This window comes from Homo sapiens, chromosome 13 (assembly GCF_000001405.40).
Source record: "Homo sapiens chromosome 13, GRCh38.p14 Primary Assembly".
NCBI lineage: Eukaryota > Metazoa > Chordata > Mammalia > Primates > Hominidae > Homo > Homo sapiens.
In genome coordinates this window covers 51081034-51318026 of record NC_000013.11, presented here as the reverse complement: position 1 = coordinate 51318026, position 236993 = coordinate 51081034, and the positions used below count along the sequence as shown (strand labels likewise).

General features: G+C 43.0%; 2 protein-coding genes, 1 long non-coding RNA gene and 2 pseudogenes across 12 annotated transcripts, besides 22 other annotated features; 3 read left to right on the top strand and 2 right to left on the bottom strand.

Annotated features, from left to right (window-relative positions):
- Positions 14540 to 14834: a silencer, noted in NCBI's record as "tiled region #8155; K562 Repressive non-DNase unmatched - State 22:ReprW". NCBI's record gives its function as "represses a minimal TATA promoter and a strong SV40 promoter by Sharpr-MPRA in K562 cells {active_cell/tissue: K562}" and the evidence as "EXISTENCE:reporter gene assay evidence [ECO:0000049][PMID:27701403]".
- On the bottom strand, positions 33788 to 95629 carry FAM124A (family with sequence similarity 124 member A). 6 transcript variants are annotated; one of them, XM_011534978.3, is made up of 6 exons: positions 95458 to 95629; positions 86648 to 86679; positions 72608 to 72715; positions 65826 to 66559; positions 60882 to 60942; positions 33788 to 37577 (listed from the first exon to the last, which is right to left on the bottom strand). In XM_011534978.3, exons 1-6 carry the CDS (start codon positions 95523 to 95525, stop codon positions 37561 to 37563), a joined length of 1020 nt encoding a protein of 339 aa, XP_011533280.1. In that variant the 5' UTR covers positions 95526 to 95629; the 3' UTR covers positions 33788 to 37560. The 6 variants fall into 6 exon arrangements, with proteins under 6 accessions (XP_011533280.1, NP_659456.3, XP_016875908.1 ...); NM_145019.4 differs by lacking the exon at positions 60882 to 60942; XM_017020419.3 differs by lacking the exon at positions 72608 to 72715.
- Positions 36615 to 37270: an enhancer, noted in NCBI's record as "H3K4me1 hESC enhancer chr13:51854893-51855548 (GRCh37/hg19 assembly coordinates)". NCBI's record gives its function as "activates a minimal SCP1, AML or CMV promoter by ChIP-STARR-seq in naive H9 embryonic stem cells {active_cell/tissue: H9 hESC(naive)}" and the evidence as "EXISTENCE:reporter gene assay evidence [ECO:0000049][PMID:30033119]".
- Positions 37271 to 37927: an enhancer, noted in NCBI's record as "H3K4me1 hESC enhancer chr13:51854236-51854892 (GRCh37/hg19 assembly coordinates)". NCBI's record gives its function as "activates a minimal SCP1, AML or CMV promoter by ChIP-STARR-seq in naive H9 embryonic stem cells {active_cell/tissue: H9 hESC(naive)}" and the evidence as "EXISTENCE:reporter gene assay evidence [ECO:0000049][PMID:30033119]".
- Positions 54378 to 54896: an enhancer, noted in NCBI's record as "H3K4me1 hESC enhancer chr13:51837267-51837785 (GRCh37/hg19 assembly coordinates)". NCBI's record gives its function as "activates a minimal SCP1, AML or CMV promoter by ChIP-STARR-seq in primed H9 embryonic stem cells {active_cell/tissue: H9 hESC(primed)}" and the evidence as "EXISTENCE:reporter gene assay evidence [ECO:0000049][PMID:30033119]".
- Positions 58519 to 59066: an enhancer, noted in NCBI's record as "H3K27ac-H3K4me1 hESC enhancer chr13:51833097-51833644 (GRCh37/hg19 assembly coordinates)". NCBI's record gives its function as "activates a minimal SCP1, AML or CMV promoter by ChIP-STARR-seq in naive and primed H9 embryonic stem cells {active_cell/tissue: H9 hESC(naive and primed)}" and the evidence as "EXISTENCE:reporter gene assay evidence [ECO:0000049][PMID:30033119]".
- Positions 59067 to 59616: an enhancer, noted in NCBI's record as "H3K27ac-H3K4me1 hESC enhancer chr13:51832547-51833096 (GRCh37/hg19 assembly coordinates)". NCBI's record gives its function as "activates a minimal SCP1, AML or CMV promoter by ChIP-STARR-seq in primed H9 embryonic stem cells {active_cell/tissue: H9 hESC(primed)}" and the evidence as "EXISTENCE:reporter gene assay evidence [ECO:0000049][PMID:30033119]".
- Positions 62140 to 62434: a silencer, noted in NCBI's record as "tiled region #8165; K562 Repressive non-DNase unmatched - State 22:ReprW". NCBI's record gives its function as "represses a minimal TATA promoter and a strong SV40 promoter by Sharpr-MPRA in K562 cells {active_cell/tissue: K562}" and the evidence as "EXISTENCE:reporter gene assay evidence [ECO:0000049][PMID:27701403]".
- Positions 73697 to 74285: an enhancer, noted in NCBI's record as "OCT4-NANOG-H3K27ac-H3K4me1 hESC enhancer chr13:51817878-51818466 (GRCh37/hg19 assembly coordinates)". NCBI's record gives its function as "activates a minimal SCP1, AML or CMV promoter by ChIP-STARR-seq in naive and primed H9 embryonic stem cells {active_cell/tissue: H9 hESC(naive and primed)}" and the evidence as "EXISTENCE:reporter gene assay evidence [ECO:0000049][PMID:30033119]".
- Positions 74286 to 74875: an enhancer, noted in NCBI's record as "OCT4-NANOG-H3K27ac-H3K4me1 hESC enhancer chr13:51817288-51817877 (GRCh37/hg19 assembly coordinates)". NCBI's record gives its function as "activates a minimal SCP1, AML or CMV promoter by ChIP-STARR-seq in naive H9 embryonic stem cells {active_cell/tissue: H9 hESC(naive)}" and the evidence as "EXISTENCE:reporter gene assay evidence [ECO:0000049][PMID:30033119]".
- Positions 95681 to 95740: a silencer, noted in NCBI's record as "silent region_5366". NCBI's record gives its function as "represses an Ori minimal core promoter by ATAC-STARR-seq in GM12878 lymphoblastoid cells {active_cell/tissue: GM12878}" and the evidence as "EXISTENCE:reporter gene assay evidence [ECO:0000049][PMID:35858748]".
- Positions 95681 to 96481: a biological region, named in NCBI's record as "H3K27ac-H3K4me1 hESC enhancer GRCh37_chr13:51795682-51796472".
- Positions 95691 to 96481: an enhancer, noted in NCBI's record as "H3K27ac-H3K4me1 hESC enhancer chr13:51795682-51796472 (GRCh37/hg19 assembly coordinates)". NCBI's record gives its function as "activates a minimal SCP1, AML or CMV promoter by ChIP-STARR-seq in naive H9 embryonic stem cells {active_cell/tissue: H9 hESC(naive)}" and the evidence as "EXISTENCE:reporter gene assay evidence [ECO:0000049][PMID:30033119]".
- Positions 95861 to 95910: a silencer, noted in NCBI's record as "silent region_5365". NCBI's record gives its function as "represses an Ori minimal core promoter by ATAC-STARR-seq in GM12878 lymphoblastoid cells {active_cell/tissue: GM12878}" and the evidence as "EXISTENCE:reporter gene assay evidence [ECO:0000049][PMID:35858748]".
- Positions 117945 to 127364, top strand: LOC107984554 (uncharacterized). Of its 2 annotated transcripts, XR_001749988.2 has the most exons (3): positions 117945 to 117980; positions 126113 to 126346; positions 126935 to 127364. It is a non-coding gene; the product is annotated as an uncharacterized LOC107984554 (long non-coding RNA). The 2 variants fall into 2 exon arrangements; XR_007063803.1 differs by having other exon boundaries at positions 126113 to 127364.
- Positions 121946 to 122146, bottom strand: PRELID3BP2 (PRELI domain containing 3B pseudogene 2; annotated as a pseudogene).
- Positions 142364 to 143282: an enhancer, noted in NCBI's record as "OCT4-NANOG-H3K27ac-H3K4me1 hESC enhancer chr13:51748881-51749799 (GRCh37/hg19 assembly coordinates)". NCBI's record gives its function as "activates a minimal SCP1, AML or CMV promoter by ChIP-STARR-seq in naive and primed H9 embryonic stem cells {active_cell/tissue: H9 hESC(naive and primed)}" and the evidence as "EXISTENCE:reporter gene assay evidence [ECO:0000049][PMID:30033119]".
- Positions 143283 to 144202: an enhancer, noted in NCBI's record as "OCT4-NANOG-H3K27ac-H3K4me1 hESC enhancer chr13:51747961-51748880 (GRCh37/hg19 assembly coordinates)". NCBI's record gives its function as "activates a minimal SCP1, AML or CMV promoter by ChIP-STARR-seq in naive H9 embryonic stem cells {active_cell/tissue: H9 hESC(naive)}" and the evidence as "EXISTENCE:reporter gene assay evidence [ECO:0000049][PMID:30033119]".
- C13orf42 (chromosome 13 open reading frame 42) lies at positions 145639 to 235908 on the top strand. Of its 4 annotated transcripts, NR_102431.3 has the most exons (5): positions 145639 to 145774; positions 204805 to 204834; positions 229952 to 230099; positions 232468 to 232708; positions 233702 to 235908. NR_102431.3 is itself a non-coding variant. In XM_024449398.2 (4 exons), exons 1-4 carry the CDS (start codon positions 204918 to 204920, stop codon positions 233874 to 233876), a joined length of 570 nt encoding a protein of 189 aa, XP_024305166.1. In that variant the 5' UTR covers positions 204803 to 204917; the 3' UTR covers positions 233877 to 235908. The 4 variants fall into 4 exon arrangements, 2 of the variants coding, with proteins under 2 accessions (XP_024305166.1, NP_001338518.1); NR_102432.3 differs by lacking the exons at positions 145639 to 145774; positions 204805 to 204834 and adding an exon at positions 145805 to 146039; XM_024449398.2 differs by lacking the exon at positions 145639 to 145774 and having other exon boundaries at positions 204803 to 204923.
- Positions 146963 to 147882: an enhancer, noted in NCBI's record as "OCT4-NANOG-H3K27ac-H3K4me1 hESC enhancer chr13:51744281-51745200 (GRCh37/hg19 assembly coordinates)". NCBI's record gives its function as "activates a minimal SCP1, AML or CMV promoter by ChIP-STARR-seq in naive H9 embryonic stem cells {active_cell/tissue: H9 hESC(naive)}" and the evidence as "EXISTENCE:reporter gene assay evidence [ECO:0000049][PMID:30033119]".
- Positions 147883 to 148802: an enhancer, noted in NCBI's record as "OCT4-NANOG-H3K27ac-H3K4me1 hESC enhancer chr13:51743361-51744280 (GRCh37/hg19 assembly coordinates)". NCBI's record gives its function as "activates a minimal SCP1, AML or CMV promoter by ChIP-STARR-seq in naive and primed H9 embryonic stem cells {active_cell/tissue: H9 hESC(naive and primed)}" and the evidence as "EXISTENCE:reporter gene assay evidence [ECO:0000049][PMID:30033119]".
- Positions 148803 to 149722: an enhancer, noted in NCBI's record as "OCT4-NANOG-H3K27ac hESC enhancer chr13:51742441-51743360 (GRCh37/hg19 assembly coordinates)". NCBI's record gives its function as "activates a minimal SCP1, AML or CMV promoter by ChIP-STARR-seq in naive H9 embryonic stem cells {active_cell/tissue: H9 hESC(naive)}" and the evidence as "EXISTENCE:reporter gene assay evidence [ECO:0000049][PMID:30033119]".
- Positions 155675 to 156332, top strand: RPL5P31 (ribosomal protein L5 pseudogene 31; annotated as a pseudogene).
- Positions 168868 to 169759: an enhancer, noted in NCBI's record as "OCT4-NANOG-H3K27ac-H3K4me1 hESC enhancer chr13:51722404-51723295 (GRCh37/hg19 assembly coordinates)". NCBI's record gives its function as "activates a minimal SCP1, AML or CMV promoter by ChIP-STARR-seq in primed H9 embryonic stem cells {active_cell/tissue: H9 hESC(primed)}" and the evidence as "EXISTENCE:reporter gene assay evidence [ECO:0000049][PMID:30033119]".
- Positions 192140 to 192189: a silencer, noted in NCBI's record as "silent region_5364". NCBI's record gives its function as "represses an Ori minimal core promoter by ATAC-STARR-seq in GM12878 lymphoblastoid cells {active_cell/tissue: GM12878}" and the evidence as "EXISTENCE:reporter gene assay evidence [ECO:0000049][PMID:35858748]".
- Positions 204412 to 205611: an enhancer, noted in NCBI's record as "CDK7 strongly-dependent group 2 enhancer chr13:51686552-51687751 (GRCh37/hg19 assembly coordinates)". NCBI's record gives its function as "activates an origin of replication core promoter dependent on BRD2, BRD4, P300/CBP, MED14 and CDK7 cofactors, with strong dependence on CDK7, by STARR-seq in HCT116 cells {active_cell/tissue: HCT116}" and the evidence as "EXISTENCE:reporter gene assay evidence [ECO:0000049][PMID:35650434]".
- Positions 206296 to 207495: an enhancer, noted in NCBI's record as "CDK7 strongly-dependent group 2 enhancer chr13:51684668-51685867 (GRCh37/hg19 assembly coordinates)". NCBI's record gives its function as "activates an origin of replication core promoter dependent on BRD2, BRD4, P300/CBP, MED14 and CDK7 cofactors, with strong dependence on CDK7, by STARR-seq in HCT116 cells {active_cell/tissue: HCT116}" and the evidence as "EXISTENCE:reporter gene assay evidence [ECO:0000049][PMID:35650434]".
- Positions 235909 to 236993: the final 1085 nt, after the last annotated feature.

Genomic DNA, 236993 nt, shown 5'->3' with positions numbered 1-236993 from the left:
GAAGCACTTACTAGGTGCCAAGCACTTAGTTGAAAACTTTTTTTTTTTTTTTCTTAGAGACAGGGTGTTGATCGGTCACCCAGGCTGGAATGCAGTAGTGCAATCATAGCTCACTGTAACCTTGAACTCTTGGGTTCAAGGGATTCTTCCCCTTGGGCCTCCTGAGTAGCTGAGACTACAGGGACTCACAACCATGCCATGCTATATTTAAAAATTATTTTGTAGATATGGAGCCTTGCTATGTTGCCCAGGCTGATCTTGAACTCCTGGCCTCAAGTGATGCTCCTCCTCAGCTTCCCAAAGCACTGGGATTACAGGTGTGAGCCACCATTTCTGCCCTGGGTACTTCTTATGTATGGTGTTTTGTTTCATTCTCACAATAACCCTGTGAGGAAGGTTCTCTTATCCTCACTGGGCCAAGGAAGGCCCCTGAGACTCAGAGGTTGAAGAATTTGCTTAGATCACACTGCTAATGAGAGACAGAATCAGGCATCAGTTCTGACCTTTGCTTAGTTACTCAGTTCCTTTATTTTTGTTTAACTTTTGAAGATCTTAAACCACATCAATCCCAACTATACAGTCACCATGTTGAGGACAGGAGCCAAGTATAATATTTCCTTGAAATTCCCACAGTGCCAGGGGTAACTGATGAATAATCATTGATTGATTCCCATAAAAGGCCTTGATATCAGACAGCTGACCAGTCTTATGACAAGCTTTTCTCTTTGAGAAACTTCAGATCCACGAGTTGGCTCCAGGGATGAAAGCAAGTATTATGTTTGAGGATAGGATTGGGCATCAAGTCTGTAACCCTGGAACCTCAAGTTCATGGTTAAGGTTCTTAATACTTTTTAACCTTTGGTACCATGTAGACACAGAGACAGGCAGTCAGCATGGATTACGGGCGCCTCAATTAACCCCTACCTCTTAATATTTGGTCACTGTACGGAAGTGGGCTGCCAGGTACCGGAGATTAACCAGTCTGGATTATCTGCCTGGGCCAATTAGCTGGCCCAAGGTAGAACAGCGGAGTGTTCCTCAGCCCAGTGGAGCCAAGTGTAAGAAGTTGGAGCCATGGAATGTTGTGTGCAAGTAGAGGTCTTGAGAGGATTCTGTTCCATGTTGTATGAGCGTCTTACTTAGTTGGCTTGGGCTGCCATAACAAAATACCATAGATGGGGTGGTTTAAACAACAGAAATTTATTTTCTCACAGTTCTGGAGGCTAGAAGTCCAAGATCAAGCTGGGTTGATCAGCAGGGTTGGTTTCTTCTGAGGCCCCTCTCCCTGGCTTTTAGATGACTGCCTTCTCAATGGGTCCTCACATGGTCTTTCCCCTGTACCTGTCTCTTGTCCTAATCTCCTCTTCTTATAAGGATACTGGTCATGCTGGATTAGGGCCCAGCCTAATGACCTCGTTTTCACTTCATCACCTCTTTAAAGGCTCTGTCTCCAAATACAGTCATACTTTGAGGTGCTGAGGGTGACATATGAATTTCAGAGGGACACAATTCAGTCAACAACAGTGAGATTCATTGATATACCAAAAAGGGCTTGTAATGGATATACCACTCCAGCAATCACTATGGCATCTGGTATTGTAAGAGGGGCTTGTCTTCCATCATGGCGAGGTGGGCTTTAAGAAAGGGGCCTGTCTATACGATTTGACTTGGGAGCCAGCATGACACACTCAAGGTGCTGAAAGAGGCCAGTGTGGTGGGAATAGGGGAGCCGAACGCTGGACAGACTGACAGTACAGCAGGGAGTAACTACAGTAGTAGCCAAAGTAATTATTGATATATACACATACCACTGTATATAGTAGGTATATTAGTATGTATAGAGGTTATAGTGTATATATATGTGTGTGTGTGTATAGTACATATAGTGGCTATAGTAGAATAGCCCCTGGGTCCCTGGCTACTTTCTCCTCTGATCACAACCCTTCATTAAGCCCTGGACATGGTTTTGCACCACTTCTAACTGTACAGTGTTGTAGCCACCTTGGAGCTTTTCATCCACCCAGCTCACCTCATTTTGCAGTAATGACAGCCCCCAGGAAAAGCACAGATTGGATTAGCGCACCGTACTGTTATTTCAGCACCCTGGGGATTCACAGCTGTGATTCACAGCTGTGAAAAGCAAAAGCTGGTTCAGCCCCACTCACTTTCTTCAAATCAGCAATGACCTAAGCAAATAACCCCCAGTGCCCGGGATATTTAGCTGGAGTCAGTGCTTTGAAAACTGAAAGGCCACGAACAAGAATGAAAATTTTACGGTTCCCAACAGCTGAAGCTGAGAGCCAGAATTTATGGATTTGTCCATGTGGCCTTCTAGAGCTCAAATTTCTCACAGAAATTGCCAAATTGTTTAAATGCAAATGCTATAGCTGTTCCAGTCTCCCTAGAGAATTTTATTTTATCATGAGACTAAAGTTTGTGGATCCTGTCCTCATCTAACATTTTCAAGTCAAACTTCAACACAATGGAATGCATTTTGAGCTCCTGAGAGGGGTAAGGCGCAACGTGGAATTCCTTAAGGAGTTCAGGAGTAGCAAAGGGGAAGTCACATGCTCCCAGCAGCCCATGAAAGGCACTCACAGAGGAAGCCCAAAGGAAGTATAAGCATATGGAAGGGAGAGATTAATTCTGATGTCTCTGTATGTCTGTGTGTGTGTGTGTGTGTGTGTGTGTGTGTGTGTGTGTGTGTAGGGGGTTGAGGGAAGCAGGGTATTCAATGAAGCATCTCTTCCTTCTGGGGAGAATGTGGGAACTAGATTTCAGACTTTCTTTGCTTTGTGTTGCTTTTTGGAATGAGACATTTTGGAGGGTGGGGGAGGAGAGTACGCCCCAAGGAAACTCTTTGCGTTTGTGCTTGAGAGAAATGATCATGCAGGTGAGGAGAACGAGACCTCAAGAGGCAAAGCTGACTAAAGATGTTAAAACAAAAAGGAGCTGGGGAGGAGGTAAGGTAGTGATTACCTGTGGGTGGGTTGGTTTGAGAGGGCTTCTCAGAGAATCAGGACCCACTCTACAGTTAACACAGAGCAGGGCCCGGGTGAGGTGGCATCAAACAAATGGGTGGAAACACTGGCTGAAACACGTCATTTAAAATAACACATGGACTTGGTGAAAGTGAATAGTACTGTTTTTTTTTTTTCAGATATTGATTTTATTTTACTAGATGGGCAGTTCAGCAATATTTTTTGTGTGTTATTAAGCATTTTTGCTCATTTTCTCGCATACTGAAGATTTTTTTTCTTCCAACTTTTTTTTTTTTTTTTTTGAGACGGAGTCTCGCTCTGTCGCCCAGGCTGGAGTGCAGTGGCGTGATCTCGGCTCACTGCAAGCTCTGCCTCCTGGGTTCACGCCATTCTCCTGCCTCAGCCTCCCAAGTAGCTGGGACTACAGGCGCCCACTACCACACCTGGCTAATTTTTTGTATTTTTAGTAGAGACGGGGTTTCATCGTCTTAACCAGGATGGTCTCGATCTCCTGACCTCGTGATCCACCCACCTCGTCCTCCCAAAGTGCTGGGATTACAGGCGTGAGCCACCACGCCCGGCCTCTTCCAACTTTTATTTTAGGTTCAAGGGGTACATATGCAGGCTTGTTACATGGGCAAATTGCGAATCACTGGGGTTTGGTGTACAAATGATTTTGTCACCCAGGTAGTGAGCATAGCACCCGATGAAGAGTTTTTCCGTCCTCACCCTCCTCCCAGCTCCACCCTCAAGGAAGTCCCGGTGTCTGTTGTTCCACTCCTTGTGTCCACGTGTATTCACATATTGAAGATTTTTTAATAGCTTTGGAGGTTATTGTTTTTATAATATTTTATTTCCAATTTACTTTCAGCCAATTGTATCTCTTTTACTTGCTGGTCATTGTTTTCATAAATTCTTAAAATTTTCTAATCACTTACTCAGGTTTTTGTATCATCTGCAAAATGCTTGATTTCATATAAAACCAATTTTGTCTAAAAATTATTTGAAATTGTTAATTCATTTTTGACTAATGGGATAACAACTGTCCCAGTTTGCCTGGGACTGAGGGGATTTCCCAGGACATGGAGCTTTCAGTGCTCAAACTGGAGAATTCTGAGCAAATTGAGATTGTGGCCACCCTAGGTGGCATTGCCAGCTTGGCAGAGATGGCCACTGTCCTCCACACATCATGACACATTCTTGCCCAGCCACTCTTGCATCTTAAGTTTGGCTGTGTGGCTGGTTCCTGTCAATGGCTGTAATGTGAGCAGCAAAGCAGAAGCAGGCTCTTCTCTCCCTTCTCCTTCTATACAACATGGACGTTGACACCCAAGGCAATCTTGCAAATGTCAGGTATTGAAGATGGCAGAGCCTCTGTGGATCTGGGTTTCTGAGTGACTGCATGTGGCCCAGGACCTCACCATCTGCCCCACCAACACCACCATGGGGCTTCACAAAATCAAGAAACAAGCTTCTGCCGGGTGAAAGCAGTGAGATGTCAGCAGATGTTCTAGCAGTTGGTGCTATCATTATTACTATATCTACCCAACATTTTAAGCCATATTTTTACTCTTTTGATTTTATATTCTTTTTATAATTAAAAAGGCTAGGGAGTTCCAAATAAATGTTGTTGCAAACATTGCTTTAAACATTCCATGATATTCTACAGCCACAATTTGATCCAACTTTTGCTGTCAGATTTGACGCTACAGTGGAAAGACAGACTCCACCACATAGATTCAGGCTCAGTGTGGACTTTGGCAGAGAATTCTCAGAACTAGAGTGGTGGACAGTCAATAAGGAAAGAATGCCTGGCAGATTTCTCATCTGAGAGGGGCTAGGGTGAAGGAAGGATATAAGATCACTAAAGGTAATAGTTTTCCTTCCATGCAACCTACAAAATAACGTATTTATTAGCCCTTCCCCTAAGCTCAGGAAAACTGTATGTAAACTGCCTCTTGACTTCAAATCTAGAATTTCTCTAGAAAGCTAAGTCAGGCTGACAGCTCTGTAAATACCCAGGGCATCCACAGTCACTTTGTCAACCAGAATTTCACCTGTATTTTTAAAATCCTAAGGATAAGAATACTCCCATTGGCCAGGCACAGTGGCTCATGCCTGTAATCCCAGTACTTTAGGAGGCTGAGGTGGGCAGATCACTTGAGGTCAGGAGTTCCAGACGAGCTTGGCCAATATGGTGAAACCCCCTCTCTACTAAAATTACAAAAATTAGCCAGGCGTGGTGGTGCACTCCTGTAGTCCCAGCTACTTGGGTAGGCTGAGGCACGAGAATTGCTTGAACCCAGGAGGCGGAGGTTGCAGTGAGCCAAGATTGCACCACTTGCACTCCAGCCTGGGTGACAGAGCAAGAGTCTATCTCAAAAAAAAAAAAAAAAAAAAAAAAAAAAGCTCTCATTTATGAATTGAATGAGACAATGTATTTTCAAATGCCCAGCAATACCTGACAGAGTAGATGCTCCATAAATATTATTATTTTCTGTCTTTCTTTGCAAAAAATGATAGCATTAATTTTTTTCCCTTTTACTCACATAATTCAGCAGTTCTAAGGTGGTGTATCAGTTTGACTCCTTGGAGACGCATATGCTAAGATGAAGTTAGACGTGCAAGAGATTCACTGGGGGAAGTATCTGGGATGAACAAAGGAAAGAAGGGGCAGGAGGTGGCGCAGAGAGCCATCAGACTATAATACTGGCCTGACACCTGGGAGAGGAGAAAGGGAAGGAGAAAAGATTGGGTAGGGAGAGCTTGAGAGTTTGCAGCTGTGAGAAAGTCTTGGGTAACAATGGGGAGCTCCAGAGCAAAGACTGCTTGTTAGAGGATCCTGCATTGGGCAGGAATGTTCTGGCTCTAAAATCCCACTGTGCCCAGTCATTGTCTGGGAGCAGCCCAGGGAGAGCATGGCCTTGTGTGAGCTGCTTTGTATCCCGAAGGGGCAGCAGCTGACAGCCAGCTATACTGCCTGCAACAAGTTCTCTCTGCAAGGGAGAGTTGAACCATGCGTTCCTGTAGTTGCCAGGAATATAAGGGAAACTTTTTTTCTCCAAATGCACAGAAGAACAACACTAACCTCTACTATTATTTTTTATTTTTTTGAGACAGAGTACCACTCTGTCGCCCAGGCTGGAGTGCAGTGGTGCAATCTCAGCTCACTGCAACCTCCACCTCCCTGGTTCAAGCAATTCTCCTGTCTCAGCCTCCCGAGTAGCTGGGATTACAGGCACATGCCACCATGCCCGGCTAATTTTTGTATTTTTAGTAGAGATGGGGTTTCACCATATTGATCGGGCTGGTCTCAAACTCCCGACCTCAGGTGATCCACCCACCTCAGCCTCCCAAAGTGCTGGGATTACAGGCATGAGCCACTGCACCTGGCCGACTTCTACTATTATTGTCTGTTGAGGTTTTCATACAGATTTCAGCTTATAGCTAAAAACCAAACTTTCAATAAGTGAACAAAAAAAGCCCCGCTAGGACAGATTGGGTTTTGTGACATAGCCAGCAGGTGGAAAAGCCTCCCATGTAATGAAAACCAAAGCAGCACGGCAGCTGTGCAGCCTTGAGAATTCAGGAGCTGTGTGGCATATGCTGGGTTAATTTCAAGCCCTCCAAATGAGATTGCAAAGTGTGTCACTCAGCAGAGGTTCCATCACTGAGTGAATAAAGTCTTATAATTAATTCTCCACTTTTAAGATGTAAAATGAGAAGTTCACTGAGGCCTTGAGCATGTTGGGAGAATGACAGCACTTGAGGATTAGCAAGCAGACTGAGGCTTAGGAAGATTTTTGGGGAAAACCTATTTTTGTTTTCCATGCCCTGAAGAGACAATGGTTTAAAGGGGAGTTAATGGGGGATTTAGAGAAAGGGCTTTGTTTCCAGAGTTTTCATTGGCTCAGGTTACTGGGCTGATCTGGATGTCAGTGTCTTTAGTATAAAAAACCCTGTATAATATAAAAATCACCCTGCTCTGTTAGTTCTAATCTTTATGTGGGAGACTGACAAGTTCACATTTTAAATTGATAGTGAATACATGGTATGGGTCCAAGTTTTGTGGGGCCTGAAGTTTAAATAATTTGGGGTGTACTTTATAGAAAAAAGAATAGAAAATATTAAAACAAATTAGATAGGAAAATAAATACTTAGAATAAGAAAAGAAATCACAACAAATTACAGATTGGAAATATCTAACAAGTAGCATAATATACAAAATCCAGAAAAACATGATATTTTAATAAGCTAAGTACCTGACAAACTTCCCTAATACTTTTAGCTTCAATTTTTTGACTGCATACTTGTTATCCATTTTAAATTTTAATTTTATTTTCTTTCTTTTCTTTTTTCTTTTTTTGAGATGGAGTCTTGCTCTGTCCCCCAGGCTGGAGTGTGATGGCATAATCTCAACTCACTGCAACCTCCACCTCCTGGGTTCAAGCGATTCTCCTGCCTCAGCCTCCCTGAGTAGCTGGGACTACAGGTGTGCACCACCACGCCTGGCTAATTTTTTTTGTATTTTTGGTAGAGATGGGTTTTCGCTATTGGTCTCAAACTCCTGACCTCCAGTGATCCACCCTCCTCAACCTCCCAAAGTGCTGGGATTACAGGTGTGAGCCACCGGACCCAGCGTTATCCATTTTTTTTATAACGATAATTTTGTAATATCATTTTCTGTAGAGAGATTAGAAAGATAATTCAGACTTTCCTCTAGCATGGTTGACCAAAAGAAATTTTAATTGACAGTCAGGATGTATAAAATATGTGACTTCATCTACTGAAGTACAAACTATTTGTATTATTAGCTATAGATTTATGTGTTACAGACAAAGGAATTCTAATGAATTATCTTCCATGTAATTCCCATAGGAAAAAAAATGCATGGTATGTTTATATTTGTATATATTTTATTACTGAGTATATTCCTAATGAGAAAACTTCTAGTTTGACTCAGCATCTGTGGAGAGCTGTCTAAAATAAAATTAGATCAAGTTAGAAAAAATTTTAAAGTTTATTGTCATACAAAAAGTATAGATCTTGATCCGGGAGACTTCAAACCAAGTAGTAAGAAGTTTGCCTTGGCTGGGCGCGGTGGCTCATGCCTGTAATTCTGGCACTTTGGGAGGCCAAGATGGGCGGATCACCTGAGGTCAGGAGTTCGAGAACAGCCTAGCCAATATGGTGAAACCCTGTCTCTACTAAATATACAAAAATTAGCCAGGCATGGTGGCACATGCCTGTAATCTCAGCTACTCAGGAGGCTGAGGCAGGAGAATCTCTTGAACCCAAGAGGCAGAGGTTGCAGTGAGCCGAGATTGCACCACTATACTCCAGCCTGGGCAATAGAGCAAGACTCTGTCTCAGAAAAAAAAGAAGCTTGCCTTACAACATTTACAATATAGTTTGTAAAGCATAGGGAGGATGTATTTTGACCTTTTTTTGTGATTTGCTGTTATACATTACCTTTATTTAGGGCAAAGAGAGCTGTTTAAACTGATTTGTCTGTAGCTGATTAGTTTCATTTCACTGAAACATATTGACAAGGATGTAAAATTTACATGTTGTGTTTACGATTAGAATTAGCGTTTCAAGGAAATTGGAATGACATGTTTTGGTTGCATGGTTATGGGCCACTGGACTTGGGGTATATCTCAACTGTGGGCTTTTATTTTTAACAGAACTGAATCTGCTCACAGTTTTACATGTGTTAGGATTGGAAGGATTTTCCCCAGACAAGCTTCTGATCTTAGACATTTCGAACCTTGTTTCTCTTCCACCACCCAAGTGTTTGCAATGCCCAGTAATGGTGCCAGAGGACACTCCCTGAGGCCAGTGTGACTCCCCTGCGCTGCATCTTCACAGGGGAAGCTGAGTGCACGGCCTGACGGGCTCTCCTGGAAGCCATTCTTAGCACTGTGACCCCAACCACGATTTAACTATGCATGGAAAAGACTACAGAAGGCTGCAGAAGTGTGTCTCCTAGACCCAAATTAAGAGAAGCCTCAGCTTAACTCCCCCTTAGTGGGATCACTAAAAGGCTTGCAGACTCACCGCTTTCCAATTAGGGGAAGTGAATGAAGGGAAATTAAAAGAGATATGAGTGTTAACAACTCATGGTTAAAATATCTTACTTTTGCAAATTTACCAAAGTATCTGACCACAAGAAAAAGTCTGTGCATGTGAGAGATCTTTCTCAGTAAATCCACCTCTAGTGAAGAACCACGGGAAATTGCTCCACGTAAGTGGGAGATGTCTGTATTTTGAAATGAGACTAAGGTCTGCAACACTGATGGGCAGGCTGTTCCCTCTTCATTCAAAATGTTCCTGAAAACTTGCTAAAAGGTTGACTGTGAGAAAATGAAAGAGCAGACTTAGGAGATCCATGGGCAGAGGAGGTGCTCTGATTTTAGAGGGCTCAAAATAGCAAAATCCCAAATAGTTATTCTCTTTTAGGCACAATTTTTAATATATTTTTAGAAAAGGTATTCATAAGGTTGCAAAACTTGAAAGGCACAAAATAACGTACATTGAAAAGACTCTGTGTCAAAGCTCTGTCCCCAACACCTAGCTCTATTACCCCAAGAGTACTGGTTTCTTGTGTTTCAGTTCTTTTCATGAAAACAACTATGGATATACATGATCATATTCATATTTACATTTAAATTTTTTACTATATATGCATGTGTGTTATGGCATTTTTTCCCTTAAAAATGCAAGAAATTGTTTCTCTTCATAAAAAATCTTTCTTATTCTTTTTAATAGCTGCATATAGCTAGTACCCTATTAATGGACATTTCATCCGTATGTGATGTTTCTTAGTATAAATAATGCTTAAATGCATGCATCATTTCTCCTACGTACAAGTATGCTTATAGAATAAATTCCTTGAATTGGAATTGATACATAAATGGTACTTGTGACTTTTACTAGATATTGCTAAGCTGGCATCCACAGAGGTTGTACTAGTACATTTTGACCTGTAGTGTGTGACAGTGCTTCCTTCCTTACATCCTTACCAACAAAGTCTGTCTTAGAACTTTTGATCTCACTGCAACCTCTGCCTCTTAGGTTCAAGTGATTCTCCTGCCTCATCCTCCCCAGTAGCTGGGATTACAGGCACCTGCCACCATGCCCGGCTAATTTTTTGTATTTTTAGTAGAGACGGGGTTTCACTATGTTGGCCAGGCTGGTCTCGAACTCCTGACTTCAGGTGATCCACCCGCCTTGGCCTCCCAAATTGTTAGGATTACAGGCATGAGCCACGCAACATAAGTGAAACTCCATCTCAAAAACAAACCAAACCAAACCAAACCAAAACAAAAAAAAACCCTTCTGATCTTTTCCAGTCTGAAAGATAAAAAATGGCATCTAAGTGTGGTTTTTCACGTGCATTGTTTTCATTATAAATGCATCTCTCTGACTCTGCTTTCATTGCTGCATCCCTCACTCTCTTCTTCCTCCTTCTGCCACTTTTAAGGACACTTCTGATTGCGTTGGGCTCTTGCCAATTTTACGGTCAGCTGATTAGCAACATTCATTTCATCTGCAATTTGGCACCTTTTCATGTTTCATTGTTTTGTTTATCTGTGGGCTGCCTATTATTCTTTTACTCTATCATTTTTTGTTATTGATTTGTAGGAGTTCTTTGTATATTAGAAAAATGAGTCATTTGTTTGAGATATGAATTACATGTGCTCGGGCCTAGGGGTATAGTTTGGGGTAGAGCATTTGCCTGCAGATCAAGAATCACATGTGCTCCCCTATTGCCCCTCTCCCAAAGTTGTCATGTGGATTTGACTTTACTTGTGATGATTCTTGTCTTGAAAATACTAAAATCTTAAATTTTATATCACAGAATTTATCTGCTTTTTATTCTTGGTTTTAGGTTTTTTGTGTCATACTTGGGCCTTTCTTGCTCTGGGTTAAAAATAATTCTCCTGTGATTTCTTCTGCTTTTATGGTTTCATTTTAAATTTTACATTTAAATATTTGTACCACTTGTAGTTTATTTTGGTGTAAGATATGATGTTTGGCTCTATTTTTTTTTTTCAGATGACCACCCAGTTAATCCAACATTATCTTTTCCACATTGATTTAAAATTCTATCTTTATTATTATATAATATTTTCCTCCATGTATCTGATTTTATTTCAGTTCAGTGTCTTTGGTCTATTGTTCATGTATTAGAATCATACTGTTTAGTAGCTTTATGTTTAAATACCCGGTAGGGACAGTTCCACTTCATTATTTTCCTGGCTATTCTTATTTGTTTTTCCACAGAAACTTTAGAATCAACTTGTTCACTTAAAAAGTTCCAATTGGAGGCCAGGCACGGTGGCTCACGCCTGTAATCCCAGCACTTTGGAACGCCAAGGCGGGCAGATCACAAGGTCAGGAGATCGAGACCATCCTGGCTAACATGGTGAAACCCCATCTCTACTAAAAATACAAAAAGTTAGCCGGGCCTGATGGTGGGCGCCTGTAGTCCCAGCTACTCGGGAGGCTGAGGCAGAAGAATGGCGTGAATCCGGGACGCGGAGCTTGCAGTGAGCCGAGATCACGCCACTGCACTCCAGCCTGGGCAACAGAGCGAGACTCTGTCTCAAAAAAAAAAGAAAAAAAAAAGTTCCAATTGGAATTTACTTGGAACCATGCTAAATGTGTTGACCAACTTAAGGAGAACTGATGATATCTTTATGATGCAGAGACTTCCTATCTAAGAACATAGCAGGCTTTTCATTTTCTCCAAGTCCTTTTTCCTGTCTTGAATTTTCCTATTATAAACAAGTTTTCAATGTAGGTGTAATTTCTCATATGTGCACGTGCCCATAGGATAAATGCTTTGAATTGTTGGTGATTTAAGTGGTAATTTAAACATATCTTGTAAATTTTTGGTTAAGCTTATTCCTAGGGATTTTTTTATTATTGCCATTGTAAATAGGGTCATTTCTTCTATTTTTCCTTCTAATTATTGGTTGGTTGTATACATAAAGGCTACTGATTTCTATACATTAAAATAGTAGCCAACTCCCTTACTGAATTCTTTTTGTTTATAATAGTTTTTCACTTGGCTCTCTTAGTTTTTTCATGTGAACCAATCTTATAATTCAAAGAATTATAATTGTATCTTCTTTTGTTCAATTTTTATTCTTCAGTTTCCTTCTACTGATTGCATTGGCTAGTACCCAAGAATGATGTTAAATAATTGAAGGGGGCGGAGGTAGACAGTCTTGACATTTTGTTTCTGACCCACATGGGAATGTTCCTAGTATTTCCTCATTAAGCTGGCCTAGGGCTGAGCAGAGACAGCGAGTCATTACATTATCTTAAAGAAGTATACATCCCTTCCCTTAAGAGTTTATATCAATAATAAACATTGACAAAATACACAGCCTTGCTGTGTATCTGATTAAGTGTTTAAGGCATCTGATTTGAAGTGAATCTTCACTCGCCAGTTTTGGCATGTCACATCTTCCAAGCACATGAAACTTACGATGCCTGTGCTTCCTATGGCCACAGATCCATAAGAATGTCTTTGAAGCATTACTCCCTGCCCCGTCGCTTGCCTCCCCACCCAGTGGGTAAGAAGCACACACATTGCTCAGGGAGAGGGACGTTATCACAGGGGAGCAGAGGAAAAAAAAATGGCTGAATGATGGCCAAGAAAAAGCCCCCAGCATCAATATTGGTGAAGATCATTTGGAAGATCATTCTGTGGAAATGATCTTCCATAGAAGACCTTTTAATTATTACTTTCCAGTAGTTTTCTTTTCTTTTAAATAAAGGCAGAATGCAATAACAGGTCAAATAATTGCACAATCGCTAATGAGCTAAGGTGACACTGGCTGAATCAAAGGGTGGTGGCTTGGAACTGCTGGCATCAGCAGTCCCACTATCATGTAATTGCTCAGTCTGGAAATGTCTTTGGCCTTCTTATTGTCCTCCTGTTACAGGAAAGGGGTCTTGATCCAGACCCCAAGAGAGGGTTCTTAGATCTCACGCAAGAAATAATTCAGGGCGGGTCCACAGAGTCAAGTGAAAGCAAGTTTTTTAAGAAAGTAAAAGAATAAAGAATGGCTCCTTCATAGGCAGAGCAGACCTGAGGCCTGCTGATTTGCCATTTTTATGGTTATTTCTTGGTGATATGTTAAACAAGGGGTGGATTATTCATGCCTCCCCTTTTTAGACCATATAGGGTAACTTCCGGATGTTGCCATGGCATTTGTAAACTGTCATGGTGCTGGTGGGGGTGTAGTAGTGAGGATGACCAGAGGTCACTCTTGTGCCCATCTTGGTCTTGGTGGGTTTTAGCTGGATTCTTTACTGCAACCTGTTTTATCAGCAAGGTATTTATGACCTGTATTTTGTGCCATCCTCCTGTCTCATCCTGTGACTTAGAATGCCTTAACCATCTGGGAATGCAGCCCAGTAGGTTTCAGCCTCATTTTACCCAGCTCCTCTTCAAGATGGAGTTGCTCTGGCTCACATGCCTCTGACACTCCCTGCCCCAACACCAGAAGAGCAGGCCCAGGGAAGGGCAAGGGAGGCCATGTCCCTCCATGCCCTCCACACAGTGCTCTTCTGGTGTTATTAGCTGGCAGGAGCTCATTGTGCCCATCTCGTCCTTCCCAACTCTGTGTTGAATGACATCACCTTTGGAAACCCACCATATGGGGAAGATTTAACCACAAGAATCAGCAAAATATACCAATTGGTGCTTTTTCCACTTGCCATCCCTAAGTTGAGATGGGTGGTGGGGAATCATGTGAGTCAAATAGGATTGAGATTTAAAAATGGACAAGACTAAGACTTAATCTCTCTCTCTCTCTCTCTTTTTTTTTTTTTTTTTTTTGAGATAGGGTCTCACTGCACTGCCCAGGCTGGAGTGCAGTTATACAATCACAGCTCCCTGCAGCCTCAACCTCCTGATCTCAAGTGATCCTCCTGTCTCAGCCTCCTGAGTAGCTGGGACTACAGGCACATACCACCACACCCAATTAATTCTTTTTATTTTTAGTATTCTTTTTGTAGAGACACAGGGTCTTGCTATGTTGCCCAGGCTGGTTGTGAATTCTTGGGCTCAAGTGGTCCTCCCACCTTGGCCTCCTAAATTGTTGAGATTACAGGAATGAGCCACTGTGCCCAGCCAGTTATTTACTATCTAAATAACAGAAAATTATTGAAAAGCTATTAAATGGGGCTGAAGTGTTCTTAAGGAAGCCTGGTACCCAGCAGAAAAGTTGAATGTGGCAAAGCATAATGGTATACTGGGAAAATAATCTGTTTCATGTCTATCTTTCCTAAATCAAACCTCCTCAATCAAACTGCATACCTCTATGAAACTAAAGAGGTTGAAAAGGGCCCTTTTTAATCAAGAGCTGCTGCTGCTGAACACACTATGAAGTATTGGGGGTCCCAAAGAATTGTTTCCCAACATGATCCTTGAGCCCTTTCTCACCTTTGGATTTGAGCCACTGTGACCTCTTGACCACAGAGCAGCTGCTGATGGGTTAAAGGCCTTGTCTGTCTCCTGCCTCCCCAGGCTCCTGAGGGTCCTCCAAATGGCCTGGCAGGGAGGGCAGATTAACACATGGTGGCTGACAGCTCTTAACACTCTGGAGGTGTAGGGGGACCCAAGGGCTTCTGCTTCGGCAGAGCTGGTGCTGGCTTTGGAAGCAGATTCTGTAGAAGTGGCAGGAGCCCCCTCCCTCTGGTACTTAGGCCATTTCTAAGGATGAGCAGCTGTGCAGAGAATTAGTTCTTTTGCAGAACAAAATCCTTCAAGGAGACTAATTGTTTTTATAATAGGACTTTCACAGGAAGGAGAAAAAAAAAAACCTCTCTCATAAAAGCAAATGGATTCCCTGCTCGGAATGCACATCTTCTGCCCAGCAGGTACTGAAATGCAGATGGTGCTTTTACATTCCCAACTGGGGATTTAATGAGGAAGGAAGGGGTCTAGCTCTCAAACACTGGCAACGCATTTTCCCTTTTCTTTGAGATTCACTTGGGGAAGGGGGATGTCTACTTTAAATGAAAGACAAAATATTCAAGATTCAGATGAATTCAAATCGAGAATTTAAAAAAGGGGGTACCCCCACAGTCATTCCTAGGCTGACAATATTTTAAGAACCAAGCCTGTTGCCCACAAGGTGCCAATCTGAAGCGATTTTAGGAACATCAAGATGGTTTCCATACCAGTTAGGACCAAGCTTGGATGAAACAAAAACCAAATCACAGTAGCATAACCCAAAAGGGATCTGGTTTTTGAGTGTAACATAAAGTCTGATGCAGACAGTTTACGGGCTGGTGTAGCTGCTCAAGGAAGCCACCGTGGACCAGGCCTCTCTGGCTTCCAGCTCCTCCTTCCTTAGCGTGGGGTGCCTCTGCCTGGGGTGGCAGGATGGCTTCTCCTCCTCTGGGCATTGCCCCTGAGTTACAGGCAGGAAGAAGGGCAATAGGCAAAGTGCAAAATGATGGGCCACGATCCAGCAATCACACTTCTTGGTGCTTACCCTATGAGATGAAGACTTCCGTCCACACAGACACCAGCCACAGATATTTATAGCAGCTTAATTCATAATTGCTGATATAGTTTGGCTGTGTCTCCACCCAAAGCTCACCTTGAATTGTAATAATCCCCACATGTTAAGGGTGGGGCCAGGTGGAGATAATTGAATCATGAGGGCAATTTCCCCCACACTGTTCTCGTGGTAGCGAATAATTCTCACGGGATCTGATGGTTTTATAAAGTGCAGTTCCCCTGCACAAGCTCTCTTGCCTGCTGCCATTAAGATGTGACTTTGCTCCTTCTTTGCCTACTGCGATGATTATGAGGCTTCCCTGGCCATGTGGAACTGTAAGTGCATTAAACTCCTTTCCTTTATGTATTACCCAGTTTTGGGTATGTCTTTATCAGCAGCGTGAGAACAGACTAATAGAATCACCAAAACTTGGAAGCAACCGAGATGTCTCTCAGTAAGTAAATGGATAAACTGTGGTACAACCAGACTGTGGAATATCATTCAGTGCTAAAAAGGAATGAGATGTTAAGCCGTGAAAAGGTGAAGGAAACAAGTGCATATTGCTATGTGAAAGAAGCCAATCTGAAAAGGCTATGATTCCAACTATATGATGACATTCTGAAAAAGGAGTAACTGTGGAGTCAGTAGAAACATCAGTGGTTACAAGGAGTTACGGGAGAGAGGGATGGATGAATAGGCAGAACACAGAGGATTTTTCGGGCAGTGATGTGGTTGGATGTCTGTGCCTTCTAAATCTCAGGTTGGAATGTGATTCCCAATGTTGGAGGTGAGGCCTGGCGGGAGTTGATTGGATCATGGGGGTGCATCCCTTATGAATGGTTAGCAGCAGCCACTTGTTGATAAGTGAGTTCTTGCTCAGTTCACAGAGATCTAGTTGTTTAAAAGAGTCTGGGACTTCCCCCTTCTCTCCCTCTCACTCGTTCTCACCGTGTTAACTCCCTCGCTCCCTTTCACTGTCCATCATGAGTGGAAGTTTCCTGAGGCCCTCACCAGAAGCAGAGGCCAGCTCCGTGCCTCCTGTACAGCCTGCAGAACTGTGAGCCAAAGTAAACCTCTTTTCTTTATAAATTACCCAGCTTCAAGGATTCCTTTATAGCAAGGAAAACTGACTGACATAGGCAGTGAAACTCTTCTGTAAGGTACTACGGTGGTGTGTATGTGTCACACACTTGTCCAAGCCCGTGGAAAAGACAACACTGTGAGTGAATCCTAATGTAAACACTGTGGAATCTGGGTGATAATGACATGTCCATGTAGGGTTCGTTGACTGTGACAGATGTTCCACTGTGGTAGGGGATGCTGATAGTGGGAGAGGTTGTATGTGTGTGGGGACAGGGGATATAATGGAAGTCTCTGTACCTTCTGCTCAATTTTGCTATGAATCTAAAACTGCTCTAAAAAGTCTATTAAGAAAAGTAACGGGCTAGTTGAGTCTGCCCCTTTTCATCAACAAAATAATAGCTTCCATAGAAATCCCTCCCATTAGACTTTTGCTTATACCCCAAAAGCCAGAACTGGGTCACCTGACCACCTGGGCTGCAAGGGAGTGACTATTTTTAAACAGTACATTGCTGTTCCCCTCCCACCAAATTGGAATACTGTCAATAGTGAAGCAAGGAAGACCGGGTGTTGGGCCGACAATCTGAAGTGTTCGCCACAGATTCTCCTCCCACCAACTAGCAAATATTTGTTCCACTGGGTGCCTGATACCAAAAATGGGCCAATTAGTAGTAACTTATCCCTTTTACTTAAAGCATTGTTTTCTGTTAAACTGCAGTACCTCTGGGAAGGTAGCCTATAAGCACTATAAGCATTGCCGGTCATTTTTTTTTTTTGAGATGGAGTCTCACTCTGTTGCCCTGGCTGGAGTGCAGTGGCACAATCTCGGCTCAATGTGACCTCCACCTCCTGGGTTCAAGTGATTCTCGTGTCTCTGCCTCCTGAGTAGCTAGGATTACAGACATGCGCCACCACTCCTGGCTAATTTTTGTATTTTTAGTAGAGATGGGGTTTCACCACGTTGGCCAGGCTGCTCTCAAACTCCTGACCTCAGGTGATCCGCCCGCCTCAGCCTGGGATTACAGGCATGAGCCACCGTGGCATTGTCAGTCATTTTCATACCTCAGGATGAGTGAACTTTTCATATTTTCAGAGATCAGTTTTCCTCCAGGTCCAATTACCCAGAAGCCCCCCACCTGGGTGTCTGGGACTCTGGAGGCTCTCCATGGCTGTAGGAGGTGCCGCTTCCTGGTCAGGGTATACGAAGCCAAGTCCAATGTCACTGTTCCCTAGGCAGGCACAAGAGCCATCTCACACCGTTCCTCTATGGAGGACATTTATTATGAAAGTGGGTACCTGGATCCTTGAACAACCTTTTCCCGCAATTATTTGTTTTGCTTCCTCATGGGAGAAGGCAGAACTCACTTGGTCAGTCTTCCCTGGGAGCTGGAACACGGGCTTTGACAAAGGCACCCACAAAGAAGTGTTCCTATACAGAGCAATGGGAGGAAGGACCACAGCACCTTCCAGACTCCACTTTCTGGGCTGCAAGGTTGTCTTGCAGCAGCAGTAACAGCAACAGAGGCTCGGGTTCTGGGCATGGGTCCTGCACAGACCCCAAACTGACTGTTTGGCTCTTCCAGGGATTCAAAAGCTAACTCCTTTTTTTTTTTTTTTTTTTAACAAATCCTTGCTGCTTAAACAGCTAGAGGGGTCTTGTTTATAATTCGTAATTCGGCCTGGCATAGTCTTACAACCTGTCCTCCTTATACCGCTGTCTGAAACACAGGCTACTTTGGGCACCTGTCCTCTCCCCCATGCTCATGGTCATGACTCTGTGTGTGTTCTCTTCCCATCCCACAGCCTCCCTCTCCCCTCGCTGATCCCTACAGAAACACCACTCCGTGGTAAGTACGTTCCTGCACACTCGGGCCCTCTACCATGTGGCTGGAGTGGAACCATAGACCCTGCCCTGGGGTTGCGATCCTTCTTTCTGACCCCACACACCCTGAGCCAGGCTAGGGGAGGGCCACCATCTCCATCCATGTCTCCTCTGCTTTGTAGATGGCGTCTGTGCCTTTCAGGGACAAAGCATCTGGTCCCATGTCTTCATCCATCACATCTGATGCCCCAGCTCACTGAGGTGGCACATGGCTCTGAACTGCAGTCTCATGTCTTCTCTGACTGCTTACTTGGCCCTCATAAGGGCTGCCTTGGGTGGGTAACCACTTACTTTACACAGTCAGATTCCACACCTCCAAGGACCAGGTCTCAGATCATATTTCCTCATACGTGGAATCCTTGAGTCTAGTTCCATGTTCTGTGCATAGTAACCCCTCAAGAAATGCTTGATCTTACTATTTTTAGTGGATCAAAATCTGTTTAACCTCTCCTTTTTCTTTCATGGCTTCTGTATTGCAAGTCTCATCTTCCTAAGATAAACACTCCCAAACTACATCTCCCAGAATCCCTTGAAACTGGATACAGCCATGTGATTTAGTCAGAAGCACACATGCAAGACAGGAATGGAAACTGAACAATGGTGGGCAATGTAGGGAGGCTGACCTCCTGGTAAATGTGGTGGCAGAGGCTTCTGGCTTTTCTGGGGCAGTTTTAGTGGAGAATCTGATGCCTAGTTCCAGGCATAATCAGCACCAGTGTCACAGCAGCAGTGGCTTGTCTGCTAGAAACATTCCAAAGAGCAGTTTGGTCTCCTTCCTTCCTTATTCCTGCAGTGTGGCATTCAAGCTTGGTCTCTGCCCCTTCGCAGACTCTGGGATCTGTCTGGCACACTTTCACAAATTTCTTTCTACATTCAACCAGGAGACTGGATTCTGTTGTTTACAGCTAAGAACTACATCAAACCAAGTGGTGGGCAGACAGGACCGCGTCATGATTTAAAGGATGGTTTTTGCAATCCGACAGATCTGGGTCTGAAACTTGAGCCAGCTAGTAATTAGCTATATACTATTGGATATCTTACTTAATCTCACCAAGTCTCTCTTCTCTCATCGATAAAATAAGTAACTAAAACCTATCACACTGGGTTGTTCTGAGGATTCATAAGAAAATATAAAGCATTTAGCACAATGCTTGGCATATAGTTGACACTCAGTGAATAAAAGGGTAGCTAATTCCAGTGAGGTATGCATACATTCTCTCTTTTAATTTATTATTTTAGAATTTTTCTGTGATAAAGATGCAAAACAAAGGACTGGAAATGGCTGGAGGTAAAAGCTCCTCTCTCTCGTAGAGGTGGTTTTCCCCGCCGTCCTACTCCATGGGACATCTGGAATCCTCTGGAAGCCAACAATGGGTTGGGGCCAATCACTGTCTTTCTAGAATGTGGGTTGGTCTTTCTCCTCTGGACATTGGTTTTGTCACTGGTCTACTTAGGCTAATGCTATGATGACCCTGCAGATCATTGGGATGGATCAGGAGTGGAAGACTACAAACATTAGTATCAGGCATGACTTCAGCAAAGGTATTGCAAATATATAATTTTAGTCATTATAAGAACAGCTTCTATTAATGCATATGTCTCTGTTCCTTCATCACACACTTTTCCTCAGCATTTAAATCTTTCATCCTGGACTCATTCTCCATTTGGTGAATCTTCTTTGGTTATTTCTGCTTCAGCTGTTTAGATCATGCTGGTTCCGGGGCCCTGCTAGAGATCTGTGGTGGGAGTGAGCTGCCAAATGCCTGGGAGACATTTGCAATTTAACAGGCCTGTCTCACCTACAGTGCCATCTTTCTGCTGTCTAGAGGTGATGCATTGCAGGAGGGATCTCAGACAGTGTAATTAAGTGAACAGACAAAAATCCAGTTGGGCAGGACAGCTGCTTCGAAGACCCTATATTGGTTATAGCAAATCAAATGCTCAGATTCCCAAAGTGATTGTATTTAGATGAGGAAAAGCTGGGCAAACTCATGGCTTGAGGGGCTCTGTGGCAAGTGCTGACCTGCGCAAAGGGCCTCTGTGCAAGAGTGAAGTCCATGTGTGGAACCAGGGACTCATTTCACTGCGTGTTCCTGATGCTTCATCCTCATTTGTTTCTTCTGACGATGGCGGGACTCAGCTTCATCCTTTCTTCCCTCCGCTCCACTCCTACCCTTCATCCCTCCCTAATTCCAGATGAACGTTATAACTTGCCAAATAGAGCAAATTGGTATGAATTTTGTTATGAGAATTGATGACATCCTTCAACAGAGTTAGAAATGTCACAGATCTGATTTGACAAACTGTCTGATCTTGGCTGCATTTCTATTCCTTTCTGTGCTGGATTATCCTTATTTGTGAGAAGAATTTTAAAATACCCATCTTTGGTGTCCCCCATGGGGTACTGTGGAGACATAAATCCTCCCCCCTTTAATCCAAAGTGGGTATGGAGTGCTTTAGTGATGCTAAAGACACCATTGAAGACCTTTCAGAAATGCATGGGAGTCAAGACCTCTCAGAAATGCGGGGGAACCCCACCAAGCCTTCACCCCCACTCTCTGGGACCACAGTGGTGAGGAGGAGTAGAGAGGGATGTGTCTCTCTGGTCCCTCTGGGGGACCATTTGATTTCTCCCATCCTTGTATCTGTCCTTCTTACCCTCTACTTATTTCCCTCTCCTCTCTCTTTCTGCTGCAAACATCAAAATGGTGGAAGAATTCAGCTCCTGATTGTGAGTGACAGGAAGCTAGAGACTCATTCTCATTTCTTCTTCCTCTCACCCCAAACCAGGAAGGTGAAGAGCCCCCAGAGTTCCCTTGCCCAGGCCCTCCTGGATGCAGAGGGAATAAGCTGGTCTCCCTGTCAAACCACAAGTGTGACAAGGACACTTCCAATGAGAATATGTGGCCCTAAGTGCACTAACTGACCATGGATGGGGCCTGAAATTATGTTTATATAACTTTCATAAAGCAGATCTTTCATGTGTCATACATGGATACTCCTGCCTGCTTTTCAAAGGCAGAGTTCAGACTCAAACTCAGCACATTTCTGCTTCAGGCAGGACCTTCCCATTGAAAAGACAATCCACAGTGAGTCTCGTTAATGACCATAACTAAGTCATAAGGATAGAGTTTTGCTAAATCTGTTTAGGACTTCTGAAACCTGTGTCCCCGGTGACTAGAGGCTGTTCCTGCCAGATTTTTACCATCAGGTTCAACTGCCACCTCTGAGAAGAACAGGATTGTGACTTGGGCTTACAGTTAAATATGTGAATAAGACATTAATATTTTGTTAACAAAATAATAATAAAATAGGTTATACCAGATGTGCTGGTTTTATTATTCTTGTTTTAGAGGAGCTTGACTTAAGAAATATTTCTGCTTGGAAGAACTTTCTCACAGCTTATTCTAACAATTTTACCCCCTTCAAAACCTAGCTCAGTTGTTATTTGCCTTTGCAGAATTGAGTCCTCACTTCTCTATAAGCATAAAGTGCTCACATCATTCGTCACACACCTCACTCTTCTAAGTTTTACTTCACCTGCTATATCCTAAACTCCTTAGGGGAAAGTTAATGTTATGTACAACTCACATGTTCTGATGAAATTTACAATACTCAGTACATTTATTTAAAGGAATGAATGAATAGATGATGATAGTCTACTCCTAGCTAGTTGTGTGATCCTGGACAATTTCTTATCCTGTCTCTGTCTGTTTGCTCATGTGTAAAATGGTGATCAACTACAACCTCCTATGTTTAAGATAGAATGAGATCATGTATATGAAGTACTTAGCAAAAGGCCTGGCACACTGAGTTCTTAATACATGTCAGCTGTTTATTCTATCATTACTAACACAGAATGTATTTTTCAGCAGGTACATTGAGGTAGGGTGGTTTCTTTGCTGAACGAGGACGCAGTGGTAAATGATGAATAGATACGATCAATAGTATTCCATAAAAGCAAAGTAACAGCTATAAAGTGAGAGTAATTTCAACTGGTAAAATAATGCTTCAAGTTCTATATACAATAACAGGCAGTTTCCAGAAGGGTCTCATGTACTCTACATTCAGCACATAAAAATACAACTCAGCCTTATCATAAATTTGATCTATAGCCCAGATAACTGTGTCCACTCTCAAGTGAACTCATATTGTGCTGGTCTCCCTGTGACACAGCGTGGCTTTGGTGGGTATTTTTGGTACGCTGCTATTTTACAAGGACTCTCCAAGGAATGTTAAATTGATGCCTATTTCTTTCTGCATTCATTTCCCCATAGCAAGCAGAGGCCTTTGCAATCACTCTGTGACCTTCAGGTCAACACCAAAAGTAGATTTGGTCAATATCTATTGATGATGATGGGAGGCAGTTTCTCTCACTGGACAGTCTTTTTGCAAAGTCAGAGCTGGATACAGCATTTCTCCCCTTCATGGCCTCCAACTTTTCCAATTTCGCCAAAGCTCCTCTATATCCCTCTCCTCTGGCATCCTGCACTGATTTTCCCAGACCAAGTGCAAACAAGTGCTTCTGTTAGGAAGCTTTCCCTAGTGTCCACTAAGAGTTCCTTGCCTCCCCTCCTGCAGGATTGTTCTTGTTTGCACTACTGCAATTACCTTATTGGAGAGCAGGTGTATGTTTAAACATTTGTTTTTACCAGTAGAGTGTGAACCATTAGAAGGCATGGATCTGCCTTTGATAAGTTTTCCATTTCTGTGTTGTACCAGGAGAATTTTGGCAGCAGAGGGACAGACAGCTATGAGGCCTTCTCTGAGCCTTCTTTGGGCAAAGAGCCTGTCACACACAGGACCAGGGTTCCACTCCAGTGGCCCTGATGGCTGATACCAGGTAGCAGCCAGCCCCTTCCTCGATTTCCCAGGACCACATAAGCCCATGTTATTATGTGATCCCTGGAGAGAGTATGGGAACCTCAATGAGGGCTGGGATCAAATTCATTATGGGAATGGCAGGTGGGTGCTTAGGGAGGTAACATTTGATCTCTCTCTATATATGTGTATATGTTTATATTCCCATAGAAACAAAGGAATCTGAAAAATCATGTACCCTAAAGTTGTGGTCTAAAGTTATACAAACACCTGATCAATGCTTATCATTCATTTCATTCATCCCTTCAACAAATATCTATTAAGCATTGGTTAGATGCCTGGCCCTGAAAGACAATGGTGTATAAGTTACAGGTAACCTCTGCTGTCATGAAAAGTACTGTAGTCAGGGTGTCAGATAAAAAATAATGCCAGATACAAATATATACATTTATAGATTATAATCACAAAGGAAAAAAGAGTAGAGGCTGAGCTGGAGAATAAAAAGAATGGAGGGAAGGGGCCGGGCGTGGTGGTTCATGGCTATAATCCTAGCACTTTGGGAGACGGAGGCAGGTGGATTGCCTGAGCTCAGGAGTTCGAGACCAGCCTGGGCAACATGGTGAAACGCTGTCTCTACTAAAAATATGAAAAATTAACCGGGTATTGTGGTGTGTGCCTTTAATCCCAGCTACTTGAAAGGCTGAGGCAGGAGAATTGCTTGAACCCAGGAGGCGGAGGTTGCAGTGAGTCAAGATTGTGCCACTGCACGACAGAGTGAGACTGTCTCAAAAAAAAAAAAAAAAAAAAAAAAAGAGGCCGGGCATGGTGGCTCACGCCTGTAATCCCAGCTCTTTGGGAGGCAGAGATGGGTGGATCGCTTGAGGTGGGGAATTCGAGACTAGCCTGACCAATATGGAGAAACCCCATCTCTACTAAAAATACAAAATTAGCCAGGTGTGGTGGTGCATGCCTGTAATCCCAGCTACTCGGGAGCCTGAGGCAGGAGAATTGCTTGAATCTGGGAGGCGGAGGTTGCGGTGAGCCGAGATCACATCACTGCACTCCAGCCTGGGCAACAAGAGCAAAACTCCCTTTCAAAAAAAAAAAAAAAAAGAATGGAGGGAAGGGATGCTTGTGGGTAGGTAGATGGATAGGTACGCAGATAAAGATAGATGGTCAATGAAGGCCTTTTAGAAGAGATGGCATTGAAACAGAGACAGGAGGAATAAGAAGTGGCTGTGGGCAAAGAAAGGAGAAGGGCATCCCTGACTGAGGGAACTGCACATGGAAAGGTCTTGCAGAGTGTTTGATGAAATGCAAGAAGTTTGGTGAGACTGGGAGATAGAGAGCAAAGCAGAGGCAGCGGGAGACAAGGCTGGGTGTAGATGGAAGGGCTGGGTCATGCAGGGCTTTGTGGCCTCTGCACAGACATTTGTATTTTTAGTTCAAGGCCAATGGTAAGGCGCTGAAGGACTTTAAGCAGGATAGCAACATGATCCAATTCACAGATTCTGTCACCTTCTCTCCTCCGTTTGTTTCTTTACTTACATGTTTTCCTACTGGGCTATGGCTGCCGGCGAGCCCGTGCGGCAACTGTCTTGTAGGGAGGCTTTTCACTGAATACTTTCAGGTGGTCTCATGGTGCCTCTTGTCCTGGGACAGATTGGGGCATGCCTATCTCCCTGAGGTCTGACCAGCCTCCAAGGAAGGTGGCCTCAAAGCAGTGGATGTACTGAGAAGAAAGGCCAGAGCTTTGAGCACAGAGAGGTAGCTGCACACCTTGAACCTGGCCAGCCACCGCCCTCCTCCTCAGTTAGCCTTTGGCTCCCAAATGCTGGCCATTGCACTGCACTTCCCAGGAAACCTAGTGTCGGGGAGTCTGCTGGTTTCCATTTGATTTTAAAAAGAAGTAAACAATTGCACAGTGAGTGCACGGATATGGTGAAAATGCAAAGCAAATAACAAAGTCTGCAACTGCAGCTCCAGGGAGTGGTTCCCACTCTCAGAGAGATTCTCGGTGCACAGCCCCAGCCCCACTCCCGGAGGACCCCATCTGTTGGTTTATGTTATACATGTGGCTTTAGAGGTGCAGAAGACTGATCCTGAGAAAAAATTGGAAAGTGACAATGAAAACAATTTCCAGTCTGAGGCAAAGAAATAGGTCAAATACCTGAACTCCCGGCCCTATCTTGAAATGCTATAATTCTCACCTTCAAACAGAGCAAGCAGGCGTATTCAAGCCATTCTAATGCTCCTTTTCAAACCTGTGGCTCCAAGCCAGTTGGGTTTGGAATCTACTCAGTTTGTGTTTTTGCCAAGAGTTTTGTGGGTAAAAAGTTTAAAAATAGCTATATACACGTAGGATGTCTGTAGGGGAATGAGGGTAAATTCTAGTTTGGGAAAAGGTTCTGTAAGCAAATGCCCTCAGTGTTTAGCCTTAATGTTAGCAAAGACAAGAAACATTTCAGAGATCAAAGTAACAACCTTGCCCTGCTCTTGGTCCGAACCAAGATGCAACTGGATCCATACGAGAGTGTGGATAGAGTGACTCAGAAATACATCATGAGGGCATTTAAAGGCCCGGAAAAAATAATTAAAATTTAAAAAGAGGTAAGGGAGGAAGAGGGAGAGAAAAAGTCCATATGGACAGGCTTGAAAAGTCAGGACTCTTCAGCCTGGAAGGATGAAGACAAATAGGATCAGAACCAAAACAGAGTAAATGGCTGAGGTTAAGGTAGACACAAACAGGCTCAGTAATGGCCTCATGTGTTTTCCTCTGTGCACATGATTTCTCCCTGTTGACCCTCCAGGACATTTGAATATCATGAAATAAGCAGCCTGATCAGGGTAGGGGCCTTGACACAGGAATGTGATAATGGGGTTTATCATGAAAAGCACATCTGCTGGCAGCAGAGAGGCTGCCCTGTGCACATAAAGCACTCACACATGCATTCCTTCAAATCTTATTTATCCAGGTCCTATTTTGGACCAAGGACTAGTTTATAATTGGCCTGGGTAGATAAGCCATATGCCTAAATCACTACAAGTCTAAATAACCTGTGATTTGTCCTTAGTCAAGGATGACCTCATGAATTTTAGCAGGAGGACGTGTGCTCTGGCAGGGATAACTGGGCAGGCTTTCTGAAAGAGGCAGTGTTTGCACTGGGCTTTGGTAGACAGCAGGAGTTTGATGGGCAGAGATGGTGAGTCACAGGAATAATCTGAGCTTTGGCCCAAAGGTGGGAGAGCCCAAGGTATGTTTGGTGGAGAGTTAAGAGCCCGTTTGGCTGGAGCATGTAACAGTGAGTGCCGAGATAGCAAAGGTGATGGGGCCAGGCAGCAAAGGCCTCCAGAGCGTGTCTGGGAAAAGGGCTTTTTTACTCGGCAAGAGGGAGGCATGGGATGGTCTTGAGCAGAAGGATGTGCAAAGATCTTTTAAAAAATAATTGGTAGTTGTGTGTAGATGGACAGGAGTAGATTGATGCTGGGCCAGGAGATAGTTGGGAATCTATGGCCACAACCTTGGAAAGTGGTAACCCAGCTCATCATGATGATGGGTACAGGGCATGACTCTCAGGCAACAAAATCAGGGGTGTAAAAAATACTTCTGCGTTTTCTTTAAACCAAATTAATTCTGACTGGAAGCTATCATCCTGTGTGTCATTGAAAAATTCCATTGTAATCATAACTGGGGACCCCTCCTCTGAATAGGGACACAGTAGACTCTAGAAGGATTATGTAGTAAGTGATGATGGGGATGGGCCTCTGCTCTCTTGTGGTGCTACTGACAACATCCTTACCGTCCCAGCCCACAGTGGCCCACGAGGGCAGTTTCTGTACCATAAAGACAAATATGCCGAGATGTGGAGTATTAGAGGAGTATTAGAATGTCCCCACTTTACAGATGAGGAGACTGAGTCACAGAAGGTTAAGGAAGTTGTTCAAGTTAAGGATTAGAAGACCCTTGCTCTAACCACTAGTTTATCCCACCTGTGTAACTAAGGTGGGAGGGAAAGGAAGGAGCAGAAACACACAACACACAAAACCTGGAGAGGACAAATGAGATGGAGGGGACAGATGTGATGTGATGTGAAGGTGCAGAACACTCAAAGGGGGCTAGGGTTCTCCAGGTTTTCATTTTTGTTTTAGACAGGGTTTCACTCTGTCACCCAGGCTGGAGTGTAGTGGTACCATCATAGCTTACTGCAGCTTCAAACTCCTGGGCTCAAGTGATCCTCCTACCTCAGTCTCTCAAGTAGCTGGGACTACAAGGATGCATTGCCATGCCCGGCCAGTTTTTAAATATTTTTTGTAGAGATGGGTCTCACTCTGTTGCCCAGGCTGGTCTCAAACTCCTCCCACCTCAGCCTCCCTAAGTGCTGGGATTACAGACAAGAGCCACAGTGCCCAGCCCAGTTTTATTATCTTTACCTTTTAATTATAAAATTAATAAATGTTTATCATATAAGATGTCAAGTTCAAAAAGGAAAATGAAAAAGAAGAGATACCATCCATGCTTCTACCACCCAGAAGCAAAAGCCATCCTCCTTTGACACACTTTTTTACAATCTATTTTTTCTACAGTATCTTACATGGTCAAGGGCATTTTATTATATTTAACATTCTATCCTGATGTTTTAAAGCTTAAAGTTATGTCAAGCTTTCCCTTTGTTATTAAACATGCTTTGAAGCATTATTTGTCATGGTTGTATAATATTCCATTTCCTGGGCACCTCATTTACTTTTCTTTCTTATGAATGTACTGCACATTCAGGTTGTTCCCCAATGGCTTGCTATTATAAATTGTACTGCGACAAACAAGTGTATAAGTATTTACCTCTGCTTTGGATAATTTCCTTGGGATAGTCTCCCAGAAACTAAATTATCAGACATAAGCATTTTTTTTTAAGATAGTGTTTTACTCTGTTGCCCAGACCAGAGTGCAGTGGCATGATCAAGGCTCACTGTAGCCTGGACCTCCTGGGGCTCAGGTGATCCTCTCACCTCAGCCTCCCAAGTAGCTGGGACCACAGGCATGCACCACCACATCTGGCTAATTTTTTTTTTTTTTAATTTTTAGTAGAGATGAAGTCTCACCATGTTGCCCAGGCTGGTCTCAAACTCCTGGGCTCAAGCGATTGGCTTGCCTCAGCCTCCCAAAATGCTGGGATGACAGGCGTGAGCCACCACACCCTACCTGACATAAGCATTTTTAAGGCTACTGATATATCTATGGCTACAGTTCTTTCCCATGCTAAAAACCATGAATAAACATCATGGAGCATTATCTTCAAAACCTTTGCTAATATGAAAGTTGGAAATGACAGCTCATTGTGCCAGACTTTGCCTCTGGATCTCATTTATTCTTCAGAATGACCCTATGAAGAAGGCTTCATTCCTTAAAATGTTATTATTAATAATCTCTTTTTTTAGTTTATTTTTAAATTGACAAATAATTGTACATATCATAGGGTACGTAGTAATGTTTGGATCCCTATAATCTATAGTGATCAGAGTAATTAACATATCCGTCATCTCAAACATTTATCATTTCTTTGTGTGGGAAACATTCAATATCCCCCTCCTAGTGATTTAAAACTACATAATATTGTTACCTAGAGTCATCCTGCAGTGATACAGGACACTAGAACTTATTCCTCCTGTCTAGCTATAATTTCGTGTCCTCTAACAAATCTCTCCCCTTCCCTCCTTTCCCCCTAACCTTCCCAGCCTCTAGTATCCTCTGTTTTACTTTTTACTTCTAGGAGTTCAAAAGTAATATTAATCTTAATGAATGAGGTTTTGGGAACCCTCTTAAGTTTTGCCCCTGAGGCATGTACCTCACTTACTGCACCCTACTCCTCCCACTTTGCAAATGAGGAACCCAAGAGTGAGAAATGGAATAGCTTGATTAGGGTCACACAGCTAGCAAGTCTGGGTGGGATTCAAAGTCCGATACGTGTGACCCCAAAGCCCTGCTTCTCTCCATTGGGCTATCTTGGTGCTTCACTCTTCATTTTCGAATGTGAATGATGAGAGAGAAGGCGAGGTGGGGGGGGGAGCAGGAGGAGGAGGAGATGGAGGAGGAGGAGGAGGAGATGGAGGAGGAGGAGGAGGAGATGGAGGAGGAGGAGGAGGAGGAGATGGAGGAGGAGGAGGAGGAGGAGATGGAGGAGGAGGAGGAGGAGATGGAGGAGGAGGAGATGGAGGAGGAGGAGAAGGAGGAGAGATGGAGGAGGAGATGGAGGAGGAGGAGGAGATGGAGGAGGAGGAGGAGATGGAGGAGATGGAGATGCTCCTTATTGGTGTAGGGGTGTGTGTGGTGGTTTGGCGTGGATTTGGTGGCACAGGAAAACCCCAAGTCATGGGTATATTGCAGGAAGCTGAAAATTCAGGTCTAGCACCCAGGAAAGTGTGGCTGAATGTGCAAGAGAGGCCAGGCCCATGCAGGATGGGAAAGGAAAGCCAGTGTCCTCCAAATGGAAAGCTCCAGTGTGTACTGAATTTGGAGCAAAGGTGAACAGAATGTGACCATGCAGAATTCCCTGGGTGGGCCACAGGTGGTCAGGTCACAGTCCTGAGCCTGCTGCCAGATTCCCAGGCGCTCACCTCCACAGCTGCAGCCAGTTCACCATTTCCAGCAAGGGTAAAGCTGGCCAGAGGGAATACTCCTGGGAAGCCATTGTGGGGGTAGGGGGCAGTGAGCTCTGAAATGACCAAATGACCAAAGAGGTCACTGCAGGAGTGCAGAACCAGCTCGGGTGATGAACACAGGCCCAGACAGCCACAGAGCTTTATGGCCAAGGAGAATTTCAGAGGCCCTGGCATGAGGTGATTTAGCTCATATCGGGCACAGGAGGCTCATTTTGCAGGAAGTGGAACATAACTCTTGGAGTAGAAATAGGTTGAGGAGTCTCCCGCTGCACCTCAGTTTCCTCTGTTCTGACAGGCTGCATTTTCAGTCTTCAGGCCACTGCTAAGAGCTACGCCCCCGGCAGTCAATCCAGCCTACTCTTTAGTCTCCTCTTGCTTCTTACCTCATTAGGATCTGACACATCTTATGTGATGAGGAAACCTGGGGAGGTAGTAGACGCTTCTGGCCTTGGTTGAACAGGGGCAAGGTTAGCTTCAGAAAGGGAAGCAACCTTATTATCGGCCCTTCTGTTTCTAAACTCTACAGATACGGCCTCAAGAGCATTGGAGAAGCCCAGCCCTCTAGGCTTTCTGCTGAGAGAAATTTCCACCTTGCTGCACAGTGCGGCCGGAGAAGGATGTCTAGGGAGCCTCACCCACAAGCTGTGGGTGCGCTGTCTCCTCCAGCTGTTGCTGATTCTGTCCCCCAAGCAAGAAAGCCCAAGACTTGGTCCAAATTAGTAACCCTACAGAGAAAATCCCTAATGAAAATCCCCTGGTGAGAAAGAGATTTTAGAAATCTGTGCTAAGAAAAACTTGTTTTTTTCTGAGGAACTGTGTTGAGGAAACTTAAATTACAATGAAAGAAGACAGTGTTTCTAGATTCCTTTTTTTTTTTTTTTTTTTTTTGAGACGGAGTCTCGCTCGGTTGCTCAGGCTGGAGTGCAGTGGCACGATCTCGGCTCACTCACTGCAAGCTCCGTCTCCCGGGTTCAAGCCATTCTCCTGCCTCAGCCTCCCGAGTAGCTGGGACGACAGGCTCCCGCCATCACGCCCGGCTAATTTTTTGTATTTTTAGTAGAGACGGGGTTTCACTGTGTTGCCAGGGTGGTCTCTATCTCCTGACCTCGTGATCCACCCGCCTCAGCCTCCCAAAGTGCTGGGATTACAAGCGTGAGACACCGCACCTGGCCTAGATTCTTTAATCGTAAATGAGAACTAGACAGCTACTCATCTCTTTCCCTTTTCGCTCTGGCTTCCAGGAAATTCCAGGAAACTGCTGTAGCAGTTACATTTTTCTTTACGGTGGACATAGTTGTAGACTCCTTTTTGGGGGCCTGCTTTACTATTTGCATTGTGTTGTTTCATTTGGAAATTAAATTGCCTCAATCCTTTGTAGACATAAACAGCTTAAAAAATTAAATGCAGGATAATAAAGTGAAGTTCATCCAGGTGGAGGCTTCTTCAATGAAAAGGGCACTCAGTGACCCTCCCGGGCACAGCGGCCACCAGGTGGCACCAAAGCTTCCCCACAGCCACCTTCAGGGATGCGATTTGGCTTGAAAGCGTTTCTGTTTAGCTAGCCGGCCGGTTCTTGGGCTGTGCCACACACATTCAGAGTGACTCCAATCCAAAATGCTCTGGGTTTAGCTTTAGGGACTGAGCAAGGCTGATCTAAGGGAGTCAGGCAGCCTCTTTCAGGTGCTCAATTGATAAGATCAATATTTCAAATGTCTCAAATGGACCACTCCCAGCCAGAACAGGGCAGTGGGGCATGGTGAAGCAGCTCCATTTTTCTTTCTTTTTTTTTTTTTTTTTGAGATGGAGTCTTGCTTTGTCACCCAGGCTGGAGTGCAGTGGTGTGATCTCAGCTCACTGCAACCTCTGCCTCCCAGGTTCAAGCAATTCTCCTGCCTCAGCCTCTCAAGTAGCTAGGATTACAGGTGTGTGCCACCATGCCCAGCTAATTTCTGTATTTTTAGTAGAGAAGGGGTTTCACCATGTTAGCCAGGCTGAGCTCAAACTCCTGACCTCAAGTGATTCACCCACCTCGGCCTCCCAAACTGTTGGGATTACAGGTGTGAGCTACCGTACCTGGCCTACAGCTCCATTTTTCTATGCCACCATCCCAGATAACAGGAGGCGACACCCTCATCACAGAGTTCATGGAGGTTGTCAGTGGGACCCAGAAGGGGTCTTTTTGCCTTCACCGTGTATTCTAGTGACTTCAGTCTGAAATGAGTGTGTTGTTCCTTATAGTGGGCACATCACTGGACACGGGTCCTCAGCCCTCTAAGATGGAAATTGTTAAAAAGACCCAAGCCTGCCGACATTACCATTCATGTTTGCCTCCATTATTCACTCAGGGAAATCAGATCTTTTAAAGCCACTTTGTAAATAGACCTCTGTGCCCAAGACTAGAAAAAGCCTTCAGTAAAAGGTGGAAGAATGTACTTATATATAATCTTTAAATTCAGGTTCCTGACCCTTTGTGGTTCCATTTGTTATAATAATAGTGTGTCAAAAGGTGTTTCCCTTGAGAACGCAATTTATTCATGTCAGCTTCTCATGCTATTTTCTGAAGCCTCTGTAGTATCTGATCAATTGTATTTCTCAGGAATGCAAGAGAAGCAGAACCCTACAAATGATGAGCACATGGAGCCATGTGGCCTGGGGCGGAGAAGGAGAGGGTGACTATTCAGCTATTCCTACTTCTCTCCTGAAATTCATACCCAGGGATCACTGGTCAGAACTGGTCACTGATACCGGTCTGAGGGTATGAGGAGGGAGAAGCTGTCCACAGTTGGTTTTATTGCCCTTAAAAATCTTACAGGAATTCAATGAATCTATTCAGATGCCTCTTGGCTGACAGTTTGGAGCACTAATTCATCTACAGAAAGTAGAAAGATAGGCCGGGCGCTCTGTCTCATGCCTGTAATCCCAGCACTTTGGGAGGCTGCAGTGGGAGGAGGGTTAGAGTCCAGGAGTTTGAGACCAGCCTGGGCAACATAGCAAGACTGTCTCTACAAAAAATAAAAAATTAGTGGGGCATAGTGGTGCATGTGTAGTCCCAGCTACTCAGAAAGCTGAGGTGGGTGGATCACTTGAGCCTGGGAGGTTGAGGCTGCAGTAAGCCATGATTGTGCCACCGCACTAAGCCTGGGTGACAGTGATATCCTTCCTGTCTCAAAAAAAAAAAAAAAAAAAAAAAAGGAAAATAGGGAGGTAGGAAGATACCTCCGTTTCTCCTGATTTATTTGTGGCCGGGAGCTCATTCTAAGTAAAGTAAACATGTAGTCTCACCTGGGAACGCACTGGGTGGTACAGTCCAGTTCACTCTGCTGTGACTGTTCCCCTGCCCTCAGACCCGGAGGCTCAAGGAGCAGCCACTACTAAAACCCAATTTATTCAAGCACACATCAACCCTCCCATGTCACAAAAGTCTCTGCAGTGGCTCACCCACTGCTTCCACCAGTTCCTCTTATGCTCCTTTTAACCAGTTGAGGTGACCCAAGATGATTTCTGTAGGACTTGCCAGGTGAGTTGGGGACAGACAGAGAAAGATTTGCTCTTTAAAGCAGACACTAGGTGGTGTTTAGTGTAGGCCAAAGTGGGACCGTGAGCAGTAATTTGGGGTTGAGGGGATCTTACTTGGAAAAGAGGCAAATGAGGGATGGGATGTAACTCAACCAGAGCACTTACCAACACATCCCCTCCCTGGCAATGCTGGAGGAAGCGTAAGGCCAAGGAAACAAGAGACACGGTTCCATTAAGCGACAAAAAACCAGGGCTACAATCTAGACTTCTTACACTACAGAGCCTAATACATAGATATAATTTATGAGACAACCTCAATATTTTTCAATTGAACACATTTATTGAGCACCTACAATGTGCCAGCATCTTTTACAAGGATAATACTCCAAACGAGTCAGGATCCTCCAGAGAGTATTGGAAGCCCTTCTGGATGAGGAAGATGCTACTGGAATGGCCAGGAATGGAAGGGAAGGCTTTGGTAAATGTGTTCCTGTGATTCCCTCTCCGTGGAGGGACTGCCATTTCCATGTGGTCTACAGTGGGCATCCTCTCCCTGCTCACCTGATGCTATGGGAACATTTTGCATTTCTTGCTTTCAAATGTTGTCTATGATGTCCTTTAGGGTCACTCAGTTTGGTAGATTGGACTGTGATGAGGGCGGGTCCAGAGTTGTACTCTAAAGCAGTCCTAGGCGAGCATGTGAGCACACTGAAATAAGGACACTGATTAGGGAGAAAGAAGGAGCCAGCCCTCGGCCATTAGCCTTTTTTTTTTTTTTTTTTTTTTTTTTTTGCCTCACTGACTTTTGTTACTGATGAACTTGCTTCCCTGTTCATTGGAGGTGGTATCATCACCTCTGAATTATTTTTCTCCTTCTTCCTAATGTTTGCAGGTTGCTTTTCCTCATCAGCTATTGACTGAATCACATTTCTGGGCAGAAGGTGGAGTGCTGGTGGCTTTCCAGGAATCAGCTCTGCAGAAAGAAGCTCCTTCCTGTTCTGAGCCCTGTGGTTCTGAAGTCATTGGTCTAACCTGAGTAGCCCACTTTTTTGGCATGACACACCACAGCAGCATTAGGCGGGAGACTTAGAATTTTTGTTGTTGACTGGAGCTGGGATGTTGAATCAACCTCAGGCAGCAGCCTAGCTCAAGGGATAATAAACTATGACCCTTGGGCCAAATCTGGCCCACCAGCTGTTCTTGTAAATAAAGTTTTATTGGCTGGGAATGGTGGCTCATGCCTGTAATCCCAGTGCTTTGGGAGGCCAAGGTGGGTGGATCACGAAGTCAGGAGTTTGAGACCAACCTGGCCAACATGGTGAAACTCTGTCTCTACTAAAAATACAAAAAATTAGCCAGGCATTGTGGTGCGCACCTGTAGTCGCAGCTACTTGGGAGGCTGAGGCAGGAGAATGGCTTGAACCCAGGAGGCAGAGCTTGCAGTGAGCTGAGATTGCGCCATTGCACTCCAGCCTGGGCAACAGAGCAAGACCCCGTCTCAAATAAAAAAAAAATAAAGCTTTATTGGAACTCAGCCATTCCCATTCATTAACATATTACTCATGGCTGCTTTCATACTACAGTGGCAGAGTTGAGTAGCTGCAAGAGACCATATGACTGGCAAAGCCTAAAATACTTATTATCTAGCCCTTTTCAGAAAGTTTGCTTACTCCTTATCCTGAATTAGGAGACTATATTTTTAAAAATTTAAATTAGAGCAGAATATTACATTACAATTCTGAGTGTTAGAGAGTCCAGAATGCTTGGGGCAAGGCCTAAGGCTGTCATTACAAGGATGGCAAAGACTTGAAGCTTCAGCTGAAGACTGATGGTTGGTAACTGCTGCCTGGAGGGTCGTGTTGGAAAGGACTCTGAGGCTGTGTCTGGGCTGGCGTGGGCATTTCCAGAGAGATGAACACTGTGCCATGATTAATTCAAGGAGCACCAGCCTGGGAATTGAGCTTGGCAAACCCATGCTGTTCTTCCTCAAAGGTAAATAGTATCCAGGGACAGCTTGGCACTGCCCCCGATGCCAGCCTTTGGCATTGCTGAGGTTGGGGCTGTAAACAAACATACTCTTACTGAGGTGAGAGGGAGGTGAGATTCAAATACCATTCACGGTGTGACAGTAGCAGATAACAGGCAGGAAAAGCCAAGGTTGCTGGGCTCCAGCGTTAATTAAAGCTCCCATGCAATCATGTGAGGCTGGCAGTGCACTGGTGTTTGTTCAGGAGAGCGTTTCAGGTAAAGTTTCCCGTTTTGGGGAGAACAGCATTATTAATCTGTGTGATCAAAATGCTGGCTAAAATGTTCCAAATCATTTAAAAATGAGAAACATAGGATGCGTGACCCAGCATGGTCACTGCAGAAAGCAGTATACAGTGCGGCTCTTGTCATTTGAATATAGTCCTTAGACTGTGGTTTTTGAAAGTTGAAGGATCTTAAGACTACCTACCCATGATGTCTAATGGCCTATAATTCTGTAATCCCAACAAATGCTCTTCCTCAGTGATCCAAATAAATTCAGGTAGTGGAGTGGTCTTCAGAAGCCCCTCATCCATTCCAGTGAAATGTGCTGTTGAAAAGGTGTATGCAAATCTACTTTCTGGAACTCACATATTTTAAATGCACCAAGAGTCTGTTACTCATGCTAAATCTTTATGAAACACATTAGCAACTTTTGTATAAATCCAGATTTGCAGGTGTTGCATGGCTTCAAGATGAGGAATTACCTGTAGTCTGATATACGTTTACTTCTCAAGCTGACTTTTTCCATTATAAGCAGTGCTTAAACATCCCTAGGGCCACTGTTCTCTGGTAATGTAAATATATATGGAGAATCCAGTAAGGTGTGCGTTACGTTATTATGCAGTAATCCCTCATACAAGTCACTTACTATCTCTCCCACATTCAACGTTTTGGCCTTAATTGATTTGCCTTCATACCATGGAAAAATTGCCAAATTGGTTCTGGCTGACTAGGTTTTCTTTTCATTTCAAATAATTATATAAGCCATTTAAATTGTATAAACCCACTAAACCATACCTCAAATGCTGAATATTCAAAAAATATATTTTATGACAAGTTTGTTGAGAATTTATTTGCATAAAAATGCCAGTATTTTTCTGCTGTGTCTCTAGAGATATACCACCCCCCAGCTAAGAGTGGGTGGTAGGCAAATGTGCTACGGGCTCCTGGGAAATGGATCATGAAGAATGTGGTGTGCTCAGTGGCCAGAGGGGCAGTGGGGCCTGAGTCTGTGTCTCTGAGTTTGTGTGTTTCGAGAACAAGAGCAGAGGGCATTCAGATGTAGAATTCCTCCATGTCGTTATCCCCGGGGCCAGCCGACCCTGGGGGTGGTGGCATGTCTCCATCAGTCTGCTTGACTTTGGGGGTATCGCATGGGAGCTGTGGGGAGGAGTCTGTGAGGGTGGAGGTGCTGGGAGCTGGGGGAGCAGCACGAGCTGTCGCTGAGGAGCTGGAAGACCTTTTGGTGAAGAAAGGGAGGGAAGCCCAGGAGGCCTCTGTGGTCACCCTGCTGACAGTGGGCAGTGGTCCCTCCCTGGAATCCTTGTGAGCTGCCCAGTGGCTGCTGCATCTTTCGGAGGGGAGGGGTGTCTCCACTGTGCTGCAGAACCTACTGGGTGCAGAATATGCAGAGACCACAGACAGGTCCGATGAGGACAGCCGCAGGCCTGTGTCCACGTCTGTCTCCTGGGCCCCCTCTAGGTCATCGATGGAGAGGAGGTGGCCATGCCTCCACTCTGATGCCCTGTGCCCTGGGGCACCTGTGTTTGAAAACCACTGTGGTTCAGCTGAGGAGGCCAGGGAGGGGCCTCCCGTGGGCAAACAAAACAAGGACTTGCTTCTCTGGAAAGACCAGGGAGGGTTGGGGGTGCTGTTGGCTCGTCCGGCAAATTCCTGCTGGTGCCCAGGAGGCAGGCCTGTCCGGATGGGCCCCGGGTGAGGACTGTTGAGCGGGGACTGCTGGCTGCTGCCAGGTGTATGGCTTGGTACAGCAGTGCTCGGCAAAGGAGTGGAATGACGTTTCTTCTCGGAGGCATGATGTACTCTGCCAGGTTTAGGAAACTTCTTATGCACCCTTTGTGCCTGTGGGGGGAGAGGCAGATCACATTAGTGCAGGATGGGAATTGTTAAATGCATCAGGAAACACAGTTACCAATCATTGGAAACTCCTGGCAATGTCATGGCAATAAAGCATTACCAGCATTACCAGTTCTGCAATCTCTAGAGCAAAGACAGAGGTAGCAGAGCTTTGAGGAGCACCAGAAAGAGTTTTCAGTCTGAGGAGCCATCTCCGAGGCTAGGAGGAGATTCAGCTCCTTATCACAATACAGAATACTTTTTAAAGCACACATGCCCATTGCGCTCAACAAACTGGCAAAAAGAACATGGGCCTGGCTGAGCAGGATAACGGAGATAAGAATTATCACAAAATGCAAAAAGAATGCTTGCAGGGTTTCTTTCCTTCCAACCAAAGAATCACAGTGTGCTCACCTGATAGACACTGTTTGTAAATGTTACTGATGAGAGGACAGAAGTGATCAGGATGGGCTATGCAGAGACAATTTCAGACCAGATCCACATGGGGTGTGATTCTAGTATATGCATGATAGCCAGGACACAGTCTTAGGGTGGGGTGGTCCATGGTTCCAGACAGTAAATCCTCCATGAGTGAGGGGCTATCGGGGTTAGCATTTATCTACTTGTTGCTAGTAACTACTGATTCCTCTATATACGTTACCTTTCAGGAACTGTGTACAGGAAAGGGAGCTGCCGCCTGCTGACTGATCCTGCGGATCCTGCAGGGGTTGGATGAGCAGCTTTGCCCTGTCATATCCCAGCCTATCCTCCTGGTCCAGCAGCCCTCCCTGGCCCTCACTGCAGCTCACCAGTAACCCGTTTCTGTTGTGCAGAACTGGAGACCTCTCTTCCAATGCGCATTTGCACCAGGGTCTGCTTCTCTCAGATTCTCTCTCTGGTCTGTGTCCAAGCATACAGGCCAGAACCCAAGGCCAACCTTACTATGCATCCAAGGTTTCAATTAAATAATGGGTTTGGGGGCAGTCGGTCTGGCTTGACTTAGTATATATTAATAGTACCTGATTTACAAATCCCTGCAATAAGAAAAGGGTTCTGACTGGGGTTTACTACAAGGGCTCTCGGCATCCAGCAGGAATGGAGAGTCACCCCTTTGGGATGGGGTAAGGAGCAGCCCCAAAAGGCTCAGATGTGCCTAAGAGGTGTCACAGCTGGGTGGCTGCTGGGGAAACAAACCAATTTTCTTAATCATTTGAATTGGCTGAATAAAAGAGAAAATAAGTCAAGAGAAAATAAAATGAGGCTATTAGAGAAAGAAGTCCTTGGGTACAGAGGTTGTTTCCGGGGGAGGGGGACAATGTTTATTAATTCAAATGTCTATCTTATTTTTTCCAAAGGCCAATTCCTTTGGGTGCCCTAATGTCATTTTCTTTCTTGATAAGTATGCATCACCTTGTAACTTCTGTCTTCAAAGTCTTATTTGAGAACATGCACTTGGTGAAAAATTTTGCAGTCCGAATCTGCCTGAAAAAGGAAGCCTTTGTGGTTGCTTTATGAGGAGCAGAAGGTCAAGGTTCCCATGCAAGGAATGCCAGGGGACGTCTAAATGTTCCCAGTGTCAGGGAATAGGGCACTGTTCAATTTGGCTTAAAATCAAGCACAACTGATGGAGGATGAACACTGTGTAGTTTTGCAGAGATTTTCACGACTGTGCTTGTTTAACAGAAATCTACCTGTATTCTCTTATTTTTACCACATGACGAAGGTAGGAATCCAGACAAACCCTACATTCTGCTGCTTTGAAGAGAGATGGTACCCGGTCTTTTTCACTGGAGGGTGCCCACGTGCACAGTGGAGCTGCCTGCTGGGTGGGCGGAATTTGAGGCTGATATGGCATTGTGAATAATGGCAGGAAATCCTGGGTGGCAGCAGGAGGCAGGTGCTTGAGGAGCCTCCACATCGCTCCTGAGGCCTGGAGCTGATGTGACTGCAGGGCTTGCATATGGGCGGATCTGGTGGTATTCTCTGGCTCTGTCCAGTGGCAGAGGGGTCAGTTTCTAAAAGTGGGGTCTTGTTGGATTTAAAGACAACCCGCACCTGTGAAGGTTGGAGCTCCTTTATGTGCTGTTCCCCTGGTGGTGGTTCCATCTCTGGCCTCCCTTGTGTGCTTGTCTGCTGACCAGAAACACTAGAGGCTGGGAGGGAGTTACTTTAGATGTTTCCAGAGACTCCTCCTCAGTGGACCTTTTTAGAGTGAAACAGGAACCTGAATCCTCCTCGCATGGAAGCCTCCCCCTGGCTTTCAGCTCTTGGAGGCTGCCCTCCTGAGCTGCTCCAAGTGACAGCAGCGATGTACTCGTTCCTTTCTTTCTCTTTGAAGCAGTGCAGGCTAGCTGCCTCCCTGGAATCCAGAAGCTCCCTTCTTTCTATTTAAGGAACTTTATCTAAGGAACAGAATAGCATCACATAAATTAATGTGCTTAAGGCAACCAGCCCGGGAAATTTGGCTATGTCCCTAAAGTCACCAAAAAATTGGAATTCAGTAACTGATCCAAAAGTTTTCCCTGCACCTTTGAGTACAGTTTGCAACTGGGGAAGCGAAGGGGTCTGCGGCGGACCACTGAGGCAAAGCATCTTTTTCAAGGATCTGGGTGTCAAGAGGCTCATACCCTGGCACATGGATAGAATCCTTTCTCTCTTTTTTTGAGACAGAGTCTCGCTCTGTCGCCAGGATGGAGTGCAGTGGCGCGATCTCAGCCCACTGCATCCTCTGCCTGCTGGGTTCAAGTGATTCTTCTGCCTCAGCCTCCTGAGTAGCTGGGACCACAGGCACGTGCCACCACACCCGGCTAATTTTTTGTATTTTTAGTAGAGACAAGGTTTCACCATGTTAGCCAGGATGGTCTCAATCTTCTGACCTCGTGGTCCACCCGCCTCGGCCTCCCAAAGTGCTGGGATTACAGGCGTGAGCCACCATGCCCGGCCAATTCTTTCTCTTTAATTTTTTACTTTTTATAGATTTAGGGAGTACAAGTGCAGATTTCTTATGTGCAGATACTGCATAGTGATGAGGTCTGGGCTTTTAGTGTACCCATCACCCAAATAGTGAACAGCGCACCCAATAGGTAATTTTCAGCCCTCACCCCTGGTCACCCTCCCACCCTCCCACCCTGTGGAGGCTCCAGTGTCTCTTATTCCACTCTGCATGTCCATGTGTACCCATTGTTTAGGTCTCACTTCTAAATGAGAACATGTGGTATTTGACTTTCTGTTTCTGAGTTATTTCATTTAAGATAATGACCTCCAATTCTAACCATGTGGCTGTAAAAGATGTGATTTCATTCCTTTTTATAGTTAAGGAGTATTCCATGCTATATATACCGCATTTTTTTTTCCAGTCATCCACTTGATGGACACTTAGGTTGATTCCATATCTTTGCTACTGTGGACAGTGCTGTGATAAACATACGAGTGCAGCTATCTTTTTGGTAAGAATCTTTTCTTCTTAAATCGCTAGTAAAGGTGATTCTGCCCCTCCCCCAGGAGCCCTGGCAGAGTCTCATGATTTGTTCATGGTCAGGGACTTTACCCTCAGCCTCACACCTCCTCTTTCCCAGTAAGATCATTTCCTCTTGTGTTTTCCTTGGCAGAAACATGAGCAGTGTGACAATGTCTGCTGTGTAATGAGCCCGTGATGGCCATTTTAACACAGGGACTAATACAAATTTGGGGCTGTCTCAAGAAAATTGGGCAACGGGTTCACATTGAGAAATCAGAGTCTTGCTCTAAAGAAAAATACCATGTTTTGCTTTTCCTTTCCCTTTCCTTTGGGTGGTTTTCACACACTCACTAAGGATGCTGGCCATGGGCAAAGCCTGTGTTGTCTTTCTGGAATGGTCAGTACAGGAAGAGGATTTGGATGGAAAGGGCAAAGTTCACCCTAAGAATGGACAAAGCCCGTACACGTTTTGTAAAATCAGTGATGTTTTTGGTAGAAAGTTTGAAAGTTGTCAAAGAGATGCTGAGCTAGACAGGATGGCGGTTGAGCAAATGCTTGCTGGATTGTCATCTGTCTACCTTCTCTTCCTGTCGCTATTATGGAAGTGTAAGGCTTTCTGGAAAATCATCAGTTATAGCAACATACCAATTCCATTCTCTGCATAGAATGGCAGGTAGTATAATTCAGGGTAAAAGTACTTATTCCCCCAAATTGGTAAAATGGCAGCAAAGTGATAATTAGCACCCCCTGTGGCTTCCTGCCAAGAGTTACTTAGCCTCCCTAGCTTCACCCCGCATACCTCTTGAGTGATCTCTCTGAAAGTCAAACCTGAACAAGCTCCTTGGCAAAACTCACTCCTTGGCAAGCTCTACAAGACCCGGCCTACCCCTTGAGCCTTGTGTCTTTCTAGAATCCTAACTCATGTGCGCCAGCAGTTTACAACTACCATGCTCCCAAACACCTCATGCTCGTTTGTATCTCCATGACTTTACATGGTGCTCCCAGTGTCTGTGCACTTAGAGAATACCTGCCATCTTCGGAGACAAAATTCAAGGTGCTGCTGTGAAGCCTCATTTGGCCACTTCCCCTCATTTGGTGAACAACATGCACTCATTTCTCTTGGGTATATTCCCAGGAGTGGAAATGCTGGGCCACAGCATGAGCATGTTTGCGGCTTTAGTAGATACTGTCAGTTTCCAAATTGGTTGCGTCGATACATAATTCTACCAGGAATTTATAAGTATTCCAGTTGCTCCACGTCCTCACCAGCATTTGGCATTGTAATTCTTTTTAATTTTAGCCATTCTGGTGGGTAATGGCATTTCATCATGTTGTTAATTTGCATTTCCCTGATGAGTGATGATATTGAGCATCTTATGAGATGTTTATGGGCTATTTAGGCATTGCTTTTAGAGACATGCCTGCTTTTTATGCATACTCTGGATTTAACACCTTTCTTAGATATATGCATTGCAAAAAATATCATCAGCCAGTTTGTGGCTTACCTTTTTGTTCTCTTATTGGTATCTTTTGATGAACAGAAGTTCTTTTTAAAGTCATTTATCTTTTTTTCTTTAAGGCTGGTACTTACTGTACTCTGGTTTATTTCTTTATTTCTTTAGAGACAGGGCCTCCTTCTGTTACCCAGGCTGGCGTGCAGTGGCACGATTATAGCTTATTGCAGCCTCAAACTCCTGGGCTCATGTGATCCTCCTGCTGCAGCTGCCTGAGTAGCTAGAGCTAAAGGCATGTGATACTATGCTCAGCCAATTTTTTTTTTTTTTTTTTTGTATATACAGGGTCTGGCTATGTTTCCCAGACTGGTCTTGAATTCCTGGCCTCAGGTGATCCTCCTGCCTTGGCCTCCCAAAGCACTGGGATTTCAGGCATGAGCCATCATGCCTGGCCCCTTGCTCTATTTTAAAAACTTTTTGCTACTGCATCCAGTAGCCATTGTGAACCAGGATTCCTGAGTACTGTGGATGACCACAGGGAGGACAGAAAATAAGCCACTCTTGATTAAGCCACGATTCTTTAGGTCCCTATCATTCTCAGTTGTACTTGAGCTTACAAATTACTCCAACAAATAGGAGATATTGATATATTTAGAGGAACTGGGTTAATTGTTAAATCTTCACTTAGTTCTGTGAGGCTTTTAGAAATTGGGTTGCTTGACATCTGATCCTGCAATTATGTGTTTAAACAAATGTTCAGTTTTGTACATAGCAAGCACTCAATATATTCCTGAATGAATAAATACAAAAATACATGTGAGATACAAATACATATCTTCTAAAATAACTTAAGGTAATTTTAAGGTACTTATATGTGTGTAAGTTATGATATATGCCTATATATCATAAATCATAAATACCAATAAATATTATTTGATTTTAACAGAAAAAAGTTATGAGGACTCTGATATTTTTGGGAAAAGCAGTAGCAACATCTAATGATAAAGAGCAACTTTTCAAATAAAAAAATATCTGAGTAGTTGCCTCAGGGACCAGCTTTGTTTAATACAGGTTGAGTATTCCTAATCCCAAATCTGAAATCCAAAATGCTTCAAAATCTGAAACCTTTTGAGTGCTGACATGATGCTCAAAGGAATGCTCACTGAAGCATTTTGGATTGTGGATTTCCAATGCTCAAGTGATAAGTATAATGCAAATATTCCAAAATCCAAAAAAATCTGAAATCTTAATCACTTCTGATCCCAAGCATTTCAGAGAAGGGATAGTCAACCTGTATCAGTAGTGACTCTTGTGAAAATGTGGCAAGGATCCTAGGAGATACTATTAATAAACAGAAAAGGGCTGGGCACCTAGAAGTTCTAGGAAACAACATGGATATTGATCTGATGTATATTAAAAAGCTATTCACTTAAGGAGGAACAACAGAGAAAATCAAAGTGACAGCTGAGGACCCGGAGCTAGCGCCAACAAATCTAATGATAGAATCTGTAAAACTTGAAAGAATATCATGCCCAGGTGCAAGCTTTCTCTTTGTATAAGTTCTGCATCTTTCCCCGAATATTTATTTTTGGTGTAATTTGTGAATTACCCTGCCCATTGGCTGTAAAACACAGGAGTAGACAGAACTGATTTTTATATTAACAAAGGATCATCAGAGTTTCATTAAGTATCATTGATTTTAAGAAATTTCCAAAGAGAAATATCCCGTGACATAGTTCAATGACCAGGAGGAGCTGACAGAAACAATTAACAATAACTTAGGTTAAAAATCTCATTCTTACTTTATTTGAACAACAAGAGATAGAGTATTTTGTTTTTGAATTATCCAGATAATTTCTTCAATTCTCCAATGTAATTTTCTATTGCACTGAGGGTATAATGCTAGCTTGTGGGACTGAACTTTAGCTAATTACTGCATTCTAGCCTGAAGGATTCAAGTTAAAAAAAAATTAAGCCAACGCAATGTTACACGCCTGTAGTCCCAGCTACTCAGGAGGCTGAGGTGGAAGGATCGCTTAAGCTCAGGAGTTTGAGACCGGCCTGGGCAACATAGCAAGCCCCTGTCTCATTAAAAGAAAAAGTACATGCATGCATATCTATCTGCGAGCCTGACTGGAATCTTGGAGATTCAGTTTAATCTCAGTTTTCTCTAGCTCAGCACAATTGACATTTTCGGCTAGATAGCTCCTTGTTGGGAGAGCTGTCCTGTGAGGATGTTTAACCGCATCCCTGACCTCTATCCACTAGATACCAATAGCACCCTGGCTACCTCCCCGTTGTGACAACCAAAAATGCCTCAGGACATTGCCAAATGTCCCCTGGTGGAGGAGAGATGCCAAGTGCCCCCAGGTGAGAGTTGCTGCTAAACTTTTGTATTATGAAAATATAATGCCCTTGCATAAACCTGGGGGTCTAAGTTCTGCGGGAATGCCTCCCTATCATTTTTTGAATTAAATTTTTATTTTTATAAACTGATATGTAAACAGAGTTTTAAAAACAAAGTACACATTAGTTCTACAAAGCTTATAATGGGGGAAAAAAAGAGGTTTTACCCTTATCCAAGTGTCATTTCTTAGAGCAGTGCTGTCTATAGAACTCTGTGCAATGATGTAAATGTTCAATATCTGTGCTGTCTGATTTGGCAGCCACTAGCCTCCCAGTTCTCCCGAGAGGGGACTCCCTCAGCCTCCTGCCTGGGCAGGTGTTAGGAACCTGGCAGTCCCAGAAGTGTAACACAGATTGCACTTCTTCCTCCTGGGCCCAGTATGGCACTCCCACCTTGACTGTGCTTGGCGTCCTGCGGTCTAGCACTCCTACCTTGACTGTGCTTGGTGTCCTGTGGTCTAGGTCCCTGGTCCATCTTTCCAGAGAGTAAGCTTTGGCCTTCTGATGGGAAGGGGAAGAGGTAGCTGATCTGGTGGTTCAACTGGTGTGTGTGTGTGTGTGTGTGTGTGTGTATAAGGCTTTATTTACAAAAATAGGTGGCAGGCCAGATTTGGCCTGTGGTCTTTAATTTGTCGACTCCTGTCAATTGCTTTCTGTACAAACTTCTAAACCAATTTTTCCACTCTCTCATCTAGGCATAGACACTGTTTCCCATTTAGCCCGGCCATCTCCCTCCTGCTCCTTTCTTAGGGCCCAGGCCTGCAGCATCAAGTCTTGGCCATTCAGTGTCTCAGAATGATAAAGACAAGAGACAATCAGTGCGGGCAGGAGGGGAGTGTGGTTTGGGGACTCTTGATTTGGTAGGGAGCAGAGGGGAGGTGTGCCCCCAAAGCCAACCTACTGACCTCCTGTGCCCCCAACTTCCTTGTAAGAAGATAGGGGGAAAAGGATATTCTGGTTTTGCTGAACTGGGCCACCCAGCCTGCCTTGAAGAGGGAAGTGGCTGGTCTCACAGCTAGAGCTTCTCTGAACTTTAAGTGTGAGATACTTATCACTATTCTTGCTTTTTGGCCTAGACTCCAATCACTAATTCAGAGAAAAGTGAGCCCCGACTACTTGACATAATAAAAATGGATTACGAAAACTCAAAAGCAGTGCTACTGCAAGGCTGAGCTAGCTGACCATATCAGAAAAGGATCCACGCCTAAACTGTGGTAACACCAGTGAGTCAGGTCTCCTCAACACCCTCAAAACCTTCCACTGGACTTGGCGAGGTTATATTACTGCCCAGACTGCAGCTGGGCATCATAGTCCCCACCTAACCATCCTCCACTCTGGCCACCCACACCGTCATTAGAATCAGTGAACACACGTATTTGCCAGGAAAGATACTGGCAGCGTCCTCAAGACTGAGATTGTCATGAAATCATGCCAAGAGGAACAGAAATGAGAGCAGAATTTATTGTATTACGTGGGCCGGTACTTTGCAATCCTGGTTGCACATAAGAATCACCCAGGAAGCTTTAAAAAAAAACCATTCCAGAGCAACTGAAACAGAATCTCCGGGGTGGGTCCCAGGCATCAGTTGAAAAGCTCCTCAGGTGATTTGAATTAATGTGCAGCCGGACAAGGGCCAACTTTCTGATTTTTCCCTTCTGCCTAGCTGGCTTTACTTCTCTTGTTCAGGGGCCCTCATCTATTTTTATGGCTACTGAAATTATTTTATTCTGAATGACTTTACATTTTCATGACTATATACTCTTCAAAACTTAAAAAATGCCTTTTTTTACTCTATGTGAACTAAACTCTTGCAACCTCCCAGCTCCAAAAATCTGTGATTCTGGAAAGCTGTAAAAATGGAGACCTAGAAAAACTGTGCCCTGTATAATGTGCAGTGAGAAAGCTAGCGGGAGAGGCGGCGCCAGCACACAGGAGCGTTCTGTCCCTTTTGTCTTATCCCTACTATGTTAATTCCTTTAGCATTCACATTTCCCCCTCTTTGTATACAATTATCTTGGCTAAAGTATGTTGAACTTGTCCTTTCAATTAACCTCTGTCTGGAAAATGATATGGATAATGGAAATTCCAGAGAATGAATTTCCACTGCCACATTTCCCTCTCAATAAATTTTAATTTTGTTCTTATCTGCAGATCTGTTTAAATAACAAAACTTGCTTTTTAGCCTTGAATCCTCATCAGTTCCACCCATTTCTATGGCTTACATAAGTTTGTTCTTGCAGTATTATCTGTTAGCTCACTTAAAACAGAGAACTATTGAATATATTTGTAATGCTTATGCCAAAAACACAGGCTGCCTACATCAGAAGAGATCAACTAACCGCCCACAGGACAAAGACTCAGGCTGAACAAACGGTCCATCCAGCCTTCCTCAGAATACATGGACGTCATGGCCATTGTAGATTCTAAACAGTAACTATAGATCTAATCTTTTCCATAAATCTGCCTAAGGGGGGAAAATGTTGATTGTTGAGATTAGCCTTGTACTAACAATGCCTCTTCTCAGCAAATAGAATTTAGGACAGCACCTCAAAAGTTTCAAGGGTTAGAAGATTCATGCCAAGAACAGGTCAAGAATTCACTATGGCTATTCTATTATCTGCAAAGCAGCAGTCCTTAGGTGCTCTCCTGGCCAGAATTCTGCGTGGGCTTTCTTGAGTGGTAAAAAGCAAATAAGAACATTATAAATTTAAAAAAAAATCCCATCTTTGAAGTGCATAGTATTTAAGACACAAATGCAGAAACAAAAGGACCTAAAGACAGGACAACTTTATAGATGTTCAAAGAATATGTCAATTAACTAAGAGACAAGATGGGATGCAAGTACGTTGTAAATAATGAGTTATCTCAAGTTTGCATTTTCAGATATGGCAGCAACCTCGTATGTAGTCAGTGGGCTATTTGCCTGAAAAAGTACCAGCCTCTTAACCTGCTGGGGACCCTTAAGGCTACAGGATGATCTGGGTCTGGGGTCTCTGATTCAGGCTGGGCCCACCCTGGAGTTGCAAAGGGCCTTCAGAGAGACAGGCCAGAACCCCATGTCCGCAGGATCTGGAAGAACCCAGAGTAAACAGGACATCTCCAGGAACACTGTGGGTGAGAACTGGCCCCCAGAACTGTCTCACTGATTCTAAACTCACCCAGGATAGTAGTTGAGTCCTGGGATTCTGGCTGTACGTAAAGTCGTCCTGGCTGGGATTAAACTAACCCTCCATTAGTTACCTAGGGTGGGGGTTTACATAATCAGATAAAATTCTGGAATATCAAGGTAGGTTTTCTGATCTGCTTTTGGGTACAGAAAAAAATCCAAAAAATACTTTTAAAAATTAACATGCAATTAATTAAAGTTACCAATTTCAAGCTCAATTTTCCCTTAAATTGACTGAGTTCAACTCACAAATCTTATTCTATTAATAAGTCTAGCAAATGTTAACAATTAACAATTATTTTTAAAAGGGCTTTGTAGCTTAATTTCCTTTAACATCTTAAACTTCATTTATACATTTAATGTATTGATTTTCTTTTTAAGTAGTTCAGTGGTCTTATTCATAAACAAAATCTTTAAAGTACTTAAGTAACTCTTGTAAATCTAATCAATTCAACATATAAACATGGTGACAATTAGATCCTCTTAACTGTTTCAATGTTACAAATTTACTAAAACTTTGCTCTCATATTCCTCAACTTAAAAGTACAAATCTAAATCAATTCTAAACTACATTTTACATTGGAATCACAAGGTTGACCTCTTGTCTTAATAGGTCAAATTCTGTAAAACACAACAAATTCTTAAAATACCAAACATGACCAAATTGTTTCTCAGCTACCACAAAAAATGTTAATATCATGTATTTTTACTGTATTATTTCTATTCTAAATTTTTCTGGGATTAAGTGTCCATTAAGCAGGTAATTACATCATTTCCAACAGTTTGGTGTTGCTTTTCTAGCTGACTGAGGTTGCACACAGACAGCAATTCTAGCCAGGGGGTGTCCCAACAAGGAGGGACACACAGCAGCCTCTTTTGTGGTTTCTGTAACAGGGATTCAGAACTGAAAAGAGCTGTGCACATGGCCCATCCTCTCTGCACTTTACTCAGATTGTGGCTAACTTCCATCATGGCTTCATTGGCTCTGCATGTGTTTGTTTCTCCTAAGTTACTTACATCTTATTCAGTTGGATTGTGCATCTCTCTTGAGGCTTTGCTGCCTCTGTAGCCCTCTGATAACTTGGTGTTCCTGAGTTAATGGAAGAGAGGAGCTGGTTGAACCTGGAAGCCCCAGCTGTCTAAAATGTCCCACTTGAGCGTGATACTAAAGGAGCAACCCCAAACCAGCCAGGCAACTGAAGAGAGAAGCAGGTTTAGGAAAGAAAGCCACTAAAGGTGCTCATAACTTGGTGATCCACACCATTAGACTTAAGTGGATCTTGGAAAGCAATTTCCTTTATTGACATCTGGGCCCTACAACGTGGTGTCCTCTTGTGACCATGCACAGGCCTCCTCCTGAGGTCCCAGTTGCACCTGTTCATGCTACAGGACCCTGATCCTGCCACCTAAGTGACTGAGCTGGGGTAGACACCTGACCTAATGAAAAGCAACTAAAAGACTGAGCTAAGCCAACTGGATTCCCCCTCTTCTTAACAGTGTGGGTTGGGTTTTGACTTTCATCCATTTCCTCTAGTGAAAAGGAGATAAAAGACGCTTTTTGTTTTTGTTTTTTTAAATATGACATTAAGAGAGTTTATAAAATTATTTCTTCACTCAATAATGACCAAGTTCTGGAAACTTCCTCCTTGGTCCTGTTATTTCTTCAGCCGTTCTCATTACTCCTTTCCATTGCCCTTTCAAAGGAAAGATGTCAGAACTGAATTTGTCTCCTAAGACTGTTTTACTCTTTCGTTTGTCAAGGACAGAAACCCAACTCATGCTATTAAGAAAAGAGATTGAATGAACTGGGGAGATGTCCACAACTGCAGGAATGCAGCTGGGCTACAGGATAAGTGGAGCTAAGGGTTCAGACACAACAAGTCCTGTTCCTTCTCTTCTCTGGCCTTCTCTCTGCAGGTCAGCACCCTTCCTCTCACTCAAGGCAGGATGGCTTTCTCTCCCTGGTGGAAAACACAGCTTCTGACCACTCCCCAAGCTTTACATGGAAGAGCCAACTTTTCTTTCCCAATTCCAATCCCCAATGCCTCGTGACATCTGGTGCACAGATAGTCTTGACACACCGACTACAGCTAGGGAGGCGGGACTGGGTTATTCTAACACGGCACTTCTGTGTGAATGGGGTAGGAGGCTCTCAGTAAAGGAGTACTGAAAAGGCAACACTTCAGTTGGCCACAATCTGGAGCTGACCGGTGCTGAATATTAGTAGAAGGGCAGCTTAACCCTTATACTCAGAGCATCGCTTAGGTGGTTCAGTAGTAGCTGGTTCTCTTAAAACAGCTAGATTACATTTCTCATTTGCATTGTTGGAAATGAATCAGAAAAGGAGAACACTTTTAGAAAAAAAAAAATCTTATTTACATGAAACCTATGTGACAAGAAACCTATAAAACCTAATTTCTTGGAAATTTATAGGAAATGAGCAGATAGCCATAGCCTAAAGATTTAGCTTTTGACTTCAACCCTGCAGTTCTAGGCATTTTCTTTGCTTCTCAATTTCAGGAAGTTATTCTTCTCTTTTGAGGTCTAGAAAAATCTATTTGCAATTTCCTACAAGTATTTCAGATAAGCAATATACTAGGATCAAACTAAAATGACATACATTTAAAAAATTCAAAATCCTATATATTTTGTATAATATATATTATGTAAACACAAGGGAATATATTTGAAAACAAATGTGGTCATTTCTTCCACAGGAGGGTTTATCTACATGCTTCCAGAAGTTTTTGGTTTGGATTACTAGTGAATCTTAGCATGTGTGAGGACAATAATGGCTTGATTCAAGTAACCAAAAATCCTTATGCTTTGGAGGTTTAGTAAACAGTGATTTGAGAAACAGAATCAGCCTATTACAAGTTTTAAAAAGCAGGTTGAACCCATTTCCCCCATCGGCTCTCCTAATACACTACATAATTTTTATTACAGCTATTGTTTATTATCTGCCTGCCCCTGCTAGAATATAATTTCACTAGGGCAGGGACTTCTGTCTGTGTTGTTTACTGATGTATTCTGAGCTCACAGATCCTGGCACAGAGCAGGCACTCTATAAATTGGCTGAATGGACAACTGGTTAAATTTAGGCATGACATAAATTCCTCCTGACCTAAAGATTACAGGTCTGTGTTGATGACAACAACTGCCATAAGGATTAACTACAGTAGCAGATGCTGTGGCAGGACTTTTCTTATTCCTGAGTGTCACTATGAGGGCAGTGGTGCATGGTGGAGGGCTCTGTATGAGCAGAGGCCAAGGAACGTGGCTATGCAGGAGGCAGGCCCCCTTCCCAAGAAGGTGGCCTTGTCTTTCAGGATGATAATACTCAAGCTTCCTGCCCTTGCCACTTCCATTCTGACTTACAGACATTTTTACAATTGCTATAAACTTGCAGTGTTGTTACTGGTAAGTCATCAGTCTCCATGGCTCATAATGGGTCCCATCACCTTCTAAAATCTAGTCGTCAAGTTCTGCCATAAACAAACACCTGCAGATGCATCCTCAGAGCATTACTGAGTCCCTGCTAACTGAACTGGCTTTGGGGTTGGACGGGTAGATTCCTGGTCACTAATGCACATTAAAAGTACAATTTTATTTTACAAAGGTGGTTTCAAAGAAAAAAACAAAAACAAAAAAAAGGAAAAGAGTACAACTTAGATACCTACTTTAGGAGGACAGAGACACTGTGTGTGTCTTATGTTTTACCTAGCAGATGATAGCTTTTATATATTCTAAATAAAAATCTGGCAATGTTTATTCAGTGGCCTCCACTGGGGAAAGGCCCCCAAAACTATCCCCTAAAAATGGCTGAAAATATGTGCGCTTTTCTCCAATGTTTATTATAAAACTTTCAAACATCCGAAAGTGTTAAAGAACAACACCCCTAGACCCACCACTTAGATGAAGTTGTCTTATTTTAAAAATCTACATATGCACACATATTATCTATATACGTATACATATATGTATGAGTATATATGTAATATAATCTGTATAGTTTTTTGGTGAGCCACTTGAAAGTAATTTGTGGCATCTTCTAGAATAATGTATATAAATCCCACATATGTGAGTGAGATGGGCACATGTTCCTATCAACCAATCAAGCATCTTGAATTCCTATCTCAGTCAGGAAAGTGATATATTTTGTGGTCTGAAAAGAGGCCCTTGCTGTTGGGAAGGCCCTGGGCAGCTACCAAATTCAGCTAATGGTGGAGCCGCCTCTGTGCATTTCAATCCTTAGTGGTTTATGGACTCTGATGATGATGATGGTGGTGGCGGCGGTGATAATGATAATAACAGTAGCTAATTCTTAATAGTCCTTACCATGTGCCAGGATTTACCATGCTAAATTCTTTCCCTATATTTTGTTCATTTCATCCCATAACCATGTGGCCTTGACTGTGTTGATTTAGGCACGCGAGAACCACCCAGAAGTCCCTTCCCTGCAGCATTGTATAGGGTTGGGTGTAAGGTGGAAATGCAGAAGCAGCCATTTCTTCATGCTCTGAAGGTTAGAGTAGGGCTGTCCCCAGTCAGCTGGCTCAGTGCTCCCAGGCCTGCAGCTGCTCAGCTCTCACTAGATCTCCATTTTCAGCTTCACCTGGCCCTGGGCAGGTGTGTTTTAGGACCATGGCAAAGGGTACCAGCTCCTCCTCAGGTCACCATGTCACAGAAGTTGAGGCGGTGAGAGACAGAGGTGGATTCCAGCACATCTCCCCGACTTCCCAGCAGCCTTCTTTCCCATCTGGTGGCCAAGCCGACCTGGGAAGACTCAGCCCCAACACCAGGAGTCTCCTTCTCCACCAGCTCCTCCAGCTGTGTGCCATCCTTAGGTTAGGTCCCTCCTAAGCCTCTGAGTGAGCCCTGACTGGTACAGCCATCCTGTGAGATGCTTACTTGTATTACCCCCATTTTACAGATAAAGAAATAGAGGCACAGAGAAGGAAAGTAACTTGCCCAGGGTTGTAGAGCTAGCATTTGGAAGAGACAGGATACAAATGCAAACCCTGGCTCAGAGACCAGTCTTTGGATCATTGTTTTACTAATATACAAAACAGGAAAAATGATTCTTAGCATCAAAGCTTAAAGATGATATACACACAATGTCTGAACCATGACAGGTGCAAATATGTGCTTAGTAAATGTGATGGACATCTCAGTTACTCTGATTTGGTTATATGAGTGTATCAGATGGCCACAAGTACTGTGAAAATATGTACAGCTATTATGAATCCATAAAATCCATAAACTAGAATTTCAAATAAATAAATGGAAGCCACTGCTGTGGAAGATAAACAGTGTATGCAATTTTTTTTTTTTTAAAGAGATATGGTCTTGCTGTGTTGTCCAGGCTGGAGTGCAGTGGCTATTCACGGACGCGATCATAGAGCACTGCGGCCTGGAACTCCTGGGCGCAAGTGATCTTCCTGCCTCAGCCTCCCAAGTTACTGGGACTACAGGTGTATGCCACTACATCTGGCAGGTGTATGCAACTTTGAAGCTGTCTTAAGTTTCAGTTAAGAGAGATCTCAAAGCACAGGCCACTGAGGAGGGACTGATGCAGAGGGGCTGACAGACAGGCAGGGTTTGAGTTTCCGAGGATGTACAAGGTGAAGGGTCAGGTTTTGAGGAATCCTACAGGATAATGGAAACATGGACAACTGGCAGGGAGAGGGGGTGCCTTGGGGGTCAACCCAAGTGGCTGCTTTCATCCAGTGACTATAAGATTTTATTTAAAGCCAATTCTTATTTATTTCCTCTTCCAAAGTTGGACAAATAGCAATCATGGGCATTAAAACCATTCGAGAGCAAGCAAGACAGCACCACTGGCCTAGAGTACCAATGGGTATAGCTACTAAAGGCATCAGTCACCCTTGACTTTGTCCTTGGCCACATGAAAAACATTTATGCACCTTCAAAAAGTCATAATGGAAGGCCATTTACTGTTATTTTGAATGATTCTCCTAAAAGGACCTAATGAGATTTAGCACCCAGAAAAGTTTGTTTTCAGATCTGGATTTTTGTTTTAATTAAATAACAAAAAGTTCATTTTTCTTTCTGATTTGGCTTCCAGGAAGCTGAGCACTTAATCCTCAATTCCTTTCTCTGCCCTTGCTATATTTACTTTCTGATCTCTTAGTCAGGACAACTATCCTGCATGTATATATTCACTGAAATTTTTTTAGACGGCAGTATATAATTTATAAATACCAAATACAGACACTGAGAAGTACTGAATAAATAAAAACCCAAACTAAATGGGATTATAGGAAATTCCCAATAAGCAGAAACACAGTGAAGGGGCACCGTTGACTTGCTTCCTTCTCAAAGGGGATTGGAGGGTTTCACGTGCCCAGGCGGGGTGCTGTGCTTGTTTCAGCCAGGTTTTGCACCTACTTACAAAGCACTGAGTCTGAAGCTCATGTAGCAGAGGGTTCACTCGACCAAGCGAGGGTTCCCCTGAGAGGCATGTGGGGCTCCATCTCTTGTTAATCCCATCACTCTCCAGCCAGGGCTGTGGAATGCTCTTGTCCCTGGAAGGGTGAGGACGCAGGGGAGAAGAAGCGTCTTCAGGGATGTGGTGAGGTCCAGGGGAACACAAAGGTTGGCAAAGGGACCAAGGACCATTCAGGCCCTTTTTCCATCCCATGCTGGGGAATGCACAGAGAGCAGGCTCTCTGCCTGGTTAAGAGTAACCCAGTCTCTTGGGACAGGGCTGGCATTATGGCAGGCAGGCCAGCGTGGGCTTTTCAGGAGCAGATGGACGGAGCCCCTGTGGGCTGGGCCTGGAGATCTTCACTCATTACCACCTCCCTTTAGGGCCAGCGTGTCTCCCTCCCCACCCTTGGTCCGAACACCACAGGGAGATGTCAGAGTGAGAGGCCCCCTAGTGGGAAAGGCTGTGGCTCCCCACTAAGGGCCCGTAGCCTTCCAGCTACACTGACCCAGCAGGGGCTACAGTGGGCCCAGGAGCCCTCTACCTGACCCTGTGGCCTGGGTGAGTGCTTGCAGATGTCTGAGGCCAGTCGATGCTGGTCATGTGGCACTAACTTTTTAAAGCTTATTGAGAGCCTGCTGTGAGCAGGTGCTGAGCTAGTTGCCTGGGTAAATAGTAACTGGATTCTCACACATGCCCCCTTCCAGACCACCTCGGGAAGATAGTGTCTTGAGATGACAAAAATCCAAACTAGTAGAACCTAGATTCTTTGGCAGCAAACAGGGACTCCCTTCACATAAAGTCCCAGGGGACCCAGAGGCTCATTCTCTCAGCATGAAGCCAAGAGCCAGGAGGAAAGTTCCTTAAAGTGAACGTAATGTTTGACCTTCCGTTTGAATGGGAAGGAGGTTGCAGCAGAAAAGAGACAACTAACCCAAAGGCCTGAAACCCATTTAGCAAATTGTTCTTTTCCTACATTTTTGGGGATAAGTGAGGAAGAGAAAGAAGAAAAAATTTAAAGAATTTAAAGAAAAAAAACTGACATGTAGTTCACATGACAAAAATGATGCAGATGAAAATGTACCAAAATGCTCTGTGATGGTGGTAGCACCATAAGTGATTTTTAAAAATATTGTGCAACTTCCAAAACTTTTTTGGGGTAATTTGGTTTTATTACTTTCTAATAAAATTATAATTAAAAGTATGAAAACATCAAAAGAAGGATAAATAGAAGCTAACACAAAATAACTACTAACATGGGGGAAAATTCAGTGGAGATGAAAGTAGGTTTTTGATCTGGTGTTTGAACAGGCCAACCTGACAAAGCTGGCAGGTCGCAGGACAGACAGGATTTGGTCTCTGCTTTTTGAAGATTTGGTCTCTGCTTTGTGAGATCTAGAGCCTGGACTTCTAACTGCTGCCTCCCAGCAGGCATTGGCTATGCTTTCCTGTTTTCCTGGGCCAGGAGGGTGTCCCTCCAAAGCCACACCCCACTTCCCTATGCCGTGGCTCTCATGAGCCATGCCACAGAACAATCGGAACCAGCTGTGAACTTGGGGCACAGGGACCCTCTGGTTCATCTTTGTCCCCCTCCAGTACTGTACCTGTCTGAAAGGAGCTGTTCAAAGAGTTTGCTGACCTGAGCAGCTCCTGGAAGTGCTGGACTGGCCATTTTTGGTGTGGTTTACTCACAGGCACAGAGTGGTTGGCTTGTAGCCCTGTGTTCCAGGGGATGGGCCCTGCCTGCTGGGCACCATTTGCTACATGCAGAAGCAGCAGCACTTTCTTCCAGATCTCCCACCAAACCTCCCTTAGGAAACGGAACCCTGAACGGACCAAACTAAATAAGCTAAGTGAGAAAGGAAGGGCAAGAGGGAAAGCTGTTCCAAGAATGAGAGCAGAAAACATTGCTTAAAACTCCTCACTTTCCTTCCTCCACCTCAAAGATCTGCCTGTAATCATAGTTCACTTCTTTTTTCCTAAAAGAAAATTACTCTTCCTCTCAGGGCTGAAAAGGCAATGATGTCACTTATACCTGCCGCCGGAATATTAAACCCAGATGATGCTCTGAGAAATTATTTTCTGGGGGTGGCTTTCAAGCATGCTGGGTAGCTGGCATAGACGAAATGACCCTGTGCAGGCAATGCAGTTGGCTGAAATAGCGATTTCCTTCAGGGTCTCGGCCCAGGGGCAAGCCCATGGCAGGCACATTAGTATCACTTCCCCAGGTCCAGGGACCCTCTGCACTAGCCCCGTGCCCCATAGCCTGCTGTTCGCAGGTGTCTTCCTTCCCCCACATGTGGATCTCCCACCCCTCAGGTCACTGCACCCCTGCCCAGGGAATACCAGAGCCCAAGCGGGAGTAATAAGGCAAGCTAATGCTTACCGAGTAGCTGCTGTGTATCAGACATCAGGTGCAAATGGGATGAAATCAGTTTGAGGAAAGTTTGTTCACTCTCCAGGTACCTCTTGAGACTTGTATTTTTGATGGTCTTACTGAGCCTGTTATTAATTTAAACTACAAATATTTTAAAAAGTGGCCGTGTCTTAGGTGGTGGTAATCAAACCTGAAGCAGCAGCTGGGCTATCCTGCCCTAGAGTTCGCTGTGCCTGGCAAATGTCTAGGAGGGCGCTACTGGCCAGTTCCTGGAGCTGGTCAGAGAGGCAGAACTTCAGCCCCAGCCCACATCTGCTGGACCAGACCCTCCGGAGGTGGAGTCCAAAAGTCTGTCTGACAAGCCCTCCAGGTTTTTATGCCTTCTAAAGTTGGAGACCACGCCAGCACTGGAAATGCCAGGTCTCTACTGGGTCCATGAGTTGGCTGTGCCTCCATCCACTCCAGTCCTACCACTTACCATCTGTAGTACTGGGAAGTAGGCAGTTTTCTGACCTAAATATCAGTGTGTGCATCTGCAAAATGGAGATAAGAATGGTCTCTGGCTGGTAGAAATGCTGAGGGTTAAGTAAGATATTAGATCACACTTAGCCCAAAGCGTGGAACCTATTAAGCGTGCAATTAACATTAGTTATCACATTATTATTTCTAGGGTAAATGCTTTCCTGCACGAGCTCATTGTCAGGCAAGACCAACTGGGGATAGTCTGTCACCACTTCTGGCAGCAAGAAGCAGAGGTGTCATTCCAGGAGGGTGGACCATGGCAGTGTGTATCTCTGGCCTTCCCAAGGACACTGGCTGAGCCCTCCCCTGGGAGAAGCGGGGCTCTCTCACAGTCACATGGCTGGCCTGGGGATGGAGGACTCCATCAGCACAGCCACCATTTTTTGTGTGTGGAAGGGAAGCTGGCCCACAGGCCTCAGGCTTGGCATAAGGGGCAGGGACAGGGTACAGGATGGCCACCTCACAATCTGCTTTACTCTCTGGCCCTGCTTTCAGTGGCTGGAGGTTCCTGCTCACAGCCAGCCAGCAGACACCACGGCCCCAGGAGCCCTCCTCCCGGACACCTCCTGACACAGCCTCCTCCTGTGTCCTATTGGGGGGTCCTCCTCACTCTGCACACACCCAGGAACTGCCTCTGAACCGCCCCCTCTGCCGAGGCTCTCCACTGCTCCCTCAGCCTCCTGCACACACCCCTACCAGCCCAAGGTTGCCATCTTCACCACCTTCCCTCCCTTTCCTTCTTTTATTCATTCCACAAACACTGGGTGTCTAACATGTGCCAGACACTGTTAGAGGTGCGAGGGTGACAGCAGTGTGCAAACAAGACCAAGTCCCTGCCCTCAAGGTGCTTGTCCCTGGTGGGGAGGTGGCCAAGCCTGTGATGTGGGCAGCTGCCGTGCGCTGGCAGCTTACAGTGCTACAGGGAGGAACACAGCGAGGTGAAGGGGACGGGCTGGGGCATCTGTGTCTGAGAATGAGAGAGGGACAACTGCGTTTCACTGCGGGAAGACCGACCATTCTTCCCACAGATCTCAGTGAGCCTCCAGGGAGGCCTCACTCATGAGGTGACCCTGAGGGGAGACCTGCGGGGGTGAGGCAGCCGGCGTGTGTTTATGTGGGGAGGGGATCAGGCGGCGGGGAAGGGGGAGGCAAGCATGGGAGGTACCCTGCGTTCTGAAGGACCCCAAGTGACACAGGGTCACGGGCAGATGAGGGGAGAGGCAGGAGGTCAGCGGGAGTGGGAGGCAGGTCTCACCAGCCCTGGGAGGAACTGGGCTTTACTCTGTGGATGAGCAGCCGCTGGAGGGTTCTGGGCAGGAGTCACATGATCTGATTTGCATTGTAAAAGGATCCCTCGGCCATCCAGTGGAGAAGTGGCTGTGGGAGCCCAGGGCAGAAATGAGGAAATGCCAGTGGCATTTAGAGACGGAGGTGGCAGCAGAAGTGGAGAAAGTGGCTGGGTTCTGCAAGCGTCCTGAGGTAGAGCAAGTGGTCTCATGAGAGAGGACTCAGGGATGACTCCGCTGGTTTTGGGCTTTGGAACTGGAGCATGATTTGCCTGTTCCTGAGTTAGTGTCTCACCAGACATCTATGGCCCAGGGAAGATGCAGCTCGGAACCCTGACGGCTGCCCCGGCCCCGTCCTGCCCAGGCCATTGTGCCTTCTGCTCCCTGGGGCTCCCCAGTGCCCCCGGAACAGCATCTGCCCCAGCTCTGCTCAGGCATAGGTTCTTCTGAGCAGCCTCTCGTGGCATCTTCCTACCCCGGCCACGTGAACCCATCCACCTGTGTGTGGTAACGGTTGCCATTCCCGGGTCATGGGTGCTGACCGAGGGCACGCCAGAGGCATTCTTCCCACAGGTCTCAGTGACTCTGCTAGGGAAGAATTACCATCCTAAGTGTTCAGATTTGGAAACAAAGGTTCCCAACGCAGTGGAACATGCCCCTAGCCACTCAACAGGTGAGTACAAGAGTTGAGACTCTGAAGCCCATGCCACGTGCTGCCCTGGATGAGTTTTGAAGCCACAGCACTGCAATGCTTTGCTAGCTTTCTTGGTTTGCATGTCTGCCATCTCCATTGCTCTGAAAGGTGAAGCCTGGCATAAGGGGCTGCCCAATAACCCAGACATTAGAGTCTGAAGAGGGTTCGGAGACCCACGAGAGATCCCAGATGGCCCTCACCCCTCTATCCCCAGCTCACACTCATTCATTTTTTGACAATATAATAACAGAGACAGATCAGATACAAGTAAACAGATAAATATACAAGATAGTTGTTATGGGTTGAACTGTGTCCCCTCAAAATTCATATGTTCAAGTTCCATCCCCTAGTAACCTCAGAATATGACCTTATTTGGAAATAATGAGTTGTTGGAGATGGAATGAGCTTAATTAGGATGAGGTCATGCTGGAGAAAGGTGAGCCCCTAATACAATAGAACTGGTGTCCTTACATAAAGGGAAAATTTGGAGATGACACACACAGGGAGAATGCCATATGAACGTGAAAACAGAGACCAAGCTGGTGCTTCCACACACCAAGGAAGGCCAAGAAGGCCAGTGCAACAGCAGGCTGGGGAGAGGAATGGAACAGATTCTTCCTCACAACCTTTGGAGGAACCAACCCTGCTGATGCCTTGATTTTGGACTTCTAGCCTCCAGAACTCTGAAACAATAAATTTATGTTGTTTAAGCCACCCAGTTTGTGGTACTATGTTAAAACCAAGACAAAAACTTAGAAAAGTGATTAAGTGTGTGAGAAGAAAAACCAGAGCGCTGAGGATTGGGGAACGGGAACTACTCTAGGTGGGGAAGGCAGAGAAGGCCCCTCTGAAACTTGGATGATGGGAAGGAAATCATGGAGGAGATCATTCCAGGTAGAGAGAACAGCAGGTTTAAAGGTCCTGAGGCAGAAATGAGTTTGCTGCATCTGAGGAACAGAAAACAGGCCAATGTAGGAGAAGGAGAGTGAGCAAGAGGGAAGGGAAATGAGAGATAAATAAAGCCAGAGAGCCGTAGGCCTTGGTGAAGATCTGGAAGGGACTGGAAGGGCCATGGGAAGCCCTTGGAAACTCTGAATCTTGAAAGAGACATGATCTGATGCATGTTTTATGATGACGCACATAAGCACACGCACACAAATGGTCTAGATCTGGAGTGTACAGGGTGAAGATAAAACAAGGCCCATCTAAGTGTCTGCTCCACTCTTTCCAACCACTGTCACTTTCTGCACCTCCTAGTGGAGAATACCATGTGCTTCACCTTAGGAAGAGCAGGCCTTTCTCTGCTTCCCTAAAAAGCAAGTCTCTGCCTTGTGCACTCTTGCTGGGAATGTGAAATGACACAGCTGCTATGGAGAACAGTGTGGTGGTTCCTTTCCTCAAAAAATTACACACAATTACTGTACAATCCAGCAATTCCACTTCTGGGTATACATGCAAAAGAACTGAAAGCAGGATATTGAAGAGGCATTTACATACCCACGTTCATAGCGGTGTTATTCACAGTAGCCAAGAGGTGGAGGCAACTCAGGGGTCCATCCTGAATGGACATGAAAAATCTATCATATTCCTGCAATGGAATATTATTCAGCCTTAAAGGAAAGGACGTTCTGACACATTCTACAACATGGATGAACCTTGAGGACATTATGCCAAGTGAAATAAGCCAATAACAGAAAGACAAATACTATATGATCCCACTTATATGAGGTACTTATAGTAGTCAAACTCACAGAAACAGATAGTAGAATGGAGGTTGCCAGGGCCTCGGGGAGGAGGGATGGGAAGTGATCAGTGGGTACAGACTTTCAGTTTGGCAGGATGAAAAAGTTACAGAGATGGATGGTGGTGATGGTTGCACAATAATGTGAATGGATAAAACCACTGAACTGTAGGCTTACAATGGCTAAAATGGTAAATTTTATGTGTATTTTACCACAATTAACAATTACAAAATAAGTCTCTGGAGCCCACATCAGTCCCTCATCACATCCCCAGTGGCATCTGTCTCTCTGTCCTCACAAAACCAGTGTCCCCAGTATTCCAGCAATGATGGCCCAGTCAATCTCCTTGCTGCATGCAGAAGATAAGCAATACTAGCTGGTGTGGATGAGATCTGAAAAGTTCTCTGGTGGTAACAGTCCCAGGCCTCTCTGCCTGGCAACTCATTTCAACTGGTAATAATTCTCTATGTCAGGTTTTCCTGCCTTTTAAGCCTTATTTAAAACCGTTAGTTGCAGCTCTTTTCTCTTTCTACCTTCTAAGGACCCAAGGGATAGTGGTGAGCGTCTTCCACAGAAGAACTTTTCCACAGACTTGGAGACCATTGTTAAATTATCTTGCCACTCTGAAGACATGGAACTACCTGCTCTCACAATTTTCCAGCCTAAAAGTACAGCCACAATCTCATTGTGGAATTGAGCTTTGGGTCCTTGGACTGTGCTTCTGTCTGTTGTTTTAGGGGACCCCAAGTCACTTCTTAAGGAGAAGGCCTTGCTCACAGCACTCCTGTAGCAGGCCTCCAAAAGAGGCAGGCGGCCTTCCATTCAGGCCTGTGTTCCTACCAGGCTGCTTGGGGCTCCCTGAGAAAGGAACAGTGCACAACCCCACATGGCCGAGTTGCAGGACACATGAGCCTGTCCTTTACCTATCACATAGAGAATAGGCTCCAGGAACCTGGCTGGGAATAAAAAAGGCAAATTCACTGACACTCACTAGCTACTGAAAGCCTGGCTGAGAGAAACAAATTGTGGGAGAGTATCTGAAGGTGCATTCTTCCCTCTGAGATTAAGCAAAGCCACCAGGAGGTATGAGTGGGGGCTATTCTGTTTGCCCAGCCTCCCCCTGTGCAGCAGCTTTTCTGAACTACATCTGGCTGGGCATACCTGGCCTCACTGCAGCCATCAGTTAAGAAAGCCTTGTGAGTCCCCTGCTGTGTTATTGGAGAGGTGCGGCTGAGCACAGGCTGTTGACACCACTGAGCATGTGAGATGCTGGGGGGACTTTGCTTCCAGGACTCTGAACTGGGACTATATGTGCATCTAAAGCATAGCTGATTTTTCCTGTGTGAACTCTGAATCACATCATTGATGATTTTCCATTTTGCTTTTGCTGCTACAAGAACTCAAAGTCAACTTTGGGGCTCATTTCTGGAACAGTGCTGGCTGATAGAACTTTCTGCGATAAGGAAAATTTTGCAGTGGTGCTATCCAGTACAGTAGCCACTAGCCACATGTGTCTAGTGCCAGTGAGGAATGAAATTTAAATTTAAATTTTAATGGCGACATTAACTATGTAGCTAGTGGCTGCCATTGAACAGTATAGCTCTAGAAAGTTGACATGCATTTTGGATGTCACACTTGGTTTATCTAATTTTTCTATCAATATTTGCCTTCTACTTGAAATCCCTTTGTTCTAATTGTCATCACTAATCTTCTTTCATGGTATATGTCTTTGCTAGCCATCTTAAGTATAGTTTTTTAAATGTGAGATCCACTTATAAATATTAAAAAAAGGATAACATAGCCATATGCCCAATTTTTTTGGACTAGAAATTTCTTCTCTCTCCCCCTTTCATGTAATATAGAGTAATTAAGATGTTCATTTAAGTGGAGGGAGTCCCAGGGCGGGGGAGGAAGAATCTTTTCTTTGGTTTCTGTCTCTGTTCTGTTTTTTCATCTGTGTGCTGCTTATACAAATGTTAAATTTGTGAAAATTCACTGAGCTGTATATTTACAATGTGAACTTTTTGGTATATACATAATTAATAATATTCTTTAATAGAAAGTAAACAAAAACGTATAAGGAGAACCTACTGTGTTCAAAGTAGAATGTCAGTTTAGTTCTATGGGGGATCCGGAAAGATTCATAAAGCAATCCTTGACTCCACAAAGCCATAGTTTAGTATCATCAGGCATCAGTGCAAATTTCTACAAAATTCTTCCAGGGGTCACCAGGAAGAACTGGGAACATGTTTGCTGACAGTGAAATGAACCAATGGGAAGAGTCTTTCATGCCCCCTCTGCATTTTCCAGAGGAATCTTCAACAACACCTGATGCTAGTAACTCCCCACCTACCTCCCTGCCCTACCCCCATGAATCAGGCAATGCCAAGAATGAAGGGAAGATACATTTTAGGAGGAGGACAGCTTTCTTTCCATTTTATCTGATCTCAGTAAAAAACATTTCCAAATTCTTACAAGGGGTGAGTAGATCCCAGAAAAAAAAAGTTTCAACTTTTCTTCTCTGGAGGAATTAAAATGGGAGGAGGAAGTCCCCAAAATATGGAATGTTAAGTCAGTGGTGTAAGATGAGGAAATAAATGCAATCTTTCTGAACAAAAAACTGTATTTTAAACAAGCAACTAAAAACTACCCAATCAAGATTTTCTTCAATATATAGCTCCATTCAACTAAACAAAAAAATTTATCTTAAACATTACAGTTCAAAATGGCACTCAGGGAACGTACACTGCTAAAGAGAATGTGGATAGAAAGGTTCACTCTCAACTGCTCCTCCCCCCAAGACCTAACTACCTTAATTTTGCTGAAGACTGAAATACAAATTTTTGCTTTGGAAAGTAACTTACAGAGATGGGCAGGTGTGGACCTCATGCTAGCTATCTGCACTGATGCAGCTGAACAGGAACCTGCTTGACATTACCAAGAATCTTGGGGGGAGAGGTAATGCATCCTTTCTGCCCACATTAATTTAATTCCTCAACATATTACTATTTGAACAAGGGCCTGCATGCCTGAGTCCCAAGATACAAATCTTTTTTCTACTCTTTCACACTCTGTTGTTCTAACTTCAAAAGCCTGCACCTGTATAGAGTTTATAGCCATTTAAATATGTGGATCTTCCTTGAAATATTCTTTCCATGGTGCCTTTGAGCAGAGCCCAGGCCAAGCTTTCACACTGCATTCTGTTATTTATCTTATTAGAAGGATCAGGAGAAAAAAGTGCTCTAATTACTGCAAAAAGGAAGAAGTCACCTCAGAAACAGTCACATTCTTTTTGGTCTTTTAGTATAAACAATATCCTTTGCATTTCATTAACTTTTACTTGGTGCAACTGTATTATATTTTGCATAAAGATGTGGCATTCTTCAAACACAGAGACAATTTTTCTCACATTTCAAAAGGGATTATAGAGCAAATGCTAGCATATTGAATAATAAAACATTACTTAGTTCCTTATCTGCACAGTTCAAAAGGAAGTTTCAAAATTATCTAGTTCCTATAAATAGTAAGTATCTCAAGGTGACCTTTCTGACGAGAAATGAGGCCTGGCTGTAGTCTGAACCAGTTATCTGACATGTGCCAAATTCTGACTTCATTTCATGATATGTGGATTATAGTTCTGGTGCTTAAAGCCAAAACCAACAAAAACGATGAAACTTTACCTGTGATTCAAGTAACCACAATCTTTGCCTCTTAAGGCAATGTCCCCCAATTCACTATCAACTTTCTCTTTTCGGGTAGCCAAGTGTGAAAATTGAGACGTCAGAGGTAGAGGCTTTTCAGAAAAACAAGGCCCTATACTCCTGGAACTAATTTACTTGTAAAATCAAGAAAGCCTGGGTCTGGAAAGCATTTCTCAGGTAGGACCAGATGTAGGATGTTCTGTAATATACATGCTGAATTTTGAATTGAGTATAACTAATTATCTCTAATGAGTCTGGGACAACCCCTGGAAGGATGAGAGGAGAAAGGGAGCTGATGATGAAGCTAAAGAGTTTACCATGGAAGGACTAGGGCAGCCTACTTAAAATGAATTCCTTCACCCCTTCCAAGCTTAGTGAAACCAGAAGCTCCCAAGGCATCACTTACTCCTTAAAATGTTTAACGGGACATCCTTTTCCAAGTGATCACAGGATTTCAACAACCTGCTGCCCAGCAGTAGAAGGATGCAAGAGTAGAAGGTGGGGGAGGCACCTGAAGGAAGAGAACAGCTATCTCCTCTATGAACATCAATATATATTTTAAAATTTCCAGATAGATGGGCTTTCCTGAAGTTCCTTTGTGGGAGGGAAGAATCCAGTGGTAAAAACTCTCTAAGTACATGGGCATAGATTCAGGAATCTTTAATAGCAAATTCCCTAGCTTATAAGCTCATTTGAAATCCCCAGGAGTCATGGGTGTTTAGTGGATGCCCAATAGGGGAGGACAGAAGGGGCAGCTGGAAGAATTGGGAACATGTTTGCTGAAAGTGAAATGAAGAGAACCAATGGGAAGAGTCTTTCTTGCCCCCTCTTTTGTTGGGATCCTGTATGGCCACTTTGACTTCGACTAGGAGCTGGGCAGAGGGTCACTGATCTCTCCTTCCTTGATCATTGCTCTGTGACTGGTACTATAGTGTTTGAGGCAAAGCTAACTGGTTTCTCAGGTCCCCTAAACAGACAGACAGGCGTCCCCCCAGTACCTGTAGGAGGATCTTGTTCCCATCATGGTCCTCCGTCTGCCAGCGCCCCTCGCTGATGGGGCTGCAAGGGTTGGGCAGGAGAGGCACGAGCTCGCCTATGTCCCTCACTCGGAACTCCAGCACGGAGGAGTCGGTGGGCACCGGGCACTGGTCACAGGGCAGTCTTTTCAGGGAGAACTGGATGTCCACATCCAGGTTGGAAAAAATAGGGAAGATGCAGAAGTCCGCTTTCTTCTGGCTGGGGCTCCTCCGGAGAATCAGCTGGTAGAACCTGAGGCTGTCAGCATAGTTGTCGTAGCGACAGTAGACGGTGAAGCGCACGATTTCCTTGCCGTAGTGCACGGGCCGGATGGCCCAAAGCGGCGTCCCAGGGGCCAGCGTGAAGAAGTCCTGGCTGCAGGGCAGGTAGGGCAGGAACCGGCCGTGCACCTGCTCGGTGTGGTGGTGGCGCCAGGGCGGCTGCTGCAGTGTGCGGTGCAGCTGCAGGATCTGCTCTTCGCCGTACTCCTCCTGCAGGAACAGCACCACAGCCAGCGCTGGCTGAGCGCCCTTGGGGGGCTTCCGCCGCCGCCGGGACGCCCGCCTCTCGGACACCCGGAACAGCGGGAGGTCGGGGTGGATCCACGCCAGGACGTTGTCGATGGCCTCCTGCAGGGGCTGGGACTCCCCTGGGTCTGCGATTATGTGGATGCTGACCAGGAAAGGGTCCTGCGCCTCTTCAACGGAAAGCTCACCTGGGGGCACGCAAAAAACGAATGGATGAATGAATACAATTATGATTATTTCATTAAAGTGTCCAGTGATGACGTGTACAGGCTTGACAGGAAGAGAAGTCAAATTCTAACTGAACTGACTCCATGACCTGTGATTTTCTGATCCCAAGTTTACCTATAAAAACTACTATGCCAGCACCTTAGCAGCCAAAGAGGAAAGGGCTGTTGCTACGTGAATAGTTTCTAAGCTGGACAGGGTGAGGAGAACCTTGGTCCTGTATTTCATCAGGTTGGTTGGTATAGGGAACATTTGACTTTATATTTACGTATCAGACAAATAGAAAGTCAAGTCTAGTGACTTGGAAGGAACAACAGGCCCATTAGAAAAGATGGCATAGCATCTTGTGGACACCATTTAGTATTTCCTGAAATAGCTGCAGGGCCTTGCCCCATACATGTTCCCTACACAAACGCACTCCTCTGGTTTGCTTATTTCATTTGTTTATTTTGTTAACACACACTCATGGGCTCCTTCCTACCTGCCTCACAGGGAGTGAGGCACAAGGCGAATGATGGAGGACAAGAGAGACCTGTGCTTGCCCCCTGGGGCTTACTCTATAGACAGGTCATGCCCTGGCTGTTGATGAGTCCTGCCCACAGTGTCCCCTATTGTGGGGTCCTGGCCAAGATCATGTTGCTGCTGGAGACACAGGGAAGGATGACCCCCAGAGCCAAGCACAGTGTTCTTGCTGTTGGAGCTTACTGGGGCTGAGGTTAGGGTGGAAGGAAAGCAGGGTGAGACCATGACTGCCCATGAAAGGCTACCTTTTGTGTCCCTTGCTGGGCCACATCCACTCAGAAGCCCACACAACTTGAATGGGTCGGTTACCCTCCCTGTGATCTCTGGCGGAACACCTGAAACTGTTGAATTCCAAGCATGAAGTTGACTGTTTAACTTGGCAACAGTTTCCCATGGGGTGACAGTTTTTTGGCCACACTTGGCATATTTCTAAATCATATAACTATACCTGATAAAAGGCTTGCTCTTTTAAAAGATGGTTCTATTTGCATTTATAGAAGTTTTAGGTCTCATTTAAGGGAATTGAGACATCTTTAGGCCAATTGTGATTTAGGGGGCTAGATTCACCTAGAATCTAGATCTGCCTTTACAAAACACATGCCTCACAGTGTCCACTAGGGGTGTCAGGCATACAGTGATCATGTGGTCAATTGTGTTCTATCAATGTGGTGTGCTTTTCAGAATCATAACCTTGATCAAGTCACAGGATGAAAATTTTTTTATGGTAGGTAGACATTCCAAGTGGGCTTACAAGTCCATTTCACCATGTACAGCTGCAATAACATGGTTTTAATTTAATCAGATCAAAACCCGTCTGAATTTTCTTCCCAACCCTATTAAGTGTCTCACTTGAAAACAGTCCAGCTTGCTGTCTTCTCTCTTATTCATGCATTCATTTGCACATCTGTTAAGCAATCAGTTTGTACCAGGCACTGGGGACACAAAGAAGCTGGCACTAATTATGTATGCCCAAGCACTATGGGAGTACATTTACGTATACTCTTGCATGATATGCTCCCTGAGAACTGTGCAGTGCACAACCTGCACAACCATAGGCAGCAGCCCTCTGAAGACCCATAAGCCCATAAGATGAGAACTTTGTGACTGAGTGGGGAAACACAAACATCAAAAAGTAAAATTAAATCTGATATATGCCTAAAAGGAATACAACGGAATAGTAACTTGGGGTGGGGGCTAGATTCTAAAGTCACTGTGAAGCAAAGGTTATCTATAGACACGATTAACACTGAAAGTCTCCTAAATTTCCAATAAAGTACTAACTTGTAACAAGACAAGATGGCCAGATAGATGTTTCTTTAGTTGAACACCACATAAAATAACCATTTTGCTGCAGGGCCATGTATAAGAGAATAGTCTGTTTCTTTAAACACTGAACCCTTACTCATCAAACCCTGCCCTTCACTCTACAAGAGGCTTTTGGGAACCTGAGAGGCTTCTGGAAGTTAAGGATGACTAAGGTAAGAGCGGAGTCAAGTTTCAGCTTTCCACATTCATGGAGTAGAATGGCAAGTGGAATCCTTTAAATTGTCTTCCCTCTTTTTCCTTCCTGCTGGCTGAGCATGTATTCTCAAATTTGTATGAGTTAAATATGAGCATAGAGCAATTCCAACTTACTACATATGACAAAAGAAGGAGGGCTCTGCAGAAGGCTTCCTGGAGGAGGCACCAAATGAACTGGGTCTTGAAGGGTAAAGGCAGAACACATCCTCTTGCTCATGATGCCCTCAAATGCTGAGGAGATTAGGAAGTGTTTACGAAGGTATAGAACTGTGCAAAAAACAAGCACATTTGGAAGGGGGCCGTGGGGAATTCTGGGACATGGCAACAGATGCAGCTGGAAAAATGGATTAGAACCAAGCTGTATGGGGCCTCAGCTCAATTCAGTAGTTGATAAGGGGCAAAGGAAGGTTTTATGAAGGGGTATCAGGATCAAGTTGGGGGAAAGTTGGCTATAGGCAAAATAAGGAGTTAGAAGACTAGTGAAGAGTCCAGACAGGAGATGACAAGGACTTGGCAGAGTAGGAGATTATGTTAGTGGCTTCAGTTCCTTATCCTATTATGTATCCTTACTTTCTGCCATGTGACTGTGTAGCTCCTCCCACTAAATGGGTGGCGTATTTCCCCACCCTTTGATTTAGGATGAGACTATATGCCTAGCTTTGGGCAGGAGAAAGAGACAGCAGTGGCATGTGTTTTGGCTTGCCTCCCTGTGCTCCCAACATTTCCATAAGAACATACTTGGGGGAGCCCACCGGTCCCAGTAAGGGGATGAGACACATGGAACAGACCCACTCTAGCTGAGCCTGCCCTAGATCAGCCAAACTTCACACCCAAAGACGCAGGGCAAGAGCCACTCAGGTGAGCATGGTCTAGATCAGCTGATCCAAGACAAATGGGAAATAATAATGATGGTTGTTTCAAGCCTGAAACTGAGACTGGAGGTGGCTGTTACCCAGCAGTACTTACAGATCCAGGACAGTCAGTCAAGTGGGTAAATAGAAGAGGCATGGATTCACAGGCTATAAAGATGCAAATGGCAGGCCAGGAAGCCCACAGGCCTGGTGGGTGGGGTGTAGGAAAAGTTGGAGAGGAGTATATACCCTGATGTTTCCAGCTTGAACAAGTGATCTGATGTGATGTTTAACTGAAATAGGAAATAGAGGAAGAAGGGCAGATTTGTGGGAAAAGACAGAAAGTTCCACCTTGACCACTTGGCTTGAGATGCCCAAATGACTTCCAGGAGAGATGTCCTTTGGCAACTGGATCTTTGTGTTGCTTAGGTGAAGGGCTGAATTTAAGGATGGGCCAGTTACTTTCAGATCATATTCTCATTTGTATGCAGTTATCTGATAAGCGTGTGCCCCCATATAGACCTGAATCATGAAAATTCATCATGATGGCTAGGAACACAATCAGAATTCAGAGATAATTCTGGCCCTTTTCTTTGCTTGCCCTTTCTGCCTGCCTGGCTTCTTTCGGTTTGGTTGAACATTCATGACACGATCGGCAGAAGTACAGTTGACGCAAAAGTAGTAAAGCTGCGATGAAATTTTCTGCCAGTGAGTAACTCCAGTAAAAGTAGGAGAAAATACCACATCATCTAAATGGATTTCACTTTTCTCTGGTGCCTTGAACTCCCAACAGTGGAGACATGCGACTTTGCTAAGCATCAGTGAATGCTCCATGTAAATGGAAAAGGACAGAAAGGCTTTGAACGAGGGGTCAAGAATTTTACCTGAAAAAAATGACAGATGATTTTAATGAGGGGGGAAAAACACCATGCGAAGTAAAGGAAAGTCTGGGAAAAGAAGCTGCCTGGGCCACCAGGAAGTCCCTTCAAGGTCCTAATCCCACCCCCAGGTGTGCATGTGGCCAGGTACACAGGGTGACATGTTAGCTAACATGGGTGCTTTCTCCATGTTCTACATGTATGAACTCATTTAATCCTTACAACCACCATAGAAAGGGGAGGTGCTATGATTGTCCCCATTTTAGAAACCAGGAAATTGAGGCACAGGAGGTGAAGTAGCCTGCCAAGGTCACACAGAGTATGAGCACTAGCTCCAGTATCCGAGTTCCGTGTGCACCATCAGCCCAGGCTCTGCAGAGAAGTGTGCTCGCCTCTCCACTGTATCCCTTTCACAGCAGAGTGGCCAGCTGCCATTCTCCATCCATGTGTGGCCACGGCAGCTCCCGCCTGGCCCCTCTGCACGGCTCTCCCACCTCATTCTGACTGGCTTCATTCCCAGCCACCAGCCAACAGCTTCATTTCTTGGACACCCACTTACATTTCTTTCCTCTGGCCCCAGGTCTTGGAGGAAGAATAAGCTAGAAACTGCCCTCCCTGTTGGCACATGCCCAGGTCTTCACATCTCAGCAGTGCCCTCGAGGGCAACTCAAACAGGCCAGCACCACAGGTGGGTGCACAAGTGAAAGGAATGCATAACAGTCACCCAAGAAAGCCTATAGCATGGCGTGAGAGGCTTGGGTGTGAAGAGGCCCGGGAGAAGGTGGCTTCTGAGACTCTCCAGTGGAGCTGTCAGGGCGCTCAGCCCTGTGCCATCTCTATCAGTTACACAAAGGTTTCCCTGAGAGCAGTAACAAAGACCATGCTGAAGTCTGCATGGATGAGTGAATGTTTACAGCTCTGCAGAAGGGCGAAATGCCCGGCCTCAGAGCAGGGGGGTGAGCTGAAAGGCATTCCACCAAGTACCAGCTCGCCTGGCAGTTTGGGAGGCAGCCAAGAGCAGGCGAGCCAGGATGACGAAGACCCGACCCCCAGAGCCCCCTCTGCACTGCCTGAACCAGGGACATGTAAGTGGCTAAGACCCTGCCCCAGAAGAGCTAAGGAGAATGAGCAGTGGCATTAGCATGCTCTGGCCATCACTAGCACGTACCCGCTGCACATGACCTGAAAACACAAGCAAAGAACACAGAACGCAGCTTCAAGCTGTCATCAGGTGTTAGAGTTACACCCCCCCCCACCCCACGAGAAACATGCCTCTGTGGAGCTGGATAGGAAACCAAGCATTTGAGGGGAAGGACAGAAAATGTGAATAATTAATTGCCACGAAAAGTCTCTATGCCTCCCTGGAGAAACACAGACGACATGACTGTGGGATGTGCTCTGCCTTTATCATATCTATTACATGTCTTCTCAAAGGACCTAGCGAGCACCTGTTGAATTATGGTAAAACACAGACCAGAACCAAACAGAGCAGTGGCACAGACTGCCCCAAGGCTGGTGGGAGGATGGGAGCTGCTAGCACACCATTAACAAGGCTTTCAAATTAGTTTGTGTTTTCCTAAGGAGAAGGGAGATTCTTTTTCATTTGATTATAGACAATTAGGCTTTCCTTTGATAACACAAAATGAAAACAGTGTTAAAGAAAGCAGTGTACAAGCTCAGGCCTTCTATGATGCAGAAAGTGTACTATTAGCCTGGGCATTTGTTATATATATATTTTTTCCAACATTTTACCTCTCCTGTGTATCCTGTTTCTGGCCATTTAAATTTAACAGAAAATTAATTTAGACAATAGCAACCATTTATTATGCTCTTATTATTTGCCAGACATTGTCCTACAAGCTTTATGTATACTATCTCATTTAATCTTTCATTTAAAGCAACACTATGATAGATGAACTACTAACTGACCTGCTCAAGACCATTTGCCTGGAGAACAGCAAGGGCTGTCTGAACCCCGGATCTGTGCTCCTCACCACTATGTCCTCTCACTACTCAAGGGCACAATCCTCGTGATACAGGAGATGGAAAGAAATTATTTAGGCACATAGTGAGTATAAAAGAGCCCTTAGCAGAATTTTGCTTTTAACAAAAAAGCAGCCCCCAAATCATTTCTTTTCTAACAAAGAGCAGTCTGAAAATTCGAGCTGTAGATGTAGATAAGCAAGCTGGAAGCTTGCACAGATGAATGCCGGAAGCTGCGCCAATAGAAAAGGGCTACCTGAGGGCCAGGTATGTTCAACCTGGAGGCTCCATCTTCCCTTTTCTTTGTCACCGTGTGTACAGTAAAGGAACAGGCAACATGGCATCCGCCAGGTGGAGAATCCATCTGCATAATAAAAGATTAAAGTGGGGGGCGGCCAGATTTTCACATGCTGTGCAAATGGCACACCTAGTCCTAACCAGTTTTTTGCATCTTATGCAAATGGCACACCTGGTCCGACCAATCTTTTGTGCCCTATGTAAATCAGACACCACCTCCTCAAGCTCATCTACACAACCCTAAGTATTTTGTGGCAGACCAGACACCTGCTTGGGAGCCCTCTCTCTGCAGGAGATAGCCTTTCTCTTTCTTTCGCTTATTAAAGCTCTGCTCTTAATCTCACTCCTTGTGTGTCCACATCCTTGATTTCCTTGGCAGAAGACAACAAACCTCGGGTATTATCCCAGATGAACGATGCCACTTCACTTGGAATCATCGCGTTGGTTTTTCTGCCCCAAATTGGCTGGGGCTCTGAAATCATGGCTTAGCTCCTTCACCCACCTTAGGTGGGAGAGCCTGCTGTGAATGGGCTGGCTGTTTCGCCTGGGTGGGCATCCTCAGCTGGAGTCTTCGGAAGAAGAGGGCAGTCTGCCTGTTGACAGACTTCCGGGTGCTGGACCTACCTCAATGCTGCTTGCGCCAGGGCCCCTCACAACCACTCTCTGCAGTCTTGGGCTTTAGATCAGCCATGCCTGCACTGCTTGCCCGGTGCCTGCCAGACTAGCCCTCCTCCCAGAACTGGCCAACTGGTGTGTCCCCAGAGCACCCCCTCCCCAGCAGTGGGCATGTCTAGTTGAAGAGATCTCTCATTCCAAAAGAACTTCCTGGACAAGTCTCAGGATATGACAAGCTCAGGTACCCCTTTCTAGAATTTTTGGGCAACGATTAATATGATTGTCACTTTAGACACAATTTGTCACTGACAATTTGCAATTTAGTTTCATCATTTATTTAATCAAAGAATGTTTACTGAACACCCACCATGTGCCAGGCACTAGAGGATACAGTGGTGAATAAAACAGTCTCTGCCTTCAGAGAGCTTATAATCTAGTGAGGGAGACAGACAATAAACAAATATATAAGATGTAAGCCGGGTAGCTAAGTCCTACAGACAGACACTTCACTGAACACACACATGCTCAACGTGGTTTCCAAGGCAGTGGCTGTAACAATTTACCATTGACGGAATAAACTGCTGTGCGCCATTCCAGTGCCAAAATTACTGCCAACACTGCAGTGCCCAGTAATCCCCGACGAGGCCAACAGACTGTGAAGGAGGGCACCTCCAGCTGTTGCAGGTTGTTTGGTTTAGGAATCTGGCCCTGGAGCCTGGCTTGAGAGCTGCATAAGGTTGAATAAACACTTATTTGCATTTCTAAAGCCCCCATCAACGGCACTGAGTGGCTTGGGGGCTGGGATACTGGTCTGCCAACCAGACCCACATGATCCAGTGGCAGAAAACTCAGGTGAGACGGTGCGTCACACACACAACAAAGACATGTCCAGGGCACCGGCTGACACTGTGAATAAAGACCAGATCTGGGCTGGGCGTGGTGGCTGAAGCCTGTAATCCCAGCATTTTCGGAGATCGAGGCAGGTGGATCACCTGAGGTTAGGAGTTCAAGACCAGCCTGGGCAACATGGTGAAACCCCGTCTCTACTAAAAATACAAAAAAATTAGCCGGGTGTGGTGGCGGGCGCCTGTAGTCCCAGATACTTGGGAGGCTGAGTCAGGAGAATCACTTGAACCCTGGAGGTAGTGGTTGCAGTAAGCTGAGATCACACCATTGCACCCCAGCCTGGGCAATAAGGGCAAAACTCTGTCTCAAAACAAACAAACAAACAAAAAAAACCAACAACCAGGTCTGAAAGCAGGAGGGAAAAAGGCTCTGGGTGACGCTGAACACAAAACTTGCAGAGGGCTAGCCTCCCCACATTGAGGCATTCCCCAGAACGCCAGAAACAAATGCCTTCAGAAAGGGGCCTCCAAATTCCTTCCTGGGAGACGCTATTCATCCGGAATGTAATGAATAACCTGCCTTCATCTCTTTTTTTCATAGTTTTAGAAGCCAGTTCTTTGAAACTTTGAACTAATGAAAAATGTGTAAGCAACTCCCTTACTCCACCAATATTTAAGACAAAATCTCAGACTTTGTTCTTGGTAATTTTGTAATTTTGACAAGGCCTGTTGGCCTGCAATTTTGGGCTGTGAAAGTGGCGAGACTGGTTGCAGTGCTGGAAATAATGACCTGTGGTGGCAGTGAAGTGACATATAGGATTTTTAACATGGAGATCCAAACTGCATTTATAATATAGATCATAAGGTTCTTCCTCAGCCTGATTTCACAGAAGTGTCCTGTAATTGAAGAACTGAACCTAGGCTGAAATGATTAAGCTAAAACTTATATTTTCATTTGGCAGAGGAGTACAATAAAGGATCTTTCTGGTCTATAGGCCCTCTCACGCTTTTATAAGAAGGGTGGCTTTGCTATAACAGTTATTCGACCGCCCTCTCATTTTTTTTATGATTTGCTGGAGGAACAATGTCAGCGATGTGGATGTCTAATTCATATTCCTGAGCTCATTCTAAAACCAGGACACTATTAAGAAAAAAATATATAGAAAGTAAGGCAGATACTTTAGATACCCTGCCGGTTTTTTTTTCCACTTGGAAATGGGACATCCATCTTACTTTAAATGTATTTCTAAGCTTCATTCAGGTCCATCATTCTGAAACATACTCTCCTGATAGGAAAAGGAGGGGGAGCAAAAGCCGGACACCAACCAAAGGAATGACAGACACTTTAAATCCTGATACAGCTTGACAGAGATTCTGGGAGAAGACCAGAAGGTTGATATGTAATTAGTTTGAGGAGGTATAACTGCAGCTAGAAACACTTAAACATATCTAGCATACGTGTGTAAGTCCCTGGGACTGCAAGGACTTTGAAAGTTTATGAGAAGTAATGCAGGCCTGACACCCAGCAATGTACCATGCTTAATGATGTACTAAGACTCCTCTTGCATAAAAATTTGACGGTTCAAAATGCCTGAAGAGGCTATAGCATTCTACACAGAGTCCTTTCTTCTACTCAGTAATTTTAATTCTCTCTAAACCACATTATGTGCTTGTCATTTGCATTTGCAGCAAAGTCATCCTGAGAAAGTCAGGATCTCAACAAATACTGGAGATCCAGAGATGACAGAGCAGGGCTTGGAAACAAGAGGAACAGAATTAATATTAATCTTGTATTAGGAAATGAAAGAAATCTACCAAAAAGAACAAAACAAAAAAGACAAAAGAGGAAGATGTTAGCCTAAGCCTATCCCAAGGATTTGTTCATCAGGAAACTCCAGGCCTCTGTCTTACACTAGAGCTCGTGGGAGGAATCCTTACAATTATATTAGTCAAGATTTATCTTAAAAAGGGACTTATTCTGGCAGGATATTGAGAAATCAGATGAATAATGATTAGCCGTTGCAACTCTTCTAAGAAAAGCCACTGCATATGTGCTTATAAAACACGTCCTGAACGCAGTAGATGCAGCAGTGACGAAATCCAGCACTGGCTTTGCTCATGATCAAACGAGCAATGTAGGAAGTGGATGGAGCCTGGGGACTCATTTTTTTTTTTTTGGCCTAAAATTCAGTGGAATATTCAAATATTTTGAAAATTTTAATATAACACTGACAAGTCTCCGGTACTTGTTTCTAAGTCTCCTTAGAAAATGTGTACTTTGGGCCCATTTGGAGAACAAACTTACTGGACATGACTAGAAAATTAAGGATGGGTAAGACAGTCAGTCCAGCCCCCTCATTTTACAGTTGGGGTCAGGCCACTTGTCAATGGTGGGTCTAGAAAGAGAACAAACATCTCCCAACTCCCAGTTCAGGGCTTTCTCCTTTATACCTCAGTGGCACCTAGTCCTGAAGTGCCTGCCCCAAGGACTCCAAGTAAGAGGAGACATAGCTTGTCCTTGCCTTTGTGCAGCTTAAAATCTAACTGAGAAGCCAAGACCTTCACACGTGACAAATGTAACAAAAATACAAATGGGAGATGATACATTCTAAATGACGCAGAGAATGGGATGCAGAAATAATAACCAAGTTTCCCTTTCCCACAGTTTTCTTAATCGCCTTGGGGCCCTCCACCTACAGAGTCCTGGCTGTTCACTGCTTCAGGGAGGATGGCAGCAGATAAACTTAGTAATTGAATTTCTGAAAATTTTGTTTTAACTCATAACAGAGGAAATGGTCTTGAAGGGCAAGGCTCTCTGTTGCAAGAGCTGGGCTTTTGGAGACAGAAAAGGCTTTCTGAGCCAGGAAAGGCTAAAAACCTAGAGCAGAGGGTTCACACTGTGAACCAGAAGGCAGAAGAACATGTGGGGCTGCAAGGGCAGCTTTTCCAGCTCAGATGCCAAGTTTGGGCTTCTGGTGGGAGGAAGACGACTGGAAGGAACTTGATGAAAATCTGTGTGCCAGAAGCGTTCTGAGAAAGGATCATGGATTGAACCTCTCCTGGGCTGAGCCCTGCAGGCATTGGGATCCCTGAGAAGAGCAGGACTGTGTCTTCACTTGTTAGGGGGTGAGGGCGGCAGCTCAAGATGAAGTTCAGCTCAATTATAGAGAAATAAAGCAGTACTGCTTTTATGTCTGAGTTGGTGACTGAAAATTCATACTCTTTATAATAGGAGCTTCTTATAGGAGTTCTCAATGAAGAGCAGAACGTGTTATAATCTAACAGATGGCGAGCCCTTCATCACACTGTCTCATAGAGAGACCTCTAACTTCCCAGTTCAGTCTATCTGTGGCCCTACATGTTTGAGCCTCACTCTCCTCAAGCCTGGGGCAATGAAATATTAAATATGGACTTGTAGAGAAAGGCCCAATTATCTCCATAATTGACAAAGGAAAGACGTCTTGCAACTACTGTTGTTACGAAAAGGAAAATCATTCTTCTAAGCACAGGTTGAACTGCTCAGCTTCACTTCCTTTGTGTGCCAATAATAACGTCAGAAGATGTCAGAGTCAGGTCAAAATAAAAAGGGGAGTGAGAGCATGTGGAACATTCCTTCCCTTCCCGAATCAGGTGATGTGCAAAATAGAAGTTTCACAAATGTGGAAGAAGGAGAGAAGGTTTAGAAAGAAGGAAGAATGATGGGATCATCTTAGTTTTCTTCGACTCTGAATTTTGTAACCTTGAAAGGATATGACTTGGCTTTTTGTATCATATTTTTCAGCTACTTCTAACTTGTTATACCATCAGCAGTTAAAGACAGCAGTATGGATGTTGAACAAAGATAGAAACTGTACTGGAGTGGAAAATATTTTCCATAAAGGCTGGACGGAGCACCAATGGCTTTGCTGTGGCTGTTACTGTAGTCCGAGGCTGGAGCAGGATTGTCATCAATACCACACTTCCAGTGAGGGCAGCAGAAAAGATTTCCCTGTGGTTCTCCAAAACCTGAAAGTCTCCCCGTTTATAACCGACTCCATAGAGTAATTTTGCTCATTGTTATTGTTTAAAAAACCTACTATCTATCTACATATGTATCTATCCAGATAATCTTTTGTGTACATAAAATCACAATTTTTATGACACTCTCATCCATGTCTGTGGGAGAGTGAAATGGCACCTTTGGAGAATACCCTAGCAATAGGGATCAAAAGCTTTAAAGAGTACAGTTTTTACCCCAGCAATTCCAATTGTAGGAGTTTTTTCTAATAAGGAAGGATATGCACAAAGACCTATTAGAAAGATGTTTTTGGCAATGCTGTTTACAGTAGTAAAACAGTGAATACAACCTATAGGACCAACAATAGTGAACTGGTGAATAAAGTACAGTGCAAAAATATAAGGGAATACTGTATGAATAGTCAAACTATTATAGAGATGAGTTTCCTGGCATATAAAGATGTTTGTACTATAGTTAGAAAATTAGACTATAAAACAAAATATACAATGCCATTTTTTAGTAAATTATTACCCAAAATGTTATATATCTACATAAATATATAGATGCTCAGAAAAAAATCCTACAAAGGCAGACACCAAATTATGTATAATGGTTGCTTCTGGATAGTAGGATTCTGGGTTTGCTTCTCTTTGCTAATCTGTATTCTCTGATTTTTCTGCAATGACTATGTATTATTTGGGTAGCAAAAAATTATTTTGAAATTGAGAAAAGCACCAGGCACATCAAGGTAAGGAGTAGTGGCAGTTATTCACTTTCGTTTCCTGTCTTGGGGGAAATCCTGATGATTCTGGTAGACCAGATATCCCTGAAGTACCACTTCAGCTTTTCAAGGGGGGAGAAAGTAGTCACGAGAAGTCTGCCTCCATTTTTCTTTCATATCCCGGATGGAAATCAACACCCTCTGTCGAGTTGAAGTCACACAACTAAAACTGACCTTTGAAACCAGAAGGACTACACCATATTTTTTTTGGAAATGGATGCCAGCGTAGCAAAGCATCAAAGGAGTTGTCTGTGTCATATACTGTCCTTACCCTGTGATTTCCTGATGCATATCTTTGGTTATTGCTTTTTTCTTATCAACTGTCAGATAGTTAATACTGCCTAGCTTTTCAGGCCCCCATTCAGAGGACTCTGAATATACAGGCCCCACACCATGAAATAACAATCTAATGGACTCACACGTTCAGCTTCAGTAGATTCCTTCATCTCAGAGGTTTCATTTGCCACTTCCATGGTCCAACAGGTAAGGCTGCTACCTGCTTCTCAGACAAACCCCAAACACACACCTCTACCCTCTTCATAAGGGATATATCCCGTGTTTTAGAATAAACCACTCTCAATGGATAAACATATTTTCAATTATCAACTTAAAAATGCAAATATCAAGTGAAAAATGTTTTTCATCTAGATATTAGGTGGATCCTAGAGCCTATAGGTTTTAAAAATTAGAACCCAAAAGTAAGAGATTCAGATAAGCCACCTGTATCAGGGATGATTTAAGAGCGAGCTTGCATAACGAAGAGATGGGCTAGCTCGGTGCTCCTCAAACTTTCAGTACATACAACTTACTGGCCTCAGGAGGCCTGGGATTCTGCATTTCTAACAAGCTCCTGGTGATGCTGATGCAGTGGTCCCTGGACCACACTCTGAGCAGCAAATTTTCCAGTTTGGTGATTTTATACGCTCTACCAGGCCATTAACACCTTCCCTGGGCAGCTGACAAAATGTGAAGCAAGCAGGATGCCCTGACCCACAACAGCTGGCATTCTGTGGCTCTGAGGCTGTGGCTGAGCCAAAACCTAAGTGGCTGCAAAACCCAGACCTGCCATAAATGCCACACCCAGGCCTGTGGCCTATTAGTGTCACCTACCAGCTACATGCTAAATGGCCCCAGCCCTAAGAGGAGGCCTCGGAACCTGACAAGTATCCCAAAGCCCCTCCACAGAAAGCTTCAATGCCTGGGGTTGTGGGAAGAGCCACCAGCAGCAGGGCCCTCTCTCCACAGTTAGGGAAAGCTGGAGTGAGGCCCCTGGCTTCTGGGGTGGGGAAAAGAAACCTTAAGGGTGCTCTCTCATACCATACACCTACAGGGACAGTAGCTATAGGTATACAAGATGCCCCATGCCTGGAATACAATAGATACTACTGAGTAAAAGCTTGAATTCTTCAGTCACTTTGAAGGAAAAGCCACAGAAGAAGACAGACTGGATAAGGAAATCAGATTGATCTGTACAGATGTACAGCATTTCAGTGGTTTCTCACTGGTTTCTGCAGCCATGGCCACACACCAAGATGGAACATGTTATCACTGACACCATCGACCAACACTCAGCCCCTTATGGAGAACCCGATCCAGGGCTGCAGACTCATTCCAGCTGTGCCACAGCTCACCCTGAATCTCCTTTGAGAAGAGTTTTGCGAATAAACATGACTGTTGTGCCAGGACATGGTCTTAAATGTAATAAAAATGGAAATAGTTCTTATTTGGGGTTCGTTGGCTGGAAGTTGCATGCTCAAGTACTTCCAGCTCTGTGGATGGTAGAGTAGAAATTCAAAACCCTATGATATTCCTCCACTTGGAAATAAGTACATCATCTCCCCAGTGCTTTCATTTGTTTTATGTCAACTGCTGGGTTTACTACAGTATATCAAACAATCATTAGTATTACTAATAAGCCCTTTGGAAGCTAAGGAAGTAAAAAACTAATGAAAATAGGGGCAGACCTGAACTGAGACACTCAAGGTATACAACTAACTCTAAGAGACTACATTCTAATTTAGAGAATATTGGTGACTTTTCTTTATGACAATTTTACTGCAGTAGGGTGTGAAGCTGGGGATGGAAGAGGTGGATTTTTGAGTCTTTTCACAAACCTGTGAACACTGCCAACTCCATGCTAATCACAAAATTAAGCAAGTTCAATAGCTAAAATTGTTCTTTATGAGAATTAATAAACAGATTTGAGTTTTGCCTAGATCTTATGGAATAAGACTCTGGAAGAATATTTGTTTTGAGAATTACAGGGAAAGTATTTTACACAGAAGAAAAAATGAAGACTCTAACATTTACAAATGGATAAAAGTTGACTACTAGCATCTCTTCTGACACATTGATCTTCCTTTTTTGGAGATGTGATAAAAAACTGGCTCTAAAATGAGCAAAATCTGTCAATAAGTTATCATCTTCTCTAATGAAAACAGAAAGAAAATAATAAATACTTCATTATCCCAAGTCTGAATTTAGCTCTTGCATATGGAAACACAGATCATATGTATTCACATATTCCGCATTGGTGAGGAGTTCTACAGTATGCAATCATGTCTTTTCCATGTGTTGCTTTCAAAGCTCCTACATTGGCTTATCACAAATGTAATTGCTTAATTATATCACAATGAGCTCATCTTTCCCTCCAAAATGCTGAGGGGTTGCAAAAATGTGGCCAAGGCCAAAATCAAAACATTTATTGCATCAGTATCCTGAACTTGTAAGAAAATATTGAAATGACTGAGAAACTAAAGGGAGAAGGCAGCATTTATGTGGAAAGAGACAGCTGTGAGGAAAGACAGTCTCAGGAAGGGATGAGATGTCTTCCCAGACAGAGAAGCGAAGCAGAACTGACAAGCCCCAGTGGTGGCTCTAGACCAGCTATAACGGCTTGTAATTAACCAAGACACCTGGACTTCCCTATTTGAAAAACACCTGTGATCCACCTGACCCCTTTTCTCTCAATAAGAGTGATCCAGGGGCCCAGAGCAGCAGCTGTGCCTAGTTGGGGCTGCTTCGAGGGCAGTTCAGACACAGCAACCCCAGGAAAGCAGTAGGGAGGATGTCGACAGGAAGGGAGGCTATCTGAGTTACTGGAGGGACAGAGCAGGAAGCTGGAAAAAGAAGGTAGGGCCAAAATGGAAGAGGGCAGGAATCTGAGTCCCCAGGAGGTTGAAAAACAGTTTCAGTGACTCACAGCCACCCATCAGTTGTGCCTTTTTGCATGGCTCAGTACATGTTCCCAGGCTCAAATCAGCAGAGCACACTGTTGGTGGCCTTTTCTCCCTGACTTCCACAGCCACAGAGAATTCCTCAGGGAACTGTCAAGGGGCTAGGAGAAGCCCTCTATCACTTCACCCAATCTTTTAGCATTTGTGCTTTCTGCTGTCTACAAGGCATTCCTGCCATCGCTGGCAGTTCCTAAGGTGCCAGATAAAGAGCTCATGACTAACTGAGTTTTGAGGAGGAACAGTTTTAGAGGCAAAATTAGGAGACAAAATAGAGAAGGTTCCTTCAGAACAGCCTCAAATAGGACTAGTTAATTCTTTGACTACTTCCTATTGGCTTATTCTGGGGCTAGATATCTTCAAAAAATGTCATATTTTCCTAAAAATATAATTTTTAAGTTCCTAATACCTTCTAAGAGTAATTCTCTAAGTATGATTATAATCTTAATTTGAATGGAAATATTCAATCACACATGATGCAAATTTCGTTAGCATTACGTGGCAGAGTTGCTTTTTTTCCTGGCATAATTATTGTTTTTCTTTTCTCCTGTTTATAAATAATTTCCCTCCTTTTATTTAAACTGCATAAGAATGTAAATTGTACATAGTGGCTTGATGATCTCATTAGATTTCTGGAAAAACAGGATTCTGGAAGTAAAAATTAATCTTCCATAGCAAGTATTATGATTTATTGAGATCTCCTGAGTGCCAACAGTGTGTTTAGCCTTTCAGAAAACATTGAAAAAAATAAAAATAAAAATCCCGTCTTCCTTGTCGATCTGAAAAAGGCAAATGAACCCGTTGCAACTGGAAAAAATTCACCCAGACAAAACCAAACCATCCATTAAAGAAGCCCCCCGGTCACATCCCCCGGATCTGGACGGGGACAGAGGACAAGTCAGCGAAGTGCAGTTCCATGATCTGTGAGGTGGAGGAAAAGAGGACGATGCCCAGCAGTCCACATGCCTGCCCCTACCCTAGACCTGTGCAGTTCTGTGAGGGGAGGGGCACAAAAAGGAGCTGCTGCCTCTCACCACAGTCTCTCTACTGTGACCGACCTATAGGCAGCTCACGGTTCAGAGAAGCTCGGGTTGATTCTGGCCGGCCCTTGCTTCAGAATTTACATTACAGGCCACGAGAGAGGATGCCCAGGCTTCCAGATTTTTATGCTGGGTCAAAAAGAGAGCAAAGAGAAAACAGGTAAGTGCCTCAGTGCTTCCCTGCTTCTTTCCTTCCTCCTCCTTCCTTCCATCTCTTTGTAGAGGAGTTTCTTGGACATTCATATCTCAGCCTCCTAGAGCTTCTGGAAGGGCCCTTAAAGGCTTTCCAGCCCAATCCTCTTATTTACAGAGGAGGAAACAAAGGCCCAGAGAGGGTGAATGACCCAAGAGCATGTGGCTAATTCACGGTGGAACTGGGACTAGAACTCAGGACACCTCACCACGCCACCACTCTTATACCTTTCGCTTAGTGATAACTTTTCTTTTTCTCCCATGGGGCAGCTGGCATGAGGAAGCAGCCCCCTGCATTTTGAGGAAAAAGACAACTAAATAGAATGGTGCTCTCTGGAGGGAGGTCTCATTACAATCCCTAGTAATGGAAACTCAGCTGTGGACAAACAGGCAACAAGGTCGATGCTCTTGCTAGCTTACCCCAAGGAAGCATTTCTGCCCCTGTGAACTCAGGAACAAATGGGTAAAGGAGCATCACGTGAATGTTGAGTAAGAATCACTTGCACACGCAGAAAAATCCACTTTGTAATAGTGAATGATTAGAATTAACTCTCAATTCCCAACAGGAACCAGGAATCATTCAAAAGCCACTGAGTCGAGAGAGGCTGACAGCAGTGGCAGAATGACAATGAGATGCAGGAGCTGCTCCCAGGATGTCAAACTGGGACTGGGACAATGCAACTGTAGGGCAGGGGCAGCCCAGGACCCTGCTGGACACAGACGGTGCCACCCCAAGTCTCAACTGTGACTGGGAGAGGCCCTGTAACTAAATCATTCAGGATAAATAACAAAGTCACTACCCTTCTCTCCACTCAGACCCCTATGATTATATAGTTTGTAGGGAAACATTATTTTAAAAATCTACTTAGGAAATATTTTTTTTTCTTATTGTAGCATTGTCAAATTGATACTTTAAAGGATTTAAGACTTTAGGTTTTAAAATTGTTTCCAAATCTTTTCAGAAAGTCAACTATGTTACTCTTCACTGACTGCTCAAGGGGCCTTCTCCTGAAAGTAGGTGGCGCCAGGATTTATGCTCCTGGCTGGGAGGAGAGGCAGGCCAGGCACCGTGCTGGTGCTGACGCAGGGACAGTCAAGCCTCCCCGCTTCCCCCTACCCGCCCCACCCCGGTACCCACTCTCCCCTTCTTCCTTATTAATGGAACCATAGCATGTGACAATGTAACCAAAGAAAACATAACATTTTTCAGACTCCCTTGTAACTAGGGTTAAACATGTGACCAAGGTCTGGCCAATAGAGAGAAAAATTACTGGGTAGAGTCTCTGAGAAAATTCCTTAAAAAGTGGGGATGGCTCAGCTGGCAGGTACTTTCTGCCCTTCCCCTTTCTTTTTTCCTGCCTGGAACAAGGATGTGATGGCTGGGGTGGAGGCAGCCATGTTATAACTCTGAGACAAGCTTGAGGAAGGAAGCCAAAAGCTGAGAACGGTGTAGTCAGATGACAAAAGGAGCTTCTACACCAGACCTGCACTGCCTCCGTGGACTTTTTTTTTCTTCTTAAGGGTTAGAGGAAAACGAATCCCTACTTGTTTAGCCATCATTTTCCACCATTATTTGTAGTCAAATACATTTCCTAACTGAAACACATATACACACTCACTCACCAAGAGGCCCCAACACTGAAGAGTGAGGCAGGAACCACCAAACATTTAAAGTAGAAAGGAAGAGCAATAGCAGGGTATTGATCCCAGCTGCACTAATAGAAATTCCAACTCAGAGGCTGCAATTAAAATAATGGAGAGGAAAACATCCCAAACCAAATTACCAGTTTTGATAACTATAGAGGTGTTGTGTCGTGACCAGAGGACTGATTTGTGAGCTACAAATTGAACTAAGGCTTCACACAAGTATTTTAGAAAAATCATTCTGAAAAGAAATGTAGCCTCTGGGCAAAACTGAGTGGAATGGAAATGGTGGCACAGAGAGAGAGAGAGTTCAACTGAGCTTTCTCTGGTTTTAGGAATGCAGGAGCTTTGGGGAATGAGTGCAAATCTCTGAAGCATTATTCTCATTATTACTAAGGTTCTTAATAACTAAGGGGCAACATTTGGTCTCCAGTTGGCTGAACTGACCAGAAATTGCTCATTGCAGTTATACTAATAATGAAATATAATTTGACACTAAATTACAAATCCAGATATAAAACTATCTGCTCAGTCTGTTATTGCAAAGGAAAACTAAGCCAGAACATCAATAAATAGAATAATCCAATTAAGTGTCTCTCCATTTGGGAACTATTTAGAATTCAGAGTTTAACAGGCTAGTGAGATAGGGCAAAACAATTTAATATTTACTGATTTAAACAATCAGGGCCTTTATATTAAGACAATTACTTTTGTTAATTTAAAATAAGTATTCAATCAATCTGAATGGCTTTGGTCATTTATGTAGTAATCTTAATCACTCTCAATTCTTTCTAGTTATGAGGCATAATTTCTCATGAGTAAATTTACCTGTACTTTAATATTAAATATAAGCACCTTTTTAATAACCAGAGTGTCTTTGTAAACATATTCCTGATCATTTTCTGCTGCATATAATAACCACTTATAAGCCAGGAATTACAAATACAGGATGATGGATTGATAAAAATGTCTGTATTCTTTTAGCCACATTTAAGTGGAAAAGTAATAGCTAAATTCCCTAATTACAACCTACATCGGTTATACATACTGATATATATGTATATCAATGTGCATACGTATTGGTACATATGTATTGGCATGTATAACCAATGTAGGTTATAATTAGGGAATTTAGCTATCACTTTTCCACTTTAGCTATAACTGTTCCAACTGTTAACACACTTCGCAGGATTTTGCCAGAGATAGATGTTCCCTCCATTGGAGAGGGAAGGATATTTGCCTGCAGATGCAGACATGCAAGGGAAGAGATTTTGCAAGAGATGAGCTGGAGCAACTGCAGGGATCCAGGAATTGTGCTCTGAGCTTTCTGTTTGCCTGAGGGTAGCAGGTATCTGATAGATGTTTGTTCAATGAAAGCGCTACCTCAGATTCTTCAGAGATGATGCTCCTAGAAGCATCCACAAGCAGCTGATAAAGCCTGGGTTACATCCTTCAGGCTGAATTTCTGTATGATCAGATTCTCCAGGAAAAGCCTCCACTTCCAGAGTTACAGCATCCTGTACCACATTCTTTGGCAAAGATGCTTTGGTGATTCTTACCTACTATAAAACCATGTACACACATGGCCTCTAGGGTACTGACCTCTCCGGGGACCGTTAGACAATGCTGAAGGATGTTTAAAAGATACTTACTGCTCGTGGAGGACAGGTGGCTGTAGTCGGACCTGAAACACAAGACCTCAGCGTTAGTAGAATTCTTTATCCAAATGATTTATTCAAGCCAGAATTTTAAACAGTCAGTGGTAAGTAGCATTTAGCTGGTAAAGAAATGTCACCAATTAAAAACTGCAGTGCTAAGGCTCATTTTATGCAAAATAAAGTTATGTCTGAATTTGAAAGAAAACTTTAAAGGAACTTTAGAATTCTGGGGGCTCTCATGTGAGTTCTGCAAATTCCTCTGATGAGGTTTGGAAGAAGCCATCTAAAGGTTTAGCAAAAATATTGAATGGTTATTTCTCTGGGGAGAAGCCCCAAAGTTTTCAACAGATTCACCACTCACAGATTCACTCCAAAGGTTACTGCAAATGAGCACCCTTCAAATATTCGCACAACACCATGGGGAAATGTTCTTTGCTAACATAAGCAGAGGATCCCAGCGCGAGGAGAGAGGGAACCTCAGCTGCGAAGGTTTCCACATTCAAGGTGGGGCTGACCACCAGGAAACAAAGGCACAATGATATTTCCACTGATTTCAGTTCCATCTGAGAAGAAAGCCTGCTGGATATTAGAGTAACAGGATGTGAGCTGTGATCGGGAAAGGGAAAAGGCAGGCTAAGGCTGGGGTGAAATCGCCCTTTCAGTTTCTATGCTGAGAAATCAGCTGCTGGCATTCAGCCTCCGTAAGAGTGGGGCTCTGGCCAAGGATCTGCTTAATCTCTAGTAAGTTTCTGCCCTACTTCTGTAGCTGTTAAGACTTTCCTCTCTGGCAACAAATTTGATATGGAAGCTACTTATTTTCTTCCCCTAGTGTCCCAAAGTCATTCTCAGTAGGAAATTAATCACTTTAGCACGTAGGGATTTATTCTGCCATGGAAGTTAGGGGACGAAGTTATGCAAATAAACTGCTTAATTATGTTTAATTTTATAGATATACATTCCTTTTATCTCCTTAGTCTCCTGCTGCCTTTCCTGAATCATCCAATTTTCACTCCATTGAACTTCTTGCCACATTTAAAAAAGTACATGCAAAACTTTTTAAAAAAATCATAAGCAGCATGCCTCTTACTGATTAAAATAACCTACATCACTCAAAATGCTGCATTGATTTATTGGTCGAGGAACAAAATGGAAGAAAACAACATGTGGTTTTCACTTTCACAAATGAAATACTTTAGTAGTCATGGAATCAATGAATTTTAAAACTGGAAAGAATAACAACTACCAACATTTGCATATCCCTTTATATATTACAAACTGCATTCATATATATATATATAATTCAATATTTTATTGACTAGGAAATTAAAGTGATACTATCTGTACAGAGGCCAGGAGGTGAGCAATGATTAGTGACTGAAGTTGAGTGTGCACGGTGGGTGGAGAGGAAGGACTCCGAAGGCAGAAGGGATTGACTGGCTAGCACATGGTGACATACTAGCTAAGGGAGACAACAGAGAGGGGAGGGTCAAGGATTAGCAACATTCTGAAGCCCAGGATTTGTAACCCAGTACTGGTGCATTAAATTCTTTCTGGAACCATTCAGGACATAAACTTTAGAACAATACTTGGAAATGTAATTATATATAAACTTAGTGACTGCTCAGCAAATATCCACTGTGGTAGATGCAACAGGAAAACAACTTGATTACAATAAAATCATCTTAAGATGGACAGACTTTAAAGAAATGTCATGACTATTCAAATACAACACACAATAAGAATGGCGATATTTCTATTTCTTTTATTCTTTAAAATGTGTATTTTCAGCTAGGATTTTCCAAATTCTCTTGAAGCAGATGGGATTCACATATGCATACATTTTAAAGATCTGCATACAGATGGATATGTATGTAGAATGAAATTTACACTTGAAACATAGTTCAAGAATCTTAAAGTGCAACAGTATTTTAGTGTCTTGGGACAGGTGCTGGCATAACTGATGCCCCTCTATGAGTCCCTCCACGTTTCTAGAGACTAAGGGCACCACCGGGTTGGGCCCGCCGAATGGTCAGCCTTCTGACAATCACGCTGATCCTGCTGCAGTTCCCTCCACATACAGCAGCCAATCTTTGCAAAGGATAAATCTGATCATGTCTCTCTCTGGATGAAATTCAAGCTCGCTAGTGTAAAACACAAACCCCTCTCTCCGTGACGGATGGCCCAGCTCTGCTGTCCAACTTTCACCCGGGTCCACCGTCACAACGGAAACACACAGAAAGTCACCTACAGCCTCCCACTGCTCTCCAGCCTCTGATCCTCAGTATATGCAATTTGTACACAGTTGCCATAATGATGGAGACACAATTTTGAATTGCTCTTTTCACTTGATACCATCATAACATGCTGCTACACATTTCCTGTAATTATCATTTTAAATTAATACACTATAATTTATTCAACCCTTTTGTTGGCTAAATGATCGCTCCTGGTTGTTCACCTTTACAAAACACACGGCAATGAGGTATTTATGAATATGGCTTTATATTTATTTTCTTTTCCTTAGAAAAATTATCATGGGTGGAAATATAGACTGATTTGAGGTATAAATACTTTTATAGCTCTTAAAATATATTCCAAATAACCTCAAAAGCTTATTTACTAGAAATACGGTTAGGAAAGACAAACTACAAAGCTTGAAACAATTCTGCACATAATAAATAGGTTCAAACCATTTCAGAGAATAACCAGGTATTTCATTAGGGTTCTCTGGACAAGTCTGTACTCTGGACAAGTTTTTTTTAGGCAAGAGGAACAGCAGTAGGGTAGCTGCCTTGAGATTTCTGTTTATTGGTCTCACCTTTTAAGAATTTAGTTAGCTGGCTATGCATAAGACATTCAGCCCTGCCAGAATGAAGCATGAAAGGTGAATTTAGAATGAAAAATTTATACACGATATAGAGCAGAATAATACAAAAATTATGTACATTCACACACCTGACAAATATAGACACATTTCCAAATATTATTTACTATTTGTGCCAATAATGAACAGAAAGTTAGATGCAGTCCCTTGTCTATATTAATTACAATATTACATATAGGGATTACATAGAGGTTCTGTACTTAAGACAGTTTACCCTATCAGACAGCAGCCTAGCTACCAAATGATATACTACATATATACAGAATACTACATATATATATATACTACATATATACAGAATAAATTATTTTCCAGGAAAATCATGGCATAAGAATTGATCTTGGCATTCCTGTAAAATTGATCTTGATGTTTCTGTAAAACATCAGCTATTGAGCATCATGAACTTCTTCTGTTAACCCTCATTGCACTGAATTAAATTTAGTGTTAACTAGCTCCACCTTGAATACAAAGATAACAAAGTACTAACAAACGATCTGGTCTTCTATACAGCATTTCCCCTTTCATCTTTTTAAAAGACCTATCCCATTTAAAAATTCATCCCACCTATTCTTTTCCACCCACCTATTTAAAGTCTAGACCCCTGATTTTTTGTTATGTCTTAAGTCACAGCGAAGTATCAATTGGAGGTCCTCCAAAGAAACAGGGCATGGTATGGCCCTACAGGTTCAGAAGCTCAGTGACAGCTGAGATGGAAGTGGAAGTTCATTAATGCCAGACCAAACTATTGAATGAAAATAACCCATCACATACAAAAGAGTGGCTTACATGCCAAATCTTGAAGACATCACTAATGAAACAGTCATTATAAAGCACTGGCTTTTATTTGGGTTTACAAGGAACTGGCTGTCCTTCTATTTAAGGGATTCTGTTTCTTAAGATAGTTTACCACCATCAGCAGCCGACTTGCCAGTTTTTGCTAACAGAAAGTACATAAAAGCACAAGGCATCTTTCAAGTGGATTTGGAAAATGGGAGTTTCAAAATGATATCAATTGCTACAGAAGAATACTAGTTTGCTTTTAGTCTTGGCCTGTATTAGGTGGGTGAGACAGCAGCAGCAGCATTTCAAGCAAAAGAAAATGTCTGAGCAGAAAACAAGAATTAATTACAGATCAGACAGCTCCTGGAGAGGCAACTTCACTAGGTGGGAAGCATACTGGAGATCCAGGCTTCAATTCATGCCTCTAACGAGCCATGTGCCCTCTGAGTCTCCATTTCCTCATCTGTAAAATATAATTATTAGAATAGTGAGGCATGCCCTGTAGTCTCTCAGATGCTCTGAATGATCAAATTACTTAAGGTATTTAAAAGCAACAGAGGATCTATTGTGATGAGTTTGAAAAACATATGGTCTTGAGTTCACCATTTTTATTAAATAAAACTCTAAGTTTATAATTTGGAGTGTTCCTCATAACAATAATAATATAGTATGGTGAGAAATAATCATGTACTAAGGGTTCTAGACACTGAACAGCCACTGTTCTAGGGGCTTTAAATATATATGCTCATTTAATCCTCACACCAACCCTAGAAGGTAGGTACTACTATCGTCATCCCTCTTGTACAGAGGAGGAAACTGAGAGCAGAGAGAGGTTAAGTCACTGGATCAAGGTTTCACAGTCCCTAAGTGGAGGAGCCAGAATATGAATGCAAGCAGGCTGGCTCTTGTGACTGTAACTTTCAAAGTGGCCAACATGGCCACTGGCAGTGGGACCCACAAAGTTTCTCGGAACTGTTTCTTCCATCATGCCACTGAAAGGATAATCAGCTTAAGCAATACCCTGACAGCCCTTGTTTCTGTGTTTTGTTCACACCCCCTTACCCCAAATTCTGATGATCCTAACTACCCACTCTCTCTCTCTGCCTGACCCTAGGTAGTTGAGCATTGCTGCGAGAAAATAAATAACAACGGGAACTCGTACCCCTTGTTATTTATTTAAATACGTAATTGCAAATTTCAACTGGGCACCCACTCAACATTGCCCCAAACAACTATTCAAATCTCCATTCTCCTCAGATGATGGAGGGCTGTATTTACACCAAAGAGAAACCCCATCTTGCCTGCCCTTCTAATTGCAGGAGGGGATGTCCTGCCTCCTACCTAAAGCCATCCATCCCCCTGTGGTATGAAGTCCATCTGCCTCCACTTTTTCAGAATGCTGACACTATAGGGCCAGAAGCAGTGGCTCACAACTATAATCCTAGTGCTTTGGGAGGCCAAGGTGGAAGGACTGCTTGAGGCCAGGAGTTTAAGACAGTTTCTGAGCAACATAGCAGGACCTTGTGTTTATAAAAATAAAAAAATTAGCTGGGCATGGTGTCGGTGGTGCGGGCCTGTAATCCCAGCTACTTAGGAGGCTGAGGTGGGAGGATTACTTGAGCCTTGGAATTTGAGGTTGCAGTGAGCCATGATTCCACCAATGCACTCCAGCCTGGGTGACAGAGAGACCTGTCTGTTAAAAAAAAAAAAAAAAAAAAAAAAAAAAAAAAAAAGAAAGCAAGCAAGCAACATTACAGATTATCATCTTTTCTCCTCCTTCTCCTTCCCCCTTCTATAGAATCCTTTCTATCACACTGATTGCTCAATTAGCACCTATATTTAAGAAATCTTTCTTCACTCCACTCTCCCCTTTAGCTACTGCCTCTTTTTGCCTCTCCTTTTTCCAGACAAAGGAATCCACCTGTCTCCTTTTCTTCACCTTCTACTGCCTTCTAGAGCCACTCTAATCTGGCTCCTGCCTCCACCACCCCGCTGTGAAATACCACTCTTCCTTCACTTCATCATCTCCATTTAAAAAAGACATTTAGCGTTCCTCATCTTCATTAGTTTCTCAGTAGCATAGTTGATCTCTCCTTCCTTTCTCAAAAACTCAAACCTCCCTTGGCTTCAATGATTCATATTCTTCTTTCTTTGACTCCAAGTCTACTCTTTCTCAGGCTCCTTTATCAGCTCATTCTCATTGACTGGGCGTTTAAATATAGTTTCTCAAGGCTGGTCTTAAAAAGCACCTGCTGCACAGAGTTGTTGAAGGATTCGAGGAGTCCATGAAATACATAAAGGCTTAGAACAGTAGGTGGCACATACTAAATGCTAAGAAAGTGCTTGCTATTACCTTCAGTTGATTTAGTCTCTCCCAGAGCTTCCATTGCCATTTTTAGGTAAATAGTACCCAAATGCAATGTCATCATGAAGACCTCCCTTCTGAGTTCCAGACAGATATACCCAACTGCTGATTCATCATCTTTACTTGGATGTCTTGCAACACCTCAGACACAGTGTGTTGAAAATGAAATGTCTCATATCTTGCCCAAACTTGGTTTGGAATAGATCACCAGCTACTTTGAGAATCTGATAAAAAAAAAAAGTTCTCTTCTCATACAAATTCACAAAGCACATCATTTTGCATACAACTTGAAGGAATTCATGGACCCCAAATTAAGGATCACTGCCTTAGCAGATGTGTCACTTGAGCTGAGTCCTGAAAGAAGAGTAGAGTTTCACCTGGCAGACAGGCAAGTCAGGTGGGAAGGGCAGAGCTGGCAAAGAGGGCAGCTTGACAAAGGCGAGGAAACAGAAAAATACAAGGCGCAAAGAAGGACCTGCTGAGAAACAAGGCCAGGGAGGGAAGAAGGGACTCCATAACAGGAGTCAGGGCATATAGGCCACGTTAAATTCCTTGCATTTGTAGATAACAGAGCCATAAAAGTTTGAAAGGGAGAGACATGATCAGATTTGCATTTTAAAAATACTAACGATAGCAAACACTTGTTGTCTTCTATGTGCTTTCTACATAATCTCTGTGAAAGCTGGATAGGGTAAGGGGTGGGGGCAAGCTCTGGAAAAGCAGGGAAACGATGAACAGCTTTTTGATAACTGAAATTCAAGGGCTCTGTGAATATATGGCAAACACAAAACTAATTAGCATACATTGAAATGCATGCTATTTTACCTTTAGCTTAAGGATACTAGTGATACAGTAAGAATTCCTTTTTTTTTGGAGATGGAGTTTTGCTCTTGTTGCCCATGCTGGAGTGCAATGGCGTGATCTCAGCTCATGGCAACCTCCGCCTCCCGGGTTCAAGCGATTCTCCTGCCTCAGCCTCCCGAGTAGCTGGGATTACAGGCATGCGCCACCACACCTGGCTAATTCTGTATATTTTTTAGTAGGGATGAGGTTTCTCCATGTTGGCCAGGCTGGTCTCAAACTCCCGACCTCAGGTGATCCGCCCACCTCGGCCACCCAAAGTGCTGGGATTATAGGCGCGAGCTACCGCACCTGGCCAAGAATTCTTTAAACAATTCTGTCCTGTTACAACTACACATTTTAGTGACAGAGGCTGAGAACAGAAGCTCTGGTGTCAGCAGGAGTGGGGAGCCCCTCCCAGGAGGCCTGGCCGCTGTCATGCTGATGTCCAGATCCTGGGGCGATGTCACCCCCTGGGTCCAGGACTTCCTCTCCCTTCTCTAAGACAGAGCCCTTGAAAAAAATATCAGTTTTAGGTGAGTTCTGCAAATTGAAAATGAATAGACTAGTGAATGCTTTATTTAACGCAGTTACAAATAAGCTGGTTAATTTTGCTTTGTTTCTTCTATTCATGGTCCAGCTAACTAATGGCAGAAAAAAAAAGCCAATAATCTTGTTAAAGTTGATAAATGCCACTTACACAAAGAGTGGGAAGAAGAAAGGAAGTTTGGCATTTAGCATCAGGTTACTCCACCAGATTATAATTGGGTGCTGTAGAGAGCTATGAATAAGTTTGGATAACAGAGAAAGCCCATTGCTGGGTGAATGCCCTAGGGAGTAAAGTCCCGCATTTGGGCTAGGAGTGGTGGGGCAGGAGGGGCCCTGTGGGGAGCTTTGCCGGGGTTGGGTTAGAACTCTGGGTCGATCGTGGGCCTGGATTCTCTACCTGCCCTCACAGGGTTGCCAAATCCTGAGATTAGTCTAAAACCTCTCCGACCTTCCAGGAATGAGGCTTTCTGTAGTCTAGGCAGCTCCCGCCCTCCCCCAGGATTACTCCAGATAGGAAAAAACACCCTTTCCTCCTGGGTCAGTACCCGCGGCCTGGATGTGGTGCTGACTCTGCACAGGAAAGTCCTTTAGAGACAGAGGCTGCCTGGAAGCCTTTATAACGACATTCATCTCCTAAAAGGCATTTTGTCTTTTCTTCCGCTCAGGAAAACAGTGTTTGGAGACTAACTAATTAGTCTCCAAAGGTTTGAGCCCATTGTTTGAGTCCGCTGAAGCGAAGAGAATATTAAAAAAAAAAAAAGGCAGGGCTAGATCCTAATCCCAACACCATCTCCATCCCGCCGGTACAACAGGCCAAAGGGTCCAGCTGGGACAGGTGCACTTAGAGGTGAGGAAGTTCGGCGGGACTGGAGGAGTCGGGGAGGGGGACTCGGCAGCACAGATTAAAGTCCCACGATGAAGCCATATAACGAGAAATGCCATCCTCCTAGCCGACTTCGGAAAGACTTTTAGGTGCGGGTGTCCCACCCTGCTTTTCTTCCTCTCCCGATCTCCAGGGCCGGACTCCAGGGGGCTCCGGAGCTACAGGAGGAAAGTCCCCGAGGAAGGAGGAAACAAGTGCAAGAGCATCTCCTGTCTCTAGCGATGCAGACAAGGGGTCTTTGCATCCGCCTGGCGCTCTGCATCGCCTCACAGGATGGGTGGGCTTGCACTGAACCTTGAGTCCTTCCACTTTCCTCCCCCCGGGTGGTGCCCGCCCTGCCCAGGGCAGCGCGGCCCGCCCAGGAGAGAGCGGGGGATCCGGCAGGAGGAGAAGCCCCGCGCCCCGGTCCCGTCGCACGGATCAGGAGGGTCCCCGTCCGGGGAGGAGCCGCCGCGCAACTCGGAGAGCGCCCCCCGCCCGCGGCCCGGCCCGGCGCGGCTCACCCTCCGGTCTCGGCGCCCGAGTCCACGCAGTCGTCCTCCTCGCCGCCGCCGCCCGCCTTTGGGTCCATGGTGCACGTCCCGGCCGCGCTCGGCTTGCGGGCGCCGTCGTGACCCGGGGCGCCCTCCCTCCCGGCCGCCCAGTCCGAGCCGGCCGGGCTCCCTCCGAGCGTCTGGCGGCCCGGGAGCCGGCAAACAACTCAAGCGCCAGCCGCGAACCCCGCGCCGCGCCCTCTCCCGACCGCGCCCGGCTGGGCACCCGCGCCTGCGCCCGCGCCCGCCCCGCCCCTCGCCGTCCGGCGGGACCCGCGTGTGCGCGCGGCGGTGCGCGGGGAGTGCGCGTGCGAGCGCGTGTGCGAGCGCGTGGGGGGCGTGTGAGCGTGAGTGGCCGAGGTGTGTGGTCTCACACCCGTGCGTCTGTGCATGCGGTGTGATGTGGGTGCGGTGTGCACTCCTGGTTGCACGCGACTGTGGCTGTGCTGAGCGCGTGTGCCCGTCTGTGGTGCGTGACCGCGTGTGTGTTGTGGGGGCGGGGTAAGTGTGCACACGAGAGCCGCCTCTCTCCCCCAGGCCCACAGTCCGGGAATCCCGAGCCCCAGGGCTTGCCACGAGGTTCCCCACCTCCTGATCTGGGAGGAGCACTGAGAAAACCAACCTCAGCGCATCGTGAAAGCTGGGAAGGATTTGTTTCCCTTTTGGGACCAATTCGAACACCTGGGTGTTTTCTTATAGTTTCTGAAGAATTGCTGACGCCAAATTCATTATCACCTTTCTCAGTACACGTCTGAGCGGCATCCCACCCCCTCAACTTGCCAGTTTACAATAGGTGTCATGCATTCTTTTGCTACTTAAAAAAAAAAAAGCCTTTAAAAATAATTTAAAGAGCATTGAATGAACCTGCAATTCACGGGTTGTTGCAGCAAGGGGATAACCTTAGGGTGAGTTAATGATCGCTATTGGAGGGGCTCACCTCCTATTAGGAGGGTGAAGAGGGAGGCAAGTTGGCAGGGCGGGCGGAAGGAGACTTCGAACAACTTGAATTTAGTTCTGACAGCCCTATCCAAACCATTGGGAGGAATTGTCCTTACTGAGCCTAAAATTTCTTGCACCCCAAACAGCAATGGACATATTGGTGGGCATTAGCTGAAAGAAAGGAGCGTGCCAGTTCTTCAAGGGAGATTCCCCTGCCCATTTTTTATCTTGCAGCCAGGAGGGAACCTGCCTTTATTTACTCTGTGTGGGAACAATTCAAACTGTGCCTCATTTGATCCTCAGGGAAGTGCTGTGAAACAGGCTTACTTTTCTATTTTACCGTCAAGGAAACTAAACCCTACCGAGTTCGAGTGCCTGGTCCCAGGACACCCTATCAGTGAGCAGGGAAGCCAGGTAGTCCACTTAAGGTAGCTGGAGCCTGTGCCACTTACCTAGAAGGCTGATGAGTGGGCCAGTTGTATCCTCAGGAAGATGGTACTAAGGAAAAGGCCAGGGAAGAAAGGGTGAAATCAGCATGACTTTTAGAAGATGGGCTTTGGAAAATGAGATGCTATTTAAATGATTTCTGCCTTTCTCAAATATCCAGAGAAAGGGCATGCCAGACCAAAACCTCAAGCCACATCTCAAAATGATGCATGGATTCAGGTTCCCCTCGCCCACAGGGGACACAGTGTTATCATTCATCATTGGCATAGCAGTCTAATGGCAACTCAGTGATGCATTTATTATATGGAAGAGAAGCTTGAACGGTATCACTGTATTCTAGTGATGCATGGCTTTCTGCTTCAGTTCCCAGGTTTTAAAAGCCTCACTTCATTTTTTGCTTGTTTGTTTGAGACAGGGTCTTACTCTGTTGCCCAGGCTAGAGTACAGTGGCACAATCACAGCTCACTACAGCCTCCACCTCCCTGATTCAAGTGATCCTCCCAGCCTCCTGAGTAGCTGGGACTACAGGCGTGCCACCATGCCCAGCTGAGTTTTAATTTTTTTGTAGAGAAAAATATGTTGCCTAGGCTGGTCTCGAACTCCTGGCCTCAAGTGATCCTCCTGCCTCGGCCTCTCAAAGTGCTGGGACTATAGGCATGAGGCATTGCACCTGGCCCATTTTTTGGGAGGGCGGGGTATAAGAGTTGCTGGCAGGTAACCAGCACAAGAACCTTCAAGTGATCACTGCAGGGTATCTAGCCCCTAAACTTACATGGTTCCCACACTCCATAGTCCAGCTGTTTAATGTCAGTCTCTTTAATCATGGGGGTACGATGCTCTCCTCCACCCCTTTAAGATGGGGACAGAAAAGTGTCACTGGTCTGCTTAGGGTGTCTTGACTGCTGCCCTAAAGATATTCCTATCAGAGCCTGAGAACAGTGTTGGGGGAATACTGAGGTATGGCAGGAAGTGTAACAGGCTAGGAAACATGAAACCTGACTTCTGGATCGGAATCCATCATGTACTAGTTCTTTAAACTCTCGATAGAGAAAAAGGATAGACCATCAACTGTTTCCAAAGTTCTTACTACATGTCAGTCTTTGTGGTAAGGATTTTACATACATGATTTATTTAAATCTCACAAAATTCTTGTGAGGCTTCCTTTGTCCTTAAAATGGGGTTGTTGATATAAATCTCACAGGAGATTCAAAGCCCCTTAGAAACTACGAAGCATATGAATAAAAGATATTGCTGATTTTTTAATCACTTTTTCTCAGAAAGGTCTGAACATCAATCTTTTGTTGTATTTCACCTATAAAGCATGTTTCAGTCTCTGTTTATATTATTGCATGTGTTGGTGTGTTAGAAAACAAGGCAGTTCATTCATTTATTTATTGAACACTCAGTGTGTACTAGGCAGGGGCTGGTGCTGGGGATATGTTGAGGAATAGGCCAGAGCTATTTTCTGGCCTAATGGAGCTTTTTGGGTCAAGAGAAGGCAAGGCCAATGGGCATGGCTGGCCTTCCCACCAGGCACCTGAGAGGTATGTAGTGCCATCAGCCATTAGAATAGGACTGGAATGCCAAAGCCCTGTCTTGGAGGAAAAAACTTAAGATAATCGGATGGTAAATAGAGTCCATCAACTTTGCTGATGAAAGAGATGGATTAGTAATTAAGAAGGCCAAGAGTAATTGGGAGGGGGCCAAAAAAAGAGGAGCTAAGTAGCTTTAAGATAAGAACTTTACAGCAAGAGACTGAAAACAGATAAAAATAAATATCTCCAGAACATAGAATTTGCCCAGATTTGGATTTCAGTTTAGAGGGAAGCTAGGCCACTTTCATTGCATCTGTACCATTTGCTATTAGGCGAGCTTGATTTAGTCCCTTAAGTAAAATATTTGTTAGGGTTATCCAGTAGCAAATAGAACCAGAAAATATATTGGTCTGGAAACTTTTGCTCATTCATTTTAATTAATTAATTACTTTTTGAAAACACATTTCCCAGAAACAAAAATTACAGGTTAAAGAATGACATTAAAATTAAAAAAAAAGAAATCTCTTTCTTCCAAGACTCCAGAAGAGTCTGTCTAATGTGAAAAATAAATATTATGATCATGAGAAGAAAATTTATAAACTATTGACAAATCTACTTAGACAAAGAAAGCCACTAGCCCTACATGCAAACATAAGGGGACCAGATGGCAAAGGGATAAATGAAATGAAAGATAAACTGTTGTGTTGGGAAATAATCTCATTAAAATATAAATGACTCCACTTTGATAAGGAAGAGCACAGATAGTGGTCCTGCCTTGGAGGCTTCCCAAGAATTCTCAGCCTGCAGTTTATACCCGGACGAGATCTGGAGTCCAAGTCAGACATCAGACCACCCACCCACTGTGACCCCCAACAACTGGTGGGTGGGTGGGCGTAAAATGAGATGGGAATGTGAAAGGCTGGCTTCCGGAAATGTGCTGTGGAAATTTAAGAATCAAAGGGAACCTTAGACTCAGGGCACTGCCCTCCAGTCCCCCGTGAATAGACACGCCTCCTGGGAACTGTGGCTAAGTCACCCATTTATGGTTCTACGAATAACCTAGGCTTGGAAAGCTTTGGCCTTCCGTCCACTTTCATCCTGACACTTTCCTTCAGGCACCTGGTCCTCCCCAGCTCCAACGGCCTGATAGTCAGCTTGGCCTGCCATTACAAAGTACCACAGACAGCATGGCTTCAACAATAGAAGTTGATTTCGTCACAGTTCTGGAGGCTGGAGGTAGAAGATCATGGTGTCAGCAGGATAGGTTTCTTTGGAGGCCTCTCCTTGGCTTGCAGACGGCTGCCTTCTTGCTGTATCTTTCTTCTATCTGTGTGCATCCTTGGGTCTCTTTGTGTGTCCATATTTCCTTTTCTTGTAAATTAAACAGTCAGATTAGATGAAGACCAACTCTAATGGCCTCTTTGTAACTGAATCACTTTCTTTCTTTCTTTCTTTCTTTCTTTCTTTCTTTCTTTCTTTCTTTCTTTCTTTCTTTCTTCTGTCTCTCTCTCTCTCTCTCTTTCTTTCTTTTTTTTTTTGAGATGGAGTCTCGCTCTGTCGCCAGGCTGGAGTGCAGTGGCACAATCTTGGCTCACTGCAACCTCCACCTTCCGGGTTCAAGCGATTCTTCTGCCTCAGGCTCCCGAGTAGCCGGGACTACAGGTGTGCACCACCACACACAGATAATTTTTGTATTTTTAGTAGAGACGGGGTTTCACCATGTTGGCCAGGATGGTCACGATCTCTTGACCTTGTGATCTGCCCACCTTGGTCTCCCAAAGTGCTGGGATTACAGGCATGAGCCACCACGCCCAGCCCTGAATCACTTCTTTAAAGACCCTGTCTCAAAATACAGTCGCATTCTGAGGTACTGGGGATTAGGATATTACCACATTAATTTTGGCGGACACAATTCGACTCATAACACTGCCTTTGAAGCCATATCATGTGGGAGGCAGGATCTTATCATGGGTAAGACTGAGTTTCTCTCCAGCCACAGTGCACAAGCCCAAGTCTTCCCTCTCCCTCTATCACCTGCTAGGCTTGTGAACTGGGGCAAGTTACTTAACCTCTCCGGGACTCAGTTGTTTGCATCGCAGGCATACTGAGGTCTTTATGAGGACTGAGATGTTATCACGCAGAGAGTACTGAGATAGTGCCTGGCACATAGGAAGTATTGGGTATTATCATTTTACTCTGTGGTCAGCTTCCATATCTGAATCTTTCTTCATGACCTCTTTCTGGTTCTGCATCTGACTGTCCCAGTGCTCTTGTCCCTGTCCACAGGAATGTCATGCATTCATGCACTCACTCTTCCAAATTATACTAACCCAACTATCCTGTTGGATCTGGTCCAAATAAGACAGAAATCCTGCCCTTGGACCCTGCCAATCATTAGTGGGAGATCCAAGCAAATAAATCTCAAACCTCAATACAATGTAACTAATGCTATGACAGTGGCATATGCAATTCAGTTCAGAAAGCTGTGCAATGGTGAAATGCCATCTCTACTAAAAATACAAAAATTAGCCGGGTGTGGTGGCAGACACCTGTAATTCCAGCTACTCAGGAGGCTGAGGCAAGGGAATTTTTCGAACCTGGAGGCGGAGGTTGAAGTGAGCTGAGATTACACCACTGCACTCCAGCCTAGGTGACAGAGCAAGACCCTGTCTCAAAAAAAAAAAAAAAAAAAAAGAAGGAAAGCTGTGCAAGATTCTGTTAGAGCCCATGGAATGGAGAAAATGACACATCCTCAGGAGGATGGGAAGGGAGGGGTTCAGGGACAAGAGGAAAAGAGCAGGAAGTGATGAGCACAGGTTTCAGAGAATAGATCACGTAAGTTGAGTTTTAAAGAGTAGAATTCAGCAAAGAGACCAAGAGGGGAAGGGCAGAAACCATTCTTCCAGCCCCACTCCTCGTGGCTGCTGGTGTGTTGTTACTACAGACATCCTGGCACCTCCCCCGGCCCAGTGAGGACCTTGGCATTTGGCTCAGAATCATCCTGTCTACCTAAATTTTTGTCTTCATTTTGTACCTGCTCTAACACTGCAATTTGAAACTCCAAGATACAAATTTATGACCACTCGTTCCAGTCCTTCCTACCCTCATTTCTGTCTCCCTACCTATTCCTTAGCCTCATAAAAACTCCTACTTAGGTATCTCAATTGAGCTACCCTAAAGGTCTTTGGACATACCTACTGCTTTGAGTTGCTGGCCCACAGCACAGCTTTAAGAACTTTCATTGTGACTGGGCATGGTGGCCCAGACCTGTAATCCCAGCGCTACGGGAAACTGAGAGGGGAGGATCACTTGATGCCAGGAGTTCAAAACCAGCCTGGGCAACATTTCAAGACCCTGTCTCTACAAAAATTTAAAAAATTGGCTGGGCATGGTGGGTTGCATGCCTGTAGTCTCAGCTACTCAGGAGGCTGAGATGGGAGGATTGCTTGAGCCCAGGAGTTGGAGGCTGCAGTGAGCTAGAATCACACCGTTGCATTCCAGCCTGGGCAGCAGAATATAACCCTATCTCAAAAAAAAAAAAAAAAGAAAAGAAAAATTATTTTCATTGCTACCATCTCACAGAATACCAAATACAGGCACATACCTTGGTTCATCTTCCAGCACCACTTCTCTCTACTTTCCTTGTGATGGGCCCTGTCCTCCTGGCTCATCAATTACTCTGTATCAGGGACTGCATTAGGTACTGGGGACACAGATAAAAAGGGCACAATCCTGGCCCCTAGCAGCTGTCAGCTATATTCCAGGGGTGAAAAGTAACTAGGCAGTTTGAAAACAATGTGATAACTTTTCTCAAGTTCCAAGTTAGGCTGAGGGAATCCTCTTTACCCCCCATAATAGGTCCCTGGGCCTTTTATCATAACTTTTATCACAACATCCATTGGTGCACTCGGCTCATTTGCTTGCTTTTTGGCAGTACCGTGCCTGTGGGTCCAGAGCCCTTTTTCTGAGTTGTAGCTTCACGAGTATCATGGGCCACTGACTGAAGAAAGAGGTTGCCTCACTGGGTGGGCTTGAGCAAAGCCTCAGGCACAGACAACCACTCTAGGGGCGGACCAGTAGGCAGCTGCCTGACTAGCTTGGCTGTCCTCAGGGTGGCAACAAGAAGCACAACTGGAAGCTTCTTTGGGGTTCCCTGGTGCTGGCAATGATGCTGCTTGCTCCTGCAGTGAGTTGCGTGGTTGTTGTTTTTAATACAGTCTGAGAACCTGACCTGGTCATCCCTTTTACAATGACTACTTTACAAATAAGGTCAATCCACCTAGATCCTCTTCACCCCTCTCAGAAATGTTACACTATCGCTTGCTCCTTCTCTCTGTAGCATCTTCAGTCTTCTATGGGGTCTCTCCCATTAGCATTACATACACTTAACTTTTTCATGTTAAAAAAGAAAAAAAAGATTAACTCCACATCTCCTTTCAGCAGGTGCTACTCCTTCACACAGCAGATTTTCTGAAACCATTGTCCATATTTGTTATCTCCATTTCCCTTCCATTACAGGTAGGTTGCAGTTCCTTAGACATGTCGCTTCCTCCTTCCTTCTTGAAATGGTCTCTTCTCCTGTTTCCTAAGATACAAGGGCCCCTGGTTTTCATCCTGCACCTCTTGTCCTGTCTCCTTTGCCTCCTATGCCACCCCGCCTACCCAGTCTTTATGGACTGCAGTCCCCAAAGCTTGTTCTTAGGCTCTCTGTTCTTATTAGCACTCTATCCCTGGGCCCATAATTTCATCTGACATGTACATAACTCCAAATATGAATCTTTAGCTCCAGCATCTCCTCTGTGCCTCAGCCCTGTTGATCTCATTATGTCCTTGACATCTTTCCTTGCATGTCTTCAGGGCACTTCCAATTATGGTTATGTAAAACTAAACTCATAATTACCACCCGCAGTCCCTCACCCACACGGTCACCCCTGCCATGATTCCCTGTTCCTTATCTCAGTGTGCGGTACCATCATCGAGCTCTATTATACAAGCCTTTTTCTAGCTGTCATCCCTAAAAATTCCCTCTGCCTTAACTACTTATCAGTTCACCGCTAAGCCTAGTCATTTCTGCTTGCTAGAAATGCCCTGAAATTTTTTCCTCATCTTCAATTCCATTGCTACCATCTTAATTCCATTCTTCCTTTCTCTCTAGCCTAGCTTAACACATTAATCTTTCAAATGGCTTCCCACATCCATTCCTGCCCCCTTATATCCAATTGCCATACCACAGCCAGAGTGTTCTTCCTGGAGGACAAATCTGGCCATATTGTCCCCTCCATAGCTGAAAGACTGCAATAGCATCCTGTTGCACTTAGGATGGAGACAAGCCCTCCATGCGTCATCATAGTCCTCCCCCTACTTTATTTGCATTCTCTGCACTCCAAGTACACCGGCCTTCTTTAGTTCCTCACAGGACAGGCTTCCTCTCCAGGCACAGAGCCTTTGCATATGCCAGGTACTCTACCTGGAATACTCTTCTTAGCCCATCTTCATCTGGTTAACTCCTATTTAGTCATTAGATCACCTTTCAGTCATTATTTCCTTCCTGACTAGATTGACACCCCTCTTTTATGCATTCAGAGGACCTTAACAAAATCATTTTGTATTTCTTCATGTGATTCTTTGACTATTTCCTCTTTCCCACCTCTAAATTATAAGCTCCATGAAGACCAGACTATCCTGCTTATCACTGTACTTTCACCGTCTAACATAGTGCCTGCCACATGGTAAGTGTTATTACAAGAAACGCTTCAATGCCTAGCACTGAACGCCCAGCCTAGCACACAGCAGGCATTCTGCAAATGTTGCCGAAAAGTGACTGAGCACATGAGCTGGGAATGTTCTGATGCCTCTTCTAATCCTATAGAGGAAACTAGAGGAATTCCCAAAGATGTTCACTCTCTTTTTAAAAAAGACTTCGAGTTTTATTCAAGTGTTCATCACGGGCAAAGCAGAATATGTGGGAGAGCTGACACAGTTCACATAACTAGGTTTCCTCCCACTGGGAGATTTACTTACTGGAAGAGGCATGAAAATAGAGTACACTGAGTGACAATGGTTAATTCCCACAACCCCTCAAGAAGCAACCCAAGTGGATGGTGGGTGACCTCTGGACGCTTCCAAGCTGAGTAATCTAATCTGAAAAACATTATACTATGAACTGGCTGTGCTTTGATGCTTTTACTTCTTCATAACGTTTTCCAAAATTACAAGTACTCTATGTGAGTCATCTGTAGGTGCAGTAGGTCATTTTCTTCCCAGTCTATCTTTGACTGGCAATCCCCAACTGTGATAGCTGTGGATGCTGTGCTACCTCAGGGTGCTCACAGGGTAGAGGTTGCTAAGCACCGGGAATTGTTTTTTGGAGGATGTAGAATCTTTGCCTCTGGAGGATAAAGGGGCTATCTTTTAAATAGGACGATCCTCAGTTCCTTGGAGTTAGGTTAAACATCCACCTGCTGAGGGGAGGAGATTGAGTCCATGAGTTCCCCAGGTCTCCCTCTGCCTTATGATTCCATGATTCTATTAATGTTTGACAGAAGGGCAAGTCTAAATGTGCAATTCCATATAACCCCTGAGTTTTCTCCTGAGGATGAAATTGAATAGAAAATGGAATATATCATAGTGATGGGAATCTGGCTGTGTGCTTTGGAATAGTAACTAGCTGCAGGGTTTCATCACCTTGGAAACAAGCAAAGCCCGACACGGGGATCTCAGAGGGCTTATGCTACTGAATCAAAATTTATCTGGATTTGGCTTCATGGTGGGAGGGGATGCATGTAATATTTTATCTGTGAGTCTGAGAACACTGACAAATGGTGTTCTAAGTGAGTTAAGAAGCCAGTAGTGCATTAACCAAAGAGATCAAGGTGCAGCCACTGGATGTTAGTGAGAAAGGTGGGAATGTGGGGTCAGTTAGCTGTGGGAAGTTTTGGGTTGTTTTATACATGATGCTAAATATCAGGATGATTCCTGGGGGGAAAAATGTCTGCCGAACATCTGCCTGTTTGGTTTACAAGATGCCAAACACTGAGATATTTGAAAACATTCAAATGTCTGGCATTGCAATGACAACTTTCTGGATGAACAATTATATATTTTCTAAAATTCTTTAATTTGGTGCTACATAAATAATTTTTGAAAAGTTGTTTTAGTAAATGGAACTGGGATTTACATTGCATATGCAGAGGGTTTTTTTTTTAAATAAACATTTTCTGTTACTATTATAGGATTTTTCCTAAGAGAAAGATTGTAGAAACTTGAACTTGACGTCTCAGCCACAGCCCACACAGGCGGCCATGCTCCCTCCCGGGAGCACTTCCTCTCCTTGGCATCCATGCCATCACTCTTGCTGGTTTATCTCCCACCTCTCTGGATACTGCTTCTCTGATTCCTTTGCTAGGTCGTAGAGATCAATCTGGCTTCTAGTATTGGAGCATTGGAATCTCTATTTCAGTCCATTACACCCCCCTTTGTCTTCTCATTCTCCACTCATTTCCTTGGAGATCCTGTGCATTCTCATGAGTATAAGCACTATTAATATGCAGATGACTTCTAAATTTATGTCTTTGGCCCATTTCCCCCAGCTGAGCTTCAACCCTAAGTCTAATTCTCTACATAGCATTTTTACTTGGATGGCTCAGAGATATACCAGATTCAGCATGTCCAAAACAGTAACTATGGTTTTCCTCCCCAGATATGCTGCTTTTCCTCCATGTTTCTGAGTAAATGATCCACCTGATATCAGGGAGCCGTATTTGATGCCTCCATCTCTTCCATCTTTTTTTTGAGATGGGGTCTTGCTGTGTCACCCACGGTGTTGTGCAGTGGCGTGATCTTGGCTCACTGCAACCTCCACCTCTCAGGTTCAAGCGATTCTCCTGCCTCAGTCTCCCCAGTAACTGGAATTACAGGCACCCACCAACATACCTGGCTAAATTTTGTATTTTTGGTAGATACCCGGTTTTGTTGTGTTGGCCAGGTTGGTCTTGAACTTCTTACCTCAGGTGATCTGCCCGCCTCGACCTCCCAAAGTGCTGGGATTACAGGCGTGAGCCACCACACCCAGCCTCTTCCACCTTTCATATCAGCCATCACAAATACACCTCATAAATGTCTCCCGAATTGTCCAATTCTTTTCATCTCCTGTGTCACCTCCTCAGTCCAGGTCAATGTCATTGCAGACCTAGATAAATTGCAGCATGCTACCTGGCCCTCCTGTATCCACTCCTGCCCTCTGACAATCTATTTTCTATACCAGGTAGAGAACTCGTACAGAAATGCAAACCAGATCTTGTTTCTACTCTGCTTAAGGCCTTTCTTTGGTCTCCTGACACCTCTAGAAGTAGCAGGAAGAATGGGCTTGCAGGGCAATACTATAAATTATGTCTTAGAATTGTTGAGCTTCAGGTAGACATTAAGTTAAAGTCCACTGGGCAGTTGCAGAGAGAGGTTATCATAGGATATATAAATGCAGTAGTTGTAGTAACTAAGAACCAACTAGAGATGTTGCAAAGGTGAGCTAGGAGGTCCCCAAGTCATAGCCTCATATTGGCAATCATACCTGGGTGTAGTCACAGTATTGCAGAGACTTTAGAGAATAGGACACTCCTGCTTTCTAGAGCTTCTGAAATGAACCAGTCTTTTAGGGTCCGCTCAAAACAGACAAAACTCACAAAAGATTGATGTACATGTCAGTTTATTAATTCATAGTAAGAAATACAACTCCCAAAGAAAACAGTGGCTCAATACATTTGCTGCCTAAAGATACACGGACTCCAAGCTAGGGAAGTGAGAGAAATGATTCTTATTGAATTGTGGGTCCAGCATATTTATGTACATGTGCTAGCCCCTGTCAAGACTGTCTTAAACTTGTTTGTGCTTAGCAAAATTTAAGATTGAGAAAAAAACCGTAAAGCATCCCGTCTCTACTAAAAATACAAAAATTAGCTGGGTGCGGTGGTGGGCGCCTGTAATCCCGGCTACTTGGGAGGCTGAGGCAGGACAATCACTTGAAACTGGGAGTGGGAGTTTGCAGTGAGCCGAAATTGTGCCATTGCACTCCAGCCTGGGCGACAGTCAGACTCCATCTCAAAAAACAAAAAACAAAAAACAGCAACAAGAAAAAGTCAACACAAAAAACAAAACAAAACTTTAAAGCGGTTTTTACAAATATACGATACTTTTTTTTCTACAATGGTTTTTGCCCCTTATAAAAACAGAACAAAGCAGCAAACAGTTAACAAAAGAAAAACACAAGGGTACGGAAATATTTGGTATTTAGAAATATTTGGTGCAAAATATATCATAAGTCAAAAGGTAACTTTGCACTCTCAACAGGAGCCAGCTGGAAGAATGTTTTAATTTACTAAACTTTTTGCCTTGAAGCTGACAGAGCAGTTTAGCAAATAGTCATTTGATTCATCTCTTCTGCTTAGGTCTTAGGAAAAAATCACTAAAGAAGGATAAGCACCATGCTTCTGATATAATTGCCTTGGGGGAAAAGAATCAGTGAGACACAAGCTCTGCTCTGATGAGCAGAAGTTGGGAGAGGCACAATAAAAGTTCTAAGCTCACAACTGCTGAGATTTGTGGTATTCCTTCTGTCCTCATCAGCATAATACTGAGAATTTGACTCTGAGACAGGCACTATTCTTCACCCTTTAAATATATTAACTCTTTGCATTCTTCAAGTCCTGTGAGTTAGACGGTATATTTACCCAATTTGCAGATAGGAAAATGGAGGTACAACGAGGCAAGTAACTTGCTAAAGCATACAGTCAAGAAAGTAGCTGACCTGGGATTTCAACCTAGGTGATTTGATTCCTGAGTGCACCATCTCAAATACATGATCTCTTCCTTTTGCTCTCCCTGGAAATGATGACAGCATGCCCCAAGTCAATGATCCATAGTCCCGGAGGAGGTAATAACACAATGTCTGTGGTAAACCACAGTTGCTTGAGGAAACGTATGTCCGCACCCATGGAGGGGATCTACCCAAGGACCTGGGTTGGGGAATGGGCTGGGACATCGGTGCTTTTTCTACTTTTTTCTTCCTTACTCACATAATCCCCCCAAATGCCGCCCTTTCTTGAGTGCCCTGGCTCCAGACTGCTTACTTCAGGCAAACCATGGGGGAACACGAGCTCTCTGGTCAGTCCACAGGGACTCCCTCTCCTCTGGTCTGTGCATTAGACACTTGGACAGAGTTGCACTGTCTTGTGGCTCTTTCCCTAGCTACCTGCTGACCACAATCTTCCATGCAAATCTTTCTTCAAAAAGACCAAAATGCAATTGCTCAGATTTCAGCTTCCTTAATTAAATATACCACTCTAATTGTGCCTCTCCAAGAGGAAGCTACTAGCAAACTAGCTTGACTGGCTTTGGGCTAACACAAATTGCATGTTTTGTATTTATGCACACTCTCTTTGTTTCCTTTTATATATGATTAACATTATTTACCATGTCATTGGTTTTCTGTTGAACACTCAGCAGGTGGCATTATTTATAAGTTACAGTGGTGATGGATGGTATGGGGTAAAGGTGGAAATGGTCTCACTTCTCCTTGTGGATCAGCACAGACAGGGTGTTATAAGCATCTAAGTGGGAGCCAGTGCCAGAGGGAGAGAGAGAAAAAAGTCAAAACAGACCTTGGGTACATCATCATTTAAGAAGTCAGCGAGAGTCAGAAAGGCTTGCTGGAAAAGTGAAACATGATGTCATCACAATGGCTGGGGAAGCTGTGGCTCCTAGTTAGAGAGGCTGAGAATCGGGTAACGGAGAGGTTTATTGATTCCAGTCAAGGTGGTTGCAGATCCAAATCAGATCTGAGAATTAGTCAATGTGAACCTGAATCCAGGTATACAGGCTGAAAGGCAACTCCACTGGGCAGAAGTGCACGCGGCGTCCTTATTGGGATAATGTCTATAGAAGGAAGCTCAAGTCTTCTTGCTCAAGGTCATTGGCAAAACTGCCCCAAATATCTATAACTAGTTAATAAGCAACTTGGATTCTTAGAGGAATCACTCTGGCTTTCTTGGGAGAGTCAGCCCTGTTGTCTTGGGCTAGTAACTGCAGCCTGCTGCAGTTAGAACAGTAATCCCCATTTGCTTGAGATAATAAAATTGTTTACTTGGTTAATGTCTTTAACCCTAGGAATTAAATAAATGATGAAGTAGATCAAATTTATTGTATTAATGTCTCATGGTAAGTTCACAAGTGATCTGTGTATATTTGAAATGTAAAGTTTAAAAGAATTCAGCTTACTGTTTGATCAAGCATATCCACCTCAGGGCCTTGGCACTTGGTACTCTTCTGCCCGAAATCTCTTCCACCTGATAGCCTTGTGCCTTGCTTTATTAAATTCTTTAAGTCTTTACTCAGTTATCAACTTACCAAGGAAACTTTCCCGGATCAGCTTTTAAAAATTATACCTCACCCTTCCCTGCTCTGCTTTATTTTCTTCATAGCACTAGCCACCATCTGACATGCTATGTATTTTAATGATTTGCTCCCACTGTGCACCAGGTGCTGTTCTAGGTGCTGGAGATAGAGTAATAAATAAAACAGACAACGTTTTTGCAGACAAATGCCTCTGTGAGCTGCTTGAGGTAGCAGCAAATTTCCAAGGGTGTGTCCATGTAACCAAAGATGAAAACTGAGGGGTCTCAGACACAATAGAAATGAAGAGGAAAAAATTGTCTAAAAGGATTTTATCTTAGTCTGCTTCCTTTTGCTATAACTGAGTACTTGAGACTGGGAATTTTACAAAGAAAAGAATTGATTTCTTATAGTTCTGGAGGCTGGGATGTCCAAGATTTAGGGGCTGTATCTGGTGAGGGCCTTCTTGCTGGTGGGGACTCTCTGCAGAGTGTTGAGGTGGCGTAGGGCATCACGTGGTGAGGGGGCTCATGAGAGTTGGCCAAACTGGCTTTTATAACAGGCCCACTCTTGTGATAACTAACCCAATCCCTCGGTAATCCATTAATTCATGAGTAGATTAGCTCATTCATGAGGACAGAATCTTTAAGACCCAAACACCTCCCAAATGTTCCACCTCTCAAAACTACTGCATTGGGAACCAAGTTTTCAGCCAACACGTGAACTTTTGGGAAATACATTCAAACCATACAAGATTTCGAGTATCTTAACAAAAATTACTCTATTAAATATTAAGTCATTATTGAGTTGGGATGTGATTTCTTAAACTTAAAAATATGTGCAAATGGTAAAAATTTCAAACAGTATAAAGCCTAATACAATGAAAAACAAGGTGTTTTCTACCCCAAATTTCTTGTCCCATTTACCTAATTCTCTCCAAGTTTTTTCTGCTTCCTTCCAGACATTTTCCATCCATATACTCACATATATGAATGTATTATCTTTCACCAACTTGCAATATTACCAACAGACTATGCTTTGACTTTATTTTTTTCACTTAATATATTTTAGAGATGTTCCTATATGAACACATACACATCTACCTCCTTTTTTGAAAAAGCTTTTCCTTTTATATTTTATTGCATGGAGTATCATGTTTTAAACTAGTAAGTTACTGATGAATTCAAACGATGCCTTGATTAGCATCCTTACAATACCTCTTTGTTAACTTGTCCATGTGTAAATACATTTGTAAGATAAATTGTTAATAGAAATGCTTAAAAGAGTTTAAAGTATTTCTTCCTCAAACTGTAGTTTGAATAAATGGAAAACTTGGTTTTACTCCTAGCATTCCCACTGTGTTAGACTAACACAAGGCTTGATACTTCATCTCTTGCTGCCCAACTCCCTATTCTAATAATGAAGATACTTAATAGCTATGCAAATAATACACTGGAGATGTAATTTATTAAAGTGGCAGCAGAAAGTACCACTTATGCACTGGGAGATTGACTTAATAATTCAATTCCTTAAGCCTTTATTAAAGGCTCAACTCATGAGCCTGATTCTTTCTTTCTTTTTTTTTTTTGAGATGGAGTTTCGCTTTTGTCGCCCAGGCTGGAGTGCAATGGCACGATCTCTACTCACTGCAACCTCTACCTCCCAGGTTCAAGCAATTCTCCTGCCTCAGCCTCCCGAGTAGCTGGGATTACAGGTGCCTGCCACCACACCTGGCTAATTCTTTTGTATTTTTAGTAGAGACCGGGTTTCACCATGTTGGCCAGGCTGGTTTCGAACTCCTGACCTCAGGTGATCCCTGCGTCTCAGCCTCCCAAAGTGCTGGGATCACAGGCGTGAGCCACCGCGCCCTGCTGGCCTGATTAAATTTTTTGTGCACATCTCAGCCCCATATGTGGTCCTCAGCCACAACAGAAAAGAGTACGGAAGTTGCCTGTTATGCCTCACCATCTAAAAGTGCAGCTGTGCTGAGCCTGCTGGCCAAGCCTTTGGTAGCCTAGCTATGGCCAGCAGGAGAGCTTTTCATGGACACACACTATGTGAAGAGAGGAAAATCCCTCTTTTCTCGGGAATCATGGGGCCATTTGGCCCACTCCAGAACATTCAGGCTTGCTCCACCTCTGCCTATCACTGTATGTCAAGGACGCTGCAGGGATGGGACAGCCCATGTGGAAGCACTTACAGAGAACACTAGAACACGGGAAACCAACCTGCAAGTCCTAGGCTCATGAGCAGCTCTTGGAACACCACAGACCTCCAGCCTTAAAGCAGCCTTAGTGAAAAAACTGGCAACAAAGCCAATATGTTTTCTTTTTTGTTTCGTTTTGCAGTAAGGCAGAAATTCAATAATAGATCAAGAAGTGAAGCTGCAATTTCCAGTGGTACGCTGGTAAACCAATTCTCTGGGAAAAAAATAAAGCCCCGAATGCCAATTTTCGTGCTGTAAATACAACATGACCAGTTGGGGAGAGCTGCACACAACTGGCTCTCACATGCCAGTCTGGGCTATCTCTAGTGCACCACTGCACGTTACTTTTATACAGACCTGAAAGAACTGTTCATCTCTCCAAACACAGCCCTTGCTTGCAAATTTTCAATGGGGTCCAGTTGATATTGGGAGGTTAGACATTTTTCTATAACTAATAACAAAGTATATTGGTATTCTAGTTACTATTGCTGCAGCAAACTCCAAGACATAATGGCCCCAAAAAACTATCTTATGCTTATGGATTTTGTGGGTCAGGAATTTGGACAGTGGATGTCTAAGGATGGCTTATTTCTGCTACATGTTAGAGACTCCAACCAGGACACTCAAAGGCTGGGATTACTTGCTAACTGGGGGACTGGGATCATCTAGAAGGTTTCCTCACTCACATGTCTGGTATTGATACTGGCTTTCATCTGTAACCACAGCTGAGGCTATTGTCCAGCACACCTAAACATCGCCTCTGCATATAGCGGCTTGAACATTCTCCTTGGGTGGTAGCTAGGTTTCAAGAGAAAGCATCACTAGAAGACCAGGTGGAGGCTGTGTTGCCTTTTATGATGTAGCCTTGTTTCTTGTTTGTTTCTTTGTTCAAGGGAAATTGTAAGACATAGTATCATTTCTGCTAAAGTTATAAACTTGCCTAGATTCAATATTGGAATATAGACCGTACCAATCAACAGGAGGAATGTCAAAGTCATATTTTAAAGAAGATGATGTGGGCTGGGAGGCATGTTTGTGGCCATCTCAGGAAAATATAATGTCCCAGAATTGGCATTTAGGGAACTCTTCAGAGAAGTAGACTGGGAATTGTTTGTCATCCACCTCTTCCTCAAACTTTTTGTGTTAGTCTGTTTTGCATTGCTATAAAGAAATACCTGAGGCTGGGTAATTTGTAAAGAAAAGAGGTGTATTTTGCTCATGGTTTTGCAGGCTGTACAAGAAGCATGGCACATGGTGAGAGAGGGAGCTAAAGAGAGATGGGGAGGGAGGCTTTTTTTTTTTTTTGAGATGGAGTCTTGCTCTTGTTGCCCAGGCTGGAGTGCAGTGGCATAATCTTGGCTCACTGCAACCTCCACCTTCCAGGTTCAAGTGATTCTCCTGCCTCAGCCTCCTGAGTAGCTGGGATTACAGGCATCTGCCACCATGCCCTGCTAATTTTTGTATTTTTAGTAGAGAGGGGGTTTCACCATATTGGCCAGGCTGGTCTCGAACTCCTGACCTCATGATCCACCCACCTCAGCCTCCCAAAGTCCTAGGATTACAGGTGTGAGCCACCACGCCCAGTCTGGAGGCTCTTTTTTTTAACAACCAGCTCTCGCTGTAAGTAATAGAGTGAGAAGTCATTCATTACTGCAGCAAGAAAGGCACCAAGTCATTCATGAGGTATCCACCCCATGACCCAAATGCCTCCTACTAGGCCCCATCTCCAACACTGAGGATCAATTTTCCACATGAGATTTGGAGGGGACAAATATCCAAACTATATCACCTCCCTTGAAGCTTTGATACTTTGGAGAGACCTCTAAGAGCTCTGTTGTAGACTGTATACCTAGATCACCAGAAAACAGCATGAGGAGGACTCTGTTAGCTTAAGAAATCAGAAGAACCATATTCATTTAGTTATTCAACAAAAATTTATCAGGGACCTACAGTGCATCTGGCAGTATGCTAGGTACTTGGGAAAACAGACATAGTTCAGCACTCTTGGAACCTGTTTGACAAATAATCAAAAAAGTCACGAATAAACAAAACGTTGATAGTTTGAACAAATGTTAAAAAGAAAATAAATAGGATATGTGATGGAGAATGATTGGCAGGGTGCCTATGTTAGATGAGGAAGAGTCAGAGATATAGCCTTTCTGAAAAAGTGACACTTAAGATGACAAAAGAAGAAATAAGAAAAGCCACAAGCCCAGCGTCTCAGGAACAGGATTCAGCAAGTCTGAAGCCCCAACGCAGAAAAGTGTAATGCGTCTTCTAGGGGCATAGTGAGAAAGGGGGAACAAAATATGACAAAGAGGGTTGGGCTGGAGACCAAATTGTGGAGCCGTCAGCACAAATATGGCATTTAACATTGCAGGGAAGGAAAAGATGACCCAGAGGAAAGGTGTAGATAGATGAGGCAGAAATGAGAAGACCCAGCACACAGAGGAACAGCCTGACTTTGAAGTCTGGCCAGACTTTAAAGAGGAGGCTGGGAAGGAGGGCAGTGATGGACGAGGAAACAGAAAGTACAACCAGACAAATGCCAAGACAAGAGACTGCTTCTAGAATGTAGGAGCAGCCATCAGCTGAATTCAGCTAGTAGGCTGTGGAAGGTGGTACAGGCACAAACCTATGGGATTGAGAGCATGAGGGTTTTCATTGACGTTGTTCAGAGTCATTTCACCGGAGTGGAAAAGCCAAAAGCCCCATTGGAGTGGGAGATGAAGAGCTGGAGGCAACATTCCTGGTCAAATCTCTTGAACATTTTTGCTGGAAGCAAGTAAAGAGAAATGGAACGTTAACATTTTCTAAAGTGAGTTCTTCAGAATGTGAGCTATATTAGGTATTAAACTGGTTTAATGCAAATGAAGTTTTGAGAAAACTTGGGTTTAAAAAAGTCTTTCCTACCTATCTTTATGCACCTGGATAAGCTAATATTCATTGTGAATTTTCCTCCTTATTTTCATTTAAAATTTTCAAGTTGTGTCTCGCAGTACCAATGGAACAAACTTTAGGAAGCACTGAGCTCATCTATATTTTTTGTCCTCAAGTTTTATAAAGGGAAGATACAGGAAAAGCTTTCTAAATGTGCAGTTCTGTATTCTTTGCAAAACTGTAGTGAGCACATTGTTAGTTGAGTGACTCAGTGTGCCTGATATCAAGAACTCTGTGACACATTTCCCCTACAAATTAATACCAGGAAAAATAAATTGCTTCTCAGAATGAACTGGGACATTTAAAAATATTGATCAATGAATCAAGAATGAATCACAACTTTCTAAAACTAAAAATGACCTTAAATGTAATCTGGTGAATCCCATCATTTTTACAGAGGAGAGAAACAGGCCCAGCGATGTTAAAGCAGCTGCCTATGCCCTGGATTCTTTAGCAGTAAGCTCCCTCTTCCCAGCCAGTCCTTGGGTCACCAGCCTGTAGGGAAACCATAGAGGACATTTGTTTCACCACACTGAGCTGCCAGGAGTCTTGGTAGTAGATCTTGTCCTCAACTACAGTAATCAATTTGTCCTAGTTGCCTGATAACCTTTACTACAGTCTCTTAAAATTATTGTTTTTCTGGGTTTTTATTAATAAGCATGCTTTACCTCTTTACTTGGGTTTTAGTTAAGAGCTCCGTATATTTTCAGAAGGCATAATCATAAACTATATTAATTTTAAATAAATAAGTGCATAAAGGAATTTACAAATTAGTCCTGCATGTTTGGAAGTTGGAAAGTATTTTCCTTATAAATCATGTTAAACACGGTAGTTAGTTTCTACCACGAGAGTCTTTAACCCATAATAGAACTGGAGTTCATTTGTACCTCTCTCTAAGGTTGGCCCATGTGTTCTTATCACCATCTGGGGGTGGGAGGGTAAACCTTTGCTCCTACCTGTTAAAGGTGGAGGCAGAGGTGAGAGCCAAGAACCTCTGTCTGAGTCACAGAGACAGAAAGTCAAAGATAGAAGGATAGAGAGGAAGAGACAGAGAGACAAGTCAGACAGAGAGAGAGAGAGAGACAGAAAGTCAAAGAGAGAAGGAAAGAGAGAAAGAGAGAGAGATAAAAGTAGTAAAGAAAAAACAGTGTACCCTATTCCTTTAAAAGCCAGGGTAAATTTAAAACCTGTAATTGATAATTGAAGGTCTTCTCCGTGACCCTGTAACACTCCAATACCACCTTGTTGTCAGTGTAAACAAGGGCACAGCCCGAAAGCACTGAGGCCACTGACAACCCATAGCCTTCCTATCAAAAATCCTTAACCCAGCAGGTTCCTAACAGGGGATCTAAATCTTAATTAATTACCATACGAAGGTCCGACCAGATCTAGGAGGAACTCCCTTCAGGACAGGACGATAGATGGTTCCTCCTGGGCAATTAAGGGAAAAAGACAAAATGGGTATTCAGTAAGTGATAAGGAAACTCTTGTAGAAGCAGAGTTAGGAAAATTGCCTAATAATTGGTCTGCTCAAGAGCTGTTTGCACTCAGCTAAACCTTAAAGTACTTACAGAATCAGGAAGGAGCCATTTATACCAATTCTAAGTTAATATGGACTAAACGAGGTCTTATTAATAGCAAAGAATAATGGAAATCCCAAACTTACAAGGTTTTCAACAAAAGTAAAGTTTGCTAAAAGTTAACAGTGTAACATGTATTGTCCTAACTTCTAATCTTACGGAAATCAGACTCTATCAGTTCCCCTCAAAGCTCAAGTCCAGTCAGCGCAGGGCCATAAAACTAATACTCCTACTTATAGGGTTAGGAATGGCCACTGCTACAGGAACCGGAATACCAGATTTATCTACTTCATTATCCTACTACCACACACTGTCAAAGGATTTCTCAGACAGTTTGCAAGAAATAACAAAATCTATCCTTACTCTACAGTCCCAAATAGACTCTTTGGCAGCAGTGACTCTCCAAAACCGCCGAGGCGTAGACCTCCTCACTGCTGAGAAAGGAGGACTTTGCACCTTCTTAGGGGAAGAGTTTTGTTTTTACACTAACCAGTCAGGGATAGTATGAGACACTACCCGGCGTTTACAGAAAAAAGCTTCTGAAATCAGACAATGCCCTTCAAACTCTTATACCAACCTCTGGAGTTGGGCGACATGCCTTTTCCCCTTTCTAGGCCCCGTGACAGCCATCTTGCTATTACTCACCTTCAGGCCCTGTATTTTTAACCTCCTTGTCAAATTTGCTTCCTCCAGGATCAAGGCCATCAAGCTACAGATGGTCTTACAAATGGAACCCCAAATGAGCTCAACTCTCAACTTCTACCAAGGACCCCTGGATCGAACCACTGGCCCTCTGGCTGGCCTGGAGAGTTTCCCTCTGGAGGACACTACCACTGCAGGGCCCCTTCTTCGCCCCTATCCAGCAGGAAGTAGCTAGAGTGGTCATTGCTCAATTCCCAACAGCAGCTGGGGTGTCCTGTTTAGAGGGGGGATTGAAAGGTGAAGCCAACTGGACTTCCTGGGTAGAGTGGGGACTTGGAGAACTTTTCTGTCTTACAACAGGACTGTAAGATACACCAATCAGCGTCTGTAAAAACGTACCAATCAGCACTCTGTGGCTAGCTAGAGGTTTGTAAAATGCACCAATCAGCACTCTGTAGCTAGCTAGAGGTTTGTAAAATGGACCAATCAGAGCTCTGTAAAATGGACCAATGGGCACTCTGTAAAATGGACCAATCAGCACTCTGTAAAATGGACCAATCAGCAGGACATGGGCAGGGACAAATCAGGGAATAAAAGCTGGCCACCCCAGCCAGCAGGGGCAACCTGCTGCCGTTCCTTTCTGTGTGTGGAAGCTTTGTTCTTTTGCTCTTCTCCATAAATCTTGCTGCTGCTCACTCTTTGGGTCTGCACCACATTTAAGAGCTGTGACACTCACCGTGAAGGTCTGCAGCTTCATTGTTGAAGTCAGTGAGACTACGAACCCACTGGAGGGAACCAACTCCAGACACAACAGTGCACTGGGTAAGTAACATTCCTATGCTCCTGCTGACCTTCCTTCACTTGTTGCTTCTTCCATCACGTGGGAGTAAAGTGGCTCTTGCAGGCTGCCTGAGACTTGTCCACTCCATCGCACGCTGTCTACCATGTTTTCTGCCTGAAACGTTCCTTTGTTTCCAGAACTTACGGTTTGGGCGTCTGTTCTGTTTGCTTTCTTCTCTACACTCTCTCAGTCTGCCACTAACTATCTCCATATGCCCGAGGGCCTCAGAGAGCAAGAGTAGAGGTGGGCATAGGTCTCTACTTGAGAGAGAGAGAGAAAAAATATTCTTCTCTTCAACCAATGGTCACCAGGGTGCAGGCAAGTGGCGGAAGGATGGTGCCCAAAATCATTTTGCTCCTGTGAACCCCCCAAGAAATCTGCCCCTACTTCTCTTGTGGGAGAGTCAGCTGTTTGGATGTTGGGGGGAAACAAAGAAACTTTGTATTGAGGTATCATGATATTCCGAATCCTTAGCTCTTACAGTACCACAGATATCATTTTAAAGATGATGGCGAAACTGAAGTTCAGAGAAGTTAAATAATATACACAAGTTAAGACGTTTTAAAAAGACTTTGAACAATCCATTTTTTGTTTGTTTGTTTGTTTTTTGTTTTTTTGAGACTCAGTTTTGCTCTTGTTGCCCAGGCTGGAGTGCAATGGTGCAATCTTGGCTCACTGCAACCTCCGCCTCCTGGGTTCAAGTGATTCTCCTGCCTCAGCCTCCACAGTAGCTGGGATTACAGGCATGCGCCACCACGCCTGGCTAATTTTTGTGTATATATATATTTTTTAGTAGAGATGGGGTTTCTCCATGTTGGTCAGGCCGGTCTCAAACTCCCAACCTCAGGTGATCCGCCTGCCTCAGCCTCCCAAACTGCTGGGATTATAGGCGTGAGCCACCACACCCAGCACAATCCATTTGTATAGTGAAATAGAATGTACATTCACTATACAAATGTGTATACAGAAAAGTGTAAACAGAAATGTAACAGCTCATTGTCTAAGTGTGAGTACTTACCAGGTCAAAGCATAAGCATTCACCTCCCCAGAAAGTCTACCATGTTCCCCAATGGTAACCACCCTCCTGACTTTTAGAATAATCACTTTCTTGCTTTTCTTTATATTTTTTTACGCCTATGCATAAAGTTTGCTGTTGCCTGTTTTTTAGAGCTTTAAGAAAATCACGTCATATAGTATGTATTTTATGTTTGACTTCTTGTATTCAACGTTATGTTTGTGCAATATAAAATTGCATGAATAGATCAAAATTCTTTAAAACCGTGCATATTGAGGATTTGGGGGTTGACCCCATTTTTTAGCTGCTTCTAATAGTGCTACTCTGAACATTCTTTTACATATCTATTGGTATGCACGTTACTCTTGGACATATAACATTTGGATATGTGTGTGTGTGTGTGTGTGTGTGTATGTATGCATGTATGTTTGTATCAGGATATATACCTTTCTGGCTGTGATATGGGTATTTTCAACTTTAGTAGCTAACCTGAAACTATTTTTGAAAGTGGCTGTCCAGGCTACATTCCCACTAGCAATGTATGAAAGATCCTGTTGTTTCACATCTTTGCCAACACTTGTTATTGTCAGTCTTTTACATTTTATGTGTTCTGGTGCTTATATAGTAATATTTTGGTGTTGTTTTAATTTGCATTAATTTGCATTAATTAATTTGTGAGGGATCTAGGTTACGTGTGCCTTATGAGACTCTAATGCCTGATTTGCATTTACCTGATTATTAATAAGATTGTACACCTTTACATATACATATTTATTTAATATTTGCATTTCCCATATTGTGAAGTACCTGTTTAAGTCATTTTTCCTTCTTCTGTTGGGTTGTTTTTTTCTCACTGCTTTGTGGGAGTTCTTTCTGTAGCCTGAAAATAAGCCCTATGTCAATTATTTTTATTGTAAATTTCTTCTCCTATTCTATAGCTTCCTTTTTCATTCTCTTCATGGTGTCTTCTGTGAACTGAAGCTTGTAATTTCAATGTACTCCAATTTACCCATTTTTTCTTGACATGTCCAAGATCATGGAAAAATTATTTAGTATTATCTACTAGAATTCTATAGTTTAATTTTCATATTTAGATTTACAATTGATTTTTGTATATGTTTGTGAAGTGGGGACAAGTTAATTTTTTTCCCATATGGATAGCCAACTATTTCTGAATGATTTACTAAAGAGGCCTTTTTCCTCAATTTTTATAGACTGTTATTATACCAATAATTGTGATTGAACAAGAGCATATTTCTTTAACTTGAAAAAAACCTCATAGTCACTGAAACACATTTATCTAAAGTTAGGCATTATCTAAAATTTGGAGAATGTAAAGCAAATCTCAGTATTTCTATGATTCATTCTTTTGTAAAGGGAATGAGCAAATCTTTGAATTACATGGTAGCTATTCCAAAAAACCAAAAGATAGTTTATGATATAGGCATCAAGAGCTGTCAGATATAAATATAAGTTATTTAAAGGCAAGAAGTAGTCATAGGTACTATTTTGAAGGGGTACAGCAATAAGAAATGGTTATTAAAAACTTTGAGCTTTTTTGATAAATAAGCGACTTTTGCTAAGGTGAGTTACAATGGTGATGCCAAAAGAAAATATACTCAAAGATTTCTCTTTTTCTGACCTATTGAGAAGTTTACTTTAGAAAATTAAATATAATCTTAATACACCTTTATATATCCATGTCTCCAAATACACACATATAAAAATGTAAACTAAACTTAAAGCTTTCAACTTTGGCTTAACTAGAGTTAACTTTATCAGCATATTAAATAAAAACTGTAATATACATGTTACATACATATATATGTATGTGTTTATTGATTGACTGCCTCTCAGCTCTGCTTTATGATACTGTAGCTGGACCCTGTGCACATTTCTACTTTGCCAGATGATAGGATGCTAAGCTTTGTCAGTGGAGGACACTGGTAGGACATTGTACAAGCCAGGGCCTTCTCTTCTTGTTTCCAGTGCTTTCTTCTCTTCTTGCTCCTGTGGTGCTCACTGGCATGCGGGACACCCAGGCGTTTTCACACCTTAGCAAGTTTCAGCAGCATCCCTGAGGGCAACTTCCCAGTGACTTTAGCAACATCCACACAAGGGCTCCCCAGTAAGTTTCACCAGTGCCCCAGCAGCTTCCTGGGGAGTCTCAGAGGCAGCTTTATTATTAAGTCTCTCTCCTCTCATTGTACTTATGAAGTTTTATTTATTAAATACTTTACAGTTAATTACCATCATTATTCTCTTCAATGTTTAAATTCTCTCAAATTTCAGCCAGTGGAAGCCTCTTCAAGCTGCCTCCTATGTCCGTTTGACTTGCTCCCATTAGTGTTTAAGTGCTTCATTGCTTTCCCGCACAGCAAGATGTCCAAATGCAATTGATTTTTGTACATTGGCCTTGTTTTCATCAACAAGATCACTTATGTTAAGCTCACTTACTAATTCTGATAATTTGTCTGTAGAGTATTTGGGACTTTCTATACATACAGTCATAGCATTCTCAAATAATGATAGTTTTCATTCTTCCCATCTAATCTGTATAACTTATAATCCCCCCACTCATTTTTATTCTTATTTTTGGCTTTTCTCTACCTGCTGAAACCTCCAGCAAAATACAGTAAAGAAGTGCTACTGGCAGACATCCTCATGTTGTACTTTGTTTCAAAGCATAAGCTTCTAGCACTTCAGTGTTTCAGGTATGATGTTTATAGATACTTTTCATCAGATGAGGAAGATTCTCTTCTACTCCTAGTTCACTAAGAGTTTTTGTAATAACAGATGTTGAATTTATCAAAACCTTTTTCTGGCTCTCTTGAGATAATCATATAGTTTTTCTCCCTTATGCTATTTATGTGGTGCATTCCATCGTCTAATGTCGAATCAACCTTTTGTTCTTGGAATAAACCATATTTGAGAATTCGTAATGGAAGGCAGTTCCCACTCTCTGTAGAAAAGTCTATGGCTCTACAACTTTCCAGAGGGACCTGTATTTCTGTTCAGTACGTCAAATCCAACCATTCTTGGGTTCCTAGGGTTTGGATGTTTCTGCACTGCAGCTGTTGTAACAGTGTCCCATGGGTTGTCAAAGATATGCTCTGAAGTCCAGATCTTCATGGTGCTGGTGGCATGCAGGTAGTGACAGGGGACATGAGGCAAAGAAGTGACACCTGCTCCCACCCACCCCTACTGACTCCCTGTATACTACTTAATCATTTTTTTCTCCATGTTGCATTCTGTATAATTTCTTCTGATTTATCCTTCAGTTTACTAATTCTCTTCAATCACATAGAATCTGCTGTTTAACCCATCCATGTAATTTTAAATTTTATTGTGTTTTTATTTCTATGAAATTCCATTTTAAAATCTGCTTTGTCATTTTTTATCTTTTTCTGTTTCTGCAGAGTTCCACAAGTTTTATCTTTTATGGATTCAAACATAGTGAGCATGATTATTTTATAGACTGATAATTCCTATGTAAGCCTTGTGAATCTACTTCTGTTACCTGTTGCTTCTGCTGGTTCTTTCTCATGGAGTCTAGCTTCCTACCTGCCTAGTTATCTTTGACTGGATATTAGATGTTGTATTTGGAAAAAAAAAACGCATAGGGGTTATTTGAAGCCTAAGATTAAGGAAAACTTCATTCAGATAGGATTTCTAATTGTTTCTGCCAGGCATGGAGATGCTACCAGTTTGGGATGACCTTAAAACAAATTCAAGGCTTGAGATTCACTAGATCAGGGGTCCCCAACCCCCAGGCCACAAACCTACCTAGATAGGCCTGTGGCCTATTAGGAACTGGGCCGCACAGCAGAAGATGAGCGGCGGGCAAGGGAGCTTCATCGGTATTTACAGCCACTCCCCATCACTCGCATTACCACCTGAGCTCTGCCTCCTGTCAGATCAGGGCAGCATTAGATTCTCATAGGAGTGCAAACCTCGTTGTGAACAGCACATGTGAGGGATCTAGGTTACATGCTCCTTATGAGAATCGAATGCCTGATGATCTGTCACTGTCTCCCATCACCCCCAGACGGGACTGTCTAGTTGCAGGAAAACAAGCTCAGGGCTCCCATTGGTTCTACATTATGGTGAGTTGTATAATTATTCCATTATATATTACAATGTAATAATAATAGAAATAAAGTACAAAATAAATGTAATGCACTTGAATCATCCTGAAACCATCCCCCTACTCCAGTCTGTGGAAAAGTTGTCTTCCACGAAGCCAGTTGCTAGTGCCAAGAAGGTTGGGGACCACTACACTGGATGATCCAGGAATCAGGTTTAGGTGTAATTTTATGTGACATCATCTATTCCTGAACTAGCCTCACCTTTTAGACCCTTTAAGGTCCCAGTCTTTTAAGTTCTCAAAACTAGAAATTGTTTTATTGTTGTATCCCCATAATGTTTAGGTCCCCAAGAAGACTGTTTTGGGATGGACACATGTCCTCAGAGCAAAGACAGATATTTTCTCCCCCTTGGACTATAATTTTTCTTCATTTTTATATTTCCTTATCATTTTGCCAGCTCTTACATGTTTTAAAATATTTTGTCCAGAGTTTTTAATTGCTAAGTTTTGTTTGGCTTTAATAATTTAGCCCATTGTTACTGGAATTAAGGAGAGCTCTTAGATATATTTTGAAGGCAAACCGGAGACTTTCTGATGGACTGGAAGGAGCATGTGAAAGAAAGGAGTCAGGAGACTGTAAGATCTTTGACCTGTGCAACTAAGAGTGAGGGGAGCAGACAGGGAAGCAGGCTATGGGAAGGTTCAGGAATTTACTTTGGGGCATGTTAAGAGGCCTACTGTAGTTTGATTTAAAAGTAATGGCAAAAACCGCAGTTACTTTTGCACCAACCTAATAGCTATGCCAGTTAAGAAGATGAGTAGGTAGCTGGGTATATAAGCTTGGAGTTCAGGGAGGAGGTTAAATCTAGAGGTTAAAACCCAAGGATGATTGCTGAAGACCTGTTCTTGAAGTGGCAGTCGTTGTTTGAAATGTATTAAGATCACTTCTGCAAATTTAGATGGACAAGACTATACTAGTGACAAGGTTTTAAAAACTGAGGAAACAACGCAAGATTTTCTGAGGATATCTGAGTATAGCATTTTTGGTAATTGTTTCTTATTTATTGCAAATTATGTTTGATAACTAGAAAACAGATTAAATAAGAGACAGGGACATTTCCCAATTCTGTGCCCACTGACCACTCAATTTTATTTCTATACATACATCAATTTCTAGAATATAAAGCCATGCATTTTCTAGTCTTACAGTCAGAAGAAAGGAGTTGGTTACTCAGGCAGAATGCCCAATCTCTGCTAAGAGGCCCTTTGGAAATAAAATGTATTCTTCCAGGGGTAAGTTGAATGTGGTCCTGAATGAAGGCGAGAGAGAAAAGTCGCTGACCTTTCATTTTCCTTGACATTGTTGATTTGATTTTTGCATCTATTTTTGTAATAATTCAGTAGGGTACAGGAATCATTTTCCTTTTCATCACTTTTGTGTTTGTTTAAAATCCAGCATTCCATCCTACTCCCTTTCACTCTGTATCTTTATTTGTCTTATCTTTTTGTCCACACAGATACTATGTCCAAATAACAGATGAATACAAGTTATCAGATAAAAAGCTGTTTTTAATGTGAGCCCTTCAGAAAGAAGGTTTATGGTCAATGCTGATTCTTACTATAGCCGAAATACATTTAGCGCTTACTTTGGGCAGGCTGTGTGCTAAGCAGTGTGCATACAATCTTTCATATAACCCTCATCATGAGCCTTGGAGGCAGAAGCTTCTATTATTCCCATTTTACAAAAGAGGCACAGAGGAGCTAAGTAACTTGTTAACAGCTGGTAAGAGGCAGCCAGACTTCAGAGCTCTTGCATCTAGCCTCTATACTGTTAGGCCTGATAGATAGATACCATCTTCTAATGAGTTAATATAATTTTCATACATGGAGGACCAGTGATGCAAAAATCTAGGTCAACATGAAGTATAGAGAGTGCTCATGGACCTCGATTTCAAGTGGATTTATTTGCAAACTCTCTTTTTTTGAGCTCCTCCCCTGTTGCTCCACATTCTTTGCTGTTTGGTCTCATCTTCTACCAATATGTTTTTTTTTCTTTTTTTTTGCATTCCTGGAATCTTGCTGCATATCAGACACTAATTTTGGTTTTGATAGGTTCTCTGGCTTTTTTGGGGTAGGAGCTGGGTGTAGAGTGAATTAGCCCTGCATAAGGGATGGGAGAACTTGAGTGAAATGTTGAGTAGGGGTGGAGGGGCTATCAGAGAGTGGAGTCTGTGGGCTAAGTGCCAGATGTGTGGAGAGAAAACACCTTCATAACACTGTCCTATGTGTGAAGTAACTTTTCTCTATGATTCCACAAGTCTTCAGTAATGACTTCAGAAATGATGGCATTCTTAGGTCATTTCATTTCCTGTGGAAACTGCTGAAAGGCTGAGTTCATGTTCTGGTTGATTCAGCCTGAATTAGGGTCAACAGGCATGAATGTGGGAATATGAGTGTCATAGGTAAAATGTTTTTGATAGAACAGTGGGAAATTGGTGTTCAGGGTGTTGGAGGTCGATAATTCCCCATGATGACCTGGCCTTGGGGTGATCATGGGAGAGGTGACTGAAAGGGAGGGGCAGTGAAAGCTTTAGGAACTGAGAAATTGAAGAAACTAGGCAGAATTCATTCCTAACAACCCTCATTCTCTGATAATCAGTGCTTACTCATTACTGCTGTCATTAGAACAAGCCAACTGTTGCTTTTGTGCTTGCTGTCTACTGCATCTGTGTGTTAAATCAAGTTTAGCCTAAAGCTGACTCCTTACCTACTTTAAATTCGGCCTAGAGGTTTTTCTGTACATCGTGAACTATAACAAGTGGAGGTGTAAATAGACCGTAGCCTACGCTTGTGGCTGTCACCGAGTTTTGCCCAATCAAATGTAGCCAACTGTTTGAACCATGTTCAAATGTTCAAAATAAAGCAAATGTTAACCTGTAACCAATCCACTGTTACTGTTTCTGTACCTTACTTCCGTTTTCTGTACGTCACTTCCCTTTTTTTCTCCATAGATCTTGCCGCTGTGGCTGTCCTGGAGTTTCCGAGCCTACTCTGGCTTGGGAGGCCGCCCGAGTTGCACATCTTTCATTGCTTGATGAAACTCCTTTAAATTTAATTCGGCTGAAGTTTTTCTTTTATCATGTGTAATGTCAAAATATCCAGTTGGAAAGGGGAAAAAACGACGATCCTCAAGAAGGCGGTTCGGGCAACACCAAGCCTCCAGCAGTGGGAAGATCAATGTCAAGGTGATTGATGAATTTCCCTTTTTTATTCGGATGTTTTGAAGTCAGATAGGAACTGACAGAAAGTGAGATTGGTGGGCAATTTTCTGGAAATGAAATCTAGAAGTTGGACTAGATCATGGAGTCTAGCTTGAGAGCCTCCGGAAAATAGGCCTCCATGTAATCTAAAAGTAAAGCTGGCCCATACAGAGATGAAAGGCTGGCAAGAGCCTGGGAAGTCTTTGAAAGGGAGGATTTTTAAATTTAGGTAGCAGGAAGGGAATGATGATGTCACAGCTAAGATCAGACAGCCCTCGAAGTAGAACCTACAGGTGAAATATGGAAGGGGAGATGGTGTTCAGGAGGCTTCAGTGGCCTATGGGGAACAGGAAAGGAATGAGACATAAAGGGGAGTTTTTAAAAGTTTGAAGTCTTATTTTTCACCTGTGGTCTAAGACAGAATTTAAAATCTGTTTGGAATAAAGTACAGATGAAGAACAAATCAAATTTGTCTACAATAGAATGTTCGTAATTAAGGAGAAGTCAGAATTTTGTATAATAGGAATAGGAATGGAGGGAAAGGGGACCAGTTCTGTTGACCATGCTTTGCAGATAAGGGCGTCTCGGTCACCAATTTGCAAAAAGTCACCCGGGGAACTTGTTGAATGAGGATTTTGATTCAATATGTCTGGGATGGAGCCAGAGAGTCTGCATTTCTAATTATCTCCCAGATGACATCAACGCTGCTTTGGGTGGCAAGGCTCTACAGCAGGGATTTCCACAACTGAATTCACGAAAGTCCCTTAGTAACTCTGATATGCAGCAGGATTTTGGAACTGGAGCTATTGAAAAGCTCATTGAAGATTAATTAATGCAAGAACCAGAGGAATCAGGACAGTATTGAAGCTTCTTCAAGCAAAACGTTTTATTTCCAGCAGCATGTGGAAAAACATATTGTAGATGTCTGTATAAAATATCTCAAACAGCCATCAGAAATTTGGGATGTAATGTTTTTAATAAACCATAGAATGCCTGTTTTAAAGATGTTGAAGTCCTGGAGTAACTAAAAAGGATGGATGAAATGAGTAAATCTGTAGACACAGTGACACTTTTGTCGCTTCTTGAATCATACTTTAAATTATTTGAGTAATAAATGTGACCAGTGACTTCTAGATATTTAAGGAGCTACAATCAGAGTGTGTGTGTGTGTGTGTGTGTGTGTGTGTGTGTGTTAGAGAAACCCTACTTTCACAGGGAATCCAGGGCCAAGAAAGGCTGACATTTCTTGTAATATATTCAGGTGGTGAAAATATGACAGCGTTCAGGCACCCACCCACTTCCAGTTTCACCAGACTCTCCTTCTCGTTGTTGTAGACTCCCTTACTCTTCAGGACTCAACAGATTTCATCTCTGCTGCATCCAGTTTGCTCCTTTTAGTAGAGTGTAATCAGATGCAAATACAAATCACAGCTATTGTCAGAATTCAAATGGGTTCTAATGAGAATTAATATTTTCCATTTGTGAAAGTACTGATTCAGAGCACATAATGAGGCAAAAATTCAAAATTAGGCAGAAGCCACTCATTTCTCAAGCAGAAAGAACTATATTTTATTCATCTTACAGATATTAGAATTTTGCAATCCAGATATCAGAGCTTTATGCTATGAACGATTTCTAATTCCTCAACCAAATCTTACTCTCCATAATAACAACTGAACATATGAATATGTGGCCGAGTTAATTGAACGCTAATGTCTGCACTTTAAAGTTTTATTGTCAGATCTTGTTTCATTAACACAATTATGCAAGAAAGCGTTATATTAAACGTACAACTGTGATATGCTCTACATATTAGTCTGAATTCTTTTGGTTGCAAGTGACAAACTGAACTCACATTGATTTAAAGGAAAAGAGAAAGAAACTTACTGATTTATGTAACTACAAAATTTAGGTATACTTAAGGTACATTTGGACCTAAAGAATTAATTTTTCAATCTCTTTATCTGCTTCTGTTTCTTTTAACTGTTGGTCCATTTAATTGCTATAGTAGATAGCTTTTTCTAATCAAGAAAAGTGTTTCAAAGCAGCTTAAACTTATTGACTTTAGGACTCAAGATCCCAGAAGAAGAAAAAGCCCAGACAGAAAATTCCTTGGGAAGACTGTGCCTCAGTCAGGATTACGGGGCCATCTCAGTAAACCATTATTATGGGCATAGGGCTGGAGCCCTGTCATTGGCCTATCTTGGGTCACATACCCATCTCTGGAACTAATGTGTGGTCAGCATCATCCTCACATTGACCACCTTGAATGAAAGTAGAATGTTTCCCCGAAAAAAAGGATGATATGCAGACGGATGGTGTATTTCCACTCCATTATGGCCTAGCTCGAATGGTAGGTAAGATAGATGCAACTCATGGAAATGCTGCCAAGGACAAGAAGTATCTGGAAGGGGTTCAGGGAAGTTTAATGGAAAAGGCACAGAAGCCATAAAAGTGTCTTAAATTGACATGTCCATGTATGTGTGTATAGTAAAGTTTATATCTGTTGATAGTGAACTTCAAACCTTCAAACAGAACTTTGTACTTTCTTTTTTTTTTGAGACAGAGTCTCGCTCTGTCGCCCAGGCTCTGGAGTGCAGTGGCGCAAACTCAGCTCACTGCAAGCTCCGCCTCCCAGGTTCACGCCATTCTCCTGCCTCAGCCTCCCGAGTAGCTGGGACTACAGATGCCCACCACCACGCCCGGCTAATTTTTTTGTATTTTTAGTAGAGATGGGGTTTCACTGTGTTAGCCGGGATAGTCTTGATCTCCTGACTTCGTGATCCACCTGCCTCGGCCTCCCAAAGTGCTGGGATTACAGGCATGAGCCACCGTGTCCGGCCTGAACTTTGTACTTTCTAAAAAGTAATTCACTACATTTTCTCACTCAGAAAATTCTTGGTTTGTGTGTATGTTTTTTTTTTTTTTTGAGATGAAATCTCGCTGTGTCGCCCAGGCTGGAGTGCAGTGGTATGATCTCAGCTCACTGCATCCTCTGTCTTGGGTTCAAGAGAATCTCCTGCCTCAGCCTCCCGAGTAACTGGGATTACAGGTGCACACTCCCATGCCTGGCTAAATTTTGTATTTTTAGTAGAGACAGGGTTTCACCATGTTGGTCAGGCTGGTTTCGAACTCCTGACCTCAAGTGATCCACCCACCTCAGCCTCCCAAAGTGCTGGGATTACAGACATGAGCCACCATGCCCAGCTAGAAAATTCTTTATGACACAAAATTTGTCTCCCTGTTTCTTCCACCAACTGGACTTGGGACCACTGAGAACAACTATTATGCCTTTCTCAACAGGCTGTTCTTCAGATGTTTGAAGTTAATGGTCACGTCTTTCAGTCTAGTCTTTCCAGAATAAATATTTTTCATTGCCTCATTGTTCCTTGTATAATATGGTGTGAGACCCTTCCCACCCTCATCTGTCTCTGAGCACCCTTGCCTGTCAGAGTACTTGTGAAGGTATATAGCCTTCAACCATTCAGAGTGGGGAGAGCAATGATTGTTCTGTTGTTTTAGATTTTATATTTTTATTAATGTGCCAAGACCACGTTAGTGCCTGGGAAATTTCTTATCTAAATATTAATACACCTTAAGCTTACTATAAAAGAAAACTTCCAAGTTCTTTTCATGAAAACTTTACATCTTCTTTATGCCTACTTGTTCAGCTGGTTTTGGCCTCAAATTTTTAATGTAAAAAAATTTTTCAGTTTTATATTTTTCATGAAGTCACCATGTCTGTCTTAATAGCACAATAGAGAAGCAGTAAAGAGTAGTGAATGCTCACATAAACTTTAAAAAACTTTTATATTTAAAAGTAAACCAGATGCAAAAGAAGCTACAAAACAAATGTTTGCTTAATGACTTATAAGACAAACAATCAGGTCAAGAAATAGAATTTCACCAGTCACTCCAGAAGCCCCTCCATAAGGTCTACCCTAGTCTTAATCCCTGCCTCCCCAATAATACACCACTCTGTTTATATGGTAAAATAAGCTAACCTGGCAATCAATCATGTGTAATATTTAAATACTTTTATTATCTAAATGTACATCAATAGACAGTATAATCTTGTCCATTTAAAAAATTAACAGCTGTTAAGTCTCTTAATCTCTAGTTTTCCCTCCATCTCTTCCTCTTAAAATTTATCTGTTGCATTTGACCTGAATAGTTATCTACAGTGTGGATTTTTAAATTACATAATCATAGCTTGAGTCAACATCTTCCTCCATCCTGTGTATTTCCCGCAAATTGGTAGTTGGAGCCAAAGTCTTGATCAGATTCATGCTTAATCCTTTCTCCTAAGGCCGTAGGCCGTGGTGTGTTCTGTGGAGAAGAGGCACATAATGTCTGGTCATTTCTTTCTGTAGTTGCAGCTCTTGATGCTCAATGCCTTGATTCATTACTTCCCTGGGATTTGGAAATAGTGAAATTTTAATTCTATTATTTCTTGCAGTTTATTTAGTGTAAAACTCTTTATAAGGAGACACTTCACACATCTGCAATTTGGTTATGGAGTGGACTAGTTCATACAGAAAGACAGGATGATACTTTTTTCTTTCCATTTATTTAATAGTTTTCAAGATGAATTGATTTTCTATCATTTTCTGAAGGTGAACAACAATTTGGGTTAAAAAATGTTATTATAAACTCATTGATTTAATGGGTCTATGATTGCAATTATCCCTTTGAAGCTCACTTGTTCCTTCTTTGGCCAGTGGGAGCCTCTTCAAGTCAGTTTCTCAGTATTTTTGACATGGCCCTAGTAGTCTTTGATAGCCTCCTTGCTATCTGGTATAACAAAGTGCATCTTGTTCATTTTCTGCCTCGGACTTGGAATCAGTCACTTCCTCAAAGATATTCAAGCCTCTTTGGGTAGAAAGGGTATTTTAATACCATAATCTGGGTGTTTCTAGGCTCTTAGTAGGCAGAGTTAATACATACCTCCGACAACTCTATGCTATGTAGTCTTATGAATTTATATCGATACTTTTAATTAAAATTCAGAGATGTAAGGTTTTTTCTTAATCTGTTATATTACTTCTGTATCTTGTTTTTCCATACTGAGAATCTAAGAATCCTGGTTCTCAAGGACTTGAGGAATAATCAAATTAGAAATTTCATAAGTATTTATTTTCTTTTTTCCTCATTGCACACACAGTCTAAGATAAGAATATCTACAGTAATACTGTTCTACCACCACCAGTTAAAATTGTTTTTGCAGATGTGCTCCCTATCATCCTCTACTCTTTGCAATTATATAAAATCTATGCTGCCTGAACATGTAGACATTGTATGTTGTTCTCTTTCCTTTTTATCCTAAATATAATTTAGCTCTACAAGTAAATGCATATTTAATATTCACCAGTCCTTATTTTGATGTTTCTCAATCAAATTTGAAGTTCATTCTTTAGTATATTCTTCAGTAAAGGCTCATGCAAATAGTATTTCCTAAGTTCTTGCCATGTCAAATAGTTTATTGCCCTTATATTTGAAAGTCAGTTTAGCTGGTTATATAATAATTGGTTCAGTTTTCCTTGAGTGTCTAAAATCTGTTATTCTACTTTCTCTGGCATATGTATTGCTGCTAAAAATTCTGGAATTCTGATGGCAATTTACTTGCCATCAGAAATATACTGGTTTTATCTAGATGACTGCAGTGTTTTTTCTTTCTCTTTAAAGTCTAGTAATTTTACTGAAACATGACTTGATGTTGGTCATTATGGGTCATTATTCTCAAATACATGGTGGCCCCTTCAGTATATAGTTTCAAACATATCTTTTAATTTTAAGAAAGTTTTCATGAATTATATTTTTTAGTATTTATTGTGTTTTTTTATTTTGGGTTTCTTCTTCTGGGATTCCTATTACCTATAAAATGGATCCTTTGCCTAATTTTAATATTTGTTATTTTTTTTTTAATTCTTTTTATCTCTACATTTCTTTTCAATTTAAAAAATGTATTCTTGTTGTCCTTCCATTTCTCTTACACCATCACTGTTGTGATGCTCTGTGTTGCTTCTAGTTTAGTCTGCATTTCTGAAATGATTTTTCTCATTTATTTTCCCCGAGTTCTGTTACCTCATTTCTGAGGTGAAGGGTGTACTTGTTGGCTCTTACAGCTAAAAATAAACTGCCCCAAGATGTCATTTTGAGAAAAGAGTTGGAAATGAAATGGATTATCTCAAAGGAAAAAAAATATTGAAAGGGACTTACTTAAAACAGGTTAGAGCATATTACAATAACTGATTAAGATCCCCGTGTCACTCACCGGTCTCATCTTCCCCTATATTTCTCCACTGAGTAGGAGCTCAGGAGATAGATAAACCAAGGCTACGTTTCCTTTCACATCTGACTAATTGTCTGTAAAGTTTTAACCCTGCTGATCTAGGGCAGTTCCTATTCTGGAAAAAAATTGAAGGAAGAATTTATACATAGGCTCTTTGTCAACACTCCAGTCCCAACATCTACACTGAGCATAAAGAGACAAAGTAGAATTCTGAAATGGTTTGAGTTCACTCTTATTATACCAGTCAATTTATTTTTTTAAAAAATCTTTTATTTTGGAATTCTGCCTCTCCTGACTGTGGGTAAACAAGATGTTCTAAAACAGAAATGATTACGCGTTAGAGGTAGTTTTGGGGAGACTCTTTATAGTTCAACATTATTAAAAGAAAGGATATCTCTTTTCTGAATTACTCTGTAAAAGTACAAAGGGAGGATTATGACTAGAAGAAATGAGACAAGATAAGAAGCAGAGTAAGATACATAAAAAGGCAAACACTTTCGTACTGAAATATTCATTTAAAAACATTGGCTATGTAGATATTTATAAGTAGTTTATTTTCTATACAGTTTCTGTGCAGTTATGACAGTCTCTAATTGCTTGATTTCAGTTATTATGCTTGTCAAAGCCATATACTATTTTTCTGCAACAATCACTTGTGGTATTTTTAGTTTCCAGAGAGAATATAGCCCAAAGTTGAACAGTCCAAAGCAAAAAGGTACAAATTGGAAGATGTTGTTATGTGGGATCAATCCATACAAAATTACATCAGATTATACCAAATAGAAATACCTCAAATTTTACTTTGGCCTCCTCTAGGGAAATTAAGGAATAAACAAAATCAAACATATAATACATTTTCACTGAACTCTATGTGCAAATTATTATACTAAATACAATGGGATAAATAATATGTGAGATGACTAATTTGCAAGTCAAAAAGAAGACAGATCATTGAAGAGAAACTCTTTCTATTAAAGTTTATACCGATTTTCAAACTCGGTGTGCGATTTACTGATTATAGAAATAAAGAATTGGAGATATAGATTATGATATAAGGGTGATTTCCATGTCACCAAGAATGTACTAATCTAAAATGAGGTAGAAGAGAAAGTAACTATGCATTTTTGAAATGTTTGTCATTTGTGAATTCAACGAGCATTTATTAACCTGACTTAATATGCTCAGAAGAGCATATTAAATCTGAAGATATATTTGTAGAAGTCTTTGGCATGTATACAGTAAGTGAAGATATGATATTGTCAGAGAAAGTTTGTGGAGCAAGAAAAGACAAAAAGCAAGCTTCAAGGAACATCAACATTTGAAGACTAAACAGCGTAAAAGCCGGAAAAGGAGACTGGAAGCCTTGGCCAGAGAGGAAGAAGGGAACAGCAGAGCATAGTGCCAAAGAAGCCCAGCAGAGCTTTTCCTCCGAGTGTCAAATTCTGCTGAGAGTTCAGTCAAGATGAGGTTAAAAAAATGCCCATTGGATTTAGTGGTAAGGAAGTCACTGATGAATTTGAGGGAAGCATTTTTTGATGAACATGTCTGTGGAGAAGCTTGGGCATCTGTATTTTACAACATTTCACAGATGGTATGAACGTCACTCATCTAGCCCCCTCATGTGATACTTTTTGGAAATTTACCCAGCTCTCTGATTCACTGTTTCTTGGACCACTCCCTTGCGAATGCCACCACAAATAATGCCCCATATTTGGGGTCCATTTAAGTTTCCTGGATATTACATCTGAATTGGCATCCCAAGGTTCTACTTGTCAGGGAGAGGAATAAGGTACAGGAAGAAGTTAAAGATATCTTAGGATCCAGCTAGGTTGACAAATTAGATGGTGAGGCCATTAACCAAGATTTGAAAATAAATAAAGAAGGGTGACCTAACAAGAGCAAAGAGAAAGACTATAGTCCTCAAAGAGTTTGGGAAAAGGTGAATTACAGAGTAACTATTTTCTAATATGTTTCCTGGGTAGGGGATGCCGTAGCAAATAGACAAATCTAATCTGTGGACTGGATTCATCCTTGTAATGGAGAAGTATGATGCATTGAAGTTACCAACGCTTAGCAAGTTTGACATACCTTCATATACTACCTCCTTTTGCTCTGATTCTCTATTTTACCAAACAACATTTTAATTAATTAATTTACTTAAATGATGAAATATGAAATACTTACTTATGAAATTATAAAACTATGAAATAAGTAAATTAATCAGGACTTACCTGATTTTTAAAAATTAGTAATTTGGAGAAAAATGATATTATACTGTTGTTTTAATTTGCACTTTTTTTGCTTGCTAGAGAGCTTGCAAATTAGTCACACATTTACTAGTCATTTCTGCTGCTTTTATTACAAATTCTGTGTTCATGCCTTATGCTCATTTTTCTATCTAGATTTTAGTATCATTCATACTGATATATTTCATAGCATTCATATATTAAAAATTAATCCTTTGCCACATTAACACCAGTATTTTTGTTGCTTAGTATTTAACTTGCATTAAACTTACTGTTTAACTATTTTATATCAAGTTTTTGAAATTTTAATATAAATGAGTATCATTTTTTTCTTTTCATTTTAGGATTTTAAGCTTAGAAAAACAATTTCCTCTTCACAAATAAGATACATATTTGCCTACTATTTCTTCTTGTTATGTTTACATTTTAAGATTTATCTCAGTTCATTTGCAGCTTATTTTAGTATGTGTTATAAAGTGATGACCACTATTTTTCTCAATCACTGAGTTTGCAGATTATTTACAGAATATATCCTTTACTCGTGTGGTTGTGGAATGGAATGGAATAGAATGCCACTAGGAGAGCAAACCCAAATGAATAGAGAAATCTGCAGCAAAAGCACCATGAGAAGGTATTCATGTGAACCCCTACATACAAGTATGTGAGAAGGTATTCACATGAACACTCAAATACAAGTGAACTATGCATAGTAACCAAATCTGCTTATTATCAGAACCTACCTATAGATGAAAAAGAAGGGAAAGCAGAGGGGTTTCTGACAGATCAAGGATGAAAAGCCTCGAAACTGCTAACAGGTTTTCATAGGAAAGTGCAGCTGGCTGGTCTGAGAACAGAACTTCAGGAGCACTTTGCAACCTCCAATTTACGGGTGAGTGTTAGAGTGGATTGGACCCCATGGACTGTCAAAACTAACAAAGTGCAGCCCCCTTGTAGGACAAAACATGCACTGAGGAGAAACTGCTGGACATAAGAATCCAAATTGAGCAGGATGCAGACAATAAGTGCAAAAGAAAGAACATATCCTAGATTTTGTTTTCAAGGAAAACAAAGCTGAAATAAGGGCTTATGGGCAGATGGTTTATTTGGGATGGGATCCAAAGAGTAGGAGAGTGGTGCTAGTGAAGTAAACGAGGAAATCTAAAGAAGGGTGCTTAACTAGTTGGCCACCCCCATGGGAAACCTGGTCCCAATGCCACCAGAGCTTACTGAGGAATTTATTGTGATTTTCTTTGTGGGATATGATATGATCAATTTTCAAGTGTGTTTCAAGACACTCTTCAGAGATATCTGGAGTGATAATTCGTTTCTCAAAAATCTTCTGTTAGTTATTGTAAGCATCTTTAGCAACTGCTATCACTGGATTATTTGATCAGAATTATTTTTTGTCATGAAGCCTGTTGAGAATGTTGGAAACTAGTGCCAGATTATTAATAGATTTGTTTGGGCTGGTGGCAGTGGAGTGGGGAGGGCTAAGGTCAGGATGCTGGAATTAAGAGATCGCTAGATACCACATTCAGTCTCTGACAATTAAAGCAAGCAAAGGATTAAAGATTCAAGCAAAATAATTTAAAAGATGGATATATATAATATAGACAGATAAATTCAGTGTATTATACATCAAATTAAAAATTAATAACAAATGTTTCTAGTATTGGTCTTTTAAATATATTTTAATGGATATTTCACTTGGAAGTTTGAAGAGTGAAACAGATACTGATAATATGAAATGGCAATAGCCTAATAAAGTGCTGATTATTAATTAGGCTGCCAGCCAGGGATGTCAGTGCTAAGGAGGATTTGCCCTGGCTACACAATTACATATGATATAGATAGCTAGATTGATATAGATATCTATGTATATATATTTATATGATTACATATACTTAAATGATGATTATTCTGGTTTACAGATTTACCATGCATGAGTACAAACGTTGTGAACTAATTATCACATTCACAATCACCCCTGGGGCATTGATCCTTGAACCCTGGATACCTGTTAGGGAGGTTCCCACCCTTATGATTACCACAGAGATGGTCGTGCCCAGAGAGCCATCTGCTTGTTTTTTTGTCTCTTTCTCATCTGAGTGCTCTGTTGTGGAAACTCCAACACTTAGGGTCTGGAGACATCATCAAAAATATCATTTAAAACTTTATTGGCTAATAGACAGAGATGGTACAGTCATAAAATTCTGTTTTCATGCAAAGGTACATGCTTTGCATGTAATAATTTACTTTTCAATTTTTCAGTGCAGTCTCTACCCTTTTATACTCAACTTCTGCTGGATATAGGGTTGGCTTTTGTCATGATTGTTCAAAGAATTTAACTGAGTGTAGTCCTTTTCCAACCTTATTCATGAAAGGTACCTTTTAGAAGCTCTCATAGTTCAAGTGAGTTGAAGCCAATTGGCTGGTGTGTTTTTTTGTGTAACTCTTTCCTTCCCCATTCAATTTAGGTCTTGAGCATTCAAATGCAGTCAGCTGTTCTTTGTTTAGTAAGATTTCTGGAGGAAATGATTGAAGGACTACCTCTGGGCAAGAAGATGAGGAGTTCAGTGGGAAGGACTCAGATAGATGGATTTGGCACAATCTTCTTTTGGAGCAGAATTTAGGGTTTTACACAACAATCTAAATATTACTTGGGGATTAACATGAAGATTGTAAATAGAAATGTAGAGAGCCTGCGCTGTGTGGCAGGAATGTCATTGCTGAGTAACAATAATGATCTTTATTGGTTCCCTTAAAACATGTAGCACTGAGTCATTCTGGGCTTTCAGCCCTGTAAGCCTGGATAACCCTGGGTTCGTAGTTCCCTGGACCATTCTTCCACCTGTGAAGAGGAAATCTTAATCATGACTGATAGCTTTCCTAATCACTCTGAAGACTGGGTAACAGACATTTTTCAAGGAGGCCACAAAGGTCCTTAACGAATTTTAAAATCAAGAAGTGAAAATCTTCACTTGTTCTCCTACCCAGGATTCAGCTGCAATGTGGGCAAAATGGAAATGTGGCCTCCAAGACACGGAGTTGCCTCTTAAGAATACTTGGTAGATAATTCTGCTGAGGGGGGCATTCTGAGCCAGCGTTAGGGAAGGTGCCCAATAATAATACATTCAGCCCTCCCTGTCCATGGTTTCTGCATCTGCAAATTCAGCCAACCATGTATCAAAAATATTCGGGGAAAAAATAATAAAATATGCAACAATTAAAAAAACAAATAAAAACAATATAATAGAGCAATTATTTACATAGCGTTTACATTGTTTTAGGTTTTATAAGTAATCTAGAAATGACTTAAACAGGAGGATGTGTGTAGGTTACATGCAAATACTATGCCACTTTAAGCAGGGGACTTGTGCATTTGCAGATTTTGGTATCCGAGGGGGTCCTGGAACCAATTCCCTCATTAATACCAAGTGACAACTGTAGTAGCAACATCAAGGATGATAGCAGCTACCATTTATTAGACATATACCATGTGCTAAGTGCTTATAAAAATTGCCTTTAATCCTTCCAACAAGAAATACGTTAGTTTTCACTGATACTTTACAGAGAGAAACAAACTCGGGAGGTTAAATAACTTTTCCCAAATCATAGTAATGATGTGGATACTAAGCCAGGTTTGTCTGGAATGAAAGGTGAAGTTCCTAATCCCTTCTGATTAGGGATAAATACTAAGGGATATATACTTATGATTAGGGTTATATCCTTCTGGTAGGATATATACTAGCCTCTATCCATTGAATTCATATCAGGTGCCAGATATTATACATGCATTTTTTGCTAATTTGGCAAAGTAATATTACCACCATCACCATTCATAGATAGTGGAACAAAGAGTCAGAAAGGATTTATAATTTGTTCAAGGTCACATAGCTGGTGATCTGGAGAATTTGGATTCAACTCCGGGTCTGTGTCCTCCAAGACCCATCCTTTTCTCACCGAGGTATAGTGACTGCCCATGGGCACTCCTGGGTATTAAGAGAAGTGTGTTCACTGAAGGGAGAGTTTTTCTGGTCTTCCAGATGAACCTGGAACTTAATGTCAATTTTATTTTTCCAGGAAAATTCATACAAAAGAAAAAAATATAGCACATCTCTTGGAAATGAAATACTTCAAGTTTAATATCTCTCTTGCTAATGCAGAATTTATCAGCCAAGACAGCTGGCTGGCCTGGTGAGGCACTGGACTGCAAGGAATTTTGAAAGCTTAGCATTGTTGAAGGCATGAGAAGTCAATCTAGGAGCTGAATTTCACAACATGTAAAGGGAACATTTGGAGGGGTGATGGAGAAGTCACCTTCAAAAACAACATGTAGCTCTGTGGTTTCAGGATGTTGGCGTGTGTCCTATATTCTATTTAATAATGACCCCGTAGGGTGGTCCTTGGGTTGAGCCCAGTGCTGCTTGACCAGGTGTGGGCACTTCGTCAATCGACTGCTGTGTGGGAAGCCTGACTTCTTCCCCAGAGGTACCCATTTCTACCTAGGAATCACATGTGGACATTCTAATTATACCATGGAGAGGTGATTAACTCAGGACAAAGATAGGGTAAAATAGACCCCTGAGAGCAGAGGCAACTTTGTGAGAGGGGGACATTTTCCTAAACATATTGCCTCTTTTTCAATAAGCACTGAAAGAACTCTGAACTTTGTGGCTGCCCTTTCATTACTTGCTGTTCAGCAAGGGGACAAGCAAGGGACTGGAGACTACTGTTACTCAGCTTGTCACTTGGAAGTTAATAAGCCAAGTGAGTGTCATTTGTGGGAGTTCTAGAATTTCCTGAGCGCAAAGGGGCAGACTCTGGTCAAAGTTCAGGATAAGAGCAGAAGAGAGATGTGGCCTAGTGATGGGTGTCATTGTGAGGCTGGGAGACTTTGATTCAATAAGCTTTTCATTTTTCTTTTTCTTTTTTCTTATTTTTCTTTTGAGATGGAGTTTCGCTCTTGTTGCCCAGGCTGGAGTGTAATGGCCTGATCTCGGCTCATTGCAACCTCCGCCTCCTGGGTTCAAACAATTCGCCTGCCTCAGCCTCCCAAGTAGCTGGGATTACAGGCATGCGCCACCACACCTGGCTAATTTTGCAGTGGGAAAGGACTCAGATAGATGGGTTTGGCACAATCTTTTTGTATTTTTGTAAAAATCTTTTGTATCTTGTAAAAATCTTGTATTTTTAGTAGAGATGGGGTTTCTCCATGTTAGTCAGGCTGGTCTTGAACTCCCGACCTCAAGTGATCCTTCCACCTCGGCCTCCCAAAGTGCTGGGATTACAGGCGTGAGCCACTGCACCCAGCTATTTTTATTTTTTCAATGGGCTTTTTAGGTATTACCTTGTAGCAGGGGCATCTGAGTTGGGAAAAAGACTCTGAGACCTCTCCACCAAGTAGAACAAACAATGGGATTACAGGCCCAGGTCATGGAGGCTTGAGACATTCAGTTTAGTTCCAGAGAGTTTGGAGAATGCAGCAGACATGTGACTACAGCATGTATAGAGGTAGACACTGGATTGGAAATGTCAATCTTTGAAATCTAGTGTAGGGGACAAAGATGGGTTAGAGATCTATAGAAAAGGTATGTGAGTGTTTATGTGTGTGTGTTTGGTGGGAGCTGCAGTCTGAAATAATGGCACATGGATTTGGCTATTCAGGACAGTTGGGAATGTGGAAGGTGTGGGGGTTTTGTAGTTCATTCCTTTGCACTGTCTGCATCCTGGAGGACAGGTCACTTCCTCCTGCTCATTGAGTTGTAGTTGGTTGTTTGCTACACATTGTCATTTCACTTCTTCGGGGTTTATTTCATTGCTTGGTATCTATGTTTGTACTAATTGAAGTATCTGGCCATTAATTAAAAACAAGCAAACAAACAAACATGTAATGCCATAGATTCATATGGGAAAACTGAGGCTGACCAAAATTTGATGGAGCCAGTAGATGGTAGAACTCAGACTAAAACTAGTGGCTCCTGACTTCATGTTTTGTGACCTTTTCTGTGTTCAAGGGTATATCTGCTCACCAGCATCTAAATGTAAACCAAACACAACTGTCTATTATTATAACTTCCCCCTCTAGTCTTCAAGTTATATTGAACCAGTTTTTCTGTAAGACAGACATAAAGCTGCAGACACAGCCACTTTCCCTGAAATTAAAAGAATTAGTTGCTGTGAAATGCAAACAAAATTCAGAGCTGGTTGGACCAACCATGGACACTTGCCAAGCTTCTACTATACGTAAGGTACTCTAATATGGTTCCAAATTTTCTGGGACAATTCTTCGAGTTATATAATTCTTCCACATTTTTACTCCTCTGGTATCTATTGAGCTGACTTTTTCCCATATGCTTATTGCTCTTTTATATTTATTTGTTTGTGAATTTGTATATCATTGCTTTTACTTTTCCTATTGCATGAGGTCTGAGTTACCGTTCGCTGAATAGTTGTTAATGCTTAGAAAAATTAAAGACTTTGCTTGTGCTACTAAGGGGCTGAGCTGGCACCTGGCCTTGATTCTCTTTGATTTCAAAGCCACTATGTTCACATCCATATTTTCAGGACGTTCCTAAAAAAAGGGACATTCACCCAAAAGGTTAAAAATTAAATGAATGCAGCATGTGCTTCTCTAATACACATTACTTCATCACTGCATCTTAGAAACGATAATATCTACCCTAACAGGCCCTTGGATGTTGCTAAGGTTTTTTATTTTCAAAATTTCTTAATTTCATATATTTCTTTGAATGCAAAATTATTAGCTTTTGAAGGTGTTCTGTAACCAATAAGGGTTTCCCACCAAAATGTGTTATTCTTGTGTTTACCTAAATTCCTTTGAGAGAATACTTGATCCTAAAGAGGGATATGGGGAGAAAATATAACCTTCTGAAAAAAGAGATTTTAGTTAAGCTATAGCCTTGGTCATGGTGGCAGAGATCTGAAATGATAGTTGATTAAACAAGATAGAGATTTCTTTCTCTTTCATGTCATAGTTGGTATATTAGTTTGTTCTCACATTGCTATAAACAACTACCTGAAACTGGGTAATTTATAAAGAAAAGAGGTTTAATCAGCTTACAGTTCCACAGGCTGTACAGGAAGCATGGTTGGGAGGCCTCAGGAAACTTACAATCATGGCAGAAGGCAAAGAGGGAGGAGGCACGTTTTACATGGCTAGAGCAGGAGAAACAGAGAGAGGAGGAGAGGTGTTACATACTTTTAAACAACCACATCTCATGAGAACTCATTCACCATCATGAGAACAGCAAGGGGAATGTCTGCCCCCATGATCCAATAACCTTCCACCAGACCCCTACCCCAACATTGGGGATTACAGTTCAACATGAGATTTGGTCAGGGACACAAATTGAAACCATATTAATTGGTGTGTAAGCAGCCCAGGATTTGTAGGATGGCTTCATGGCATTGGTAATGAGGACCCAAATTTAAACCATATAATTCCACCCCAACCCCTCCCAAATATCATGTCCTTCTCACACTACAAAATACAATAATCTCTTCTCAACAGTCCCCTAAATTTTAACTCATTTCAGTGTTAACTCAAAAGTCCACAGTCCAAAGTCTCATCTGAGACAAGGCAAGTCCCTTCTGCCCATGAGTCTATAAAATAAAAAAACAAGTTAGTTACTTCCAAGATACAATAGGGGCACAGGCATTGGCTAAACACTCCCATTCCAAAAGAGAGAAATCAGGCAAAACAAAGAGGCTACAGGCCACGTGCAAGTTCAAAACCCAGCAGGGCAGCCATTGAATCTTAAAGCTCCAAAATAATCTCTTTTGACTCCATGTCTCACGTCCAGGCTACACTGATGCAAGGGCTGGGCTCTCAAGGCCTTGGGAAGCTCCACCCTTGTGGTTCTGCGGGATACAGTCCCCTCGACTGCTTTCACCGGCTGGCTGGCATTGAGTGCCGGTGGCTTTTCCAGAAGCACAGTGCAAGCTGTCAGTGGATCTACAATTCTGGGGTCCGGAAGACAGTGACCCTCTTCTCACAGCTCCACTAGGCGGTGCCCCAGTGGGGATTCTGTGTGGGGGACTCCAAGCCTGCATTTCCCCTCCACTTTGCCCTAGTAGAGTTTCTCCATGAGGACTCTTTCATGCGTGTCCGTGTGAAGAGACCACCAAACAGGCTTTGTGTGAGCAACATGGCTGTTTATTTCACCTGGGTGCAGGCGGGCTGAGTCCGAAAAGAGAGTCAGCGAAGGGAGATAAGGGTGGGGCCGTTTTATAGGATTTGGGTAGGTAAAGGAAAATTACAGTCAAAGGGGGTTTGTTCTCTGGCGGGCAGGAGTGGGGGTCGCAAGGTGTTCAGTGGGGGTGCTTTCTGAGCCAGGATGAGCCAGGAAAAGGACTTTCACAAGGTAATGTCATCAGTTAAGGCAAGGACCGGCCATTTACACTTCTTTTGTGGTGGAATGTCATCAGTTAAGGTGGGGCAAGGCATATTCACTTCTTTTGTGATTCTTCAGTTACTTCAGGCCATCTGGGCATATACGTGCAAATCACAGGGGATGCGATGGCTTGGCTTGGGCTCAGAGGCCTGACATTCCTGCCTTCTTATATTAATAAGAAAAATAAAACAAAATAGTGTTGAAGTGTTGGGGCGGTGAAAATTTTTTGGGGGGTGGTATGGAGAGAGAATGGGCGATGTTTCTCAGGGCTGCTTCGAGCGGGATTAGGGGCGGCGTGGGAACCTAGAGTGGGAGAGATTAAGCTGAAGGGAGGTCTTGTGGTAAGGCGTGATATTGTGGGGATGTTAGAAGAAACATTTGTCATATAGAATGATTGGTGATGGCCTGGATACGGTTTTGTATGAATTGAAAAACTAAATGAAATAACAGAAGGAGAAAAACAGGTATAAAAGGCCTAAGAATTGGGACAACTCAGGATGTCTGATTAGAGAGTGCCTAAGGAGATTCAGCATAGTCCTGCCAGCAAAGATTATTTATGTACTTCAAGAGTTAAGAGTGGCAGTTTGGGGATAGCACCAGGAGATATCAGCTGTGATGGCTTGGAAAAACAGTGTAAACTGGCAGTGTAAACAAGAGCAGGGCATGTATGAGTAGTTGAGAACGGTGAATAGCAGTATGACTAGACAGAAAATAGTAGGGATGACAAGTTTTTTTTTTTGGGATTTTTTTTTTTTGAGGCACAGTCTAAGTTGGTCTGGTGTCTGGAATGAGACTGGGGCCTAATAAAAAGGAGCATCTATACAGGACCTTAAATGGGCTGTACCCTGTAGCATTCTGAGGACAGGCCTGAATTCTGAGAAGGGAAAGTGGTAAAAGTATTGTCCAGTCCTTTTTAAGTTGGTGGCTGAGCTTGGTGAGGTGTGTTTTCTTGAAGATGGAGGACTATAAGGGATATAAAGGTTTCACTGAATACTAAGAGCCTGAAAAACTGCTTGGCTGATTTGACTAATAAAGGCTCGTCTGTTATCAGACTGTATTGAGGTGGGAAGGCTAGACTGAGGAATTATGTCTGACAGAAGGGAAGAAATGACTGCGGTGGCCTTCTCAGACCCTGTATGAAAGGCCTCTACTTATTTTGAGGGCCTCTATAAGTATTAAAGCAGCGGCAGCCGCTGCACGCAGACATGAGGGCTAGGCTAAAACAGTAAGGTCAAGTTGTTTGGACAGAAAGGCTACAGGGTGTGGTCCTGGCTCTTGTGTAAGAATTCTGACCGCGCTAACCACGCCTAGGAAGGAAAGGAGTTGTTGTTTTATAGAAGGTGCTTGGGTTTGAGAGATCAGTCGGACGCGATTGGCAGGGAGAGCACGTGTGTTTTTATGAGAATTATGCCGAGATAGGTAACAGATGAGGAAGAAATTTGGGCTTGATTGAAGTAATGGGGGCTGTCTGAGAAGCTTTGCGGCAGTACAGCCTAGGTAATTTGCTGAGCTTGATGGGTGTCAGGGTCAGTCCAAGTGAAAGCAAAGAGAGGCTGGGATTAAGGGTGCAAAGGAATAGTAAAGAAAGCATGTTTGAGATCTAGAACAGAATAATGGGTTGTAGAGGCAGGTATTGAGGACAGGAGAGTATACGGGTTTGGCACCACGGGGTGGATAGGCAAAACAATTTGGTTGATAAGGTGCAGATCCTGAACTAACTTGTAAGGCTTGTCTGGTTTTAGGACAGGTAAAATGGGGGAATTGTAAGGAGAGTTTATAGGCTTTAAAAGGCCATGCTGTAGCAGGCGAGTGATAACAGGCTTTAATCTTTTTAAAGCGTGCTGCGGGATGGGATATTGGCGTTGAGTGGGGTAAGGGTGATTAGGTTTTAATGAGATGGTAAGGGGTGCATGATCGGTCGCCAAGGAGGGAGTAGAGGTATCTTATACTTGTGGGTTAAGGTGGGGGGATAGAAGAGGAGGACGCAAAGGAGGCTTTGAATTGGGAAGAAGGGCGGCAATGAGATATAGCTGTAGTCCAGGAATAGTCAGGGAAGCAGATAATTTAGTTAAAGTGTCTCGGCCTAATAAGGGAACTGGGCAGGTGGGGATGACTAAAAAGGAGTGCTTAAAAGAGTATTGTCTAAGTTGGCACCAGAGTTGGGGAGTTTTAAGAGGTTTGCCTGGCCGTCAATACCCACAACAGTTATGGAGGCAAGGGAAACAGGCCCTTGAAAAGAGGGTAATGTGGAGTGAGTAGCCTCCGTATTGATTAAGAAGGGGACGGGCTTACCTTCCACTGTGAGAGTTACCTGAAGCTCGGCGTCAGTGACTGTCTAGGGGGCTTCCGAGGTGATCCGGCAGTGTCAGTCTTCAGCCGCTAAGCCGAGAAGATCTGGGAAGGAGTCAGTCAGAGAGGCTTGGGCCAGAGTTCCAGGGGCTCTGGGAGTGGCTGCCAGGTGAGTTGAACAGTCCGATTTTCAGTGGGGTCCCACACAGATGGGACGCGGCTTAGGAGGAATCCCAGGCTGCGGGCATTCCTTGGCCCAGTGGCCAGATTTCTGGCACGTGTAGCAAGCTCCTGTGGGAGGAGGTTCTGGAGGAACGCCTGGCCGCTGCGGTTCAGGCGTTTGGAAGTTCTTGTGTGCTGGAGACGTGGCTGGGGTTTGTCTCACAGTGGAGGCAAGGAATTGCAACTTTTTTCTATTATGGTACACCTTGAAGGTGAGGTTAATTAAATCCTGTTGTGGGGTTTGAGGGCCAGAATTTAATTTTTGGAGTTTTATTTAATATCGGGAGCAGATTGGGTAATAAAATGTATATTGAGCATAAGACGGCCTTTTGACCTTTTAGGGTCTAGGGCTGTAAAGCGTCTCAGGGTTGCTGCCAAACAAGCCATGAACTGGGCTGGATTTTTATATTTGATGAAAAAGAGCCTAAACGCTATCTGATTTGGGGTAAAGAAAAAGGAGCATTAACCTTGACTATGCCTTTAGCTCCAGCCACCTTTTTAAGAGTAAATTGCTGGGCAGGTGGGGGAGGGCTAGTCACCGAACGAAACTGTAAGCCCGACCAGGTGTGAGGAGGGGAGGTGATAAAAAGATTATAGGGTGGAGGAGCAGAGGCTGAGGAAGAATTGGGACCTAGCTCGGCCTGGCCAGGAGCAGCCTGGGGAGGAAGGGAGAGGTCAGATGGGTCTGTAGAAAAGGAAGATTAGAAAGACTCAGCGACGCTTGGGGTTGGTACTGAGGGGACAGGCGGGAGGGAAAGAAGGAAGATTTGGGACGAGTTGCACTGGTCACAGAGACTAGGAAGGGACTGATGTGTAAAAGAATGCCTGGACGTCAGGCACCTCAGACCGTTTGCCTATTTTACGACAAGAATTATTTAGATTTTGCAGGATGGAAAAATTCAAAGTGCCATTTTCTGGCTATTTGGAACTACTGTCGAGTTTGTATTGGGGTCAAACGGCATTGCAGAAGAAAATAAGTCATTTAGGTTTTAGGTCAGGTGTGAGTTGAAGAGGTTTTAAGTTTTTGAGAACACAGGCTAAGGGAGGAGAAGGAGGAATGGAGGGTGGAAGCTTACCCATAGTGAAGGAGGCAAGCCCAGAGAAAAGAGACACGGAGAAGGGTTGGGGGGTTCTTGCCCTCCAGAAAAGCAGAGAAGGGGTTGGGGCACGGAAATAAGGGATGGGGGCACAGAGATAAGAGGTCAGGGTGCGGAAATAAGGGATTGGGGCACAGAGATAAGAGGTTGGGGTGTGGAAATAAGCAACTGGGGGCTTCTTGCCCCCTAGGAAAGCGGGACTTGCCACTAAGGGTGAAGGAGAAGGGATTGAGGGGTACTTGCCCCTGCTCCAGGAAAGCGGGACTTGCCACTAAGGGTGAAGGAGAAGGGGTTGAGGGATACTTGCCCCTGCCCCAGGAAAGCGGGACTTGCCGCTAAGGGTGAAGGACCAAGGCAGGCGTCCCTGCGTGGTCTGACACCCTTGAAACGTGAGTGTATAATCAGAGAGGTGTCCCTGCAATGATTAAACACCAAGGGGAAGGCTGCCTTCCCAGCCCGTGACCGGCGCTGGAGTTTTGGGTTCATGGATAAAACATGTCTCTTTTGTCTCTACCAGAAAATGAAAGGAATTGAAATTAAGAGAAGGGAGAGATTGAAGTGTGGCGCCAAGATTGAAAGGAGAAAGAGGTTGAGGGATAGTGAGGGAGATTGGAGAAGAGAGTAAAAAGAGGCCACTTACCGGATTCGAAATTGGTGAGATGTTTCTTGGGCCGGTCGGTCTGAGGACCTGAGGTCGTAGGTGGATGTTTCTCACGGAGCAAAGAGCAGGAGGACAGGGGATTGATCTCCCAAGGGAGGTCCCCCGATCCGAGTCATGGCACCAAACTTCATGCGCGTCCGTGTGAAGAGACCACCAAACAGGCTTTGTGTGAGCAACATGGCTGTTTATTTCACCTGGGTGCAGGCAGGCTGAGTCCGAAAAGAGTCAGCAAACGGAGATAAGGGTGGGGCCGTTTTATAGGATTTGGGTAGGTAAAGGAAAATTACAGTCAAAGGGGGTTTGTTCTCTGGCGGGTAGGAGTGGGGATCGCAAGGTGCTCAGTGGGGGTGCTTTTTGAGCCAGGATGAGCCAGGAAAAGGACTTTCACAAGGTAGTGTCATCAGTTAAGGCAAGGACCGGCCATTTACACTTCTTTTGTGGTGGAATGTCATCAGTTAAGGTGGGGCAAGGCATATTCACTTCTTTTGTGATTCTTCAGTTACTTCAGGCCATCTGGGCGTATACATGCAAGTCACAGGGGATGCGATGGCTTGGCTTGGGCTCAGAGGCCTGACAGACTCCACCCCTGCAGCAATCTTCCTGGACATTCAAGGATTTCCACACATCCTCTGAAATCTAGGCAGAGGCTTCCAAGCTTCAACTCTCACACTCTGTGTACTTGCAGGCTTAACACCACATGGAAGCTGCCAAGGCTTATGGCTGGCACCCTCTGCCTGAGCTATACCTTGGCCCCTTTTAGCCATGGCTGGAGCTGGGGCAGCCAGGATTCAGGGCACCATGTCCCCAGGCTGCACAGAGTGGCCGGACCTTGGTCCTGGCCCACAAAACTATTCTTTCCTTGTGGGCCTCCAGGCCTGGGATGGGAGGGGCTGCTGCAAAGACCTCTGAAATGCCTTTGAGGCATTTTCCCTATTATGTTGGCTATCAACATTTGGCTCCTCTTTACATATGCAAATTTCTGCAGCTGGCTTGAATTCCTCCACAGAAAATGGGTTTTTCTTTTCTACCACATAGCTGGGCTACAAATTTTCCAAACTTTTACACTCTGCTTCCAGTTTCAGATCATCTGTTTGCTCCTGCATAACAAAAGTGACTTTGGCTCTGGTTCTCAATAAATTCCTCATCTCCATCTGAGACCTCTTCAGCCTGGATTTCGTTGTCCATAGCACTGTCAGTATTTTGGGCACAACAATTTAACAAGTCTCTAGGAAGTTCCAAACTTTCCCTCATCTTCCTGTCTTCTTCTGAGCCCTCTAAACTGTTCTAATCTCTGCTTGTTAAACCAAGTTCCAATGTTGTTTCCACATTTGCAGATATCTCATAGCAATGCCCCACTCCTAAGTACCAATTTTCTATATTAGTCTGTTCTCGCTTTGCTACAAAGAACCACCCGAAACTGGGTTATTTATAAAGCAAAGAGGTTTAATTGGCTCACAGTTCCACAGGCTGTACAGGAAACATGGCTGGTGAGGCCTCAGGAAACTTACAATTATGGCGGAAGGCAAAGAGGAAAGAGGCTTATCTTAGATGGCGAGAGAAGGAGGAAGAGAGAGAGAGCAGGGAGGTGCCACACACTTTTCAACAACTAGATCTCATGAGAACTCACTCACTAATATGAGAACAGCAAGGGGAAAGTCTGCCCCCATGATCCAATCACCTCCCACCTGACCCCTCCTCCAACATTGGGGATTACCATTTGATGTGGGATTTGGGTGGGGACAGACATTCAAACCATATTAGTTGGTATGTAAGCAGCCCAGGATTGGTAGGATGGCTTCATGTCATTGGTGATGGGGACCCATTCTGCATTATTGCTTCCTCTCTGTAGGGAGTTGCCTTTATCTACATAGTCCGAAATAACTCATCATTTTTGCCTAAGATGCCAGTGGGCAGGGGAAGAAAGCCCTTTCCTTTTAATGGGGCAACTTAGAAGAAGCTCACCACTTCCAACTACTTCCCACTTGTCAGAACTTTGCTGCATGACAACGCCATGTTGCAAAGGAGGCTGGGAAATATAGCCTTTATTTGGAGAAACTATTTGTTCAGCTGAAATTGAGAGAGAAGGGACAACAGTTACTAGGAGATAGCTAGCAATCTCTGGCACATAAGACTTTACCAGACAGTGAGAAACTGCACCTCCGATTTATGCAACTGACAGTCTAAACTAGGTTTAAATCTTGGCTTTGCTTCTTGCAAACTGGGCTTTCCTTTGGCACATTTTCTTGTCTGTGAAAAAGAGACCATAAATGGGGAGTAATGCTTATAAGGTGTCTGTTGGAGCATCTGGTACATAGTAGGTGGTCAACAATGAAGTGTCCCTTTTTTCTTCTCCTTTCTAGAAAATATGAAACTCTGGAGAGTCTATCAGGAAGGCTGTGTTGTATAGCCACTGAGGGCTTAGAGCCCACATTTGCTCATGGGAATTTCATCTTCTGGCCGGACATACACACTGAGAGGCAGCAGCTGGATAGCTTAAGATAAATGATTTTGAAAGATTCTCTGAGCATACAGAGCTCACAGAGATTAAAGGTAAAAGCCACAAGGCAGCAGGATGTACAATACAACCAAAGCCTGGCAATCAAGTTAGACACATATGTTATCTTCCATCATACCTGGGTAGAATCAGAAACCGCTAGAGTTGATTAGCCGAGGCCCAATCAGGCATTTATCCTGATAGAAAAGACACACCCACCCAGAAGATTAAAAATAAATAAATGGAGCCCTGAGACTTTTTAAATCATGAAAATGGAATTAAAGGCTATTTGTCACTTTCCTGTCATTTTGTATCACAAAGAGACTTGCAGTCTCTGTGAGCAAGGGTATTTCTCCCTCCCATGCACCCAGCACTCCCCGCACCACCATCAGGGACCCTGTGCCATTGCTGGAAGGTAAGGTCCAGGTTTTCAATGGCTGACTCCTTAGGCTCTGTTTTTGGGAGGGATCTGGGGAATCCTTGAGTCATGGGCTTTGTACCTATTGTTGTTAGACAAATATCTAAACAGGGCTTTTCAGCTTTAGAAGGTGCTTGTGTGTGCTTTCTTCTAGAAATCCCCCCTTCTTCTGACTTGTCCAAGACATACAATGCCAGGGTCACTCTCCCTTCCTCTTCCCCTCCCAGATAGGTTTATATAAAAGCATGTGTATGTGTAAGAGAGAGAGTGTTTGAGTGTGTGTGTGTGTTGTATGTGTTTGTGCTTCCTTTGGAGTTCAAATGCAGCAAACTACTGATGGGTTTCCTGGACAGAATTACTTGATATTTGAGCTTTTTAATCTTAGCCCTTGACAAATATTGGCCATCAGGTGTTTCATATTTGTTGGTTTTTGGTTTTTTGTTTTTTTTTTGAGATGGGGTCTCACTCTGTCACCCAGGCTGGAGTGCAGTGGCACGATCTCGGCTCACTGCAACCTCTGTCTCCCAGGTTCAAGTGATTCTCCTGCCTCAGCCTCCTGAGTAGCTGGGACTATAGGTGCGCACCACCACACATAGCTAATTTTTATATTTTTAGTAGAGACAGGGTTTCACTGTGTTGGCCAGGCTGGTCTTGAACTCCTGACCTCAGGCAATGCGCCCGCCTCGGCCTCCCAAGGTGCTTGGATTACAGGCGTGAACCACTGTGCCAGCCTAGATGTTTCATATTTGAATATGGAATTGAGACTTGCCCTGGAAATCATCTTTATTCTACAGAAAGCTTAAAGTCATCCCTGATTTTTTAGACAACCTTGAGATTGTAAATTTGTTGGTATGCTATTTCAAAGTCAAAAATGTACCGGAAAGAACAGTGTTTTATTCAAATTCCAGGTCCTCTACTTCCTGGCTTTTTTTTTTTTTAATACTTTAAGTTTTAGGGTACATGTGCACATTGTGCAGGTTAGTTACATATGTATACATGTGCCATGCTGGTGTGCTGCACCCACTAACTCGTCATCTAGCATTAGGTATGTCTCCCGATGCTATCCCTCCCCCCTCCCCCCACCCCACCACAGTCCCCACAGTGTGATGTTCCCCTTCCTGTGTCCATGTGATCTCATTGTTCAATTCCCACCTATGAGTGAGAATATGCGGTGTTTGGTTTTTTTGTTCTTGCGATAGTTTACTGAGAATGATGGTTTCCAATTTCATCCATGTCCCTACAAAGGACATGAACTCATCATTTTTTATGGCTGCATAGTATTCCATGGTGTATATGTGCCACTTCCTGGCTTTTTGAACTTGGAAAAAATTACATGACTTCTCCATGTTGCAGTTCCTTATTTGAACCTTACCACCAGAAAGTAAGTTCATTAAAGCAGATTAATTTTTCCCTTTGGATAACTGATGTTATGTAAGTTAGAGCAGTACTTAGTCCATAGTAGGTATTCAGTAAATAACTATCAAATGAATCAATTACATGGGAATAATAATTCTGTCTCATGGGATGACTATGAAGATTAAGTAAGACAATATATGCAAAACATCTGGCCCTGAGCCTGGCTCTTGGTACTTGTTTAATGGTGGCTGTCATTATTATTTGGGAGTCTCTACATTTGCATAGTGCTATGCCGATTAAAAATATACCTTAAATATAGTTTTATATCTCATTTTCCAGAAAATATGATTACTTATTATCATTGGGAAGAGATCAGCAGAATCTCCTCTCGTTTTCTATCTGTAACCACTGTATGTGGAAACATTCCATCAGCATCCCACCAAAATTGCTCTTGTCAAGGTGATCAGTACTCCCATGTTGCTAAGCCAGTGGCATATTCTCAGTGGGTCCTCATCTCACATGACCTATCTACACCATCAACACTGCTGGTCATCCCTCTGGAGAAGCTTTCTTCACCTGGGGTCCGCATCTTCTTACGTTGTCTCTTACATCCTTGGTTGCTTCCTCTTGTTCTCCTTTACTTGCTCCGGCTCTTCTTCCCAAACTCTTAAGTTGACTGCCCAGGTCCTAGTCCCTGGGTTTATATCTGTGTCTTCTTCCTGCATTAGTCAGGGCCCCAGTAGGAAATACCTGGGTAATTTGAGGAGAGTATGATAATGGGGCATTTTATAAATGTGAGTACAATTGAAACACACTAACAATAGATAATGCAGTATCTGGAGCTAGAAACAGTGGAGAGCCTGAAGGGGCTAGAAGAAGAGTGGCTACTTTAACTGAAAAAGGGTAACAGAAATTGTGAGCTGGCTGGTGGGAGCTATAGCTTTTGATACAGGGACAGAGTCAGCATAAGGCAGCTCAGCCAGGAGGGTCTGGGTCTTTGATCTCTTGCTCATGCTCCCATTGGCTGAACCCGAATAGAAGGCAGAAATCTCACTGACAGAGTCCAAATAAGCCAGGATAGAGAAGGATAGGAGGATGGAACATGGCAACAGGGAGGCAAAGGGAGGATAGTCAGCACACCCGTAATGATCTTACTCAGTTCCAAGGCTTTCAGTGCCATCATATGCTAAAGACTGTGGACTCATCTCTCTGCTTATGGACATCTCAACTTGGATCCCTAATGGATATCTCCAAGTCAGCGTATGTAAAGCCAAACTCTTATCTGGACCCTCTTCAAACCTGCAACACCCACATCTTTCCTGATCTCAGTCCATGTCAAATCCATTCTTTCAATTGCTCTGGCTAATGTCATCCTCAATCCATCTTTTCCCCTCATGTCCCGTAGCATGAAATTTTGCTTCACTGTCTCCACTTTCAGTGTACATCTAGGTTCTAAATAATTTCATGGTTTTCAAAAATTGTTATTCAGGTTTTTATTTATTTACATATTTTTAGAGACAGGGTCTTGCATTGTCACCCAGGCTGGAGCGCAGTGGTGCAATCATAGCTTATTACAGCCTTGAACTCCTGGGTTCAAGGAATCCTCCTACTTCGGCCTCCTGAATAGCTAGGACTATAGGCGTGTGCTACTCCTGGCTAATTTTTAAATTTTTTGTAGAGATGGGGGTCTCACTATGTTGCCTAGGCTGGTCTTGAACTCCTGGCTTCCAGTGATCCTCCCGCGTCAACTTCCCAAAGTGCTGTGGTTTCAGGCATGAGCCACCGTGCCTGGCTGTTATTTATGTTTTTAATGGTGCATTATTCAGTAAAAAGACTTTGAACATGCCTACTTGTGCAGAGCATTAGGCTAGGGGCTGATGAGGCAATGGTGAACAAGCCACACAAGGTCTCTCCCTTAGTGGAGCTTACAGTCCAGTGGGGAAGCATGTCATGATCACATGTCTAAGATACTTTCTAGCCACACTTCATATCAGTAGACATGACTTCAATTTTGAAGTTTTGGAACGTAATCCATTGAGTTGAGCGCTAGCCGTACGCTGCCTGTGTGGCGATTTGGTGGATAAGTATATTACACAGAGCAGTTTAGAGAAAGGCCAGCATCATTATTGGCTTACAACTCTTTGCCCCTGTTTTTCTTTCAACGCTTTTCTGTCCTCAACACTTTCTAGACATCCTATATCCCATGACTCATCTCTCCTGCCGTTTGCTTGTTGCCATTCTGAATTCCTTCATTCTCCTGTTCTTATGACTCTATTCCACTAAACACTTGCGGTGTTTCATTTTAGTTTTACTCTCACTGCTTAGTACCCATCCTTCTATGTGTCCCCAGTGGGACTTTGTATGGCAGACACATCTGACAGCAATAACTCAAGCATACCCTGAGAATAATCCTATGGTCTAAGAAGAATGTGAGTTCAGAGTTTGGAGCTAAGGAACCCAGCAGGGGCCAGCCTGGAGATTCACTCCTTATCTATGAAGGACATCCGAACCCCTGGCCCATTCCTTGGAATGCAGGTCATACAGGGGATTGAGGCCCTTTATTGTGGGTTAAAGGGAGGCTGCTAGGTGTGGGTTGGTAGGTGGAGTTTGCTAAGTGAAAATACTATAGAAACTGCATGCTTTTTACAAACAGTAGTGGTTTTTCTGTCTGCTCACTGCTCCTGGACTGCCATGTATGTAAGTCCTCAAAACACCCTGGGTCTCCTTTGTTGGCCCTGGGTCTCTTCTTTGACCTCTGGGACATCGTGCCATCCCTGCTGGAGTCAGTAGGGGTCTGGCACAACAGACCTCACCTTCTGACTATGATGAAATATCATGTAACAGACTGATGCTTCCTCTGAGAGAAACTAGAAAAGCTGGAGAAAGTAAAATATAAAATTAAAGGCATACGTGAATGATGGAGGCTGCCTATATTTGAAGGGTAAGATCATAGGCGGCAGAAATGTTCTTTGAGGTTAGACCAGGTTCTGCATGCTGCTTACCTTGGGGGACATTTGCTGGCCCCTGAGCAGGGGTGAAGCCAGCTGAGGTTTCCTCAACCTCAAGGGGTTTGGGAGACAGAAATTGGAATTTGGGGTCAGTAAGGACTTAAAGCTAGGACTTGATGGGTGAAGATTTCAGAGAGAAAGGAAGTGTGAAGGAGTAGCCTTGCTTAATATCAGTTTTCCCTCAATATATGTTACTTAAGCTGTTCGTGAGGAGAGCCACAAAGCCAAGTGCAAAGCAGCTGCAGTGGAGCAGGGTTTCTGGTAGACTCACGGTGCTAGGGAAGCAAAATATTAAAGTGTGGGATCTACCCAAGAGGAGAGGCCCTGGGAAGCACTCCAGGCATTAAGTCAGAACTTCTGCAGTGCTGTGCTTCAGGAGAAGGTATGAACCAGGAATGGATCAAGGTATTCAAATATCGCATTGAGCCTCGGCTTGCTCACAGCCCAGTTGCATTTAGGTGATCTCCTTCTTTGCCAGCTTCCAGAGGACAGAGCAAATCCTCTTTTGAACCAGTAATGAAGGGAGAGAGATATCATCCAGAACCTCTGTAACTTTTCAAAGATGATGTCCAGTATCCAACAAAAATTACCGGGGATACTAATAAACAAGACCAAGGGAAAAAATAAAATAGACAAACTAAAAACACTCACAGGTTTCTCTGATGTTGGAGTTATCAGACATAGACTTCAAATTGAGTGACTGATATTCAAAAAAGCATATGACAAGATGGAGAATGTCAAAAGTATATGACAAGGTGGAGAATTTGAGTACATTCCAGTTCCTAGTAGTCAGTGCTGAGCTGTGGACATGGGTCTGTTCCGCAGGGTGGGGTTTGTTAAAGTTGTCAAGTATAAGGCCTACTGTAAGAGATACCAAGTGACTTTTAGAAGACAGTGTGAGGGTAAAACTGATTACTATGCTTGGAAACACTTAGTGGTACAGGATAAAAATAAGTCTAACACACACAAATACAGAATGATTATTTGTGTGATAAATACAGATACCATTTGTGAGATGGCTTATGCCCATATAGAATGGGACATGATAGTCTGTGCAGCTTATGCACACGAACTTCCAAAATACGGTGTAAAGGTTGGCCTGACAAATGATGCTGCAGCATGTTGTACTGGCCTGCTGCTGGCATGCAGGCTTCTCAGTAGGTTTGGCATGGACAAGATCTATAAAGGCCAAGTGGAGGTAACCAGAGATGAATACAACGTGGGAAGCACTGATGGTCAGCCAGGTGCCTTTACCTGCTGTTTGGATGCAGGCCTTGCCAGAACCACCACTGACAATAAAGTTTTTGGGGCTCTGAGAGTGCTGTGGATGGAGGTTTCTCTATCCCTCACAGTGCCTAACGATTCCCTGGTTATGGTTCTGAAATCAAGGAGCTTAATGCTGAAATGCATCAGAAGCACATCATGGGTCAGAATGTTGCAGATTCTGCAACGTGCATTACCTAATGGAAGATGCTTGCAAGGCAAGAACCTTTATTGTAGTTTCCATGGGAAGGAATGGATGAGGCAAGGTAAGCAAGCTTAGGATCGACTAGTTAGAATAATTTCAGCAGGCCCTGGGATGTAGGGGCTTTCCTGAATTGTCTGACACCTGGTCCTGGGATGATTAGGCAAGGGAATATTGGCCTCGAGTGTAAGAGCCTGATAGAAGAGGTGGGAGAGGAGTGGGCTCTGGATTGGTTGGTTTGTGTATGAAAGGGCACTCATAGTACCATCTCTGGGAATTGACTAGCCCTAGGAATCCAGTTTCTCCAGGGTGGGTAAGGCCCTCATGGGTCAAAACATTAGCTAAAAAGACATGCTTCATATAAGCAATAGCTGAGGCTCATACATCCATGCATTTCTGCTTCTATCACTTTAGCAGCATACTTAGTAGGAGTTAGTTGTGTTTGGACCAAAATCTGTTAATGACAGTTATACTTAACAATAAAATTATGATTTAGGGAAATGTTATATGAATTAGTGAAGTTGTTATTTCTTTGAAAACTAAATAGGAAAGTCTTGATGAGAAAAACTACTTTTAAGTATATGTGGGTTAGGTGCAACTGGAAAAAAAAAAAGAAAAAAGTCCTGAAGATTCCACAGCAGTGTGGAACTCTCTTATTAATTCTACTTACAGATATCTCTTGAGTTTTCCTTTTTGGACAATGCGACAACTGGCAGTTTTTTGTTTTTTTTTTTTTTCTTGTTTCCAATCTTTGTAGGTTTTCTTTCTTTTTCTTACTATGCTGGCAGGATCTCCAATACAATGTTGGCTAGAGGTGCTGGTCACAGGTTTCCTTGCCCTGTTTTTTATTTCAGAAAGAATACTTTCAGTGATTGCCATTAGAAATAGCATTTGCTGTAGGATTTTAATAGATAATTTAAAAAATCAGGTTAAGGAATTTCCTTTATATTTCTAGTTTGCTAAGAGTTTTTAATCATTTATAGGTATTCCCACTTATTTTATACCTGCCACTTTGAGGGATGCTCTTCTCGTACCACTGAGAAATTGTCTACTTTCTAGTGCCTTATAGTCAAATTCACAATTCCTCATTTGTTTTCAATGAGGGAGGCTTGCTTCCTGGCTCATCTTTTGTGTACCATAAAGTATGTCAATATGCAGAAGCAAATCAAATTTATTTATTTATTTATTTTTGAGACGGAGTTTTGCTCTTGTTGCCCAAGCTGGAGTGCAATGGTGCAATCACGGCTCACTGCAACCTCCGTCTCCCAGGTTCATTGACTCTCCTGCCTCAGCCTCCCGAGTAGCTGGGATTACAGGCTTGCGCCACCATGCGCAGCTAATTATTTGTATTTTTAGTAGAAATGGGGTTTCACCATGTTTGCCAAGTCTCAAACTCCTGACCTCAGGTGATCTGCCTGCCTCGGCCTCCCAAAATGCTGGGATTCCAGGCGTGAGCCACCATTCTCGTCCCACAAATCAAATTTCTAAACATTGGCATTGTGTCACCCCACACTGTGTGACCCTTAATGTCAATACTGTCTGATATGGTTTGGCTGTGTCCCCACCCAAATCTCAACTTGAATTGTATCTCACATAAGTCCCACGTGTTGTGGGAGGGACCCAGGGGGAGGTAATTGAATCATGGGAGCCAGTGTTTCCCATGCTATTCTCGAGATAGTGAGTAAGTCTCACAAGATCTGATGGGTTTATCAGGGGTTTCTGCTTTTGCTCCTTCTCTCATTCTCTCTTGCTGCTGCCACGTAAGAAGTATCTTTCACCCTCCGCCATGATTGTGAGAGTTTCCCTAGCCATGTGGAACTGTAAGTCCAATTAAACCTCTTTTTGTTCCCAGTTTCAGTATGTCTTTATCAGCAGCGTCAAAATGAACTAATACACTGTCTTACATATGAGTTGCCAGAAACGAGACACTTCATGCTGTATAAAATGCATAAAAATGCAAAATATACATTGCATATTCGGAGTCAGCTGACTTAATGGAGCTTTATGGCGAGTGAGACTCCATGTCCTTCGGATCTATTTCTCTTTTATTGTATGTGAGAATTTTACTTGCATCACCAATTTCAATAACCCTGAGATCTCAGCACAGCAGTGGAATAACAATGACAGTGGCAACAGCCCAAAGAGAGAGATTGTTTTTTGAAAGTCAACGAAAATTCAACTCTAATCTATATATTTTCTATAATCTATGTTTTCCTGAAATGGAAAAGCCTGTCTCTCCCCATGGCTGGGGGAAGCATAAAAGCTCAGTGACTCAAGGAAAGGTTTCAGACTGCTCTTGATCAGCCTCTTTATTTTCTTGTCATTCTATCCCCCACACTGTTCCCTAGTCCTCATCCTGACATCTGTTTTTTTAATCACTGTCATTGAAAACAAGTGTGGTGCTGTCTGAAATCCACAAAAAGCAACCTCCGGGGAAGAAAATATAAATCATAGGTGTGTAAATCATCAGCCCTGAGAGTTGGCATACTGTTGACTTGCCTAAGAGTCTGCATTTTCATTTAGTGGGGAAAATCAGCTTTGATGCACATGATTGGTGGGGGTGGTGGGGAACATATGAAACACAATGACTCAGAACTGGCAAAAGTCTGCGTGTGGAGAGAGGGAGATTGGTGGATTCATTCTGGCATCTAATCAGTCCCTGAGAACTGTGAGGAAATTGAAAGGGGCCAGCTTATCAGCATATTGACATGCAATGAAAGCCCCTTAAATGCTTCCCAATCCCTATGCAGAAGAAGCGGAGAAGGAAAACCACTGTCATTGGAAAAAATTATTTGGCAGAACATTCTCTTTAACGAGCAGATTCATTCATTTTCTGGGAAACATACTAGCGTTTTGCCTCTATCACACTAAAAGAACTGGCTGGTGCAATCAGTTCCACAGAACACCCATCAATTCAGTTAAACAACCAGTGGGGTGGAAAACCCCCAGAAATCAATAGTAGTTGTTTCACTGAATTGATGGGTTACTGCGAGTCGTTCAGATCCATCGGTTGACTTGTGTGTTCAGTTGCTGCCTTGTCTGTGGTGTTGCGTGGGACCTTCAGGCCAGAGACAGACCCTGCTGGAAGGCCTACAAAGTGCAAGGTGACAGACAGAGAGGTACAGGCTCCCCATGGCCAGTGGGTGTCACTTCTGCTGGGAAGATCCTTGCTGCAATGTGCAGCCATCATTGCTACTGGCAGCTCACCTCTAGTGAGGGTGATGGTGAATAGTTTTAACAAGCCACCACTGGCTGAGTGCCTTTGATGAGGGAGGTGCTTTTAAAATATTATTACTTACATTTTAACAAACCAGCAAAGTAGAAATTATCCCTCCCTGCTCTTTTCTTGCTTGAGGATTGAAGAGAAGCAGGGAGAGGCATAGCCAGGAACCTGCCTCTGTTCATTGTCAAAGCCAGAGTTCTGTTCAGGATGTCATCCACCCCTCATCCATGCATAGCATAGTGGCTGAGAACTGTAGGTTCTGGAATCTGACAAAGATGGTTCAAATCCTGGCATCTCTACTTATTGTGGGATGTTTGGCAATTTACTTAACTGGTTTCAGTTTCAATTTTCCCATCTGCAAAATGGGAATAATATCTAGTCATTGAAGGAATGAATACAAGAATGTACACAAAGTCCACTGTGTAAGGCCTGGGAATAATGTGGCAAAGCCTGGTTTTTTGTTGTTGTTTGTTTGTTTTTTAAAAACGTTATTTTTGGTACTGTCACTAAGGGTGGTGACTTGAGCTTGTCCTAAACTCACTTTAAGGCTGCACGCCTTCCTCTTTCCTCTTTCCTTGCTCTTGCCACTTACAAATCCTCTGAGAGATTTTAAATCTTTTGTGAGAGCCAGAACACAGGTGTCAATATTTAATTGTCAAGTTCTGAATTTTAGTGAATATTTATTACTTCACAATACACGAGGCTTCTGTTGACCCTGCTTTATTTATCTAACATTAAAAAAACACCAGTTGGTTGCCTCTTCATGCTGGCATGGTCTGCTCCTGTACAAGCGTGTGTAGGGGTGCAGTAAGGAACAAAGGGGGTTTCAACAAAGGCTCGCTGGCCACAAATAGCTCACTCACCTGCATGGCAGAAGAAGGCAAGAAGTGCCTACAAAAACACTGGCAGTACAAATCCAGCCATGTCTACAAAGTTCACGAGCAGGCAAAATGAACCTAAGGCAATAGAAGTCAGTCCATTGGCCACCTCTTTGGTGTGGGAATTTTATTTCATTTTATTTTATTTTATTTTATTTTATCTTTTGAGATGGAGTCTCGCTCTGTCGCCCAGGCTGGAGTGCAGTGGCACAATCTCAGCTCACTGCAACCTCCACCTCCTGGGTTCAGGTGATTCTTCTGCCTCAGCTGCCAGAGTAGCTGGGACTACACGTGCACACCACTGCGCTCAGCTAATTTTTGTATTTTTAGTAGGGATGGGGTTTCACCATGTTGACCAGGCTGGTCTCGAACTCCTGACCTCAAACGATCCGTCCGCCTCGGCCTCCCAAAGTGCTGGGATTACAGGCGGCAGCCACCGCTCCTGGCCAGTGTGGGAATTGATGGGGAAAGGGCAGAGGGAGCCTCTGGGGTGCTGGAAGTGTTCTAGGCCTGGATCTGGACATCTGCACATATAACACTGGAGCTGTGCATTTACAATTTGTGCCCTTTATGTATGCTCTACTTCAATTAAGGAGAACTGAAATTTTAAATAACTATAGAAAAAGCACCACTAGTGCTGTTGCTCAGCAGGATGTGAAGATATGTAATACGAGAAGCTGTACTCAGCCACCTATGGCACTGGGTAACAATTGCGTGGATTATTCCCTTGCAACAGAGTGAACTGGCCTGAATGAGAGCTGGCCTAGGCAGACAATTACAGTGTGGAAAATGGGGACACACCCCATCACCAGATGCCCATGAGAGCTGAACAATATTCAGATTCCTTATCTCTCCTTAACAATAGTAACTACCCTGATCAAGTACCTATTCAGTTCTAAGTGCTTTGTAGATACCGATTTTTTCCACTAGTCTTTACAATAATCTTATATGGTAGGTGTCTTTTGTTCCATTTTATCACTGAATCAATAGTTTAAAGAGACCTTATAACAAGTAAGGGGTGAAGCAAGATTTTAACCTTGGTCTGTGTGGCCTTTTGATCAGTACCATAGGCTCTGAAGACAGATTTCCTGGGTTTGAGTTCCAGCTCCTCATTTCCTTTCTGTGTAAATGTGGGTAAGTTCCTTGACCTCTCTGTGCCTTAATTTTCTCATCTTCAGGAAAGGGCGTAGTGGCAGCTATGTATCACAGAGTTATTTGAGTTAATCTGTGTAAAACACTTAGAACACAGTATGCACTTGGCACATAGTAAGAGCTATACATGTGTTACCGATTACTCTGTTGAATGACACAGGCTTTCAAATGGAAGGGCCAAATCCCATTATTTTCTGGGATATAAAGTAGAAATATAGGCCTAGCCAAACTGTTTGCTCCCTACCTCCCTCCTATGGGTTAACATAGCCCCGAATCCTAGGCACGTGGCAGGCCCATGGGACTGCTTTCCTTCTTCCCCAAGAGAACCCCTGGGTTACAGGCCGGGGGTGGGGTCAAGGTCCCCTGTCACTCCAGATCTCTCCTGCCACCCGTATCCTCAAGGTGGCCTAAGAGAAAATGTTGTTCCAGGCTTGTTGGCAGTTCCTACCTACACTGATGTCAGGCACAGGGGAGTCTGGAAGCTGTTGAAATGAGGACTTTTCCAGCTTGTGCCATCAGGTTTTCTGCCTGGATCTCCAACCCCATTCCCATCTGGATTCTGGTAATTTTCCCCTCCCTGACCACGTGGTGACAGTTGTCCTTGTGTGAACAAGACCCCGCCTCTGAGGTCACCTGTGATGCCTGACCAGAGTCTCTTCCCCAGAAGTCAAGACTTGGAAGTAAGAAATGGTAACATCAGTTGAGATTGTCTTTGAATGGAAGAGATATAAATAGAAGAATGCGGTAGCCGTTTTCCATCTTGTCCACTTGGAAATATACTGAGAAAGGAAGTGTGCAGCGAGTGTGAGAGGTAAAGCAGAGCCTCAGATAAGAGTGGGGACCAGGAGCAGAGATTGAGAGAGGTGGGTCACTCTGAGGCCTGAGCCACTGTGGGATCACCCAGCATCCTCATCTGCAAATTACCCCTCCTGCTTAAACTGGCTGTAGTGGGTTTCCAGCGCTCATACTTGAAGAGTTCACACAAATACACCTGGACTGAGTAATTCAAGGAACAAAATTCATTGCATGAAGCAATTTTCTTGGAAGCCTTTCTTGAATCCCCTAAATTGGGTTAGGAGCTCCTCTCAAACACAGCTGCTTCCCTTTCCCCATGGACTTACTTGTATCTTAGCCCTAGTTATACTCTTCTTAAAAATATGTCTGTATTAAAAAAGTTATCTTTAAAACCCACAAGGAGTTTCCAAAATGTAGTTTTTTTGAGTTGCAATCTTTAAATGTTTAGGTCTTATTCATGTAGCTCCTGCATTATTTATTTATTTTAATAACAACATAATAGGCTTTAATATTTAGCTTATATTTATTCATTTTACATGAACTCCTTTTTAAATTGAGCATCATCCAGGAGATAGTTAAGAATTGAGGGTTTGAGGTATTAGATATATATTTCTAAACATACGTTAAACTGAATATGTACCTATTAAAAAGAAAAGATAAAACGTTCTACCTAAGATCATCTCACGTACCACTTTGGAAACTCCTGTCCTACCTTACCGGCCCCTTAAAAGCAGGACAGTGACTCATGCACAGCCTGCTTTCTACCCTTGGGCTCAGGGCCCAACATTTCCCCTTTATAGAACTTTTCACAAGAAACCGTCGAATGTGCAATTAGTTTACTTGTCTGACTTGCATGGAAGACCCTTCCATGCATTGTTTACTGCTTTATCCTCAGTGTCTTCAACGAGGTCTGGCACGTAGCTGAGGTTTAATACATATGCATTGGAAGAAATAATGCATGCATTGATAAATGAAAACCAGTTCCAGAATGTTCTACAGCCATGAATGTCAATACATGCTGCTTCTGACTGGTGGGGACACTTGAGGGTGAGCACTCTTGCTCAGTCTCTTACTTTTCTCGCTTGCTCCACTCTGGTGGTGACACTATCAGGTCAAACATGGAAAGTCTTTAGTCCTTAGTTCCATTGGCTGAAGCAGAACAGTCCTCCGACACTGTGATTCATACGCACCCTAACTGGGCATGTGCAGAGCCAGCTGTATAATTGTATAATTTAAACAGCCCAGTTCAAAATGAAAATGTGTGTTCAAAAAGCAGGAGTCCCTATGACTCAGCAATTCCACTTCCAAACATACCCAACAGAATCGAAAGCAGGGACTCAAAGAGATAGTTGCATACCGTGTTCATGGCAGCATTACTTACAATAGCCAAAAGGTGGAACTTAAATGTCCATCTACAGATGAATGGATAAACAAAATGTGACATAGACACACAATGGAATATTATTCAGCTTAAAAAAGGAAGGAAATTCTGACACATGCTACTCACGAAGAACCCCAAGGACATTATGCTGAGTGAAATAAGCCAGTCACAAAAACACAAAAGCTGTATGATTCACTTGTGTGACGTACCGGAGTTGTCAAATTCATAGAGATAGGAAGTAGAATGGTGGTTGTCAGGGGCTGGGGGTAGGGGAAAATGGGGAGTAATGGGTATCACATTTTAGTTTTGCAAGAAGAAAACAGTTTTGAAGATGGGTTGGGTCAGGCATGGTGGCTCAATCCTGTAATCTCAGCACTCTGGGAGGCCGAGGCGGTAGATTGCTTGAGCCCAGGAGTCTGAGACCCGCCTGGACAACATGGCGAAATCCTTTCTCTACTAAACATACAAAACTTAGCTAGGAATGCACCTGTAGTCCCAGCTATTTGGGAGGCTGAGGTGGGAGAATCACTTGAGCTCAGGAGACGGAGGTTGCAGTGAGCTGAGAGATTGCATCACTGCATTCCAGCCTGGGCGACAAAGCGAGATCCTGTCTCCAAAAAAAAAAAAAAAAAAAAAAAAAAGAAAAAAAACAGAAAGCAAGAAAATGGGTTGATAACAACGTGAATGTATTTAACACAACTGAGCAGTACACTTAAAATGGTTAAGAGAGTAATTTTATGTTACATAATTTTTACTACAATTTTTTTTAAAGTAGGAGAAAAGCTTTCTCTCTCACAGTCTCTATCTCTGTCTCTCTCTCTCTCTCTGTCATGTTTTTTTATTTGGTATTGAGTGTCACACTCCCTTGGGCACAAGCATAGGCATTGGGTGAGTGCAGACACTTATAGGTGCCCAGGACCTCATCTTGATGCCCTGGGCATGCAGGGGGTGCATGCCTGGCTCCCACACTCTGAGGAGGGCAGGAAAAGGGGGCAGTGGTTGCTCAGCAGGACCCTATGGAGGGAGCAGGAAAAAGGGGCAGTGGTCACTTGGCAGGACAGGGGAGGGGGTGTTGAAGAACCCTTGCTAGGGAGGCGGCAGGTGCAATGGCAGGAGCTGAGGCTCCAAGTCTTTGGCACATAACTTGACTTACAAAACATTAATTCAAAGATACAATCATTAAGAGTTTTAAGATTGCCACTGCAGAGCACTAAACCTCAATCCCTTCTGTGTGTGGGGCTGGGCAAGTGCACTGTATACAGTCCCCAAGAAGCCAGCCCTGGTTGTGCTGCAGAAACATAACAAAACATCAACCCCGCAGCAGGTGTCCCCAGGGTGCCCGCGAACATGACGCAGCTCTGCATGTATGGGATCCACAGCCAGCAGACATGTGGCTCGAGCATAGCAAAGAGGCTGGAGGGATTGAGTCACTAAGCCAGTGAGCCTTAAAGGGTTATCTGTGGATTTCCCAGGACTAGGGCTTAGGTTTGCCAGAGCCACCCTGACCTCTTTTTACTGATGGTAGAAGTAAATTGAGGCTCAGTGATTTGAAGATTTAGCTGTTAGAGTAAATTATTTTGGGATTGAGGTCATCAAGCAGGAGAAAAACTTTGCACTATCAGAATGCTAGAGCTGAAGTTGTGTTTTCTAAAAAAGAAATGGGTTAGGCTGAGGCAGGAGGATCATTTGAGACCAGAAGTTTGACACCAGCCTGGGCAACAGAGCAAGAACCCCATCTCTAAAAAATATTTAAACATTAGCCAGGTATGGTGGCATGCACCTGTAGTTCCAGCTATTCAGAGAAACTGAGCTGAGAGGATCACTAGAGCCCAGGAGGTCAGGGCTGCAGTGAGCCAGGTTCGTGCCACTGCACTTCAGCCCTGGCAACAGAGTGAGACCCCATCTCTTAAAAAATAAATAAATGGAAGAACTGGGTGATGTTTGTAACCAAGTGTTTATAAAATAAAGCCTGCTAAATGTTTCCACAGGAGACGTACAGCCTGATGGTGTATGTGATGTCTATGTAGATGCTGAGAAACGACACAGAGCTGGAGTGCACCGTTCTAAGCATGGTCACATAGCAGTAGGAATGTTCTGAGGGACCTCCATGCTATCAGGGTTACATATGTAAACAATTTCTGGAACCTGTTTCTTTCTTTCCACACTGTGGTGAGTATGAGAATATTGTTATTTGGGGCAGTGATTCTTAAACTGTCATGCACCTATGAATCCCCTGGGATCTTGTTAGAATGAAGATTCTCTCCTGGTAGGGCTGGGCTGGGCCAGAGATTCTGCATTTCTAACAAGCTCCCACGTGACTCCTGGACCATACTTTGAGGATCAAGGGTCTAGACCAGCCTGGACAATAAAAAACTGCTTCCTTCTTCAGCATTCATGTCTAAATAAAAGGCCCTGGGACCATGTAAGTCCAGAATAGTACAGACCCCTTCTATCAGGCTTCTAGGTTAAGCTGAAATGTCTCCTCTGCTCCAGGAAGCCTTCCTTGGCTCCCCCAGGCAAAGGGGAGCACCATCAGCTCAGTGCTCCCTCAGGGCTTGGTACATGCATGTTTAGTGCATAGCATGTTGCTTTACCTGCATGTGCAGAATTTTCTCTCCCTACTGGACTATGTGTCTCTGGAATGCCGGGCATATTTGCATTGGCAGGGTCAGTGCCTGGTCATAGAAGGTGCTTATATTGATTTCCTATTACTGCTGGAACAAATCATCACCAACTTAGTGGCTTAAAGCAATATGAAGTTCTCTAGGTTAGATGTCCAACACAGGTCTCACTGGGCTAAAAATCAAGGTGTCCGCAGGGTTCAGTTCCTTCTAGAGGCTCTAGGGAAGAATCTGAGTTTTTGTTTGTTTGTTTGTTTGTTTTTTCTTTTTTTTTTCCTTTTCCAGCTTTTGGGGCTACCTGCATTTCTTGGCTTCTGGCCCCTTCCTCTGTCTTGAAAGTCAGCAATGGTGTGCTGAGTCTCTCTCACATTTCATTTTTCTGCCCTCTCCTGCCACCCTCTTCCATTTTTAAGAAAGATAATCTGGAAAATCCCCCCATCTTAACCTGATTAGCAGCCTTAATTCCCTTTACCATGTGGTGTAACATATTCGCATATGTAACATTACCATGTGGTGTGACATATTCACAGGTTGCAGGGATTCATGTGTGGACGTCTTTAGGGGCTGTTATTCTGTCTACTACAATGTTTGACTAGTGTCTATAGAGTGAATTTGTGCCTGTGATTGGCCTTATGCACACAGCTCAGGCCAGGGGGGTTCTGAAGAGTTGAAGATTCTACAGCTCTGTACTTGCTGTGGCCAATTTTTTTGGTAGCATTTCTGGTATTTTTCATTTAGCTGGGATTATTTCTGACTTCTGGCATCTCAGAAGACATTGGTAGCCTTTTGATTCTAGTCATCCATACACAGGCAAGATCTGCATAGAACCAAGGAATTCAGTTTACCTCAGCAAGTGCTAATGCAGCTCTAGTTTTAGTTTTCATTCTGGGATGGAACAACATAGCCCCAGTTGTTGAGGGTCTCTCTGCGAGTATCTTTCTGGTGGCACAAGCAGTGACCCCTAGGCAAATTGATGGGCTCATCTGGATTAGTCCACTGCATTTTTTAGGATGGCCAAAGCTGCTTTCTGGAAAGAAAGAGGTTCTGTTATACAGCCAGTCTTCTTGAAAAATGTTTGTAGAACTGCTGAAAGTATATATAATTTACGCAGAATTTATGCCAAATTTGGGCTGAATATATATGTTTTGGTTGTGACCAGGACGGAGGAGTGTGTTAACAGAAGCAACTTTCTTAAAGCCTCCCTTCCCGTGTGATTGAAGTTCTAATATTACTTCCTAAGGGACTACATTGAACCTGTTCCAAGTATATAATAAGAATAAAGCCCAGTATTGATTCCCCCAGTCGCCCCAGTAGGATACGCTGGTGGCTGTAAATTTGAAAATTGTGACATACAATGACCAAGTGCTCAAAGATGTTTGTTTTCACTGTGACCAAGTGACCAAGGGCTGCCTGTTAAAAAATATCCCCAATTCTGGAGAAATGTGGGGGTCCCACAAACGACACCACAGTAAATGAAAATGTCAGCAGTAAAAGCTGATCATGTGTTTTTGTCTACATAATTTTGTCCATAATTCTTGTGCAATTCTGTTATGGCACTTCAAAAGGGAAGCTTCTTTAAAACTGGTTTTATATCTACGGAAAATTCTAACTTCTAAATACAAAGGTCTGAGTTTATTCGTCAAATATTTCATTTATCCATGCAAAGTTCTAAGATGATGTAAATAATGTGTATCTTCTACTGTTTTCTGGGAAGAGTGCTATTTCTTGGGCTAAGATATAGACTCTTGAAGACAGGGTTAGTGTTAGTATCTTTTTGTTCTTGCTGTTTCTGGCACCATCTCAACTCTGCCTAAAAACGTCAGAGAAAGCCTTCCTACAGAGGAAGGGACAAGAGAGGTGCTTATTATTGATGATGAAGAGAAATATTCATGCTAAATGACTTCAAAGATATAACTGTTTCCCGAACTGAGCAAAATGAGTTTGCACTGGAAAAACATAATTGCCTTTGGCTCATAGTGGCTTCACTATGCGTCTACCTTGTGCTACCTCTCTTGTGTGTCTGGGGGCTGGAGTGGATCAATGAGAACCAGGCTACCATTGATCAAGCAGAATGGTGATAATGACCAGACCAAAGGATATTTTTTTCAGCTTGAATGTCCAGGGTCAATGCTTCTGGCTGTCTCAAAGGGAAGAAGCAGTTACAGCATTGTTCAAAATGGCTCTTTAGAGAAATCATTTCTAGCTCACTCCATTTGCATCTGTATTTCAGATTTGCTAGGTTTCCTTTGCAAACATTTTCACTTATTACCCTTTATCACCTTTGCTAATTAAGGAAGATACAGAAACCAGATTTTTAGGGTTTTTTTTTTTTTTTTTTCAATTTCAGCCTTTGGCCACTTCCTATAAAAGATTTCCCTCTGCTTTGAATAAAATTTCTAAGCAGCCTTCAGAGCCAAATTAAATGATTTGGAATTCTCTCTAGCTAGCTGATCTTTAGCTGCAGAGATCAAGAACCCCATCTAGTGGGAAAATATGAAGCTGCCACCGCAGTGACGGACTGAAATTAGCAGCGTGGTTGAAATTCTTGCCCAGCCCTTCTTGTGGAGCACAAGAAGGCCTCTGCAGAAGCCTCATTCAGAATCTCGAAACTATCAGCCTTTCAAACTGTGTGGGGCAGGAGGTGGGCAGTCAGAAAGATGCTTTGTGAGGGGAAGGAAAACAGCACCCATTCCCCTCTGCAGAGTAAAGGGAAGCCTGGCCCCAGGAAGGAGCAGCTGCCTGCAAGAGGGAGCCTGAGCCGTGGAGTCCTGGGAGCCTTTGAGGTGGGCAGCCAGGGCGTGGAGGCAGCAGCAAGCCCAAACGGTCAATACGGGCCCAGCTGGGGCCTGGCGGCGGAGGGTACCCTCAAAGAGCCCTGGCTCCTGAGGCCAGCGGGGCATTTGGGCCCTCAGCCAGTTAGGGGGTTTGTTCTTCCTTTTCCTAAGGCACGTCGCTGCCCAGTGGGAGTGGGTTCCTGTCCATAAGCCAGAAGCCCCACCATGTGGTGGAGGGAAAGGATGACTTTCCTTCTCATCCCCAGGTGTCATTGGACCCCCCTCCAGGGGGACCTCAGGGGATTGCATGAGCTGTGCTCTTCCTTCGTGAGCCTCCTGGCTCTGCAGGGGGCTGCCGGCTTTTACCTTACAGCTCTTCACTGAAATGTCACCTCCCTGTGGGGCTTCCTGCCACCACCATTGTTCTCTGCATGGCACCCTGTGGGCGTCCTTCATGATGCCTATCACACCATTTAAGATGTTTTCCTGTGCGTCGCTCTCCTCCCCTGCTGAGGGCAGGGGCCGTGCGTGTGTGCTATGTTGCTGACGTAGTCCTTCCTGCTGCAGTGCCTGGCACAGGGCAGGCGCTCCCTTGTCTCTGTAAAGAGATGAAGAGGCTTGGCTGAGCCCAAGGACTGGGAGGCAGGCTGCTGGCAAGGCCTGGGGAGACCTCTCCCTGGCTGGCCCTTGTTTCTTTTCCTTCCTCTCCACTAGAAGTAATCATAGGGGTCCAATTTGCCATGGGATTTTACGGAAATCACATGGGTCAAAGTGCTATGCAGATGCAAAGCGTCATCCAGTGCTGTTTCATTTCCATTTGCTTGGTTCCATGTGTTGGGGGAGGGTCCACCAGCACCCAGAGCCCAGGGACCCTATGATTCTGTCATATACAGAGTGGCAAACGTCAGACATAGGAGGCCCTTGCAGATCCCCTAATCCGGGGCTTCTCAAGCCCTCTCCATATGTGAGAATCAACTGAGCCGTTTTATTAGCCACAGACCCGTTCCTCCCTGCTGGAGGTTCTGATTTAATTGGTCTGTGAGGAGGATCAGGCATGGGTATTTTTAAACATCTCTCAGGTGATTGATTCTAATGTGCAACTAGGGTTGAAGACCTGGACCAAATCCACCCCTTCGTTGTTTTTTTTTGAGACACAGTCTTGCTCTGTTGCCCAGGCTGGAGTGCAATGGTGCGATATCAGCTCACTGCAACCTCTGCCTCCCGGGTTCAAGCGATTCTCCAGCCTCAGCCTCCCGAGTAGCTGGGATTACAGGCACCCGCCATCATGCCCGGCTAATTTTTGTGTTTTTGTAGAGATGGGGTTCCACTATGTTGGCCAGGCTCGTCTCGAACTCCTGACCTCAGGTGATCCACCCACCTCGGCCTCCCAAAGTACTGGGATTACAGGCATGAGCCACCATACCTGGCCTCACCCCTTGCGTTTAAAATGAGTCCACAGAGCCCTGGAGGATCACAGCAGCCACTGTCCCATGGTCAGCAGAGCCATGACTGGGACCCAGGCCCCTGCCCCTTCTCTCACAGGCACGGAGGGAGCTAGGCCACAGGCACCAAAGCGGGATTTGTCCTATAGCAGGACTGACTCTCACAGAGACTGTTCTCCTGTGTAGGAGATAAGAAAGGGGGTCCCCACCACACCTAGTCCAAGGTCTGAGAGCAATGTGTAGATGCTATGCAGATGCAGAACAGGAAATGGTGCAGCATCCACACCCCAGCAGAGTACCTGGGAGGGGGACACATGGTCAGTACCTGGGACTTCCCTGGGATGCCACCTCTCCCCTGGCCTGCCCCCACCTTTTGCAGCTGCAGCTGTTTTACTGCTTCCAGCAAGGGTAGGCAATCCTGAGGTTGATAGAAGCCTAGGGAAGTACTGTGAGCTTTGACACTGACCAGGGGATCAAAGCGGGCCACTGCAGGTTGAGGAACCTGGTTTGGTGATGGGTGCAGGCCAGACAGACACTGAGATAGAGAAACCCAGAGCTCTGGGCAATGTGAAAGGAAAATAAGTCTCAGGTTTCCCAAATCACTAAGCTAAAGGGAAAAGTCAAGCTGGGAACTGCTTAGGGCAAACCCACCTCCCATTCTATTCAAAGTTATCCCTCTGCTCACTGAGATAAATGTGTATTTGATTGCCTCCTTTGGAAGAGCTAATCAGAAACTGAAAAGAATGCAACCATTTGTCTCTTATCTACCAAAGACCTGGAAGCCCCCTCCCCACTGTGAGTCCTTTGCTTCAAGTTGTTCTGCCTTTCCAGATCAAACCAATGCTCATCTTACATATATTGATTGATGTCTCATGTCTCCCTAAAATGTATAAAACCAAGTTGTGCTCAGACCACCTTGGGCACATGTTATCAGGACCTCCTGAGGCTGTGTCATGGGCGTGCGTCCTTAACTTTGGCAAAATAAACTTCTTAAACTGATTGACAGCTGTCTCGGATATTCGAGGTTCACAGCAAGAAGAGATTTTATTTGCATTTCAGGGGACACAACAGGCTTGTTTTGTTCCACATGGACCGTAGCTGACAGATGAAGAAAGGGGTAAGGAATCCGTCAATACAAAAGTGAGTTTCCTGTGTTATCTCTGATTGAGGCAGGGATCTCAGATGTCCATTTATCAGAGGCTTTGGGTATCAAAGCTTGGGGGTGTTCCAAAATAGGTTAATTTTGGGTGCCTTTTATATATTTATATTATTTTTTATTTAAACAAATTTTAAAGTTTTATTTAGGTAAGAACATTTAACATGAGATTTACCCTTTCAATAATGTTTAAATGTACAACACAGTATTATCTACAGGCACAATATTGCACAGCATTGCTCTAGAACTTATTTGTCTTGTCTTCTATGAACCCCGAAAAGTTGAGACAGGTCTCAGTTAATTTAGAAAGTTTATTTTGCCAAGGTTGAGAACTTGCTCGTGACACAGCCTCAGGAAGTCCTGAGACATGTGCCCAAGGTGGTCAGAGCACAACTTGGTTTTATGCATTGAAGGAGACATGAGACGTCAATCAATATATGTTAGAAGTACATTGGTTCGGTCTGGAAAGGTGGGATAACTTGAAGCAAAGGCAGGAAGACTGGAAGCAGAGAGGGAGCTTCCAGGTCACAGATGGGTGATACATAAATGGTTATATTCTTTTGAGTTTCTCATTAGTCTTTCCAAAGGAGGCAATCAGATACGCACCTGTCTCAGTGAGCAGAGGAGTGACTTTGAATAGAATGGGAGGCAAGTTTGCCCTAAGCAGTTCCCAGCTTGAGTTTTCTTTAGTGATTTTGGGGGCCCAAGATATTCTCCTTTAACATTTCCCCCCTTTTTTAAAAAAATCTTTTGGAGAAAGCATTTTACAAGAAAATGAATCTCTGGTCTCAGGTTTCATCTGATCTCTCATAGCTAGGATGGTTTATTTCTAGATGGGTAGGTCTGGAAATCTCATTTTTAGCAGGTTATGAAGTCTCATGTCCTGTGAAGAGAAAATAGGAAGAGAAAGGGAGAAAAAACAGAAACAAAAGAACAATCCTGGAAAAAAAAATCGATATAGACCACATTACTCTGAAGTCCATATATTAATAGGCAGGTATGAAAGTGGCTTATGTATGTAAATAGGTTACTGTTATTTTCTTCTGAAGCTTAAGTTCTCTGGCTTCAGTTCACAGGGTTTTAAAAAAGCACAGCTTAGTTTTCAGTGATTCCAAATTAGGAAAAATGAAAAAGAGAAGGAAAAAAAATTGAAAACATTATTTTGAAGACTTGTAGCCAAGAAAAATTAGAATTTGGTCCAAACTGTAGAAAATAATAAAAATAGGAAAAAACATTAGGCAAGACTAGAATCTAGCAACAGGTGTACAATCATTTTGAAACAATTTTTTTCTCTCTCCAGTTTCCCATTTTACTAAAGACAAATCATGGTAAGACTGGTTTGCTTATTATACTTGGCCTAATTATTTGTATACATTGCAGTAAGAATAATTAGTTTTTACATAGGCTTTTAAATTGGCTTTGATGGGACTTTGTTCCATAGGAGGAATCTCAGATAAGACTTTTCTAAAGCCAGGCCCAGCCCTGGGTTGTGCCATCAAATACCCATGAGTTGGGTGAAATTTCCTTTTCTTTTGAGGTTCCAAGATAAATCTGGGGCTTCTACACCTGTCAGAAAGTGACATTCTTTACTTACCACAGGTCACAAACCCTGTATAGGGACTGTGTACACAAAATATGAGGCCAGTTTTTCCAAGGGCTTTATTGGCTCCATAAATCAAGTTTGATTCCTTAAAGGAAAGCACATCATTCCAGTCAAAGCCTTGGTAAAATAACCAGTTTCTCCAGTTGGGTCCTGTTACAAATGAAAACAGATTCTTATTGCACTTATGCAAATAATTGTATTGCCATAAGTTAAGAATACTCACAAGTAGTTTCCAATTCTGGAGAAATCAGGTAGAGAGAAACAAATATGCTCTAAATTTTGTTCATAAGAGTACACTAAATTGTTAAAAGCTGTCAATAGCTCAAAAGAAAGTTTTAAGACTCAGAAAAACAAAACAAAGGATCAGCAAACATATTAAGCAAAAAGTAAAAAAGATTGGTTAAGTCCATGCAGTTAATTCCTATTCTGCTTGATACTCATGAACATTTTAGCTCTCCATGAGTCCTGAAAGTTTTTCCTCTGTTCTGATGTCACAGTCTCCAAAGTTATCAGAAACCTGTATTCAAGAGCTCCTGTTGGAGATTTATAGTTGATTATAAAATCACCTTCTAAAGAGGACCAAAACAAGACAACAATTGTCCATTGATGAAAAAAAAGTTTTAAGGGAGCCATAGTTAAAAGACACAATTGACAAGGAAATTAGTTACCTCCATGGCACACAATTTTAATATAACAATTATGATTATTACTGATAATGTACACTAAGTTATATCAGAATTACAGGAGTTTCCCATAATTTTGGAACACATACCAATAATATATTTATACAAATACAGCCCAAAGAAAACCAAACACCATTTTGTATTTGACAATGCTTCCCGTATAATTTTTTATACCAAATAAGCCACATTATGTCATTTTTGAACTTTAGCGAACCTAATGCCTTAAAGGATTAATTAGGTTAGAAAAAGACATAATTCATAATTTGATTTTGGAAAGTTGGTCAAATATAAAAGGTTTAAAACACTTGATATTACAAAATAGGATTACAGGTCATTGTAAAGTCATTTATTTAACCAAAGTGATAATTCAAGGATTTCAAAAAAGCGAAAACCTTCATTCTTTGAGAGAGGAGACTTCATTTTCTAAACAAGGGGCCCTAGTATAAACAGCATGAAGCCAATTACATTAGTTTTTTAAAATTTTGTAAACAATCTTCATTATATAATATAACTTCCATAAGTCTTTTATAACCTTTATTAAGGAGTTGGTTAATGCTTTAAGAAAACCTTGTTAATCTGACACAGGGCTCCATATACTGGTTTTGCATCAATGTGCCTTTGACATTAATAATTAATTTGTAGAGAAACTGAACTTATTTTATCTTTCAAAATGGGCCCTTACAATCTTATGCGCCCACCTCTTCCCCCATAGTCCCTCAGTCTTGAGGAGTTGAATAGCTTTCATTTCTTGCCCTGTGTCTCAGGAATGCAGCTTATTTTGATTAGCATCTTCTATGGGGCCTGAAGATGAGGCTTTAATTGCTGTCAGTGTTTAAGATTTAGCAGGACTTGGTGTCCTTTTTGGACCCAGGAGTTAAAAGCTCTGTAACTCAATGTTATAAGGACTTTAAAAGCATATACAGGAAGATACATGGATGTAATGACCTTAATTTAAAAAATTTTTTAATCTCAATTCTTTTTCCTGAGCAAACCAAAACTTAATAACAATATGACAACTTGATTATATAAAAGTTTCAGGTTTTTAAAAAATATATAGATCCTCTTATTGTGGCTTACACTGACCGTTCATGACATTGTCGGACTTTCTGATTTGTTCTGAACATCCCTCCTTTTTAAACAACCAGTTACTTTATTTTAGAACTAAATTTACCATAGAAGATTCTTTCTTATATAACATTATTTTTCTTTAAGCTTTTTTACCTAAAAAAATTACCTCTTTATTTGTATTACTTTCTTTACATATTTTTTTAGTTCCTGGTTCCTTTTACCTTGTTTTATACATAACTCTGAAATAAGCTTTAAATTAGGCAAAACTTGTTCACTTTTTTTTTATAAAAAAGGACACACTTCTTTTTCTTCTTTCTTTTTTTTTTTTTAAGCAGAAATGTTTTCCCACAATATATATTTATTGGAAAACACCCAAATACTGAAATATCTATTAATTTAATTTAACTTTCTATTCTAAATTATGACCAGTTTGTCTACAAGTATTTATCCCATTACATTTACCTAATTACTTTATTTTAGTTGTTTATGTAGATTATTTATGAAAACTGTGATAGTCATGATTTAAAGTTCTGAAACTGCCATTGCAAAATTATAACTAAGACAGTAAAAAAAAGATTTCACCTAATTGGCTTCATCTTTCTCATAACTTCCAAGCTATCCTTGTTTATTCCTGGGCATAAGCTGAATTAACGTTGGGAGGAACTTAGTTTATAGTTTAGCTTTGACACAAAGGTGATAACAGTTCTTTCCCAAAACAAACCTACTTATTGTCTATGGACTAGGCTGCCTAAAGTCCCAGGATTAGAAGCTATGGTAATATTACTAAATTCAAGATGCAGCTATTTTCATTAAACCTGTATCAATGTCTTATTTATTAAATTACATAAGCGAAGATCATTTTGATTTGGGCTGGGTTTGTAGTTTTGTAATCCCTATGCCAAATTTTGACACCTTATAGTATTTGGCAGGGATAAGTATGAAATTGCCTGATTAATAAATGCAAACAAAAATGTATGCTGGCAATTCTTAAGACATTTCTAATATAACTTTACCAATAATTTTAAAGCTGGCTTATTTATTAAAGATTTTACTTAAGTTACATAAACTTGAAAAAGCATTTGACTAATCTTTTCTTTCTTATTATCTAATTTAAGTGGTTTTTTTTTGAGATGGAGTCTAACTCTGTCACCCAGGCTGGAGTGCAGTGGTGGGATCTCGGTTCACTGCAACCTCTGCCCCCCAGGTTCAAGCGATTCTCCTGCCTCAGCCTCCCAAGTAGTTGGGATTACAGGTGCTCACCACCATGCCCAGCTAATTTTTGTATTTTTAGTAGAGATGGAGTTTCACCATGTTGGCCAGGCTGGTCTCGAACTCCTGACCTCATGACCCGCCCACCTCAGCCTCCCAAAGTACTGAGATTACAAGTGTGAGCCACTGCACCTAGCCTTTTATTTTTCTTTAAGCCAATTAATTAGAGCTCTTTTATATATATTTAGTAATGAAACATTCTGTACCCAACACATAAATACATATAAAAACGTATTAGGCCTGCTGATGGAAGTACATTTTATAGATTCATAGAGTCCCCCACTTTTTTTAAACAGACACTTCTGAGTGTCTAAACTACATTCTTCCTTAAAAACCCAAGAGTGTCCTCTGTTGCAGAACTGTTTTAGTCAAAAAATCAGGTGGAAACAGAATTCATTCAACTGAGAAAAAAAAAACAAAAAAAAACCTTTGGCTCAAAAAAAAAGACAAGGTCTTAGGAGAGAAAAACAAAAAATCCCCCCAAAATACAAAGGCCTTTTAAATACAAACATGCATACACACACACACACACACACACACACACACACACACACACACACCTCCCTTCGATGTTAGCCTTTTAATTAAGCTGACTTTTAGCTATTGAGCTCCTTTAACAAAAAAAAAAAATTTTTTTTAATCTTATTACCATATTTCAGCTAGGACAAAATGCTGCTAAACTAACAATAATCACACAAATTATGATTTCTGAGCGGTCTAAGTGTAAGCAGAAATGAACACGAGCTGGTTGTTAATGCTAACTTGAGTAGTTTGAAAAGAATTTGCAAGACAGAATCCCAAACCAGTTTTTTACCTAGTGATGGGTCTCAGCTGTAGAATGGTCTCTACCATCCTAGAAGTGGGAAAAAACCTTCATCTTCCCTGTTGGAAGCAAGCTCAAACTCCATAAAGGAGTGACCTCCCTTCCATCGTCATGGAAGCAGGAAAACTTACTTTCCTGTTGGAAGCAAGTAAAACTCCAAAATAATAATAATAATGAGGAGTTTTACAGCAAAATAAACTTTAGATCTCAACCTAATTTTGGGAGAACAGGGATTCTCTGGAGGGGGTGCCCTCAGACCTCAGCAAATTGTCCTATTGGTTTGAGCCATAAAGTTAGCTCATGCTGGTACCAAGCATTGATAGGAGATTTGTCAAAGGTCAGGGGCATCTCCATTCAGAATCCCCCCATGGTTACCAAAATATGAACCCCGAAAATTCAAGACAGATCTCAGTTAATTTAGAAAGTTTATTTTGCCAAGGTTGAGGACGTGCTCGTGTCACAGCCTCAGGAAGTCCTGACGACATGTGCTGAAGGTGGTCAGGGCACAGCTTGGTTTTATACATTGAGGGAGACATGAGACATCAATCAGTATATCTAAGAAGTACATTGGTTTGGTCTGGAAAGGCGGGACAACTTGAAGCAAACTCAGGAAGACTGGAAGCAGGGAGGGAGCTTCTAGGTCACAGATGGGTGATATACAAGTGGTTACATTCTTTTGAGTTTCTGATTAGTCTTTCCAAAGGAGGCAAATCAGATATGCACCTATCTCAGTGAGCAGAGGAGTGACTTTGAATAGAATGGGAGGCAAGTTTGCCCTAAGCAGTTCCCAGCTTGAGTTTTCCTTCGTGATTTTGGGGGCCCAAGATATTTTCTTTCACACTTCTTACCAAAAAAGGGTCGCAATCCAGACCCCAAGAGAGGGTTCTTGGATCTCACACAACAAAGAAATCAAGGTGAATCCATACAGTAAAGTGAAAGCAAGTTTATTAGGAAAGTAAAGGAATAACAAAATGGCTAGTCCATAGGCAGAGCAGCTCTGAGGGCTGCTGGTTGCTCATTTTTATGGTGATTTCTTCATTATATGGTAAATAAGGGGTGGATTATTCATGCCTCCCCTTTTTAGACCATATAGGATAACTTCTTGATGTTGCCATGGCATTTGTAAACAAACTGTCATGGTGCTGGTGGGAGTGTAGCAGTGAGGATGACCAGAAGTCATTCTCGTCGCCATCTTGGTTTTGGTGGGTTTTAGCTGACCTCTTTGCTGCAGACTGTTTTATTAGCAAGGTCTTTGTGACCTGTATCTTGTGCCAACCTCCTATCTCATTCTGTGACTTAGAATGTCTCACTTCCTGGGAATGCAGCCCAGCAGGTCTCAGCCTCATTTTACCCAGCTCCTATTCAAGATGGAGTTGCTCTGGTCCAAATGCGTCTGACAGTATAACAAATTTTATACCTGTTGATTAGCAATTCTTCTTTTCCTCATCTCCCCAGCCCCTGGCAGCCATGATCCTATCCTTTGCTTCCATGAGTTTGACTATTTTATTTTATTTTTTTTGAGACAGAATCTCACTCATTGCCCAGGCTGGAGTACAGTGGCGTGATCTTGGCTGACTGCAACCTCCGCCTCCCAGGTTAAAGCAATTCTCCTGCCTCAGCCTCCTGAGTAGCTGGGACTACAGGTGTGCGCCACCATGCCCAGCTAATTTGTGTTTTTAGTAGAGACGGGGTTTCACCATGCTGGTCAGACTAGTCTCAAACTCCTGACCTCAAGCGACCCACCCACCTCGGCTTCCCAAAGTGTCAGGATTACAGGTGTGAACTACTGCACCCGGCCGGAGTTTGACTATTTTAGCCACCTCATAGAAGGGAAATCATACAGTATTTGTCCTTCTGTGACTGCCTTATTTCTCTTAGCATAATGTTTTTCAGGTTCATCCACATTGTTGCATGTTGCATGATTTCCTTATGTATATATATTTGACATATATATGTGTATATATATTCATTATCCATTTATCTGCCAATGGACATTTAGGTTGTTTCCACATTTTGGCTGTTGTGAATAGTGCTGCAGGGAACATGGGAGTGTGGAAATCTCTTCAGGATTCTGATTTCAATTCTTTTGGATAAATACCCAGAAGTAGCATTGCTGGATTGTATGGTTGTCCTATTTTTAATTTTTTGAGGAATCTCCATACTTTTTCCATAGAAGCTATACCATTTTGCATTTCCATCAACAGTATACGGGGTTCCAATTTCTCCACAACCTTGCCAACACCGATCGTCTTTGTTTTTTCTTTTCTTTTTTTCTTTTTTTTTGATAAAAGCCATCCTGAGAGATGTGAGGTGGTATCTCATTCTGGTTTTGATTTGTATTTTTCTGATGATGAGTGACATCTTTTCAGATACCCATTGGTCATATGCATGTCTTCTTTTGACTAATGTCTATCCAGGTTCTTTGCCCATTTTAAAATTAGGTTATTAGGTTTTTTTGTTTTTGTTTTTGGCTATTGAGTTGTAAGAAATGAAAGATTTTAACCTACACGCAAATGTGCAGTACAAGATAACTGTAGTGTTCACAGAAAATCACAGGATTTCTAAAACTGTGAAGTCATAATATGTCACAGCAGTGGGTGCTGATAACAGGCCACAACTTTAAAGTTGTGTAGTAGGCATCTTTCCATTTTGTAGGTGTAGCTCTATGAGTGAATCCTGGCATTTGGGGATCCTCTGCCCCTCCTCCTCGCCAGGGCCTGCCCTCAGCTCATGGACATTCTAGAAGAATGGGGGACAGAAAGTAGCATGGAAAGGAGGGCCCTGGAAGTGCTAGGGTGCTGAGGACAGCACTGATGACACAAACCCTCCTGCCTCTACACCATAGAACACCATGTAGCCACTTAGAGAGAAGCTGAAGAATGGTAGACAGTAATCTGAAATAAAGCACATCCATGGCACATTTGTAAGTAACAGAAGCCAGTTTCAAAACCAAACCCTGTGCATTGTGGGTCTTTTTGGAGAAGGCATATATACATATGCCAGAACATGAAATCAAGATGAAAAATCCATGAACCCACTGTGGGATGATGTGATTTTTAGTTTTCTGGCTTTCCTAAAACTTCCAGAGTTTTTACAATGGATACATACTAGTTTTGTAATCAGATAAAAGTGTGTTATTTTAAAATGCTAATATGAAAGAAAGAGGAAAGGAGGAGGAAGGAAAAAGGGGAGGAAAGAGAAAGGGAAGGGCCCCCTTTCTGTTGTGCTTGGTTGGCTGGTTTCCATCTGTCCTGGGGCTCCAGAGAGTGGGAGACAAAAGGACGGAGAGGCAGGGAGTGGTGCTGGGTCTGGAGCCAGCGTGGGGACAGAGTGGGATATATAGAGTCCTCCAACAGCCCCTTCAGGGAGGGACAGCATAGACTGGGGCAGTCTGTACTCCCAGTGGCCTCATCACAGCCCTGTTTGAGAGTGACAGGACCTGGGAACCCACAGACAGATGCAGACTGTGACTTGGGAGTGACTGCTGGGCATCCCAGGGTTGCACAGACCCCACATCTCCGAGGCTGTGCAGAGTTCAACTCCCTCGCTGATGATCTCCATCTTTGGTTATTAGTTATGAAGCATTGTCTAGAAATGTGTCATAGTGTGCAATTTTGGTTAATCTATATAAACATATGTACTGTTTATCAATATAAATAATTTGCATAATTTGTTTAATTTCCACATGCACTCTCTTTAGTTTTCAGGATAACAAAGAGTTGCACAGACACATAGATCTGCGACACACACACAAACACACAAACACACACAGCTCCTCTTCCTTATGGGGCCAGGTACTTGACTTTTGCTACTCCCATTCCTCTCCTCTCCAGCTGTCACAACATGTCCCTGAGGGGTCACCTTGTCCCCAAGAAGCCCTCAAAGGAGAAGCAGGGACAGCAGAAACTGGACAGCAAGTTTTATGAGAGCTGGGCCACAGCCTTGCTCACAGCTATATTCCCGGTGCTTGGCATCTTGGTGCTTGTTGAATCTTTGCTGATGAATGACCCAATGCGTGAATGCATCCTCAGCACCTCTGGCTTCTCAGGGCCTCGCGCCAGGCTCCTGGGGGTCCTGGCCCTGGGCGGGTTACCCTCCTGGTGTCACTTTTTCCTTCTTCAGGGCTGGGGAAGAATTGTCTTTGTGTGCTCTTTTCTCACTAGGAGTGGTCCTCTTCCTTTGTGGATTCCAAACTCCAGGATGCCTAAGAATCATTTGGGGAGTTTGTCCCACACCCCGGTGAGCTCTGGGACCTGCTTTATAGTGAGGTGGCTCTGAAGTATATAGCCCCTCCCATGGGGGCTGCACTTTAGAGCTTAACTTTTTTTGATAGCACTTAGACGGGAGCTGTCCAAATCCTTCTCTGCCACGACTAAAAGACTCAGAATCTGATTTGCTCCATAGCCATTTGTTGAGCCTTACGGTTCTGTCTTGACAAAGACGAGTCAGAGTCACTGGGGTTCTCTGGAGGACTCAGCCAGCCTAGGTTTTAGATTCAAGTTGACCTGGGTTCACCTTGCTTCTTATTTTGGGGGTGGGTTGGGGGTTATCTGTGTCTTCCTACCAGTGGAACAAAACTCTAACATGCAGGTGGTTGTGAGCATTACAGAGATAATCTAAGTGAAGTGCCTAGCACCGACCAGCTCAGCAACGGGAGCACAGTGTGGTGGGGCAGGGGGTTGATCTCACAACCTGGGTTGTGGGGTCGCCCAGTGGGAGGCCTGGGGGAGACCAGAGGGTGGGCAAGGGGAAGTGGGAAGTTTGCGGATGGATGGGACTCTTAACTCTCACCCGTGACCTTGGCCCCTAGGGGTGGAGGTCACGCCCTGCAAATGCTAATCTCGGGTTTACCCTCATCAGCTGCCGGCCTGCTGGACTCTTCTGTCGCCTGTGTGACCAGTGCCCTGAATTACAGTCTCCAGTTTTTAATATACAAGTTGTTTCTATTTTTTTGGTTAGATCCTGACTGATACAGAGAGGAAATGCCACAGAATGAAAGAAGTGAGAGGAACTGCCTCTGACCAGGCCAGGGTAGGAGATGAAGGCAGATTGAAGGCAGATGCCTCTTGGAATCTTGCCAAGCCAGGGTGGGGGAGGAATCTAGGAAGAAGAAAGAAGAAATTGTTGGGTTAAGGATCACTAGAGGAGTTTTCTTTTTCTTTTATTTCTTTTTTTTTTTTGGGACAGGGTCTTGCTCTGTTGCCCAGGCTGGAGTGCAGTAGTGTGATCATAGCTCATTGCAGCCTCGGATTCCTGGGCTCAAGCAATCTTCTTGCTACAGTCTACTGAGTAGCTGGGACTACAGGCGCCTGCCACCATGACTGGTCAATTAAAAACATTAAAAAAAATAGATGGGATCTCTCTGTGTTGCCCAGGCTGGTCTCAAACTCCTGGCCTCAAGCAATCCTCCCAGATCCTCCCATCTAGGCCTCCCAAAGCACTGGGATTATAGGCGTGAACCACTGTGCCCTGCCAAGGGGGTGAGGAATTAAGCAAAGGCTCGGAGGTCTGTGGCTGCCCAGGGAGTATCAGATCCATCTTAGCACCTTCTCTCATTCTCTCCACCTGGTCTCTCTCCAGGCTCCTGGCTGCTCTACTCAGCCTCAGTTGTAGCCGCAGCTGCACTGAGAACCTCTTGTACTCTCACAGTTCCACTGCCAGGCTGAGCAGCTGTGGGCAGTCTGGTTCCTCCCTCCTCTGACAGCCACAGGTGCAGCTCCAGAGCCGGCCCTGAAAACTGGCTCCCAAGAGGCCTCCCGAGGGTTCAAGAGGTTGGGTGAGCTTTGCCCAGGGCAGGCAAGGGGTGGGAGAGGAGGGCAGCGCCTTCAGTGCTCTGATGACTGCATGTGTACCTGGCATGGAGTCAGTCATTCACAAGGCCTAGGGCCTTTGGACTCTCAATCTTACCCCGCTGCGGCTGGTGGCTCCATCCAGGTCAGGAGGGAAGGCCGGGAGGTGTTACTGCAGGCAGACCAATCTCTGAGGCCATCAGACTTGTAACCTGATGTGCTGAAAGAGTTTCTTGTCCTCTTAAGGTGGCACCACAAAAGACCCCTTCCCTCTTTCTAGGTGGATTTGGTCCTGTTCATAAGAAAAGGGAGGCAAATACCCTAAGCAGTCACAGAAATTGCTCTGGGGTAGAGAATGTGCTCATATCCTCTCAGCTGGAGCTGGGCCCAGCAGGTTTTTGATGCTGGTGATCAAATTAACCTCAGACAGGAGGAATTTCCTGCCTTGCTTGTTTGTTTAATAAAAGAACAAGAATTGGAAAACAGTTAAGTTGGAGAAATGAGTATATGTTCATTCTTGCCTATTAACCATCATAAATCCCAAAGGATTTAGAGTTTGTAGGAAGATCACTGACTCTACACTCTGTAACGGCCCCTTTGCCGAGAGGTATCTGTCCACAGCAGTTGAGTATCAGATGGGATGGTGGCTCCCCAAACCACACCAAAACAGCTTGGTGTTAAGGCAAAGCCAAGTTCATTACATACCCCAGTAAAGGGGATTCTGAGACTGAGGAGTGCCTCAGAAAAGAGGGCAAATGTGGTGGTCATTGAATATGTTGAACCCTGAGTGAGTGAGTTTTTGATGTGGGGGTGGATTAGAATTGGGAAAGTTTGGGACATATTAGGGTCAGGGGACACAGGGAGGTGAGGATTTGGGCTAGATTGCTGCTATTTTTGGTCCTGAGAAGGCAGGTAAATGGACTTAGATTTTCAGGAAATTCTGCAAAGAAACCATAAATTACCTACAAGCTCACCTTCCCAAGGGAGTTTCTGGGAGCAGTGGTGTTGGTGGATGGTGGGTGGAAGGAACATGGTGTGAGCGTGCACAGGATGCTGCAGGTGTGCGGATGCCTGCTCTCCTGAGGGCTGGTGTAGAGGACCCCAGGAAGGCTTCCCTGGCTTTTGTCCCCTGTCCTCAAGATAGCTTCTGTCGTTTGTAAAACTCCATGTTGCTCAGCACAGGCCCTTTGGAGTCAGTTTCCAGATGTCTGGTATCACAGAGCCCCCTCTTCTGTCTCATTTTTCTCTTGGACACACGGTGGCACAGAGTTCGAGATGCAGGAGGCAAAAGGTTGACAGCCACTGGGGAGGCCCATGTGCATCAGACCTCAGTGCACACAGAACAGTGCTCAGACCAAGGGAAGGCACCCGGGCACCCACACCTTTCCTGGGGCCCATTGGGGCTGTGCTGCAGGCCAGGCTGACCCAGCCCCAGGGCTCCCAGAGTGTTTCTGAAATTGCCAACTTTAATTAAAAAATATATATTTAATAAATAAAAAAATTAAAAATAGTACATGTTCAGTAGAGAAAATTTTTTATAGTTTTTAAAATTGTGATAAAATATACATAACTAAAATTCACAATTTTAACCATCTTTAGGTGTAAAATGAGTGGCATTAAGTACATTCACAATGTTGTGCAAACATCACTTCCCACCTCTAGAACTTCCCCATTCCCTCAAACAGAAACTCTGTGCCTATTAAATAGCAACTCCCCGTCCTCCCCTCTCCCAGCTCTTGGTAACCACATTCTATTTCCCTTCTCTATGAATCTGACTACTCTAGGTGTTACTGGAAAGGGGTACCAATCCAGATCTCAAGAGAGGGTTCTTGGATCTTGTGCAAGAAAGAATTCACGGTGAGTCCGTATAGTAAAGTGAAAGTAAGTTTATTAAGAAAGTAGAGGAATAAAGGAATGGCTACTCCACAGACAGAGCAGCCCTGAAAGCTGCTGGTTGCCCATTTTTATGGTTATTTCTTGATTGTATGCCAAACAAGGGGTGGATTATTCATGCCTCCCCTTTGTAGACCATATAGTATAACTTCCTGATGTTGCCATGGCATTTGTAAACTGTCATGGCGCTGGTGAGGGTGTAGCAGTGAGGACGACCAGTGGTCACTCTCATCATCATCTTGGTTTTGGTTTGGGTTTTAGCCTGCTTCTTTACTGCAAGCTGTTTTATCAGCAAGGTCTTTATGACCTGTATCTTGTGTCAATCTCCTATCTCATCCTGTGACTTAAAATGCCTTAACCTCCTGGGAACGTGGCCCAGCAGGTCTCAGCGTCATTTTACCCAGCCCCTATTCAAGATGGAGTTGCTCTAGTCCAGATGCCTCTGACATTTTCCCTGCTTTTTAAATAACAAAACCCTTAATCCTAAGGGTTGCAGAGGGATGAAGATCCATCATTTTCTGTTACTTCTTTGGGCTGAGTAGGGGCGATGATATTCCCAAGTCTCTTGTGTTCAGGATAGAGAGGAGCTTAGAAAGCATAAGTATGTTGAGGGACACTCATAACTCTGAGTTCCAACAAAAGGTGATATCCAGAAGATGAATAAGTGTTTAATTTAAGAAAACATTCGGTAAGCTTATCCTGCTTTTTTTTTTTTGTTTTTGAGACGGAGTCTGTCTGTCACCAGGCTGGATTGCAGTGGCGCGATCCTGGCTCACTGCAACCTCTGACTCCCCAGTTCAAGTGATTCTCCTGCCTCAGCCTCCTGAGTAGCTAGGATTACGCCACCACGTCAAGCTAATTTTTGTATTTTTAGTAGAGCTGAGGTTTCACGATATTGGCCAGGATAGTCTCGATCTCCTGACCTTGTGATCTGCCCGCCTCGGCCTCCCAAAGTGCTGGGATTACAGGCGTGAGCCACCGCGCCCGGCCGCTTATCCTGCATTTCTACACAAAGAGTACAACAATATATTCCACAACAGTAAAGCAAAATAAGCAAAATTATCTCAAGTTAACTAAATTAGAAGGCTTTCCATGAACTGGGCAACTATTGGAACCAAGCTGATATGGGGTTGCTAGATGATTCCAATACATGCTCAGGATTAGAATATTGATCCAGATTTTTATATTACCCATCCCTCTTGTTTCTTCTAAGCAGCAGCCAGAGATCACTGGTTGCTTCATAGGAATAAGCAGGGCTAGTCTAAATTACAGGAAAAAAACTCAAAAATAACTGATGAGACTAAAGTTTAATAACAAATGTACCATAGTTCTTGAAACATAATTTTTCTCTCTCTAGTTTCCCATTTTTCACTAAAGACAAATCATGGTAAGACTGATTTGGTTTATTATACTTGGCTTGATTATTTGTATAAAGTGCAGCAAGAATAATTATTTTTCACATAAGCTCTTTTTAAATTGGCTTTGATGGAACTCTGTTCCATAAGAAGGAATCTTAGATAAGACTTTTTTAGAGCCGAGCCATGGATTTGTACCCTCAAATACCTATGAGTTGAGTAACTTCCTCTCCTCTTGAGGTTCCCAGATAACTTGGGGCTCTTAGGCCTTTTCCCAGATAACTTGGTGGGGTCCTAGGCCTGTTAGAAAGTGACATTCTTTACTTACCACAGGTCAGGAAACCTGTACAGGGACTGTGTAGACAAGGTGTGAGGCCAGTTTTCCCAAGGGGCTTTTATTGGATCTATAAGTCAAGTTTAATTCCTTAAAGGAAAACACACCATTCCAGTCAAAGCCTTGGTAAAAATAACCAGTTTTTCCAATTGTGTCCTATTGCAAAAGAAACAGATTCTTATTGCACTATGTTGCCTTAAGATACTCACAAATAGTTTCCAAATTCTGGAGGAATCAGGTAGAGAGAAACAAATATGCTCCAAATTTTGTTCACAGGAGTATAATTTACTTAATTGTCAAAAGCTGTAAATAGCTTAAGTTTCCTTGACTTTGAAAAACAAAACAAAGGATCAGCACGGTTTTAAGCGAAAAGTCAAAAAAGATTACTTCAATGTTTAATTTACAGAAAAACTGAATGCTCCTTTAGCTTTAGCTAATATGTTGGCACATGGAATCTCTTTTACAATTAATTGTTCACAAACCTTCTACAACTTGTTCAAACCTTTGGCTTTATCCTAACTCAAAACAACACTTTAACCCTTTAATCTAGGCAAAAAAAATCCACATTTCCTTGACTGTTTATATATATATATATATATTTTTTTTTTACCAAAAACACATTTCACTTTCCTTACATGCCTTACACATAGAACTGTTTCTTTAGTAGTCTTAACTATATGTTACAATGTTAACTCTTAGTGACTTTTACTTTTGGTGAAAACCTTGGTAAGTTCAGGGGTTTAATTATGTACTAGTGTGGAGCCTAGGACCCAGTCAGAAGTGCAGATAAGGTCTGATTCTTTCCGTTGTCTAACTCCATGTGTCCCAGGCCTTACCAAGCTGTACATTTAAGAGTCATAGTGGTGTTTTTTTGAAGCATTTAGGAGGCCTAATCACCTTTAAATTGTACATTTCTTGCATAAATCCCCTTTATAAATTCTTTTACAATGTACACAGACCATCTACAACCTGCTTTGACTTTCTGACTTGTCCTAAACATCCCTCTTTTTAAACAACCAGTCATTTTACTTTAGGACAAGAATTTACCATACAAAATCCTTTCTTATATAAAATCTCTTTTCTTTATAACCTTCTTTGCATAGATAGGGGGCACGCTAATTTCACATGTTCCCAGGCCTTATCTAGAATCTAATGCTCCAAAATAAATTGAACAATTTTCAAAAGTCAAAGAAGCAGTTTATGACCTTAAAGCATTTAGCAAACTTAATATCTGACTGCATAATTTAGACCAAATGTCTTTGTTTTACCAATAATCTTTAAGGCTGTTTTTATTTCCCAAAGATTACTAAAGTCATGTGAACTAAAAGGCATTACACTTTTTACTTTTCTGAAAAAATATTTTATTTAAGCACTTATTTTTAAACCAATTAATCAAAGCTCTTTCATATCACACACACAACACATACAAATACACAGACATTCAGCAGGTAAAGGACTCATTCCATAAGCCAGGAATTGAACCCTGAACCCGGGCTGCCATTGTGAAAAGAGAAAGCAAGGCCACATGGTTCCCAAGGACATAGAAGACAGGAGGGAAACCCCATCCAGTTTATTTTTTTCATGCATCTGCAGCAAAGTTTATAACTGACCAGTTTACTAGGCCATCTTGAAGAGTAGGCTTATGGGTTCTAAGGCCATGTTCTATCCTAAGGTACCCCTCTTTATGACAGAACAATACAGAAAGACACACAAAGCACACCAGATTCACTACAGCTTAAGACTAGGCTCACAAATCCTTTTTTCTATTAACCAAAACTTTATAGAGGAGATAAACAATGATTTTTGTCGTGCGTTCAACTGGTTTGCACAGAGAAAGAAAGGAAAGGGAAGGGAGAAAAGCATTGTCTGTGGCAGGGTGGGGAAGGCGAGGCACTCAGGGAAGCCAGAGAAAGACATGCCCATTGTGGCCGACACTGAATCAAAATTTCAGGTGATCCCTTGTCAGTCATGAAGGGATCTTCAGGCGGTCCCTTGTCGGTCATGAAGGGATCTTTTCCAGCCATCCCATCAGCTCTCAAGTTTCCTTTTTCAGGGAGGAAAAAGCCCCCTAAGTCCCATGATCCTGTACATGCCTAATTCTGTCACCGGCAGCTGCCAGCATGAGGTATTGCTCCTCATACTTGAGGGCATTAGCTGCGGGGGTCTGCCTGCAGACCCTGACCCAAATGACAGATGAATAAAACGTACACTGACACACAGATATTCTGTTTTGCCAGTCCAGCTGAGTGTCTGACTGCCTGCACAGCAAGAGAGGTTTGTCACTGCGGCTGGCCCTGAGCAGCTCACACTCCAGGCATTTATTTGGTATACAATTAACAACAGAAGCTTTGAGTAAAGACACTTGCGGATAATTAACATGGTTAAGAGAGTAGTTCTAGGCATGATTAAAGCTCAGGTACCCCAGTCTAAAGTAAATACCATTAGGGGGCAGTATGCCTGGTCGACATCCACCTGAGAGGGTCATCTAGCTCAAAGGTTAGTTAATGGAGGTAGGGTAAACAGACTTAACTGGGGAAGCCTCTATTGTCCCTAGTATTTACCCTATGACCTAATGCTCCAAAGTAAGAACTGGCTGCCTTCAGTCTCTTCAGTTATTACAAGCTATGTAACCTTTCGGCCTTCCAAAAGGTTTGTGACTATTTCCTATAACTTTCCCTAATATTTCCCTTTAATATTTCTTCCACCATCCTGAGTGAATCACAACATCAGCAAAGAGTGCAAGGCAGATTAATCCAAAGAGAATAGCAGTTAACATCCCATAGTGCCAAATCTGTTCTTAGCCGAGAGGGACTTTACTGAGAGGGGTCTCTAACCCCCTAAATCTTAGGAAGGACTCTAACCTTCCTATGCTGAGTCTCAAACCCAAGTTCAGTCAAGCGTCCTTGCCTTTTATTGAGTGGGGCCTTTAGCCCATTCTGTCTTAGGAGAGACTTTAACTCCCCTAAGTTGGGCCTGTAACCCAATCCCATCCTTTACCCAGGTATATGCACCCCACTTACCCAAAGTTGGCCCATCAGTGCTGCCGTCTATTTCCTTGAGGTTGGGGTTCTCCTCAGTGTCATCCCTTGCATGGTTCAACAGAAAGATATTACTGGAATGCAGTCTCAATCCAGATCCCAAGAGAAGGTTCTTGGATCTCGCACAAGAGAGAATTCAGGGCAAGTCATAGAGTAAAGTGAATGCAAGCTTCTTAAGAAAGTAAAGAAAGGAAGAATGGCTACTCCATAGGCAGAGCAGCCCCAAGGGCTGCTAGTTGCCCATTTTTATGGTTATTTCTTGATGATATGCTAAACAAGGGGTGGATTATTCATGCCTCCCCTTTTTAGACCATAACTTCCTGACATTGCCATGGCATTTGTAAACTCTCATGGTGCTGATGGGAGTGTAGCAGTGAGGACGACCAGAGGTGATTCTTGTTGCCATCTTGGTGTTGGTAGGTTTTGGCTGGCTTCTTTCCTGCAAGCTGTTTTATCAGCAAGGTCTTTATGACCTGTATCTTGTGCCGACCTCCTATCTCATCCTGTGACTTAGAATGACTAACTCTCTGGGAATGCAGCCCATTAGGTCTCAGCCTCATTTTACCCAGCCCCTATTCAAGATGGAGTTGCTCTGGTTCATACACCTCTGACAGGTACCTAGAATGAGTGGAATAATACAGCATTTGTTCTTTTGTGCCTGGCTCATTTCACTTAATGTAATGTTTTCAATACGTATAGTTTTTTAAAAATGTAAATTTTATACTATATTGTCTTATAGGCATATAAATTGTTTAAATTATTAACATATTTCAAAATTTGAGGAAGTAATATATTGGACACCCAAGACCCCCACCACCTAGATTTCATGGAAGGTAACACTTTGCAGTGTTTGCCTCATAATTATTTTCATAAAGTTTTCAGAGTCAGGTTCCACTGACTAATAAGCCAGTCTTCCTTGTGGTTCACACACAGAGAAGCAGGGTAGTAGAGAGGATAAAAAGGGACCCTGAGCTGCCTGCCTGAACTCAAATCCAGCTTCCCTACTAGCTGTATGGCTATGGACAAGTTACACAATCTTTCTGTGAATCCATTTCCCTTCTGAAAAATGGGAATGGTCATACTAATATCTACCTCCTCGTTGCTATCATCAGGATTGAGTGAGTCGGTAAATTGCCTAGACTGAGGCTGGTTGTTATTCCTTCTTGGTTGTTATTCCTTCAAGATGTGGCTACAACTTCTCTGTGGCCCTTTCCATTTCTTCCGCCTTGTCTCGTATTTTTTTATTTTTATTTTTTTAAGACACAGTCTTGCTCTGTGGTCCAGGCTGGAGTGCAGTGGTGTGATCACAGCTCACTGTAGCCTTGTCCTCCCTGGCTCAAGTAATCCTCCTGCCTGAGCTTCCTGAGTAGCTGGGACTATAGGCGCCTGCCACCACGCCCAGCTCTTTTTGTATTTCTTTTCTGTAGAGAAGGGTTTCATCATGTTACACAGGCTAGTCTTGAACTCCTTGGCTCAAAGAATCCACCTGCCTTGGCATCCCAGAGTGCTGGGATTATAAGCGTGAGCCACTGCACCAGGCCCTTCTCTCATCTTTTAAAATTCCTCAGACACCTGGCCCTTGACCACTATTGAATTCTTCATTTGTCAGAAATAATCAGGTGTGGCATTGGCCTTGGTCCATCAAAAAGAACTGGCAACCATCTCCCCCAGTCTTGGGCAAGAACCTCCCCTGGTAATTCACTCCCATCGTCCCTGGCCCTCAGTCCTTGGGTAGCCACTTCCCAGCCCAGGACAACGCAGGCAGCACTCTCAGAAGTTATTTTGGACCTGGTGAGGGGCTTCCTTTTTGCCTAGCACCTTCCATTTGTGAATACATCCTGTTTGCAAATAAAGCATCACAGAACCCTGGATGCATGTGGACAATTTAACAAATGGAGCTGAAGGTAATGCTTTTTAAATTTGTAGGTAAATTCTGGAATGTTTTAACTTCAAGGAAATAATTTTAATATGCCCTCCTGCGTCTCTGTCTCATCCCCAGCTCATTAAAGATAGAGTTTTGCCTGAATGTAACTAATTTTAAATGTTATTCTTAATAGAATAGGTGCTTTATAAGCCATTTAAATGGCAGTCAACAGATTAGAGGGAAATGCTTATTTTACTTCAGTGTCAAAACAAATACACCTCAATGCATTTCATTGGCACTGCTGTTCATATAAAATGCTAATTATAAATAATTTCATATTAAAGACAAAAACTAAGGCAAGTGGCACCAGTTTTGGCATATGGTAGGTGCTCAATGCATGTTAAACAAAATAGTGGCAATGCCTTTGCCACAACTTTTAAGATGTGAATATACATCCACCCGGCCACACACGTAGGCACACAGGCACATGAAATTTGCATACATTCACTAATTCTGACAGGCTTCCTCTCCATCTTGGTGCACCTGTTATTGTAATGGCGTGGATTGTCCTTGCTTTGCTATTCACACGGAGCAGGACCAGGGCTGATCCTGCAGACGTGCTGCCCCCTGGTGCATTTGAGAAGACTCGCATGGTCAGCCAAATGAGAGAAAACAGTCACCATATTAAGAGCTCAGTTAGCTGTTGTCATTGCATTTATTTAATGACCTGATAGATGAAGAGAAAACTGTGAAGGAGACAGAGAAGGAACAGTCCAAGGAAAACCCTCACAGAGCCCAGGGCAGTGATGAGCACAGAGTAGCTCCCAGCAAATATTTGCTGATTGATTAAAAGGATAAGCCTAGGTGCTGTAGATGTTGATTCGTAGACACTGGGGGGTGGAGCTTGGTGCTGGCATCCACAGTGACCTGAGTGATTCTTCACAAGCACTGAGAATCATGCTGAGTCTTGAATTTTTTTAATATTCACTTTCAGCAATTGATTAATCCACCCAGCACTGTTAGAGAGGTGTGTGGCTTCTCTCCATCAGCTTTTTGAGTTACAGCATTGAAAGGGCCAGCCATTTTCCACTCAAAGGGAGTTTAAAAGTGTAGGGATAAAATATACATTCTCGACAAGCATAATCTATGCCCTAAAATCCTCAACTGAACCAGGCACCAATATTTGATGTGAAGTAGCAGTTTCACTCAAGTTCCTTCCAAGAAGAAGAAAATAACATGCTTTGCTGAAAGGGGCAAACTAGGGAGCTGAGAATTTAGTGGGAAGATAATGCAATTATAGGTCAGGATAGACACGTTTGCCAATCTTCCTGCAAACCTTGAAAGATTTATGACCTATAGCTATACCTGTTCCTAATTTACTTGTCACAGATAAGACTGGCACCTTCGCCCAGCAGAGAGGCTGTTAATGAATGGAGAGGCAAGGCAGGCTGCTAGCAGGTACTGTACCTTTAGAGCTCTGAAACGATCTTTAGGCCCTTTTTCCAGCTAAGACTTGAGAAGAAAAACACTAGTAAACCTTACATAGAGGGCTTGCTTACAGAGTAAATGTAACAAGTTTCTTTGATGTGTGACCAAAAGGAAAAAAAAATTCATTTAACCCTCAGAAAAAATAAAGGAAGACCCTGCATTAAAGCCACTCTGTGTGTTATGGGGACAACGAGGTTTAATTTAAGAATTAGGGTTTGTATGAAGGAACAAGAGCTGGGGGAGTGAAACCAGCTGGAAGGTCATGGAAGCAGCTGGAAGGTCAGACCGAATACCTAAGTGGGTGGTTCTCTAACATTTGCCAGGAAACTGCTGCGAAAATTTTCAAGAAACTCTGGAAAACCTCCTACCAAACCTGGTGCTTGATAAGAAGCCTAGATGCCACTGTGAACCTTGTGTCTGCTGTGGCCCCCATGACCTGAGGAGGATTGCCTCTCTTCACTGTCTTCCAAAGCTTAGGCAAATTTCTCTCATTGGAAAATTGAGCTCAACCTGTAAAAGGCAGGAGATTCCAGGAAAGGAAGATTCAGTGAGAAGCAGATGAAAGTGATGAAAAGCTGACAACTAACAACGTAGCACAACCTGAAAGCACCTAAATTCCTACATTTACCTCCTCATTATGTAACCGCCCAGTGGATTCACCTTGTCCGCAGCCTAGACAGCCGATTTATCAAGACAGGGGAATTGCAATAGAGAGATAGTAATTCACACAGAGCTGGCTGTGCAGGAGACCTGAGTTTTATTATTACTCAAATCAGTCTCCCCGGAAACTTGGGGATCAGGGTTTTTAAGGATAATTTGGTGGGTCGGCCAGTGAATCTGGAGTGCTGATTGGTTGGCCCGGGGATGAAATTGTAGGGAGTCGAAGCTGTTCTCTTATACTGAGTCAGTTCCTGGGTGGGGCCACAGAACTGGTTGGCAGGTTCAGGTGGGGTTATTCAGTTGTTAGAAATGCAAAAACTGGAAAAGACATCTCAAAAGGTGGATCCTAGGTTCACAATAGTGATGTTACCTTCAAGAGTAAGTGGGGAAGTTGCAAATCTTATAACCTCCGGAATAATGGCTGGTAATATTTAGAATTCCAGCCCCTCTTATTCTAACTTGGTGGCTGGTAGCTTTTCATTTGTTTTACGGGGACAGTTTAGCTTTAAACTATAAACTAAATTCCTTCCGAAGGCTAGTTCAGACTACGCCCAGGGATGAACAAGGACTGTTTAGAGGTTAGAAGCAAGATGGGCTCAGTTAAGTCTGATATCTTTCACTGTCATAATTTTCTCAGTTATAGTTTTGCAAAGGTGGTTTCCATTATGTGGGACAAATTATTCATTCATGCGCTCAATAAATAGTAAGTACTTGAGGTGTGTCAGGAATTGGGTTAGGTGATAGAGGCAGATTGAACTATGTAGAAGAATTTATTCCTGCCCCATGTGAGCTGACATTGAACTAAAAGGGAGAAATGGTTTGAATACACAAACCGTGATGATGCACAGGCATTTTTAGGGCTGTTCACAAATATTCTGGCTCTCCTCCAGGCACATGCTAAGATTGTATTTCCCCACCTGCTTTGAAATTTGAAGAGACCATATGACTTGCTTTGGTCCACAAAGTGTGAGCAGAAGTGATGTGTGTAATTTGCATTTGGAAGGTTTAGGAATGATCCATGATTCACCATGCTGTCTTCCCCCTGCCATGATCAATCTGTTGAGATGAAGCTTGGGTCAGCCTTAGTCCCAAGAGGCTAAGCAGAGCCCCCAGCTGATCTGCAATAGATATGCAATATGATTGAGAAAGAAATCTGTGTAATAAGCCAATAAGAGTTTGGAGTTATTTGTTGTCACAGCAAAAGTAGCCCATCCTGACCGACCTGTAACAAGAGTGAGAACCATGAGCAGTGCTAGGGTCCCTGGGGGAGGGGAGGAACTTTTTTCAGATTGCCTTGTACGTTGGTTAATCATTCACCACGTGTGGTTTTGGCTTAGCTTGCTCTCTGGATAAGATCAAAGAAAACGGATTAGCTAGGGAGATACAGCAGTGGGCAAAACAGACCACAAGTATCAATCCATCTTTCTAATGCTATCAGAACATCTCCTTTCTCCCCCATTGTTTTCAGCATGCACTGCCCCCGCCTCTTGGTTTGACTTTAGATGACGGTGAAGTGATCACCACAAGATTGGTGAGGATAGAATAACAGTGGGTGTTTTAAAAATTGTTTCTAACATGATAATCAGAAACAAGAACAGAACTGAAGAAAAGAAATAATCAGAATAGAGATCCACAAGGCCCTGAGGATTTACCATCCAATTTTAAGACTGGTCACAGGTTATTTCAGGGGAATTGATAAGGCTCTAGCTTGATCTATCAGTCAAATCTACTTGTAGTGGGCAGGAATTCAAGCACAAAACAGCTGAGCTAGCACTTTATAACAAGATGACGGTTTAAAAAAATTTTTTAAGCTTATAAGTGCTTTCTTTTCTCTTTCTTTCTTTTCCTTTTTTTCTTTCTTTTTTTTTTTTTTCTTTTTGGAACAGTTCTTGCTCTGTCGCCCAGGCTGGAGTGCAGTGGCGCAATCTTGGTTTACTGCAACCTCCGCCTCCTGAGTTCAAGCAATTCTCCTGCTTCAGCCTCCTGAGTAGCTGGGATTACAGGCATGCACCATGATACCTGGCTAGTTTTTGTATTTTTGGTAGAGACAGGGTTTCACCATGTTGGCCAGGGTGGTCTCAAACTCCTGACCTCAAGTGATCCACCTGCCTCGGCCTCCCAAAGTGCTGGGATTACAGGCGTGAGCCACTGTGCCCAGCCCAATGCTTTCTTTTCTAATCATATATTCTGGTCATATATATTTCTGATATATATTCTTTATATATGTAAATATATATTTTCAGCATTTACATTATACCGTATTTACTATTTGTATATTTTCAACCTTCCTTTTTCTCTTAATATACTAAAAATATTTGTGTATTTAAATATTCTTTTTCTACATGACTTCAAAACAACACATTTGTGTACTTAATACATGAAATATTTATTATACAGACACGTAAAAGGGAATGTATTGTATATACTGTTTTACATTGGACTTTTTCCGCTTATTACATTGTGAATATCTTTTTACATTATTAATTATTGCTCTAAGACATCATTTTTAGTAACTGCTGTGTTCCATTATACAAGTGTAATTTATTTAGCTAATTCTCAGCTGTAGAAAATTTATGAGGCCAGTTGCGGTGGCTCACGCCCGTAATTCCAGCACTTTGGGAGGCCGAGGCGGGTGGATCACAAGGTCAGGAGTTTGAAACCAGCCTGGCCAACATGGTGAAACCCCGTCTCTACTAAAAATACAAAAAATTAGCCAGGCGTGGTGGCACTTGCCTGTAATCCCAGCTACTCGGGAGCCTGAGGCAGGAGAATCACTTGAACCCGGGAGGTGGAGGTTGCAGTGAGCCGAGACCACGCCACTGCACTCCAGCCTGGGCAGCAGAGTGAGACTCTGTCTCAAAAAAAAAAAAAAAGAAAATTTTTTTCAGGCTAGAGTACTAGAAGTGGAATAGCCAAATCAAAGTGAATGCACAATTTTAAGGATTTTGATATGTATTTCCAAAATACCCCATACAAAAGTTATTCCAATAGATGCTGTCACTAATAGCATATTAGAGTAACTTTCCCTGAAACTTTCCCCACCCTTGCAACCCCAGGTATCATTTTTCTCAAGGTCTGGTCTAACAAGTATTAAATGTGGTTTGGTTTTAATTTAAATGTCTTTGGTCGCCAGTGAGGTATGCAGTTTGGAATGATTCCACACTTCCCATGGCACCGTTCTAGGTCTCTGGGCTCTGATCTGCTTGGTGAATCCTTCGCAGTGTTCCTCAGGACAGCTGCGCGCCCTTCTGAGTGCAGGAGGGCAACTCTATCCTGCTCTCAACCCTGGGCTCAGCTACCAACCACTACAGCTTGTGTGGCTGGAGAACCCTTAAAACCCAACCACCAGGGGGCAGAAGAGGTCAGGGTTTATTATGACGGGCATTTATTTGTTTATTGAGACGGAGTCTCGCTCAGTCGCCCAGACTGGAGTGCAGTGGCGTGATCTCAGCTCACTGCAACCTCTGCCTCCCAGGTTCAAGAGATTCTCCTGCCTCAGCCTCTCGAGTAGCTGGGATTACAGGCACGTGTCACCATGCTTGGCTAATTTTTGTATTTTTAGTAGAGACAGGGTTTCACCATGTTGGCCAGGCTGGTCTTGAACCCCTGACCTCAAGTGATGCACCTGCCTCAGCCTCCCAAAGTGCTGGGATTACAGGTGTGAGCCACCTCACCTATGACGGGCATTTTACTGAAGAAGAAACCAAAGGCTTTCCCAAAATCACACAGCAATGACTGACAGAACCGAAAATAGAACCCAGGTCTTCTAACTCCACATCTGGTGCCTTTTCAGGACCTCTGAAGTTAGAGACAAATAAAGAAGGTGGGAAGTGGTGGAAACAGTCTCAAGGCATTTCTCCTTTGACAGATATTCAGATAACCATTTTTTATGATCATAAAAAGGTTGAATCTCATTTAACACATATTTATAAAGCTCCCACTACATATCTAGAAGGGCAATGTGGATACAGCAGGGAGCAAGAGCATTCACAATTCCTGCCCCGGTGGAGCTTCTCATAATGCGGCAAGGATACCCGCTTCCAGTGACACAGCTTCTGCGTTCACATCTTGGCTCTATCACACAATAGATATAGGAGGCCGGGCACATCACTTAAAAAGGTCCACTTCTAAATGTCCCCATCTCTGTGGTGGGGACAATAATCATACCTGATAGGTAAAGTTATAGGATTCAGTGAGATGACACATGTAAAAGCCCAGCATACGTAGTCAGTGCTTGCAAATATTAACCATGATTATTACTGTAATTCTCAAGTGGAACCTCTACAGATGAAACCATTTACATTATTAGTAACAATGGCAACTATTATTGAGTGACCATTTATTGAGTGCCTATAAATCAGCGCGGACTTCAATACTTTCCTAAACTTCCTTGATGGTAATAATCCTCTGGGATGCTTTCTTTTTTTTTTAAAAGGAAAAATTCCCAGATTCTCCGATCTCTTTGAGTCGGGAGTTCCTCTAGAGGGCCTTGGGAATCTATTTGTTTTTAAATTTATCATTTTAGCCATTTTTAAATGTACAATTTAGTGGCGTTAAGTACATTCACACTGTGCAGCCACCACCATCCGCCTCCAGAACTCTTTTCATCTTCCCAAACTGAAACTCTGTCCAGATCAAGCACTAACTTCCCATTTTCTCCTCTCCTCTGCCCTTGGCAACCACCATTCTTTCTGTCTCTATGAATTTCATTACTCTGGGCACCTCATATAAGTGAAATCATACAGTATTTGTCTTTTTGTGTCTGTCTTATTTCACGTCGCATCATGTCTTCAAGGCTTATCCATGCTGTAGGGTGTGTCAGAATTTCCTTCCCTTTTAAGGCTGGGTGCTATTTCATGGCAGGTATAGACCACCTTTGGTTATCTATGCATCTGTTGATGGGCATTTGGGTTGCTTCCACCTCTTGGCGATTTCCCCTCTCACTCTGTACGCCATGGCAGCAGGAAAGCATTCAATGCTTTTCTGGCTCTGCTAGAGACAAGCTGATCAGACAAACGAGGACTCTTTTTGAGCCATTCACACCCACTGATATCACCTGTGAATTCACCAGGTTTAGTGAAGGTTACTAAATTCCAAACAAACACTCTGTTCCCAGTGCACCCAGGTGTTATTGACTGAACCAGTTCTGAAACCTCTCATTTCCTCTTGATGACTTGAGGATCTGCAGCTCACTCCATGCTTGCAGCCACAGGGCGTGCCATACACCTGGGGATACTGTACACCTGGGCATACTGTACACCCAGGCATACTGTACACCTGGGCATGCCATACGCCTGGGCACACCATACACCAGGGCATGCCATACACCTGGGCACACCATACACCAGGGCATGCCATATGCCTGAGCACACTGTAGACCTGGGCATACTGTACTCTTGGGCATGCCGTACACCTGGGCACACTGTACACCAGGGCATGCTGTATGCCTGGGCACACCATACACCAGAGCATGCCATACACTTGGGCACACAGTACACCTGGGCATACTGTACCCTTGGGCATGCCACACACCTAGGCATGCTGTATTCCTGGGCATACTATACCCCTGGGCATACTGTATGCCCAAGCATGCAAATAAGGCCAGGTTGGCTGTGTCACTAGCACCCTAGGCTACAAGATCATCTATTTGGGGTGCTATTCATAATTATGCCATATACAAGTAGTAGACAAACTGGATGTATGGTCACTCTATGTGCAGGGATTGTTTCACCTAAATATGTTCTGAGTTCTTGCTGCTGCCTGAAGAAGAGTCACCACTTCTCATCGATGAAAGCAGATAGCCGAGGCTGCCTGTGTAAAAAAAACCACCACCTTGAAAGCCCCCCATCAGGGCAGCTTCACTCTCTGCCCCAGTGTTGACTGACTCCTGATTCTAGGGAAGACTCACTGAGGCTAATCCAACAGCAAATGCCTGGTGGCCCAACACTTGGAGCCCCACAAAGCAATCAGTGTCCTTCCATCGATTGAGGAGGTGAAGATGTGAGGAAGCGTGAGGTAGGAGGCCTGTCGTGCCCCTCTCCAGGTGTCTTCTGGAGGACTGTTGTGGAGGAGGCAGTCAGACCAGTTCCCTGTCAGGGGATAAATAGGAAGACTTTGATCTTGTGAAAAGCTAGAAAGTTGTTTTTCCCTCAATGTCACTACTCAAGGTCCAGATGAAGAAAATGTCTTCTTCATCTTATTTCCCTTCTCCTTCCTAACTCCACAAATGAAACTGAGCCATCTATCAGAGATTGTTGCTTGCCTCCCTCTGACCCCAGAGCTGCTATAGCAACAGAAGTTGGAACTGGACACAAGATCATGCCACAAAAGACCACATTTCTTAGCTCCCCATGCAGCTCTGGGTACCTTGTGAGTAGATTCTGGTCAACGGGAGGTGATTACAAGTGAAAGGAATGTGCAAAGCCTTTTCCTTCCCATTTTTCTATTGGCTGAAACAAGGATACTTTCTTCTGAGCCACTTTTGACCATGCAGGCAAGAGCAACCTACTTAGGGAGTGAGGGAGCAATGACATGGAAAGAGCCTGGGTCCCTGAGTGTTCACGTGGAGCAGAGACATCTCCCCTGGATTAGCTTCCTCTGCACTGTTACACAAGAGAAAAATAAATATGTATATTCCTATTTCAGTTATGGAAGCCAAACTGATACTCTAATATGATAGCCTTAAATTAGAGAAAAAAGAAAAAAATAGGAGGGGAGAGGAAGGTCTGGGAAGAGTGGTAAGTAGGAGGTAGGTGCAGGAGAATGTGAAAAAAATACTGGACCGCAGATATTTTATTTACTCCAACCCCAAAAGTACCATCAGTCTCAGCCTTCTACCTTGGGTTTGGAAATTCACACTCAATTTTTCTGTTGATTGTCATGTAAACGTTTGATAAGGAAGCATAAGCATTCATGAGAAGACTATATCTTTTTTCTAAAAGTTCCAATAAAATGCTGCAGTATATCACTTTAAAATGATTAAAGATAAGGCTCAGTCCCTGAATTTGTCTTTCCAAGGTATTATATAATCCACTCCTAATTATTCACTTTCCTTTTACATTTTTGGAAAATGAGATCTATTCCTACAATGATTTATGAAACTCAATTTTGGGCACTATAATCTATTTTGCTATTAGTCTTTGCTGAATACATTTAGAAAAATAAACTGACTAGGATATATAGTATTCTCAAAGCTGACTACAAATAATTTGGAGCTTATTCTTAGAAAAATCTGTTCACTGGCTGCTGTCCAATGACGTCCTCCTTACTTCCACCTGGATGGCCATCTTAGCTTCCTAAGGAAATGTGGCAGTCTACTATACCTGTGGCCCCAATGAGCCATTCTTCTAGTACTCACACCCTTGTGTAGTCCCCTCCCCTTAATCTGAGTTGGTCCTGTGATTTGACTAAATCAATAGAATTGGGCAGGAAAACCAGGGTGCTAGTTCCTAGTTTCAGCCTGAAGGCTTGGCCGTGTCCACCTTTGAACTGTTGGATGCCCTGAGCATCCATTTAAGTATTCCGGCCACCTCACTGGAGAGACCATGTGGAGAGGGAGAGGCTCCCCATTTGTGCCTAGACCCAGACAACCCACCACTGAATGCAGCCACATAAGTGCCACTGGCACATCCAACAGAAGCCCAGCTAAATTGCAGATTTGTGAGCAAATATAATGATCATTATTTTAAGCCAGGGAAGTCTTGGAATGGTTTGTACATAGTAATAGATAAACAAATAATTAGCCTTTCTTGAATCACATGGAGCTCCTACTTAAGTTTCCTAAATGGAATTTTCTCACAATTCCATTTGCCACATCATCTTCTGTTCTAAGTTTTTAACCAGCCAGGGTCACCATATACTGTTGTGTGGGTTGTACACTGTACCCAGGCACCTGCCAAGGGAGCCAGTGGGGACTGCTTACCTGGCCTTCACCTGGAGAGAGCACTTTTTCTAAATTGAGTGAAAATGTCTTATGGGCTCCCAGAGGTCTGATAACAGGCACCTTGTAGAATTAAATCCAAAGTTGTTGAACTGGCCTTTAAGACCCTCCTTTAACTGCCTGTTGCCACCTTCACCCTTCCCTTCCAACTTTCTCCAACCCAGCCTCTCATTACTCATCTCCAAGCTTGGCTTAGCTGGGTTACCCTACCTCCCATTGTCAGACGTGCCCCTTCTGCCTGATGGGCAGCAATGTACACGATGCTCCCAAATTAGGGCCACGCCTTCTAAAGGAGGATATAGTCCCGCCACCAGCCCTTTGTGTACTCAAGCACCAGTACATTTTCAGTCTTGTAAACCTCAGAGGATCTAATGTTTGCTTACAAGGACTTTTTTTTTTTTTATTAGAGGTTTCCAAGCATGTTAAAGTAAGAAGGGATGGTGTAGAGATGTGTTATTCTGCTTTTGGTCTTCATATGTGGAGGGCCGAGCCCAGGGAGATTTGGAGCTGCTCTTTCCCCAGGGAACTGTGCTTCATCTGTCAAAGATCTAAAGCACAGGACCTTGCTGTCTGAGCCAGGGAAGCTGGTCTCCAGGGAAAATTCTTTCCTCAGAATTCATAGTGCAACCAGAAAGCTAAATGTTCCAATACACTGTGCAAATGGACTTGGACTTCGTGACATGGGATACACGTTGTCGAACTTTGTAATCTTACCCTTCATTCAATATTCAACACATTTATTTGATCTCTTCCTTTTCTCAGCGTCCCCTTCTTCTTCTGTGCTCTTCCTTCGTTCCCCATCACCCCCACCTCCCTGCCTCTTGGAAGGACTGACTCAGAGTCACCTTCCTGTCAGGGGAGTGGTCGAGGGGATTTCTAGATGTGCAATTAGGGACCAAGGTGCTGATTGTTTTCTTTGATTTGGGACTCTAGATGAAGTACAGTTGCAGGCTGGTGGGATTAAAGGAACCATGACCTTGAGAGGTGTGTGCCACAGACTATCCCCGGTTACACCATGATACGAGGCAACGTCCCCAACTGTAGGGAGGAAAATGATGGGGTGCTCACCTGAATCCATGCCTGAAAGGGACAGGGTGCCTGGTCAAATGCCCCGTAAGCAGGTGTGCTAGTCACGATAGGGGGCACCAATGAACATCTTAGGGAAACTTAGCACTCTTCAGGATAGTGGGTAAAACTAGCAGTTTCTAGCTGAATATTATTAAGGATGGCCCATTTGAGCCTGTGATCTCTACAAATATTGCAGGATGAAAGGCCCCTTGAATTATAATTGGATTCCAAATATTTACCTGGAATAATAGCTTGGCAACTATATGCTGGGAACTGTGAAGTAGAAGTAGTAGTAATCATATTTTTATATTCCTATAAGTAATAATTACTATGATTGAGCAAATATGCATATTAAGTGCTCTCTATTATCTCATTTATTTTTGTTGTTTTTTAATTGTATTTATTTAAGGTATATGACATGATCTTTTGATATACAAAGTGATATGGTTACTACAGTGAAGCAAATGAACATATCTGTCATCCCACATGGTTATCCATCTCCCTCCTTTTTTGACAAGAACACCTAAAACCTATTCTTTTGGCAGAAATCTCAAATACAACACATTATTATTTGATGTACTCCTCATGTTGTACGTTAGAGTCCTAGACTTGTTCATCCTACATATCTGCACATTGCAGCATTACTCACAATAGCCAAGATACGGAAACAACCAAAGTGTTCACTGATGGATGAATGGATCAAGAAGCTGTCTGTCTGTCTGTCTGTCTGTCTGTCTGTCTGTCTGTCTGTCTATCTCTATCTATCTATCTATCTATCTATCTATCTATCATCTATCTGTAGTAGAATATTATTTAGCTTTAAAAAAGAAGATTCTGCCACTCACCACAAGTGAACCTGGAGGACATTATGATAAGTGAAATAAGCCAGACCCAGAAATAAAAATTCTGTACGATCTCACTATATGTGGAATCTTAAAAAAGAGAAAAAAAAGTCAAATACACAGAGATAGAGAATAAAATGGTATTTACCAGAGGCAGAGTGGGGGTGCAGGGAGGAATGAGAAGATGTAGGGCAAAGGATATAGTATCTCATTTAATCATTACACCAGCCCTATGAAATAGGTGGTATCTAGTTTTGGAGGTGAGAGATCCAGAGTTCAGAGGTTTAAATAACTTTCTTAAGCTGGTAGGTAGTTGACCTGTGATTCAAACTCTGAGTAAGGCCCATACTCTCATTCTCATCCTGGCCTGCCCTTCCAGTCATGAGCAACACCACAAGACCAGGCTCATCTAGGAGCAGGCAGAGGCTCAGTCAGCTCTTCTACACCTGCTGCCTGTGGCTGCCCCAGCCCAGCACTGCTACATGGCAAATCCTCTGGACTGCTCAGCCATCACTCTGGGGTTCTGCACTTTACATTTGAGAAATTCTGGAATAAAGCAAGTTTTGTTACACAAGTCACTTTATGCAGATTCTCTGGCCAAGCCTCAAGGCTCTGACACCACCAGGAAGAGGAAATCTGGTCTGAGCCCAGTGAGAAGCACATAGGCAGTGGGGCTGATGTGGAGGGGCTAGGCTGGGGGAGAGGATGCAGGCCCTTCTCTCTCCCTGCTTAGATGTTTGTCCGCATTCCACAATGTGTAAAAAGAGTCAAGCCTGGGGGGACTGATTTGGGGTTTGATGGGCACTTGTAGTTTCTTTGTGATACACTTTGTGGCTAGGTATGGTTGCTCACTCCTGTAATCCAGGCACTTTTGGAGGCCGAGGCAGGAGGATTGCTGAGGCCAGGAGTTCAAGACCAGCCTGGGCAACATAGCAAGACCCTGTCTCTACTTGAAACACAAACACACGTACACACACACACACACACACACACACAAAATACACTTTGGAAAACCACAAGGTGATTTCACACCCGTTTCTTATAGCTGAGGCTGTGAGAAAATCTAAGTAAGATACGTTAAAGGCAGTCACTATTCTGGATGAATTTCCTCCACCAGCAGAGGTGACGAGTATTTTGTAGGGAGAAAGCATTCTTTCCCCTCACTCAACTCAGTAGGAGCTCCAGGAGGGAGGCGGCTTCAGGACAGGACTGGCGTCGGAGGTGACTGACAGCAGTCAGCTGCTGGGTCATGGCTGCTGCTTAATGTCCTGTCCATTTCGTGTTCACGAAATGTTCTGCAGGTTGATGTCAGTAGAATTTTATCTCAATTTTCTTTCTAGGTCTGACCCTTGGGAAGAATCCAGCACGAGGTAGGAGTGAAGAAAGGAGAATGTAGAAGACAGTTTTATTCCCTTTGTGATCAAGAGGTTAGGTCGCTTGTGGCATTCTGGATATGGAGGTAGACTTCATTTTTATTGATTTAAACTCTCTAAATCCATGTAGAATAAGCGTAATTGTAAACCCACAGGCACAAGCTACTGAGAAAGGCTGTGTAGTCATAGCCTGTGGCTACCTCTGAGAAGAAGTTCAGTCAGCACTTACCCATCCCGGGTGCTTTGATATTATGCATGAGTCAAGGTAGGGAAGTGGTTTGGAGAGAGACTTCCCCTGGATACCTGGGAACTCGGTGACTTTATGAGTTCATTGCAGTGAGGGGGCATTGGGACCAGCATAATGGGCTGGAAGCTGGACAATTGGGTCTGAGGACTGGTTCTGCACTCGCCTGATTGAGACCACAGACAAGTCTCATAACCTCTCCAGCGCGCCCCTTCTTCATCTGTGAATTGATGACCACTAAAGATGATAATGGAAATAATGCTTCTCTTCCAAGGAAGCTGCAAATATTAAATAAGTTAGTATGTGTGGAGATGCTTTATCATCCCTAAAGCATGCTACAACTGTGAAGCTGAAATGCTCCACATGTGAGGGGCTGTGCTACCCCAGTGCTTAGAATGCCACAGGCAGAGGATGCCCTCAACAGGAAAACATTTATAATGATATTTTACAGTCATACAAAGAAAAGTATCGTTATTGTTCTGATGCAGGATAGAAACATTTAAAAATGTTTTTATTTGCATCAGAGACCTCTGAATATCTGATAAAACCGTGAATCTTTTCTTTCTCTTAAAACACACACACACCCCACACACACACAGAGCAAACAGCAAAAATAAACCATGCTAATACATTCATTCAGTAATGCTTTACATACAATTTCTGGGGGCTCATACTTTCTCTTAGCTCATAGCTTAAGAAAATGCCTGACCTAGAGACTGGTGCAGGCTTGTACTCTCAGACTGTAGTCTAGGAGAGAAATAGACTGCATAGAAGAATGAACAAAATAACAATGTTTAGCATCTGCCTGAGAAAAATGCTACAGAGAACATCTCTGGAATTCTAATAGATTCCTACAGCCCTCTTGAAAAAACAGTTTATGTCTGATGTTAACTAGTCTAAGTTAAAAATGTGCTCGGGCTAAAGAAAGTGTCTGCCCCACAAATGTGGCCACCCTTCAGCTCACTGATGCTTCTGTGCAAAAAGTCGTGGTCCGGATATCTGAATCCTCCTCCTGCCTCCACAATGGGCTGCTATCCGGTAACGGCTGTGAGGTCCATTACCGCAGGGCGAGGCTCTTCCAGGACGCTCAGATGCCTGCTCAGAGCCCAGCTTATCGGGGGGATCTGCGAGCTCCTGTCAACGCCCTGGTGTGTCCACCCTGGCCCATCTCGGGGGACTAGATTTTACCCTGAGCAACACATGATTTTTGGGTAAGGGCTGTCCCTGCTAAGTAGAATTTCATTTTGGATTCAGAGAATTCAGAACCGGAGTCAGCTCAGCCCAGGTGGAAAGGTAAAAATTCACACCAAGATCAACTCAAACTGAGTGAGACCATGGCCAGCGATGGAAAGTGAAAAGGAAAGAAAATAACTGAGCAGGCAAAGCTCTGTCCCACTTTCTTCATCCAGCTGGGGCCTTCCACGGGAGAGCACTGAAGGTATTTGCACTCAATGCTTCATAAAGCCAGCCAGGGCACTCATTTTTAAGTTCACAGTGCGCCACCTTCTATCTTCGGGTTGTTTATGGCCTCTTGGTTATAGGATGTAAACATCCCCCATGGGAGATGTGCAGGTTACCCACCTGATCAAGCCGGTGCTCCCTGGGATCCTAGAGATCAGAGGCCTCCTGGAAGGCAGATGGTGCGAGGCCTGGATGTCGGCTTCTCTCCCCGCATCTAGATCAAGTGGCGGCAGCACAGGCAGCTGGAAGGTACCCACAGAAAGAAATCGAGCACTATGTTCAGAAAGATCCACTCCATCTTTAACTCCAGCCCACAGAGAAAGACGGCGGCCGAGAGCCCCTTCTACGAAGGAGCCAGCCCCGCAGTGAAGCTGATTCGAAGCAGTTCCATGTATGTGGTCGGGGACCACGGGGAGAAATTCAGCGAGTCCTTAAAGAAGTACAAAAGCACCAGTAGCATGGACACCAGCCTGTACTACCTGCGGCAGGAGGAGGACCGGGCGTGGATGTATTCGCGCACCCAGGACTGCCTGCAGTACCTGCAGGAGCTGCTGGCCTTGCGCAAAAAATATCTCAGCAGCTTCAGTGATCTGAAGCCCCACCGCACCCAGGGGATTTCCTCAACCTCCTCCAAATCCTCCAAGGGAGGGAAAAAGACTCCTGTCCGGTCTACTCCCAAAGAAATAAAGGTAAGTGCTGCTGAGCAGTACAATTTAGATGAGGGTTTTTCTGAGAGCCTTGGGCAACTGTTTGAAAGCTTCTTCCTACCTCTGCATGGCTTAATTAATCTGACACATTCTGAGCCGCGGCGCAATAGTCCTCAGATGCTTTATGCGGCCATATCCCCAGCCTGGGGAAGGGTGGCTAAGCCCATGTTTATTACTCATTTATTTATTATTAACTTTATTTTAGGTTCAGGGGTACACATGCAGGTTTGTTATATAGGTAAACTGTGTGTCACAAGGGTTTGGTGTACAGATTATTTTGTCACCCAGGTAATAAGCATAGTGCCTGATTGGTAGTTTCTTGATCCATGTTTATTTTTAATACCCAGGAAGCAAAAAGGAGCAGGTAGTGGTGTCCACAGAGCAGCTCGGTGGGGAAGACATGGGTTTTGGTGTCAGGCGGCACCATATTTGCATTGCACATCTATCAATTCCTTCCCAGTGTTATAGGTGAGATAATGCTTGCATGGCATTTGGATGACAGCAAATCATTTTTCAACAAATTGTTGGTTTTTAAAAAATTATTGTTGTCACATCTAAAAATCCTGGTGAAAAGTGAAATCATCACATGACTAGATGTTTTCAAATATTGAGGTGCTTAGCCCCACGCAAGCCAAACAACTGGAAAATTCCTCCATCTGTACCTCAGACCAGGCATGTGGTGGCTCAGGCATAGACACGGAGAGAGTCTGTGTCTCTTGGGAGATTCCCGGATGGCTTTGGGCACTGGAGGTCTCCAGACAGTCACAAGCATGAAATGAGTGAAAGAAATAATTTGCATTTATCTCTTTGTTTATGCTTATTGCAGTGTTTTGTATATACCAACTTTTCTTGAGCGTCACAATAAAGCCAGTACAGTAGGTGGGGAGGAACTCCTTCAGTATCACAGAAGGGAAAACCGAGGCTCAGTGACCCACCTCTAGGTGCTAGGTCACCTAATTTTAATTATGAGCCGGCAATTCATTCAGTTACTCTTTCCTTTATTTCCTCAGACTTGTATTTATTTAGAGACAGAGTCTCCTCTGTTGCTCAGGCTGGAGTGCAGTGGCATGATCATAGCTCACTGCAACCTCAACCTCCTGGACTCAAGTGATCCTGCCACCTCAGCTTCCCAAGTAGCTGGGACTACAGGCACCTGCCACCACACGCGGCTAATTAAAATTTTTTTTTTTTGTAGAGATGGGAGTCTTGCTTTGTTGCTCAGGCTGGTCTCAAACTCCTGACCTCAAGCAGTCCTCCCGCCTTGGTCTCCCAAAGTTGCTGGGGTTACAGGTATGAGTCGCCAAACTCAGCCAGCTTTTATTTATTTCTAATGCCCGTAGGTTAAGGCTGTTTTGTTGTATACTTCCATCAGTCATTTTCCTGATGACCAGATGAGATGTTTGAAGCAGGCCTGTCTCCCGCTTCCTTGCTTTCTCCCCAGAGTGTCCTGTAGGCCGTGCAAACTCCATTAATGTTGAATGACTGACTGGCCCACTATCAAATCTCTAGGGCTTGGCCTAACCCAATTGGTTTCAACTGTCTGCATGTTATACCAGGTGGGAGCAGTTTAAATAATCATTTTAACTCTAAAAGTATGTCAGTGTTGGGGGCCCATAAAAAAGGGTCCTAGTCACGAGTCCTGGTGCTGACTCTGTGGCCAGCCAGCTGTAGATCTGTGGGCCAGCCACCTCTGATGACAGAAGGGGTTGCAGTGGTTTCTGGACTCCTTTCCAGCTTGGATATTCTGGGGTAGTAGGCACTGGCTAGATTTCCTCTAGGTACTACATTTCTCTGCAAATGGAGCTCTCTCTTATAGGACCTACCTCCCTTCCTTGTTGAGCTATCTGAAGATGGAGGGAATAGAAGCAGAATGACCAGTTCTAGCCCTTTGAATGGCTGTGCAGAGGCACATGGGCCTGATATAACGTAGGGATCTCCTTCGGAGATGCCTCTCACCACAGCGCAATCAGGAAAGAGTTTTGAAAGGACACTGAAGTCAATCAGACCAAGATTTGAATTTTAGTTCTGCTATTTACCAGCTGTGTGCCTTTGTTAAGGGAAGTTCACCTCTCTGGGTCTGTTTTTCTGTCAGGTAGTAATGGAAATGATAATGTGAGGAGTAGGCTCCTGCACGTAATTGTTCCTAGCACATACCAGGTACTTACTCCAGCGTTCACTGACTCTGAAATGTTGGATACAGGAGGCTCTTAGCCGTCTTTTCAGCTGCTGTCTTTCCCCATGGCTCTGACAGAAACAGCTGTATGCTGGGCCTGCCTGTGAAATGATGGGTTCAGGCTTCATGGCTGGTGGGGTGGCCCATGGCTGCCTGGGTCTCTGTGCATTGCCGGGACAGGGGACCAGAAGGAATCCTTTGCCCTGGAATGCCGTTACCCCATGCTTTGGGAGAAAGCTCTGCTGACATTCCAGGTTTAGGGAAAACACCATTCTTTCCCCTGACTACCTACTATGAGTTGAACTGTATCTCCTCAAAATGTATATGTGGAAGTCCTAACCCCCAGTACCACAGATAGTGACCTCAGTTAGAAACTAGGTGATTGCAGATGTAATTAGTTACGATGAGGTCATGCTGGAGTAGGGTGGGCCCCTAATCCCATAGGACTGGTGTTTTCATAAGAAGATGGCCATGTGAGGACACAGAGATGCAGGGAGAATGCCACGGACAAAAGCCAAGGACCTACCAGAAGCCAGGAGAAAGGCCTGGAACAGACCCTTCACCAGCACCTTCAGAGGGAGCATGGCCCTGCGGACAGCTTCTGGCCTCCAGAACTGTGAGATCTATAGCTCTAAGCTACAGAAGCTACCCAGTTTGTGGTGCTTTGTTACAGTGGCCCTAGGAAATGAATATACCCCTCTATAGAATTAGCCTCTTCTCTTCTCCGGCATTGGTCTGAACACACCTCTATTTTAGCTTTCATCACATCCTACTGTGGTTTGTTAAAATGTGCGTCTCCCCTGGTGGACTGCAGTGAACTTGGTGAGCTTGAAGCTGAAACAGTATCTTTCTCATTTTTCTATCTCCAGAGCATAAAAGTGAATACTATCAATCATTTGTAGATGCTTTATAGCCTTTAAAAGTCTGATGTCTTTTGTGCCATACAGAGGGGAGAGCCGGCCTCCATATAGGGAGGGAGCAGTGTTCTCTGTGACACCAGGGCACCATGGCAGGCCCTTTCTGCTGCCCTCCCTCCCTCCATCCGGATGCAAGCCCCTGGCCTGGCCACAGGACCTAAGTTCCCTTGTCTGTCCCTCTTTTGTGGTAAGATAGTGGCTTTTAAACTATTTTGATTAGAATCCATTGCAGTAAGAAACATATTTTGGATATTGACCCAGTTTACCCAAACACACAAACGAAACAAAAGTTTTATGAAATAGACTTACTCCTGTTCCTTGCTTAGCACTCTGATGTTTTCCAAAGCATTCTATGCTATTCTAATTTTTTTTTAAAAAAATTGTCATGACACAGTAACTTGATTTCACAAGCCATTACTGGATCAAGACATATGGCTTTCATGCTCTGGAATGAGGCTTTCTAACAGGTCCCATTGACATGTGAATGGCATCCAAGGCCAGGGTACCAAATGGTCTGTTACCCCAGCCCCCTGGAGATACCCAGAGCCTAGAAGACCACCCATGTGGGTCGATGGGAGGAGGAAGTCAGGACACACTAGAAGCGAGGTGAGCCTCGGGTGGGTCTGGGAGCCCCTCCTGGGACCCTGCATGGTGGGAGTCTCTGCCAGGCCCTGTGGCAATGTACTCCTCCCTCAGAATAGGTCATTATAAAAATGAATGAATGAAATACACTTTTTGCAACATTTTAAAATCAAAACAACAAAAAAAATCCGTACGTGAGGGTTTTTGTGTCAGTGTTGGGAATGAGCTGCAGTTTGGGACTCATTGTTTAGGTGCTAAAAGGTTAGAATTTCTAACCCAGGGCATAATGTGTGTGGCAGAAGGATGGCATGTTTGAAGTGTGTCTTGTCAAGGAATGTAGAGTCTCTGAACCAACAGGACAAGCCTCCTCCTGCTCTGGGCACCTTGGGTGTTTCTTGCCAGTCAGGAGGAGCAATGATGTTCTCCTCTACACCCACTTCCCCTGCTCCCATGCAATCAGCTGTATTCCTGACTTCTAATCACCCTCCAAACCTGACCTGTTGGCTATTAGCCTCATTCTATAAAGGGGAAAACTGGGGCTTGGGGGCGTTAAGAGATTTGTGTAAGGCCATGCTCCTGACGAAGAGAAAGCCAGGATTTGATCCCAATCTGTATCGTGCCAGAACTCACACCCTTGTCAATGTATCCACTTTGACTGGAAAACATGTTTTGATATTGTATAACCTAGAAGATGCAAGAGTGTGCACCTTAGGATGTGTACTGCAAAGGCTGTTTTATCCTGCACACCTGGGCCAGGGAGAGTCATTAGGGAGGCAGCTGCGTCATACTGCACGTGGATTCTGTGTAGGGTGAAGCCCTCCCAAAGTGGGAGAGACTGGGCTTCTTTTCTTCAAGAGAAACCTGGCTGAAAGGAAGTGGCCAGAAGGTATGCTTTAAATTGTTTTCTTTCCACAATCCGTGGATGGAATTTATCTCCATCTTGACTTCTTTTCACATGGCTACCTGTGATTCCAGTTTTACTCTAGGTCTCTGTAGCATTGAAATATTGAGTTTGTATATCATCTACTTTTGCACTTCTCAGTACACACTAGGAAAAGAACTGAGGAAACAGTGCAAGCACAGCTACAATCGGAACTTCATGATGGGTAGGTATTATGTCCTGAAATCATTTTTCAACAAGATACTTTCATATCTCCCAGCTCATTCTACAAAGTATCTGAGATGAAGAATCTATGGCAGCTGAATTAGCTTCTGTGTAGCTGAATTAGCTTCTGTATCATGTCGAAACTCATACTGTCAATATATCTACAGCATCTTTTGACTGGAAAACGTATTTTGATCTTGTATAACATACAAGATTCAAGAGCATACAGAATTGTTAAGTAGCACCAGAAATTGGAAAATCAGGAGAGAAAAAAAATCATAGAAAATCAAGACCACTCAAAATAATATGCAGATCATAGAAGCTAATTCAGCTGCCATAGATGAGCCTTAGATTTGGCTCTGTCCTTGCTGGAAGCTAAGATAAAAAGAGCTGGGCTTGTTTCAAAATTCTGATGATCTGAGAAGAACCATACCCATTGCTTAGGGGAGTGAGATTTTCCCCCTGGCTTTGAATTTCAAAATATCTCATATGGCACTTGACTTAGGGAGTCTTGTGTGATGTGGTTAGTGATGCCCTTAATAATATTTTAGTAACAGTTTATTAATATATCACTCACTTGTCCCTTAACACATATCGATTGAGCACATACTATGTGTCAGGAGCTGTTCTAGATGCTGGTGAAGAAGACAAAGTCCTTGTCCTCATGGGGGTAGTCGGTCTTGCGAGAGAGCAAGACCAGAATTCCTATGGTGATTTCTCAGAGCCCCAGCTGTAACCACACAGGGTGTGGTCCTGAACTGCATCTTAGTGAGAGACTATGGATTGGCAGCTTAGCTGAGCTCAGTAGCTTCTGCCAGCCCCTTCTGAGCCCAGGGAAGAATTCAAATGCCAGAGGTATGGATACATCACACACCCTTCCCAATGGCCTTTGTCAAAATCCTCCGAAGAATTGGTTCACCCCAGGAGAGAAAAATGTCTGTGAAAAGTAACAAGTTGTCCTGCTGTGTTTTTTGCTATTTCCACTCCACCCTGCATCCTAGCATGTTAGACAGCCGATTGCTCCCTGTGGAGTTTGTTCCAGGGTCACGTATGGGATGTGACTGGCATCAGCCTCTGTGTGTGCCTGTCTCATTTGCTTGTTCCTGTTAATTTCTTCAAGCTGCAGCCTTCTCCTGCTATGACGAGCCCTTGGGTTATTTTACTTCTCTCTTTTCTCACCTACTCATAAACATCACTTTTCTTAGCTTGGCTTTTTTTTTTTTTTTAATATAATAGCTTTAATTCACATACATAAAACTCACTCTTTCACAGTGTACAAGTCAGTGGTTTTTAGTCGATTCAGTATTGTGTAATCTTCACCACCATCTAATTTGGAAACATTTTCATTACGAATTTAAGCTTTATTTTAGTGTGGTACAATAAATGTAACATAACTTTTACCATTTTCACACAGCACTTCATGGTTCCTGAAATGAGTGCCTTTTAGTGTCTTCAGATTATGGGTAATGAAGTCTATTACAGTTAACAAATTCTTAAGAAATTAAATACTTTTCTCAAACTCCTGGACTCAGGCAATCTGCCCACCTCAGCCTCCCAGAGTGCTGGGATTACGGGTGTGAGCCACCACGCTCCATGTACTAAATGCTTTTCTTTGAATGACTTTGTATCAATTTTTTTAAAAGTAAAAGTGCATACTACTAGATATCCTTCAAAATGTTAATAGCCAGATAATAACCAGGGTCTTTCACACTAGTCTCCCATGAGCTTTTCCAAATTATCATTTATATAAGTGTATAATAATTCATCCAAAGGATTATTAAGCCCTAATTAATGTATTTTTAGGACACTTTATTAAAGTATTGTTAGTAGTACCCTAGAATACGAATTCCTTAAAAGATCGTGGACCCTCTCAAAGTACCTCATTTAGAAATCAGGAGAATGTTTTTATAAAAGGTTTGACAATTATTTCTTTAAATATGAAACAGTCTTTTAAAGTAAAATATTTTAATATTACCATTTTAACTATTTTAAAGCGTACAATGCAGTGGCATTAAGTACATTCACAATGTTGTGTAGTGATCACTACCATCCATCTCCACAACTTTTTCATTCCAAACAGAAACTGCACCCATCGAACACGAACTCCTCATTTCCCCCTTTCCCCAGTCCATGGTAGTCTCTGTTCTACTTTCTGTCTCTGTGAATTTGCCCATTTTAGTACCTGACATAAGTGGAATCATATTCATTCTTCTGTGTCTGGCTTATGGCACTTAGCACAACGTCTTCAAGGCTTGTCTGGGTTGTTGCTTGTGTCAGAGCTTCCTTTCTTTCTTTTTTTTGAGACAGAGTCTTGCACTGTGGCCCGCGCTGGTATGCAGTGGCGCGATCTTGGCTTGCTGCAACCTCTGCCTCCCGGGTTCAAGTGATTCTCCTGCTTCAGCCTCCTGAATAGCTGGGACTACAGGCGCTCACCACCACACCTGGCTAATTTTTGTATTTTTAGTAGAGACGGGGTTTCACTATGTTGGCCAGGCTGGTCTCAAACTCCTGGCCTCATGATCCACCCGCCTCGGCCTCCCAAAGTGCTGGGATTACAGGTGTGAGCCACTGCGCCTGGCCCAGAACTTCCTTTCTTTCTATGACTGATCAGTCTTGGTTTCAATGGGAGGTGAAGAGGAAAAGTTGAAGCCTGTGCTCTGCATCTGACTAGAGTGCTTGCTGGCATTTGGGGTCCTCCCTGAGGACAGCTCCCCACACTTTTAGGGCCAGAGAAACAGCAACAACCACAGGCCACTTTGAGAAATGGGTCATCTAAGTGGACCCAAGCCTGACTAGATCACAGAGAAGAGGCTTGGGAGGCTGGCGACAGAGCCAGGCTGCTGCTTTGGGGTTGGCAGCAGAACCCTATGGAACCCCATGGCTCCCACACAGTCCAGATGGTTCACATTGGACATTTTCTCAGGCGGGGTTACTTGTTGATATGACTTGACTAGGTGTCTCCACCCAAATCTCATCTCAAATTGTAATCCCCACGTGTCAAGGGAGGGAGGTGATTGGATTATGGGGGCGGTTTACCCCATGCTGTCATGATAGGGAGGGAGTTCTCATGGGATCAGGTTGTTTTAAAGGTGTGGCACTTCCTCTCTCGCTTGCTCTTCTCTTTCCTGACACCGTATGAAGAAGGTACTTGCTTCTCCTTCATCTTCTACCATGATTGTAAGTTTCCTGAGGCTTCCCCAGCCATGTGGAACTGTGAGTCAATTAATCTCTTTCCTTGATAAATTACCCAGTCTCAGGTATTTCTTTAATAGCAGTGTGAACATGGACTAATATACTGGTCACTCACCACAGTCAGAGGAAACCTCATTAATTCTCTCATGGATCCCTGAGTAGCTTGGATTTCTGATATGTCTGCCTGAATGAACTAGTTGCAAAATATACACCCCTCCCTGATCCTCATCTAATGAAAGTCACCTGTTACAAGAATGGTTTAAAAAGAACCCATTGAATTCCGAAGAATACCTGTCAAAAGTGATTGATTTTTAGTGAAAATAGTTTTATTCTGAAAATAGTTAGCTTTCAGAATAATTTTCTATTAAGGCCACTCAGCCTTGGTTCATAAAATGAGACCATATCAACAGCCTGTAGAGGCTCTTTCTCCTCTATGGCAGGAGGGTCTGAATCCAATTCATCTAAAAAGACTCCAAATTGTCTGTATATTAATTGCATATGGGATAGGAAGCAGGTTCTTGATCTGTTTTACACCATTGATAATTATTTTTCAGATCTGTTGAGAATTTCTGCAAACACAGTGATATTAAAATGCAGGTTTTCTGTGAGCATCAGTTACTGGCGGGGGCTGGGGAGCTGTCTGTATCACTTGGCCAGTGTCTGGTTTACATAGTTGAAAGGCAGTAAAAATTCAATATGAACTGCAAAAAATTTCCTATTATGCTTGGCAGAGTTCTCCGCAAGATGGCAGACAGTATAATAATGATTGATAACTGTGCATATGATTCCTGCAGTCCCTCTCAGTCAAGCTGCAAGATGTGTAATTATATTCCTAATCTATCCTCTGAGCACAAGCTGTTTGCTCTGCCTAGAAACAATACTTCCTCCTCCCTTTTTTCTCTCCCCCACACCACCTTGTTCACCTGGCTAACTTCTTGTCCTTTGAGACAGCAGAGACAGCACTTCCTGGGAAGCCTTTTCTCACATCCACAATTCCACACAGTGGATTTCCCTCCTCCCTGCGTCTGAGCCTTGTTTTAGCACTCAGCACACTGTAATTGTCTGTTCTTTTGCTTATCTATGCCACTAACTGTGAGCTCATTGAGCAGAGGCATTATATCTTATTTATCTTTTTAACTCCGACCTTTAGCACGGTTTTAGGCACATGGTAGATGCTCAGTAAACCAATTACCTGAGAAACTCCAATTGTAATTTAAGAAGAAAACTGTTATAAACTTTGATGGAAGATCTGGAAAAGTCATAGGTGTGTGGTTTTGATGCCTTTTCTTTTTTTTAGTGGAATAGAATATGGTTTGCGTATATTCATGTGGAATCATATCCTAATAATTAAAATAGCCATTATGTAATTGATTAGAGCCCACCATCAAAAACACACGCTATACATTTTTTTCTGATAATAAAGTTATATTTGCTTATAAGATGAAATTCATAACACACAGAAAAGTATAGGGAAGAAAATAAAAATATCTTAGAATCCTACCATCTAGATAGAGGTACTCACTGTATAATTTTTAGGTATATTTTCTTTTAGTCATATTTTCCTGTGTATTTGCACATATGTGCATTGGGGTTGTAAGATAAAATGAAGAATGCCTAGCAAAAATTAGAATTTTTTAGTATAAGGATGTCCCATGTAATATTTGGCATGTATTTATATGAAAAATTATTCATTGTTTATCTGAAATTAGTCTTCAACTGCCATGCTTTATTTTAATTTGTTAAACCTGGCAAACCTCATGTCCATATATGTATAAATGTACTAAATTTGGTTCATACCATATATACATCTTTGTATTCTTTTCTCAGTTAATGTTATATATTGTGAGTTCTTTTCCATCTCATTAACTACTTTTTGAAAACAAAAGCTTAAAAGGCAAATTTAACAACTCACCTTCTACAAACAATTGCTAAACGTTATAAATAAACACATTTTACTCTATGTCTGTAAGGCATTTTTTAGCAGAGATTCCTAAAGTGTGATTAATGGGTTGAAGGCCAAAGGTCATTATTTTTTAGGGATTCTTTTACGTATTACTTTCCAGAAACATTTTACCAATTTATGCTTTTCATCGACAGTGGGTTTCTAATAAGCTCTTCTATTTGCATTTTATCAGCATCAAGTACTGTCATTAATTTTAAAAGTTTGCCAATTTGATAGATAAATTGCAGTATCTTAAGGTACTTTTATTATTGCTTGCATAATGACCTTTGCAAAGGGTCATTGAAGAATGACCTTTTTTATCGTCATAAAAATGCATACTTCTTATTTAGTGGATTGTTCATTCATGTCTTCATACATTTTCTTTTGGCTGTATTAAAGTTTTGTTATTTATTTATAGGGACACTTCTTCTTATATTTTGTTACTTACAGGGATTTTTGAGGATATTAGCGCATTGTCTTCCATATATGTTAAAATATTTTCTCCAAGTTATTATACCTCTTTTCATTTATTTGACGTTTTCTGATGTGCAGATACTACTTATTTTTGTGTCTTCAATTTTTGTCTGTAATTTCTTCCGTTGCTTTCATGCTTAGAAAGTCCTTCCATGTTCCAAGGTCAATTGCATATTTGCCATATTATCCTTTTTTTAATAGTTCCGTTTTTCTTTTTTTTTAAAAAAAACCAATCCCTTTGTCTATCAGCAATTTATTTGGATATGTAGTAGGAACTGAGAACACAACTTGAATTTTCCCGAATAGCAAAGTTTTCCAACACTATTTATTGACAACTGGCATGTATATAAAAGTGTACATTCCTTCTCTTAGTGGATTGTGACATTTCACTTACTGTATGTGAAGATTTTACACTATGCTTTAAGTCTGTTAATTCAGTTCTATCAGTTAGGCTTCTAACAGTTTGATATATATGAGCAACATTTTATTAACTTAGTGTTTTGTTAAAGCCAAATGATCATTTACATGACATATAAGGCCAGGAGTTACAAGGGGCTAACAAAATAAGTAATGGCTTTAAGATTATAAAGCTGGGCCAGGTGAGGTGGCTCATCCCTATAATCCCAGCACTTTGGAAAACTGAGGTAGGAGGATTGCTTGAGGCCAGGAGTTCGAGGCCACTGTGAACGATGGTCACGGCACTGCACTCCAGCCTGAGTGACAGAGAGATATTCTGCCTCTAAACAAACAAAAACAAACATTATAAAGCTGGGGAAAAAGTAAGCCTAAAACTGTTAGTTGGATCCAGTGAGTCTACAACCTGTTACCAGAAACAAAAGATATGCAGCTGTTCTCCCAAAACTATTTTAATATTTAGTTATAATAGATAATACCATGGTTTAGTTATACTAGAGTTTCTGACAAACTTCTTATTTTTATCTCTTTGTGATAATTTTCTCAGCTCAGTTGTCTATTTCACTGATTTTTTTCTTCAGCCCTGGCAAGTTGACTATTTAGCTCATCTATTGAAAATTTGTATGTGGCTATGTGTGCCTATGTATTTAAATTTCAGTGATGATACTTTTTTCTAAGTTTTTTTCTTCCTAGTCTACAGTTCTTGTTTCATAAACTCCCATTCTTTTTCCATAAAACCCTGTTCAATTATGAGCATACATTTCCTTGGGTGCTGTAATATAAAAGAAATAGATAAGTATCACTTTTGCCTTGGTCCTGTACCTCCATCCCAAGGATAGCAAAAGGCAAAAAAGAGGCACTAGATGAAACTTTTAAGGTTTAAAACCAGAAAAACCTTATTTGGTAATATTAAATTGCTTGTGGGTAAATTTGGCTTGTTTTGCATTTAATTTCACCCAGTTGAATGATCCAAGTATAAAATGACCTTCTCAATCAGGACCAATTCCACGTTTTACCCTGGAAATTTCATCACCAATATTGACATTCAGATACCTAGGTATGATTATCCCAAGAAAGTATTATTAGTACCTCACAGAAATCGAAAGTGGAGTTCCTAAAATTTGCCAAATTAAGTCCCAAAGTACTGAAATAGATGCTCGATGTTCATACATAAAGACAATATATTTGCCCTAATGCAGCCCATAGCTTGAGGCAGCAACTCTCAGTGTCATTGTTTGAACCACACTGGTGTGTTGAGGTGCCTTGGATGAGAAACAGGTGGAATTACAAGCAGAACATTGGGAGTTGTGAATATCCTACAACCTGTCTCATGTATGCAGCAGCTGGCAGTGTGCATTTATCAGTAGGGGTATGTCATATTTGTGAGTGTTATTTGCCAAAGTCATCTCACAGAAGAGGTTGAGGATCATTGGTCCAGTATGAATTAATACAGTGTGCGATGTGGATGTATCCAATGAGATAGAAAATGAGCATAGAAAAGATGTGCCTGGGTCTGTCTGCGGCAATTGGTGAAAGCTTCAGAGAGGAGATGACACATGAGTTGACCCTCTGAGGAGATGAGGGGAATTGCCAAGTAGAAGAGGTGAGAGGGGGCTGGATGCTTAGCAGTGGTCTCCTTGGCATTGGCTGGGTTCTCCTTTCTGACACAATGTTGCTGTTTACAACGGGAAGTTTATTTTGTAGAATTTAGATCTCTTGCAGAAAAATACTGACAGAGCCCAGAAGAAAATGAACAGACTGGGGAAGGGAGCATCTCAGGTACCCGGAGGGTGGTGAAGCCAAGCAGGATGGCAAACTGATATGAAATGAAAAAAAAGATAAATAATATAAAATTAGAAACTGCCCTCAAGGAATTGGAAATTGAAATGAGAAACACAAAGGAGTTTTGTTTGGAAAGTGCAAAGGATTCCATCTGAGAAAAGTAATCCGAGGCTCAGGCCTAGGGTAGGGAGATGGAGCAGGGAAGACTCGGAAAATGATAACCCTAAGGCCATGGAGGGTTAAATGTGAAAGGCAAACTGGAGTGGAGCTGGCAATAAGATACAGATTCTCTTAGAGAAAGCTTTGTCTCCCTGGGCTACTTCAGGGCTGATGGCAAAGGGACATGGACCCTGTGAAACTCAGCCGGGAAGGCTGCAGCAGGAAACAGCCTGCATTACATTTGGCATTTCCAAAGACCAAAAGGTCTGGGCTAGGAAAAAAAAAAAAATCAAGATTGGGAGGGAAGCAATCCACTTTTGCTTGGAGTTGTGAGTTCAGGGAGGGAAGACTTTTGGGTTTCACCTAGGGGTATTGATGACTGAAATCTCATTTTGCACAACCACCTCTTTGTAAAGTAGATTTTCCTGTGACAATAGCCTGAGCCCTGAAGGAATCTCTGCGGGAATGTCATAGTGTAGGTTAGAAAGCCCCATGGAAAGTGTGAGAAGGCAGAAAAAGCTGAGCTCAGCATGAGTTCAATCCAGAAATAGAAAAGGCTCAGCCCCTGACTGGTAGTTTAGACTTGGTACTTAGAAAATCATCATAGAATCCATTTGGTGACCTTTAAAAGTATAATTTATAAAAGGACAATAGAAGCTCTATTAACCAAACCCTACTTAACTAACTTGCCAGATTACTTGATGCTCACCATTCCCTCATTAAGACACCCAGAACAAGCTGGGTATTTATAAATGGAAGCCTATCTCTAACTATAGTATTACAGGCAAAATACAAAATGACATATGACAAGACTTTTCATTGCTGCACTAATAGCAAAAGATTGCAAACTACCCAAAGATCTATCAATAAGGGATTGTTGTTTGCATCTATGCATGTCTGTACAATGGAGAACAGCTATTAAAAGGGATGAGGAGGATCTCTATTTACTGCTATAGAGTGATCCTCAGGATACGTTGAGTGAAGAAAGCAGTACTCACAGGTGTACATGGTATGCTCCTTTTTGTTTTTTTAAAAAGCAGTAAATACAAATATGCTTGCTTGTATTTTCGAAGAAATGATAGAAAGATAAACAAAATACTAAAGCAAAGATAGAGGAAATGAGGAGAAGGGACTGACATGAAAGCAAGCCCTCTCTTGAATGTTTGTTATAGTTTTGGTTTTGGAGCCATGCATATTATTTACATAGTTTTAAAATATTAAAGCAAAAAGAAAAAAGCAATCCTTAAACATGAAACTCAACTGAAGCATAGGAATCTAACAAATTACGAAGTCAAAGGCATAATCACACAGAAAAGCATTATTTCAAGAGACTTTAAAACAGAATTTTGGTTTATACAGTCCAAGGACAAAACACACACGCAGATGTACACACACATCTTAAACTGCATTCAGTGGGCTTACTATTGGAATGTTGAAGTTACTATTTTGAAATGATTGTATATAGTAGGGTAAAATAAATAAATAATCTTGTTAATGTTGCATGGAACCAAGATATTCAGTTTAATAGAGATACAAATATGAACTAAAGAAGTTAAGTGTGAAACCTCTACTATTCAATTTGAATTAGAGAGACTGTCAGTTTCTGCTCAGGATGTGGAGAGCAGGAAAGAATGTCACTCTCAACCTTACAAGGCCATGGAGAAGGCCACATCCCCAGGGACACAGCGCCTGCCTGAGACTGGGGCTTTATCAGAAAACAGTGAATGCCCTCTTGTCTCTCACCACCATCCTAACAAGCATCAGGTAGAAACTGACAGTGGAATACTGCTAACAGAGGGGCAAAAGTGAGGAGGGAAACCCTCTCTTTAGGAAAGCAGAAAGGAAAGACCTAAAGCTGAGGATGCAGCAGACATTGAGGACAAACTCTCTGGAAAATTAGCCTGTACTTTAAACACAAGGTATTTCTAGAGAGATTTAAAATCTGTGATGTATTTCGAGTAACCATAGCAACAACAGTCCCAGTCCCAGCTAAAATCTTATCTAGATTGACTCAAAACCAAACTAAAGGCCTAGCCAAAGGAAAGACCATTTGCAGGCATAAAAACCTCAGTGTCTACTGACCTACATAAAATGCCTGGCTTTCAACAAAAAAATTATGAATTATGTGAAAAAGCAAGAAAAGAACAATGCAGTACCAAGCAACAAAGCAACTGATAGAACCAGACTCAGATATGACACGAACATTGGAACTATCAGACAGGAAAATTTTAAAAAATTATAATTAATATGTTAAAAGCCCTAACGGAACAGGTGGAAAACACACAAGATCAGATGGATAATTCCAGCAGAAAGATGGAAACCATAAGAAAGAACCAAATGAAAAGACCGGAAATGAGCAGCACAGAACAGAGATGAAGAATGCCTTTGCTGGGCTCATCAGTAGACTTGATACAGCTGTGGAAAAAATCAGCAGACTTGAAGATGGGTCCAAAGAGATGACCAAAACTAACACAAAAAGAAGATATAGTTAAAAAAAAAACCAAATAAGTAAATAAATAAAAAACAGAGCATCCAAGAACTATGGGACAACATCAAGGGGTCTAATATAAGTATAGCTGGAATCCCAGAGAAGAAGAAATAGAGAGGGGGGTATGAGAAATATTTGAGGGAACAATGGCTGAGATTTTCCCCCAAATTAATGACATATACTAAACCACAGATCTAAGAAGTTAAGAAAAACCAAGCAGGATCAATAACAACAACAGCAACAACAGTGATAAAACCTACATATATCATAATAAAATTGCTAAAAGGACAAAGAGAAAAATGACTCATTACACAGCATAACTAAGATAAAAATTACAATAAATTTCTCATCAGAGATGATGCAAGCCAGGAAACAATGGAGTTGTATTAGTCTGTTCTCACACTGCTAATGAAGACATACCTAAGACTGGGTAATTTATAAAAGAAAGAGGTTTAATGGACTCACAGTTCCACATGGCTGGGGAGGCCTCACAATCATGGTGGAAGGCAAAGGAGAAACAAAGGCACATCTTACATGACAGCAAGCAAGAGAGCATGTGCAGGGGAACTCCCCTTTATAAAACCATCAGATCTCAAGAGACTCAGTATCATGAAAACAGCACGGGAAAGACACACCCCCATGATTCCATTATCTCCCACAGGGTCCTTCCCATAACACATGGGAATTATGGGAGCTACAATTCAAGATGAGATTTGGGTGGGGACACAGCCAAACCATATTAAAAGTGGTATCTTTAAAGTGCTGAAAGAAAGAAAAATAATACTTATCAACAGAGTTCTATACTCAGTGGAAATATCTTTTAAAACATGAAAGCAAAAGAAGTATTTGTTAGACAAGCAAAAACTGTGAGAATTCATCTTTCAGCAGACCTGTAGTACAATAAATATTAAGGATACTTTTTGAAGAGTAAATGTGGTACCAGATAGAAACTTAGATCCACACAAAGAGGTGAGGAGGACTGGGAAAAGGTAAAAATACAATTTGTGGGTTTAAAACATTTTAAAATTCTCTAAATTGTAACTAATTGTCTAAAGCAAAGAGGGTAGCAATATATTGTGTGTTTACAACATAATTAAAAGTGAAATGTATTGTAGCAATAATACAAAGTGTGGGAAGAGGAACCGTGAACACACCGTTTTAGTTTGAGTTGCAAATATCAGTATGAACTCAAGATTTTTTTATTTCTAAAAGATTAGTATTTCCTCATTTATTGCACTGAAAAGGCCTAGAAGTAATGACAACCCTGTAGCAATAAAATCCGTAACATGTATATTGTGCTGTCTAAATGCCACTTCCAACTAAAAATTAAGTTTTCTTTGGAGAAGTAACAGAATCCAGGTCTGGAGTAGAAAATGTACAAGATGAATATTGGGCATTTGTTATGTCTAAAAGTTCAGAGGTTCTCAAAGATACCAGGATTGTGTCAAAGAGACTCCGGATCCACCATGAAAGAGTTCTTGCTGTCAAAATGCAGGACAGTGTGAGCATCAAAAAGAATAATTACAACTGATGACAAGACATCAAATATGTTAAAAATACATGAATTTTAAATAATACCCCCCCAAAACAAACAAGCAAGTGAACCTTATTGGTTACCTCGAAAACTTTCTAGGGTATCAATTTATTATATGGGAAAAAAAGAGCAAGTATTCTGCCATTCCTAAACAGACTATGTGGTTGATGAGGGAAAGTTATTCATACCAAAAGCACAGTTAATAAATGCAGGAAGGTTGAAGAACTGGAAAAGCAACATTTTGCAACTAGTAGTAAAATAATGAATCTAGACAATGATTGCTAAAAGCATTAAGTAAAAGGTAGATGGCAAATTTTCTAGTAGATGGATCAAGCCAACATCACATAAACCCCCAATCGATGTCAACATCGCACGAAACAGGAAAATATGCACTGTGTGCCTCCTGGTGTGTGATACACAGCACCACTAACCTTATTATTTAAAAAATTAAATCTGAATTGAATTAAACCTTTAAATCTGAACTTTGCAATTCAGTAGCCACCAGTCACATATGGCTATTTAAATTTAAATTTAATAATTAAAAGTTCAGTTCCTCAATCACGGTAGCCACTTTGCAAGTACTCAATAGCCACTCACATGGCTAGTGGCTACCATATTGGACAGTGCAGATGTAGAACATTCCCAGCACTACAGAAAGTCCTACTGGACAGCCCTGCTCCAGATCTGAGGACCAGTTATAGGGAATTTGAGGAAGAGAGAAATGTGAACCAATACCCAGAAGAAGGAGTCAGTCAAATCCAGAATGTGAGAAAGTCTATGGAACAAGAGATGCAGATTCTTCAATTAAATCACCTGCATAAATCATTAAAGAGACTTAAACAGGTAGCAACTAAATGTGGACCTTGTTTGGATCCTAATTTGAACAAACCAACTTGCACAAGACATTTTTGAGTCAGTCAAGAAAAATAGAACATAAACTAGGTACTTCCTGATATTAAGAAATTATCAGTTTTGTTGAGTATAATAATATTGTGGATAATGTTGCTGAAAACTCTTATCTGTTAAAGATACATTTTGAAGTATTTATGAGTAAAATTATCTTTTTTTAGGATTAGCTTTCAGAAAAAAAAGTGAGAGGTTGATAGAGGAACAAAAATGGCAGAAAGGTGATGGTTGTTGCTGATGATGAGTATATGGGGTTCATAGTTCTATTTTCTATAGTTTTTGTATTGAAAAATTTTTTATAATAAAACATTTTTAAAACTAGGATATGCCTATGTACTTCTCAGCTTCACAAGTTGAATGACTTGCTTATTAAAATTAAGTTATATTTGTTCCCAAACTGGTTTATATAATTTGGACTTCTTATAATTTATAATCATGTATTTTAATTAAATATGATAATATATGAATGATAAAATATAATTTCTTTTATGGAAACTAAGTTGAGTGTTTTAGAAAGATTCACTAATAGAGAATTGCTTTTTAAAAAGCAACAAAATGAGGTTTGGAATAAGCAAATGTGACAGATTTGAAAAAAATTATAAATTATAAAGAACTAGAAGGATTTTACACTCAAGTTTTTTTCTCAGGTGCCTAGATCACTTTAAATAAACCAAATCCGGAAATTTTAGATGAGATATTGTGGATAAGATTTAGGTGAAAACAAATGAATAATTCAAATGAATAAATCCTATTCAAAAGATTGGTGATCAAAAACATGGATTAAAGTGAAGAATTTAGGAAAATGTTATGCATATTTACAGTAACTTGATAATAAAATGCAGCTTATCGCAGGTGGTAACAGACTTGGGGGAGGTGGCATAACTTGTGGTTTATATGATAAAGGAACAGGTAATTTATCCCCCAACTAGGGACACGTTGGAGAGTGAAAAGAGGTACTATGCATAATCCCACTGGGATAACAGGCATAAACTGGGATGATTCCTGAGCATGCCAGGATGTTTTGTCCCCTGGACAGTAAGAGATCAGAATGGGAAAGTGCGCCCCTGTGGGTGAGATGTTCTCATACTTTGGGCCAATAGGAGAGAGCAGCAGGGGATGGATGGAGTCTCGTTACCTGGGCCTCTCTGTGTGCTAAGCCATAGGAAGGACACAAAGACATGAGGAGTCTGGGCCCCTTAACCCAGAGTTTTGTTCTCGTCCCTCAATGACCTGTATCCTGTCCCCTTGTGTCATGTCCCCTGTGTTCTTGTCATCATGGAGACACTCCTGTCTGCTCTTGCAAACCCAGGGAGTATAACCAGGATTTGAGGTTTTCCACTCTAAACCAGTCATTGAGGTGGAGATCGTGGGCCCCTTTGCTGTCTCCCCTATGTTCGGGTCCCTGTAGAGTGATGATTCAGCCACTGTGTATTAGAATCACTTAATTGTCTAAATTAATTGGTTTAGGAAAAGGGCAGCATAGATATTCTTTAAAAGCACCCCAGGAGAGTCTAACAACCACTGGGATTAGGTACCACTGTTACAGAGTCACCCTGACACTGATGGGGGATAGCATTATCACTCTCAGGACTGGGATCTCAGACTGGGTCAAGGGGCAGGGAAGGCAGGCAGGGCTAAGTAGGAGAATAAAGCAATTTGTTTATTCACTTACATTTGTTTATGCCCCTGCCTTATCCCATGAAGGATTTAGGGCAAGGCAGTGGGGGGACTAATGAGGATAATTGGACAAGTGGAGGAAAGCCCTCTTTTGTGATGAGAGTTAGTTACACAGGCACATATGGGTCAGCCACAAATAACGTCACCAGTGTGCCGCCACTGACTCACTCCCCAGCCACAGCAGGATCCAAAAGATCTTTCGATCTTTTATAACGAGTTTTATAATGACCATGTATTGACTGGGCCAGCAGAGCCCGGGAAGTGGGACCTGGAAGAACAGGCTCTTCAGTGTCAGCCAAGGAGCTCACTTGTCAGTGTTTCAGAGTGATCCTGGGATGGTAATTGCTGCTGAGCTTTGCAGAAATGGCAAGGTGTGGGAAAGTGACACAAGTCTTGAATCCTAAAGCTGAAATTTTGGAAATAGGCGACATGTTTGAATATTTGGAATCTCACCTCTAGCAAAGGTGCAGCTGAAAGGGCTATTGTCCACTAGCTTGGATGACAGAGAGTTCAGTGGCTGAGGTGGTGATTTCTATGCTAATGTTTTCTTTTTTTAGTTTATAAATGTTATCCTCAGAGGATAATACTTGAGGAGATTCAGGAGATTCACAACAAGACAACATTCATGTTAAGCTAGCCAATGGCCGGATGCTTTCTTAGCCTTTAATAGCTAAGACACCAACATTGACTCTTTTCCTAACTCTTTAACAATTAACAGCAACCGACTGAGGCTGCTTTGAGCTGCTAGCCAAACCCTCCCTCCAGAGACACTTAGGACTGAATCACTTAAATCAAATAATAGGGTAACCCAGATAAAAAATAATATGATGAACACAAACAAGATTGAGACCTTTGCATTAAGCTAAACGCTGATGACAGTTGCCTTCTGAAGACTTGGAGATGTGCCCTCCATGTGGAGGTGGGTTTTGAGGTGCAAAACCACCATGGACCTTGCATTACTATTAAATAATACCCATCCTTCCTCAGGGGTCAGGCTGGGTCAGCCAAAGAATGGCTTTGTCCATTCTTTGTTTCTCTCTCCTCCACTTCACCAAAAATCTCTAAAGTGATATCTGTCATCATAGACTTAGGTTAGGTAATGAGACCCATGGGAACCTAGAGGATGGAAACTTAGCCCAGGAGAGGGGTAGCCTTCCTGGAGAAGGAGCAGTTCCAGCCAAGATTCAATGGATGAATTCGGAGTCAGCCAATGAGAACATCCAAGGCAAAGGAAGCAGCAAGAGAAAATGCAGGGAGAATAAACAAGTGTGGACCTACCTCCAGGTGTGAGCCTTCTGTCACCTGCCTTCAAGAAGGATGCCTGGCAGCTGGGCCTGCTGCACTAAGAGACTGAGCCTCCTGGTTTTTTAGTCTCATCCCATGCCCAGCCCTTATTGTGCCTGGTGTCACCCAGTCTAGAGCGTCTCCACTTCCTGAAGGTTGAATTGTCCCTCTTCTCAGCTGCCACCCCACCCATGATGTTCTGGGACCTGGTCCTCCTGCTCCATCACATTGGTCACCTCTCCATCTGCTTTCCAACTGGCAGAAGCTTTTGGAAATTTCTCTTCCATGGATGGCCTTTCTCTTGTTCTCTTTGTTCTCGAGGTTTCTACTTTTCCTCTCCTCAGTTTCATTTTAAAAGAGAAAGGCCATCTGTGGAAGAGAGATTTCCAAAAGCTTCTGCCAGTCAGAAAGCAGGTGGAGAGGTGACCAATGTGATGGAGCAGAAGCACCAGGAGACACTGCTATAAGGATCCTACCCAAGACTGGGTAATTTGTAAATAAAAGAGGTTTAATTGACTCACAGTTCCACATGGCTGGGGAGGCCTCAGGAAACTTACAATCATGGTGGAAGGTGAAGGGAGAGTAGGCAGCTTCTTCACAAGGCAGCAGGAGAGAGAGGGCGAGCAAAGGGGAGGTGCCACACTTTTAAACCATCAGATCTCATGAGAACTCACTCACTATCATGAGAACAGCAAGGAGGAAACCGCCCCCATGATCCAATCACCTCCCACCAGGTCTCTCCCTCGACATGTGGGGATTACAATTCAGAATGAGATTTGGGTAGGGACACAGAGCCAAATCATATCAAGGTGTATATTGTGGTCCTTCAACATCTTCCTCTAAGAAAGCTCTTAGAGCTTTCCTTTGATATTTTGCAAGTATAAAAGGAAAATCCTCCTATTTAAAAATGTTTCTTAGTAGTACAAAATGCATACACTTAATAAACATCTTGTACACATAGAGATGCTGTTTTCTTTCCTGACACACCAGTCTATAAATCATATTCACTTTTAATACCATCCTATTTTCAAAACGCCCATATAAAATAAAATAACTCTACATTGAATCAAAATGCCCATGTTAACACATCTGTCCCTTTTTTCCTCTCCTCAAGTCTTCTTATTTCCTAAATTCCTCAGAGAGTTTTTTATTAGTACACGTATTGATTTGGTCAGTTCTAGAGACCATGAGTTCTCCACTGAAACCCATCTTGGATCTTGAACTTCCATGGTATCAGTCACTCATGACGGGATTGTTGTGAAGATCATGAAGGGAACAGTCAGGAAAGAGCCCGGAACCTCGTAAGCTACTGAATAGATTCTTGAAACTCTCTATTTTATTATTCCTTGTACTTTTCAAACAACCATACTAATTTTAATTTATTCCACGATTTGAGTGTAAATTTGGTTCCTTTAGAAACTGAAAACATCTTTATTTAAAAAAATTTTTATTTTTAATTTTTGTGGGTACATAGTAGGTATATATTTATGGGGTACATGAGATGTTTTGAGACAGGCATGCAATGTGAAATAATCACATCATGGAAAACATGGTATCCATCCCCTCAAGCATTTATCCTTTGTGTTTCAAAAAATCCAATTATACTCTTTCAGCTATTTAAAAATGTACAATTGAGTTATTATAGAAACTGACAACTGTTAGAGCATTTTCAACATATCTGGAGATCTATCATCTCTTTCCTGTGGTGAGCGTCTCACCACCTACTTAAGGAACTGTACAATCTCCTAATTGGGTGTTTATCAGCAAGGAACAAGGCTAAAAGAAGACATTATTTTGCCTAATGTCTGACAGCAAATCTGTGATGAAGAAAGAAGTAGATCTTGTTGTCCTTTCACTCTCCCTTCTTGAGACAATTAGAAATCCATTGACCTACAGCAATTATGGACCTGGAGTATCTACCTTCCTTCCACAGGGCACTTATTCATAGTTACCTTTGAAACCTCACAAATCCCTAACCCCACGCGCATTTCGTTTTAGCAACATTTCACCCTTTTCTGAGTCTCTGGCTTACTGGCTCAGGCAACTCTCTCTTCTCCCCTTCACCTCTTGCAGAAAGCAACCCCAAAGAAATACTCGCAGTTCAGTGCTGATGTGGCCGAGGCCATTGCCTTCTTTGACTCCATCATTGCAGAGCTGGATACAGAGAGACGACCCCGGGCTGCTGAGGCCAGCCTGCCAAATGAAGATGTGGACTTTGACGGTGAGTGCCAGGAAGGCAGTGGGAAGATGGTGGCTGAAGGCGGGTGGGGCTGTGATGCTGTGAGGATGGGCTGGGGGCTCTGGGGTGGACTTATAGAATAGGCCATCAGGAATCCCACCTCCCTGATTAAAGGGAAACCCTGCACCTCCAAGCTGGAGCCTGGCCCTGAGCCCATCCTCTGTGGGGATCTCTTACTTCAGTTTTCTGTGCTGCCACGGCTCTAGGCTGCCTCTCCAACACTCTGGTGCCATGTTTGGACAATGTTTTCCCTGTGGTCCACTTACCACGGCTGAGACAGGTGGGACTTTCCTAAGACTCCAAGAAGGACAGCAATAGGGAAATGATGAAGGAAGGAGAATCGATGAGGGGTGTCATTTAAAGGGTACACTTTCAGTTTTTTGAGATGAAAAAGTTCCAGAGATCGCTTGCAAAACAACGTGAATATACTGAACATGACTGAATGGCACACTTAAAAAATGGTGATGATGGTAAATTTTATGTTCTGTACACTTCACCACAACTTAAAAAAAAGAAATGAAATGGACAAACTGTATTTGAGAATCCAGCTTCTGACCATACGTAGGCTAGGTAGTAGGGTGGTGCATAGGGCAGGAGAGGCCCACGGTGGCTGCCCAGACCCAGCCTGGACTGCTGGAGCTGGAGTGGGGTGAGGCCTGAGTTCATGCTTCCCTCCTCACCAAGGCGTGTCCTTGGGCACCCCTCCTGATGGAGAGCAAAGAATCCAAACACATTCATCAGTTGAGCACCCTTTACATTCCATCATGCGACTGTCAGACAGTTTGTTTAATCTTTGACTTGCCCACCATGGTGTAAATTAATGATAGTTTTATTCAGGGGGCTCACTGGCCCCTTATACTAAGGTTAGAGCTTTTGGTACCAATATTAAATAATTCATGAGTGTTTTCTCTAATGCTTGAAAGAAGCTTGTGATTTGTTGTTGTTGTTCTGGCCTTGATAGATGTGTATCTGTGGGATTTGGGGTTTCAAATTGGGTTCTTTGCAGTTTCACAGAAGGTTAACTCTGCTCCCCAAGCTTATTCTTATCCTCCTCCTCTCCCACGCAGCCCCTCCAGTCCCTGACAGACAGCAGCCCTGCCCCTGGGAGTGAGGGGGCCTAGGAAATTCAGGATATTGGTGAAAGGATGACAAAATCCACTAAGGATGCAAGGGTCATTTTCAGAGTTATAATTTTTAATAAAAATGAATGTGACCAAGTCATTTTTATTAAGTTCATGAAATGACCACTTTTCTCCTCTGATAACAAAAAACATACCAAAGCATAAAGAAGAAAGTAAAAAATATGACCTGCAAAACTGCCACCCAGAGATAATCATCACCGGTAACATTTGGGGATATGTCTTTTTGAGTGTGGTTTTAACACACACACACACACTCTCTCTCTCACACACACACTCTCTTACACACACACACTCTCACATACACACACACAAACTCACAAACTCATTTTAATTTTTTTGCCATAAAACTAGGATGTCCTTTCATTTAACAATTTACAATACATCTTGGGCTACTTTCCAAGCCCATAAATATAGATCTGTGTCTTCTTGTTTTTTTTTTTGTTTTTTTTTGTTTTTTTTTTTGAGACGGAGTCTCGCTCCATCGCCCAGGCTGTGTGCAGTGGCACGATCTCAGCTCACTGCAAGCTCTGCCTGCCAGGTTCACGCCATTCTCCTGCCTCAGCCTCCCGAGTAGCTGGGACTACGGGCGCTCACCACCACGCCCGGCTAATTTTTTGTATTTTTCAGTAGAGACGGGGTTTCACCGTGTTAGCCAGGATGGTCTCAATCTCCTTACCTAGTGATCCACATGCCTCAGCCTCCCAAAGTGTTGGGATTACAGGTGTGAGCCACCACGCCTGGCCTTTTTTTTGAGACGGAGTCTCGCTCTGTCATCCAGGCTGGAGTGCAGTGGTACAGTCTCGGCTCATTGCTACCTCTGCCTTCCCAGTAGCTGTGATTATAGGCACCTGCCACTACGCCCGGCTAATTTTTGTATTTTTAATAGAGATGGGGTTTCACCATGTTGGCCAGGCTGGTCTCAACTCCTGGCCTCAGGTGACTGGCCTGCCTCGAACTCCCAAAGTGCTGGGATTACAGGCGTGAGCCCCCGCACCTGGCCTATGTCCCCATTTTTAATGGACATATATTCCATTGCATTCCTCCTGCACCACAACTGCAGAGTCAAATCTGCTTTGCTTGGCTATTAGGAACATGGTTGCCTACACCCATTTCCTGTGAGTGTTCAGTCCAATCCGCCCTCTCCTTTGCCTTATGCGCCTCCCAATGGCAAGCCCTTCCTTCCTGGGTCACATGCTTTTCTCTTCTAGTGGCCACCAGCTCCAGGGAGCACAGCTTGCATTCTAACTGGATCCTGCGGGCACCGCGCAGACACTCCGAGGATATCGCTGCCCACACTGTGCATACTGTAGACGGCCAGTTTCGAAGGAGCACCGAGCACAGGACCGTGGGCACTCAGAGGAGACTCGAGAGGCACCCCATTTATTTGCCCAAGGCTGTGGAAGGGGCCTTCAACACCTGGAAATTTAAGCCCAAAGCCTGCAAAAAAGAGTAAGTGCTTGGGCTAAATAGCATGACCAAGATGTTCTCGTGGCCTCCAGACGCTTGGGGTGATCCTTAAGGTGCCTCCAGCCCCATCTTACATGCCAAATATTATTCATATATATATATATATATATATATATTTGTTGTTGCTGGTGGTGGTGAGGTCTTAGTTTCAACATTTTTTTTTGGTAGTCTGCACTCTAGCCTGGTGCACTGCTCCTAACTTGCTTCTTCCTGGGTCTGCCTCCCTTTCTTTCTGGCCCACTTAGCCCATGCACTGTGCCATCCACCTTCATGGATTTCCCCCCAGTGCCATTGACGCATGGCATGCTACAGACTTTTAATGAGTTTGAGGTTCAACAGAGCATAGCACCAAGAGGAAACCAACATCAAATGAATCAGATGCCCCTCTCTAAAATGCACCGGGCAGGCTCCAAGATGTAGAACGTCTTGCTGGCCAGGCCCCTCTTGGGCCATCTTACCACCATCTCCTCTGGCCTGTCTCCTTTTAGATCCTCCTCCCCCAGGCCTAGTTACCATCACTAACCGTCAAATTCCTGTTATCCACTCGCTCAGAGCAGTAAGCTCTTTCTGGGTTTGGGCAACCCAGGCCATGCTGCAGGGCCTTGCCTGTCACAACGGAAGGGCCTGTCAAGCCTCATCAGCTGTCTTCCTTTGCTTCTACAAAAGCCACTAAACCCTGTTGGATTTAGGGGCTTTCTAGATAGCATTTCCCTTCCACAGTAACAGACCATGCACTGGACATATTAAAATCACAACCCAGCCCTCACCACCCGTCCTTCCCCTTCAAGGCCAGGCCAAGGTCCAGCTGAGGTCCACCCATGGCCCCCATGGCGACACCATTTGGTCCTCCCCAAGACCCAGGACTAGGGCAGCAATCTGAGGGTCTCCATGAGAATGGTGGTCATTGAGCATCCCTTCCCTCTGTGTGGCCGGCCAAGCCGAACTTAAACCTCCTGCCTCATTCCTTCCTTCTAGCCTGGGGAGCTCCAGACAGATCCTTTTCAACTTCTCAGGAGAAGATATGGAGTGGGATGCAGAGCTCTTTGCGTTGGAGCCCCAGTTGTCTCCTGGGGAGGACTACTATGAGACAGAGAACCCCAAAGGACAGTGGCTGCTTCGAGAAAGACTTTGGGAGCGGACGGTGCCCTGACTCCATCTGGATTCCTTGACGTGTCTCAGACTGGGTCCCTGAGAAGCTGTCCGCTTTCAGCGCAGCATGAGGTATTTGGTAGAGTTGAAAATGCCAATTGTAACACAGTCAACCCACTCAGCACACTGCCTGCTGGTGCCGTGCCAGTGCCAAACAGACCTGTGGCTTCCCAGGGGACAGGTCTCAGGACACTCTCAGAGCTTGAGTTTCTCTGCGTGGGCTGATGACCAGGGACTTACAGCCTGGCTGGTCTTCAAGAGCTGAAGGAATGGAAGGTCTTGAGTGGAGTGTCTGGGCTCACTCCCCTGACCTCACCTGGCCTGGTCCTCATTCTCCACGTGTCTGTCCAGGTGGCTGCTAGCAATGTGCTCAGTACCAGAAATGAACTCACCTGTAGATTTCTGGGCCAAAGCTTCAAAGAGGTAGCTCCTCTTTCTATGAGGCTCAGAGACATGCTGGATCTGCACTGAGGTTGCCGTCTTGTGTGCAGAATGCAGTTGAGAAAGCAGCTCCTTTTGCTCTCTTTTCAGAGTTTTCCAGAAACTCCTGCTGCATTAAGCTAAGATGAGGCTAATGCCCTGGCAATGGGGTGAGGGAAGGGGTATGTCACGAGCCTGCCTGGGGGCCACACTGTTTCCTCAGGCCCCAAAACTCAGCTCCCCTTCACATAGGCAATTGACAAGAGAAGAAGGGAGATGGGGTGATTCTTTTCTTTTTCTTCTAATTCTTACCCAGAAAAATCTTTTTAAATATCCATGGAACCAGTTTATGACAGGCCACACCTTTCCCTTTCCCCAGTTAAGAGAACAATCAGAATCATTACGTTCTTTTGGTATAGAAAGGATTTCTGTATTTTAGGAACTATCTGAATCAGAATTACATTTAAAATATATTCTTTGTATTTCTAAATACTTTTTACATTTTTGCAATAGTTGTACCCATTCAAGCTTGAGAACCACTGGTTTGGAGAATATACTGAAATTTATCTATTCTCACTTCTTTTTTTGGCATTTTCTTGTAAACCAGTCTGTGCATGTATAAGGGTCTTTGGGCAGAAGGAAGGGAGAGAGACAAAAAACAGAAAACAAAACAAAACAAAGAAAACCACAATCATTTGAATTAAGCCAAGGATGTTCTAGGCTAAGGTCAGGCTAAGAACTGAACAGAGGCTTCCTTTCTGCCATGCCTGTGGGATGATATTCTTATTGTTCCATTTTTTAGGAAGAACCTTTTGTTTATGTGAACCTGATCATATGAATCTAAGAATATGTAACTCTTACAAATAAAAAACAGCTAGTAATTATATTGCATTCTTAGAAATTTTATCTCAACATGTTTTCAGAATGAAACCATACTAGAAATGTTTTAATACCTCTCTTTATTATTTTTCGAGTGCCAATGTCAATGTTTGGAAAGTTTCTTTCATTTTGTTGCTTGTACTAACCCAGCTATAGCCAGAAGCTTGACTGGAAAGTAAATGTTTAGGAGATTTGTTTTATAAACTGCATTAAAGCACTGCCATTTATCACCACAGATCTTTTATTTTCCCTAAATGTGGCCTTGTTTGAAGCCTCATCTATAAAAGTTCATTGTTGGGGATAAACTCAGGATAAAGGTGTCTTTACTCTGCCTCTTATCAAACTACAGTTTATCATAGATCCACCCTGAAATTATGTGGTGAAGATACTGTGTACATTTTGTTTTTAAAGATAAGAAAAAATAAACATGACTGCGAGGATGTTTGGAGTCCTGATTTTTTAAAAAGCATTTATTGCTTATGGCACATGAAGCTGTGCCGTCTTATTTTGCTTTGTTTTGTATGTTTTTTGTCTTTCATGAGACTATACACAGCCTGAAAAATTCCATGATTGGGAAACAGAAGGTTGTCTTGTCTTTGGGGATCATTTTTAGGTGTTTGAAGTTGGTGATAAACCCAAGGATCTGTGCTCTGCCTGGGGAATCTTGAGATGGTGTCTGGTGGGGTTTGAGATAAATGAAATCTGAAACAATAAAAGTCAATTCAGAAAACCCAGTTGAGTTGACAGATTCTTTTCTTCCTTGGATTGGCCAGTTATTCAATGGAATCAAGCTGATCACTGAGGCTATGTTAGATCTCTGGCTTTCCCAGGATTCTCAGTTTTGATACATGAAAATCTACCTATCCCTAGACAGAATGTCAAAAAGAGAGGATGTGCATCCGTGGCATCTGGCTTGTTTTTTAGCACCTGGTTTCTAGCTCCCGCTACAGACTGTCTTCTGCTTCATGGGGCAAGATGCATGGAGCTGCTAGTTTGATTTGAATCGTGTGTACCCAGCCATGTGCCATGCAACTGAGAGCATTGCTGCCAAGACCGACCTTCCTGGTGCCCATTCTCAGACACAGAGCCCAAAGTGTCTCTAACAGGACACTGTGTTCCTCTCACCACTGTTCGCCTTTGCAGAGAGAATGAGTTTCCTGTTGCTGCTGTAATAAATTACCACAGACTTAAAGGCTTAAAACAATATATATTTATGCTTTTACAGTCTGGAAGTCAGAAGAACCAAAATCAGTTTCACCAGGTTAGGTCAAGATGTTGGCAGGGCTGTGTTCCTTCTGGAAGCTTTAGAGGAGAATCCATTTCCTTGCTTTTTTCAGCTTTCAGGGGCTTCCTGCATTCCTTGGCTGGTGACCCCATCCTTGCATCACTCCAACCTATTGATTCCATCATCATGTCTCCACCTGCTCAGTCTGTGCTCCTGCTTCCCATTTATAAGGATTTTTTTTTTTTTTTTTGAGACAGAGTTTTGCTCTTGTTGCCCAGGCTGGAGTGCAATGGGCACGATCTTGGCTCACCGCAGCCTCTGCCTCCTGGGTTCAAGTGATTCTCTTGCCTCAGCCTCCTGAGTAGCTGGGATTACAGGCATGTGCCACCATGCCTGGCTAATTTTGTATTTTTAGTAGAGACGGGGTTTCCCCATGTTGGTCAGGCTGGTCTCGAACTCCTGACCTCAGGTGATCTGCCCACCTTGGCCTCCCAAAGTGCTGGGATTACAGGTGTGAGCCTACGTGCCCGGCCCATTTATAAGGATCTTTGTGATTACATCACTCTCACCTGAGCAATCTCTCCATCTCCAAAT

Excerpts from the sequence above, each read along its gene's own strand:
- FAM124A (NM_145019.4), bottom strand. The coding sequence starts at position 95,525 with ATGGACCCAAAGGCGGGCGGCGGCGGCGAGGAGGACGACTGCGTGGAC. Across the intron at positions 72,716-86,647 it reads CCACCTGTCCTCCACGAGCA|ATGGATTCTCCACCTGGCGG; the intron begins GTAAGTATCTTT and ends TTTATTATGCAG. Across the intron at positions 66,560-72,607 it reads TGAACATACCTGGCCCTCAG|GTGAGCTTTCCGTTGAAGAG; the intron begins GTAGCCCTTTTC and ends GCGTGCCCCCAG.
- C13orf42 (NM_001351589.3), top strand. The coding sequence starts at position 206,818 with ATGTTCAGAAAGATCCACTCCATCTTTAACTCCAGCCCACAGAGAAAG. Across the intron at positions 230,100-232,467 it reads TGAAGATGTGGACTTTGACG|TGGCCACCAGCTCCAGGGAG; the intron begins GTGAGTGCCAGG and ends TTTCTCTTCTAG. Across the intron at positions 232,709-233,701 it reads CCCAAAGCCTGCAAAAAAGA|CCTGGGGAGCTCCAGACAGA; the intron begins GTAAGTGCTTGG and ends CCTTCCTTCTAG.